Raw genomic sequence first — 207,276 nt, 5'->3', positions numbered from 1 at the left:
CTGGGTGTTTTTTTGTTGTTGTTTTTTTGTTCTTTTTTTTGGCTGTATGTCACTGCTCAGGTTTCACAGCTAGATGGTGCAGATGAGCTCTGAATTAGTCTGTTGAACAGGGTCAGACTCACTGAAGTCCTTCAGCAGTGATTTTCATGTCTCTGCATACCGTTCTCATCAGACACATCACAAATATACTTCAATATTTCTATTTCCTTGTTTTTTCACACAACATATACTGATCATCTGCATGTGGTAAAAAGCCTTGATGAAGAAAGATGCTAAATATGTTAGAAAAGCAAGCAAGTGAATTTTGAAACCTTTTTTTATTTTATTTTATTTGTCAGGACCACAGATGGATTGTTTGATGGCGCAGACATAATAAAGGCCCCCTACCCTTCTTTTATTGAAGCACACCCAGATGGAAAGAGACACAGTGTCTCTTGGAAATCTGTTTTTCTGTCTTTGTCATAGCTTTGTGTCTTATTGTAGTTTTTGCCCCTTTGTAATTTTTTTTTTTTTTTTTGCTTCTTTGTGGCACTTTTGTGTCTCCTCAGGATACAATATTGATTTATTTATTATACACAACAGATTTGTATGGTGAGATTTAGATGTAGTTTTAGCAGCAGAAAACCTTAAAAACTGCACACAGGAGACGGTCCCATCTTATTTTCTTATGAAGTTCTATGTCTATTTGTAGTAATTTTGGGCCTCTGTCATCATTTTCTGTTTCTTTGTGGAAATTTTTTATCTCTATTGTTTTTTTTGTTTTTTTTTAAGTCGTACGATTGATGTTGGCAAAGATGTGTCAACAATCACTTTAAACTGATTCTCTGGACCAGGGGCTCCCTGACACGTTGGGCCCCTGCCGAAAGCATTCCTTTAAAATTCATTTTTTCATTAAATGTATTTAGAAAACTAAAAAACATTCGCTGCCTATTTGGGAAAAAATAATTTTCACAATTAAAGGAGCCTTGTGTCACAAAGGCTAACAGCGATTCTCTATCCAAGAGATCCCAAGATAAGTTGAGGTTTCAAAGATGACTGAAAAGATCATCATTCTTACTCTTTTTCTATTACTCTTAATACTCTTACTGGATATTTTCACCTCTTCAAGCCTCTAAATATCCTTTAAATGAAAGTCAGACAATGAAAAATTCACAGCTCATGTCAAAATTGTCAAATATTTTTTGTTTTACTGCACTACATGTATCTGATGACTCTCTACAGATTCACAATAATAATACAAGATGTGAGCAACAAGTTAAGTATAATGTATTATTATCAGTTAATATAAAGTTTTATTAACCCCAGGGGGCATCACAGGCTACTCAGCAGTTTACAGAATAAACTAATCAAAATTATTATAATCCAATTTTATAATATGTGTTTTTCTGATAATGAGTACTTTTACTTTTATCTTTTCTACTTAAAGTATATTTTGATGATAATACTTTTGTCAGATTACTTTAGTAAAAGAAAAATGATTCCAGGGTATTAACTGTAACAGAGTATTTCTACGTTGTAAGTACTGTTACTTAAGTAAAGGAACTAATTAAGAGAGACCAGGAGCAATCATAACATGTTTTTACATTTTCCTTTATAATTCAGACTACATTAAATACAACAGTTATCTTTTGATATAAGAAACATACACATGTGCACCGATTGATGATATAACTGATATATTTTCACTAATAAGTACAAGACTATAATGTTAAAGTTAATGCAAGAAAATAATCCGGTGGGGGCAGTTGTACCACTGAAAAAAGTCATATTAGCCCACTGTATCTCAAATAAAAACACACCTCAAAGGAATCATACTACTGCTGTAGTATGTAATAATGTTACTATTACTACTGTCATTTTTGTGGATATGGTTTAAATTCAATGTCAGTCATTGTGTGCATTCAAAGCAAAAGTCTATCTGTATTCTCGATCTCCCCCTGGTGGCCGGCTGCAGTTCGGGTCATAAGGCAAACCATCTTTTTCCAAAAGATGGTTTCTGACATTTGAAGTTGTTTTATTTATCACGCTGACGTTTGTTCAAGTTTTCATTTTGATATAAAATCTAAATAAAATAAGGGGGTTTCATGCCATGATTGACAGTTGACCTCGGAGCGTGACTGAGTCAGTGGGAAATCAACCTTTTTTTTTTTTTTTACAGTGGGAGGAAGTGGAATTGCTGCGTCCATCTTTATTTACAGTCAATGCTCTTGCTTGTTTCATGTTGGAGGAACTGAGTGGTATAGTTGCCCCTGTTAAAATTGCCCCCGGTCTCCTCCTACTTCTTCTTCTACCACATGTTCACAAGTACTTTTTTCTTTTAATAGATGACAAGCCAAAAAGGATGAAAGATTGAGAACCGCAGGTCTAAACACACCTGTTCCTGATGAGCACTAATGATTTGATAAGGCGCAGCCAGTCTTCAGGCTGAATCCTCACCAGGTGTGTCGCAGTTACCTGCCCGGAAGGACAGATCATACAACGACAATGCAGCGTGTGATGTCCTGATTCTGCGACACTTTAAACCTTCAGTCACTTTTCTTATATCAAAAAAAAAATAATAAAATAAACGCGCCTCCTACAACTAATATCTGATTTTATTTAACTAAGAATCCTGATTGCATGATGAAAATGCGAGAAGACTTCATGCGAGACAAAACACATCAAAAAGTGTGCTCCTTCCTAAAAAAAACACGCTTCTGATTATCAGAAACCACGTTTTTCTCCACCATCACTTCATCATAAGCAGTGGTAACAAATGACGCGCAGGTTTTTTTGGATGTAGCCTGATAGTACAGATCCCTGCACCTCCTCCTCCTCCTTCTCCTCCTCCGCCTCCTTCACTATCGTAGTAAAACACACTCCGTGCAGGCAGGCAGGCAGCTCGCCGCCATGTAGACGCACAGCAGAGTGGCACATCTCCAATACGCAGTGTGCATCTCCTGTTCCTGTCCTGGCGCTTACATTCTGCTGTCGTGTGTGAAAACCACGGCTGCTGCCTCACACACAGGAGAAGAGACGCTGCTGCGGATATTCAGATACCGAAAACCTGAGATAAATGCGTTATTCTCACAATTTAGACGTTTAATCTTAAAGGAGTTGTTGTTTTTTTTTCTTCTATCTCTCGCTTTTTGAGTAGTTGGAGAGGCTGCAGGGGCGAGCAGCATGACAACAGCGTGACAATGGTGCAAACAGCGGGATGATGCGTTTTGTTTTGTTTTTTTACTTTTGAGGAATGGGCTCTTTGCAGGAGCTTTTGCACAGAACTCCAGCGGTGTATTTTGCATATTTTGGCTTTAAAATATCCCTACTTTCTGTGTGTGTTATGGTAAACATCTGGTGCCTGGTTCAGTCCGCTCTCTTCTCACCTTTCTCCTCCTCCTCCTCTCCTCCTCCGCCGCAGCCCGGCAGCTCTAATTGGAGCCGCTCTGAAGCATCCTAATTGACGGAAATCATCCACCTCGGACGCTGAGCTCCAGTTTTACCAGCTCCTCTCCCGCAGGCTCAGACGCGCTCTGCTCTCCGTGGATGTTATTGTGCTTTTACTGGTGTTGCCGTGTCTGTTGTACCCTTCAGTGACGATGCCGGTGAACGCGTTGCCCCGCGGCGGCGGCAGCAGCGCCATCGGCGGCCCCGGGTCCCTGAGCCCCGCGTCGCTGTCCCGCAGCCTGTCCCGGCTCAGGGAGTACCGCACCCGGACGAGGATCATGCTGGCTCTGGGGGTCTCTCAGATGGTCCTGGGGAGTCTGATCCTGGCCGTCAGCTTCGCGGCACTGGCTCTCACCACATCACCCAGAGTCCGACACTCCTGTCCCTTCTGGGCTGGTTTCTCTGTGAGTACAACAATTATTACACAATGCTGCGTTTACCTGGAGGCACGGTGCAAGTTTTCATCTGGTAAAGAGCAAGAAAAGCGGGGTAGTAACCATTAAAGCATGATAGTATTGACACACCAATCAATATGATGAAATGTAGTTTATTTTAGTTCTATTTGGCATTTAATAGGGGAGACCGGGAGCAGCAGTAACACCTTTTAATTGAACATCAGTAACTCAGTGGTCATCTCAAACTTCAATACACTGTAACCATATTTTTCTCCTTAAGTAAAACTCAGTTGGGCGTCTACTGTACAGTCATGGATTATGTGAGTTAATGCCAAATTCAAAGAGTTCTTTTGTTTCAACCTACCCCGCTACTAAAGTGTAGCAGTAGCTACTGATAGATGTATTCAAAAGGTAAATCACCATAGTGACACTGCGGCCATTTACCTCTGACGTCCCGCTCAGGGTAGGATAGTTTGCTCACATTACCAGCAACACAGCAACAAAATCGCCAGAGATGCTTGGCTATGGGCTGCAGTTCAATTTATAGCTCGTCACGCCCCAACAAGCGTGCTGCTTCCTGATTGATTTGCAACCTAAAAGGCTAGTGAAAATCTGGAGGGACATCGGGAGGGAAGTTAAAACAACATATAATAACCCCTTAGCCACTGTAGCTAATGTTAGCATGCGATCTTCCCTTAGCTAATGGTACTGTTTGAGTAGTGTGACATGATACAATAGATAAGATGTAAATTACTTCTGAAATACCAACCCACATCTGGGACACATTTATTTAAGCCTGGAGGCAAAACACACCAGATCTAATCAAGTTTGCAATGTACGCTAACGTTCCTGATAGCTGTTCTCAGAAATGCATTGGTTAAAACAGCAATGTTATGTGGCATTATGAAATAAATATGAAATAAATATTTCTGTTTAATGTTCAGACACAAAAGTGTGTCACAAGCACTTACTCGGTGTGTGTTTTGTTGGTAACATTAGCTGGGAAATGGCTAAATGCTAACGTTTCTGTTGTCTAACATAGATAATGGGTTCAAATATGTTGTTTTAATTTGAAACATGGCCCAATGTCTCTCCAGATTTTCACTATCATTGTCTCTTCAGTTACTGATTAATCAGGAAGCTGTGAAATCGAAACCGATTTTCAACATTTACATGACTTGTAACGTGGAACACAACATTTATATCATTTTAGCTTTGTACCCAGAGTGTGACGTGAGAGGAATATGGCCGCTGTGTGAATATGCTGATTTGAACCTTCACTAAGCCCCTCCCCCACATAGCAACTGAACAGTCACAGCTTCGCAACTGTTACTAGGCAACACATGCTTGACAGGCCTAGAGCCTTAGAGACCCCTAGACAACAGCTTTGTTATAGAAATGAGTTAATTAGTTAATGGCAGACATTAAGTAACTTTACATTTTTCTTGCTTTCTTGTTTTCTTGTTGTTGTTTTAGTGAGTCAGATGGAAACATTACAAAGTGAGCTAGAGACAAACTTCTCAGCTGACTCAAGGAGTTCAAGCATTAGCATTAGCTTAGATTAGTCACCAATTTAGCCAACAAAATCCATCGTCATCAGCTGGAAATGAGAAGCCTGTTCTTGTTGGCTTTCTGTGGAATCGAAGATCTCATGTTTCATCAATTACTGGCAGTTCAGATGTTAAATCTGCCACCGTTATTACTGCAAGCTGCATGATGTACAGTGTGAAAATGGAAAGCTTGACAGACATAGCGACAGTAACTAAGGAGGACAAGGCTTTGCAAAGGGTCAATTAAGATCCACTCTGCCCAATTCATTAAAGAACATTTATTGAAAAATAAAGAAGAAACGGTGTGGAATAAAATGGACCATTTAAAGTGACAGAAAATAATCTGTGTGGCTGTGTGGACTGATGCTGAATGTGCATGTGTCACATGAGAGTTCAGTCAAATGTAGATGGCTGCCCCTGGGCTGCAGGCTTTGTGGGCCAGAACTGACACTGAACACACTTGAGACAATTCTCACAATTGTAATAAACTGTTACAGCTGTCCTCACCCCGAGCAGCCGTCATACACCTAACTGTTATAGCCCAAGGGCTCGTAGGGAGCACATATGCAAAGCGTCAAATTAAACTAGAGAAACTGCAGTTTTAGGTTATGTAAGTCAAACCATTGAATTTACAATACAATGAACAGTGAATATATATATATAGAAAAATCACTTTCTTGCCTGAATTCTGTTTTTTGGTCGTATAATCCACAATCTTGCTTGCAGAGACATGTCACTTCTCCTGTGAGGTCATCAAGGATGTAGAGCAGTATGATACTGATGACATCACTAAAAAGTAAAACTGATAGTGTTACAGCTAACCCAGTGTTAGAACAATATAAACATGAACATCACCTGTCACCCTGTTGGTCCCATGGGCTATTGATTACAAGGAGACTTAAAAATATTACAAAGATGTTGATACATGACTGTAGATGCAATATTTAAGGAATATTGTAAGTTGATTTAGTCATTTTTGGATTTCTAAGAGGTCCAGTTTTAGTCTCATGTAGAGAGCTGAACTAATTGGTGTGCCACTGCCATGAGAAAAATAAATTAGTGGTTTTTTTTTGAGGACAGAGCCACTCTAGGCAATTAGTTGTGAGGATGCAGAGCCTCTGTGGTAATCAGTGAAACCGCACACACACACACACGGAGTGAAGGAGGAGGATATTTAGGAGGATACTATATATACCGTGCTCCTTCCGCTGTGTACAGTGGGATGTGTTTGGGAGGATCGCTGTAGAGATGTTGTGTTTTTCTTCATGTGAAATTTTCATGTTGGTTTCTTCTGTAAATATTTATGAACACACACTTCCCTGATTTCCTGCCAGAGACCCGAAGTCCATTAATTATAGAGGCAGTGGGGCAGAGTGCAGGGGTGAGGGGAGGTCTGTGGCACAAGGGCCATCTGTGTGTGCGTGTGTGTGTGTGTGTGTGTCAGAGATAGAGAAGGAGGGGCAGATGGAGGGAGGACATGTGTTCAGGCCTGTATATGTGTGGGAGTGTATAGTTACAGGGGGAATGGTAAAGTAACCACAGGGGTCAGAGGGCAAAGGTCAGTGCACATTCTTGATCAGTGCCTTGAGCTGATTTGACAAAATCAGGCCTGTCAGCATGTTGTTGTGCTGCATCTTAACCTTCTGTTATTTTTTGGTCCTGACACACACTTACACACACACACACACACACACACACACACACACACACACACACACACACACACACACACACACACATACATACAAACACGCACAGTCTCAGGGAAAATTTCAACTGTGCACATGTTGTTCGTTTGTTAGTTATATTATTTAATATGTCTTGCACGTACAAGTTCGTAGTCATGGACTTAGAAAACACTGAAAAATACAGCTGCAGTGCGGGGGTAGAACATTTGTAAGAACATGATTTCTTACATATAATGTTACATTGCAAACAATGAGCAAAACCTGCCACAAAAAAAGTTTCCTTTCTTTAACACAGCTCAGGGTTTTTCTACAGGGAGACCATTAGCCTGCCGGTTGCTATAGTGAGTGGTAGTGTGCCTGAACATGACTTACTCTGATTCTCATATGACTGTTTGTACTGTAGGTTTGCACCCAACATCATCAGACACTGTGAACTGGAAAAATAAGAAGTTAATGACAGTAAAGGTTTCACCTCACTGATCCAGGGATCCCCATGTTAGTCATATATGTAAATACATTATGAAGGAAGGAAACAGTAAGATGAGGTTCAGGGAGGTTCAGTTAGATTTGGTATAGGAAATAACACTGTATATATCAGCAGTAGAAGCTTAGATCAGAGATTTTTTTTCTTAAAAATGACTCAAAATGATTAATTGATCATCAAAATAGTTGGCGATGATTGATTAATTGTTGCAACTCTACTCGTTACTGTTCTTGATTATTTACTTCTGCGTGTGAACTTGAAAAAACTGACAACTGAAAAAAGACAGTTCACTATGTTGCGATAGGAAAGATGGTAGAAGAAAGGAAGAAGGCAAAATTGTCAGGTCGTCATTTCAAGATAAAGATACAGTCAGATGAAAAACTAAGAGTAAGTTAACAAAATTCAAGTATGTTAAGTAATAAAAGAGAACAATAATCATGAAGTTAAAAATATACAGTAGTAGAGTAAAAATGTGCATAAAATAAAATATATGATTATAAAATAAAATACTGAATTTGAAGACATAAAGAACAAAAAAACAACAATCAACCATAAATCAATTCCTATTAACATTAGTTTCTCAAAATATTGCACCCTGGTCCTGCTGACCAAGTCCCTTCTTGTTAATTTTAGCAGCTTCCATGCGTTTTCTTGGAAGTTTTCCATCTTAAAATCATCTTAAATTGAATATCAGGTGTGTAATCCTTTCTGTTGTTTACATCCCAGTCCCTCCAACGTGGCAGTGCATCCTGGATACAGATCAAACTGTGACATCAGTGCAAACACTCTATACTTGTGTATACATAAAGTTAAGGCAAAGATAGGTTTAAGAAGGTTTAGACGTGTATCTTTTGCTGAATCACGTGCTGAAAACAAACACCCTGCCAGCACAAAGACCCATCCGCCACAGTGGTGCCAAAACCCAGATAATGTGGTTGAGACTGGCTCCCCATCTGGGGACTCCGGTGATGGAAGTGATTTTGCCCACAAGCAATCAGATGCTGGATGTCTGCAGGAAGCACTGCTTGATAAGTTTAAAATCCTCTCAGATTTAACACAGATGTCCTTTATGTAAAACATGTAGGCTGGGAATGCATATTTTTCATCACTCTGACACCTGGAGTCAGGTTTTACATTTGGTCTCAAATGTCAGTTTATAAAAGCAGAGGATGCAGCATCTATTGTGTGGTTATTGGAAAGTGTCTGGGAGCTTGGCTTTGTGTAAATAAGACAAATCAACAGATGCTTTTTGCAGCTCTGCTCTGTGATTTAGTCTAATAAGACAAGTGTATTTGCACACAAAAGCTCGCCTTGTATAGCTTTAAGACTCTGTAGGGGTAATCTATTCCTAATTTTAGAGAAGGAGAGTGCTCTTTCTCTCTGGCTCCACGTGTGTGTTAGTGTGTTTAATAGTCCTCATGGTGGTGAAAGGAGGCCATTATCCTGAATATCTGCTACAAATGTTTTAGAGCAGTGAATCCATGTTCAAGCTGGGATTTTATGTGGGTTAAATTGTTAACATGAACCTCTGATATCCTGGAGACAAGCGTCCCTAAACCGGTAACTCGCCGCTTCTTTCTGCATGTAAATGTGGCTCGCATTTAACCCCGAAGCCTTTGTGTTGGTGAACTCAGCTAATGAAGAGGGCGACAACAAATCCTCAACCTATTTGAACTTGTGTTTGTGTGTGTGTGTGTGTGCGTGTGTGTGTGTGTGTGTGTGTGTGTGTGTGTGTGTGTGTGTGGCCATTGTGGGACGTCGTTAAGGATCTCTGTATGATGACTGGTATTGTGGGATTTCATCATGGTCACAGCGAGAGATGGCGTACTCTTTACTTCCTACACAATCACACTGATGAGCGTGGCCTGGTTGTCCCTCCTCCACACAAATGCTCAGAAACACACACACACACACACACACACACACACAAATATATCCCACCTCAGTGTTGTGCATATCAATGGCTCTGTCTCCCCGTTCTGTGTGATCCTGAGGCGTGTGTGTCGTGTGGGCCAACAGAGACTAATCTGATCCTATCTCGCTCTTTCTCTCACCTAACCTATAGCTTATAATCATCCCACATGCCTGCTGTAACTCTTTAGCTCTGCAGCCAGCCGCAGTCACTTCCTGGAGATGTGATTTTGGTGACAAAAGATGACGCAGAGCTGAAACGATGAGCCCTGCAGACTTCGAGGCTGCGGACTGCTGCATGAGGCGTACAGGCAGTGATCAAAAAACAATCCTGTCTTTTACCGGCCCCATTTTCAAAACCATAAACCGACATGTTAACATAAACAGCTTGAGATAAAACCATACAGGCAGATTAGAATATAGAAATTCACAATGCAAAACACACGCTCAAACAACACGCTAATTCCTACAGTCACTAACATAAGCCAACAACGATGTAACACAATCTGGATGTGGAAATGAATAGTTTGGATTATTTGTGTGTGATTATGAGTGTGGTTGTATGATTTACTTATTACTTCCTGTATTACCTACAGTAGATGGCAGTCAGTATGCCCCCAGTTTGCAGAAGCAGAGGGGGGCATCAGCACACAAGCCAAGCAATGTACTGCTGTGGACAGGATCAGCAACAAAAGATATTTTAGCCTTGCGAACAAAGGCCCACCTAAAAAATAAAATAGAATCAGTTAAGTGTATACTATATTTAGAATATTTTTATGGATATACTTTGCTGTCAGACAGCCTTTTTTGATAGTAGTGCCCTTATATAAGCCAAAAATCACTCTCACCAAACCCCATGGGTGAAACCAATAATTTTAGGTCACAGAACACAGGAGTTGCTGGTCTACTGCTGCTTTGATCTGTTAATTTGTTTGTGTTGTTGTGTGACTTCTGTGTTTTAAAAGGATAGTTTGGATTCACCAAGGTCGCACAATAACACAAACAAATTTACTGATGGATGCAGCAGTAGACTTGTGATCCCTGTGTTCTGCACGGTAAAATGACTGATTTTTCTAATGGAGTTTGTTGCTCCATCCACAGCAGTGTCCACATTGCTTAGCTTACATACTGGTGCCCATTTCTGCTTCTCCAAACTGTGGGCTTCAACTGGCATCTACTGCAACTAATACAGACTAATAATAAGCAACTTATCCAACTTACCATACCTTTTGCTATACAATCCCACATTAAACAATCAGAACTATCCCTTTAATCTTCATACACACTCAATTGAAAGTTGAGCACTGATAACTCACTCTGATTAAGTGACCCATAGTTGGGCAGCCCTTCTGGCATTTGCCCAATTTCCAGATGGTCAATCCGTCACTGCCTACGGGCTTACAGTCGCCTCCACTGTCCTCTGTTCAGGCTATATTATCAGCAGGTTTACCTGTTGGCGTTGAATCACGCCGCCCTGCCGGGTTTTTGGCCAATAAATGAGGCAACGTGGCCGAGCGAGCCAAAGGGCCGCTGCAGCTGTCAGCAGCTGACATGCAGAACAAATTACTGTTCACCTCGCATCTCCATGAATTAAACTCGGAACTGATCCAAGCGTCCAACCACACACACACCAATACACAAACTGCCGCTCTTCTCCTGTCACAGAGAATAAAGACACTTTAGACAAAATATGAGAATATGTTAATCCATCAGGAGGAGTTATTGCAGGCATCATTTACACATTCACATTAGATTTGGATTCTTTCTCTCTTTGTATCACTATGACATCTCCTCTCCTCTCCTCTCCTCTCCTCTCCTCTCCTCTCCTCTCCTCTCCTCTCCTCTCCTCTCCTCTCCTCTCCTCTCCTCTCAAGGATTTACTCCTCTTTTTTCCCTCCCCCGTTCTCTCCTATTTGTGTGGTTAAAGATGACTGTGGATTTGTGTACAGCTTCTCTGAAAGTAACACTCCAACATCCCAGATCTACAGTCTGTGCCGTAACAAAGGCGGCTTAAGACGGTATTCTTGGGGTTTGTTCTGAAGCAGCGTTTCCAGCTCCAACCGTCAGCAAATTCTGCACTAATCTGCCCAAGTGTGCGTTTGTGAGTGTGTGTGTGTTTGAATAGTGGGCTCTGAAGTGTTTTGTAGGGGGTTGTTGTGTTGTGGGGGCATATTGGGAGGCTCTCAATGTCATTGTGTGTGTGTAGAAGGAGGGCAAAGGTCAACATTGGAGTACGTTGGCAACAGCTTGATTTTTAGCTGGACTAACTGCATGGCTCTAGGGATGCTGGTCTGTTGATTGGTCAGGTCTCTAGTTTTGTTTAAGACCATAATATTTTAGCAACTAATGGATGATTCACCATGAAATCTTGTACAAAAAAAACACATTCTCCAGAGTATGAAACCTACTCACTTTGGTGTAACCAGGATTTTTCATTCAGTGCTACCAGTTGATCAAAATCTGTTTTTTCCATTCACAAGTGATGGCTTTGCTTGACTCAGTTTTACTCATTTTGGCTCTCCTTTTAACTGATAATGCACGTCTCGGCTCAAACAGCTGTAAAATGGAGGAGAAACACATTGCATTTCCTATAAAGTCTTCACAATAAAGGACCCCCATTATTTTCGTATTTAAAAGTTTTTATTATGAAGCAGCGAAATCAGGAAAAGTTGAGTTTTTAACTAGTTAGTAAATAGTATCAATTTATACCAATGCCTCTAAATGACCTACAGATGCAAACAAGACCATGAGCATGAAGATTGGCTGCTTGTTTTTAGTCATTCTCAGTGTCTGCCACCAGGTCGGATTCTCCTTTAAATCAGATGAAACGAGCCTGTGTTAACATTTTCCATGGGAAAGTTACACTGAGTAGTATGTTAAAATGAAGCAGTATCATTTTTTCTTTAAATAGTTTTATTTTTGTGGTTATGGAGGTGGAAACACCACAGCTTTTGTCCACAGTCAAAAAAATCAACAAAATATGAAAGTTCCTTGTAGTAGGTTTAACACGACTCCTGTACAGCTAAAAGTGAAAATGAAACTGTGGAATAGAGCAGATACCTAAAGGTACAAACAGCGACACAGGAAAGAAACTTGACTTCAAACCACACAGATTTAGTTAGAAGCTACAAAAGTAAGAGCTGAACACAGAGACTTTTAAATACCTCTTTCTTTCTGCTCTCCTGAACACACAGTGCAGTTGCGTTCTTGTTTGAGGGGGAGAAGGGGAGTCGACATGTCACCGCAGCCCACTTGGAGGCAGGTTGAGCGTATTTTGTCTCGACTGCAGAGATCGTCCATCTTCAGCCGTGACTCAACACAGATCGGCTCGTTATAGGTGGTGATGGAAATGAAAATCAACACGGCGTGGTTTGATTCACCACATCAAAAAAGTGGCAATGGGAACACTGCGATAGTTTTAATTTATCCAGTCGAGCATCTTCACATCTGCTGGGCGAAGGTGAATTGTTAATTTCCTGTTCGCAGAAGATGTTTATTTTTAGTTTATGACCAAATGCGTGCAAAATTAAGGACATTCCCATCAGCCTCAGCTGGTCTCACTAACACGCTAAATCAAATTGGTGAACTTAACATTACAGTAAATCTGCTCAGCATCAGCACTTGAGCGCTGTTGCTGTGAGCATGTACAGCTTACCAGAGCCATTAGCATGGCGGTATTGACTCATGACGCATCATGTTAGTTCATGCAGGACATCAAAGTCATACGCCCTCAGCTGTTATCAGCTGTCAGCACACTAATTAGATGATTTCTGTTCAGTCACACACCAATCACAGCTTATTGTCACAACTAAGCGGCCAATTTAAATATGGTTTCTGCTACACCGATGCTGCCATAATCACACCGCTGCTGCTGGCAAAGCTTTGTCTCCACCACCCCAGCATCCATTATAGTCGTAGTCTTAGCATGGCTCGAAGTTTAAATCATATTAATTTCTTCCTGTTGTATACCCATGAGGAGTTTGCATTGTACTGCCTGTTTTGGCTTAGCATGCTGTTTGGCTAATCCAGTGAGCATTTTAAGAGCAAAGCCATCGATGCCAAGCATAACTGTGTTTCCATTTGTTTCCATAAATTAACTGTTTTCTTCTTTTGGCATTTCTGTCTTGAAGCTTGACTCTAAATACAAAAGCAGAATCAGATTTGATCACAGAGCGTTTGTATTTTGTGCTTTTTCGAGACTGTAAAATCCAAGGAAATAGAAAAGATGATGCAAACAGATCAACAGTTTGCTTCTACAAAGCAAAGTGCCTCTAAACCTCTTATAGGAATTATTTTAGTGGAAAGTGGAGGTTTGGGGCATGTCTAATCTGGTTGTTGCGGGAAAATCTTGTTTTCCATGTTTTCCGTGAGTGGTCTTAGTGAAGAATATGAGAGCAGCAGTTCTGTGGTAGATGAAGACAAAGAGGCAAAAATGTTTGATTTAATTGTTTAGTTCTGCTGTTTCAGCAACAAGGGAGTGTGCATCATCATTAATTAACTGGCTTATTAGGCTTAGGTAGTATCCTGGCAACAGGTTTAAGACACAAACACACAGACGTACATGTGCACACATATACGCTCGTGTTTCAAAGTGTATTCTGCAGTGTTGGTTGAAAATCAGCATCATTTTGATCAACAGAATTTGTGTGTTGTTGAATATGATCGAAGCCAATCCAGATGTGTTTGCTGTCAGGAAGACTGAGGCACTGTTCATACAACAGGTTTCTGCTTTTGGTGTCAGTTCTGAGTCTTAACATCAAAGTGAACAGAGAAGAGAAGTTCAACATTCAATCAGGAGCTTTTCTCTGCCTTCAAAGCAAAGATCAATAAAACTTCCACCACATTGTCAAACGAGCGTGAAGCTTTTTAGTTTGCTTCTTTGTATGATTTCACAGAAGTATGTTATGAGTCACAGTTTCAGCCTCAGTGAAATTCCTAATCAGGTAATGCTGAGATACGCGCTGATTTCTATTTCAGTGAAGTAATTTGTGTCCTTTTGGTGTTTCTCGTGGAGCTTTCTGCCTTCCTTTGCCTTTCTTTGGAGTTTTATTTCTGCTCAGTAATTTTGGAACATTTTTTAGTCTTTATAAAGGGTATTGAGTCAGTGGCGTTTGATGCAGGGAGCTGAAAGCATTTCAAAATGTGAATGAATAGAATCAGTTAGTTACAGGTGCAGCACTTTTTTAGCACATTCAGTTAACACTGAGCAATATAGACTAGATATTGTTATATATTATATCATGATATGGCATTAATGTTGCTTTTTCCATCGATTAATATTGATATTGAGGTCAAAAACATTGTGATTATATTTGATTTTGTCCATATTGCCCTGCCTGATGGGTGATTTAAATAGATGCTACCACAATCAAAACAAACACATGGTTTATAATGTACACCATGTGTGTAAAAAAGCTGCTTCATTTATAATTCAGCACAGCTTTATATCAAAATCCATGCTGGGCTCAGATTCAGTATGAAATATTAACTAAGGTGCAGGGAACCATTAAAGGATCAGTTGACCCAAAATTGTCCCTTAGTATACCTCTGGCGATATCTAGCCATCCTGAAGTGGCAACAATTCATCGATTAATCAATTAGTTGATCAAAAGAAAATTAGTTGCCAACAGTTTTGATTAAATGTACGGACAGAGGAGTCTTTGGGTTTTGGACTGTTGGTTGGACAATTTCAAGACGTCATTTTGAGCTCTGGGAAAATTACTTCAGTCAATTCAGTTAATAGTCGATTAATAATAGATTTATCATTGCAGCTCTAAGTGTTTTATGCTCATTGTTTGATTTATTAGTTTGTCCAACTGTTCCTTCATTTGTTGTGCACACTTGATTAATTGATTGCTTTCTTGCTTGCTTGCTTGCTTGCTTGATTGATTGATTGATTGATTGATTGATTGATTTTAAATACAAAAAAATGTTTAAATTTCCACCCAGTTAAGCTTTGTTTCATCAGAGGCCATGATAGTGAATTGACAGCTGTGTGCACACTGTACTTGTTGTAATCCCATTAATAATCCTCATTTTTACTAAATGTATCTGTAATCTAATTACACCTTTTTCATCTGTAACTGTAATAAGATACAGTTACCTTTCTTTGTATCCAGATTCCATAATCCCTTTACAAGTAATCCATCAGTCCTCAAGCCTGTTTATATTAAAATCACAGCTGTACATTATGTAACAGCATCATGAGTTTGTCCAGCGGTCGTAGTGTCTTATGATTTGATGACCGCTCAGCAGCACAGTAACTCTCCACTGGGCTGTTTGTTGTTTTGATGCAGCCATTTATTCCCAGCTGTCAATAGAGGACGTGGCTCCTCAGCCGCTCTACTCATCATGTCAGTTTAGATTAAATGGAGAGTGTGGTCAGTCAGCACACATGCTCTCAGACCAGACCACTCTCAGCTGGACTCACGGCCTGTCTTAAATCTAAGATATTGATTGGCTAATTAGATGGATTCCATCAATCATCAGACTGGTGTTTACTTCCATTTTTGCTTGACCCGTTGGTGGTTTTCTGCAGTGACCTCACTCGTGTGTTTAAAGCAGTCGTGTTGTGATGATGTCATGTAGTTTCAAGGCTCAGAGCGTCCCGAGGTGTCGCTGAACAGCTGTAATTCACTTTCCTGCTGCACCTTTCCATAATAAGTAAGTAGGCACTCAGCCTGCTGCTACTCATTACTCTGAGGACCCTCCAGTGCATCCTGCCCCCACTCCAGTGCTACCAGTGAGCACCATAATGGTGGCGAGAACAGTTTGTCCTTGCTGCCACTTCATCACACACACACACACATGCACACACTCGCATACATGCAGCACGCAGTGTTCGAGAGGGGCTCTAATATTTCAAGTTGTCAACTTTGCTTAAGTCCCTGTCTCGGTGTGCTTTGCTGTTACTCGCTGGAGACGAATCCAGACTTTCTGCCTCGTCTTGTTCCTCCATCCTTTCGTACTCCTGATATTTTTGGGTTGTTTCATGATTCGTGTTCAACACCAGGAACAGGATGATCTGAGCTGCTTTGGTGCGTGCCATATTAAAAGATTAAAAAATCTCTTTGTTACACACCGTCCCCTTCTTTTTTCCCCGTCCTTGCTACATTTTACCTAATGAAGCAAAGAAGTCAAAGAAGTCACACAGTTGAAACGCTGGCATTGTGCTGCACCTGGATGATGAAGCAGTCATCAGCGAAATGCAAGAGAAAAAAGATGAATATTGTGGTTGTTTTTCTTTGGAAGATCTGACAATATTAATTGTGTCCACTGTTGTACAAACCTGCTTCACTGAGGCCGTGTTCAGATGATTATAGAGATGACATGTCAAAAAAAATGCAGCTCTCTTCTTCAATTCAATGATTAAAAAAAGTTTCACTTAGTTTAACTTTTGCATTGTCATTTTGTGGAAATCTGTGGTGTCCACCCAAATTAGTGCATGTGCACATTCCTCTTAGGTTACTTGGTAATGTCAAAAATATAGTTCCGCTGTTTCTCGTGAAATCTGAGACGGGTGACATCAATAGGCTTGCAACTAAAGAAAATTTTCATTATCTATTAATCTACTGATTGCATCGTCGATTGTTTGGTTAATTAAACATCAGAAAACAATTAATCCAGTCCAAACCCCAAAATATTCAATTTGCAATAATGTCAGATTGAAAAAAAAAGTGGTGAAATATCTTATTTTGGAACCTGGAGCCATCAAATGTTTGACATTTTTGCCTGAAAATTACTTCAGTAATTCAGTTTTTTTCACTCCATTGTTAATTTTACACACATGCAAGCTCTCAATGTATTTTTGGGCTTTTATGCCTTTAATTTATAGGACACATGAATAGAAGGTTCTAGAGTTGACAGAGGCATTGGGCTGAGCAGCAGTGGCGTAACTAGCGACAGGTTTCTTGCTTTAGGGCACCTCTGCACTCTAGGAGGAAAACTAGATTCAGGACACACACTGTGTTGTGGTCCGTGGTGGACTTGAACCAGCCAACCTCTGGTCCCTAAGCCAAGTCCTTACAGGCTGAACTGCAGCTGCAGAGATATGTGTGTCCTCTCAAACACATCCTTCTCATGACCCTGTGTTGAATGATTGTTTCCATTACAACACGTACACCTGTGCAGTGTTTTGAGGCTTATTAATCCTGAATCTATTATATCTCTTCTTCTCATCAATACCTGAAAGAACATGTTTACTTCAGTGCAGATCAACGCTTATTTTAATGCGTCTTCTGGTCTGAACACCTGCTAACATCACACTTTGCAGACTTGTTAAATCAGATGATGACGCAAAAATGTTGACATCAGTGTGAAATGAGGAGTTCTGGGTTGTTAGGAAAAGGTGCTCTGTCTTATTGAACACATGATGTTGTTCATTATATTCTACAGGTGGTGATAGTCTGAACATGAGAGAAAATCAAGAAAGAAGTCATTTGTGACCTTTTAAAAATAATCCTATAGTCACCCTCCACTGTATTTCTGCTTCACTTGTGGATGTTTAACCTTCACTGTGTAGAGGGACGTATGTGCAGAGTTTGACACTAGAATCTATCTGCTGAAGGAGGAAAGAGGCAAGAGAAGTGTTCACCTTTAATCTGACCTTAAGACAACACATAAGTGCGAGCAGGATTTTGTGAGATACTCAATTTACAGACATCGTTTGATAACTTAAAACCTCCAGTGCAGATACATTGAGAATGGACTTTTCAGTGAAGTAGGAGACGTCTTGTGTCCAGCTCTTAAATGTCTGGAGCAAGCAATATTTTCTGACCTATTTATAGGCTCTATTTGAGAATATTCAATAAGGGAGAAGTCAGAGATGTAAAAGATTAGTTAAATAGTTTAGAGCTGCAACGTTTAGTCGATTAATCGATAAGTTGTCAACTATTAAATTAGTTGCCAACTATATACTTGATAATCTTTTGTCTTCTATAACAATAAACTGAATATTTTGGAGTTGTGGACAAAACAAGACATTTGCAGACATCACCCTGGGCTTTAGGAAACAGTGATCTCCTTTTTTCACAATTTTCTGACATTTTATGGACCAAAAAATGAGTCAATTAATCGAGAAAATGAACGACAGATTAATTGATAATGAAAATAATTGAGTTGCACCACTAAACTAGTTAAATGCACTTTTTTAATGAAGAAATCATAACAGACACAAGCCATTATTCCAAGCTGAGGATTTTTATGTCTTAAAAAAATCTTTAAATACCTCAGAATGATCAAACACATATGTGCTTGCACATACATTACATGTCTATGCACTTGCCCTCTTTGTATTCACAGACACTTTCATGCGTGCACACACGTCCAAATGCATGCACATCAAACACAGCCTCCATTATGCATCATTTTGATGTTTGAGGAGTGAAGCTGGTTGATGTGTGATGAAAGCTGGAGGTGTTCCTGTTTTTTCTGGACGTTTTCAGGCCTGACCTGACCCTGCAGATACATTTGGGAGGACGGAGGAGGAGAGACAGAAGGAGAGAGATGGGGGTCATGTGTTTGTGGGAATTTGTTTTATGTTTTGAATGCATGGTATATTTTTATGTGCATACATCACAGATCTGTCTCCCATAAATCCACCTTTTCTCTCTCTCCTCTGGCTGCTCTTGTTTGTAGTGCGCCTGTGTGTTCATCTGACCCGCAGCCCGGGACGTGTCTGACAGAATGCTTGATGCTGCACTTCTTTACAAACAGCCTCGACCCGGCCGCCAGGAGGTCTGCCTGCAGACTGTTGAATAGAAAAGGCCAACAGGGTTGAACTGAGCTCACAGGGAGGGAGGGAGTGAGAGAGGCAGAGCAGACAGAAGATGACCAGAGGCAAATGTCTGTCATCAGATCCAGTTATTCTGTTGTTTGTTCATAAGACGAGGGTGTCACAGGTGCTGCAACTGTACAACCAGCGCTGTTGCCAGGATTTTACATATACTGAAGTCAGGAGCCCAAATTTCATGATTTTGACAGGTTCAAATTCCTACTAAACAGGCAGGTTTTTTCAGTTGCTCCAGCAAGTTGCGATGTTGTGATCGCAACAATTCACAAATAACTTTGCTGCAAATTTGCGAGTTTCACCAATCGTAGCAGTGGCCCACGCAAACATACATGTACGTCTCGATGAACCGACTCTGTGTTTTATTATTTACTTTTCTTATTGACATTTCCACGCAGGTACTTAAAAGAACACAAGGCTTGTCATTGTTATTGACATTTATCAATGCACTTTGCTTTTTCCTATTTTATCATTTTGTGCTTGCTGCTTTGACTGAGTTTTATCTCCAAAAAGATTTAGCTGCTTTGTTTAATATCCCCCAAGTGCATTTCTTCATTTACAAATAAAGCATTTTTTTGGTAGAATTTTTGTAATCCTGAGCCTTTATGGTAAGGTTACTCAGGACACTCAGAACAGAGTGTGGTTTTAATCTCATTCTCAGAGTTATATGAAGAAAAAACTCTTCTAAATTCTTCGTAATTGTAACTTGGTCCACAATTTTATTGCAAAAATGCCCAAAAACATTGCAAACATTGCATGCATCACACTTTTTTTTTTAGAAAAGCTGCCATGAAATCAGTAGTTTTTGGCTGCAGTAATCCCCAAAAAGGGGGTGAGGTGATTTTTACATGTTTACATTTTTACAGGAAACACTGAGAACATGACATCAGTGCCCTCAGCAGTATCTACAGTCCTGCGTACAACACCTGTGTTTACATTTATTCTGCTCTTGTCTTCTTGTCAAATCCGTCAGGAAAGAGGAGATTTATGCAGCAGACTCATCTTTTATCTGGACTGAATGGAGAGTTTTAGTTTCCATTGAAGCGACAGACATCCGTCTCCTCCTCCTGGCTTTGACCTGAGAGGAGAGATGTTTCTTTCAAAAATGACATTAAGAGCTTTTCAGTGGCGTGCTGCAACAGGCCATCACGAGTGTGAAGGTCTGATATCAGACAGACAGATGGAGCTTTGTAGATGTGTTTGACTTCTATCCTCTACCTGCTGCTGGGCTGTAACTTGTTCCTGGTTTAACAAAGCGGACTGTCGTCCCTTCCTGCTGCCTTCTATAGCTGATCAATGGGAACGCCTGCTGACTGGAGCCTCCCTTTGTTCTATGATTAGCAACTGTGTTGTGCTGGGTGGTGCTTTTATGTGTGTACACATGTGGGAGGGCAGGTCGGGAGGATGTGAGTGTGTGCTTGTGTGGATGTGTTTGTCTATATGGAGCTGGAGTAGACATAAAGGCTGGTTGTGTACCTGCTCCGTCTTTATCTGTTTGAATTCAGACCACAGAGATGCAGCAACAAGGAGGTTATTTGTGTTTATCGAGACTCGGGCTACAGGCTGCAGATACACCTCTGCAACAGGAAGCAGGGGAAGAAGAGAGAGAGAGCGCAACAGCGTTTCTTTCATATATTTTTTCTTTTATCTTACTCTCCCACTCCCTGAGAAAGTAGCCGACCACTGTACTGAACGCTGAGGTTAATCAGGCAGGAAGAAAGATAAATCAAAAGCCTAAGGAAAAATATGAGAGGCGTTTTAGCTCTTATATGAACAGTTTGCTTTTTCAACATTATAAGAAGGTAACTTTTAGTGTGAGCACAAAAAAAAAGAAAATTGAAAGAGTCAGTGTGAAACTTTTGTGCTCTGATCCAAAAGTAAGAAAACCTGACTCAGAATTTCACTGACAAACAAATCCAGCCCGACGGCATAACCTTGCTCTTCATTATATTGCTGTCTAGACAAGGATGGTAAATCTTTTCAAACAGGATGTAATATTGACAATTATTTGATATTTCTGTTTTCAAAGCCTTTAACAAAGATAAAATTCCATCAATCTTGGAGAGACAAATAGCGTAGACAGTTTTAGACAGCAGAGATTAGTTTTATTCAAAAGGTAGAAAAGAGAGCATCAGTGGATGTCAACGAGGTTAATTCTGATATTTTTAAACCTGGACCTTATTTTTACATTTTTACATATTATTTTACATATGTAATCCTTGGGGGTAATTTCATCTGTCAGTGTGCTGTACAGCCACTAAAAGCTTGTTTTTGCCAGTAACAGGCTCAGATTATTATTCTAATTGTCTGACAACATTATGGAAAGGCTCCCTACTGACTTACTTTTAAGAGGAAGATCCTTTTTGTTTAACCTCAAACTGTCGTTATATCACTCTCTTCAAAGCCACCAGACTCCACTGACAAAAACTGTAAATTTACCTTGCAGAACATGGAAGTTGCTGTGTCTTGCTGCCTCGATCAGTTAGTTTGCTTGTGTTATTGTGTGACTTTGGTGTTTTAACACTAATAATGCTAATAACACTGTGAAAAAAACAGTAGGGCCTGACCAGTACTAAAATTTTTACCATCACTACCGATATTACTGGTTGATACTGGTCGGTTGGTCTGATCTGTCCCCTGCACGGCTGCAAGCCCCACCAGCAGTGGAGCATTTTGCCTGCCTTTTTTATTTAGTTGATTAAGTCTTCTTTCCTTGCTCTTTGTGCTTTGCCATGGATAAGCAGGGCATGTGGTTAAATAGTTTCTTTTCTGTCTGTCTTTCTGATCGTGAGTCTGCACAGAGTGTTTTATTTTGAAAAATAACTGGGTTCTCCCTGCCTTTTCTGTGTCTGACTTCCTGCCCTTTCGATCTGCTCTGTGCTAATTGACGTGGCGTCCGTCAAAAATAGACTCGGCGCCTAGTTGAAGCGGAGTGGAGTGAGATCTGCTTCTGGGACATGCCACAGCGCTTCTGGTGAAATCACAAGCATTGTCTAGAATTGTCTGGAAATTGTTGTTTTTTCTTTTACTCCCTAATCCACAAATTTAGCAAAATATGTATTTAACCTGACTTGATATAACTATATAGCCAAAAACTCAAAATGTTCGGTGATGGGCTAATATCTGTTGGCTAAAATATTGGCCTGGCTCTAGAGTCTAGGTTAAAAAATACCATAAAATCAACACGTCACTTTTTTTTTACAAAGTTGTATTTAAAAAAAACTTAATAAGGCCATTCATTGAATTAAAGAAGCTTGTGGAATGGCTCGCTTCAAGACTGTGACTCTCTTTATCAGAGTCTCCTAAGTGTCTTGCACCAGCTGTCTCTTTTGGGTGCACCAGAGGAAAAATGTAATGGTGGTGTAATGGTGTCATTTTGGTGTTCTTGTTATTAATACTGGGTTTCGTGGCCCGACTGATGTGTCTCTGTCTCTCTGTGTGTGTTCAGTCGGGGTAGAACCTACTGTATCTGTTTCTGAGCCTGTGCACGTGTCAGTCCTTTGTTCTTTACGTGGCAGATAATGTGTGACTTTATTGCAATTTAATTCAGATTTTTTGCAATATCTTTAATAGCACGTGAATTTACCATGGTGATGGCTACAAATAGGCTATGTTGCACTTTGCTGAAGATTTCGAGGTGTGTCAGCCTGGTTGGGATGAAGAAGTGCGTGCATGGTTATAAAGATTGGGAACTGCTGCTCTTTATCATCAGAAATACACCAATTTCCTGGTGAAAATGGGCAACAAGGATGAAATCTGTCTGTTTGGATGAACGGGCCTGGAGGATAAATTCTGTAGGTCAGAGGTCAACCTTTAACAGCACTTAATGGTGTACAAAAGGTCACCTGATCAACTGTTTGGTAGAAAACACACACACACATACACCATCACTCAATGTGTAGCAGCGATCAGATTTGTCACCTGTAATGTAGTCGCCCATTGTCTGCCGGAGGAGTCTGGCGGCAGCATAATCTTAAAGTCATTTTTCATTGATAATCTCCTGCATGATGCATCTCCCTGTGGTCTCCTGCTGCTCCTGTTGTCTCATCAATACAGATGGGACCAGCAACAGGGAGACGGGCCAAATGGTTCATCTCTGGATGTTTTCCAAGGACTTTGTGTGTGTACGCGTGTCCTCGCATGCGTGTATATGAGACGGTGGAGGAGCAGAGAACAAAGTAGAGGACTGATTGATCTGACAGTCTAACACATGTGCCTCAGTGGGAGTTTAATAAGAGCAAAAGCCTCCAGAAAAGACAGGAGGGGGTCTAACTCTCTCTTTACAGCTGAGGTTCATCTGTGACAACATCCTCCTGCTTCTTAACTTCACCGTCACTCTGACTCAGTCTGCAGTTTTTCTTTATAGTCATCACAGTGACTGTATCACTGTCTTTACAGACTGACAAAATGTGCCTGTATCTCTGTGGTACAGTCTTAGAAAGAAGGGTTCCAAAAAGGTTCTTCTTGAAGGCCTGAGGTTCTACCCAGAACCATTTGATTCTTAAGAACTCTTTGCTGAAGAAATGGTTCTTTGTAAGACTGAAGATTCATGAAAAACCCTTTTTGTCCAAAAAAAGATCCTTTTTAAGGATTATTATTACTTGAAATCTTTGAAGAACCTTTTCAGTAAGAAGTGTTGTCAGTAGAACTCTGTGGGTTCTAGATAAACCCTTTTCAATATAAAAGGGTTCTTTGTAGAACCCCCTGGGTGGGTTCTAAATAAAACCATGGGGGAAAAAGTTCTCAGTAGAACTTCCTGGGTGAAACCTTTGGACTATGAGAGGGTTCCTGGTAGAACCCCCTGTGTGGTTTCTTGTTAGCATTCAGAAGGCGAAAAGATTCATGACAGAACCCACAGAGAGGGTTCTGGGTGAAACCATTACATCACAGAGAGGTTCTCTATGGAACATCTCATAGGGGTCTTTTTGGGACACCTTTGACAGATGGTTCTAAGTATAACCCTTTATGCTGGGATCTAAGAAGAACTCCAAGTGGAACCTTTACAACAGGTTCTACCAGGAACCAAAAAGGGTTCTCCTATGGGGACAAGGTGAAGAACCCTCTGTGGTTTTAGTCAGCACCTTTATGGTTCTAACATTCTGTCTGCTGTCCTCACCATGTTTTGCACCTCTCTCTGTCTTCTGTCTCTGCAATGACACTGCAGATTTTCGGGAAGAGAAAAATCCTTTTTTCCTCACAGTTTCTTGCTGAAGGGAACAGCACTAAACGCTCATTTATTTCAAACTGTCCTGGGGCTGGAGTGGATTGTGGGAGTTGCTGTTTTTTCTCTCTGAATTCACAAGTTGATTTTTCTTTTTTTTTATAATGCTGTTTGAGTTTTTAAAAGAAAAAGAGGAAAGGATTTATGCAAAAATAAAAAGCAGAGTAGTTGAAAGTAAGAGGGGACACTGCTGCTGTTTTCGATCCGGCGCTGCAGGGGATGATGGGGAATCTGTGGGTGTTTGCTCAGGCACGGAGGAGACCAGTCACCCCGCGGGCCATCAGCTCCTCCCTCAGGTTGATATTTCAGCTCCCTCCTCTTCCTATCCCGCACCAGAGTGTTTCTTTTGGCATCGCTTCAGCTTGGTTAGCATGCCTCATCCCCCACCCTCCCTCTCATAATCGACACTCTTTTTGATCCGACTCGCTGCTTGCTTCTGTCCCTGGAGGTTACATCTCTGTAGGATCCGTGTTTCAGCTGTGGCTCCAGGAGCGTGAGCGCGAGCACCCCTGGGATTTCACTTTTAGATTTCAGGAGCATGCACATGTCTGTCATAGAAACATGAAATGTTTTTTTTTTTGGTTTGTTCCTCTCTGACAACCTTAGAAGTCAAAAAGAAGAATCCATTTCAGCCTAAAACACTGTATACATTAATGTATCCTCTCAACATCTGACAGCAAGTCTTGTTCTGATTTTCTGTTTTATATTTTCCTCTTTCTGTCTGCTTTTATCTTCATATTTGTTTTATTTTGTTGAAAGTCTTTAAAAAAGCTACATCAGCAAACCGTGTCTGTATTATTCACTCCGTATTTAGCGCAGGTCTCCATCACTGCCACGGCACTGCAGTGCAAAACCTAAAAATATGCTGAATATAAGCTTTTTTTGCTCTGATCAATACCTCCAACTGTGCTTAGTAAGGGAAAACTAGAGCCAAAAAGACCTTTTCAATGAATACTGTATGTGTGCATGCGTAGGAGTGTGTTATAGAGATGAAAAGTCAAGCTGATCGATAGAAAATTAATCTGCAGTATATTCTGATAATCAGTGAAGCACAAATGCCAAACATTCTCTAGTTTCTCCTCCTTCTTTGTGATGATTTGCTGCTTTTCTCTGTTTAACATCATTGTAAACTGAGTAGTTTTGTGTTTTTAAACCATTTGTCAGGAAAAACAAGCAATGTGAAGATGCCATCTTCACTCTGGGCTCTGAGAAATTATGTTTTTTTTTCACTTTTTTTTAAAAGACATTTTGCTCATTTAAGGTGAGCAAAATTTCTGTAAATAAAAATTGGGAGAAAAAAAAAAGTTTTAGAAGATATGTAGTGTAATTTGAATTCCCACAAACTATTTAATGTTTTCAACTTACATAACTGTCATAAAGGCAGTTTTTCAGCTAGCAGGATGTTGAAGCTAATACAAGGAATTTTCATACTGTGTTGAATATATGTATGTATATATATATATATATATATACACATATATATATATGTGTGTGTGTGTATATATATATATTTATATATATTGTAAAATAATAAAGACGTAATGGGAAAATACTTTTTTTTGAACGAATCAATTCGCAACAGAATAAAGACAGATGGGAAGCTAACACCAAATTATGACATAGTGTGAAGCTTCATATAAATCACATCATGATTCCTTCTCACTGTCCTCACCGCATTACAGCCACAGTAAACCAAAACACACTGTCCTCCAAGAAAACAAAGCTTCTCTTCCAGGACGGCGATGGAAGCACCTTGATTCAGTGACAAGTGATGTATAACTGTGAGAAAAGAACCGGTATTGTTATTCAATGTCGACTTTGATTAGGACCTCGTCAAGGTTGGTTACTATGGCAGCCAGAGACAGTTACCATGGCTTGTTGCCAGTCCACATCATTTGAGGGAGGTGAGGGAATCGGAGGGGGGTGGAGGTGTGTCTCTCTGTCTCTCTATTGCCTGCTGAAATGAGCTTTAAGGAGAAGAAGAAGCAAAGCGAGAGTGCTTGTAGCACATGAAGATCAGAGCATAGAGAGGCTCGTCATGGCTGAAATGACAGACCGGCTGTGAGGGAGAGAGAAAGCGAAGGAACAACAAAGGGTTCAGAGGAGAGTGACTTGTATTAGCAGAACGAGGAGGGAGAGTGAAATGTTTTGGTTGAAGTCAATTACAGCTGTGGTTCTGTGTGGTAATGAGTCTGGCTGTGTCTCATGCCTCTGTATCCCACTCATTAGCTACCACTGGAGGACAAAAACACTGTTTTGACAACTTGAGTTTATACGTGTGTTTGTGTGCATGGAGCTCCTGCACTTTTCTGCAGAGCCTGGACAGCAGTTAGACCAGTCGGGATAACAAGTGTGAGGCTACATGTCTGTATTCTGTACCATCTTTGGAGCTGCTGTGTGTTTCTTCCATGACTCACTCAGGCTCAGTTTCTCAGGCTCACGTCTCTTTCTTTCTGCTCGTGTTCCTCCTGTACAGTTTATTCACCACTGATGGTAGGGAGGGACTTGTTGGTTGCCCGTAGCAACATGATCAAACTGAGTGACATCTTGTTAGAGAGGATTTAACTTGACATTGCATGATTTACAACTAAAGTTAAAGGAAGTAGTGGTGTTACTGTTAATTCAATGCAAAGTGGGAAAACACAAAAAAAATACAGTGTGATTTGCAGTCTTTCTGTATTTTCTTGCATTTTCTGTATTTGTTTGTTTTCTCATTTTGCTTTTTGCAAAATGCTGCAAAGTTGTTGGCAAATTGGTGATTTTTTTTTCATTTGCTTTGTTTTTTATGGCACGTGTTTGTTACATTACATTTGTTAAGCTGATGCTTTTATCCAAAACAACTGCAGTAAATACAAGGCTAGAAAGGTGAGAAACTTTATTGACCACAATGTGGAAAAAATGTATTTGGCTTCACCACAATAAATGTAGATTACAAAAAAGACAATAGTAAAAGCAGAAAAATTGGGAGAGCCTAGGTTTCATACATGTGATCATGTAAGTGCATCATCTACATACAATATGCTGAACTGCTTCAACTGCTACAGTTAGAATCAATAAGAGATAGAGAAATGTTTTTTGCCATATTTTTTTATTATTATTGTAAGTAGGGCCCAACTGATACTGTTGATAATAATATTTAGGAGTAAAAAAATCATTTTATTGACTGATATTGCAATAATCCCTCAAATGTGGTTGTCAAACACTTGTGACAAGATAGATATAGATATATGTGTATATACGCTGATACCTATATAGACGGATACAGCAGTGATACTATCGACTGATATATCTGTCTAGCTCTAGAAGCCAAGTTACTGTCTGAAAAAGAGAATCTTCAGTGTGCGACAGGATATGTAGAGTTTCTGCTGTGATCATGTCAACTGGAAACTCTTTCCACCTTTGTGGAGACGGGACGGCGAACAGTATGGATTTTGTAGAGTGGAAAGTCTGCCCCCTCGTAGTGAGGGGAGTCATAAGCAAGCTGGCTGTGGCCAAGTGCAGTGGACGGGTCTGAGTCATTCACAGCACATTAGGCAAATACTAGTGTCTTGAATTGGATTCCAAGGTCAGTGCAGGGTATGAAAGAGTAGCACAGTTACAGTGCTTTGAACTTCAGGGTCACTGTGCTAACCTTAACTCGGAGTCCATCAAGAGCTGAATGGATTATATTCATGTAATATCCAGGATTTCTCTGATGCTGGCAAGGCTTTCAGTATTCGGGTCAGCAAGATGAACAGAAGACATTTTGACAGGCAGCAAAAAGAAAAACAGGTGAGTGGTAAAATCTAAATCTGATGAAGTCAGTAGGAGAGTTTTTGTGTCCTTTGTGCGTGAAACTCAGAAGCTGAGGCAAAGTTTAACTTGCATTTTCATTTGCACCAGAAGCCAACGAGTACCTGACACATGAAAGCCATGTTTTAGATATTATTCCAATAAAATACAAAGTTTGCGTCCACTATTATTAATGGTTGATAATAATTAAGTCATGGGTGGAATGAATTGTGTTCAACTTTCAAAGTGGAGCATGACAGAACAAGGTTGAGAGTCACTGTCTTATCTATACTGAAGTATTCATTAGCAGATAATATGGTAATAATTAGATAATACATCACAGCCATTGTGATTGAAGCTCATCTGTTATGTTGCAGAATCGTCCAGCATCAGCGTTGTGCTGAGGGAGTGGGTTGATGAGAACACATGAAAGGACACCTCAGAGCCTGTTTGATGAGCCTGTATATGTGGGGATGACGCAGCCGATGTCTTTGAACAGCTGGAGTTATAAAACAACAGAGAATCTGTGGGCTTCAAACATGGAAGGGCAGCAGGCCTTTGAAACATGACAAGTGAGGATCTGATCAAAATGTCACAGTTTCAGAAAGAGGCAGAGTTGAACTTTTGAGTGTAAAAGCTTGTTGCACGGTGCAGAGGAGCAGTACTGCACAGTCAGTGCAGTACAGTCGTGCAAAATAGGCCTAAATGTGAATATACAAACACGTCTATTATAATAAGACATCACTAAATGAGAATGCGTTGGGTTTTTTTTGCATTGTCCTCTTTGTGCCACTTTGAAGTGATCACTTCTGTCTGCACTGCAGTCCTTGTTGCTGCAGATTGCCACCTCTTGTCCTGGGGAGGGTGCAGACAGAGGCAGACAGTTTAGACAGACCAACCAGAACAAGTCACTAGTGCTGCAACAAGGACTTGATCCTTCACCAGTGAACAAGAGTAATGTGTTTGATGAATGTGGAGGCAGCACTGCTGGGTACTGAACCTGGTCTCTGCAGTGTTGCACCATCTAGGCCCTCCAATCAATCAGCTGATTTTCGGCTTGTACTTTTTTTAGGGGGGATCTGGTAAAATTAGTACCTTTTTAATGTGGATGAAAAGGTCCACATCTGTAGGCCTGTTGTGACTCTGCTGTGTTACATCTGTTTAACATGTACTTTTCACTAAAAAAATAGAGAAATACTGTTTTTTATCCAAATATCCAATATAGCTGGAAAAATGCTTCATTCACATAGTATCAGCAGGATGGAAGCCCTTATTTCTTCGCATTATAGCAAGATGAATACCCTCACTGCTAGCTTTGTAGTCCTCCCATTTAGATAGCCTTAACTGGTTACTTTTAATGTGTTATGTATGTATAGCAACAGTTTGTTACCAAAAGAAACCAACTGCAAACTAGCCCGGCATCAATACTTCATTTCTATTTATTTTTCTATTTAAAATGGGTGTAATCAACAGGTGCAGACTAAGTGGACTGACCTACAACCAATCAGTGCGATGAGATGTGTGACATAGTGCTGAGCACCATGCAAGTTTGGCCAGTGATCTGTTTTCAAGCAGGAAAATATGGTGACCTGGTCATTCGGGACGTGCTGGTTGGCGTCAGTCTGATAGTGGCCAAAGTCAATGGAAAAGAAGAATAAATATAATCTGATACGATTCATTAGCCTCAACTATCCCATACCCTGCTGGTCACAAACTGTCTCAAATCACAGCTAAACATTACACAAAAATGTGTTTCTGAAAACATTTTAGGCAATTAATAGGCATTGTAGTAGCAGAATCTGAATCCATATTTGATGAGCACTGCCTGTTTGATCTGAGTTCTGACTTTTCAAATCTGTACCGCTGTCAGTCATCTCATCAATACCCCTGTATTAGATAAACGGTTGTGATTCGCCCAAAGAGATCTGGGACAGGTGGGAATCTCTCTGAATGGGAGGGTGGTCAGATGTACAGTTGTATCTGCCAGAGCAGATGAAACATGAGCTTGCAGATTCGTCTGGTTCCCAAGATAGATGCAAACTGCACTGTTCCTTTCGAGTGAGATGAATTGATTATGATTTATGTTAATAGTGGATTTTTATTTACAGTATAAGTGATTGCCAGTGATGGGGGCTTTGGAGCTGTTTTGCAAATGGTTTGCTGGCACTTGATGTGAACAATATTTCCAACATGGTTGCTTGTACAGTTTGGAGAATGTGATGAAAATGTGGCATTACAGTTTAGAGTTTCTTCATAAACAACATAGGAGGGGATTAAAAAGTTGCACGTTACTTCTGTTGCAGAACATTGAGGGGACGAGCTAAAACATGTTTTAATTACTGTACATGCCGTCCGTGCAGCCAGTAGGACAAATTACATAACAAAACTTGTAGCAGCCAGGAACAATTGTGCATCTCTGCTCTGCTCTGTAACACTGCAGGGCTCTGTTCAGTCCCAGCATGTTAGCTTATTGTCACTGCATTATGTGTCTGCACATGTTCTACGAGTCTCACAGGTTTGTGTGTTGGCCATTTGGTGCTGGTACTTTTTTCCTTTTACCATCTTTCAATGAATTTAAAAGTTATACAGTGTGTTTTTGCAATGAAAGAATGACAAGTGACGCTGATGGACAGACTGGACTGGAGACATGACAGGCCTCCTTCAGCCTGTACCCAAACTTTTGTCACTTCTATGCTTTTTTAATGCTTAGTCAGAGGAGACAAATCTCGCCTTTGGGAAAACAAATTTTCATTTGCAAATTTGCAGATTAAACAAGGAAAGCAAAAATGAAACATCCCATTGATATTTTTGCTCATTTTAATACACGTTGTGGCCACATCAGTCGTAAATGTTTCTCATTAAAACTGTAACAGATTCTGAAGTGGAGAGGAGCAAATTTGTGTTAATGTGTGAGATGAATAACGGGACAATGTAAGAGGTGTTGACAGGACTCCCATTATTAGCACCCCCCCCATCCCCGACCCCTCACGGTGTGTGTCTGGCTCTCATACCCCCTGCTGTGCCACTTTCCAAGGTCAGTTAATGTCCGGACGTCCACATTTATTCCCAGTAGCTCTCTGTTGCAAACCACATTAGAAATTTGCTCTCCAGTGACAAATACAGCTGCATTTCCTCGCCACTCAGCCTCAGTCTGAGGAGTGAAAATTAAGAGCTGCAGGTCTCAAACATGACTGCTCAATGCATTGATCCTCTTCATGTGGCATCGACTCGTGTTTCATCCAAGGCCGCGCGGTGGTTTCAGAGGAGCAACGTCTCCTCGGTTTTAATCGAGTTTAGCACTGAGGAGGCGCTCCCGCGTGATTTAAGTCTGTGTTGTTTGTGTGGGGGAATGAAATATCAAGGTGAAGAATATTTGAGTAGTGCATACTCAGTATGACCATGGGGTTTAATGTGATTAATGCTGGATTTACCTGCACAGGCCAGGAGAGGCTGGATGTTCAGTGTCTCTAAGGAGCAAGGAAAAGAAGAGATCAATTAGATTTTTTAAGTAATATTTTAATCTGTTTGGACAAACAAAGAAAAATATGAGGTAAAAGGAAACATTTCTGTCCAGATTTTTAAACCTTCCTCACTGTCAACTACAAAATATAAAGTTAGTTTGAATCTTTGAAAAAAATAAAAGCTTATTCACTTTATGGCAGATGAGAAGATTGATGCCACCCTCTGATTCATCCATTCATGAAGCTGCAGCCAGCGGACTGTTAGCTTAGCTTAGCGTAAAGAGGGAAACAGCTTGCCTTATTTTGCACTGTAGATTTTGTACTTATTAAACAAATATTATTGTTACGGTCCTCCATATGTGAATGCAACTGTATTAACCGGTGCTGTGTCACTCCATGTATTGCTCCTCCTCCTCTTTCATGCCATTGGCTGTGCAATCTGGGGGCCTGCAGGCAATCACAGTCTAGCTGAGGGTACATAAAAAAATGGCCCAACTAGCATATCAAGCAACCAATTTTGTCAGCTCCTTATTGACCTATAACAGCAATATCAGATCAGTATCAGCATTTTGTTCGATATGTGATTTTATTTCTAGTTAGGGCTGGTGTGCGTGTTATTTGGGCTCTCCCTGACATTGTATTTATGCTTTCTCATCTGACAAGACAAGATTTGAAGACTGAACATGTTAGTTTTATGTCACTGCCTTCTCCCCTAGACCAGTTTGAGGTCGTAACACAATTGGAGGTTTGTCCAGGATACTAATTTGGCAAATTACCCTATACTAAATGTTGATTTTTTTATTTTTATCTTTTTCTTCTTTTTGTTTGCTGTTGGGTGTACCTGGCAGATGGTGTAACATGGCAGCTATTGGTTTTGATGTGGCTGATTTTCTAAGCCATCCCCCTTGGGGCATGTTAAGCTTTAGAGATGGTTGCCAGTGGATTTGATCACTTTCTGACTGAGTCAGTCGAGATGTTTCACTCTGTTTTAAGTTTTGTGCTACACTAAGCTAATGGATGCTTATTTGCTTAAACTGTAGCTTCATATTGAACAGATAGAAATGAAAGTGGAGTATGGTACCAGTGTCCTCATCTAAATCTCTAACCTTAACTCTCTGCAAGGAAATGAATCAGCATATTTCTCAAAATGTCAAACTATTCCTTTAAGGCTTAAACTGTGCATATTTCGATTGCTCAGCTTATCTGAATTTCACAGATTGTTTGAAGCTGCAAAGTTTTCTCATTGCTGCAGAGTGGCGGCAGACAAGGTCACACCCACCGCAGCGGTGGAGGTGTTCACCATTTGGATTACAGGGATAATCCCTTTATTATTTGACAATATGTTACCTGAGTCTGGTCTGACCTCTACACTGATGTGATTGTGTGATCGGGCTCCGTTTGTGCACTGCAGAGTGTGTGTGTGTGTGTGTGTGTGTGTGTATATGTTATTATCCACACAGAGATGATGGTTTTGCCTTTACTCCGTATTTTGAGTTATTGCCTAAACTAAGACACGGTTATCTGATCTTTGCCTGTGATTTGATCAATAGACAAAATTACCGCAGCCTCCCAAAAGGCCAATATTGTTGTGTAGTAATGGAAATGCACTGCCACATGAGCAATGCTTTCTCCCAAAGTAATCCACATTGATTTGTGGGGCCACTTTGATAAATTGAGGGGGTTTTAGGTTTCGTGTTGGTCTATTGCACAGTGCTCGGCTCCCTCTGTGATGTGAGTGGGTGTTTGAATTGATGCCTATGGATCAGTCTACAGAATAAAACCCTTTAGGGCCTTGTGACAAAGCACCTAAACTATGGAAACTTTGTAATTTAACCTCAGTTTTTATATTCTAAAAGTTTTGACCTCCTAAACAAGAGAGGACGTCCTCATTTATTGTATACTTGACTGTTAACCAATTATTTTCATATGCTAATGATTAGTGTGTGGGCGAAAATGCCTATTAATATTTATGAAAGTGTGGGGGCTCATTTGTGCATTCATTTGTTACAGAGACTGACAGTCAGTAGCATGCGTTCATAATTCAAAGCAGCAGGAATACAACGAAATGTCTTCTTTTTGTAAAGTGAATCAGTGGGAGCTCCTGTACGTGGGATACAGATTTTTCTTTCCATTATCAAGAAAGTGTTACCGTAAATTAAAAAATTAAAATACTCTCAAATGCAGAGTATGTGTGCAAGTCAGCTGACATTTACCTTACGCGTTCGGTAGTGCTTTATTCAGGTGTTTTGCAGACAACATTGTGGTGGGACAGGAATTAATTGGGGCAGAAATGCCCTTGAAAGTTAATCACACAGCCGTGAAATTAGAAATGAGGGGGCAAACAAAGCATAACTGCGCAGGGCCAGCAGTAGAATAAAATGCTGACTCCACATGAAGCACAGCGCCGCATCAACAACAAACAAAACAACTAATCTCACTAACTAACTAACTGGGACAGAGAGACGGAAGAAACAGAATCATCATTTCTCATCAGGAGTAGCTTTAAATAGTACAGATTAGATTACAGCCTGTGAATTGCAGTGTAAACATGTGTGGTACAAATGAAATACTTACCCTGTATTTATCAGTAGGTACAAGGGAATAAGTGCAAGCGGAGTCTTAAACAATATGATTTGAAGGTGGATGGACCCGGTTTGTTTTGCTCACCTTCAACTAGAAAACCAACTTGTGAACAACTTCTGGTGTTGTATTTTTTAATAATACTTTAATAATATGGTCAACGCCATAGATTCTAACAAACGTCAGTCAGATAAAGGATCACTGAGTCAGACAGAGTAGACTAACATATTCAGCTAAACAGCCTCTCTGCCCCCGCATGCTCTCTATTGGAGGATGGAGAGAGGGAATGGCGGGTTAACAAGGGGGATTCAATTTAGTCATTTTGCTAACAAGGGGGGGGGGGGGCATCCCCCCTTAAATCGTCTGCTGCCTGTAGCTACACTTTAATTACAGTGAAAAGGGGGGCACTTTATTTAGCAGCCTGCATACACAGGATCTACAAAAATGAATGAAGTAATGAATGTCCTGTTAATATATTGTTCCAGCATCGTCAGCCCACATGAGCTTACCAGCAACATTTACAGAAGTAAGAGAAAATCACATTACAACAGATATAAACTTTTCGATATTTGTCTTGATAACGGCGTCCTGTCACTATAAAGCAACAAACATTATCTCAATTACTTACTCATGTGGGCCTCCATCATTTTGATCGCTGCATGCCAGAGCTACATTATTGATCCCCATTATCATTATCTTAAAAACATACAACTAATTTATAACACAGTATAGCTATAGACGTATACCCTTATTCCTGGGCCTAGCCAAATGTTTTGCTCCCTCACAATAACAATAATGCCATGTTATAATTATTCAGCAAAGTGTCACAGCCATAGATTAATGTATGTAGACATGAATTGTCCATTTTTTCGTGACAGTCAGCACAACAAGTAGTAAAGAGGAGCCAACTGTAAAAAGAGAGAAAAGTGATGGGGTGGATGGGTGTGTCTCAAAAGACATGACACACAGGAGACCAGGGGTGTGTTTCTACAGTGAGAACGATAGTCAATTTTGATTGTTTCAGGTAAGTAGTTATTTTAACCCAACCTAATCAAACTGCAACCTTCACCTGAGATGTGTCTCAACAAGCTTTATTTTGAAGTGTAACCAGACAGGGCATATGTAGACAAAGATGACCTCATGTAGACAAAAAAAAGGTGTAAATTTGTGTCTACAAATCTAACAGATTAAATTTCATGAATATTTCACCACCTGCTGTGACTGTGCTGAATATTTTATATACGTTTTACATTGTATATTTTAGTAAGTATAACCACATTTAAAAATAAATGATAGATTATTTCATTGCAGTATCAATCAATCACATTCTTTTGTCTTTACTTTTAGCTCTTAGCTTAGCTTAGCTTTTAGCTCTTTACTTTAAGGTACTATCTTTACTTTTATAGTACCTTTACCCCTTTATTATGTAACCTTATTTCTTCTTCTCCTGTATTTTCATATTTGTCTTTGTGTTGGCATTCGGGAAGTATTCTGTGAACCCTGTATATACTGAATACTCATACTTTAGAAAGTGGGCAGTAATCTGGTGTTTTACCAGGAAAACAAATGCCAGCAGTGCAGATAGTGAGTTTGCCAAACTGCTTTTTTTTTTTTTTCCTCCGTCTGTATAAAAACTGCCCCTGAGGAGAACCCATAAATCACATTGCTTGAAGAAAGATTATGCCTTCAGGGCTTTCTCAAAGCAATATGATGCAGCAGATTTTTTAAGGAATGTGTTTCTTAGCAAAACTGAGACCTTTGGCAGAACAATAAAATGCAAATTGTTCCAGTTATTCTCAGAGGACATGTGAGGTAATGCTCCTCCGTCACTTTCTCTCACATACATTCAAAGACAATGTCATGTGAATTAAATATAGAAATAATTAGGAGGCAGTGACTTACGTGAATTCACTGAACGCAGCACTGAGGTTAGCGTGAATTTACTCACCTGGTTTCAGTTGCACTCTTTGTGTTGTTTCTAATCTTTCTTTCTTTTTTTGTGTAACACTGTATAATCACATATAAAGTATAATTAGTGTTCCGGTGTGATAATTGCTCTTGGCCTCACCGGTAATCTTCAGCGAGATGGGAGTCAGCACTGCTCATTTGTTTATGCTTTCCTTGATGAAATGATGAATGTGCGGTTTGGATGACTGCGGCCACATGAAGCTGAGTGTGTTCATTAGCGTGATGCATGCTTTTCTTGGGCGTTGTCTTGCAATTATTCTGGTAATGAGTTGGGGAAACATCTCGCAGCCCCCCTCCCACACTCGGCTGTTGGACAGGCTTCTATTTTGTGTATTTAAAAAAAAAAAGAAAAGAAAAATGTTGGATTTTTACCTCAGAATCACTGCATGACTCTGTACAGTGTGTGTGGTTTTTGCCTCTTTTCAAATGAGCAAACTAAATTGGGATCAATTAGATGACAGTAATTCCACATTAAGACTGGAGGCTTCACATCATCACAATTTATGGTTTGGAGTTTCCCCACTAAGGACAAAACCAGAAACCAAAGCCAACATTTTCCCAAATCCTCCATAACTATAATAACAGAGTCAACTCATGTTGTGAGGTCAGGGTTGTTCTGTCATTTGACTCAGACAAAATAAGTCTCTACTGTATATATACTGTATATAGGCAGTATGATGGTAGTTGTACTTCTTTGCCTTATTCTCCAGGGTCCATCGTATAGAAACTTCCTATTTTAGATCTTACGTTAAGATAAGAATAGTCTGAGATTGGATTTTCCCCAACTGGTATTACAGAAGCAAATCCTAACTATCTTTCAGAATCCTGTTGGATCTTACTTCATCCTGTCTTACCAGATTAATCCTAAACACTCAATCCAGCATCACTTAGCAATTTCACTGCCTCTTACAACCAACACTACTTTTTTCATCTCATCAAGTTAAACAAGTTTGTCATCATTGTTTTTCCTCTTTGAAACATACATTGAAGCGTAGAAAAATGGAGTGAAAACTACAATGTGCACTTACTTTCGATGCATACGAGTTAGATGTGCTGGTCTGTTAGGAAATTCAAAGATATTCTTTTGGGGAAATTTATGACAATGGTAACTTGCAAAATAAAAGAAAGAGTGGGCTAAGATAGCAGACAGTCTTTGCTGTATCTCTCCTTCCCTTTGGTCTTTATCATTTGTTTGTATATATTTGTTTGACATTTATCTCACTGTGAAAACCGAAAGGTAAACTCTCCTCCATTTTCTTGTTTAGGGTGACAAGTTCCCATCTAATATGTGATTGGTTGCCTTGGAAAAAAGGGCCGGTGATGACACCAGCGCCTCTCTGAAAAGTTCACAGATTTTCAACGCTCACTCCTCGTTGAGAACGACTGGAAAAAAAAAAAGTGCTAGTGTTAGCTGACTTTACTGTTAGCTACAGCTAGCAGACACTATAGTTAGTTAGCTACTATTACAGGCGGGAAAGTTAGGAGAATTTAAGGATTTGGGCAGTTAGGATGCTTGTGTAATGCACAAGTTAGGATAGGAGCATTGACCTAGGAACTGTTCATCTGTAAAGGACTCCTAAATCAGCTTATAACCCCAATTACCATGGTTACCAAAGTTAAGATCGGCAAATTAGGAATTTTCAGTAATACGGCTCAAGCTTCCTACTATATAACTGAAAATTAGCGTGAACGTTGTTGCTGTTGGACCAAATTTGCAGTGGGTTTTACTGTCGATTTTAAAGGATGGCCCTCACTAATATAGTTGTTAATGTGGCTTTTTTTAGTCCATCTGAAGTCATTAAAAACCAATATTATTAATTGAATGTGCTATCTCACCATGATTTATCTAGTCTGTATATAAACAGTGAGGCTGCTTCTTAACAAGTCAAACATGGCTGACAGTGGAGGACTCTGTGCCAGTCGCTGACAAAAAGAGCATCAATATGAGTCTACATGGGAAAAGTTAGACTTGTTGACACATACTGTACATTAACAAAGCTGCGTTTCCACCACAGAGACTATGTTTTACCACAGAGATCAGGGTCTAAATTAGGTTCTGTGGTTCTGGGAATATTATTTTAGTCCTCAAAAAGTCCCTGCTTGTGTCTCGTACTTTCCAGAAGTGCAGAATCTCTGGGGGTGTGGCTTGCAGCTGTGAACGTTTCTGATTGGTTGAGTACTCACAGCACTGGCAGCCACTATTTAAAAAACCTGCAGCTGCCACTCAGTTGGCTTTTTGTTACAGAAGAAAGCATAGAACAGATGGACTGGCGTCATTATATAGTCATGCACAAAAAATGATATGTAAAAACAGCCGCCATATGCAGACTAATTTCCCTAATCTTCACGGGTCTGGAGACCGCAGTGGAACTACAGACAACAAGGGGCAGGAATAATCTTTTAGTTCTTGAAAAGTAGTTTCTGGGACTAAAAGTTTCAGGTACTTTGGGTAGAAACATGGATTTAGTGTGTTATAAACCATTTATTAAATGTGTGCTTACTGCTTATATGCTAAATAGGGTCATATATACAAAAGATCCTCCTGCTATCTGTGCACAAACCAGACATAAAAACAATTGGACAATTTTTCTTTCTGGCATTTCTATTCATTTTTCTTTTTAAAATATGCACATTTAAAATGAACAGCAAAGAACAACCATTGCAGGAACATATGGCTAAAAACACAGACAGAGCTTTAGAGCTTTGAAGACGACCTAAGTGAGATTTCACAGTAGCTGTTTATTTATGATCCGGTGAACACCAGTATGAGTTTGAATTTAAGCGAACCACAGCTGCTGTCGTCCATAAAGGTGGAAACTATAAAGTTTTTACATCCACTTTTCAAGCCTATGGGGGGTGAGTGTTTGATACTCAAAAGGTGGCACTTTAAATCACTCTGTCTTTGTTTTTTCATCCCTGGAGAGAGGAGAGCAGGCTGCACAGTAAAGTCCTTGTGGGGGCATTGGCCTGTCTCTTCCATTCTCTTCAAACTTGGTGTAAGGTCATATCGTATGAACTGCTCTCACCCCAGGCCGCAGCGCTCGGCTGATGTGTAAGTGAGAACATTAGCCAGCGGCAGGCTTGCATGAGGTCTGTGCCTGAAGACGAGGCTTCACTGTAAATATTTAAACAACCATAAAATAGGTGTTTTATAAAGACAACTAGAATTACCGCCTCTGCCAGCAAGTCAAATTACAGTTTACATCCATGTATTTCCAGACTCATATAAGTTGTGTAGTGAAGATTTTGAAAGAACTTAATAAAAGGTACAGTGTAGTTTTTTTTTTGGCAAACTGGAAGTTTTCACTATATTGGCATGTATGACTCCAATGAGAAATATGTAGTCTTCACTTAGAGACTATTTATACAGAGGAGCTGAACATTATGATGTCACTGTGAAGTTGACCTTTGACCTTTTGGATATGAAACGTCATCACCTCATTACTTTATCCTGTTAGATATGTGTATGAAATTCTTTTATAAGTCTTGCTTGAATTCTTTGGTGAAGACACAGTGACCTTCACCTTTCACCTCCAAAATATAATCAGTTCATCCTTGAATCCAAGTGAATGTTTTGTAACAGATCTGAATAAATTACCGTCCATGTGTTCCTGAGATATTGCATTCATGAGAATTGGACGGACGTGAAGTCACTGTGACCTTGACTTTTGTCCAGGATTGTGTACCAGCAAGAATCTGGCGATACGATATGTATCATGATACAGAGATTGCAATTGAATATATTGTGTTATATTATGTTACTGTAAGCAAAGTGATATATTTCTATTTTTGAAATCAAAACTACAAAAAACAAACATCACCACATACATAAAAGTTATTTTTTTTATACAACACTGTTATCTAGTGATCCAGGGTTTAAACACAACACAAAATGAACCACTGCCACAAAATTTTTCATGTATTACATCATCACAATACAGTGTTTTCAGAAACGATACAGTATCACAATTGTAATATTGCGATACTATATATTTTTTATATTTTCCCCAAAATCCAGTCAGTTCATCCTTGAGTCCATGGACACATTTGTACCAAATTTGAGATAATCATGTTCACAAGAATGGGACAGATGTATTATGGACGGATGGACAACCTGAAAACATAATGCCTAAATGCGTAAAAAGGAGAGTTACTCCAATTGCAGATTGTTTTCTTTGCTCAGATTTTTTTTCCCCCTGTAATGAAGTGTAACCAACACGCCACACATGTGCTCATAAAGGCCTGGTTAACTGATTAAAGCACAGTCACAGTGGCAGTAAAGCCTGTAGCTTTAATCATGAACGAACCAACGGATGCCAGCTGCCTCGCTTCAGAACAATCGTCAGTATTTAGATGTGTCGACTCTGTTGTGGGAATATTGTGCCCAGAAATAGAAACTTCTGAAACCCACCAGCCGTCCTTTAAGTGTCACCCAAATTAATTTCTTTCACATCATGGCTGGTGACAATCAGACAGTAAACCTGGTTCAATGAGTTTGAGACATGTTGTGGAGTGTTTCAGGGAGATCTATCATATTGTGTGTGTGTGTGTGTGTGTGTGTGTGTGTGTGTGTGTGTGTGTGTGTGTGTGTGTGTGTGTGGTTGAGGAATTAGAAGGCAGTGAATGGAGCTTGTGGCTGTAATCATTCACAGAGGCCTTTCTCAGCGTTAATTGCTTCTTGACTTGAAAGTGTCGCTCAGACAGTCGCCTCCCTGTGAATGACAGTTTGGTGTGTTTGCTTAGTTTCTTCTAATGACTCGAGTTTGTGGTTTTGGAGACAGCAAGCTTTCCCACCATGTAGCACTGAGAAGAGAAGTTAAGTGTCGGATGAGACGGTCTCTCATTAGGGGGTAAGGAATGTGCAGCAGATGGAAAACTCTTTTAGATCCTATAGGACACGTTTAGGACCGAGCATCATCTGTTTAAATTTTGATTTTTAAAATCTGGGAATCTAAATGTGTTTACTTTTAATATTAAAACCCAGATAAATTGTGTGGACAGGCACAGGCTTTGTTAGCACAAATGTTTTTAAACTGCCTAAGCCAGGGGTCTCAATGTCAAATTGGCTTGGGGGCACTGTTGTAAATAACAAGGAATGTCACTTGATAACTTGTAATCCTCTCTGTCACTGTGTTTGCCAGTAGAGAAATATTGTTGAAGCTCTTCGTGTCTGGACATCAGAGTATCAGTGAACTGCAACATGCAATCTTTCAGAAATACATACATACAATTCGGGCTGCATCTAACAACTGTTTTGCTGCTTGATTGATCATTGATTAATGAAACGATTAATTGGCTAGTTGGCCAAAAAATACAACTCGCATTTTGAGGTTCTTTAACAAGGGAACCCCAAACCTGTCATTGAGAGAGTGACTGTGAGAGGTCTTGCACAAGTTTTGCAAATCAGGGGTTTCCTTCCAGGCTGACAGCTAGGAACACAGTTCCAGAAATAGAACATCAGTTCACGGTGGCCCGTGTTTTAATAGTGTCAGGTTGCCCCAATTAAATGAATGTATGGGAAACACTGACATTCAAAACATATTTTTTTGTTATTGATGCTGGAATCCTGCATGCAGGTATAGAGACAGTTGGCTTTTAACTGCAAGAACGCTAACAAGCTATCTTACTGGGGTGAGTCTGAGTCCGTATCGTCCACCTGTGTCTCCTCTTCAATATTCGTGCATTACTGTCATGCTCCCATGATAAGCAAGGTTTGTCTCACAAATCTTGCAGGTAATCCTTTTCTTTGCAGCGTTGAGGGCAAAATGCTCTCAAAATCTAGGCATTTTGCAGAGATGAGAAGGAATGGGAGGATGGCTTACTTGCTACTTCCATTGGCTCCAGAAAAACAATGTTTAGTTCAGCTCCACAGTGTTAAAAACATGTGTGATGACATAACCAACGATTTGTTAACAATTAAATTAGTTGGCAACTTTTTTATTAATTAATTGAAGGGGCAGTTTAAATTGCTATTGGTTATTGGAAACAAATCAAACCAGATCCAAATTTGTCAGTGTTTGCAGTGAAAGCAGTTATGATAAAGCTGTCAGCCAATATGATATGATACTATTTGTGAAATGAAATTGTGAGCACAAAGACTGATTTTGTTAAATTGAATAGATAACGCTCCAGCCTACTTGAAAGATGTAGTGAAGCACTTTGAACAAAATTAAATTCTTACTGAGAAGAAAGGTTAATATGTTCTACTTGATATAACAACCTTTAATAGACTATTTTATTAAGATAAATCCCTGAATAATTCTTGACAAAGCAATGTTATTCACAGGTATCTGATATCTGTAATGCCCCTTTCTGTTTCTTTTTTGTTTTTCTTTTTTATGTATTTGAAGTTTTTTTCTTGCATGAACATATGTATAAAATATATTCATAGAAGATATGCAGCTGTATTAAAAAAAACAATAAACAGAGGTAAAAAAAAAAAAAAAAAATAGACTTATAAGTCAAATTTTAGAAATGCAATTTGCATTACAAGCAGCCTAAAATGTAATCGTGTGTTGAGACAAAGTAAATGAGCTGTTGATTATGCACCAAATCCTCTCTAATACCGGAAGCAAATTCTGAACTGTGCTTCCAGTAAACTGCAGTGAACAGTGTCTTCCTGCAGCAGAAACACACAGTAACACCTTGTGTGTGAGATAAAAATCGAGGTGAATGTCAGCGTCCAATGGATCCTTTCTGCTTTAAAAATTTAGATATTTTCTGTGAAAATCGTTAACTTCCTGAACGTCGCTGCTTGAGGATTAGAGGCAAGTAGTCAGTATCCTCTTTAAAATCCCTCAGACACAGTGAAATAAAAAATATATTTTCCAGGGTCTAATCCTGTCACCTTATGTTAATTTTTCAGTCATCTCTTGTTTTATGCCAAATGTTTGTCAAAAATGCATTTTGAGTTTATTTCAAAATCTCTTCTTCTTTTTTAACCTGTAAAAATGTTTTGATGATTGAATTCGATGGGAACGGGGGTATAATATACTTTATAATATGCTTTATATACAGTATATGAAACCATAATATTCTATATCATAGGATGTGTGTGTTTGGATATTAGTCAGCAGAAACTTTGTTTACATTTCCAAAGAATGTGGATGAGATCTAATTTATTAATTTCTCCTAATTTTCTCCTGATCTAAGAAATTGAGTGAGGGAACATTGTTTTTATTTGCATTATTCTGAGAAAAACTAAATTAAAAGTTCAGCTTTGACTAGATTTAGCCCAGGCATAGATTTACAAAGAGCTGCAGTTTCCACACTGGGACACAACTAGCTAAAAATTAACTTTGATATTTTTCAACCTGGACCCCACTTTCTCCCCATGTTTTGTGTCTAAATGACTAATGGGAGCATTTTTTTTAAAAAAAAATGGTCCAGTAATGACTGAACAAAAAATATTCTGGCTACCTCTGTCTCACTTCTCTCCTGATATTTTCACATCTAACGCGGCGAATTAATGGTTTATTTTAACCAAATCAGAGTTGATGATTGTTGGAAGAGTAAAAAAATGAAACAAAACTGTTTTATTGAGTTGTATTTTGTTTTGATCAAGTGTGAATGAAATGTGTTTGACGATGATTGATTGATGACTCTTTCTGTAAATGGAGTCTTTGGTTTTGGTGAGAGCAGTAAATCAGTATAAGATATTTCTCCGCAGGGATCCTTTCCATAACATTTTCAGTCACTTAAAATAACAATCTGAGCCTGTCAATGGCAAAACAAACACTTTTAGTGCATGTAATTTGTTGGTACAATTGCTTGTACGAGGATTACATTTGCAGCCTGTTTCACAGCTGATGGCTGCAGCGGTCTGAACCAATTTTGAGAATTGTTGTCCCCGGTAGTCACTTAGACACAAAAGTGAGGGAAAATAGGGTCCGGGGTAAAAAATACCTAAGTTATCCTTTCATATTATGACCATAATAGTTTGAAATATTTCAGAGGATTGAAGGGTATTTGGGTCAGATTCTCAGCCAAGCTGATGCAGATGAGGGGATATAGTTTACACACACACACACACAAACACACACTCTCTCTGTCTCTTTTCGAATTTGGTCGGCTGCAGGGCGGCATTATCCTGTCAGCACAGGAACGAATGCCTGATTCAGCTGTTGGTGTCACTGCAGCCGTATCCAGGATGGATGTACGGCTCATTCACTGCTGAAAGCTGCAGCCCTTTGCTCCTGAATTATGACTGGTGAGGACCAAAAGAGCCCATCAGAACTTTGAGCAGAAGTTTACTTTTAAAGTTTAGTTACCAAGTGCCGTTATCCAGGTGAATCAGCACCTCCGTCCTTCTGTTTCTTCCTTACACCCATGAACTCACATGCTACAGTATGGATCTGACTCACCAGATGTAAACTGTGTGTATAAAGGACCTTTCACACTGCTGCGCAGTAAACACCCTGACGACTGCTAGAGTGTTCCAGTCCAAGTCCAAGGCTGTGATGACAGGCAGTGAACATCATAGCATTGATACAACACAATGTTGTGCTCATCTTGCACTCCTGCAGCCTGCCTGAGCTTCATCATGTCTGGAGAGCAGGGAACGGTGTGGAAACAACTCACCTCAACCATGGTTTAAATAGGATGTCAACCTATTCAGTAGAATATATTAGAATATATTGTCCTCTCCTTTTGCTATCTGCATGTTACCTACAATAACCTCAGAGCTAGCAACCTACACACTAACTGTCACCTGGTCACCAGCAGCAGTTACCTTTTTTTCCAGGGATTTTGCCATTTTAGTGCCAGGGCTCATCTCCCTGAGTGCAAATGTTCCACCAAAACAAGTTCTCCCTTGACATTATTTCTGCATCCTGGGCTTTGCAGCCCAAGATGATTGTGATGGGTTTAAAGAAATACAAACAAGCCAGAGCGTTTTTTTTCCCCCGTAGCAAAATGATAATGTGTGCAGCCAGACATTTCTCCAGCACTGCAGAGGTAGGTTTGTCTCTGCGGGACTGGTATGTGAGTGATGACTGATACAGCCTGTGTGACCCCCAGTGTGTCGGGTCATCTCCAGCAACAACTGTCACAACAACTTGACTTCAAGAAAACAAAAAAAAAAGAATACAACAAAGAAAACTTAACAAAAAGAAAAACAGGTTCCTGCACAGCAGCCTAATATTCATGCATGGAAAACAGTTATATGTGACCATTCAGAGATTTTTTTTTCACCAGATTGGTGAAACATAACAAGAGTCAAAACTTCTTTTTGCAGATGAGGAATGCATATCAGGAAAGAAAATGTAGATATTGTCATCTGTCCAGCATTCAGAGGGCTTTGTAGTAATGCTGTCTCTTGTGTGTCTCCTAGTTGATTTTCTCTGCCGTGAGGATTTAACAACCGAAGGTAACGGAGATTCTGTCATGCATTGAATTTCAATCCAATGATGCAGCCAGGAGGGTCCCACAGTGCAAAAACATATCCGGATAATTGAAAGGAAAGCATTGATGTTTTTTTTTTCGCACTCCATGTTCATTTGTTGCAGCATCAAAGGAGCTCTTGTGAAATGAGAAGTGGCGGCCCATGTGTGTATGTGTGTATGTGTGTGTGTGTTTCTGCTCATGCATGTGTGACAGCGGGCCTGTGTGTGACATACAAAGAGTCTGATGGTGATCTAAATCAGGAAGACAAGCCAAAGAGTCACTGAGTATCCTCTCCTCCTCTCCTCCTCGCCTCGCTCTGTCTTTTTTTCTCTCAGCTCACTCAACAACCAATCAGACCTGCTGTGTTCTCATGACACCTGTGATGCACAGAAACAGGTCAAGGGTTTTTCACCCTGACCGGTCGCTCCTTTCTTGCTTCAGTGACTTTATCTGAGATGAACATTTTGCTGGAAGAGCATTGACCAGGCAGGGAGGTACAACAATCTCACACCAGAAAGCAAGGTGTTGTGTTCATCTTAGGCTCATTGCACACTTGCTTTTAATAGTATGCCTGCATTGAAAAGCAACTGCTTTGTTTACCTAAAAGATTAAAGAGTATATCCATGAGGGGACACATTCATCTTTAGCTGACACTGGAATATCCTCCTTGTGAACTTCATTTCCTGTCTGCTCCCCACTGTTGGCATATCAGAGGCTTTACCCCTCTTTATATGTACACCCTGTCTACACAGGCCACGTAGCAAAAGCAGCATGTCGGCGGTGCAGCAGCAGCAGCTTCAGTCCTCCATCAGCGTCTTCACAGGCTTTCAGGCACCGTACTACCGTGTAGGTCACCTGCTTTTTGGCACGGAGCCTGATACCGCCGTGAGCAAGTGAACTCGAGTGGATGGAGGGTGAAAAATTGTCCAGATAGGCCTATATTACAAGCAATGTTCCAGAGCTTTGCTTGTGATTTCTCCCTGTGCAGATGAGCTCAGTGTCTTAAGTTATTCATTCATAACGAACATTTTTTTTCTTAAGTCAGACTTTTTTTATATATGTAAAACATGGGGGACATTTTACTACTTTTAACTCCTAACAGCTCCCCATTGTGATATCAAGCAATTGTTTTTTCTTGTGTTCTTTTTGATGAAGGGTGTTTTGGGTCGTGTAGAGCTGCAACAATGTTTTGATTATTAATCAACCATTAATCGACTATTAATTGAATTGACAACTATTTTCAAAGTTGATTACTGATTTTGAGTCCTTTTTTAATTAAAAAGCCCAGTTTCTCTGATTTCAGCTTCTTGAACTTGAATATTTTGTGGTTGCTCTTGTCCTCTATGACTGTAAACTGAATATCTTTTGGTTGTGGACAGAACATTACATTTGAGGGTGTCACCTTGTACTTTGGGAAACGGTGATCAACCTTTTTTTTTTTTTTTTTTTTTTTTTTTTTTCTGACACTTAATGGACCATATGTTTGCCTGTTACTATTAGCATTATTAGCTACAACCACTTGACTAGAGTGCCACTGCTGGAAACAGCAGTGAGATGCTGTCTAGCATGTATTTACATCATGCGGTTAGACGCACTCAGCGTGCAGATAACAAAATCATGATGCATTCTGGGACATGTTTACGAACACCCTACTTCCGTAACACAGCATAGAGTTGTGTTGCACAAATTATATCTATCTCTTGTGTGCCACATAAAAAAGGTGCTGGGCAGGATTCATCCTTGGGTTTGACACATGTAACTTACACTGATTCTTCAGTCCGTTTACACTGATGCTAAAATACCTGCTCATGAATTTAACTGTACCTCATAATGTTGGGGCTGTATTACTCCTCTACCTTGTGTAGAAGGCAGGAAAGCAAGTATTTCTCAGCAACCACGATCTGATTGTTTACTGGTCAAACAAAAATGATATGTTTACATCATGTATCTTTATTTAATGGAAATCTATAAATGTTGAACAGGAGCGTTACTTTACTCCAGTTCATGCCATGTTGACCTACCGGTTCGTGTCAGTGGGTGATATTTGCAGTGTAGCTCTGTCCCCTCTGGTGTGTTATTGTTTAGTTGTGATACTGACTGATTCAGACGGACGTTACTGTCTTGATTCATGGCTTCAGCTTAGCCGAGGTACCAGAGACCTCCATGAGCGAGAGGAGAGGAGAGGAGCAAAGGGTGACTGAGATGCCACGCCCCCAAGCAGCAGCGGCAGCCAACCTGCTGTTGTGCCACTGTTTCCATAGCAACATCGGCGAGGTGCTGCTGCACTCCAAAGCAAAGTGATGATATACACACAAGATGGGGGAGGGGTTTGGAAGGAGGAGCAGGTGGTGGGTGGAGAGAGACGGGGAATACTGTAGGAAACGGATGTTGGGGAAGAAGAGGGGGGATCTGGAGGAGGTGGAGGACCACCACTGTGGTCAAAGCAGCGGGAACATGAGGAGGCCAAATGCACACGTCTGTTAGCTTTGTCAGCAGGAGCTTCAGTTAGACTCTGTGGAGCTGTGGACAGAGCGGCAGCAAACACCTCATGATCCCGACGGTGTGGGTCCACATGCTCTCTGTATATGTTCATACATATACATGCATTTATACATAAATATGGTCGACTACACACTCATTTTGTGTAGCAGATTTCATGGCCAGCAGAGGTTACTTGAAGGTTACTTCAAGCCAAAATTGTCACACAAGCATTAGGAGTTCAGCTCCCCTGATGCTACAGCTCACCTTCATTTGTCTTTCATTTGGACACACACAGACACACACTCTCACTCTCTCTCTCTCTCTCTCTCTCTCTCACTCACACACACACACACACACACACACATACACACACACACACACACACACACACGCACACACACACACACACACACAAAGAGAAAGAGGAAAAATGTTCTTCAAGGTGAAACACAAGGTGATTTTTCTATCTCATCCACATTTGGAGTTTCATTCTTTTTCCTCCTGTGAACTTGTCTGATGCAGCTTCACCAACATAGAAACTAAACTTCTGAACAGCCGTTTTTCCTCAAAAGCAAAACTGAGACACCATGATTGACATTCTTAAACTGCACTATTCATACTTAAAAATACAAATTGCAAGGGTATTTTTCAGTTTCTATGGGAGACGCTTATGAAAGAGGATATAGGAGCATTTATAGCATAATTATACACTTACGAGATGCTCTGCTAAATGAATCTAAGCAGAAGTGCAGGATTCAGCAAGGAGAACATTAACAAGTGCTTCATGCATTAGAACCAAATAAACTCACATCAGAGAGATGTGAGATACACAAACTTCACAAGTCTTAGGGTTACCAGGTATAGTGATGATATGTATCGTAACAGACTGGGAGAAGGGAGGGAGGTGGACCAAAGTATTGGTCACATCAAAGTCATGAATGATGGGAAGAAAAGATGAAAAGTCAGGTCATCAATTAAGTTATAAGAATTCATCCTAAGGGGGACATGAATCTGTGTTCCAAATTTCATGGTGATCCATCAAACACATTTTACTGGGCTGTGATGATATGGATTTTTTTCTTACTGTTTTATTGGACTTTATTGAAGTATATTGTCATCAGCATAGCATAGGAGTAGGGTAGTGTGTAATCTGTGTGCTGTGTGTAAGTGAAGGAGCGCGAGTGGCAGGCTGAGAGTGACGGTGCTGCTCGTAGGGTAGCAGAAACCTAAACTTAGCTGTCAGTCTGGCAGTAAATGTGCAGTGCAGTGTTACAGTGTGGCAGTTAATAAACACTGCAGCTTCTCAAGACCAAGAAAAGTTTCATCTGTTGTTTCCAAGCAGCTGAAAAAGTGACGGAGATAACCACAGAGTAAACTGAGAAGGGCTAATGTCAAGCTAATGCTAATGCTAGTGTTTCACCTTTACAACTTCAGTTCTGGTGCAGATGTGTCCCTTTCAGAAGCTTTGTAATCCAGCCTCGAACTGCAGCATCCGTTTGGAGACGTGGTAAAACTGATCTATAGTGATCAATTCAACACTCAATGTGTTCTGTAGCTATTTAACAATTTTCAACATTTTTTTTCCATCTTGAAAACAGTTGTTGTTGTCGGCATGTTGTTAATCACCCACTGGAAATCAGAGGCTGTCAACCAATCAGAGGCTGTTTTCCTGACTTGTGCATGACAGTGCTGAGCTTTAGGTGTATTAATAGATCAATGCACTGACCCTTCAGAATAAAATTTGTGGTGATGGCGATGATCCTCAAAACTACAAATATTGACCTCGGGGTGACGTTACATGAAGTCAAATGATTACCAAAATATCAAATTGAGAATGTCTGTACAGAATTTTATGACAATCCTTAAAATAGTTTTTGAGTTATTTCAGTTTGCACCAGAGTGTTGGGACAACAGAGCTTCTTAAAAATCACCTTCTTTGAACGTGATTGATGTTTGAAAGTGATTGTCAGAGTCAGCTGATGCTGTTGCTGACGCACAATGTTCAACAAACGCTGTGATCCTTCATTTTTGGAGAGTAATTTAAAAAGAAAAAGAAAAAATGCTGACTGACAGCACTGTCAACTCGTGTAAAAGACAGCCCCTGTGTAGACGTCCATTTAATCAGCAGCTCTTCATTTTATTAAAGACCAGGGTGGCGAGTTTCCCTGCACATATTCTCTTCATCCTTATTCTGCAGATTTACACATCCCAGCACTTACAGACACGCACGCACGCACGCACGCACGCACGCACACACACACACACACACACACACACGCGCGCGCACGCACGCTCACACACACGTCAGATTCTGTGCAGAGAGGCTGCAGGAGGAGCTCATAGAGATGTTTGACTCTGTGGAAAGACTTTCTTCTTTTGACCAACATAAAGCAAAAGTGAAAGGAAATAAAAGAGCCCGTTTCACTTGAAAGAGAGCAGCAGGAGAGGAACTGACTGAGAGTGATTCAGACAGTTTGTGTGTGTGTGTGTGTGTGTGTGTGAATCAGTGTGTGTGTGTGTCAGGCTTGTTTATTTGAAGTTTTTACCATGTATATGCTTCTACAGTATATGAGTAAGTGTGTGTGATGATGATGTTTGTGGGGGGATTCTGAGTGAACCAGCGTGGGTCCTTGCTCCTCTTGGCGCAGCAGCTGATGGGAAATCATTATGGATCCTGGCAAATGGCCAGTTCGTGGTTACCACGGCAACCGCACTGGCTCCATCCATCTTGGCAATGATGATGTTTGAGAAACGGCCTGCTTTCTAAACCCTCGCTCTCAGTAATGGCTTCTTTGATTGGCGCCATGCATAAATGAATAAGAATAAGGTCAAGACTGTGATTTAGGTAGAATCCATACTTGCAGATCTTTTTTTTTTTTCAAAACCAGTAAGGATGAAATCATAAACACCTCCACTGTCGTCTGGTTAATCATGGAAGTCCTTATTAAGGATATTAGGAGTATCAGGAAGAGGTAACTTGGAAACAACAGAAAAATGAGACAAATAAAAAGGATTTTAAGTAAAATATTCCAGATTGTAAATTCTCTCTTTCTCTTCTTCTTGATTACTCTTGATGAGTAGTTTTCTTGTCCAAAGGGGCTATGTTTAAAAAATGTATTTGTTACAGGGGTTAGGTCTCAGTGTAGAAAGAAATAATTCTTGGATTTTATCTGCAGATATATCAAATGACCAAAAATGTGAAAATACAAACATCTGTATGATGTAATTCAATGTAATACAGCAGCCCTGTAATAAATGTTTTACTGTTTGTTGTTTAGAGGCTGCACTTGTGTAGTGTTGTACGTGATTGGTGTTTCTAATATTTTGTCCACATGGTTCACCTATAGTAGTATCAAATAGAGATAACAATATTATACTTAGTGTATAATATGAAATAAATACAATACAAGCTGTGTCCTCAGAGTTTAACTTCTTTGACACACTTTTATCAACAATTTAAATTTAAATGTTATTCAACTGTATCTGATTGCATTGCAAGCATACAGGTATTTATATTTTTTCTTGATTATGTGTAAATTTGGCATTTCTTTCTGTATTCTTGTAATAATTTGGCTGGACATGACCTCTGCAGAGGTGTAGTACTCTTTGTATATATGACCCATCTATGACGTATGTGCAGATATTGTGGCTCGGGTCACTTAAGCACTGATCCCACAGTGGAAAGTTTCCATACATCAGTCATCTATAACTGACCACCTGAACAAATGTTGACTGACATGATATAACTGACTCAATGCATAGTTTCATTATGTTAAAAATACCTTGTGCCAGTCAGTCCACATGAGCTTCTTCTCTGTTGTGGAAAAAGACGTATGTCACTCCAAAAACTGCCCTGTGTCTCATTAGTTCATTAAATGATAATTAAATCTTCAACCTCTTGAAAAAGACAAGAAACAAAGTAGATACCAACTTCGAATATTTTCTGGAAAAAAGTGGCAAAGCATTGTTCGTTCCATTGCACCCCAGCAGCACTGCACCTATGCAGTTTTAGTCATGGTTTCCATGAACAATCATTTCTAAAATATGCTGTTTTACATTGTAAGAGCCCAATTTCTACCAGAGATACAGTAAATGTCTACTGTATTTCCTTCACCACACACTGTAAAGCTCATGCATCATTCAAAAACGGTTCCTAAGCACATACGATCATCTACTACCTGCACATCGTTAACTTTAACAAAAATAGAACTACAGGTATTAAATATTAAGTTCTAATAATTAGCTCGTTTGTCTTAACTTCCATTAACCATCAAGTCTGACTTTACACCAGCTGGTGAGCTATGAGATAAGATTAAAAATACTTTCACCTCTCTGCTTTCATCTCCTTCTTGCAGTAAACCAATAAATAATGTAGTTGGCTGGCTCCGTTAAGTATCCGTATGTCATTGTATATACAGAAAACAATGTAGGCAATAACAAACAACATTGTGGTCTACATGTGAGCAGCACTGTCTGCCTTGTTTTCTGGGTTTTTTCACTCAGCCGTTAGCAAAAAGCAGGGATGAAGGTTGCAGTGCTGATGCCCTCCTCTCCCTCAACGTAAGGGGTTTATATGTAGCCATGTCATCGTGCAGAAAACTACATCAGGAGAAAGAAAGAAAAGGCTTTTGTATGTTTAATGTATGTTTAAGAGAGAAAATAACTGAAGGAAGTACCAATTTATCATGAAGAAAATCATAAGCTATTTCTTATTTCTTGGTACCTGTCACTTTTTTTGCAAATGTAATAGAAATGCTTTAGCTTTTGAGACAGCAAATAGAACTTTTATCTTCTTTTCTTTAATCAGTATCAAGGTTCATCCCGCTACTAACAGGGCAGAGCAGAGAAGCTCAGATGTTTTTTCCCCCCAAAGGCTCCTCGTAGGGCGTTTTCTAAGAGCTTCCAGGCCAGCTAGGACGTGCAAACCCTCGACTGTGTCCTGAATCTGCCCCGGGGTCTCCTCCCAGTCAGTGGCCACACACATCATATGCAGTGAGACTCCTGACACCTCTGAGAGTCGAGGAGAGGAGCCTCGATATCAAGGTTCCTTCCAAATCACTGAGCTTCTTACTGCAGCACATTAACTAGGACCAGATGCAAACTCAGGCACTTGTGTCTCCAATTTTCATTCATTCGGTCAGTGCTAAAAAGATACCTTAAGTTCTTGAGCCAAATCCTCATTCTGATTCTGACACTTGATTTTAGACCCGTCTTCTCTTGGTAAACATTATGAAGTTTTTTGTTTTTGTTGTTGTATGTGGGCGGAGCTTAGATGGGACACACTCAGTTACACTCACCAGCAAGTTTTGTTGGCTTGTTTTTTAACAGTGGCTGAAGAAAATCTGAATTTTTGTACGGTCACTCTCCAGGCCAGCAAGTGTTACTGGAAAATGTTAAAAAATTAGCCAATGGGAGCAGACTGATCGACCCATACACACCCTCAATGGCTGGACCATCTTTCTACAATTGCCATTGGGTTGGGGGATTGGACAAATATATCAACAATTGGCTGATTCTGTTGCCGGTTGGATTTTTGGGGTGATTTTTGTCATTTTATTTCATTTTATTTTCCAGTCTGCAGAGTGACAGGCACTGCTCCAGTTTTCACACCTAACATGGTGAATTAAGGATTTATTTCAACCAAACCAGAGTTGGTGACTGCTATAACAGTGGAAAGACTCACTAAGACGGTGTTATTTTGTGTCTGCCTGTCAATTAAAGCTCGTCTTAGTTTGGTAAAAGAGAGAAACTTGAATTCAGAAGGTGATCATTTGTATTTTTCTGTTTAATAAGGGAAATAGGACCATAGTTATCTGCAGGTTTATTTATTTATTTTTTATTGACTGGCAGTGGCAGCTGGTATCTGATAAAACTTCAAATTTGAGCCATTACTGCTTTAATTCTGGCAACCAACAACACAGCAAGATGACATTTTAGCTTGATTATGTGACCTACTACTGTTTGGCTCAAGTTTTTCCTTCGTTTTGCCTCCTGCTGACTGTGACATAATCATGACATCTGCCCAGAAAGGGTCTAGAAACCAGTTAGTAACGGTCGGAGGGGCATTGTCTTATTTGTAATTTCACCGTAAATTACAAAGTTAATTTAATTTAAACTGAAGTTAAGCAGTACTACTCCTGAGTCATGTAATAACCCAAAAATAACTTAATGTGTAAAAGAAAGCAACAGTGTTCTCTTTTTTTCTTCATGAGCACATTTAGTTCTCACAGGATGGAGGGGTAATAGCACACAAATGCCCACACAGTGTGTTTTTTTTGTCTGATTAAATACTTATTTGCAAAATACTTTTAGCACTGGTTTCCATGACAAATACCAAAACTTCCCCTTTTCCATTTTCTAGAGTAAAGTGCATGTTTTGTTGTACTGAAATTGGCTTGTGAGAGTGTGCTCTGTGTGTATGGCTGGAATTTGCTGTGGCAGCTACACAGACGTATCGCTTGCTGGGTTTCTCACATCGAGCAGGGATCCAGCAGCGCTCACGTGTCTTTTATTCTGTCATGAAGCAGTTTGAGTTCAACCTTTTCACACTGACTCTACAATAAGTCGCTCATCTGTAAAAAGGGAATTTTAAGTTGTTGTATCTCTAAATGTTTGCTTTGTAGTGGGCCACAGATGACATGTCACCTCTGGGTTTGTGTGTGTGTGTTTGTGTGTGTGTGTGTGTGTGTGTGTGTGTGTGTTGTCAGAATATCAGAGTAATGCATTCTTTCATGGCGGTGACACAGGCTCCTCTAATCCAGTCCTGTGAAAAGCCAAAGCCTCGCTTTTATCTCTCTGTTCCATTTACACTTGTCAGTATTCTGTGTGTGTGTCCTTGTGAATAAGCGTGAGTGTGTGTTTGCATGTGTGTATCAGAGACACACACAGAGGAAACCCTCATAATTTCATATTAGTCCATTAGAGTTGCAGTTTTAGAAATGAATCAAATTTTTATGCTCACTTTATCATATCATCTCTCAGTTTATGTAGTTTCCCTCCAGCTGTGTGTCACTGATGCTGATGTGCTTGATGATCTGAGCATCCTGCTCTGCTGCTGACTAACAGCTATCAAAGATTACATGTCTTTAAATGTTATCCAGCTCTAAAATTAAGAGTCCGGTTGTTGTTCCTGAACATGTTTCTTGTTGTACTACATTTTATTCTTGAACCTCTGACTGCCCTGAACCTTCTGCTGGAAAAAAATCTGATTTAATTCAATTCAATTTAATAAATCTTAATTGCTATAAATATAATTAATCCAGATTTGTTTGAAAGTTGGTCATATAGGGATCATGCAAAATGTTTGCTGTATGCAAGCACGCTGTTAAATGACATTAAATCCTGCACACTGGTCCTTTAAGTAAAGTTTTGAATAAAGGTTTTTACTTGTAGTGTAGTATTTGTGGTTTAGGTACTTCAGCTGAAGAAAAGGATCTGATTATGTCCTCCACCACTGACATTATTCAACCTCATATACTGTACTGCACCAACACATCTCACAGTGACTGACTACAGGCCATTATAGACTGCTATAATAGCTCCTGTGTGGAGAAGGCTCAAAACAATTTATGGAATGGTCTATATCTTATTATCAAGTTCACTGCATCTTTAAAAAGAAAACTTTTCGCACAGACTTTTAGTTTTATAATTTGTTGCCCTGCTACTCCTGTTTCTGTTGTTTTGTTTTTCTTTGCTTCTTTGCTTTCGCTGAGATTTTTAATTGGTCTTCTGGCTGTGTGAGGATACCAGGAAATATGCAAACACACCGAAAGATGCTTCAGCATTTTTCAGAACATCTGTGTGTGTGTGTGTGTGTGTGTGTGTGTGTGTGTGTGTGTGTGCTGCTCAGGTTTCAGTGACTAATGCTGCTAAGTATTGCATGTTAATCCTGTTCTGGGAGCAGCCAAGGGGAAAAGCCTCCAGTGACTGACAACCAGCAAAGCAATCACATGGTTCCTGCTCCCACATCACTTCTGCCCTCGAACCAAAAGACACACACAAAGACACACCGCTGCACACATAGTCCTTCAACACATGAGTTCACAGACATGTTGCATTGCACAGTAGAGGGACAGGACAGATGGCATGACATTTACGTTCAGTCTGTGCACTAATCATTCAACCATCATATGTATGGTATGTGGGTATGTATGGTTTGTAGGTTTGATATCTTGATATCTACAACAATATGACATCGCTGAAGGAAAAGTGTGCTTGAATGTTAAATCTGGTTCTTTAACCTTATTGTGGAACAAAAATAATATTAAGTTTGTCAGCTTTTACTTAATTAGTTTTAGTCCTGTGTCAAATGTCCTTGTTTGCTTTTATAATATACAGTTATATAGTTGACTAGTGTAACACACAAATACAGCTGCATGACCGTTTGCAAAGAGGCACGGCCCTTTAGCTGAATGGATAACATTACGTGCATCACATGACTTTCGTCTTGCAAGTTGCTTAACTGATGTCATGTTATGTATGTAACATAATATACTCGTTTCAAACCGAAACATGGTCTTTTTCTTAACCTAACAAAGCAGTTTTGTTGCCTAAACTTAACCAAACTGCAACCATTTCATAATGTTAATCATGTGTTAAACAGGCTTTCTGGTCGTGTTGGTAGTCGACGAGCTGGGATGAGAAGATGTTGCTGTGATAAGTCACATCTAACACCTTGTATCACTCCTGGGAATATCTGCCCAATATACTTCTGAATTCCTAATAAGCATAGCATGAGTTCACGTTGCATAATTATGGACATCTGTGATGACAATGACATAGTGAGTAACCAGGAGCTGCATTATGATAGGAGCTCAGTACAACCTTGATTGTGCATTGTGCAGAGCTTTTCTCTCTGCTGCTGCCAGGCGCAGCAAGGAGAAAGAGAGAGAGGCTTGTAATAGTGACACGTCGTCTCTGGACTCGTTGTCGCAGTGCCTGACACCAGCATAGAGAGGGTGAATGTTACCTGCAGTCACACAGGAGTAACACAAGCCTCCTGATGCAGCAGCAATGAACAGAGCAGACGAAGTACAGACATTTGGTACAGAGTTTGCATAGAGGCACAGTCGGATATCAACTGGATGCAGCTGCAGCTCTTTTCAGTTGCAAGTCTCCATTCAATGTCTGCAGAAGAATTTTTATTCAAGCTACATGTTCATAGGAAGCTGTACTTCTACTTCATGGCTGTGTTGTGCGTGTTTCAATTAACTGCTGCTTTTGTGTCTATATTTATCTAAATAGTGTAAATTGGCAAAACTGTAGTTGCTTCAACGACTTTGGGGGAGAGGTGACAAAAAAAAGAAAAAAGCTGCTATATGCGACAACTAATGAAGGACATTATTTGAAGTCAAGTATTACTAAGTATCAAATTTATATACATTGACAAGTGAGTTTCACACTTCAGAGACGTGGTGGGCTGCTTTTGCAAAAATAGACCCGACTTGTCAAGATTGTGAAATAATAAGAGACAATAGACGTTGGCACACTGGTTAGAATAGCTGCAAATTGTCTCTGGCAGTCACAATAGAGCTGGACAGCAACATAATTGCGTGCGGTGGACACTGGGGGATACAGACTTTATTGTTATCCAAACATGAGCGCGGACTTGACAGCAAATGTAAACATATGACAATCATGACAAAGACTTCACTGTGAGAAATTAAAGCTACAGTTGGTAACTTCTGTAAAAACTAACTTTTTTCATATTTACTGAAACTGTCACTATATCCTGACAGTTTTTCTCATATTATCTGTCAGGATATATAGCGACAGTTTCAGGAAACATAACAAAAGTTTTTCAGTTGTAGCTTTTACATGAAAAAAAACTTCTCAGCCTCTGATCTAATTAGGAACAAAGGCATTTATTTTATATGTTTATCCACCAAATTTGTGCAATTAAAAAAGTCTGTTGTTAATTTCTCCTTTTATTATCATTAAGTCTCATTAAAATGACCAAGACTATGAATTTAGTTAGTTCTTAGTAACACAACTCATATGCAGCTGGCTTCTCAGCTTGTTCTCACTCCCATCACGTCAACTACGGCAGCTTGGTCAGTGACCCTATGCTTCAAAGTCTGCTGCTGTAGGATCCCCTCTAGCATCATTTCTGGAGGCGACCCTCTAGCATCATGGTTTGATGTGCCGTCAGAATCAGGTGAGGTAGTATTAAGAGTGAGACAGTCCAAGTATGGAGGAGATGAGGTGGATGGATGGTCAAACAAACACAGGCTTTTTACCCTTTAAGAGACGGGGGTTCGTGTCCCATGTGAAACCAATAGTCAACGTCTTTTTTTATGTCTGTAGCAAAAGTTACATGAGCAATACGTAACAACCGCAAGTCTAAAAATGAGTAAAGCAGGTCAAAATGTGAGTTGGAGCCATTGGTATAGATGGTATATTGAGTAGGTTGATGTCTTATTTAACCCTCCCAGCCTCCACTTCTTCCCAGGCTCAAGGAAGCTCAGGCAGGCTGCACGAACCCTGCAGGAGCTCAAGGCAGCTGCAACATTGTAAACCGACAATAACAAGCGATGGCAAGTCCCTCAACACTGACGAGGGAAAATAAAATTAAAACTATTTGCTGAGACTTTTAACTTTTATGTGTTTTAATACTTCCAAGTTGAATACATTTGTTGCAAATTAAGGAAAGATAAAAAGCGCCAGCCTTATCCTTTAAATCCAAGTCTCTATTTATCTGGCGTGTGTGTTTGTGAGTGTGTCTACTCAAATGAAATATTGACATCCCATTCACCGGGTCCTGTGTGTATCAAGGTGAGTGAAGAAGTGGAAGATTGACTAGAGAGTAGAGCAAGATGGAGAGGGAAATAGAAATGAGACGGCTGGATAGAGAGCAGTGAAAGTGAGTGTGTAAGTGCAGAAATATACTGTGACTGTGTGGGCGCCGAGCAGGAGAAAGAAATACAGAGATGGAGTGCGATAACGGGGAGAAATTGGAAAGGGAAGGATGGCAAAACTGGTGGAGAGAGAGTAGATATCAAGAAAATCAGTGAAGAGAAGGAAGGAGGAGAGTGAGATGGGTGGAAATGGGGAGAGCATGTTGGTGTTTAATGGAGGGTGAAGAAGGGTGAAAGGCAGAGAGAGAGCATGGAGGAATGGAGCGCTGGAGGCTACGAGTACCCTTTGTTCACACACACATTTCGATGATACACAAATTCACACCTACAGTAGCAGGAACTGTATAAATGCAACACCACACCCAGAGTGAGGCGTGCTGAGAACACCAATAAGTGTTTGTTTGTCCTCAAATCTAAATTTAATCAGCCACCTCATTTAAAAAAAAAAAAAAAACATCTGCTGTTTAGAGCAGCATGGTTGCAAGACAAACATACATTGTGGTAGAATCACTCTGATTTAAATCAAACAGACGGATCAATAACTGGGTGGCAGTGATCTATTTAAGAGAGAACCACAGAGGGAATCGCAACACAATGGATCCAGATAGCTCAATCGAGCTGCAGGGTGACTGGTTCCAGGTAGATGGAGCACAAAATCTAAAAGCAAATCAGGTCTAATGGAAAAAACCTGGAGCACCAATAAGTCCTGAGAGACCGCCTGATGAAGTCACCGCGGTACGAACACAAGATGCTGCATTTTCAAAAAGTCCTTCAAGATAAATAACACATCACTTTCTTTGTAAATTCCCCTGAGAACGACACATCTGATGCCCTGAACAAAAGAATATCATTTTTCCCTGCCTTTAAAGAACATCACAAATCACAGTTGATAAATAAATGTGTTTCGTGATGTGACAGTGCCGTGACAAAGGTTTGGTCACATTTAGGTACAAAAATGACTTTGTTAGGACTCATTCATTGATTTCTACATACATTTTTGTCCAAGCTACAGGGAGCCACTGGAACAGGGCGTGATTAAAAAAAAAAATCTAGATTGACTGTTGGTTGGAAACAGTAGTTGAGCAACAGTCTACCTTGTTAGAGTCTGATGTTTTTGTTGACACATCCTTCCACCCTGATCTCCTGCCTATGTGGATGTTGTCACTCTGCAGAAACATCATCTGATTTCCTCCTCTCCTCATAATTAACACAGCTGTGGAGGGCTTTGTCAGTTAAATGTAAACAGGTGCCATTCTTACACTACATACTGTGAACTTTTGCACATTCCCCGGTGAAAACTTTCGTGCACATTCTGGTACAAAACTTAACAGCTCTTTCCTTTAAATAACGTATTGTACATATGCTCGTAATATATATATATATATATTTTCCAATATTCGATTTTCCATTTCTGCTTACTGACTTGCAGCACTTGCTTTGTATCTTTCTTTGTATTTTTCTGCAATATTTTTATTGTTATGCACCAAAACACCAAGGCAAACTCCATGTATTGGCTTTGCTGTCATTTTTCTTGGGAGGCCTTATACTGTTATACGAAGTTTAGATAGAAGATCATTCTGAATGTTGAACACCTCGCTCACTAACCAGAAAGTCAAATTTCATTCTTGTCACTGCAACACAGCTTGTTTCGCTATTAAATATTTTGTATTTAGTTATTTGAAAACATCAGCATACCTGCTTCACATTTATTGCTTTTTCAATACATAATAATAATAGTTTTGACAATAATAAAGGCAATAATTATAGAAAGAAAATAGGAAATGAAGGAAAAAATCAACAAACAAAAGCAAATAAATTGAGTCAAGCAAGGAATTCTATAATAACAAGCATACATGTGGCTTTATTTGCTACCAATATGTTGAACATCCTGAGTCAAGTTTTGAGTGAACGACCATAACACTACGTTACAAAATAAGCTGGCTTTAAAAGTTTGTTTTGCACCTCACTACTGAAATGACCTGCAAGACAAACAAAGTTAGAGACAAGAATTCCTCCGAGGGACTGTTGTAGGCTATTTTATTAACTGTTTTTATTTTCAGTTTCTCTTGTAAAAGGAGCGATCTCAGTGAGATTTCCTAAATAAATAAAGCTTCCAGCAACTAACAGACCATCAGGGAGGTGAATCATCTTGTTGTTCTCTGGCCAAACTGTGGCTTAAGTACAAAATGTGAGCTAAATAAATACAGAATATCCATGAAGTGAACACTGCGACCAAACAGTCTACTTTAGGCAGCCTTTGTATTTAATTTCAGTCACTGGCAGCAGTCAAATAAATTGAGATGTAAGTGCACAGTTTCCTGTCTGGAGGATAATCAAGTTTTGTAAGGACTGAATCACACTTGTAAGAAGCTGGGAACACATTAAAATCCCAACACACTGTGTAAAAATGTGGCGTCGCACTGTGTTCAAATCTCTGTAACCAGCTCGAACTACAGGATCACGCCGTTCACTTGTTCCCAGCTAAAGCAGAAAGAATCTGCAGACGAGTTGAGCCTGTGAACATGACGAGCAGTTGACAAAGAAATCCGCATCCACACTAAAAACATGGGTGACAAATCTGATGGCAGATGGGCACAGAATCACCAAACAAGTCCCACCTGACCTGTATATTACTCAACACATCATGCAGAAGACGATCGTTTGCTTTGCGTCTGTTTGCCAGAGAAACCAAATAAGAAGTGAATCACATGTTGAAAGTACGTTTGTGTATCAGAAGATAATTTTGGTTTATTGCAGCTTTGGCCTTATTTTTATTGCGTTTGCCATCATTTTAATTAGTGTTGATAAAACTGTAGTTGCCAAAGTAATGGCTGAGATCTGGAAACATGGCAACAGACCTACAGTGAAGTCTGATGGAGAAAGACACAAGTGGTCAAACAGTTAGACAGGCTATAGACAAATTATCCAAATTATCCAAACCAATTGATTTGAAGGTAAAACAGAAAGTGAGAATATTGTAATAATATGATCAACTACTGGAAGTGCAGTAGCTCAAAGTTGACAGCTGGGTAATAATTTTACCATTTGATTTGTTTACTTTTCAAAAAATTGGATTATTTGAGGGTTAAGGTGAAAAGGTGTTTATCGGCAGCTCAAACAGGCTTTACTGTCTTCATCGTGGCTGTGTGAGGCTGTACTTTGGCACAGCATTGCTTTTGGGCTAAATTAAGATGCCAACATGCTTACAGTGATAATGATAACATGCAGTTGTTAAGCAGGTATAATAGTAACTGTGTTCATTGTATTAGCATGCTATTATTCAAGCTAATTAGCACTGAAGACAAAGGGTGCTTTTCATTATGCTAATGTATCTCCTTGCCTCCCTCACTTGCATCTTTTCCCGATGTCTTAGTTCCTAACAGCGATGTGAGAAAAGGATGCAAGGTAGAGATGCAAGGACTGAGGAGCTGAAGCTGCCACATAAGAAATCCAAATGGTACCATGGTGTCAGTTGCTAAGGTGCAGCATTTATATGCAGCGCATCTTCATAAAAGACTTCTGCATCGGATAAACCTGTGTTTCCTCACCCTTAGCTCCTCCAGAAGCTTCGTCTTTCTTCAGTCCATGAAGTGCATCAAAGGGATTGGAAGATCCTCCATGTCCAGAGGACATGAAGAAGCATAAGTTAGCAACAGCACCCAAAGTCAGCTGAGGCTGATTGGAATCAGAGTAGGCATTTAGTCATAAACCAAAGTATTGGACAAAGTGACCAATTAATCCTGAGGGGGACATGAATGTCTATACCAAATTTCATGGAAATCCAACTTGTTCAGATAACGTCAGAAGATAACCACATCAGTAGGACCATACTTACAAACTTTGAGAACTCAGACATATGGAGGATTTCAGAAGCCAAGCAGGAGGTCTGGTGGTCCTTTTCCTTGGAAAGATTTGAGTTTCACTGACTTAATTTCCTGAATTCTGGTGGCTTTTAAGGAATGAAAACAACAAAATAAGAAGTGCACATTTTTTTAACAAGCAGATGGTGAAGGGTTGGCAAGTATGAGTGAGACTCGTCCTCTGAGGACAATGAATGTCTATTCAAGATCTCATGTCAATCGAGCCAATAGTTGTTTAGATATTTGAGTCTAAACCAAAGTGGTGTATTGACTAACAGGCCGACACTGCCATCCTCACAGCTGAGCTGCTAACATCGCTAAAAACGGACAAAGACATATGGGAAATACTGGCAGAGTCAACCTAGTTGTACATTTGTCATTAGGCAGTAGGTTGAATATGATTTCAGCTCTATGGATCGTTGGCAGGAGTTCCCATAGCTAATGTCCAAGTTCCAAGTTTCATACACTAAAGACTTCACTCATTGTCATCACAGAAGATTTAAAACCTATGTGGTCATCTTGCTTTTCATGTTTCTGGCACTATCAAACTTCTTTTTAGTGATATCACTGAGATCAACAAATAATCTTGCTTTAACTTGTGTATAGACTGATAAATGCACCTGCACTTTGACCTTATCCAAATCCCTGTGTATGTCTTGTATGTCGTATTTGTATTTTTAGATCAGTTTTTTATGCGTGTAAATGAATTGTCTATATGTACCGTTTGTGCACTCGCTTCCCTTTAATTTCCTCTTCACAAACAAAACTACAAAAATAAACCCAAGATTATATGAAACTAGATTTTCTCTTTAATCCATTTTATGAACATCTGTCCATCTTTGTTTCCACATACACGTCAGCATCGTCCAGCTCTTACAGCATCTGTTTTCTCTTCCAGGTGCTGCTCTCTGGACTGATCGGAGTGGTGTCATGGAAGAGGCCGCTCTCTCTCGTGGTGAGTGTCCTCTGAACGCCCACACACCCAGCTGCTAATCTGTGACTCTGATTAAAGCAGTAATACCCAAGAGGGAGTCTTTGATTGTTATGATGGGATGGATGGAGATGTGACGACGTACTTACATACTGAAACAGATGCTTTGTTTCTTTCCTGTTAGGAAATCACCACATGTAGATTAGCATACACACCACACCAGAATACAAATCATGACAAAGACATTATTATGTACTGTATATAATTACCTGACATGAATACAAATGGTCATCCCAGTTAATTCACACAGTGTGACTCAGAGTGCTGACAAATCCGAGCCGTGTTGCTTGTCACACTTGGTGGTTTAGCGGCCGTAGAAACTGGAACTGTGTGTGAACACAGTTTCAACTTTGGGGCATGTTCAGGTTGTGTTAAAATCCCTCGATCACAGCTCCAGTGGTGTCTGTTTTCACAGCCGCTGACCTGGAAACTACAGGACCAAAGTCAGATAGAAGTCTTCACAGTTTTCACTTCTCTTGTCTCTGCTTGCACAGATGAATAATCATTGAACTGTGTTACTCAGTTCAAACACACATAGCAAGATTCTGGGCAGAAACCTCTGTGCTGCCATGTGTGCAGCACTCTCTGAGCTGAGATCTCAGGATGTTGGACCTGGGCTCATACTGATCAAACTTTTAGCTTGTTTGACTTGGATACCATGATTCTTGAACTATAATGCGGTAAAATGAGTTTTCGTTCATTTGGTTAAGTCGACAATAAACACACTAAGGGTACATGTGAAAAGGAGTACAGGGTTTTGCTTCTATTCCATCCCTGCACAAACCAAAGTGCATTTACCAAACTTTTTGAGACTGCTAAAAGTTCAAATTTGGACTTAAGGGAAAGTGAGAGAGCTCTAGAGGTTTCTTAAGTTCCTGTATGTATTTTCTTTTAGATGATTGCAGCATGGATTCAGGGGTGTATGCACACCTTCTGACACATGGAGTGATTGTACAAAATATCTTTGGTTGTGGAAAGTGATTTGTTATCTAAAATTCAGAATACAATCCCTTAGCTCATTACTTGCATTTGACTTGACTTTGACATGTCAAGCCACTTTTTTGCATTTATTATGAGTGCAAACAACAAGAACAAAAGCAGGCAGTATTTTGTATGCAATCACTGTTCACATCAATTGTCAATTTAGTGCCTGATAGTGCCTTATCATATGAATAATTTGGTGTTTTTCCTCCACCAGACCAGACCAGAGGTTATTTCCTGCTTTAGTTTGGCCTTTTTAATATCTAATTACTGAGGCCCAAGGACAATATTTATCAAAAAATTACTTCGAGGAATTCTCTAGTGTCGACTTCAGACTGAACATGTGTGAGGAATGAGACTCATTTACTAAAATACTTATTCTGGTTTTCAGCGCAGTATAAGAATGACCATTAAATGTCCAGTATGTAAGATTTGTGTGGCAGAATAAGGCAGAAATGGAATAAAATGACAATGTCAATAGTATATAATCACCTTAAAATAAGACTCTAGATGAAGTCTTTTTTCATGGGTGTCATGCCATTGTAGTTTCTCTTTCACGCTTCGAAGGGGAGAGTGAGATGATGTGCTTGCAGTCTTTAAGCTCATGCCATTAAAGCCTACATACTGGTCCTTGAGTTTGTCTGTGAAGATTCCCAGTCATCCAGGTCTTGGCTTCTTCTTGGCTACCAAGTCCAGTTGCCTATGACAACCCTTTTTTGCGACTGCTTCTTGAGCAACTCTCAAGTGATCACATGATCAATCACATGCATGCTTTTTGCAAGAATAGCCAAACAGAGTCAATGATTTACTCTTGGTCTACCATGTTGTTCATTCTTTAAAAACAAGATTATATTTTACCTTAGAAACTGCAAATAATAAGCTATTCTGAGTCATAGATATCACTTCAGCTAATGCATTGCTCATTATCATGACCACAACGAGTTGCTGGTCCTCCACCGCCACAATCTGTTTGTTAGTTTGTGTTATTGTGTGACTTTGTCAGGTACAAACTAACCTTGTAAAACACAGCAGTCACATGTAAAATTACTGATTTCGCCAATGGAGTGTAGCTGGAGAGAGTGATATTTGACTTATATAATGACAGTGTACAGTTGAAAAAGGCTGTCTGATGGCAGGGTAAAGTGGTGAAAACAGTCTAAATTTAGTGAACACTTAAACTGATTGATTTTTGTAAAATATGTGCACATGTATGTATGTATGTGTGTTTTGTTGCTGACCTGTGCACTGCAGTGTTTTGCTTAGCTTCCTACACCAGTACTTCTGCTGCTTCTCCAAAAACGGGGGCTGACTACACTGACCATGGATAAGCACCTCATACAACCCCACTTCAAATATCCCGAACTATCCCTTTGAGAGAGCTCTTTTAAATACAAGAGCATTTTTAGGCCATGATGAATAAGAGAGCTTTATTTTTTACATTTGTAAGTAGGAGTGAAAATGAAGAATTTTCATTTTTGCTAAATAACTACGTAACTTTTTCTGATAAACACAGGAAGTGTTGTTTTACATCTGAGTGGTGAAATGTTTCCCTCCTTCCCAAGAGTTCCAGGGAGTCATTTGTCAGCCATAATAGAGCCTGAAAACCTTTAATTGACTGTCATGTAGTGCATGTTGTAGCCCACACTCCCCTCACCTGAATGCGTGATACGTTGCATAACATAATTCATTCTTTATTCCCTCCTTTGTTCTACAAACACACATACAGATGCCATGTCAGTCTGCATGTCTTTCAGTCTTTCTGTCCTTTAAAGATCAGGATTGGGGTACAGCACAAACAAGCCCCTGCCCAATTCTATTTCACGCTCTCTTTAATGCCATAAATAATCTCATCTCATCTCTGCTGCCTTCCCACATCGTGTCGTAGCCCTTCCATCTCACTGCATATCACTTGTCTCGCTCCCTTTGGTTTTATCACCTTGCCTCTCTGCTGCATATATCTGCATCCCTCCACATTTTATTCCCCTTCCCCCTGCTTGTCTTTGCCTTTGTGTAATGTTAGACCACAGAACGAGATCTGAATCATTTCAGCTCTCGGGGATCAAACGACATATCCCATTACTGAGGTGTGAGCAGAAATTGGTCACACGTTGTGCTCTGTAAAAGAGTTAAATCCTCTTACCTCTCTTTCCTTAAAAAGCATGACTAATTTCTTGGAATAGTCTGCACCTGCCAACACACAGAGATGTCAGTCTTTGGACACCGTTCCCCGTCTTTACAGGGGTCTAAAAGCTAATAACTAGTGTGCTTTTTGTTACTGTAGCATGTAATGCTCAGTCCTGACAGTCAAGCTTTTCCATTTCTGGCCTTGACCCAGCGCTGACTGGCAGGTGACTAATACACCGGCTGGACACTTTCAGTCCTGGCAATGTTGCACCAACCCATCTGCCAACTGTGGGTGGCTATCGTGATCCGTAATAACTGGAGTTTCTCCAAAACATTTAAGTATACGTGCTAAAGACTTGGTTTAGCTGACGTATTAGAGCTTTGTCTCTTCTATGATAAAACAAGGTTGAGGGGCTAATTATGATCTGGGGAGTTTAGGATTTCACAATTTATTCCTGCAGGATTAGTTCATTTCTCTATTAGTCAGTTGAGAGAGGATTAACCTGCAATACAGATGAAATGGTGTGAAAGTTTCATATCACGGTGAGAATGACCAAAATCTTCTCGGTTATCAGTGATATGGTGGTGGAATTGTGAAAATGTGCTGAAAATGTGCTGTCATTGTGAAATTGTGATATGCATGTTTTATTATTTTATGACAGTTTATAGACTAAATAATTTATTGATCAAAAAACAAATCGACGACAATAATAAGTATTAGTGCAGCCCTAAAACAATTGCAAAGGTAAAGGTAAAGGCCAACTTTGTTGTGACATTTTACAACCATACAGAGTACAGTTACACAGTCAGATTAATTCTCTGGTTTAAACTCATCCTAGTACCTCCATGTGATGATCGGCCAGTGTAGAGCCCAACCAACTCCTGATGTAAGCTAGCACCTTTGGTCAAGGGTACTGTCAAGAGAATGTACCTATTATACATGTTTTTTATTGGTGGGAAATATTACTGTTATTATTATTGTTATAAATAATTATGATATCTACATTATGGCCTTTCAATATTTTGAGATATATTAAAATGTTTGCAGCATTCTGAGATCTTTATATGTAAGCTGAAGTGTTACAGCGACAGATATGAGTTATAAATAGAAAAGGTGAGACAGGGTATAGAGAGCAAAGCTTGTCTCATCTTTGCTTCTGACACATTGCAGTCAAGTCAGCATATGACACCAAGTGCAACGTGTGGATGGTTGGAGATCGGTTGTTTGTATGCCAGAGTGGAAAAACAAGGTGCAGCATCGTGGGGAGAGAAGATGTGTCGAATATGAAATTCTGTCTACTTTTCCTTTCCTTTAAACCTCACATCAAAGATATGTTGAAATATTGTTCTCAGTTGGAATGAGAAAACACACTGTCTCTGCGTTTGAAGGAATTCCTCCTATCTGAAATAGCTAATAAACATTGTATCCAGTCAAGTCTGCTGCATTAATGCCACGGCAGATTTACTCCGCGGCACTCAGACGCAGGAGAAAGACAAGACTACCTGCAGTCTTCTGCTGTTTGTGACTGTGATGGATTATGTGTTTAGAGAGAGACAGAAAGACAGAGAGGGAGTTAGAGGGCAGTAAATCCTTGTTTGCCCTGTCGGGAAACAAGACAATAATAGTCTGCAGTATAGAGTATTTGTCTAAGGAAGTCTTGTCTGCTGTTACTTTGTTGTTTCTATTAATTTATTTTAAGCGTAAGAATGTACAGGACTTATAAGACATACCTCTACATGCTTCTGTATTAATGTTCTATTTTAAGCTATGCAATTCCAATGCTGTACTTTTAGTGCTGTTGTACAGTGTATTCTCTCTCCTCCAGAGATTTGAATAAGATCAATACAACTCCCATGTCTGTTTGTTAAGAAGGAAGCAGGCAATGAGCTTAAAGCTACTACAAGGAGCTTTTCATATTTTGTATATGTGCCTGGGGAAATGTAAACACAGGCTCATTCAATCTGATTTCACACCGAATGCGACCTGGTGGCAGACATGAAGAACAACTATAAATAACTGATCTTCTCACTGATGATAATGTTAATGAGACCATCATTAACTTATGTAGGTCATATGGAGGCATCAGTCATATACTGAGACTGTTTCATGTTGTCTTAAGAGCAATTTTCATCATTGCCTCATACAACATGGCATCACCAAAAGTTTTGAGACTGTTTCATTACCAGTTAAAAACTCCTAGTAGCTTTAACTCAGCATTAAGAGTGGAAGGGGTGACCAGACAACAAAAATGCACAAACAATTAGGGCTTAATATTTTAGTCATCAAGTAATTTATTGATTATTCTGGTGCTTTATCAAGTAACATTGTGCATCTGCAATTTTTTCCAGTAAATTACCTTTGCTTTATTTAAGAGTAATAGTAACTAATGTTCAAAAGAGGTAATAAGGCAGGTCTCTTAAATGGACAACTAATTGTTTCCTATTTTGAAAAATCAACATTTTTCTCGTTTTTATTGCTAATGTCAGGGTTTTATCATTAATGTTACTTTGCTGTGGCTGGTCCGCTCTGTGGTCTAGATGCATAGACTCAGTGTTTTCTGTTGAAGTGCTGCAGCATCGACAAAGTGCTGTTGTGGTCAGATAATTCTGTTTTATAACAGACACACTGTAATATGTTTTGTTTCAACTTGTAGTGAAAACACGCTTTAAACATTTTCTGTTGTTTCCTCTGGGGTGTCTCTTTATGCAACACAAATAATCATCCATGTGAACAGCGATGGGTATGATTAATATTTTATTGATGCTGTTACTGCTTATTGATCTGGTACTTTAACAGCACTTTTTCATTCCTAAATAATTATTTTTAAAAAATATAATTAAAAATAATAATAATAAATTCAGAACAGAATTAGATTTTAATGTTTTTATAACTAACAATAATGAGAGTAGCTATGGTAATGTTTACAACAGCAAAGTATATAAAGTCATTCTGTCTTACTGGAAACATCTGAAATGTCAACAAAGTAAATCATATTCCTGACATCAAAATACTGAGTGATGTGTAGAAATAATGATGAACATAGACATCAGTCATTATCATTCATCCTGTCCTCTGTCCTCCTCCCTCTGGTGCTGATGTGATTCACTGCCTGCAGGTCTCTGCCTACAGAGAGTTTACAGCAGTTTGACAAAGTTGAACATGCGTGTCAAAATAAGTTAGACAGATTCGCTGTTATGCTTTTGTAAAACATTGGTGGTGATGGTGGATGGATTAAGATATCGCTGGCTTCATGTTTACATGTTGGTGCTTTATTGATCAAATATTGGCTTTTTACTCACAAGGTTTTTATTGCACTCACAGTATTTAGTGTAGCTGTTGTCGATTCAAGTAATCTTGAAGTTACTTCATTTCACTGTGTCTACTGGCAGTGTCTCTGCTCTGCTGTGCACTGACCTCACTCCCTGTGTGTGCATGTGTTCGTGTGTGTGTGTGTGTGTGTGTGTGTGTGTGTGTGTGTGTGTGTGTATGTGTGTGTGTATGTAGGAGCTGCATTGACACAGACACAGAAGGGGAGACGTTGTGCTGCAGCTGTGTGATAATAAATTACACCAAACCTTAAAAAGTACCAATAAAAGAGCTTATCAATACTCTGCTCTTTAATAATTCAGCCCCAGGGCCCTTTTAATACTGAGTGTCGTTACCCATCCCTGCATGCGAAACACAGTGTGCTGAATAGTTGTCTGGATTTAAACGAAGCCTCGAGGCAAATAATTTGCCTCAAGGCTTTTTAGTAATCGGGTCACTTGAGTTACTCGAGGAGTTGTGTCAGCCCTATACCTCTAAATCGAGTTGCAATATGATGCATCTTGTTTGTTTCATCCGCACAGACACGAAAATGATGCTGTTTTCAGTGCAGTTACATGTTGTATTCCCTGGGACGATGTCTTTTTTGGAAAAGGATAGAGCAAGAATGGCCTGCCCTACTTTGCCTCTGATTGGCTTACCCTGATATTTTTGCCCTAACCCTGCCAATCATCACTCATCATGCTTAAACCTAACAAACCCAACCAACAAAGGCAACAAAGACCAGCCAGTCAGAGGCAGAGGAGTGTGAGTCATTCCTTCACATTCAAAATTCCTGCAGAACAGCAGCCTTCTTCATTCATTTCCTGCAGTCTCTGCTGGTTGCCCGGCAAAACTAGAGCTGTGTTCAGAATCTGACCCTTGTTTGCTTTTTAACTACTCATTGTATAACAAACACTTTGTACTTTACTGAAATGCCACGCTTTGCATTGTGGGATTGTTAGAAGAGGTGGTCATGGAATTTTGATATAAAGTAAATACATTTTATACACACAAATTGAAGGACAGAGGCTAAATTTAATGCATTATATAACTGTGATTTTGAACATCAAACTTTTCTCAATGCTTGGACTCTAAGCAAGAAATCAAATAAGGACATTTTCTAAAATGCTGACCTATAGCTTTAAGAGTCTAGACCAGGAGCATAGATGTAGACAGTGCAGGCAAAATGGTTGCATCGGGGCCTGTAGAGAGAAGGAGCCATCCAACAAGGCCATGAGCGGAGGACAGATCCTTCAAAGTGATTCAGCTTGCCACATCAGAAATACGCCTGTGTTCAAAGAAGAACTCACATGAAATTGAAAATGGTGCCATTTGCTATCTATTCCCTCAAATAGGCAAACCTGTTTCATTATTTTTTTTAGTAAAATAGAAGCAATCTATAACAAAATTATATGCTTATTCCACATAATCCATGAAAACTGTAAATAAACTATTAATTAATTAATTTTTTGGCATTTTGTTTTTTATTTGATCATGTGACACCTTTATCATCAGAGTACTATCCATGGTTCTAATAGCCTTCTGTTTGACCTCTCTACTTTCTTAATACCATGGCCTCAGTAACTCATTCAACTGTAAAATAAAACACATTGTTGATAAAATATGTATAGCCCAAATGGTGTGTGTGTGTGTGTGTGTGTGTGTGTGTGTGTGTGTGTGTGTGTGTGCATGCACATTTCATAATGATTTGCTACGGTGGACTAGGGGTCATCTTTAAAGTGTGCACTGGGGCCTGTCATAACTGCCTTACACCACTGGTATAGACCTAGTTGTAGTTTAGCTTCTGTTCTCAGATTTTTGTTTACGTATGACATATCAGTTTGTCTGTCTCATTCATAAAAGGGAAGTGATATTTACTCTGTCCTGACGTGATACTTCTCTGGACTGAAGTGTAGCTTGGAGACATTTAAATAATGGAGAGTTACAGCAGCCGTGAGGTGAAACGGTCACTGCACTTGTGAGTTGTCAGGCAGCAACAGCCTCTAACATGTGCTGCTACTTTACATTCATGTCTCCGCAGGGATGGAAGTACAAGTTGTCCTTTAGTGACAGAGTGCAGGGCTGGAGCAGGGCTGTGTAGCTGAACCATGGTCTGAATGTCACACAGTGCTTCCCTGCACCATTGACTGCTGTACGTTTGCTTGGACTGTTACTGTTATAGGTCAGTGTATTCCACTGGCCAGTTGAGCTATACATTTATATTTATGCAGCACAGAGCGATGAATGATTTAACATGCTGTTGCTTCTATTTCTGTTACGTTGTGATTTACTCATCATGCAAATTTTGTAAAAACTTGTTTGAAGGTATACATTTAAGCTAGACTAAAATGATCAGTCCACCACTTTGGTTCAGACTGATTTATCTCTGAGACTACTGCATGTTTGCCATGAAATTACATGCATATATTCACGGTACCCAGAGGATGAATCCTACTGATTTTGATGATCCATTGACTATTCCTCCAGTGCCTTGTCATCGTGAGCATGTTAGCATGCTAACATTAGCATTTTGCTTAAAGCTCTGTTGTAGATCCTTGTTACTGGTGTATGTTGGAGGTAAGGAAGCAAACAGTTTGTCATATGAATGTGGTGCAAAATGCTGTGAAAAGTCATGTGAGGAGTGCACATGTTTAAAATATAGAGCTATCCTGAATACCATTTTTGGGGCTTTGAAGCTTCAGTGAAAATTACCCATTAATATTCGAAGCTTTGCCGGTGGGACAAAGACCAAGCTATCATACTTTCTTCAAGCTTCCGGTCATTAATTACTTAGATACTTTACTATTTACTTTACTATTGTAATTATGTGCCTAATGAGACACGAGGACAGGAGGGGAGATATCAGCCACCGTCTATTCTGTCTTCACCTCCAAAGTCTCAAAAATCAACTTAATGAGCAAGTGAGTGTTGCATGTAGGGAGAGTGGAGCTCATGTTCAAGGCTTAGCCTTGTGCTCATGGAGCAGGAAGGCTTCCTTGCAAGGATTGTTTTTCACTCGTGGATACTGTTCTGTGTGCTCTTATCATGTGCACATGCTTGGGTTTTATGTGAGCGAGTTTGAGACTAATTACACACAATAGAGAGGCTCAGTTTCTCACTCTTTATCACTGTTTTGTCTCTTTTTCGGTGCAGCCAATGCAACATCTCCTTCCTCCTTTTTTTAAAAAGAAAATACTTTTGGGGATTTTTGCCTTTATCGGAGAGGACAGCCGAGGAAAGACAGGAAATGTATTGGGGGGTGACATGCAGCAAAAGGGCATGGGTTGGAAACAACCCACCTGCCTTAACTGGAAAGCACATTGGCTCAACACCTGTGGTTTTTAAATATGCTATATAAATAAATTGACTTGACATAGGGTGCATGCTCTACCAGGGTTCCTATTAAAAAAAAAAAAAATCAAAGCGTCCGAATACTGATTTGGATATTGACTACTGTGGCAAAGGCAGAAGCTTCAAAGCATTCAGGTCAGCCCTAGTAAATATTCTATAATGTAATTATATGGCTGAAATCGAAATACTCCAAGTCACGCTTTCATTATACCTAGTCTGACTTTGACCTTGCTTGGGATAATCAGAGCATACTGTTTACATGCATTTTTTTTATTTGCAGTACTCATTAATTGCGTTACTGTCATTATGGAATATCACAGCCTTTATAAATGCATTCATCGGTTGGTTATTGCTTGTTGAAGAAGCAGATAAAAATATTTTCTTTACTGTACTCTATAGAACTGAGAAGTGTTTCATTTTGTATTGAATTACTGTCAGAAAATGAATTCAAGTTCATGGCTGCTCTTGCCTTCTTCTATAATGCATTAATCACCTGAGCTACAAAGGTTTATCTCAGCGCTGGTGAGTGCCCGACCTATACCGCACGCCCTGAGAATATTACATCTTCTGCTCTGTGGGGAAAATCTTTTTCAGGGCTGCCTTCTTTAAGTCATTGTTTTCAATGGAAATGAGATACCGTGGTACGTCCCCACTTCAAACTAAGCATATTTCATAACACCGTGGACTCCAGAATACTTTCATTACTGCATACAATAGCCATGACCAGCACCTCTTGAACTGAAGCCTCCGGTCGACAGAGAGGACAAATGTTCCATCTCCACCAACAGAGTCACCTCGGTGTGGTGCATCGACGCATCCATTAACCTTTTGTGTGACAGGTTGGACCCGGAGCATGTTTCTGGCCTGATCCGAGGGATATGCTCATCCCTCAGGTCCGGGACACTAAAAACAATAATTCATATTTGATCTGTGAAGATTACAGGCTGTCATCATGTGCTGTACCCCCATATTTCTCACGCCATTTATCAATGTTTCTGCCGCTATCTCCTGCTGTGCTCCTACTAGATACATGAACGTGCACATGCTGCTCACGTATACCTGTAACTACCAATTTGAGGTTGTGTCCTCTGTATTTTTTTTTTCTGAGATTTTTTGAAGTTGTAGAAATCTGGCAGGGTTTGGCAAATATTTCACAGTATGAGCTTATGCCAGTATATCTTATGAATGAATTATTGAGCTTTATTTATGTAGTACCTTTCATGCACAGAATATAGCTTGAAGTGCTTTAAAACATCAAAACAAGTTTTTATGCACATTAAATCACTAAAAAGGAGCAAAAACAGACATTACCGTGCAATTTCTGAGGAGAAATCAGTAACACAAAAATGCATAATCCTTCCAATCCAATCTTTTAACCTTAAGTGTTTTCTTTTAGAATATATCTCCTCTAAGTGCACACACAAGGTTACTTTTCAGCTTGGAAATATCACCGCAGCAGAGTTTGTCAAGTAGCAGCTAGTAGTCACCAAGGCAACCCTGGGGCAAAGAGTTATGCACGCAGTTATACACACAGGCTAATAGATTTGATTCAAATGTGAGGCATCATAAAATAGTGCCTGAATCTTTTAGTGGGATTCGCAGAAACACTCAGAGATAAATGATGGAGTGGACTACATTTAAATGACAGCTTTAATTAGTAGCTACTTTACAAATTATGACTATTGCACACAAAACACTGGGGGCTTACTGTGTATAATATGATGCTTTATCTTAGATTAAACTACCAACATTTTTTACATATAGAGCTGAAGTGATTAGTCAATTGACAGAAAATTTCTTCCTGGCACTCATTTGTATCAGTTCAATTTAGTAAATACCTTTATTGCATGTTGTGCAAAAATATCACAACATAGATACCTCCTTTGAGCTGCTGTATGTCCCTGCTAAGGTCACCATATTGGAGAGGTCAAGAACTCCTCGTAAAAAATACAGTGCATATGGACAGATGTAGATTTCACTGCAAAATTGAATGTATCTTACTTAATTCATGATTTTCATGAAATTTGGTTAGTATAAATGTGAAAAATTGAACATGATAGTGTCTTTTTGCTGGCATTTGTATTAAATTTAGTTAATGAAGATGATCTAATCAGCTTTATGCCAAAACATAAACCTCTCAATACCACATCTGCCACTGGATGTGGTTGGGAAGTTATTGTCAATATAGTGGACGCACATCAAATTGACAGTGGTTTCTACATTTTTATATCTGTGATTGTGCACTTATATTTTTTCCCATGCTTACTGCCATTTGTCCAATTAAAGCAAAGCTACAGAAAACTCATCTGCAATGCAGTATTTTTTTTATATGTTTATTTTTTTTATTGTTTGTCTTTTTGGTTTGATTATCTAATCACACAGGATGTGAATACATGGTGTTTTATATTGTGTATAGTGCAAAACAATATTTATTGAATCTGTTTGTTTTTGTCTGTTTTCTTTTTTTTCCTAATTCTGGGATAACTGCTGGAATATTGTGGATATAACTGACTGGCTGAGGAGAAATATTAGATGTGTGTTTAAGCAGTACCAGGGCGTGTTGACCCTCCGGGCTGAAATGTGTGTGTGCATGTGCATCTTAGATCAGCTACAGAAACAGTGTGTGTGATTTACAGCACCACGTCAGTGACGTACGGATGGCTGGAGATTTCCTGGGGATAAATCTGAGTCCAGTCCACACTGCCGCCTGCTTATAACACACACAAACACACCCACATACACACACAGGTCGTGCCCGCTGTGGTCAAGAGGGCAGCAGCTTTCCTCTTCTTTAACAATCGAGGCACACATATTCATACACACCTATGCTCCTCACATCTCCAAATATCTCACTAACGATGCACACAAATCACAGCACGTACACATCATAACCGTAGACTTTCCATTACGATCACATAACTGCAGAAGGGCCGGTAGGACATCGGTGAAAGGTTTTATGAGGTGCTCTCAGTGACAGCCTGTGACCCTGACAGGCCATAAATATACCATAGCTGATGAAAGGAGGAGGAAGAGAGAGAGAGATGGCACAGTGACTGATTGTGATGACGAAACACATCTCTACGCTGGAGGAATAAAGATTTATAGTCAGACATTACAACAACAAAAAATCAAAACGACACAGTTTGTGAGTGCCATTTTTTACCATTCAATTAATGGATTGATTAAAAGGCTGTGCATCACACCAGTGCAAGCAGAGATGGTGTGTCTGTCCAACCTAGTTTTGCCCTCCAATAGTTGAGCATTTTTCATCCAGACCTAAATGGACAAATTAATCCTCTAAGTAGGAGTGAAATTAGCCCATTAGCAGCCTCTCTTCCTGGCTCTGCGGCCTGCAGGGATTGGTTTGTATGCATTTTTTTCTGAGCTTGCCTGAGCTATAAGTGGTCTAACTTATTGCTTTGGACCCCTGGTTTTTGGCCCCAGACAGACAATGTTGGACTCCTCCTTAATCCTGAATCATTTTGATGTCCCTCTCCCTTCTCTGCTATTTCTATGAAAGTGCACAGTGAGTCTCAGCTTTCATGACTCTTAGAAATCACACTGAAACAGAACTACAACTGTGGGATCTGGTGCTTTGTGTAAACAGAGATGAATTAGAGACAAACTACATGATGTCAGGGAGTATTTTAAGAATCTCTCTTGTTTGGATGTTTGTGAATATACAGTAAACAAGGGATGTTCTCGGGTTTATACACCCACCACTACTATGCCCTCTGAGGCTAGTATTAAATCTTTAATTCATGAATAGCTAATAAGAAACAAAAGCACAATGATGAGAATCTGCAGCTTTTAGACTTCAGCGGTTTGGTTGTCTTTTGATCTTAATGATCCCACAGCGGATTGTTTATAGTGCTGTTGTTCATAGTATGCAGTAAATATACAATAAATGCATAGGAGGGGGCTGATGTTATTGAACTGTACAGCTACGCACATGTGTGAAAATTAGTTTGCAGCTGTATCTCTATTTTTTGCACATGTACACATGTGACTATCATGGAAAGATGATCATAATTGTGGCTTTGTCTTTTTTTCTCTGAACATAAAGCGCAGCATCTGTTTCATACATTCACCCTATATTCATTTCATTTACCGGAGGCTTTTAATAAAAATGATTGATAAACTTCTGTGCCCGCTATGACTTCAACTTTTATCAATCTGAAAGGAAGTGATGATGTCAAATAATTAAAATAAAGAACAAGACTATTTTTATCAGTGACCATACTCTAGATAGCTTAGCAACCATAGTTGAACACAGTAGGATTTCAGCCTTTCCTGAACCAGAGGCACAGGCACAGAAATGTAAGAGATGGATTAAACACTTTTTATCTGCTCTAATATAAGCTGGGATCATTAGCATCTCTGGCTAAATAGCTTACTGCCTACACAGTGTTATTTCCAAAGCTAAGAAGCAGAGGGACTGCCCATTGCTCCAACAGCCCATTAGTCTGAAACCCCAACAGTCCACAAAATGTCCCACTGGACAGAAACCCCATTTGTCCGACAGCCCGATTAACCCAAAAACAAATGCTCATTGCTTCGAAAATACACACTTACAGTTGTTAATTAGGGTTATGGTTTGGTCAGCCTGCATCAAATGACTCGAGTGAAGGGGCACGCAATAGAGGTAAACCTCTCATAATTTTATTGCAACATTGAAAATTTGTCTGCAACAGTAAAATCACTTGAAATGTTGTAAGGCCAGAAACATAACTTTTTAAGGGCAAAAACCCTGCTGATTCAGCACCATGGACAGGGCCAGCAGTCGCTGGACTAACAATCGCAAGGAGAGTGTGTATTTCCAACAACGAGCCTTTGGATTAATGGATGTTTCTTGTCACTGCAGCGGGTTGCCAAAATGGGCTTTTGGTCCGATGGAACATTTTTTTGACTGTTGGGGTTTCAGAATAATGTGGTACAATGGCATGATACTAGGAACACATCATTAGATAAGTACATTTTGTGGGGTCACAGGTGAAGTAAAAAACTGCAGAACAGTGGAAGCCTGAAATTCACTATAGGCGGTTTGCTCTGAATTTTTCAACCACGTGGAAGTTGGATAAGAATGCTATGAGAGGTTGAACTGATGTTTGCGGCTCTGTTGTGTTTGTTATTGGATTTGGGGAGTTTTATCCTCTAGCATCCCAAGCTAAACTTGTTATCCAAGATAGCGTTGCATTTGCCAAGAATTTACCATTACAACCAAATCATAAAAGCCTTTTCTTTTGTAACTTTAACATCATTTGAAGACACAAACAATGATTATAACATTTTGGCTATACAGCCAGACAGGCTTGTTTTCATAATAAATGTGATCTTACATTGTTCCTTATTATACCTATAGTACTGCAGTACAAGAACAATGCTGTGTCTTTATTTCCATGGCTGTTACATGGCTTATTAACTGGACAGTATGATGACTTTTTTTCTGGCACATTTAAGCTTTAGCCTCAGTCTTTTAGCACAAATTTCATTTATGAAGCCATCAAGTGCATATTCAAGACTTCTTTACACTGTTCTCAATTAAAATCAAGTCAGCTGTAGATATTAACAAGTCAATCTGACATTACATGCTCAACAATATTGTGGAACATTAGCTTATCTAGCTTGCTTAACTAATGATTTTAGCAAGCAAAGACAGACAGTTGCTGGCTAGAAATGAGAATTGCTTTTGTCTGCATCTGTCTGAAATTAAGGAGCATTGCTTCCGACATTATGATGAATTTGGAGTGGTAAATCTGCCACTGTGTAGACTGTATATTATAACAGTCATGGCCTGGTCAGTCCCTGCAGCACTGCATAAGGTGGGGGTGAAGATAACCATTAAAAATGAAAACTGACAGAATATTGTGTACTGCTAGTGAATCCAACTCCACAAGGTAAATTTATACACATTATGTGTCAGTTACCTGCCAAAACAACCAGTTTGTTATAAACACACAAACTTACAGCCAGAGGAATTCACATATCTAAATAAAGACAAGAAAAAATGAAAATACACTTTTCTAGTCAGTCCAAAATAAAACTCTTCAAAATTATAAAAAAGCCACATTGAAAGCATATAAAATAATAATAATATCATAGCAGATGAGAAATTCACTGTAGCCATTCAAACCAGAATACAAAATGATGCTTGTGCTCTTCTTTCAGCCATTATTAAGCAGCACAAATAGGCTCCACTTTGCTCTCCCTCCTGTCACATCGCTGCCAATCTCTTTCTATAGCGAACGGTTAGAACTGTGTGTGACATCGCTGTGATTGTGTTTTGGGCAAATAGAGGCATTAGAGGCAGGGTCCACCAGTTTATTCTCCACAGCTGACTGAACAACTAGTGCTCTGTGGTCACTTGTCAGGGACTCGAGACGTAATTGTGGTTTGCACACAATCATGTCAGCTATATTTCACAGCTGAGTGACTTGATACTGCGGCATTACTGCAGCCACTACGTTACAGCCCCAGCAGGCCTCGCTTATAGCTGCTGAGGACTCACCCAGCACTCGAGGACTGGGTACGGTGACCTTTGATGTCAGGATGAGGCATGTGAACGACGTGAGGGCTAAGACAGGATGTTAAACTAAGAATCTCTATAAAGACATTAATGTTATATTGCCATCAGTCTGCATCATCATCATCATGGTCATCAATTCATCAATGTAGTAATGACATCAGAAATGGTAGAGAAATATATCCAACATCACATCTTCTCCTCGCCACCGTGGGGATGCATAACTTGGAGCTGAGGCGGAGAGCATCTCTCGCAGCTAAAATGGAGTTGATTTCGGACAGACAGGTAAAAGTGAAAGTAGAGAAATGCAGAAGTTGACATGGTGAGTGGTTGTCAGACCTGAGATAGCTGCTTTTTAGCACAGAGAAAGTACAAGGTCTCACTCTAGCACTATTTCTAGGTACCCCAAACATCACCCACACTGTTTTAGTCCCTTCTTCTCCTTTGGATTACTGTTTATTATAAATGTTTCTTTTGACAGATAGTTGTATTTTTGTCAGTTTCTTAATTTTAGTCCACTTGTGCAGTTACTGAGTAAAGTGTGCAGAGTAAAAACTCGTTTCTCCAGCTGCTCCCAGGTCTTTGAACAGCTTCCTCTTTTTAAGTGAGTAATTGTAATGTAATGCGTAATGTAATTGACTTTTTGTTAAAATGGATTTTTAAAAATTGGTATTAAAAAGTATTATTCAGGACCTGGTGTCATCGTATCATTACAGGTATCGAGAATGAATGATGTCAAGGCCTACTTATGAAAAAGTAAGGAAAGTATAGCGTTATATTCAGTACACACTTACATTAACTGACTGATATCCGCTGCTTCAGTCATGCTTCTGCTTCACAGACACTGACTCATTCATGAGCTGTTCAGTTGACATGTAATGTGCAATCATATTCGTACAGGTGCCACGCCATTGTTCTAGCAGCCCATTATTCTGAAACCCCAATCGTCTGAAAAATGTCCCATTGGTCCAAAAGCCAATTGTTGAGCAGCCTGTTATCCTGAAAACAGATGGCTATTGTACAGGAGGCCCACACTAAAATACACACTAACCCTAACCCCTAACCCGCAACAACTCAATATTTCATTCTGATACTGGATTTTGTCTGCGACAGCAAAATCGCCTGAAATTAAAATTTAATTCAACCCCCTGCCAACAGCACCATGAACAGGATCCCAGTCACTGAATTAGCAACAGTGGAGAGAATGTCTATTCAGAGTGGTAGACCTTAATATTTGGGATAATGGGCTGTCAGACAAATTGGCATTTGGGCCAACGAGACTTTTCTCAGGCTACTGAGATTTTCAGAATAATGGGCCGCCCCCATTCACACATATGTGCAGTGGATCATTATAATCAGACACTTTTTCATGACTCTGGTGATAGCTTTATGCTGTTTGATGCTGCATCTCACTCTGACCTCCTCTATGTGCGGACGTTTTTAGTACCGTTGATTTCTAACTAGATTTAATGTTTTATGCGCGTGTGTTAAGGAGGTATTTAAGTGGGACTACTCAAATTATCCTCTGAGATATCTTACTGTTTATCCAGTCCCTTTAGCCTAAATGGTCAGTTCCTTGATAAAAGTACGTCTGACTAAATATTTGACAGCCTAGAAATGAAATTTAGCAACCAATCATCTTCAAGCCACAAATCCAAAGTGTTGGTAATCTGACACCTTGGGAATCAACTAGCTTCTCCAGAATCACTTACTGCGCCTTTAATACATATTTCCAAACGCAATTTTTGGATAGAATAATTTCATAGATCATATTGTATATTGTGATCATTCTGGCATAAAATATTTTTAAAAATGAAAGAGAGGAAATATGCTTGCACATTGCTATAAAACAGAGTTACAGTGGATTTTGGTTGTCCCGGTTGGGATTGTTTTCTCTTTTAGGTTGCAAAGGGAAAATAGGGAAGGTGAAGACCGGAGAGAAGCTGTGTTTGTCCTGTTGAGTAAAGTGTCTGTGTTCATAAATGTGTGCACGTATGGTTCAGGCTGAGATGGCTGAGTCAGTGTTATAGAGCACCAGACTACATTATACTACAGGCCAGAGATGAAGGAACATACATTCACTAACTGCTGCTTCTCTGGGAAGGCAGCAGACTATGATTAGCAGCATCGATCTTCGCTGCCTCTTGATCATTGACAGGAGAAAATGAAAGCTGAAAGCCTTGAGTGTGAATAAATATTAGAGCTGAAGTTTGTTTTTATCTGCCATGAATTGATTGTTCACGATGAAAAAGGAAGAGCTCCCGTGAGACTGGTAAGAGTAAAGTAATCCAGAAACCTACAAACAGTCCTGAAGCCATTGATTCCTTTGATAAGTTAAGGTTTGCAGCAAAATCAGAGCAACTCATTTCTCCTGAAATATGAGATGCAGTGCATGAGCTTAGTCAGTCTCTCAATGTTTTGCTCAAGAGACTGAAGGCAGTTTGCCGGCTTTCATTGTTAAAACTGTGTGGAAACAATTAGAGAGTCAAAAAACCTGCATTGCAGAACCATTTCATACTGGGGAGGTGACATGCATAAGTTGTGTGCCCACCACTGAGGAAAATGAGAAAAGCATCGTCTCCAGTGAGACGTGTCCTCAAAAAAATGTAAGGGCTGCAGTTTTGTTGCAGCTTTCTAGCAATGTAATGTGGTCAGCATTTAAAAATCCAGAGATGATTGGTTGGTGAGGAGCTCTCTGATTATCTGGTGTTGTAACACTACAAAGTATTACAATGTAGTTTTTAACATATCTTCTGTTATGTCAGAATAGACAGTGTTGCCCCCTCCTCCTCAACTCAATAAAAAAGAGAGGGACAGAGATAGCAGCACTGGTCGAGTAAGGTAGAAAGTGAATTAAGAGAGGGAGTGGCACGGCAGTGAATCTGAGAAATAGATCATTATTTTCTAATTGCTTCACAGCTATATTTTTATAGAATCCCAACCTCACACCCTATGTGATGTTATTTGCTGGGGGCTACACTTCACTGCCCAAAGGCTGATGCCTAGAAACATCCTGAGTACAGCAAATTAAGAAAATACAAGCAGAGGGCAGCGTCTCTGCAGATACAGACAAATTATTTCTAAACGAGTCTATACATTCTTGTGTACCTTAAAGTTACATTTGCATTATCTCATCTTTTGCCACCCTTTCTGGCAATGTAATGTCATCAACATTTTTAGTGTCTAGGAAACAGTGTCCTTGTGATTTAAAGCATCTGAACTACAGCATATTGTGTTCCTAACTCCCCATGTCAAAAATAGTATCCCACAAGGGCAAAATCAAAGGTTTGCCTCGAATAAAAACAAGAAGGGAATGTCACACTGAATCATTAAGTGGTAACAAAATGACCATTCAGCCTGAATTAGACAAAGCATTTCAACATACTTCAACCTCTGGGACCTAATGAGGAACAGGCTCTACTTGTTTCCTTTACACTTATTCTCTTGAAATCCTTGAGGCTGCCAACAGCGAGAACAAAAAATCCATAGAATTCAAATATTAGGCAAGCACACATTTTCTTCATCTTTCATTCATATATTTTATAACATGTGAATTCCTCTATTTGCCCGGCGGTCTAAATGCTGCCACTGCTGCCTGCCATTCTGGGTAATTAGGGAGCTGTGAAGACACTCTGTTGTTGCTCCAGGCTCTGGGTTTCTATTACAACTGTAAGTGTACATGGAGACACACAAAGGGACAACACACACAGACAGTGCAATGCAGCCAGAGACATAAAGCCCAGCACTCAGACACATGGCGTGATGCACATAAGCACTCGCATATACACACACAGGAAGAATTCAGGAGTACCGACACACATGGTTTCAGATTGGCCTCTGTGTGTGTGTGTGTGTGTGTGTGTGTGTGTGTGTGCGTGCGTGCATTTTCTATCTCCCTCTTCCTTCGAGGCCTTTTATTCTCTGACTTGACCCAGATGGAGAGGCTTTTGTGGGAGATGTAGCCTACTGCCAACTGAGATGGGCCCCGCAGGACCACCTGTCAGAAGCTGCTAAAGGAAAACAGAGAGACAGGAAGTGTGCGTATCAGACAGACAGGCAGACAGACAGACAGACAGACATGAAAACAAAAGTGCATATGTGTGCAAATGTGCGAGCTGAGTGGAAGGTGGTGTTTTGGAGTGGAGATGCAGCTTACAAAGAGCAGGAGATGTTGTAGTGCTTGGAACAGAAGGAAAACACTCAAAAAGCTTTGGGGGGGATTACTCCCATTCACATGTTCTCTGTAGGATTTGATCATTTTATGGGTAGATTTTCTTTTGTGTTCTTTCGAGTCTCTTTTACAGAGTTGGCAGGGGACCAGTAGCACAGGAAGCCCAGAAATAAGAGCTAGCCTGATGTGCTAAATCATGATTTTATCTTTTGTACTCATGGGAAGTGCACACAAATGGGGGAAAGCTTTAATAACAGCTCATCCCAGCACACCTGTGGGTAGAAGCTTGCTTCTTGGATTTGAGGTACACAGTTCAACCGAACTGATATGGAAACATAAATGAGAAGGGAGCTTTCCCTTTTTTCCTTAGTCATGTTTCCATCCAAATGTAGAGCACATTTTAACCCAATTTTCAGAAAATCTGCTAAGAACAGGCAGAGTCATGCATTCCTTCAGTCATTACAACAGTATTATGTGAAAATTAAGAGACAAGTAGACTCACAAGTCAGTCTCTAAATGCTTCCCTCAATAGAGACTGAGGATAGCCTCCCAGCTTTTGTTGCTAAAACCAGGTAGAAACAATAAAAAGAAGCACTACAAAACCAGAGAAAACCTGATGGAAATATGGCATTATGTTTTTTTTCATGTTTGTATCAGTTTGAAGAAGGTTACAGTTTCCTCATCACTCCACACAGATCTGATGTTACCATGTTTCTTTTGATGACATATTTCATCAATACACCAACTTTCCAGCCTCAGCCAAGCGTAAAAACTTTTTTTTTGCATGATTTAGACTTTTATTTAAATTTTTTCCCCCACCCTCTACAGCACAAAATGAAAATGTTGATGGAAGCCCGCCTCCTTTCTTTGCCTCTCATCGCTTGAGTTCACCTCTATTTAGACTTTAAAGACTCACTTTTATGGGTTGCATACAAATACTGTTTTTAATACACTTTTAAGGCTCCGCTTTGTATGTACATCACTATACTTAACCATCCATGTAATATAAACATTGTTTTACATTTTGGACAGATGTGATGAAAGAAAACTCTGACAAATGAAAGATAACGTTACCTGTAACTCTGATGAGGTGGTTTCTTGCTCAATATTCCTCAATTTCTTGCTTTTGTAAATCTGCATTAATCAAGAGTCAACTTGTTTGGTTAGAAAACAATCCAAACAAACTGACTAATATCTGCTACACTTTCACATCCAGCAGACACAGACCAACATAATTCACTCTCTATTTAGTTCTGTTTTTTCCTTTACCAAATCCTGAGAAAAGATTTTTCTGGGTCTTGCTTTGGCGTGTTTACAGCCACTTGTTGTCTGGTGCTGGATATTTAGCATAAAGTGGGTTTATTGGAGTTTTTTGTTGAAATAGCAGCCTTCAGTCCTTGATGAAAGAGACCATGCAATAAATGTACAGGCCAACCAAAACAATAAGCTAAAAAAAGGTTAAAAAGTGATGGAGAGTTGAACATTTATTCTCTGTAGTGTTTGCACCATGAACATCCACATGACATATCTTTTAATTCAGTGTTAATATCAGAAACGTACAGTATATGTGGGGTTAAATTAACTGATGTAGTGGCAGTCTTGACTGAAATTAGGATACATTACATTTCATTCTATATCTGTTACTTGCCAATCATTGTCCAAAGTCCCCATGGATTTTTTTTTCAGACCGACTCAGTGACTACCTGTCATGTTTGATTAATGATTTTGTTGATTAGCTTTTCAGAAAGGTAAATGTAGCTGGCAGTCACAACTGATTGGTGCACCCAGTGACAGATGCATAATTTTTTATATAAAACACAGAAGGTGTCTCTGCATTATATATGATGATAAGTCACACTAATTATATTTCATAACGCAGACATCTGAATCATAACCAAACAGATGACTAAAATACATATTTCAATACATTTAATCACCATCACTGTGAAATGAGTTTCTGATGTCACACTCCCTCCACCTCCCACCACATAAAGTCCCTTATTTCACTCAAGTTTCACCAGCAGGCTCACCCAGAACTGTGTGATTGGGCTTTTTCATTTATCCCTGCTGCTGTCACATTTTAAATGGTTTCTCAGAAATAAAGAGTTACATCTCAAAAGAAGATTTCTACCACGAGATAGTGGCACTGCTGTGATGTGGCCGTAGGCACAGGGACAAAGGCAGAGACAGAAGCTTTGGGTTTGTTTTGATAAATTTTCTTTGGTCCTCGGCCAAGAAAAAATATTTTCCCGTTGCTAAGCAACATCCTTTTGCATCTTTCCAGCATCCTTTTGTTAAAACTTAAAATTCATTTTGGCTCAGTGTGGATGTTAATCTGAATGTGCTCAAGTTGATCTGACTCCAACTGTGCTTCTAGTAACAGAAATGTTCAAATTAAGAGGCTCATTTATTCATCATTTCTCCTAAGAGTAAATTCAAATATAACCCCATGTTCTCTGCAGACAAATAAGTCCTCATGGCTGTTTCTTTGTCGCATGAAAGCTGTTTAATGAGAGCCATGGAGATGAATTTGGTTAATTAAATGAAAAAACAAAGCAAGGACACCTTGCTCAAGTAGCCAGGTACAAATATTATGTGATTATAAGCTCTTGTGGAGTGTGTCTCATCCAATCACAATGCAACAGCAACAGTAAACGTTGCATAATTAAGCATAAACGGCAGCTGTTAATGTGAGCTGTGTTAATGGTGCACAGAGCTGAAGTGTCTTGCTCAGGGACACTTAAGCAGGGTGGACGTCTGCCAACATGGAGGCTTCACCCCGAGTGCTCCTGTTGAAGAGTGGCCTCTCTAAAGCCACCTCGCTGCCAGCCTGAATAAAGAGTGTGTGTCATTTCTTTACACACCAGACAGACTGAAAAGGAGAGCACAAGGATGTGTGTGTGTATGTGTGTGTGTGCTACAGGAGTGTTTCCCCCTCTGGTCACAGTTTGCCTGTCACCTCTGGTCAGTTTGCATTAGCACTGCCACTCTCCATCTCCCACTGCCCTGCAGATCACCTCCTCTCCTTTCACACGCTGTGTATCTGCCAAGAAGGCATTCAAATGACAGACAGAGTCACAGCATCTTTGCTCCAATAACCGACGTAACAGCTGAGAGGAGGAGGGAAAAAGAGGGTGATTAAAGAAGCTTCTTTGGAGCAGTGTTTCCCACCCAGGGGAGCTTGCTCACAACACCCCCCAGGAGTTTCATTGCGGTGTGTGAACTGTGTCAGATAAGTGGCTCATCCTCAGTTTCAGAGCAGTGGGCTTTTGTTTTCAGGATAATGGGGCTTAACTTTATACTGAGATACAATGATTTTCAGTAGGATTTCAGCCTATTTTATATACCATCTATGCATCTAACTCACTGTTTGGATCACAGTACTCATTTTTGAAAGCGTGATTGTTAAATTTTGTTAATCCAAACCATGATGTTTCCCAAATCTAACCAAAAATGTCATAATAACCTTTATGCATGATGTAATAACAAAGAAGGGAAAGCTGTGCTTATAACTAAAGTGCATCTTTATGCAGATGGCACATTAGTCTACTTTGTCTCTGAGTCAGATTGTTGATTAGCTTCAGGCTGCCTTTCAACAGCTACAGACCACATTGTTTGGTCCAGAGTAGGCTCTTAATGCTAAGGAAACCAAATGTATGATTTTTCCAGAGCTCGATCACAGACCTCAAATAATGATGCCATTCATACCATAGGAGGGGACTCTACTGAAAGAGCATTGTACATTAATTGCTTGGGTTTGGGTGGATGGCAGGCTCTCTTTTCGAGTACATACTGAGAATTTGATATTTTTATTAGTGACATAGAGTGATGTGTAGGGGATAATGAGAGGAAACTAGACTTCTGCTTCTCCTCTCGGCTTTGTTCTCAGGCTCTGAAAAATCTACCTTTACTCCAGAACCACTGCATCTTTAACATCATAAATCTGATTTATTTTTCATCAGTGTTTTGTAGCAGAGTGTCAAAAACTCTTCTATGTGTCATTCTAGTGGTCAGTTACGTTGTATTTTACCATTTTATTTGGAGGACTTGTGGGTCATGAAAAATGAATGAATTAAATTAGATGGCATACATCACACAATAAGTCACATGTGAACCTGGCTTGTCCACAGATGTACTGCACTGTATATACATTTTTTAAACACCTCTTGTCATGTCTCTACAGTCGGTCCTTCTCTGTCTTTGGCAGTGTTTTCTGTTGCAGACATAAGGATTTATGAAAGGAGAATTTGCTGAGTGTCAGTGGTATTTATGAAGTTTTAAGAAGATTTAATAAGTTTAAGGAGTCTCTGTGGTTACATACATTTTCTCTTTTGAGCTTCTTCTCCCGCATTTCTGAGTTTCTTCTCAAATTAGCACTTCTTATTTTGCCATTTTCATCAGTTTGTCTGAATGTCCTGTGAACATACAGTATTTATACACATTTTTACTGTGTAAATATCATGTTTTACATCCATATTTATACCTACACCCTGTTCACTGAGACTTACACTTTGTCCAATTTCCACTCCACTGTGTACATTTATTGTATTGTTGGACCACATCTTAGACTATCTATCTATAGGACTATTTCTTATTCAGCATCACATGTCCTGGTAATAAGACTTAAATAAGACTAAATTCTTGTAGATTAGCGGATGTAGGTTTCACTGCAGGGTGTCGCTGTCACTGGGTGGAACAACTTCAAACGATTCTTAAACCCTCCGAATTTTCCTGTGAATTTATAGGCACAGGAGTAAAAAGACTGGTTTATTTCCTAAAAAAATCCTGAGAGTGGAGTCATGTGAATGAGAACTCCAAACATTAAGACAAAAATGCTTTATTTCTTGTGATTGTAACTTGGGCTGCATACACAGAGGGCTATTTATGCCCATGTTGTCTTTACAAAATCCATTTATTTCGTCAATTTACAAATCCTATTATGATATAATGACAAAGATAGACAAGGAATTACTTTCGCCTTTCTCAACAAGCAAGCTATGTTTGAGGATAATGTTTTGATGTATCTCATCACTTTACTGCCCCTAAATCTAAGTTACACCTCTGCTTTAACCTTGTTTTGTGTTTATTTGATTGTCCTTCAAAGTCAGGCTGGGCAAATTCTTTTCATTCTATTCACGCAATGACATTAAAGGAGCTGAATTGAATCTGAATAAGAGGAAACAATATGAGATGCGGTTTATTGTGAAAAAAAAAACTGATTTGCTCTGCTGTTTCCCGCATGGACTAAAAGATGTCCCCCTTGAGGCAATTTGGGAAGCTTTTTGAATCCTGCTGTCTCCTTTTTTTTCTTTTGATTCCTCTCCCCTGCATCTATATCACGTTGTTTCTCTCAGCATGTAAAGGTGCACACTTACAGTACATCTGTAACACTCTTTGATGATTTATTTCTATCTTTCACATGCTGATATTATGAGAAAAATGACAGGAAGTGACAGGTAAGGGATCGGACAAAGGGATGAGTCTGAGAGAAAGCCGAGCAGAGAGTGAAAGAGCACGGTTGGCTGGGTGAACAGGAACCTTTCGACTCGAGATAATGCCTGATGAATGATGTCCTCCCCTAAGGCCTTGAGAAGCAGGAAGTGTGGCTCCATATTAATTAGAATATGAATTAGATAGACCCCTTATCTGATGGCTCATAGGAGCGAGAGCAGCATAATCCAGGCAGCAGCAGCTGCAGCAGGATCGGAGGTGTTTGAGCAAATAGTCAGAGCTCAGGTCACGCTGCTCTCTGTCAGTCATTATGACCACGTTCAGCTTAAAATACAAAAGGGGTAGGTTGTTCGACGTTGTTTAATGGCTCTCAATTTTTGATTCATTATAATGTTAGAACAAAGAAGTATAGATAATCATATTTACATGGAAAGGCAATAAACCATGATAGAAATAACACTGCTTAAGACGTCAGTGGAAGTACATGCATCTCAGTGTAATGCTGTTTGCCCACAAATTACAGCGTGTGAAATACAGAATGTCTCAGGGTGTCTATGACCCTTTAATTAACTTTTAGCAATACTGGAAAATTATGCGCATGTGTTAAAATGTTGAAAGATAAGCAGCAGCACAAGAAATGCCACTGACAGAGAGCAGTCGCCTAATGTATATCTAGTGTGGTGCTGTAGCTGTTGGCAAAGATATAATACTGTCTCAGACAGTTAATATTGTATATTAATCAGCTGTCTTAAAAACTCTGTATCACTAAACAGGATTACTTCTCTGCTAGTGGCTCTGAAGCTGTACTGTGGCACAGAGCAAATGGCAATCTCAGGGGCAGACAAATGAAGTCACAGGGAAGAGCCAAAAACTTGTCAAATGGCCATTTGAGACTGGCTCCAAAAGTGAGTTAATCCCTATTGAACCCTGGATTAAAATGCCCAACTATATGGGGGTTAATTTTGTATAACTCACCCACTTAAATTACACTGCCTGGCCAAAAAAAAGGTCACACACTCGAATATTTCATTGGGCCACCTTTACCTTTGATTATGGCATACATTCGCCATGCCATCGTTTCAATAAACTTATGTAATGTCACAACAATTATTTCTGTCCAGAGTTGCATTAATTTTTTAATGTTTAATTTTTAATTAAGTCTTCTCCAGCACATCTCAAAGATTCTTGTTGTCGTTAATGTCTGGACTCTGTTGTGGCTAATCCATGTGTGACAATGATGTCTTGTGCTCCCTGAATCACTCTGTGACCATTTGAGCCTGATGAATCGTGGCATTGTCATCCTGGAATATGCCTTTACTGTCCATTAATGGAAAAACCCAGTCATTCAGTATATTCAGGTAGTGAGCTGACCTAATTTTTTGGACACATAACGTTGCTGAACCTCGACCTGAGCAACTGAAGCAACCCCAGATCATAACACTGCCCCCGCAGGCTTGTACGGTAGGCACTAGGCATGATGGGAGCATCAATTCATCCTCCTCTCTTCTTATCCTGATGTGCCCATCACTCTGGAACAGGGTAAATCTGGACTCATCAGTCCACATGACCTTTTTCCATTGCTCCAGAGTCCAATCTTTATGTTCCCTGGCAAACTGAAGCCCCTTTTTCTGATTAGCCTCACAGCTGTTTAGTCCCAGTCCCATCAGTTATCTTCACAGTGTGTGTGTGTGTGTGTGTGTGTGGAAATGCTTACTTTCGCTATTAAACATAGCCGTGACCTCTACTGTTGATTTTTTTTTTTTATCTTCCACGAAGATAATGGTTCACCACTATCCTTCCAGGTTTCAATAATACATTGAACAGTTCTTGACCCAATTTTAGTCGTTTCAGCAGTCTCTGTAGTTGTTTTCTTTGTTTGATGCAGACCAATAATTTGTCTCTTCTGAAACAGAGTAACATCTTTTCCACTACCACAGGATATGTCTTCTAACATGGTTGTTTAAGAAATGAGAAGCTGCTCACTGCATCAGTTAGGGTTAAATAACTTGTTGCCAGCTAAAACATATGAATCACTGCAGTAATTATCCAGTGGAAGGCTCTTACCTATTGGCTTAATTAAATCCAGGCAGTGTATATTAAGGTTTAAAGGTTGAATTAGTAGGTTTTGGCAGAGCGGTTCATAAACGCACCAGAAAGTTGATTGTTAAGTCTTGTTCCCAGGACATCAAATACCAAGCATTATGAGCACAGCAAAATAATGAGAAAATAAGGAAATGCAGGCAGGGGGCAGAATCTCTGCAGATTCAGACATCATCACACACATCTAGTGGGTCATAAATGATGATTGAAAGGAATTATGTTTATATGAGTCAATACATGTGGTTATACAAGTGGTTATATGCCAGATAATTATATCACAGCCTACGTTCAACCTTTTTTCCATTTCCTATATCAAAACACTGCCAAACCACCCTGGTTTTACAAGCTGTCGTCTGTCCGACTTTGCTGACAAAAACATCCACCGTTGCGTGGGCCATTGGGGCATACGTGCTGGGCGAGAGGGGCTGCTGTCTGACAGGGCTGCAGCAAGGGCGGCAATGTTAAATTGTGTAGTCTACTAGTCGTGCACATCCCAACTCCAAACCACAAATTTCAACCAGCTGGTTGTCCTAGCAAAAAGGTCAGGAGATTACCAAGGTCAGTAGATTTAATCATCTGGGGATAATGATGAAAATTTCATGGCAGTCCATTCAAAGGTTATTGATATATTTCATTCTGGACCAAAGTTGTGGACCAACTGACCAACCAACAGTGCAATTGAGCCATGCTGATGTATGGCTAATTTAATAAAGAGAAAAAGAGAAAACATATAAATAGACTGAAAATATGCAGCCCCTCACATTTTAATTTAAAATGTTTTTGGTAACATTTTATATTCCTTTGTGACATTGAGTGTATCTGTGGATATGTGGACTTAACTGACTTAAGTCTCTTTGTTTTGGACATCATGTACGACACACAGCACAGGAACACTTCCATATCGCAGCCTGTATTGTCTTGTGTCTAATGAAACACACTTGACAGTGTTTTACATCATTATTACTCACTTATGGAGACGTCATCCTTGATTTTCAGTGAACCGCTGTAAGCAGCCAGCATCTTTAACGAAGTTCCTGCTGTACTTCTGTGTGGTATGAGAGTCTGCTGGGACCAGGTTCATTATAGGCCTGTCTCATTACAGCAGCCCCCCCCCCCCCCCCAGCAGGCGGGGGGTAGCAAAGATGGCAGAGCCTCCTTGTTTTAGCTCTTTAGAGGTCAGTGGTTGATTAAAACGTTGAGAAGTGGAGGTTAATCAGCTACTGACCCTCAGGGTGATACTGTCTTTCATGGTCTGTTTTAATCAATAAGTGTGAGCTCTGGCACGGAGATGAACTCCTCTTCCTCCTTATACAGAGCACCTCCACTTCCCCTATACATACTGCCTGTCTGGTTACTGTTATCTGTCCTCTCCTCATGTGGATGTTTGGAGGCAGTGGGCTAAAAAGGCAAAAGGTCAACTTAAAAAAAAAAAAACTCCAGCATGTAAGATGTAGTTCAGCAGAATGCTTGATGTAGGTCTCACGTCTCATCTGCCAATAAAAAGTGTTGAACTGCAACTTCCACATGATGTCTCTAACCACGGGAACTAATCCATCACGTCCTGTGGAGATGCAGTCTGACATGCTGTCAACATGACTACACATCAAAGCCTACAAAGTCAAGGAGAGGTGTTTTTTTTCACTCTTACAGTCAACAACTAAAAAAATGGAAAAACAGCTGGTGTTCTTTCCTGGCCACCTGCAACAATTAGATATAGCCAGCAGGAAAATAAAAAACAACAACAACCTTAAGGCAAGTTTTAAAGGTCCAGTGTGTAAGATTTAGGGGGATTTATTGGCTGATTATGGCAGGAATGGAATATAATATTCATAAGTATGTTTTCATTAATGTATAATCACCTGAATCATTGTGTTTTCATTATCTTAGAATTTATATTTACAGAGGGCACTGGTCCTCTTCCACAGAAGCCCAGAACAGACATTCAAACACTGGTTCAAGATACAGACTTGGAAGTTGAGAGTGAGGCATGCAGAATTCACTTTGTAGCGGTCTACAACCTCACTGCTAGGTTCCTCTAAGGTAGATGCCACTACCTACACACTGGCCCTTTAATGCTGTGATCTCTGTGATAGCATCTTGTAGCATTGTATGTTTGCTGCAGGTCTGTGTGGAAACATCTAAAAATCAAGACAGTGGTAAACTTTGTGTTCATGAGTGTATTAGGGTTCGCTAAGGTAAATACGTGTAGGCTCTGTGCAGACATCTGCATACACCCAGTTTGTTGCGGACTCCATACAGTAGTATGAACAAAACTAATAGGTGTCCGTGGTGTCCACAGCTGTCTGTGTATGTGTTGGCCTTATGACTATGCTATGCTGGCTGCACCCATGCATAACAGCTACTGTGCTGAACTGCTGCAGCTCGCATGGCTGTGGTGGTCACACAGACAGTGTTTCTTCTGCTGCGCTGCTACTGCAACCCCTATCTTTCTGCGCTGAGTTACATACAGAAGAATCTTGAAGAAGAGTTGTAACTAGAAAGCAGTGTGATTTTTCTCTCTCATTCAGAGAGAGTGAGAGAAGAAGAGGGAGGGAGAAAGAGAAACAACTGTGCAACAAAAAAAATACTGCTCTTAACCCCCCATTTTTTTTCTGTCACGAATCTTACATGTATTCTACAGATAAATTGTTGTGTAAGGTGTCATGTTGCTGGTATGACCATCAACAGATAATTGCCACTGTTCACTGTTTCACTCTCTTTGCGGAGAACCACACGACTCAAGTGGAAGAAATAATCATGACATGGAATGTCTGCTGCTCACATGGGCTGTGTGGCTGCTTGAAACCCTTAATATTATGTTGAAATGAAAAGCAAGAGGGTCCGCTATGCACATGCGCTACTCACACAGCCCTTTACCTGGGTGTGAAAGCTGGCAGAGTCTACAGAGTCTACTATCTTAGATTCATTATCTTGTTTAGTAAGAACTCCGTCAACTTTTGGAAACTCTTAAAATGACACTTTGACTGGGAATTTAGTCTTAATGTGATCCTTCCGCTGTGCAATGTAAACAACACCTTACAGTATTTACTAAGTACTACCTAGAATATGCAAGCCTGTATGCTGTCTTCAGCTGTTACTGTTATTATTTTGGGGTAAATTAGGTTTTCTGCCCACTGTACTCACTGGCAAACCCTCGGATTCTCATCAGTCAGGTTAGAATTGTGGCTTTTGCAAATGTATGCATCTCCAGGTATCTCTATATATTCACATGAATTAGGGTTGAAAGTGAAATGCGCTCCTGTGCTGAAGCTTTATTCCCCGACAGGATTCAGACCCTGCGCAAGTCGTTACGTCTGGTTTAGTGTGATGTCCCCTGGGTTCTGCTGCTGAGAGTTAGTATCAACACCTGCACTGTTTATTTGGACCAGCACTGAACTCAGGGTCACTCAACTCCGATCACAGCTAATCCTGGTGATGGGGTCACACACACACACACACACACATTCATGCATAAATATACACCAGAGCATACACCTCTGCATGGTAGGAAGGAGCAGAAAGGTAGTAAGTTACATTTAGAGGTGGAAACCAATGAAAACCAGCTGTTGCAGCTCTGGGTTTTCTTTCCCTTGAGTGTTTATAAAGTCAGTACGAGTGACACACATTGTTATCTTTACTGATTGTGGTTTGACCCAAAGGTTGGTTGTATTTTAACACATTTTTCCGTCACCTTAAGGTGCAGAACAGTTTACCAGATCTCATGCCACTGTGTCCTCTGGATCAATATTCAGTTTTATTGTCTTTAAGCTGTCTTTTGTTCACAGATGTTTCTGAGCTGTGCAGAGGCCTTGATGGCAGGGGAAGGATGAGAGGATTGATATACAGTGTCAGAGGGAAACTGAATCACAGGGTTTGTGATCTGCTGAGCACAAGCAAAAACAAAACATTGCTTCCGACTCTTGTGGCTCAGGGATAATTGAAAATAAACAGCCTTGTGTCGCAGTGCTGCTGCAGACTAAATACTAATTTGTGCTGCAGACAAAAGAAGCTAACAGTTTTATACAACTCCCCTCTGATCAAAGCTGCTCAGTATTTAGTTACTTTGCCCCGAGGCAGCTCCAAAGGGTTAAGTAGCAGCTGTAAGTCAGGATGTTTTCTCAAAGTGGTCACAGTTTACTACCTGGGAATATATCTTTCATATATAATCATCAGTAATGTAGATTTAATGACTAATACAAATACAAAATACAAATAATAGAACAGCTACAACACTGATGAGTTCAGAAAGTTGCATCACTTTATTTTAATTCAGGCCTTTAAAACTAAGAAAAGACAACACCTATGTTATGTCTCAGTATAATAATATCCAGAATCTAAGAGTTTATAGTCTCATATCATGATATTGATATCATATTGATATATTGCCCTTTCCTGCCTGCAACTAACAATGAATTTTATTAGTGATTAATCTGCTGTGTGTCTAGGTGAATACACAGAGCATGTTTCACCTAGGTCTGTAGTAATATATGTAACTTTTTTTTATTTATCATGTAGAGACAAGCTGAGAAAAGCAATGGGGCTCATTGTCTGTTGATGTAAAAACAATGTTTGAGAAAAGGATTCCAAAAAAAACTGTTGGCCTGATTTTCATGAAACTTGGTGGAAGGGTGTGACGTGGGCCAAAAGAGCTCCCATTACATTTTCTGAATCACAGGGTGGATACACAAATTTATTTTTTACTTTCATTAACATTGCAAGATGTTGTCCTTGGCCGAATCTGTGCTCTCTGAGTGTCCTTTTTATTTTTGTATTTTGGCTTCCTGTCAGATTTATACTTTGTTAAATTCACAGACTTTTAGCTGGGAATGAGCTCAAAAATAAATAGCATGCATGTGGGATAAGGACACCTTAAAAGGTGCCAAAGAATTAAATGCAACAAATATCCAAAATTAAGACCAAGATATCATCTTCAAATGCCCTGTTTTGTCAGACCAATAGTCGCAAACCTAAATGTTTTACAATGATATCAAACATGGAAAAGCAGTAAATCTTCAGTTCCCACTCCTCAATCCAGAGAATATTTGGCAATTTTGCTTTAAAAATTACTTTAAAAACTGATGGATTATTAAAATAGTTGGAAATGTTCAACTGATAAATGTTCTGTTGAACACCATGCTTATATTAATTTCATTAATAACTTTATTGTCCACATGATGAAGAATTTGCTTCATCACTCAGCATTAAAAATGATATAAGCGATTAATGAACAAACTCCAAGAGCCTTCTGATCTAAACTGTGCTCTATCATTAGATCCTTAATTTAGAGAAAGTTAAAAAGAAATAGACATCCTGTGGTTGTAACACATAAATATGCACCCTATCCACTCTTTAAGCTGTGAGATTTATGAGAAACACATACTCTATACTGTAACATCCTATGGTTTGCAGTTTTGATGCATCTTTGTTAAGCCTTTATAGTGCTGGAATTTCATCGTCTGTCTGAACTCCAGGAAGCAAAAGCAGATAATCTGTGGAACTAATACACACGTGTGAAGGTTATTACATACAAGGTTATTTTTATGCTTCTGTTTTTTACTGAGTGAGTTTGTTTGTGATGCTGACAGCAACATAGAAAGTCTGAATTAATGGCTGACTCTGTCACAGTGTGTTTGTTTGTGTTTTTGCATGGATATATCTTTGGCACTTTCTCTGCACAGAAACAATGAACTGTCATCCACACGTGTATTATCAACACAATAATACTAGCATGAAAAAAATGCATTTTACATATTGTCAGATTTGCAACAAATATGATGCCTCCAGCCTCCAGCAGTGCAGACAGTACAGCACATTGCCTAATCTGCACATTCTGCACCTGTATGTAGATATACACAAAATATATGTATAATGTCATGTTATAACCTGCTACGTGACAGTTTTGTGCATGTGTGCAAGCTTCAGGCCACTCCTGATACTCCTGATAAAATATTCATAAATATCTGCTTAAAATACTGCAGAAATTGTCAGCTGATGATATATGAGCCTCCTCTTTCCTTTGTTCTTATTTCTATTAAACATCTTTGTATTTCCTATTAGTTGGCTTGTAATGAAACACTGAAAGCCCGTTAGTGTTTGCTGCTGCATGCACCAGTCCAGTTTCCCCACTGAGATGCTTATCTTATCTCTGATTCGTGCCTCTTCAAATAAACAGAGGTGATGAATGAGCTTGTTTTTTTTGTTGTTGTTGGTGGCAGCGCAGACAGATGGGGTGAGCTTTAGAATACAAACACGAGATGTGTTTGAATTGCGGGCATGCGAGCATCTATTTTTGTCTGAGACTTGTGATGTGTTTGTTTAGACAAATGTGTTGGAGGTGAGCTGTAAATGCTGATGTTTAGAGTTTGTTTAATTGTTGAATTGACTTAGTTTTGCATAGATTTTCCAAATCCATTGAAACTCCACAATAATTTAATGTTAAGTTTGATAGATAACTGTTTGTAGAAGAGTGATGCCACTCTCACTTCTGTCCATTAAATGTAAGGCTACAGTTAGCAGCTGATAGCTTAGCTTGGCACAAAGACTGGAAACAATCAGTTAGCCTAGCTCTGTCCAAAGCTCTCTAATTAAAACATTACATCATGTTTTGTTAATCAAAAATCCAAATGTAAAGACATCAATTCACCTGCTGGTTGTAGCCTTATATTTTGCAGACAAAGTAGAATTAGTCCGCTCATTTAGCTCCCTACCCGAGAGTGAATAAGAATATATCCCAAAATGCTGAACTTGTGCTTTAAATGTGCCCTGTTGAGTTTTCTTGTAAACAAACAAGATTACATTCAGTATTACACAAATATGAATCCTTGAGGTCTAAAAAATGTGTTGAAGGCAGGAGATCGATGTTTAGATCTCATTCACAGATCATCAAATACTTATGTCTTGGGAATGAGACTTAACAACCAACTGTCTTACTGACCTGTGATTGGCCAAAGTCTCCTGTAACATGCTAGATTTTCTGAAGCATGAAAACAGAGCCAAGACAAGGAGCAGAAGAAGACTTGAATTACATTAGGCTTAAAGGTTTTTATTTAACTTTTGTCCACTGACACCAAAAATAAACTGCCTACACCAGCTTTAAATCCTGAATTGTTCAAATCCACGTTAATAAGCTAGTGGTCTTCTCCATCCCTGCCTTTCTTGAGACGTTGCTCAAGGAATCAAATCAAGGACTCAAGGTCATTTATTGTGATTTGACAAAACAGGGTTATACAACAAAATACAGCAAAATTAGAACTATTGTTCCTTCATGCTACACACATAATATAATATGCAGATGGTTTATTAAATTCAGAATGGAATACGTTAAAATGTCACACAAAAATTAAATAACAATATGTACATTTATTTACATTTCTACATATACAGACATTTGTTTCAGGTTGAACGTAAACTGCAGCAGCAGGATGGTGATGATAACCTGGTCGACCTGTCGAAGAGTCTTTGGGTTGAGCATTTTTGTCAATTTTTTTTGACATTTTACAGACTAAACAAGTAATCAATTGATCATAAAAAATAACTGACAGATGAATCAATATCATTAGCAGCAGCCCTGCCATTGGCAGAAATGTGTCTCGTGCCACCCGTGTGTTTGTGTGCGTGCATATGTGTTCTCATGCATGAGGGAACACACTTGTAAAATATTGCCCCCATGGTGCTATTAGTTGTCAAAAACTCCACAGGGTGCTTTTAATATTCTACCCCCATGCAGCCTACATAACCGCACACAAGAACAAAATGTTTTTTTCATTACATATAGGGTCCATTTTCTCTGCAGTTTGAATAAGTGCTGCAGGTAGATGAAGGATAGGATGAGGCGAAGCTCAAGTCAGATGATTTTCACCTCAGTGACAGTTATGGAGAATTACAGTGATACACCTGAACCTTGGGTCTTCCATTGTAATCTATGAGCGCGTGTCATGGAGATGAATGTTGATTGTATTGTCCTCTGCAGTGAGCGCTAAACGATGTGATGATGACATGCAGCGTAAATCTGCTTCGGCTGTTACAGCGACAGAGTGGCGTGTGCGTGCGTGGCTTCTTGTGTGTGTGTTTTCCTCTTTGACATGCAGAGGGCAGCGCAGCAGTAATTAATGACTCGCTGCTAAATGGTGCTATGTGATCCTACATGGTAATGAGAAGGCAGCGATGTGGGGCCAGGCGTGACAATCAACTCAGCAAAGAGAGAGAGAGAGCATAGTGGACGCACAGGTGACAGCCAGTGTCACACAGGCCTGGACACGACTGTTTGGACATCAGAAGGATTTACTGGGGGACTGTTCACCATTGTCCTACACTGTAAAAAAAAAGAACCCAAAAGAGTTGAGACAACTCAAAATTTCAAGGCAATTTACTGCAATAGCTCACCCCAAAATCAAAAATACATATATTTTCCTCTGGTCTGTAGTGCTTTCGATCCATCTAGATTGTTTTGTTGTGAGTTGCAGAATTTTGTAGACATTTGCTGTCTGCTTTGTCTCCAATATAATGGGACAAAATGGCACCCCAAAAAAATACATTTGAAGAATTCAAAACCAGTGTCTCTTTCCAAAAATCATGCCCCATTACCCAAAATAATGAACAGACTTTGTTGTGAGCAGTTTCTTGTAGGAACTTTCTTTCTAGTTGAAGAGAAAATCGTTCTGGTAGATTCTAAAGTAGTTTAGTCAATAATTTTTAAAAAAATGCAATTTTTTAGGGTTTCTAAAAGTCTTCTATCTGCTTTTGAATTAAATTTCTTTTCATCACATTTATACTGTTTTAGTTAATTTTATTGTGTTTTATTGTCTCATCTTTATGTGAATCTCTTTGTAACTATGTTAAGAAAAGTGCTGTACAAATAAAGCTTATTATTATTCATTCAAGGGTCGCGGGGCTGCTGGAGCCTATCCCAGCTGACATTGGGCGAGGGGCTTGAGAGCTTGAGTTGGGTTCAAAACTCAAAAAATTATTGCAGTAAGTGGCCTTGAAATTTTGATATTCTTAACTTAATTTTTGTAGCGCATAAAAATGATTTAGTGTCTGTGTGAATCAGCAGGGCAGTGCTGGCATCGTCTCTGTTTTTTTATGCTTTTTATTGTAGCTGTAGTTTACAATGAAGGGTAATTGGAAGTTCTGACACAGATTTATATGAGAGTTATGCAAATGCACACAACAAAAAAATTAAATATCCCTTTAAAGAGGCATGATATTATGGCAGGGCTCTCCAGCAGTCAGTGGAACTTTGATGAAGAGAGATTGTTTTCTCCTCAGCTGCAGCTGGTTATTGTTTGAAATGCAGCTTTGTGTGTCTGACCGGCTCAGCTGGCAGCCCAGAGAGGTTTCATTAAAATAAAACTCATGGCCTGTGTGCCAGTGAAGGAGCTTTTACCGTCATTGGTTTTTGCATTACAATATCCCTGTTGTGATAGTTATTGTCCTGGCATTATTCGAGTTAAACACCCCTGCAATCCCAAGTGAACTAATGATGATGCTTTCTGCTTGTTCGCTTCTGCAGAACAGCTCTCTGAAAATGTTAACTATTACTGTCACTCATGGTGATCAATACTGTATGAGCCAGTCTGAATGTTATGACAAAAATCTCTCTAGATATACCGGAGGTTAGACTATTCCTCTGCAATGCTAAACTGATTTTCACGTCGAAGAGCACTCAGATCTGCTTGTTTCATCCTGCATGAAAGTAAATAAAATCCAAGCTGGCAGCAGAAATGTGTCTGAATATTTTAAAGTGTAAAACGTCCTTGCATTGGTGATGTTTCATAACTTCTGCTTCTTCACTAATCTCAACTGTCATCACCATGAATGAAGAGAAACTCATCTCTTTTTCCACGATAACAAGCCGATCCCATCAGTCTGAGTGGGAGACTTCAGCTCTGTACACACAGACACTTCCAAACTTTATTACAAGGTCCAGAAAATCAGTCATCTCTGTTACTGACAGCAGCATCTAATCGATAAAAAAAGAAATTAATGTTCTGTCAAGGTTTATGATTTATCATATTCCCCACAAGCCCTTATGATCCTGTTTTCATATGCAGATTAAATTTACTTGGCAGAACATGACACAAGAGGTTCAATGATATTGGCAATATACTGTGTAAATGTAGCTAAATCTTCATTTTTGCCATCAGTCAACATTTGGTAAGTAGCAAGGTTCTTAAAAGAGAAAGAAGAGGAAGGAAACATACCATTTCTCCCTTTTATTACTTAACTAAAGGTATAATATGTAATTTACGCATTAAAATGAATAAAAATAATTGGACCTGTGTTATTTGTTTTGTACCTGTACCATGTTCAAGCACAGATAAATCTTTAATTTTATTTAAGATACAGTGTGCTTCATTTGGTCACCTGTTGCTATAACTTCTGCAGAGACACCGAATATGTGAGAGAAAGGAAGTTGGCTAATGTGAGTAAATGTAACATGAATAAGACTTACGAACATTATCTTGTCCATCAACATGATTCATGTCAGATAGATTTTCAGCAGTAATAGTGGCTGTTTAACAGTTGTTGTGTACAACAGCTCCCGTGATCCCACGCTCCTTCATGATGTCATCAAACTGTGTCTTTTGTTGTTGTTTGAAGGTGAGAGAGACCTTTATATACTGCGCATTTGATTGGTTTTAAGGTTGAAGGAAAAAACATCTTATTCCACATTGACAATGTTATCCATCATGGCATGTAATAGCAGACAAGGTTGTTAGTCAACATCAAGAAATAATTTTATAACAGTATATTTGACAGTACAAACTGCACAATCCATCCATCTCTGCAAGTCAAGTCATAATTTATACCTATGTAGAAAAAAAGGATCTTAATATTGATAAATTCAGGGTTTTTTTGTGAAGGATGAAGCTCGCTCGCTGCTCTTTGCTGATCAGTTTGAATTTTGCTTATTAGTTTGATAAAGACAAGTTTTATTCGGATGAAACAACATTGTGTCATTGTATCAGTCTCGACTGCAGTCCAATTTTCTGGTTCAGTTTGAGAAAACAAGTGAAATTTATGCCAGATAATCTATTTATGGATTATGTGTTCCTAGATATTGTTCATCACTGGTCACTGGGCACAAACACTAAGAAACTTTTTTAGGTTTTTGCATTTTTGGGATTTTAGTGTATCACACATATTGTTTCTTTAACTGAGCCAGCCAGCTGTTCAGAAATATTTAAGGCACAAAATAAATTATGTCGAAAGAAATCTTGGTGACTCATAAATAATAAGCATATGTCACTTCATGATTGAAACATCTGCACTTTTTAAAAAGGTAAATCAATGCAGAGGTGATTAAGTGTGGGCAGGAATTGGCTTTTTTGTGGGATTTTGGGGAGATTTGATTCCCTGCACCACAAAAGACACCCAGCAAGCATATATTGCATCATGTGACCTGCAGTTCTGCCTGTGGCCGCAGTACAAAACCACTGCACATCAGCTGAGTTCAGTTCCCGCAGGCTTGATTACGTTCTCATGCAGCAGATCAACCATAGAACCAGTCTGCTGCTATCACATTCATGAAATGCTAATTAATCAGATCTACACATCCTCACTACTAATGCACCATGGGACTACGCAGTCTTGTTCTGTCTGTCTCGCTGTCTGCCGTCTCTTCTTCTCTGTCACTGTCTATTAATGACTGTCTCGTGCCCCCACTTGTTTTGAAATTTGTTGTCTCTGCATTTTGTCCCCCTCTGATTTTCCTCTTTGCCATCGAACGAGGTGCTCCTCAGGCTCGCCCATCAGCCTCTCAATCTTTCAATTTTCTGCCACGGTGAAAAGCACTTAAACTTATCGCTCCATCTGTTTATTACATGCTACCTCCACTTCCTTCTCCACCCCCTTTTCCCTCTCTCCTCCCCTCCATCTGTGTATGTGTGTTCTACACAACCTTTATATCCGTCAAACTCCTCCTGCTAGTGCCCTTCATGTCCTCCACCAACACTGCCCCAGGGTTTTTCGTTCCAACACTTTGTAAATTAAAATAGGCTATTATTGTGCCTTTTAATTAAATGGACTAATTATGAGCTTGTGAAACTCATCATGTTTCTCACAAAACAAAGAAATGTTCAGAAAACACTGGCGACCGGTTTGCAATTTCCTGGACAGAGAGGACTGGTTGTCTGTTTTAAACTCTTTTAAAACTCTGGCCGTTACGCTTGACCTGTAATTCAAAGTACCAGAAATGGTAGCCATATTTCTGCTAACGGGATTGATATCCACAGGACTGTCAGCTCGGAAATAAAAAAGAAGCCTTTCCCCCGAGGAAAAGGGGGCAAAGAGTGAAAGTACATTAGACCTAAACTGCCGCCTCTGGAGCGTGGAGAAATATTAGCTCTGTTGAGAGCGGTGTTAGTGTGTGTGTGCATGTGTGTCTAGTGTTTTATACTGACTGAAAGACATTAGCTGCTGTTCAGATGTCAAGTAAGATAGAAAAACTTCACCGTGGGAGAATTTACCTCCATCAATAAGTAGTTTTTGTGTCATTTGCTGAAAAGCTTTTCTGTAATTATGATTTCTCTTGCCGTCAGACTCTGGAGGTCTGAGGAGAAACGGGTTATTGATTCCTCTTGACATCAGTGCTAATTTCCTCTTTGGTGATCTGTTGAAATCACTTTGAGTGACGATTCATTAGGAAAGTACACCGTGCCTCTGGTGTTACAGCTGCCTTCGAACACAGTATCAGCAAGAGTTGAGCCAGTGTTAGTAAGCTGCAACATTTTGAGATTATTTTTCTCTCTTTTTTTTCTCTCTCTGTCACAGATCACATTCTTCATGCTGCTGTCAGCCGTGTGTGTGATGCTCAACCTGGCGGGCTCCATCCTCTCCTGCCAGAACGCTCAGCTGGTCAACTCCCTGGAAGACTGTCAGCTGGTGAGACCAACTGGACCTCAAACCCATGCATGCACCCAGATTTAGACTCCATACTCGCAAAGATACACATCTTAACAAGTCATTTACTCTGGCTGTCATTCTTTAGGGTTGAAAACTTTTCCTGCATTTCTCTGATCGTGGAAGAAATGATGCAGTGCAGGCCTATACACATTTTCTTGAACAAGATTGATGCAATATGCCTCAAAAATCACACCCCTTCTTCTCAGTAGTAACTCAACACACAGACTGTTTCTAGTGATATTAGTGTTTCTCATGGAGCAGATTTCCCAAAATGTCATGGAATACAGGCTAAAAAATAAGAAAGGACTCAGGTGTGGCCCACATGTATCTCACAACAACATCAACATGATTCTTATATTGCTGGAGCAAAGGCACTTGAGAGGGGCACTGGATTCTACCCCACCCCCACCCCTTACTAACTAAAAAGTTAATAAGCAGCTATGAGCCAGGCTCAAATCGATTAAAACAGCTAAAACCACAGGTCTCCTGACCACAGTTTGCAACCACAGATCTAGAAAGCTAACATACAATCACTGAATCAGGCTTCATGGATAGATTAACAAATGCAGCAACAACTGTGAAGCCTGTGAATTGAGGAAGTGGAACAAATTATTGATTGCAGAATTTTTCTTTTCTTATTTTATTCTGTATACAGCAGCAAATCGTTACCAGTAGAAACACTGAAACCCCCTGTACCTGCTAAATATTAACAACAACAATACCTACCCAAAATGCCACTCCACTCAGGTGGAGCTCCACCACATGATATCAGCTAACACTCTATACATTTTTGTTTACATAATGTTTAAACCAAGTTAGAACCCACATCTATTACATAATTTATAATATGTAAGTATTTGCTTTATGTTTAAAAGCTGTGGACATACAGCTCAACAAATCTGTCTACTGTTTCAAAATGGTTTTTTCACATTATAAGCGTACTACAACATGTAAAGTAACACTGACATGCAACGTGATGTTGTTGTCAAAAAGATATATATATATATATACATATATGGTATTCATCGTATCAGTAACACATCATGTAGTGACTCTGCCATAAGCCTGTAAAACAAGGAGAAAACAGCCAAACGTTTAAAGGGCTTGTGGTTGGAATGAGTTGGATCTCCTCAGATGCTGTATATGTCTTGTTGAAGTGCAAAACATGTTGTTGTCGTTGCTATCCATCTGTGAAACCAGTAACCATGAAGTCAGTGATAAACAGGCATGTGTCCATTGTCATTCACATGAGAATTCATGTTTAAATTCATGGACATCAGTACATGGCATTCTGACAGGCAGCACTTCTGTTCTGAGCAGGCTGCAGCACTGAGTCAACATCAAAAGTAAACTGAACTATTTGTCTGTTGGTGACTAATGGCTCGTCATTATCACATCCATCTCTGCCAGAATCGAAGATAGCTAAAAAAAAACAGATGAACAACTTTAAAAGAGTACTTCAGCTAGACTCTTTAAGGTTGAGAGACTCAGAGGAGACAATTTAAAAAAAGATTCAGACCTCAGCCCTCACACATAGAGACTCATTAAAGGGCCAGTGTACTTCATCATAAGTGCTTGTTAGATGGACGAAAAGCTTCAGAAACACCGTCACCCCCATGCCCTTCCACTGTTCTAACTTTCTGAAACTGTCAATCTGATTTTCACGGTGTGCTGAGGTAAGAACGTAACTAGGCAACAAACTATTTGCAACACTTAATAATTTGTACATCCAAGTGCAACACTGAGTGTCTTTAAACGTTCAGTGGGTAACTTTAAAAAAAAACAAAAAACTTTTTGTCACATTTGCTGAAAGTGTCATTATATGCTGACAGTATTTATATGAGACAGATAAAATGGGGAAAAAAATCTGGTTCTTGTGGTGCTTCTAATGGCATTTGCAAGAACCCAGCCTGAACAAAAAACAACCAATCAGAGCCAGGAGGGTTGACAACCTGGGAATGAGACTCAACAATCAACTGTCTTTCTCCAGAGTTGCTCATTACAGCTTTAAGGAAAGTGAGCACCATCATCCCCATATTTAAACAATATTGTATCCCCTTCTTCTCTGTGAGATCCATTTGTAACAACGATAAACCCTTAGTTTGATGTACTGCCACATAGCTGAGTGGAGTAGAAAACAACAATGTGCTTCATTTTCACAAGGTAATAAAAGCAATCGTTAATGCCTCAGAGACATTTACACAAGGTTTAACCTTTCTCAACTTCCCCATTTTGTACTGTTGGCCATCTTCTGTGTCTTTGAGTGATGGTGGGCAGTGCTGGCATGTCAGCGTTTGAATCTGTATGCAACCAATAGCATCCTTTTGTGAGACCTTCTTTTCCCTTGCCAGTATTTCTGTATTTCAGCGTCCGTAACCTCAATTTGATTGAGACTTTCTGTGACAAATTTTCTGAGCATCTCAAGTCTTCAAGCCAAAGTCAAGATAACGCCTGATGATATCACTGGAGCTGAGGTCTTAGATGTGATAGAGATCCTCCAAAGCCACAAAAGATCAAAGACACAAAGAACAAGCTGAGTAGAATGCAAAAGTGTAAATTTTGTTGAGTTCCCCTTTAATAGGAGCTTAAAGGACCAGTGTGTTAGACAGGGTTGTCACACAGAGTTTCATCCTTGGGCCAGTTATAAATTTAAAACAATACAAATGTACCTTCTTGTTATTATATTATAGAACGGCCTCTGCATTCGATTATTGTTTTAAGCAATAACTTAATAATTAACAACTAGCTCTGACAGTAGAAGTCTAGTAAAACCAATTAAAGTTACAACTTGTGCTCCTTTTCCCATCTTGCAGTCCCTGTGCATCAACTTTTCTTTTCTTGGACATTTTTCTTGCTGGAAACAGCCACATGATATTGCGTTACTATTTAGCATATACTGGTATTTATCGGCTAGACGCTTTGAGCACATGGATAACAAAATAGTCATTCATTCTGAGATATGTGGTTTACTTCCGTAATGGAGCATAGAGTTGCATTGTGCAAATTATATTACTTGCAAACTTGTGCAAAACACAAAAGGCCCTGTTTTGTCTTGAGCCAGTGTTTGTTTTTTCTGTTCTGGGCTACCATAGAAACATGGCAATGCATCATGGCAGCATCCATAGAAGAAGAATATTTTCAGATGATTATACAATAATGAAAACACACCTATGAATATTATATCAAATTTTGTTATATTCTTCCAAAAAAGCCTCATAATTCTTGCACATTGGACCTTTAAAAAATCTTTTTTAATAAGTGGTTTCCACCAGCAAGATACACGCTCTTTACACTTCTGGCATTTTCAACATCACACACGTGTGAATCAAGAAAATCCAGCACACTTCAAAATAAGTGTATTAAGCTTTTCCTCCTTGCAGCTGGTGATCAGAGGTGGTTGGAAACCTAACAGTCGGTCTTCATACTGTCATAATGAGAAGCTAAGCTGATTTTTTTAAGCTGAATTTATATTGCCACGGGTTCCGATCTTTTTGACGAAGAAGCCCCTTGTGATTCATCCAGCACCCAACCCACTAACCTGACCACTGTTACATTAGAAGCAGCTTTTCTCCCTGTGCAAGTGGGACCAGCCGAGCAGACCAACTTCACTGTTTTATGTGGCTCCCCAGAGATGCTCCCTGAGTCGTGACTGAAACGTTAACGTTCGTCATCTCCTCTCCCCAATGTAATTAACCCATACTTGTTGAGTTCATGTCCTGCTTTCTCTCAATCTGGGACACAGAGCCGAGGTACACTCTACCTCGATCCCTCCCTGGGTAGCTCCATATATCTCGCAGCCTCTCTTCTTTTGTTGCGTACTTTTGTCAACCATGTGCAGCTGCAATCATTTAGTGTTATATCCTGTATTTGATGTGTATTTAGTCTTAATTTAACACTTTTGACCCGTCTCACAGTGTCTCAGAAATATAGCTCATGTCAGGAAATGTGTCTTCCACCTCATTAAATTTAAAGACAATGCATCAGTACACCAAGCTCAGGTCTGATCTGTGCGTGTGTTTTTGTGTGTCTGTGTGTGCATTTGTGTGTGTGTGTGTGTGTGTGTGTGTGTGCGCGTGTGCATGTTTTTGTGTACGTGGCGTGCATGCATGAGTGTGGATGTGTGTTCTCCCCTCCTCCCCCCCAGCTCAAGTTTGACAGCGATGGAGTGTGTGTATGCTGCGAGCTGCAGCAGCAGAGTTCGAGCTGCAACAACCTGGGAGAGACGCTGAAACTGAACCCGCTGAGGGACTGCAACACCATACGCCTACGACTCAAGGTGGGTTGGAGCCCGCAAGTCTTTGTACTGTGATGGTGAGAGCTATGATGAAAACACATTCTATATAAGATGGACTTTGTCCAGGCTGCAGATACAGTGGATTAATATGTCAAAGCCAGTCTTCAGAAGTGTTAATGCTGTTATTTGCAACTGCACTGGTAGCTATGGTAATGGCACAGTGTACCCTATGTTCTAACTCAAAGAAAACAGTGGAGATGCATCGTCTTGCTTGTCACATCATAGCATCATTTCATCTCTGTACAAAAGTTTCAGCTGCACCTGTGAAGAGAGGTAGATGTGGATTCATGCAGCCATGTTTCATGCTGCCACACTCTCCACTGATGCCACCAAGTGCTGAAATCCATTAGAATAGCCAGACTGAGAGACAATCCAGAAAATCAATTTGAACACTGTGTAAATTTGATTTACAAAAGTGGATTTCTGTATTTATGTAGATATTACTTTGTTTTTCTTGTTTTGGGGGATTTTTTTTTTTTGGTTTTGTTTTGTTTTTGCAGTTCAAGAGTTGCAAGCCTAGATATGTGGAAAAGCCACTTGATTTTATCTGCAGATGTCTCCTTTTCTACTTTCTTAGCCAGACTGGCATGGTTATAGGGATGGCAATGTCAGTCAGTCAGCCGGTTGGCCCACCACTTTATTAAGTTGTTGTTGGGTTGTTTTTTCATAAACCAAAATATATCTGAAAATGCACATAAACATAAATCAAACATGTCATTAGCAAAAATAAATCAGCCTATTCATCCAAAACCTTTATTTTATGCAACACTGACAAAAGGCTACCCATGAATCATCATACAATCAAGTGAGCTAGCTAACATACTAAATCACTGTGCAGCGCCTATCCATAACACCAAAATAGTTAGCTACATATTACTGCAAAAGACTGGCAATTTATTATCCCAAGCACACAGACTGTCATTTGAGCCACAATGCATCATTTTGTAACTTCACAAGCGAGACAGTCTGAACTGCTGCTGAATTAGCAGCCATAGGTAAATGAGAGAAGACCTGAAAATATTCAATGCAATATATGTAGTGCGGGGTCCCTGTTGTAAGGGGTCCATGGCCTGAAAAACCCTGGTCCAGATTGAAATATATCAACAAATACTGGATGGATTGCCATGAATTCTGTTCAGACATTCCAATCCCTTTTCACTTCCAACACATCAATTACAGGACCTTGGTCAGCGGCCCTGTGCTTTCAACTATAACACTACAGGCACCCCTCTAGCTATGTTTTAATGTGTCATCAAAGCTGACTGACGTATAAAAAAAGAAGAAAGTCTGCATATGAATGAGTTGAGGGGTCGATGGGTGGGTCAAACAAACTCAGGACTATCACCCAGGGGTTCATGTCCCATGTGAAAGTGTCGACTTACATAACTACCATACTTTTTTCAACTCAAGCTATGATTTTTTAATTATTAGTAATTGTTGTGCCTAAATATCCATGAGGTTTCTGTGCCTTTATTTTGAAAGTCTACCTATACTTTGCATATTCATTTTTATATTTGCACATTGAAAAATTATGCTCGAGGGGTACATAGAGTGTCATAGTTTGAAGTGCAGGGCGCCTGATCAAGCTGCTGTATTTGAATAGCTCGGAGTGAGAACATGTTGGAAATTCATGGTCTCATTAGTTTTAATGACGCCATGAGGCTGACTTGATTTTTTTAGTTAAGTATTAAGACCAGTTGAAAGTATCGAGCCTGCGTATTGTGACATATTTCCAAGAGAAACAGGATAGGCAGAACTTCACTTTGGGAGGAATTTAATTTGAAAGTTGAAAAGTAGGCGTGTCGTATCTTGAAGCACCATGCTGTTACGAACTAGCAAACTGATAAATCTTTAATAAAAAAAAATAATACATGAATTAATTAAAGGTTATCAACCAAACACTCGTCCACCATGTTTCTATATTTATGAAGTCAACAGACAACAACTTGAAGAGTCATGTAACATTTTCAAACTTCAGGAAGCGTTCACATGAATTTCCCTGTCGGAAACTCGTTTTTCCAATTCTTCAGATACCATATGAATGCAGGATTAGCTCTGTGCTGCTAAAAGTTGAAGACTGATTGATGGGTGGATGTCATATTATTGGTTGAAATTGGTTGGTTCAGGCATTATACTTTGTTTTACAGAAGCAAAGCATTATTAGATTTTGATATAAAAATACCAAGAAGAGATTTTTAGAGCATTTAGTTAAAAGTACCAATGTGCCTACAGCTTCACAGAGCTGCAAGCATGTCCGCAGACTCTACCAGACAAGCCTTGTTGCTTCTCTAATCACAGTGAAACCATTAACTTGAGTAACAGTCAGTAGTCATTCAGAAATAATGGTCTTTAAATTGCTGAAATCATCAAGTCTAAACTAATGTCTCCAGGTTTCCTCCTTCACTGTAACGTATCCCATGTGAGAACAGTCAAACGGTGAAGAAAATGCAAAAAAAAAAAAAAAAAAAGTAAGTGTCCAACTTCAGATTAATTGAGCAGGAAGTGGAGAATGGCAACAGCATTTGTCTTTCCCCTGAGAGGCACACCTCTTAGTATGCGGTGTGTATCTAGCCTGGGCTGGCTGTAGTTTGCGAGTGCATGATCTCAGTAGATTATCTTGACTCAGAATGTCTGCAGAAATGATATACAGTATGTGCTACTGTGCCTTTATTGGATAACGACAATCATATCCATTCATTTTATGCCCCTGATTGATTATAAAACATTGATAACCAAATAAAAGACTTCAGAGGATGAAGCATGCTTATGAAAAGAGGAAAGATCAAGCACATTTGTCATTTTGATCATGGCTCATTAAAAGAGATATGGGAATTGGTGCTGTAAACCTTTATTAAGTGCCAAAGTAGACAGATGTGTTGAATTATGTCGAAGAGGAAGCTGTCATGCCCGAGTCCCAGGAGTCCTTGGCCATTTCAGACGGCTGTTAGGCTGACGACGGTCCTAATGAACTCATGATGCAGCTGCCATATAGTTCCTCCATCGCTTAAACGCAGAGCGTATATAGAGAACTGAATTATCACAGCCAGTGGAGTATTAGACCTCCTTAAAGGACAGTTCACCCCAAAATCAAAACTACATATTTTGCCTCTTTCCTGTACAGCTGTTTATCCATCTAGATTGTTTTGGTGTGAGTTGCAGAGATTGGGGATATCAGCTGTAGACATGTCTGGGTTCTCTTGAATATAATAGGAATAAATGGTACTCAGCTTGTGATGCTCAAAGTGTCAAAAAGATAAGATAAGATAATACACAGACCTTGTTGTGAACAGTTTTATGTAGGAACTACAATTTCTGTGACGACCTACACCCGCCAACTGTATCACCATGCTAGCTGCCTTAGTGGTGCTACATTACAAAAATTGAGGATAGTCCTGAATTACAAGCAGTTGTTCCAAATCCCAAATCTGTCTGTTTATTTTTGTAAAATGTCTGAGTATTATTAAGAGTATTATTGATGTTTTCATTTGTCTATTGCACTGATTGGGCTATTATAAATAATGGATGATGTCATTCGACGTCTTTTAACCAGATGACAGTGAGCACAGTCGTCATTGCGGAAAAAATTTGTGCTTATCTGCTAAAAAGATGGTTAAGTAAGGGATCTTTACAGTGAGCAGGTCATTATTGTGAAACAAATCCCAACAGGATGATGCAGGACCCCGACACACAGCAGGGAGGTCTTGAATTTTCCTGAAGCAGTTTATTTCACATAATGACCTGCTTATGACATGGTTACTTAACCGCCCAAAAAGTAGGTGATGCCAAATATTAATTTTAAAATGATTTTATGGCTCTATTTTGTAATAGTGATCTGCTCACTGAACATAATCACACTTGTTACATGGCTATGTACCAAAAAAAAATCAATAATTAAATACAAAATATGAAATAATTTGAATTATTTTAGTGATTTAACAACGATTCTATTGTACCTCCAGAGTCTATGATTAGAACTGTGTCCATAGCAACAGTCTGTTCCTTGTAGCAACAGCCTGTTATACAGAAATAACAGACAATATTTAACAAAGCCATGTAATAAAATGACTGTAACATACGACCTGTGTGTAATGGTTCATGCATCTTAAACGCAGCCATTGTGCGTCATATCATATTGGCTTATTCCAGCGTCTTAAATGTGATGATTTGTTATTTTTCTTTGTCATTTATGATAAGATATGAAGAGTCTTTGAGTGTAGACTTTTGGTTGGACGAAAGAGCCAGTCGGAAGACGTCAGTTTTTTTTCTGTTTTATTTTGAAGTTCTTGTCTTTCCTCTTGTTTCTGCTGTTTCACTTCCTATGTTTTCACCTGCCCGTATTAGCTTTCCTGCGTGTTTAGTCCAGGATCTTTCCTTTCTTAGTTTATTTTTGTACCATTGGGTGAAGTATCCTGGAATTTTCTTCATTTTGTTTTACTTTTTTTTTTTTTTTATTTAAAAGACTTTGCACTTTTGGATTTGTTTCACCTTTGTACTACTCTACGGCAGCTTTTGTTTTTTGACTTTGTTTTTTGAGTTTTCATTCAATCGCTTTGAACCGCACCAGTCTGCCTCCTCTCTGCATTTGGGTCCAATTCTCTGTTTTCCTTTCCTTTGATTGACAACTGTGATATAACTGGGAATTGCGATGAGCACTTTTTCACATTGTTTTTTTTTTTTTTTTAGTTTTTGACATCTGCAGTGATGCTGTTAGCAATGTGGTTTGGTAGACAGAAGAGTTTCAGCATGAAATTGCTGGTTTATCTTGAGTAACTGGGTCAGGATTTCTGCAAAAAGACGTTGCTGTTGAGGTTTATAAATGTATTATTTGGCGCACCACAAGCTGGGTCCCGTTCGGTTCTATTATATTCAAGAGGAGACATCTCTGTGGCCCATATCTGCAAATTTCTTCAACTCACCAAAACATTTAGATGGATAAATAGGACTACAGGCCAGAGAGAAATATATGTTTTTGATTTGAGGGTGAACTGTCACTTTCTCATTCATTCCTTTCTTGGTAGCAGCAGCTCTTCTCTGTTCAAGTTTTGTTTTTAGGAAGCAAACAGCATCATCCATGTTCCTGCTGAAGTGTGCCATTCACTCTTTGCAGACACATTTCATTTCCAACCTGTTTCTCCATTCATTTCTTTGTGTGCTGCCCGAGGCAGTAAATTATCACTGAGAGGGAGTACTGAGATAATTTGTGATTTCCTGTAAGAGGGCGGCTGTGTAACCTTCCTGTGTAACTCGCTAACCTGTTTGGCTTGAGGCAAGGTATCTTCTGGAGGTTAAATATCTGGTGAACAGGCATGTTAAACCATTTCTGTAGAGGTTTTGTTATTTCTTTGCCTGGTAGGATTTATTATGTCATTATGTACATTGCAGTCACAAGGGAAATCACAGAAATGCATCGTCTCACTCACACCTGTGCAACAGATGCATTCCCTTAACATAAATTAGCTCAGATGAAGCTATCAAATACTTTTTGTCTTATTCTAAGCTTTCAGTTTGATATTTAGTTCTACCAATTTATTTATTCATTATTTATGGTTTATTTTATACTGATACATGTGACAGTCCTGGACGAGCCCCCAATTTTCCCACAGTCTGGGTCTCCCTTGTTTTTGTCATGGCTTCAGTATACATAGACAAACTGAAAATAGCGATCCAATTCAAGTATTACAGTGTAAACAGCAGATGCTAATTTGTAACACCCATCCCAAGAGGTGGCTTAAAATATATTAAAACACTGAGGTAAAAGGAAGGTAAAGTGAGTACAGCAAGATGCTATAAACAGATTTAGGGGGGGTTACTTTAAACATGCATTCTGATATAATTACTAATCGTCTGTTAAAAAATGGAGTCAGTAACCTAATCCAAGTATCACAATATTAAGTCTGTCTCTGTAGCTAACATTAGCAGTTGGACTGTGTAACTAATGTTAATGGTGGGTTTGTGTAGCTAATGTTCACAGTCTAATGCTGGCACTTGGTCTGTGTAGCTAAGTATAGCAGTTGTTCTGTGTAGCTAACATTAACAGTTGGTCTGTATAGCTAACGTTTGCACTTGGTTTGTGTAAAAAAAAAGTTAATGGCCTAATATTTGTTGTTGTTCTGTGTAGCTAATGTTAGCAGTTTGTCTGTGTAGCTAAAATTAGCAGTTGTTCTATGTAGGTAACATTAGCAGTTGGTCTGTGTAGCTAATGTTAGCAGTTGGTCTGTATAGCTAATGTTAGTGGTTGTTTGTGTCACTAATGTTAGTGGTTGGTCTGTGTAGCTAACATTAGTGATTGGTTTGTATAACTAATATTAACAGTCTAACATTAATGGTCTGTGTAGCTAACGTTAGTGGTTGTTCTATGTAGCTAATGTTAGCAGTTGGTCTGTGCAGCTAATGTTAGTGGTTGTTTGTGTAGCTCATGTTAGTGGTCAGTCTGTGTAGCTAACATTAATGATTGGTTTGTATAACTAATATTAACAGTCTAACATTAATGGTCTGTATAGCTAACGTTAGTGGTTGTTCTATGTAGCTAACATTAGCAGTTGGTCTGTGCAGTTAATGTTAGCAGTTGGTCTGTATAGCTAACGTTAGTGGTTGTTTGTGTAGCTCATGTTAGTGGTCAGACCTGTAAATGTTTACTTTAAAATGTATTTGAAAATTATAATCCTGCTACTAATCCTGTAATGTAATGGAATACAGTTACCTTTAAAAAAAAAAAAAAAATCCTAATTACATAATCCCGTTACATGTAATCCATTATTCCCTAACCCAAAACTAAATATTGACTGTCACTAGACACAACACACACATTATATTAATAGATTAAAAAACCACCAGAGCACTCAAGGCAACAGTTGCACACAGCAGGTTGTCTTCTGTGCACTCCAGCTCCAGTTATCTCATCTTTATCTCAGGAAAGAGTCTTCACAGTCACAGCTGCACAGCGGGATGGATAAATGATCGACAGTGAACACTTTTCAGTCAGACAACTCACATGGAAAGTATTTATTATGTGAACACAGCGAATGTGGAGTCGATGTTTCGCATCAAGGCCCTGATCTCCCTGCAGAGACGCACACTGGACAAACCTCTTACCAACTGTCGTGCTATTAGTCGACTGTCGCCTGCAGTTTTTGTGGTGCAGCTGCCACCGTTTGCTCTAGTGGTCCCAAATCAGCAGCTGTTCTGCTGATTGATTTTGTGGAATTGGTGTGGAAAAAAACTGACTCACTGGTTATTCAGCCCAGAGAATCAGTGATTTCCTCCATTTCACTGCATTTTCTGCTCATTTTTCTCCTTTGCCTCATCGCTAAGACCACAGACTGTCACAGTCGTCCACAGCAATGCAAGGGCATTTTCTCAGACATATTCTCAATTTGTATTCTGAGGAAATGATGAGACAGAGTTACAGTGAAAGATTTGAATATGTCTTACTCGCATTATTCATTAGCTTCTCTGCAAGGATCTTTGATGAACAAAACAGACTGCTGTCCTTTTTGGTTCGGTTTGGTTTGCTGATAACATTGAAATATATTTATAAAATACAGCACATCTCACTTTGTCAGGAAAAGAATAATAAAGTCCTGAATTTATTCCTACATTTCCTCCCTCTGTTCAGGATAAGTTAATATTTTTTCTCTCATGCAGGTGCAGAACATGAATGCATGTCAGCAGGCAGCTGGTGATCAGCTGTGTGTTTTTTGTTTTTTTGTTTTTTTTTGTGGAGTATTCAAAGTTTTTGAAAAATTAGATGAGGGATGGTGTGAGGATCATCAATCTGTCTTTGTTGGCACTAGTTGTGAGGTGAGGTGTTGGTGTGTTGGGGCCCTCTGAGACAGATTAATCTGTGTACTAAGTCAAAAGGAATGGATCCAAACTTTTGAGGGAGTATTAGCCTGCTGTACTTGCTTACAGGCAGAAATCTGGAAGAAACATTAGGATTTATTTTGATTATGACGTCTCTTGATGAGTTGTTATTCATGTAAGAGGAGGACAGGGTGTGCTCCACCTGGACTGCAGGCTGTGACAATAATCTTTGCATGTTCTGTGTGGAGGTTAAATACTTAACCGTGTATTAGAAAAGCTTTCCTTTGCTGCGGAATCTTTTCACTTAGCACTTTATGAGAAGTGGCATCGCTGAGCTACAACATCTGCTGCCTCCTGTCACTGGAGGTTAGAAAATCTCTGAAGGGCTTTGCCAACAGTCTGGACAGACCTCCATGAAACTGCTTCAGGGCTTCCTGAGGGAAGTGTCGGGTTTTCTGTCAGATGCTGTGAAGAGCTGCTTGGGAATGCCAAAGAGAGGGAAGATGAGCTCTGCAACCTGCACTGAGATAATCAACAGAAACTCCATATTGGCCGGGGAAAAGCTGGGTGCTGCCCCTCGCTACTCGAGGAAGCAACTAGTGGAGACACGTAGTTTGTATCAGTCAAGAACTTTGTGGTTCGAGAGGCAACAGTTTAGTATAAACTTCTTAAACCCTCCGTAATGCCCAGATCACAACACAGTCTGCCACTATAAGGTTCTGGTTAGACTTGGCACAGCACTTGGCACAGCAGCTCCCCAGCACTCCTGAACGTTAAAGCTTTGGGTAACACTTCAGACTACAGCCTGCAACGTTCTGTGTGATTACTCTGGAGTTACAGTGTCATTTTTTTTTTTTTAGTAATGCTGTTCCAGCACAATACCTACTAATATATATATGTAGGCACTGGGTAATAAGATGGAATAAGGAGGTAACAATCCAGCATTTTACTAAGAAATTATACTGTAGTTATTTTTTAAACTACTGGGTACAAGGTAAGGATGATCTACTGATCTATATATCTATATCTATATCTATATCTGTATATATTTATACATATATATATATATATATATATATATATATATATATATATATATATATATATATGTATATATATATGTATATATATATATATATATATATATATATATATATATATATATATATATATATACATATATATATATATAAACATATATGTATGGGTAGGTACTGTGCTCGTACAGCATCATTAAAAAAGAATTACACCATAACTCTGGGATAAGTTACAGGCTGTAATCTAAAGTGTTACCAAATTGTATAGACTTATTAGCCCTTTCATGCACAAATTATGACAACTTCATTTGAAATCTGCATTTGTCTTTTCAACTGAAGAAATATGTATTTAACAAACCCATGAATAAAATGATAAAATAATAATATATTGTAGTGTCAAGAAAAGATTAAATTGAAGGCAGCTGGACTTGTTTATATGTCTTAGGAGATGTTTCGCCTCTCATCCAAGAAGCTTCATCAGTTCATGCATGTCAGACTAGTCTGAGAATCCAGACGAGCTCAGACTTGAGTATGTACATAATCTCTATTACTGAACTCTAATGAGAGGGGTTTTCTGTCTTTTGCAATGGTGAACTGAATTGGACTGAACTGTTTTGGGGTTGTGGGGAAAACAAACAGCCTCTTTACTGAGTGCAATGAATCTTTTTAATGCATGGGTATTGGATTGGCACATTGTATTGGCTGATATGCAAAATTTAGGTATTGGAATTAGTATTGGGGAAAAAACATGGTATCCTTCTATTAATTATACTTGCATGGGACACTGTGGCACAATTCTCCATAGATGGCATGTAAACTATGAGCATAAACAGGAAGGAAGTACCACCAAACATTGCCTTTGTATGTAATTAGTCACTTACCTCCAAATGGAAATTTGCAGTACAATGCAGAGTAATTTGGTTTTCCTTGTGGTCTCAAGGAAGCGTGATAGAGGCGGCCTTCTGCAGCCTACTTCAAAGATGTCCATGTTGAAATGAAAGCTCAGCGCCCACGATGGGCCTGGTTACAAAAAATTTGAAAGTGTACAACCAAGCATTGCGATATCTTATTGAGCCTTTGCACTTGATGTGAAGGCGTCAGTGATGAAGTCATTTTTTGGCATGCCGGGAACACTGCAGCAAGCGTAAACTAGACTTTAGTAGAGTTCTTGAGTACAGGTGTTAATGGTGAATGTGTAATCAAATCATAGATATTTGATGTAAATGTTGACCATTTTTCAAAGCTCAACACTTAATTTTTTCCCCCTAAGCTACCTTTAATTGTGTTATAAAAATCGACCTGCTGAGACTTTGGGTGAGGTAATTCAATACAGTGAAGATCATAACTGCTTTTATTGAGCGTTATGTCTCTTTTATTGTAATTACAGTTATGTTGTAATTGTCTGGTAATGAACTTGGAGATGCAGATTGATTTGTTTGCACTTCATGACAACATATGGTGTTTAATATGATTGATTGCTTTTCTTATGCAGGTTTTAATTTAATTTTCAAAATGTAATGAAATTGATTCAAACCAATTGCTGCCTGGTCACCAGAATTAAAGAAGTGGCATAACTATTCTCCAGTGTAAGAGGATTTATTCCCGTAAATGTTTTCAGATGTCTTGCCTTTATTAAACTACTGTAATTCTCTCAAAGCTAAAAGCAGTTGCTCCTTTCAGCAGTTCTTTTAATGACTGGTTGTGAATTTCCATGTTTAAAATGCCTGACAGTCTTCCAGGCTTTCCTCCTACACAAAACATGTTCCAAAACTGTTAGCTTCCAAGGCAAACATGCATTAGTTGTATTTTATAATTGGCACTGCACAACTTCAACTTCACTGCTTCCAACTCATCCCTGCTTTAACTTCCAGCTCACACAGACGTGATCTTTGGCAGCTAGTTACTGGACATCAAACATGTTGGAAAAACAGTTGCAGGGCTGGCAGCTCTCAACGTCTCACATGCCAACTTGATCCATTTTATATCACAAACTTCAAAAGGGATGGAAGTGTGTAATGGGATCTGGTTGGCAAAACGTCGCTGCCTGCCTAGCCTGAACCTCCTTTAAAAAGTCAACAAGTCCGACAACAAATCGCTTCCTGCTAGATCTCAGAGGGAGAGACGGCTGTCCTCTCTGCACATTATCAGCAGCCTCATACAAGTGGGGTTTTTGTAATGTCACTGGTAATTATGTGCCTCCTGAATCTAGTGAATAATCTGTGCGACAGGCTGGAAAACACTTTGTGTGGCGATTGGGGAGCTTCATTCATGAGCCTGTGTCCACAGAACAATGACAGAGGTGTAGTGTGTGAGGTTTCAGTTCTGGTGCTGAAAGTCCCCCCTGTTCTTATCTTTAAGGAATGATTCATAGGGCAGCATATTTTTTCTTCTTTTTTAGTGGAATAGAGTTCTACATATCCGTCCGACACTTCATCATTTCTTATTCATTTTCTGAACATTAAAAATAAATATGCAATAAAATTACTAACTTTGTGATTCATGTACATTAGCACACGTGCACAAACATCTGTCCACTTTTACCCCATATACTGTATGTATATACGCAACACATCTATCTTTACTCTTTAAACTAGTCGTTTAAAATAAACAAATGAAATGAAACCAAAAAATCACAGTGAAGAATATTCTCAAATGATTCTCAACTCTCCTTTTTTAACCTGTGCACCTGTATCTATCTTGTGCCACACCTCTGCAAAAGTGGAGATTGACAGATTGTAAATATGTTACCAGTGCAGTAAGTAAATGAACATTTCAAAACCTGTAACTATGAACCAAAGGGGTTCTCCAGTTTGTGCAATGATGGGGTCAAGTCTGACCTAACTGGCAATATATATTCAGTCCAGTTTCCCCACATTTTGTTAAATTAGTCAAGCAAATTAACTTCTCCTTCATTATGTATTACATCAACCCAATCCTTAACTTCAGGTGCCTCTGTCTTCAACCATTTTCTAGTTGTAATTGTAACTGTAACCTGTAATTGGGGCAGCATATGTTTGATGTTGATTGGATCTGTTAGGTGTTCCAACACTGTGAATGTTGATATCATTGTGTTTTCATGCACCTGTGTGCAGGCATGTGCACAGATAAACCCCAGGTGGCGTTCAAGCACCTGCCCGTTTGGCCTCTGACTACACAGCTACATTGTCAATGCTGTGAAATTAAACCACTATTAAAAAATCTTAGCCAGTGTGCATAAATGTGCATAGTCATGTTCCACTGGATGGAAATAAAGAAATATCTAAGTAAGTAAACAATGTGCTTCTATATGCAATTTATTTATTTTTTGTAAATAATTATGAGGTGTGCCTTTTTTGCTTGACAAAGAGTGTGCATGTCTCTGTCTGTGTGCTAGTATAGTGAGTCTGTTTGTAAATGGAGAGTTTCTCAGGTGATTTCATTCACCTCATTTGTTTTGCTGTGAGATATTTAAAGTAAAACACTCAAGCTCAAAGTCTCTTCCACACATTTACCTCAGTGTCTACCTTCTGTTTTCCTCCCTGTCATCTTTTGACAGTCCCACACTGTTTGATACAGAATAATAGTCCTGATAATAGTAGTTGTTAGTAGTAGTAGTATTTTCATTCACACACAATATAAGAAGTATAAGAAGTATACTTACAGTATACAATATAATAATATGATATACAATAAATATAAACAGTATAGACAGTATAAACATAGTCAGCAGTCTTGCCTAAGCAAAATGCATATATACATATACATATATATATATATATATATATATATATATATATATATATATATATATATATATATATATATATATATATATATGTATATATATATATATGTATATATAAAGAAAAGAAAGAAAAATAACAGCATATATTTTGTTTTTATTCAGAATGAGGGCTGCAGATCATGTAGTCCTTTTTAATATAGATATATATAAATTATATTTAGTTTTTCTCATTTTGAAGCAGCAGTGGTACATGCTGCTCTCATCTTTTCGCCTCAACATGCTCTCTGTGTGAGACAGTTTGTTATTCCCAGAGCCAATTTTCAAGCAGGTGATATTACTGTTCTTGTGCTCTTCTTCAGGAAATTAATTTGTACAATACAGTTATCATAGGTTCATTTGTTAGGACAAATAAAACTCAATATGGTTTAAAAATGGAGCCACTTAAAGATGATTATTTTCTACCTTTTGCAAGAATAGCAGAAACAGCAGCATAATGGGACGGCAGTCATGAGTCTTTGCTCTGATTCAGGGGCTAGTATTTCACCAACATGCACATTTATTTTTGCTGACAGATTCGATACTGGTGCGTCCCCTTGGTGTTCGCTGCATTGCCAGAGTCTGAATGTGTATATGCTCATGCTTAACCTTGGATGTTTATAAGGTTGTTTTCCCTATCATTGCGTTTATTTGCTAGACTTGCAAAGACATAATATTTCTTTTTATCAGCATTTAACCATTTTTTTCTAGGTATGCTAACAATGCAGACTCTTATTGGTGCAGAAGGTAGAGGTGTTTTTCTCACCGCAGTAACACCCTGCTGTGCTTTTCTAAACTTGGTTACCTTGCTGGTGACGTCAATGCTGTTTGTGTCACCTTCTTTCCTCTCCACTTGTTCCACATTCACCACTTCTTGTTCTCATGTGACTCATAATATTAACTGTCTTCTCTTCCTCTCTCCTCTCCTCACCTTCTGTCCTAAACCCTCATCATTTCTCTTATTTTTCCACACTCTTCCTCCTCCTCCTCTTCCTCCTCCTTTTGTTCCCCGTTCCTCTAACAGTCTCCTCCTCTCCCCCCTTTCCTTTAGGAACTGCTGTTCAGCGTATGTGCCCTTAACGTCATCTCCACCATTGTGTGTGCTCTAGCCACGGCCATGTGCTGTATGCAGATGGTCTCAACTGATGTGCTGCAGATGGTGAGTGTGATGGAAGAGCAGACGCCAACAATAGATTACTTTATTTTCTTTTCAGTGACCGCCCTGCAGAAAAGAGAAAAAACTCTTCTGAAGTCAGTATCACTGGATTAGATCCACACATGCAGCTCAGGAATGATGCACCAACCTTTATGTATTTTAAGATAGTGGCGAATGATGTTTGCATTTTTAGTTAAATCATCCTGCTTTGTAAAACCAAGCGATAACACTTCATAGTAAAGGCACGTGAATTATGGATGAAAATTTTTTTTAATTCATTTATGTTGTTCTTCATGGACTATCAGGTATGAACAAGAATTAACACGTCTCACGCATGACTTTATTTATTTCTGTTTTTCCTTCAATGTCCCACTGAGACATAATATCTCTTGTGCCAAGTGGTCCTGGCCAAGTCTGCCATTTAAGGGACAGAAAAAACTTGTACTGTATATTCTGTTGTATTCCAAGTGTTATACTCATGATAAACTAACACTGACATTAATTCTTATTGTGTTTTTGTGAAAGGAAATATGAAAAGACGTTATGCATCTGCAGCATTGTAAAAATGGCCTCTTGGTTGCCTCAATGGTAGATAAAACACATAAAAAAGTGCCCTCTGGAGTGGCCCAGTGTCAAAGGGAATGTGAAAAAGTGCCCTCTAAAGTGCCCTTCCAGTGGACAAAATGTGATAGAGTGCACGTAGAGTGCCCTCTACGGTGAGAAAGTTCCCTCTGGGGTGTCCTTCCAGTGGGGAAATGCAATACAGTTCCATACAGGCTGTTCTACTTGTTAGAAAAGTAGTTGGCATCTACATTTCTCTAGGTTAAGGGGTCTGCAACCTTCCCTATCAAAAGAACAATTTTTGGCTGAGGAAGAAGAAAAAAATCTGCCTGGAGCTGCAACGATCCTATTTATTTATTTATTTTCCTTTGAGTCTCTTCTTTTTTGGATTTGGCATCCATAGCTGGCCTCTGGAGACGTAAGACTAGCCACCAACAAAATTTAGAGGAAAAGGCACTGGGCTGTAGATAAAGGCTACAAACAACTTTTTACAACTGGAGGCTTACAATAATCATAAGTGAAAATAAAAAGGTTATTATTTGTTTTTATTACAGAGGTGTAGTTGTTGTGTTTTAAGTCACATATAAAAATAATTGTAAGAATTGTTATCTAGTTTGTTCGAGTTTGTTCCACCATAAATGCATTGTGACTTTTCAGCGAGCTGGTACTGCTCTTCATACAGCTTCCACTTCATTCAGTGGCTTTAGTATTGTTTTTCAAACCAGTCAATTAATAATTAATTTGTTTAATTTAATGCCAGCATTAATAATATATCATTTACAGATATTAAATATGCACCAGGTCACTACTTTATTTGAAGGGCGACCAACATGATGAAGTCTTGGAATTATCTTGTAATTCAGCATAATACAATCACACTGCTGTGACTGGTCAGGATTTTTGTCCTGTCAGACAGATTTACCGACGAAAAAGACATGAACATCATTAATAACTCAGGAAACACAATGATTGATTGTATGAGATGCTGTTAATTCTTGTACATTCCTGGTAGTTCATGAAGAACTACATGAGTTAATTAATTTTTTTAAATAATTGTTCTTGCACGATTTTATGTTAATTCATTTACGCTTACCACAAAGTGTTACCACCATACAAGTTAATGTAAAAGCACACGGTGTGCATCTATTGCCATATTGTCCTGCTGCTTAAAAATATGTTGGATTCGAGAAAAACAGCTTAACATCTCACTGGATTTTTTCCTCAAAGGTACACCGTCCTCAGTCTGACCCTCTTTTGTCATTTTATGCGGAACAATGAAACTATTACCAACAGCTAAATGCTTTCAGTCTTGGGGGAAATTAGCACGGCCAAGCTCCCTTTTGTGTTCCACACCAACAATCGTTATTTCATGCCTTTAAACACATCAACAATTGGAAAGGTACAGAGCAACACTGCCAACATGATACCAAATAAGAAATAGCTTCGCAGTAATACTTGATGCAAGAACCTTTTACACAGTTTATGGACTATGCTGTAAATTGTGCTGAAACGAGTCTGGATATTAAAACCGGTGCTCCGGGTTGATAACAGGTTGAAGTGGCAGGAAATCAACAGTTATATTGTAGCTAGTAAAATAAATTAAGTTGAACTCAGAGTACAAAGTACAGACATTCATTAGATTCATCTCCATGTGAGTCATAAACCAACAAAGGTCCAATAAATCAGACCTGCCCAAATTACTGCTGCTGATGGATGAGTTTTGAGTTTTAAATCTGCTAATGTTTCTGTTATCTGATCACTATTATTGAAACCATACTCAGCAATTATTTATGATCCTGATTTTCATTTACTTAGGTATGTTTTGTTATTATCTAAAACTCCTTTAATCAGTATTTTCATATTATCACTGGGTCAAATAACTATATGTATGTGAAAGTGATCACTCGTGGTGATGAACCTATAATGAATTATCACCTGACTTAATCATCTCTCTGGCTTTCCTGCAGCTTTGCTGTTTGATTCATGCTGACAATCTAATCAGTGTCTTTTACAGATGCAACAGTCAGCTGTTTTCATTGAAAAACCTCTGATAAATCCATTGTTTATAAAATCGCAGAAGGCAAAGTGAGCGATTAGCTGGCATAGACTGTATACAAGAAGTTTTTTTTATTTTCACTTATGATTTACAGACTACCTTTCTTAATCCTTTAGTTTGGCATTATGGTTGTCACCGTTGTTTTTTGGTGATAAATGTGACCACTGGACGAGAGGCTGGAGCTGGGGGGTTTGCCATGTTAGCTCCGATCCTGGCTGTCTTCTGTGAGCGCAGTCTGACCGGTCTGGTCGGGTGACCCGTCTGAAGGTCCCTGCGTTTCCTTTTCTCACGTTTATGAGTGTATTTCTGTCATCTATCACGTAGATATATATCTGCCGTATTCCACCATCCAACCAATGTTTGCTGAGCTGTAAGCTAGCTTTAGCCTCAGTCTTTTAGTATTGACATTATACCATGTGCACGGCTGCTAGGTAACTTTACATAAACACTTTCACAGTGTTCTTGTTTTAAAAAGTGTCAGATGGTAACATTAAAATGTAAGCTGGAGATGGACTTCTCGGCCAACTCAAGGCGCTTACATCAGCCAGCTACACTTACTTGTGTCATTATTTTAGCTGGCAAAATCCACCACTGCCAGCTAGAAATCAGAGGCAGCTTTTGTTTACATCTCTAAAGATTCTAAGACCTTGTGTTTCAACAGTTACTCCCAGTTTCAATGTTAAATTTACCACCGTCATCACTGTAAACTGCAAAAATGCAGTGTGAGAATGGAAAGCTTGGCAGGCTTAGCAACTGTAACTAAGGAGGGCGGTGCTTAGCGAAAGGTCAATTTTCAGACTCGGAAACTACGTCCACTTTAACTATACACTCTATGTTAGCTGGTGAACATAGTGAAGCATTTAGCTGCTTAAAAGGCAAATATTTCTCTTAGCTATTTCCTTGTAGCTCTGGGCTATGATTTAGCCCAGAGCTACAAGGAGAGTGAATACTGGACTTATTATCACCAGGTGGCCAGAAAAATGACTCTAAATCATTTTCTAACATATTAATTAGGTGATTATATGTTTTTGTTTACATCTTTTTGGACCCAGTTGGCAAAAATAATCAGTTATTGCGTGTTTAAACAGCGATAACTTTGATCACTGGGACAGGGCCTTAGAAGTAAGATTATTACTCTTTATGTGTGTGTGACTATTAAGAGATATTCAGATAATTAAGAAGGTGACATTAAATTCAGCAATTAAAAATGGGACTGAAACATCATTGTCACATTGACATAAGGACTTAATTCACAGTGGTCCCTGCTTCAGTGGCCCAATTTCAGACCATCAAAGCTGAGGACACATCAATTTCAGACCATCTCACTGTCTAGACCTGAAGATATAAATGCATTTTGATGTGAATTAATTAATGATGAATAAATTATAAAGATTAATTCTTCAATGCTTGCTGATGACCAGTGAACTGGGGGCAGCTGGTGTGTAGCACCTTTCAACAGCAAGGCAATTCAAAGTGCTTTACATAAGACAGAGCGGCATTACGAAAAGATAAAAACGATAGAAAAGACAACACATAAAGACACATACATATGATTTTGTAAAGGGTAAAAGAAATTAAAATAGAAGACCAAACTAAGCTAAATTTGAATAAGACAAATCAAACAGTAAAAAATAAAAAGACAAAAGCTCTGTGTCTTATCTCCAACTCTGAGTTTGGCCTTGTTTTCCATTTACCGCGCGAGGTGTTAACCTTTTATTTAGCTCAGTAAATTTAGCCAAGTCAATAGCAGCAGTGGCAGCCTGGAGATTAGAAAAGCAGGCTGGCTGTGACTGGAAAGTTGTCCCACTTAGAAAAGTCTGAGTGAGGAAATGAAACGAGCAGCACTTTCAGGACTGCTGGTTGAGATTCCCCTGAGCAAGGCACTGGACGTTCTGCAGTGAAGCTCGCTCAGTAACCAACAGCAGAAATGTAAACACGTGCAACAGCTTTAAATAACAGCGGAGAGGTGCTCTGAAAAGACACTTTTGCCCAGTCATGTCTCCCTGGATAAATTATGCTCTAAAATAATGAATAAACAACTGTGTGTAATAAAGGCCTGATGATGGTTGTGTTTATGCTGTGTTTCAGTTTATGCCACACAGAGCTCGAGCCCTAAATGCTGACTGTATGACCCCCCATGGAACCATCCTCCACCAAACACTCGACTTTGATGAGTTCATCCCTCCCATCCCCCCACCACCGTACTACCCCCCAGAGTACACCTGCACCCCCTCGATGGATGGACAGAGGTGAGCGAGAAACACTACTCATCAGCATCACATCTTTCTTCAGTGCTCCACAAACTTACAAATGTGTCTTCTGGGATAAGTGCAATACTTTCAGGGAATACACAATAAAAACTGTAATTTGCTAATTTGCTAACAAATGTAGTCCAGCAATTATAAGATATTGTAATTATACACAATAGTCTCCTTGTAAATCATAACCCACTTTTAAAAAAAAGTATAAGTTCCTTGTGGCCCCCAAAATACTTTGTCAGTCTCCACTTTGTTAATTTTTCAATGACATCTCAGTGGAAAGGCCACAATGGTTGGTTGTTGCTGCTTATTATAGTACAATACAAATAATATAATTCAGCTTTATTTTCCACCATGGTGGAAATTAACACATTAATGACATCTCATAAAACAGGGTGTTAAACATACGGCCATGGGCCTGAACCGGCATGCCAAACGGACCCATCTGGTGCACTGGATAATTGTAGAGCAGTCATTAATTCCAGACAAGAATTAAATTGTCTGAAAAAAAAACAGTCAAAACTTATTGTGGCCATATTCAATATATTGAACATTGTGCAAAATATTGTCAATCAGTAGCTTCAGTATAAAATAATTTGTATCAGATGTCTGTCTTAATACAATATTGTTGGGGCCCTGTCATTAACAAGGCTCTGCCAAAACTTTAGATTTGTAAATGGAGGGGATAATTTCACCTTCTTCCTCATTAGATTCCACTTTATGTGTGGCCAGCATTAATTAATTTCTAGATCTCGACAAGCTGTTCGAATCATAAAGAAGTAAAATTATTTATTGTTGTTCAGTTCCAAAATACATGAAGTTGTTGTGTGTTCATCATTTGTCTGATATATACATAATATAATATATAATATAATATGCGTACTTGTAGATCAAACTGACCTGTATGTGAAAACCCATGAAAACATGCATATAGATCAAATCTATGTGCACAGCGAAACAACTATGATTGATCAATTATATGCAAAGTGTAGTGCAATCCAGAAAATCATAATATTAATTATATTAAGTGAGGTTAAGTGGGTATAAGTTACTGATTGCAGTGGAAACAAATGATTTTTTTTTTTGGCCAAAGGCAAAATGAAACACCTCCCACTGGGAAGCAATTCAAATTGTGTATCAAAGAGCTGCATGTTCTCTTAAAAAATAGATTGGAAATTGTTTCTGGGATGTTATTTTTATTAAATACATTTGGGAAATGCTGCAGTCTTTCACAGTCTGTATTAAAAGTAGAAGTCTGCTGGTTGCTGCAAGAGATCAGTTGTTCAGGATGCTGTACCTGCCTCAGTGCCCCCTCCATGAACTGCATTCATATCTGCAAGAGGAACAAGTAGGAACTGATAGTCAGACTTGAACACTTGCATTTCTTGAAGTTCCCAGTTTCACACAAAAGCACACATGCATATATTTAAGATTCCTCCCAATACATTTTTGGAGCCTGTAACTGTTTTTTGCAACTGCCTTCGTGCTCCTCCACAGATTCCTGAAATAAATCAGATACTGGAGGTCTATACGGCATGTGACATAATTTGAGGAAGAAGCAGCAATGAGCGCAGAGTTATTAGAAATATTGATCATATGGCTCTCAGGTTAGGACCTGGAGAGAAGAGGTCACACAGTAAAGAAAAGAAACGTGACTTTAACTTTGACAGAAGCTTAAGGGATGAGATCTATTACATTTTCCCGCTGCAGAACAGTATCTGTTAGTTAGAGGCAGTGATGGACAAAGTACTCAACCCCAGTACTTGAGTCAAAGTATATATATACTCCTGGTCAAATATTACTCAACTACAAGTGAAAGTCGCTCAGTCACAATTTTACTTGAGTTAAAGTACTAGAGTACTTGGTTTTAAAAATACTTAAGTATTCAAAAGTACAAATTACAAAGTACATTTTCTAATATCAATACATGCAGTATTGTTTTCATGATGCATTTACAGAAGCTTGTAACTCTCTGCAACCATCTAATGATGCACTGACTCGCTTGTAGAACCACTCTGCTACACAAAGCCTATAGAAACACCTATAAAAACTTCAGCATAGAAATGCAATCAAAAACAAAAAGTACAGCTGTTGTCATTTTCTGATGTAACTGTATTAAAATCACTGTATAAAAGCAGATTGAAGCTGACTGTAAGGAGTTCTCCAAGTCTGTTAAATAACTGAGATTTCTTTCTGGCTTCAGGGGCAGTATATACATGAATTATGCTTTTTTTTTTTTTTTTTTTCAGTCATTCAGTCAAATCTTAAAATGATTCACTTGCTGTGGAGGAGAGGTCAGGTCCAATATAATTCAGATAGGACTGCCATAAAACCTGTGGCTTTACGTCACTGATGATGTAAGTCATTGGTTGTCAACCTGGGGTCCAGGCCCACCTTAGGGGGTCGCCAGAAATCACAGGGGGTCCTCAAGACTTTGTGTGTTCTGAGGACCTTCCCCACACGTTCAGAGGTGAACGAGTTGAGACGCTGACTATGACCCAAAGTCAGCGGGCATAAACCGGCCTTGGGAAAGCTGGTCTCAACTCGATCTGTCCCCTCCTCTGTTGCTGTGGGCTGTAGGACCCCCATGGAGTTACATCCCACCTTCGTAAGCACATGCGTGTGAGCGTGTGCGTGAGACATGCGTCTCCAACAGACATGACTGATGTCATCATCTGTGCCCTTCAATAACAGGGCTCTTTTTTTTGCAGAATGTTAGATTTAAGGGCCTAAAATTTAAATTTTTAAAAGTCTTAAATATGTAGGGATTTTAGATACAAGCAGTGGTGGACAAAGTACTCAACCCCAGTACTTGAGTCAAAGTATAGATACTCCTGGTCAAATATTACTCAACTACAAGTGAAAGTTGCTCCATATAGGAGAGGTCAGGTCCAATATAATTCAGATAGGACTGCCATAAAACCTGTGACTTTACATCACTGATGGTGTAAGTCATTGGTTGTCAACCTAGGGTCCAGGCCCACCTTAGGGGGGCACCAGCAATCACAGGGGGTCCTCAAGACTTTGTGTGTTCTGAGGACCACAAAATCAGATTTGCACATTGACTGATGTAACTGATCTGATTTTTTTTAAATAAAGTTCTGTGAGTGGTGATGATGTCACAGTTCAGATCATGTGACTTACCATATTTGGTTTGTGACATCATCGATGATGTCACAGCTGGAATCCTATTGGCTGGCTATAAGCTTCTCCTGTGATGTCATGATGATGTCACTGGTCCAGAAGTTTATAAATAGAGGTTGAGAAGATTATATGGACTGAGCTAGTTAGCTAGTTCTCCAACAGATATGACTGATGTCATCATCTGTGCCCTTCAATAACAGGGCTTTTCTCTTTTTTTTTCTTTTTTTCGCACAGTCTTAGATTTAAAAATTTAAATTTTAGGCCTTTAAAAGTCTTAAATACATAGAGATTATAGATACAAGGTCATAAATAGCATTCAGTCACATCTTAAAATGATTCACTTGTTGTGGAGGAGAGGTCAGGTCCAATATAATTCAGATAGGACTGCCATAAAACCTGTGACTTTATGTCACTGATGATGTAAGTCATTGGTTGTCAACCTGGGGTCCAGGCCCACCTTAGGGGGTCGCCAGAAATCACAGGGGGTCCTCAAGACTTTGTGTGTTCTGAGGACCACAAAATCAGATTTGCACATGTGGACTGATGTAACTGATCAGATTTTTTTAAATAAAGTTCTGTGAGATCAGTGATGATGTCACAGTTCAGATCATGTGACTTACCATATTTGGTTTGTGACATCATCAATGATGTCACCGATGATGACATCATCGATGATGTCACAGCTGGAATCCTATTGGCCGGCTATAAGCTTCTCCTGTGATGTCATGATGATGTCACTGGTCCAGAAGTTTATAAATAGAGGTTGAGAAGATCATATGGACTGAGCTAGTTAGCTAGTTCTCCAACAGATATGACTGATGTCATCATCTGTGCCCTTCAATAACAGGGCTTTTTTTTTTTTTTTTTGCAGAATTTTAGATTTAAAGGCCTAAAATTTAAATTTTTAAAAGTCTTAAATACATAGGGATTTTAGATACAAGGTCATAAATAACATTCAGTCACATCTTAAAATGATTCACTTGTTGTGGAGGAGAGGTCAGGTCCAATATAATTCAGATAGGACTGCCATAAAACCTGTGACTTTACGTCACTGATGATGTTCTAAAGTAAAAATACTTAAATATTCAAAAGTACGTTTTTAAAAATACTCAAGTATTCAAAAGTACAAATTCCAAAGTACATTTTCTAATATCAACACATGCAGTATTGTTTTCATGATGCATTTACAGAAGCTTGTAACTCTGAAACCATCTAATGATGCACTGACCTGCTTGTAGAACCACTCTGCTACACAAAGCCTATAGAAACACCTATAAAAACTTCAGCATAGAAACGCAATCAAAAACAAAAAGGACAGCTATTGTCATTTTCTGATGTAACTGTATTAAAATCACTGTATAAAATCAGATTGAAGATAACTGTAAGGAGTTCTCCAAGTCTGTTAAATAACTGAGATTTCTTTCTGGCTTTAGAGACAGTATATACATTAATTATTCTGTATTTTTCACCCCGATAAAAAAAAATCCAACTTTAAAAGCTACCTGGAATAATGAATAATTATAATAACATCTTGAGATTTAATTTAGTCTTTCTCCTGCCGTCACCATTATTGCTTTTTGTTTGAATGAAAGAGGGAGAGCTTGATTGCTTGTTGGTGCACCTGGACGTATTTCTGCTTTTACATCAGTCCCATTTGAGAGGAGCTACTGTGGTTTCTTTCTGTGAGGAACACAGCATGTGACCAACTGCATTTTAGAAAAGAAAAAACAGCAACAGCTGACTTCAACGATGTGCTCAGTCAAAAAGTAACAACAACCTTCCTAGAAATGTAGTGGAGTCAAAAGTACAATATTTGCCTTTGAAATGTAGTGGAGTGAAAGTCAGAAGTTTCCAAAAAAAAAACAAATACTCAAGTAAAGTACAGATACTCAAAAAATGTACTTAAGTACAGTACTCAAGTAAATCTACTTCGTTGCTGTCCACCACTGGTTAGAGGATTTTATCAGATTAGAAACTGTTTTTTTATCCTCAGGGTAATTTAAATCCTTAACTTTATCTAATTTATCTTCCAGATGTACTTGGTTTATTTGATTCATTTGAATTTTAACCATTTATTCTTAAAGTTTTATTGTGGCTTTCAATGTTTTACTTTTTATTGCCAGTTTTATCTTTATTGTTAAGTTTTTTTTGTGCTCTTTGTCCCCAGAGCATTTATTCATTTTCTCTACCTAATGTATTTCTTTCTTCTTTCTTAAAATAAATGATTGAATGACTGAATGAATAATGTAGACTAACATAAACCAGCCTAGAATCTCCTATCAGATGGTGAATATACAGAAGCCAAAAGCAAACACAAATCCACATCCATCATATTTAGCAGCAGGGGCATGTGACTGTATACTATCTGATTGTGACCATAACATGTGGTATTATCATTTATGGTCAGCTCAGAGCTTTTTCCCTTTCGCAGCTGTGACACCCATGAATCTCAGCTGCTGTGAGAGATCGGTTGACCCCTCCCTCATCACTCCCTCCATTTTCTGTCTTGCCACCGAGAGACAATGCTGCCGATTTAGCCACTTGGCAGGAATCCACATCTGTTTGTCAATTATGCCGTAAATATATACAAGGCAGGGGAAGCATTTATGGTGTCCCCGCCCGGGGCCAGGGATGTGTCATGACATCATCATGCCTCGGATGATTGGTGGAAACTCTCAGGTTGTATTTCATGCTCCGCCACTTTAGAGGAGAATGGGGTTGTAATTAAAAGATACGACTGCACGCATGGCTGCTTGTGCTTAATTGGCACCATATGAAACAGTGGTGGTGCATGTAGAATAATACACCGCTCGTACGTATCGCCTGGAGTCTGGGACAAGAGTATATTTTTTATCCTTCCTTTCTTAATTCTTCCAATATAAATCTACTGATTTTTTTTACTTAGATACTGTATGTTGGTCAGTCAGACTTACTGTGCCAGGTACTTAAACAATCTGCACTCTGTGATTGACTCAGTGGACTCTTGATACTCTTTATATTGCACATAGATTATGTGGATTTTTACCTTTTCTCTTCATTGTTTGGTTGAAACTCTGTTGTTCTGCCCCTGACAGAGGCCTGCACCTGGACTTTCCCCACTCTCCTTTCAGTGCCATCTATGGGGTGCCCATCAACAGCCCAGGGACCCTGTACCCAACAGACCTGCCTCCTCCATATGAGTCTGTGGTGGGGCAGACCCCCGCCAGCCAGGTGAGAAGAATCAGCCACCTCTGGCCTTAAAACAACACTTTTTCAAGATTAAGATGAAGATTAACTTTTTTATTGTCTCACAGGGTCGGACCTTTGTCTTGAGCTTAACACACATGCTGCAGCCATAAAATACAACAGTCCATATGCAAAGAAATTTGTAAAAACACCTGGCAGACATAAAAGAGTAAACACATCGGTAACAATAATACAAACAAAGGAAGACTCCTTGTTTTGTAAGGACCCTCCATTGCAACACAGAGCCTCCAAATGGCAAGTGGCACAATACTAATAATAATATATGTTAAAATTTGGTCATTATATAATAATTATATTAATATCTGGGTTTCCAAAGAGAACAGGTCAATCCTTTGAAGGGAACTAAACTTTAAAGGGAAGATTTACCACATTTTATGCAGATGTCCACTTAGTGTTAATGGTAAATGTAGCTAATTAAAGCAAAAGATCGCTCAGTATGTGATTGACCAAGAAAGCTGAGTCTTCCTACTTGCTTGGCAACAGTGCCTACATGTACCAGGATGCAGTGTAAGCCTCTGATGCCTACGCCTAGCTACTACTCTGTTGGCCAAAACATAGCATTAAGTGACAGAAGTACTCATCTAGCACCCGGATACCCAGAGATGGAGACTAGAAAGCTTAAGTGTATGTAGTTGTTTGTTTGCACCAACCAATCCACATCACTGTGACATCACTGGATGCAGGAAGAACTGATTTTGCAGAAGGAAAAACTCAGCTTTCTCTTCTATTTTGATGAGGTAGCCTTAAAAACAAGGGGATTTCAAGGTTAAACTCAAGTTACTTTAAAATCTTATAGGGACAGACAGGGACAAATTCAAGAATACATATTTTTCCTCTTACCTGTTGTGCTATTTATATATCTTTAGTGTGAATTGCTGAGTTTTTTGCTGTAGAGATGTCTGCTTTCTCTTGAATATAAGAAGACTAAATGGCACTAGGCTTGTGGTGCTCAAAGTGCCAAAAAAAAACAAAAAACATTTGAGCTCAACAGAGATGTTTTGTTCCAGAGATCATAACCCGGTTATTTAGGATTAAGAGAATCATGCCTGTGACAGTGTGGGATTAATGGCGTCCTCCTTGGATGAGGTGGTCTGGAGTAACTGGGTCTTGATTTCTAACATTGCTGTTGAATTTTTCAGACATATTTTTTGACGCTTTAAGCATCACAAGCCAAGTGCCATTTAGTTACATTATATTCATTAGAAGGCAAACATCTCTATGGCTGATATCTTCAAAACACTGCAACTCACACCATAATATATGGCTATGGATATGGATAAGTAACACTACAGGTAGAAGGTGTAATATGTGCCTATGTTGATTTGGGGGTGAACTAAATGCAGATAATATGATATTATGGATCACAGATCAGTAGAAAAGTCTGTTTAACAAATGAAACTGATTGTTCCTCTCTAAATGGTCTGTATTTTGTGTCAGTATTGTATTGCCACTGTGTTCATCATGTGTCTGTATTTTAAGATGTTGCCTGTCAAGTCTTTAAAGCAAAAATCACAGCTAACTTAATCGGATCATCTGACTGACTGAGGCGGTCTCCCTTGACTGTCATGTTGAGCTGATCAGAGCTTTTTTTCAGGCTGTGAGGCTTCGCTGCTTCTCATTGTTCAGAGCTAAAAATAACCGTATAATGTGCAAGCAAAGCCTTTTATCTTTCATTATATTCTCAGCATCATTTAACACCTTGGGCTTTTAATCCATTATATACGTTACATCCGTAGTCCTCTTCGAAACCATTCTGAGCCGTGTCCTTCAGACAGGAATCAGCAGAAGGTTTTCTCATCAATAGATTAGCAGCTGTAAATAACTAATGGAAGCAGGCTGTGATAGATTGATTGTGTAAGATAACAGTGAGAGGACAGAGGAAACTCAGCTGATGATTTCAAGCTAAAGACCCTGCACCACGATGATGTGAAGTTATATGAATGTATATGTTATGTGCTGTAGGTTTCCTTGAAAAGCATAGTAGTGAATCTAATTAAAGCTTCAGATTCAGCTCTACACGATACAGTAGTTTTCTCTACTGCTTCACCTGTCTTTCAAGCTGGGATTTCTGTCAGTGTGTTGTGGTGTGACAGAGCCCTCTACAGACCAAACTGTGGTGTTGAAGGTTAGGTGGCACATAGCTGCTTTAACCCTTAAATGGGCAACCAAATATAAACGTTTTGTAAAATTATTTGCCATTTTGCTACTAATGTATGAAGGCTAAAATTTTCAGAACATGACTGTCTTTTACTCATTTATTCACAATTTTGTGTTTATATATTATTAATATTGTGAAAATATTGTTAAATTGTTTATTATTCTTTTCTTTTTTTATTTCACTTTTAATATTTACTATTTACAGTATATTGTATTGTGTATGACTTTTTGCATTGGGATCTAATATGTCATGCCAACAAAGCTGAGTAAATTGAAAAAAAGTTGACCGAGGCACCAAGTTCACTCAACTGATATTGGAGCACGTAGCAAAAAAAGTGGCAGGACTTAGGAAGGTCATTACTTCTTTTTCAGCTTAATTCATCTTATTCAAGCAGATCTGTTATGTTCTCCACCTCCAGTAATAATTTCCTCTTTACAGGTGACAACCAGCAATGAGCAACAGGCCACTGAATCCAGTCTGTGTGAGAGAAACACGACTGCAGGACTCAGCACTCAGGGTAAAGACAGTCAGAGCACTGCAGTGAATATTGCAGAGGATTGTCAATTGCCTTCTAGTAGCCATGCTGATGATACTCTTCCCTCTTCTTCAGCCTCTGTGGACAGTGCGTCACTGATGGTGTCCGAGGTGGCTGATCAGGACCAGACTTGCTCCTCAGAGGACTTGTGCTCTCTGGAGGTCCAGGGCTCCGACTCCTCTCCCTATGGCACCCCCCACACCGCCCGGATCGATGGAAGCTGCACCAGCCTGGAACTTTGTACACGCCATCGTGGCCTGTCTAACGCTGACCCTCGGCCGAGTGATACAGGATACAGTGAGTCCTCACACACCCAGGAGTCTCTGGAGCGCTCCCCGGACTGGTCCTCAGAGAACTATAGCAATCTGGACCAGGAGGACTCCACGGACAACACAAATCCATGTGACGAACTCAGGGCTTCGATGCACATATGTGATGAGCTCGCATCAGCCAAACATTTACCAGAGGAGCCACCTAAAGCGACGACACACGCCCTCATTAAAGCACGAATGATGAGCCGGAAGCTCACGCTCCCTGTCACTCTCCCCCCGCCGCCTCAGCCTTGCTCCCCCACCTCTGTGGCCTCCTCTGGTGGAACTTCAGCCATCAGCCCTCTGGTTCCTTCTCCTTCCCCTTCTCCTCCCAGCAGGCCACGCGGCCCCAGGCTGTGCTTCAGTGTTTGGTCACCCTCCTCCACATCGCAGCCCCCATCTACCTCAGCTCAAAGTGGCTACTCGCCCTCAGAGAGGCCACGAGGGCTCAGAGCAGCCAGGAGGTACCGCAAACTGGCACGCATCGTCCGTTCCACCAGTGACCCAATCTCCTGCTCCTCTACGATAGGAAGTGAGTGAAGCAAGACACAAGACTCATACTACAGCTTATATACTCTGGAGCAGGGCTGCCCACAATACAATACTTAACAATACAATACAATAGGTGTTGGCTTTTGGCCCTTGACCCACCATTTCGTGCCAGTTTTGACCCCCAAGGGTAAAAATGTGGGCACCCCTGCTCTAGAGAAATCGGGCATTAACACTTAAACAATTAGGAAAAGTTTGAGTCACTTTTCAAAATATTCCTAATATTCTTTAATTCCAGATTCTCTCACTGTGAACATTTGCTGGTGTTTTCTGGTGTTTATCTTTGTAAACTGAATATCACTTTTGCTTTTGTTGATTGGACAAAATAAGATATTTGTGGTCATAAGCTTGGACTTTGAGTAGTTGTGATGGAAAATTTTTAGGCATTTTCTGACATTTTATTGACACAGCAAATAATTGACTATAGCTAGATTTGGTAACATCTATAGGAATGACTTTCATTATATCCTGTCAGTAGTACATGAGACAGATAATATGTGAAAACATCTGGCTCCTCTGGCTCCTCTGGCTCCTTTGGTTCCTCTGGTACTCCTAATTGCATTTGCAAGAACCCACCGTGTTCAATCAGAACCAAGTTACAATCAAAATGTCAATGTTTGATGAAGTAGGAGATGCCAGAGAAACCTGTTTATCATATATTGTCTGTTTCATGTACTACTGTCAGGACATAGTGACAGCGTTAGCAAATATGACAAAAAGTTATTTTTTAAAGAAGTTATCAACTGTAGCATTAAAAAATAAAATAATTGGCAGATTCACTGATGAAATCAATCATTAGTGACAGCCCTACAGCCTTCAATTGTCAATAAGCAATGGTCGATCTCTTACTAGCAATATCTAAGTGCCTTCTTTCTTGTTGCACACTAAGTTTCTTGTCTCCCTCTACAGGAGAAAATTTAAGTTGCGCCTCTGCAAATAACCCTGCTGCTGAAGATTCAACTCACACATCACCAGAGCAAGGTACCATCATAGAAACTCTGAATTAGCAGAGGGACAGTCCTGCTTTACAACATTCACATGATGTTTTGTAAAACAATTAGATAATCAGACAAACTGTAGACTTTCTGGCAGCATACAGCATCTCCAAATTTGATAGATAATCCAAAGGATTATATATTCCTTTCTTAAGCAAATTCTCATGCTTAATTTGTTTTTTTCCCAAACTTTTTCTGTTATTACTTACATTATTATCTTCATTCATCTCTATACAAACAAACATGTCCCTACAGTTCTTTCTTTGTACAGTTTTTCAGCTACAATAAACCTTTCCTATCTTTCTACTTCCTTCTTCTTCTACTTCTTCTTCTTTTCCCTTTCCAATTATTTCCTCTATTCTTGTATTAAAGGTCCTGTGTATAAGATTTATGGAGATTTTTTTGGCAAAAATGGCATGAATGGAATATAATATTAATCTTTAATATTCATGTATTCATTAGTGTATAATCACCTGAAAATAAGAATTGCTGTGTTTTTGTTACCGTAGGATGAGACACTTATTTATGAGGGTGCGGGTCCTCTTCCATTGAGGCCGCCAAGTTGCACCGCCATGTTTCTACAGTACCTCAGAATGAACAAACCAAACACTGGGTCCATAGTTTCTCCTATACACTTGGAAGGGGAGGGTGAGGGAAGGCGTTTACAATCACAGCTAGATGCCACTAAATCCTACACACTGGTCCTTTGAGCAAATTCTCATACTTCATAAGCTAAATAAACAGTTTAAAGCCGCATTTGGTCCATTGGATTATCTAAATGCATTGTCACAAAGCTGGAAACAAAAAACTCCTAAGCCAATTTTAACTGAGCTGATTGTAAGAATATTTCCCATGTATTGTGTGTGATTCAGTGTATTTTGGCAATTCTTCCCTGTTTTATCTTCAGAGTCGACAGACGTTTCAGCAGACATTGTTGGAGCTAAACCCAGTCACATATCTCTGAGGAAGCAGCAGAAGGAGGGCAGGAAAATTGACATCCAGCTTAAACCCCGGGCCCTGCACACACACTCCTCCCACGAACGTCCACACTCCCTGGCTGACCTTAAGATGTACAAAGACACCAAAATACTGGTGGCCAAGTTCCTGGAGCACTCGAGCTGCAGTCTACCTCCTGAAGTCCAGCAGGTTGTCAACAACATCAAGTGTGTCATCAAGTCAGATGAGAAACACATGGAGGAGGCCATTTTTAGTGCCAACGTCATAGATCAGGTAACTGAATTACACAAATGTCAGTCCAATGATAGTTTAATGTGAACCAGCAGTTTGTGGGACTATTTCTGGTTTTATTGGAGACCAGCAGCATGCAAGACTAAAAGTAGAGATCAGGGTAGCAGTCCTGAGAGGCAGTAAGGCTCATTGCACACCAGAAAACAAACATGTTAGATGGATGAAAATGGAGTGACAGCTTTGCTTATTTAAAGGTTTAGGTTACCTAAATTTAAAGGGTTTATCCTCTGTACAGTGTCAGCTTTAAGACACATCCAGGTAATCAATCTCATCTCTTCTTTGTCAGACCTGACTCAGTTTTCATGTGTCTCAAAGCTGAACTGAGGCTCAGTGTTACTGTTTAGAACTGTTTATGTAAAAACGGTAGGTATAATAAACTAAAACTTCAGCTTTCACCTTTTTGGTCAATTTAATGTATTTTTCTGTTACCTGTTGTGTGTTAACAAGGACCCAAATAAACAACTATCACTAGTACTGCTACTATTGCTAACACACCTACAGCAGCATGTTAACACACCTGCAGCATGTCACACAAAAACATAGATAACGCTGATGTTAACACGCTCCTGTGTTGGGTGAATTGAGGTGGTGTGGATGTTGATGAAGTGGACTGAACTGTACCAGATTTCTTCTTCTTTTTTAATAACCCCCAGTTATAAATTAGAGCAAAACAAAATGCAATTGCAATTACTGATGATGATTTTGAGCCTAAATATTTAGATTCAGCACCTTAAATCCCATTTTATAGCATATGTCTCACAGTGATAGGTAATATGAAAAGAAAAGAAGAAAAAATTAAACATATAAAGCAGTAGTAGAAGAAAAAAAAATATACAAACAGAAAATATAAACCTTAACTAATGCCAGTTGTAGGATTTTCTAAAAATGTGTTTTTCAGATGTTTTTGAAACACTGAGAGGGACTGACTTGGGAGCTGATTTATATTATTCCACAATATGGGTCCTACATATTTTACAAAATTGACTGAGATGTGCTTTAACATGGGGGATGTGAAGATGATTATACTGTCTGGTTTTATAGGAGTGACGATCTGAATTAAAATGAAAATAATTCCAGAAGAATTTAGACAAGCTAGCACTCTTATGAACGGCTTCGTAAATAAACACATAGTTATTAATGTCAAATATGGACAAAATATTCAGTTTATGAAACAATGGGGTAGATGTCGTCCCTGAATTAGAAAACATTGCAGGTGCACCATTTCTGAAAAAGAAAAGTGGCTTAATTTGGCTTTGGCTTACATCTTGAAAACAGGCTCATTACATTAATGCATTTAAGGGGAATTACTGATTATTTTTATTATGTGTCCTTGCACGCTGCCTTACTAACATCAATATTTCAACTTAAATGGATGGGACTGTAGCACGTGATGACTTCTTGGAGTATCCATCAGTTCATATTACACACAGGCATTACAAATATAACAAGACAAAAACTATGTAAAAGATGTTACGAGACAAAACAGAAGAGAGAGGGAAACTCGACTGCAGAAAAAAGGCATCTAGTGCATCAGTCAGCTGCCTGTGAGAGGCTTTTTAGCTCTGCAGGTCTGATTTTTAGACCCAAAGGGGTGCGTGCTGATTCAAAGAACTTTAACAATCAGCTTCAAAAGATTTTAGTAGTTCTGTAGAGATGAGGGAATTTCTAACGAAAGAAAAAGGTTTAATTAGACCTGAACTCTGTTCTTGTGATGATCATAATTTAAGTTTATGATAAGTTTAAAGTTCTGTTGCTGAGATTGAAAACTGATTTCCACATTTGAGCAAAGTCAATGTTATAAAGCTGGTAGAAATGTCCTTCAGAAGGTTAAGTTTTACTTTTTTTTAAAGTTTTTTACTACTCCTCTGCTGATAATGTTCCATTTATAAAAGAATAAGTTAGCATGGCAGCCTCAACACTACAGCAGCAGTGTGAAAAAGCTGTCAGTGAGATTTCATTATTTTTTAGAACTGCTCTTGTGTAGACAAAGCACTTCATAATTTGCCTCTCATTCACACCCACAGTTGGCCTGCCAGTCGGGAGCAGCTTTGTGGTTGAGTGTCTTGTATGATGGCATATGGACAGGAGGAGCTGGAAATCAAACCACCAACCCTGCCATTAGTGGGCAACCTGCTCTAGTTCCTGAGCCACAGCTGCCCCCATGCTACACTTTCACATATTGTAAAATACAAATTCATTCATTTAGTTTGAATTTTACGTGCGAGTGTTACTGACCTTTGGGAGTTACACTGAGTGAAGCGGTGTATTCATTTAAATCATGATTGTTATGTAAGGCAAGCTAAAAAATAGCATGTGTCTCTCTTTCATTTCTGGCTACTTTATGTTGCACAGGCACAAGATAGGCAGAAACAAATACATCAAAAATGGTATTGGTACAAATTACAAATACTTGCTCATCAAATGTACCAAAATCAAATACAAAATACTTGTATAAGAAAGCGTGCTTAATTAAAATACATGTAATTTGCAATTTGAAAATACAAAAATACATTTAGTACAAACTGATGAAAAGGATCAATATGTAAGAATAGTAGTTTAAAACATTTAAGAATGACAGTTTTGACATTGTGTCGAAGGCGTCTATGTCGTTAAATTGTCCTCCGTTGGTCTCGGAGGCTGTGTTCAGTCTGGCCTGTGGTGCTATTTATCCATTTAAATTGGAAAATCATGACCCAGTTACTCAAGATAATCCACAGACCTTGTTGTGAGCAGTTTCATGTTGAAACTACTGTCTTTCTAGAAGACAGACAGTAGTCCTGGTAGATTCTACCATAGTAAAAAAGTATTTCCTATATGAAACTGCTCGCAACAAGGTCTGTGGATTACTTGAGTAATAGGGTCATTATTATTGGAAAGAGACATTGCTGTTGAATTTTTCAAATGTATTTTTGGTGTTTTGAGCACCACAAATCAAGTGTCATTTAGTCCCATTATATTTAAGAGAAGGCAGACATTTCTACAGCCAGTATCTCCAAAACTCTGCAACTCACACCTAAAAATTCTAGGTGGATAAATATCACAACAGGCCAGAGGAAAAATATCTATTTTTGATTTTGGGGTGAACTAAGCATTTCTAAGACACAAATACAAGGTCTTAAAGTATTTTGTTACAAATAAAGTCTTATTTTTTTCTGTTAAGTAAAATACAAATTACAAAACACTCTAATGTAATTAAACACATTTAAAAAAGTAAATTTAATTGAGATACTGTCGATCTCTGTGCACAGGTGATGACCCAGCGCATCATCGGCAGTCCCAGGAAACGCGGCCATGAGGATCTTCACCTTCAGAGCTGTGGTGCTTTGAGTTCGTCCCCTTCCATGCGCCGTCCAAAACACCTCCCACAAACAACCAGCGCCTCCACCAACCCACTGGACTCCCCCTCCTCTGAACAAAGCCTTGAGTGCAAAGAAACTATTCTCTGACCACTCTCCCCACAAAGACTTGGATCAGAACTCTGAGGGCATTTCAGGCTGCTGGTGTTGTAGCCGCGCTATGCTGTGCAGCAGATGTCTGTAGAGTCATTAATAACTCCTCCAGCATTGAAAGATGATTTATTTTCACAGTGTGACTGCAGCACAGGCAGACTGAAATGGTCTGTATCTCCTAGTGCCCTGTGAGACCGTGCCAAGTCATCAGCAGAAATGGTAGCAAACTCAGACTGAGCCTGCCAGTGTCTGTAGTGGCTTCTTTCTCATCAGAAAAACAAAAGAATGTTTCTCCCTCAGGGGATCTTTTCTACTGAGTTTCATCTCTGAAAAAAAAAGAAACAAATACTCAGCTGGTAAGTTTGGATCTATGACTGAGAGACAGAGAGGATCGTGTTATCAGTATTCCTCTTGTCCTCAGAAGAAACAGGAAGACACGTGTTTGTATTAAACTGTGAACTGAACCGACTGGGCATTACTGGCCTTTGTTTGCAGACGTTGTGGAGCTGTTACTGATAGGGTGGTGAATATTTTGTGGTGCCGCTGGTTCAAGAATATCACAGATGTTGATTATTTAACTTACCTCATTGTGTTACAATTCTTATCAGTGTTACAATAAAATATGAGTTTGTATCTTGTGGTCTTTGTTCTTATTTCAGTGAATGTTTCTGGATCATGTGTCAGTCTGGCCAAAATAATAGAAACACTGGGCAAACAAAAACTTGAAATAGATACCAATTTGGTGAAGCTACCAATATTTATTTTTGGACTTAAATACTGAGTGATGTTCCTTTTTGGTAAGTGTTTGTAAAAGTCTCCTTGTAACCACTGTTCCTCGTGCAGGGCAGCTTTCATCATCATGATATTTCAGACTTGACTTTGCAGAATTACCTCAGTTTGCAACACTTGTAACTTGGCACTTCCTTATCGACTAGGCCAAAGTTATGAAAGTAAAGTGAGTCACATTAACTGTGTTATGTTACAATGAATACAGTTTAGAGAGGTGGAGAGAACATAGGTGGTCCTTACCTGTTTTACTTGATGCATACGTAAGATTGGTATTCAGAACCTGGGCTTTCCAGTTAGTCAAGTGCACAGAATGCCAGTAGACTGCTGTAATTTAGTGAGTGGTGTAGTAAGTATTAAAAAAAAAAGTCAGACTTTACTCATTTGTAACTTACAGATGTACAATAAATATAAATTAAAAATATATATTTTTTTATTCTGATAATGTAATCATAGCCAATCAATACTGGCTATAGCAATGTCTGAGCAATTATGTCAAAGCATTTAATTTAAATTGTTAGGCAAAATGCACTGTAGTTTACTGGAAAAAATAATGAAAATAATAAAATAAACACTTGAAGAGTCAGAACTGTAACTAAACTGTAATAGTGACATCAATTAGATTAGGTTCTGTCAGAGCTGTGGAATATTAAATCATCGATCTTTGCTCACATCTTGGGCTTTCTTACCCTCAGGAGTACATAAACTCCTGGTTATATTAACTTATTTTAAGAATACAAGAATTAGAAATGATTTACTATCTTATGCATAATACTTCCTGGTATGTGTAGGCATGGCCAGCACAGCTCTGTGAGCAACACAGAGGAATGTATTGCTTCAGCTGGCTGCATTCACCATTAACACTGACTGGACATGCACCTAAAAAGTGTTAAATCTGCCTTTAAGTAAATGGCATAAGATTGCATTAAAACAGACTTTGCAATTAGATCACAGGCCTCAAAGTTTCTCCTCAATGCTGCTTTAAGATTTCCTGCATGCTATACCTTTACTCTTTTCTTTTTTTTGCCTTTAAAAAACACATTTTATCTTCACTTATTGGATAACCAGAGGGAAGTGTTTACATTTATACACTTGATTTGTTTCTGCTGGTGAAAACCTACTAATAAGAAGCAGCCTAGGGTAGGAACTGAGTAGATTTAGACTGTTGCAACAATGCATAAGTGGGTCTTTGTTTTCAAGAGTGACACGCAATACTTGCTTAATATCCAAAATATGAATAAATAATTAAATCTGGACCCTGTCATTTATGTCTGTAAAGTGTTCTTCCATTCAGCCGTGTGCTTCCGGCCTTTGATCACTACTCGCGAATCTAAAAGTCGTCATGTCAGACACGTTCAGCGTTTTCCCGGTGTAGCCTAAGATTTTCAATCTTAATTTAAGACATAATTCTAGATCTCAAGCCTACAGTTTACACATGGACTCACGGGCGTCGTAACAAGCTAGAAATAAAGGCCACACTTTTTTTTGCTGCTGAACGCTCAAATCGGATTTTTATTTTGAAAGGGCCTTGCTCGCAGAGAGCGGAAATTGGCGGGCTGTTTACAGCTGCCTTCACACTCAGTGCAGAAATCATGTTAGGTTGGCAGCGAGTCGTGGAGAGAGTGACACAAAGCCTGTGTCCTTAGTGTTTGTTAGGGTTTGGTCAGTTATATTACCGGGAGTACATCCGTCCTTTGCAAGAGGAGACAATACGTTTTTGTGTGACCGCAGCTTATTGTGTCTCGCATCTTTCTACCGTTGCTAGCTAGTGTGAAGTGGTTAGCTGGACAGCGTCAGTTAATGGGAGCTAACATTAACGTCAGGTCGGGATTGAAAATCATCAGCGCCCTTGTTTGAAGGAAAAACTGTGATTAAAGGAGCTCCGAGCGTTTGTATTCGCAGCCCCACACGGTTCAGCAGAGAACCATGAAAAGGAGCTAGCTGAAGGCTAACGTTAATAGCTAACTGTATGGTTTGTATGTGCGCTCCTTGGTGCCACGGTGCAGCCGTGTAGCTGTCCACGTCTAGTCTCGTCTGCTGTGTTTAACGTTGCCAGCTGAGCTAGGCCACGTCCCTGCGGACGTATTTCATCTAACCCACTGACATTGGATGAGTTGCAGAGAAGATGCCTAGTGTGCGGAAGGAGGAAGGAGAGTAGAGACCAGTAGAAATGTGAAAAGTCTTGAACATTCATGACTGTCTGTCCGTGTACTGTTTGCATTTCTGAGCGGTTGCCGCATATACGCGGCATGTCACGTAGACGGATGTGTTTTACAGCGGGAGAGTACTCTTACTGAGCTCTGTAGGTTGCGGTTACACTTTGTTTTAGAAATGGTTGGATTTGGTGCAAACCGACGGGGAGGCCGTCTCCCGTCCTTCATCCTCATCTTCTTGATGGTAATCATCGCCATACTGTCTTTCAACTACTGGACAGTGTCCAACAGGCACGGCCGCCTGCTGGATGAGCTGGCGGAGGTGCAGACGCAGGTGAAGCGCACGGACGCGGCGCGGAGCCGGCTGGAGAAGCGGAACTCGGAGCTAATGGTGCAGGTGGACACGCACAGGAAGCAGATCGACCAGAAGGATGGAGACTACAGCGTCCTGGAGGGCAAGCTGCAGGCCCGGGAGGCGCTCATCAAAAAGTGCACTGATGATAAGGTACAGTACAGATGTCTGATCACATCCCCGATTTTATTTCACTGGTACTTTTACTGAAATCTAAAAACTCTGGAAAGAGTACTGAAAATCTACTACTCTACTACTTTTGACACTACAAGTACTGTTATATTACTTAAATATTACTGAACTACAAATGAAATTACGATTGCAGGGCTACTTACCAAAAGAAATCCATAATTTGACACAAAGTGTTAATTTAAAATGGTTTTATTACATTGCTCCTCCAGAGTAGGGTTTGGTGATGTCTACCAAATTAGCACATGACAGTGCCCCCAGTGAAACATCATAATGGATCATTGTAATATTGTTGTTGGGTGTAAAGGGGTCTTGTAGTGGTGTTTAAAAAATCACAATGTTATGACGATAGAGAGCAAAGTGGTAGATGACTGTCAGCCATTGCGATGGACGGTCGGCCTAACCTTAATGTAAATAAAAAATACCGGCCTATATATCTACTAGATTTTTTTTTTTAACTCCCTAATATCATATCAGCATCGGGTCAAAAAATCTATTATCTAAGTTACTCACAATTCCTGCACCATTCTGGTCAGGGGTCCCTGTCACCCCTTAAGACCTGTGTCTTTTGCAAAGTTTTTTTTTCTTTCATCTGTGTGTCATGGTTTTTGTTGGCCTGTTTGACCTTATTGGTTACAAATGTGCTGATGAAAGGTTTGGATATTAATTCAAAATAGATAATAATTACATAATGACAACATTATGTAAAGTATGTAGTCCTTACTTAAGTAAGAGTAAAATTAGTCTCAAAAAAGTACTCAGAAAAGTACAAGTGCACCACAAAAAATAACATGATTACATTACAAAATTTGAGTAGTTGTAGTTTCTCCCACCCCTGGACAAGCCCTCAGATAAAGTTGGGTGACAATAATAGTCATCTGTCATTGTAGTTTTTGACTCAGCACTGACGCATTATTTCTGTTAATTGTTTGTCTGTATTATGAATAGGACTGTTAATGCTCTCATACAATATTTAGTAAAGGGGTGGGCAGCAGGTTCTCTGTGAAAACAAAAAGGCATTTGGATGTAATTGCAAAGTAGGTTCATAGTTCATTTCGCTAAGGCAGTCAGACAGGTTTAGCTAATTGTTACCTAGCAGTCTTGCACCTCAGGAATTTCCATTACAATAACTTAAATCATCGCATCGTATGTAGTCTGATCATCATTATAACTTATGTTGTTGTTCTCTCCATCGCCCCTGTGGAGCATACACTTGAGAGCTTGGGTAATTCATGAGGGAGGGAGATAGCTCGTTTTTATTTACTTTGAAGAGGCAAAGCCAGTGATGGTCATTATGAAGAGGGCAAGTCTATAGTACTGAGGGGAAGATGATAAATGCAACTTGTTCTTGGTTGCAAACTCCTTCATGTGTCCTGCTCCACCAACATGGTAATTTTCTTGACCATCAAAGCTCGTAGGCCTCTGAAGTGCTTTAATATTCCCTTAAGTTTTTCAGGAAAGAGGTGTAATGGTGTTGTTGAACTGTGCCTTTGCTTTTAAGCCACTTGTAATATATTTAAGTGTGGATGACATTATCCTTTAAGTAATGGATGTTATGGTGCATCAGAAATGTTTATCTATCTACATTAAGCTGTAAGGTGTATTGGTTGATCCTGCTCTTCAAATTATGAGGTGAAATGAGGTCCACATTCAGTCCACACAATGCTGATTTCTGGATGACTAAAATTAGTTGAAATTTGCAGGTTGTTTTGCTTTCCACTACCAGTCTTGAGATTAGTTGTTTAAGGTCCATATTTACCTACATTATTCCCACCCATCTGCCAATACATAATAGAGTAAATAAAAAAACAATCTCATTTGCAAAGAAAAACAAACTCAACTTTCTTATGCTATATTGATATTTAATTGATTTATTTAATCAGTTCATTCTGACGCATTTGTGGCTCTTTAATGTATTCACTGTGAGCGGCCTGTTTGTATTCTCAACAAGGCTATTCCAACCTTTTGTCCTGCACCGTGGCCCAGCCAGCAGTTCACTGTGTTGTGTGTCCAGCTGCCCTGGGAGACGTTTAGACAGCAGATGGGAGGGAGGTTTTCCTGTAATTTGCATCCAGTCTGATGTGCTTATTCTCACAGACAGGCATACATTTGTTTAGCTCATGTTTAGCTTACGTGTGAGTTAGCGTCATAGTCGAACCACAGCTGCTCTGCAGTGTCCTTCCCGTAGAATTGAAGTAGACACTCTAGACATGACGTCTCTTTTGAATAGAAGCAGAAAATGGCTTTATACCTGTCTGCAAGATCACAGACAGCTTAATTGTGAGGAAAGATTAGATTCTGAATTGGCAAACTCATCACTACCCATTGATTCATAAAGATTTGTACACTAGGATACATTTGAGCAAGTTAATCTACAGGAATATCAGGTTGATTCTTGTTTTGTATAACAGCACATTAAACTTCCTCATAATGTCCTGAGTGCAGTTACTTAGTGGCAGCAAGATAAGGCTGCTTTTAATGGGTCACCTGTTTGTATGAAAGTAATTCTAGATGGATAATTCAACAAGATTTACCAGTTGGCCTAATGGGTAGATTTTTCAAATTATTCCCATTTTGAAACTTTTCTCCTGCTGACCATCACACACACACACTGTACACGCTGTACACGCCAAATGAAATTAATGCAGTGGCCCTCTGTGCTGATACTGTCTAATCATTTACAAACTGACGTGTTTTACAGTCCATTTTATGTTTTTATTACATACTAACGTCCTTTTAACAGCTAGCCTAAATTGTTTGACAGTGTTGACAAACTGTCTTTGTATAAGAGATTTAAAAAGCCAGACCTTAGGTTTGTTTCTTGATATTGAGGCAAGTAATAGATGGTGAAGTGTGAAATAAAGAAGAGTCTAGGCTCCCTATTTTCTTGGTTGTAACTTCAGTATCCGGCTCCCTGTTTCCGTAATCAAGATAAAGGTAGGTGTTGAATAGCAGTTGTTCCACTCCTTTCCTTTGTCAACAGCCCAACCCTGTTTCAACAGAGATGCTTGCTACATACAGTGAGAGGCCTGCAATGCAGAGAAAAAATACTAACACTGTAGTCATAGCGACTTTCCATACAGTACAGTATATACGGTCTTGTATCCTTTAGGTGCAAGCTTGTAGTTCCTCATGCAGTCTGTAAACAGTCTTGTTATGTTGGGGTCTATATGTCCTATTTCAGCAGGCTGCGGGAAGAAGCTGTCAGCTATCAGCTAGACAGTGACAGGATGAGGCTTTCAGTTGGCACTGACAATGTATTTCCTGTCCTCTCTTTCCTCACTATCTTCTGTCTCATTCAAGTATAACTCATTCAAGAACTTGGACAATCTCAATGGACTCCAAAGGTGAAAGATTTTGAGAAAAAGGGAAACAAGAATATCCATAGATATCTCTCAAAACCCTCCTGGAGCATCATTTACTTCACTATTACAGTCATCATTTTTCCAAAATATGGCTAAATGCATTTGATTTTTTTCAGCGGTATTTCTCCTCTTCAAATATGTTTTTTTTTGCCTGCTTTAAAACTGTAACAGAAAAGTGTGCACATTATTCAAGAGCCCTACACTTGTTTTTTCTGAAGGATGAAACTACAACTCTTTAACAGCCATGTTTAAAACCTAATGGGATTGAGTGTTTGATACTCTAAAGATAGATATTGGGTATCATTTCCAAAGTCTAAAATTTCTGCCCATTACCTTCTTCCTTAAAGGGACAGTTCAGATTGTTATTATTTGAAGTGGGGTTATATATATTGAAAGAACATAGCAGTCGATACGCCTCACTTTAGTGAATAGGAGAAGAGTAAAAGCACGGAAGCAAGCAAGGAACTGCTATAGGTCAGTAACAAAATGTATTTTAGTATTTTGGTGTTTTAAATGTTTAGTTGAAATTCAATGAAATCATACAATACATAAACAAACTAATCGGTTGAAGTGGTGGGAGACAAGCAACTCCTGTGTTCATCGAGTCTGGTTGCTTTGCAGAGTGCAAAATTTGGCTTATAAAACAGTGGTTTCCTGTTGGAAAAGGCTGTCTAACCGCAAAGTAAAGCAGTGAAAATATTCTAAATATAGCACACACTTAAACTGAAATTAATTTTTTGGGGGTGGCGGTAGACTGTTTTATAAGTGGCAAAAATATCTTTAGCTGTTGACCTGTCCAAAATAGTACATTGCTGTGCTTCCTTACTGGTACTCCTATCTGCTTCTCTTAGGTGTGGGCATGCCAAATGCCATCTAGTGTAATTAATTGACCGTACAAGCTCATTTCAAATAATTTGAACTATCCCTTTAACTTTCTTGCTTGCTCAGAGTGTATGCAGGCAGCTAAGAGTTTTATTAGAAAACAGAATAAATAGCAGCCAACAGTTTGATTTCATAATATCACAGCAAGCATCAGTGCAGGCTACAGGTAGATTTCCACATCAGTACTGCAATAAGTGAACATGGGTTTATGTTGTCCTTCTCACTTGTTAAAGTGCCTGAGAAAAACCTGCAAAACAAAAAAAAAAAAATCATAAACCATCTTTGTATGAGCTATCAGCCTCTGTGCTGGTGTTTTCCACATCTTACAAAGGCACTTGTTCAGTAGAATGAGATACTTCATTTTTCAATCACCGGGTTAACGTCTTAATATCCCATACTTGCTTTGACAGGCAGGAACGTATTGCCTCGTGGCAGTAACTAAATAAAGTGTCACACTGGGTGCCATCTGTTTGTGCTGTGAAGCCTTGTTACACAGAACAACAAGACAAACCCGTTCCTCCTGTTTTCTTTGTGCTAATGGTGGCACTGGCAGCTAACTACCGAATCTGTTGCACAGTTTAGTCAGCTGACGAGATTCCTGAACGTGTTCTTCCTCTCCTCTGTACAGATGAAACTGCAGAATGATGTCACAGCCCAAATGACAGAAATCCAGAGGCTGAAAGGTAGGATTTCATCCTCCTCTGGCCAGCAGGGGGCACTCTCAAATACACAAATCTCTCAGAAGATTTGTCATGAAAGTCTCTTCAAGAATTAGCATAATTCATTTAACAGATAAAAACTAAACCGCTCTAAAATATAGTTTGTGTGTGAATGTTTGTGATGCTGCCAACAGAACAACTAAAGGAGCTGAAGCAGGAGTTCATGAAACAGGAAGAGCAGCTAAGAGAAGTGAAGAAAAATAGCACTACCTTGGAAAGAAAACTGGAGTATGAAAGGTATGTTAAATTTTCCCAAATTATTCATTATCATGACAGTTATTGGTTTTTCAGTTGAATATTTGATATAATCTGGTGGTAGTCACTCAGGTTATCTTAGATTCCTATTTCCTTGTCTCATTATAAGGGTGATTTTATCTCAATGATATTTCACTTATGCTGGTTTTTGTAAGGTTTTAAAGTAGCCTACCTGGTTTGCAGTTTTTAATTTTTTTTTTGCATGAATCAGTTTCATAGTATGGTGGAAAAATGATCACACATTATGTGGATGAAATTTATGATAAATATATGTTAACTAGTTTACAGTGTGGACGTCAGATTGCACAACTGAAAGAAGAATATGAAGAATCAAAAAAGACCCTGGAGGAAGAGGCATTAAAGCTAAGACAGGTTGGTATTTATAAAACCTATAACAAATGGTTAGAGGCTGTGCCTGACATAGTAGCAGCCAAACCCAGTGAATTCCCACTCCGTGTCTCCATTTCTGATGAAACTGTGCCTTCTTCCCTCTCTTTTACATATGCTAATTTTTTCTGTTGCACCTTTGATATTTCCTAAGAGTGTAATTGATGGCCAAAAGGGTGTAGTGGCAGGTAGACGTGCAGAGGGAGCACCTGGTGTGGATGTGGCTGGAGAGCGCCATACAGTGGCCACTCACCGGCATGACAGTCCAGATTTAAAAGGTAAAGTGGATGTGATGGTGTCAACCATAGCCTACACTGTGTTGACTGTTATACTGTTGTATACCAGATATTGATATTCACTTTCACACTTTTAATCGCTCTAAGAAAATGCACATACAATAGTCTAAATAAATTAAAATATGGCAATGGCATTGTTTATTTCCTGTGTATTGTTCCTTTTTATATAACTGTAACAGAACTCTTTAAAGTATTGTAATATCAACTTATTCACTAACTTAATCGCCTTCCCTCTGCTTTGTTACAGAAGAGATGGGTAAGCCTGGCAGTGATGCTGGCATGCCTGGTATTGAAGACAGCGAGGTGGGAAAAATCGATGATGTTCAATTTGGTAAGTAATGGACCTTAACTGTCAAAAGCAAATTCAAGGTTGGCAAACTCAGTGCACTAATGAGTGAGGAAAGTTATGTTGAAAGTAACACATTTTTAAGGCTTTATGGACAGAACAAGGTCAAGTAAAACAGTAATAAAGATGAGTCCAGTGACAGTATAGAATTATTAGTTTTTAATTATGAACTTGTACACACTGATGATTTTGAACCTTTGACTTGTGAGTAAATTAAACTAAAGATATGACAACATTTGCAATGCTATGAGATTTTCATGGTACAATAACACTTCAGAAAATGTCACAGTTTCACATGATATTATTGGTTACAAAGCCCTTTAAACAAAAGGAAACAAGCATTTTTTTTGGCTGAACAAAGACTTCAGTAGAATAATTATAACAACAATAAAATATTATGTTCAGAGACATGAAACTTGAAACTTTTTTAATGAAGTATAAATATACAGTAGAATTCATTACTGTAGATAGCAAATGTATGTCACATGATCAATTTTCATACCATGGTATACCATGAAACTGACACGCTGCTGCAACGCTAGATGCAACCTACAATCACCTACCACTGTGCATGTTCAGGACGTACACGGCAGGGTTATTTAATGCCACTCCCTTATATCCGCCCAAGCCTTTCTGGGCTTGTGCTGCCAAAATACCCACTGTATTTCTGCTGTTGTGGAAAGTCAAACACAACATTCACCAAAATTGTCTTACTTTGCCACTCCATTTACCTGCAGCCTTGAAGAAGCCTGCCATCACTCAGAAGCACGATGAGGCCCCTGATGTGGTTGTGGGAGCTGGTGCTGGACCTGGAGTCGGGGCAGCTGATGGCCCTGGAGGCCAAGGCCTGTCCTTGGACCAGCCCAGGCTCCAGCAGGACAGGGTGGAAGGTCGAGCAGCAGTGGTTGTTCCACCTCCGGGTATTGTCAAACAGGCTGAGAAAACAGTAGTGTTTGAAGAAGACAACAAGGCCGGTATCAAGGCAGACGAGCTGGGAGAACAACAAAGACAACTACGAGGTACAGAATGCACAACATCCTCATAATTAGTATTAATTATAAGAGTCTGTCTTTTGTGGCATGTGATAATTCATTCTCAGGCTTCATTGAAACATATCTTTGCTGATGTAATGCCTTCAGTTATGTTTCTTTCACTGAATCTTCAGTTAATTGAAGGCAAGAGCAGAGAACTGTTATCTCTCGTTGGCAGTTTGTACATTTTTAATGACTTTTCCCAGTCTTGTGTAACATCTTGCAAAACTTCAGGTGCTACATTAAACAACACAAATGTAGTAGGTTTACAGGATTGTGCTTTATGAATTAGAGGCGATAAAAAGCACTACGTTCCACTTGATTGTGAAGTAATCATGTTGTAGCTCAGGAGGTTTAGTCACGGCATGTGATTAGATTCCCCAAGTCGTTGCCCCAATTCCAAAAAAGTTGAGATGTTGTGGAAAACATGCATAAAAACAGAATGTGATGGTTTGCAAACCTTTTTGACCTATATTGAATTGAATGCAGTACAAAGAAAATATATTTAATGTTCAAATTGATTAAGTGTAAAAAAGTTTTTGGAAATATACACTCATTCTGAATTGAATGAATTCTGAATACATCACCTTTTCGTTTAACAACAGTCAGTGAGTGTTTGACTGAGGACACTAATTCTTAAAGTTTTGAAGGTGAAATTCTTTCCCATTCCTGTTTGATATACAACTTCAAGTGCTCAACATTCAGGGGTCTCCAGTGTTATATTTTGTGCCTCGTAGTGCACCACACATTTTCAGTGTGAAACAGGTCTGGACTGCAGGCCAGTACAGGACCTGTTCTGAACTCTTTTACTATGAAGCCACATGCTATGCTGCCATCTATTCTACGTCTGGATGGCAGCATATGTTGCTCCAAAACCTGTTTGTACCTTTAAGCATTAATGTGGCTTTCACAGATGTGACAGTTAGTCATGGAAGTTGTATAACAAACAACTTGTTGAGTTTTTGTACATGATTTTGGTCACACGTACAACAGAAGTCTCTTCTTATTGTCAGCTCCTGATAATGTCAAGGGTGACAGCGAACACTTGAAGGGGATTCCTCTGCCCCCCAATCCTGCCCAGGTGCCCAACCCCCTCCAGCCGCACCGTGCCAAAGACCAAGTTCCAGTAGAGCCAGTGCACCACCGGCAAAGTGAGTTCCTCCAAGACACTTTGAAAAGGGGAATATTGTAATTCTCAAGGGAGGTTTTGGTTGGAGGCAGGGCGCAAAATTGTCCACCAGCCAAATGGCTACTGAACATTCAAATTTCACCTGCCACTCAATAGATTACTATTGTTTTTTGGCTGGTACGTGAAGCAAATCTACTAACCACTTGCATATTTTTACCAGCCATTGGCTGCTGGCTGGTGCTGATTTTGTGCCCTGGTTGGAGGTTTTTATTAACCTATTGATTGGTGATTGATTTTTGAAGGGGTGGGGGACAATAACTTTCCACATGACATAAGTATAATCACAGCTATTCTTGTTAGCTTTGCCTTTGTGCTTAGCTGCTGCCTCGCAGCTCTCTGTGATGTGTGTCAACGCAAAGAGTAAAACGCAATTTAGTGCCTTGATGCCATTGGTGTGAGTTTTGCCCATTGCTAACTGGTTACACCCCTACTTCTGTATAACACACTTTCATCTGTCAAGTCATGGGTAGGAGCACTGTCAGGGAGTAGAGAGAGGGCTCGGTTGCAGAGGAGAGGAGACAAATGACACACACCTGGCTCCCAGATGATCCTTTCCTGCTGCCTGGCTTCTGCTCTGCTCTGCTGCCTTTTCTCCCTCCTTCTCCTCTTGTTTTCATATGTTCTGTTCTTTCATCTCCCTCACACATCCACCTCACCCTCTGCAGCTCTGCAGCTGCTTAAAACACTGACTATATTCAGTTCACGTCTTCATTTTGTTTTTCCTTCTAATCTTCTGCCTCCGGTCTCTTTATACTTGCATCCTATTATGGCAAATTAACACCCGACACCCACCAGATGTCTCGTTTTTGGCAGTGTCTGGTGCTCACTAGACACTAGCAGCCCAAAGACACCACTGCCTGGCTGAGTGCATCTTGAGTCCCCACCCAGTCCTGTCGTGATCAACAGTGCAGGCTCAAATATGTAGGAGGCAAGAGAGGAACATGAAGTGCCTCAGATGTTTGTGTGATGGAGATTGGACAGCCATTTTACATCACAAAGTAAAAACATGATTTGAGTCATGTTTGTTTATACACATTTATGATCTGTCTTTTTAATTGGCAATCTTAGAGAACTCCGATTAAGTCATTTTCAATTTTACCTAATAAGGAAAAGAATGTATGGAAAAAACATTTGTTTCCAGACTATTGCCCCTATTCTGTTTAATAAAATATAAAATTCTGAATTTCTAACAACCTGATTATATAAGTACATTTCATGCCATTTGGAGCAGGCAGCCAGCACCGCCAAAATATAAGCAAACATTGTCAGAATGACAAAAAAAAACCACTTGGATAAAAAACAAACATTTACTTACATAATAAACATCTTGCTATTTGTACTTGGAATTAAATATGGTCTGAAATATCTACAGAGAAGTCTGGAAAAGTATTTTAGTAGTAATATTTTGAAATGGAGCTCATTTGATAGCAAGAATTTTTTTGTTTGTGTAGTTGTCTGATCTCTATTGTGGCCACCTATAAAAACAAAAATGCCCACTTCCTGTTTAATATTAAAGCAGGTAAAACCTTGATGGGAATGTTACTGTTCCAACACATATTTATCACACGTATCCAATATTAGTTTATAGCAGTGGTTTTCAGAGTGCGAGGTGGTCCTCCACACAGGGGCTCCAAACAATTTGACGGGAGGCTCAGTGAATGGAAGTGAAAAATATTTAATTAGTTATCAAAATGAGATCACATATAAACCTTGGACAAACCTTTTTTATGTATTTGGTGTAGTTTGGAGATTTGTCAAACCACAATATTAGGATGTTTTGGTCCAGTTACTGGGTGTCTAATAGATCAAATGACATAATCATTAGCCTATAGACATCCAGGAATTGAGAGAAATGAGCAAGTAAACTAAGGGGGCATCTTTTACTGAGCTTTGTCTGAGGCCCCACAGTCTCAGGTTATAGCATATTGAAACATTGTTATCCTCATCCAACATTTAAAGTTAAAATAGACTAACAGGCCTCTTTACCTGAAGCTGCATGAAATTGAGGCGATTTTGCTCCTCCTCATATATGTTAATGGCGGTAGACAATGTGTTTGAAACACTCTTGTATATGTCATAGTTCAATGAAACACCAGGCTTCATGTATCTATGGCCTTGAAAATGACCCAACACTTCTCACAGTGCCAACAAAAACCAAACATAAGATAGGATTTACAGCAGGGCTTTTGTATTTGATTGATTGGATTGTACAGATGATTAAACCTATAACTCAATTAGCGCTCAGTGCTCTCCAGACTTTCAACAGCCCCTCCTTACAAGGGAACCCTATTTGTTTCCACTCGACTCTCTGCTTTCAAGTCTATGATTGACTTTTCCTTTACTCTTCAGAAAAACTTGTCCTCTAATTAACATCTGCCACCATGTATCTCTTCACCTCATCTTCCTTATCTATTGTCATCCTCTTCATGTGATCACTTTCACTCCTTCGTGCATTCATTATGCAGTATTTCACCCATTCCTCCCTACGACTGCCTTCGCTTCCCTCCCTTCCTGATGAGGCCCTTCTCTGCCTCCTGCAGGCCGGTTCTTTGATGAGAACGAGTCCCCAGTAGATCCGCAACACGGCTCTAAGCTAGCGGACTACAATGGGGATGATGGGAACGTGGGTGAGTATGAGGCCGACAAGCAGGCCGAGCTGGCCTACAATGAGGAAGAGGATGGTGATGGTGGGGAGGAAGACGTTCAAGGTGAGCCAGGTCGGGGGACTGGATTGCCTATCCAGATGTGTATCCACCATTCCTCCCTTGCTCCCTCCCTACACCCCTGTCCTGCTGCCGCCCCCCTTGCATTTGTCCCGACAGTTAGAGTAGCTCACAGTACCCTGAGTTTGGTCCTTGAATGCGCCATAAAAAACAGATATTTTAAGAATTATGACAAAAACATCTTTAGGGTCAAAGCAGGACTGCTGTCTGTGCAGTTTACGATGAGTAACTGAATTGTGTCAGGCATTTTATTTACTGTAAAGACACAGTAACAAACACTTGACCCTGGAACTTACGGTTCTGTGAGAGTCATTCGGTTGCCATCTAGTATTTTCTCTCCTGCCTGTGCTTCATTTTAGCTATACCACCTGTCTGTGCCCACCAAACATCTGACCCACATCTAGACCAGTAGATAAATATAGCTCACTGTGTTTGTGAATGTGTCTGTGTTCTCCTTGAAATATTGAAATGCATGCCCGTGTTTTTTTCCTCTGTTGTTATTGTTTCCTGCCATGAATTTCTGATTGCCTTTTAGATTAGAATGTTAATATTTGATGAGAGTGTAACTGTACTGCATTTGGAGAATGCTATTTTTATTTTCATCCAGCTGAATAAAAAAAAACAGTCATGTTAGCCTGGTGATTAGAGTGTGGCTGTGATTTGTCATTTTTATAAAGTGTTCAGATTGTACAGTCACTGATTTTAATAAAAATCCAGGATGTCCTGTTATTATAATGACATACAAGGAGGTTTATAATATGTCAGATAGACATAGATTATCATTAGATGAATCCACTCAATTGATTTCTTCTACATTAACACATTGTTACTGAATAGGGGCAATTACTTACAAAAGGGCTGCAAGTCCTTCACTGCAAGGTTAAAAACTAAACTAAAATTAGGAGTGGAAAACATTTTACATAAACTTTTATATACAGAAAGAAAAAATATAGACTTATAAAAAATTAAAAATAACTGACACAATAATGTTTCCTGTTGTTACAGCACTTCAATGAGTTTATTGTCCATTACTTGATCTCTAATGCTGGCTTTGCTTTGTTTTTTTCCCCAGATGATGATGATCGAGACATGCAGGGAGACCGCGCAGTGGATTATGGGAAAAGACATCAAGCCATTGACATTCTTTGAATGGGAACTCATACAGACGAAACTTGTTAAAAATATTCAGACCTTCCTCTTCAACCGAGGTCTTTCTTGACAAAATAGTTTGAGCATCAATATGTTTAAGAATTTATAGGGTGCATCCTCAATGTCATGGACTATTTTGAAGAACAGACATTGCAACTAATTAATTAATTCTGAATGACGTAACATAATACAGAGGGAAAAAAACACATCATAGCATCGTCCTGAGCTGCTGTTGATTTGCCAGTGGTTTTAAGTCAAAGACCGTAGAGATGATATCCTGTACACTGACTGTTGAGTTTTGTTTTTTGATAACTGCCTCAGTTCATAACGGAGAACTCTGTTGACTCACACCTTAAATTCAAGGTCGGACTATGTTTTGTTTTTGCTACTTTTCCTTTTCAGGTTGCTGTTGCTTGATACAAACACACTCCTCACCTGAGATGTTAATCAAAGAGACTAATTCGGCATTCTGCCTTTTCTAACATCGTTTTGGGACTACTACATGGAAGACATTTTTTCTTTTACAGAAGTGGGAATGCATTACAAATGCCAAGGACTTTACTTATGGCCTATTAAATCAATTTCTTTTCTTTGTGACAGACACTCAGAAGTGCTCCTCATTCGTTTTTTTTATGCCATTGCATGCATTTGAAACTTTTTATTAATAATCAAACTGAGCAAAATACTGATGCTTAAGCAATACTTAGAGCAATGATAGTATCCTCCACAGTGTGCAAAGATTAACCAAGCACATCTGGAACTGACCTACTGTACACATGCTTCCATTAATGAGGTCTCTTCTTGTACATAATGTAGTTGGAACTGTTGCCATTTGTACTGAGGAAACCTAATTCCTCACCTTTAGGGAAATCAGTGAACATGAAATCAGTTCTGTTTGTGCAGCCAGGAAAATTGATTTCTCATGGAAAAGGCACATTGAATGTAATTTAATTTTATTAAAGGTGATGCTTCATGTCAATTCTCAGGTGTGATAGTGCTTCAGAAATTACAGTTTGTCATCAGTCGTGAGTGGATAACTCAGGTGATGCAGTGAATGTAATGTGAAGAACACCTGTTTTGTGATCATAGGTGTCTTAAAGGGACAAAAATCAAAACTACACATTTTCCCTCTTGGTGTGAGCTGTCGAGTTTTGGAGCTATCAGCTGTAGAGGTGTCTGTCTTTTATTGAATATAATGGAATTAGATGGCACTCGGCTTGTAGTGCTCAAAGTGCCAAAAAACTATATTACAAACTCAACAGCAATGTCTCTTTCCAGTAATTAGGATAATAAACAGACCTTGCTGTGACCAGTTTTGTGTTGGAACTTTGTTTCTACCAAACTACAGTAGAGGGCAAAAATTAATTGATTAGTTGTCACCTATTAAATTAATTGCCGACTATTTTGATCATCTGTTTTGGTAATGTTTACATCCCACTCTGTAAAGAGCCTGAGCCTCTGGTTCATGAGTAGATTGACGCTTCCCTCTGTGCACCGATTTGGTTGGCAGACGGTAGAAAGAAAATAGTTCTTGCATGAAACTGCTTACAAGGTCTGTGGATTATCTTGAGTATCTGGGTCATGATTTCTGGAAAGAGACACTGACTACGTTTACAAACAAATATTCTGTTCTTTTCTCTTATTTCAAAAAAGTCAATATTCATGCTGTTTGCATGGCTAATGAAAATGAATATTCCACTGATATAGTGGTTTACATGCAGCCATGGCTGCATATAAACATCAAACTTATGGAGTTGGTTGAGTCATTTTACTCCCACCTTTTTGAAAAGGTTGGCATTGTGATATTTGCACATATCCAAAGACCTGTTTATATAAAACTCTTTCATAATACTGAAAACTGGGTGTGTTTCACTGTCGGACCCTAAACATGGGCTTTTCTTTGCTACATGCATCTCTAACCCAGCCTTGCAAACTGCGGTTAAAAAACCTCCAATACACATATCATAATGTGTTGTACACATGCCCAAAGAATACCTGCATATCCCACGTCTTAAATGGAAAATGCTAAATTCAGAATTAAGGCCTAATTCAGAATATCTAAACAGAATATCCAATTTACATGACCTACATCAAATTTGAAATATTGCCATATTTTCAGTAATGGTGAAAAATCAGTGCGTATGTAAACAGTCATTGCTGTTGAGTATTATTTAACACATTTTTTGGCACATTGAGAATCACAAGTTGAGTAGTGCTGTGATGATTAATCAAATAATTGATCATTGATTTAACTGTGAACTATTTAATCGGTTTGAGTATTTTTTTTAAAGAAAAAAGTCAAAATTCTATTATATTCCAGCTTCTTAAATGTGAATATTTTCTGTTTTTTGTTGACAGTAAATTGAACATATAAGGACACCATTTTGACTTTTAGGAAACACTGATCAACATTACTCACCATTTTCAGACATTTTATAGACCAAACAACTAATAAATTAATCGACCCTAAAATAACTGTTAGTTGTAGCCTTTAAGTTGAGTGCCATCTAGTTCTATTATATGGCTGATATCTCTAAAACTCTACAACTCACACCAAACCAATCTAGATGGATAAATAGCACTACAGGTAAGAGGGAAAATAGGTATTTTTGATTTTGAGGTGAACTGTCCCTTTAAATTAATAATTGTACTTCCCTGTGCTTTTCTTCTCTGTGATGATAAAGCATCTGTTGAGTGTATATTCATAGGAAGAAAATCATAAATTTCGATCGATTTAGAATATTTTTTTAAATGTACAAATTGCTTGTGAAAGAGGAGCCACAGACAGTCAGTCCTCTACCTTTATCAGAGCAGTGAGAAGGAAGAAGGAGGCAAGTCATCTTCGCTGCAGACTGGAGCTGCCTGGTGTTTTTGAGAGGTAAGGGGGTGTGTCTGTTTCCCATACGGGTATCTGCCTCGGAGAGACCGAGCAGAGGCGGGAAATGGCGTCTGGTAACACAACGATGTGTCATTTTGGAGACGGCCCTTGAGTAGATGTATACAGAAAAAGTCGGATCAGATCACGAAAACAACCACTGCCTCTGTTGTGATGGTTAATCGGTCTTGAGTCGTTACCTCCAGATACTGCGGATCACCGTCAAGTAAGTCGATAACGTTAACCAGCCTTGTTCGTGTATTTGTCTTAATTTGGCTTGTGGTTTATGTAATGTTGGCTAACGACAGGATACATATTTTCCTTCCTTGCCTGTACACATCTGTTAGCCCGAAGCAGTTTTTCAATAAGGCTATGTAGGGTTAACGCTATGCTAGCTGTGCTAAGCTAAGTTGCACGGCCTACCACGGACCTGGCTAATTCCTGGTCGACTCGCCGTCTTAGCTAAATTTAGCGTTCTTCTACTCTTTATAACAAAGCTGTTCAAGAAATGGGCACTGGAATATTAATCATTTAACGTGCAACTGTTTGCATCTTGGTAAAACAATGAGCAGCTAACTCTCCTTAAATGGTTTCAGGTTATGTCTCTTAGCTAACTAGTTTGCACCGAGGCTAATGTCCAAATTGGCATTCCACAAGAGAACTTTGCTAACGCTATCTTTACATTAGCAAGCCAACACTGTCTTTTCTGTTTAATAACTTTCCTTCAGATGTTGAGCTGGACGTATTTGCATACTACAGTTGATGAATGAAATCCTATCAACTGCATTGTTAGTTTAAGATCACACTGATCGGATCAACAGATCGTTTGGATAACATTGCTATATGAGCTAGTTAGCTGTTGTGATTAACGATGTTTGACGAGTTTCACTGTCAAAACAACGCAAACATAAATAGTGTAGCCGTACAATTTGAGCAGACAGTGGAGTCAAACACCTCAGCAAACTTCAGGATAGTTAGCTAACTGGTGATCTTTAGTTTAGCTCATCGTTTTAACGTGATTTGACTCAACTTACGATGCCGCACTGGCTTGCTAACGGTAAGTTAGCTTGTTTGGACTTGTGTTGAAATGCTAACCTTAATGTTTGCAAACTAAACGTTGTAGTGTGGTATACTAAAATCTGACAGTGTTAAAGAAACTTATTTTTAGAAGCCAATTTCCCAAGCATTCATAACCCCCATCGCTTCTCACACGACCTCTTGCAGTTCGTTTAGGTAGCGTTAGCTTAATCAAGCTAGCTGGTCGTTTAGCAGCAAAGCTTGGTAGTCGTGATTATGTAGTGCAACTTTCACAAACGCTGGTTTGGGCATGTTTGAGACAACTGGACCAGCTGTGTCCTCTGCCTACATTTTTATTTTATCAGTTATGATCTATACTTATGCCACTTCTTGAGTCAGTCAACTAGCCTCAGCCTCGGAGTAAATTTTGCAGAGCCGACAGGCTGTCGAGTGGGCCTCGCTCGTTTCTCCGCTGTGTTTTCATGGCTAACGTTTGCTAGCTCGCTCATACAGTCTTAGTGGCATGCATGTTCTTATTTCCCGCTCACTTGCTCGTACCTAGCTATATGCATGATCCTTGGTTAGTGGGCGATTGCTTAGAAAGGTGGCTGTTTGGCAGCTATTTTGTTGTTGCCATGTGAGCTGTTGCAAAGTTTGATCGTGTAGTAATACAACAGGCATTTCATTTTTATCGTTATTAGCAGCAACAGGAAAAAAAAACTGATGTGTTGCACATACCTACATAATTTTAGGAGCAGGTATGGGAGAAAATAACCACTAAAAGTGGCATTAAATGCAAATAATAGTCGGAATGTAGTAGTGTTCTCCTGGAACAATGCCTCTGTAAAAATGCCCTTATATGATAGACTTTAAACGATCACATTTCAGAGTGGAGCTCACACAGTGGAGAGTCAGGAAGAATGCAGTTTGCAGCATCATTTTTTCTCCTGAGGTTTCAGGGTAAATTTATTGGCTCAAGATGCTAAATAGTAACAACTTGAATTATTGGTGCATCAGTTGCTCAGAGGGGGGAAGTCTTAGACAGTATGAGGATATTTACAAAATATACATTAACGTTGCATTTGCAAAGACAAGAAATGCTCACAAGGAGACTGATACTGATTTAGGGATCAGTACTGCACTGAACAGCTAAAGTAACATGATCTTGCCAGAGTTACTGTATAACAATATAAGGCATTAACTTTGCTTTTTAAAGACAGTGTCAGTGTTGCAATATTTACATCCAAATAGTTTTGGTTGTATCTAGGGCTACATGATAACCTATGTTAAAAAATAAAATAAAACAGTGCAGCATATCTTGTGATTTCATTAATGACTAGAGGGAATGCTAATTTTTGCATCTCAATTTTATTTTGACAAAAAAAAAGTAGGGTTGCATGCTATGGTAAAAAAAAAAAAGTAATATCGATATGCAATATGATTAGTGGGTACGATCTCTTTTGCATTAAAATTAAATTTTTTATTTAAAAACTACTAAACTCATGATGATGTTGCATTTGTTGGGGTCTGTACCAAACCAGACTGTTTTCTTAATCTTGAGAAAAAAAGTTTGTAGGCCAGGGCATTTCTGCAGCACTACAGTACATCCATACATTTCATTATAAAGCTATTTTGTCACACACTTTTCCATTATCAAAAAAATTAGTTTGTGCGAATTGGATATTGCACTTTACCATATTGTGATGTCAATTATATTTTGATTAATTATGTAGGCCTAGTTGTAGTGGAGGGATTGTTGTTAAGGGATTGATAATTTCCAAAAATACCAAGCTATCAAGAGAGGTCCTTTCAGTTGCTCAGGAATAAAAGTCCTGAAGTTAATTTACAAAACAGTAAAAAAAAAAAAAAAAGAACATTGAAAAAAGGTTTATAATCAACTGATCCAAAAAACAAGTAGATGATTTAATGCAATGTTAAACATAGTCAAAAATGTGTTGTATAGCTTCCTGTTAAGGCTAATCCTGTGACTAGGAAGGGGAGTTTTCCTCTTCATTTACTGCTATAGCATGGCAAAATGTTTTTTAAAAATGTTTATCCAAAAAGCTGTAATAACCCAAAGCTGTTCCAAAGATCAGCATCTTTTTGTTTCTTTCTACTTCATCTGTGCTCACTACGATAGGTGAGAAAAGTAATCTATTACATGTTGTTTTAAGATGATGGAAATTAACATTTGTTTTCTATAGTGACACTGATAGTTTGTCTGTAAATCTGATGTCTTGAAAAAATAGCAAAACTGGGAAATTTTCAGCATTATCAAAGCTGTGGTGCACTCTGGGTTAATCAGATTTATAAGTCTCAAAAGTACATGTACACATACGTATGTGTTTCTTTTTTTACCTTGACTATTGAATGTGAACGAATGTTGAGAAATTGGATTATAATTTTTCCACTCTTTCCAATGTAAATGTTCTAGTGTAGCTTATGTTTTTCAATAGAACCCGTAAGTCAAAAATATTTCTGATTTGAGTGCTATGTTGGGCTCTAATAAAGTCAGGCAGCGTGTCCTTCTCAAACTAGTGCATCGACATTCATGCAAATTCACTGTCAGAATCTGCAGATTTATTCAATACTCAGAGCAGTCACAACTTTGAGACTTGTCCCACTTTCTCCTGCCTGTTACTTTAATGTTACCATGTACTCCTGCACTCTTAAAGTGCCTGTTGGTGTTTTTGTGTGTGCACAGACGATTGAGCAACACCACATACACCTCACGGATCGACCCCTATGTAAATGTAAAGCAGATGTAGTGAAGGGCATGTACAGTATGTGAGATGTACAGTATGTATTGAGAGGGTGCTATTGTGTGTTAAGGGCTCCTGACAGGTTGTGGATATGTCCAGACACATTTCTAGCCAGCTGTTGTTACATAAGCGCAAAGCAAAGGGCTGGCATGCTTGACTGACAATTCGTGTTGACTGTGAATAGTTTTTAAGTTTTCTCTGCATGTACTCGAGGACAGCGCTGACCAATTAAATCCCTCAACTGTGGACTTCAGATATAGTTCAGCTGACACTAGGCAGATTTTTTCAATTTCTGTACTTTTCATGACTTAAACATTGAACTTGTATGTACAGTACACGGCTAATAACAGGGAATGCTTGTGAGAGTGTGTATAGTAAGATCCTGGGCAATGTTTTTTTTTTTTTTTTTTCTTCCAAACTGTACGAATGGAAGTAAAGCCAGCTGTGGCTGCTGTGATCCACTGTGATGTAAGTGAAATGGGATCTTGAATGCATCCAGATGTTGGCAGAAAATGCACCAGTATTACCCCACACTACAGAGAGATACATCCCACAGACTTATCCATTATAAAAGTTAAAACAGTTGAGACTTTTAGAACAACCTGTTTGTCCACCTTAACGGTTGAGTATTTGCTGTAAAGCGTTTCCTTGATTGTACAGTCATATTGATTTCCTCTCTCTGTTTCTGTCATCTTTCCCTATTTCTGTTATTTTTTTTTTCACCTTTAAACAGCTTTACATGTGACTGCTAAAACAATGAGGCTGAGAATGCGTAAGGCGTCTCAGCAGCCGAACCCCAGTCTGGCCAGCCGCCCATCTCGTACCAAGCGGAGGCATTCAGAAGTAGAAGAGGACACTCCTACCAGTGGAGGGAGGGGCTTGTTCTCGACCATCAAGAAGTTCATCAGAGGAAATGCTGTCAAGGTAACCGCCTCATATGATCACGAAAAATGACTTTACTTTGCCATTTGGTTGAGTTCAATAAAAATAGGAGTGTGCTGCCTCCTTTGGGAGCACCGAACCATTGTAGCTGAAGTTGTCCTTCTCGTCTCACTGTGTTTGGTTTAACAGTGTTACCTGTTTTAAAGCAGTATTTAGCTGTGTCCTCTCCAGGTTGCTGAGTTAAACACAGTGTTTCTTGGTGCACAGTGTCATGTTTCCCAAGAAATGTCTGGTGGAATGCAGCAGCTTGTCTGAGAACTCGGACTCGGCTCTAATTTTAGCTTCTGGCTCACAGAGTTGGTGTGCAGGGACAGGAGGTAGTAACAAGTGGAAAAGTCAACTCGGCTAAAAGAAGCTTTTCCTCTTGAAAGATATGAGGGCTTTTATAGGTTTTCACATAATGTTGTCATATCATGGTGCTCTCTACATTGCCTTATTAAGTCCTAATCTAAAATTTGTAACATACAATCATGCTTATTTGTACCTACTTAACAAGTTGGGGTTAAAAAAAAAATACTTGGGTTTCTGCCTTTTTGGTTATTGAAAGCTTCAAGGGACAATTCAAATCAAAAATTCCCCAATACAAAATACTTATCTGTTGTGCTGTTTAGGTCCATTATATAATTTTGAATATAATGGAACTAGATGGATTTCAGCTTGTGGTGCTCAAAGCTCCAAAAAAAGAAGAAAAAAAAAAAAACAATAAAACAAAAAGAAAACCTCAAAAGCAATGTCTCTTCCCAGAAATGATGACCTAGTTACTCAATATTCTCTACAAAGTTTCTTCACCCAAGGAGAACACCCATTAATCTCTACATCCCTCGCTGTCATGAGCATGAGCCTCTTGTACATGATTAGATACACGCTTCTTGAGTGCAATGGTGTACGTTAGAAAATACTTATGAAACTGCTCATAACGAGGTCTGTGGATTTTCTTGAGTACCCAGGTCATGAATCCTGGAAAGAGACAGTGGTGTTGAGTTTTTCCAAATGTTTGTGTTTTTTGCACTTTGAGCACCACAAGTGGCATCTAGTTCAGTTATATCTAGAAGGATAAAGAGCACTACAGTTAGGAAGAAAAATATATACTGATTTTTGGGGTGAACGCTCTATATGATAAGTGTCTTGCAGGTCGCAAGATGAGTTATGATGAAATGTGATTGCCGTCCCTCTTTTCATTTAAAAAAAGCTGTGTCAGTCACTGTGTTCATCACCATTTGATGCTGTGTTCTGATCGTTTCATTTGTAGATGTAGTTCCTAAATTTTTGTCTATTTCAGATTTTTGATACAGCCTGTCTTTCTACTCTGAAGTTTTCAATTGGCCATCAGTGATGTGTTCTCAGTGTGATCTAGGATGACCATTTTGGGTTGACAGCCAGATATTTCACTATGTTTTTCTCACAGTTGTCTGTCCTTATCAGAATTTAAGGGCTGTTTTATTGCATGGTGTTTTATCTCTTTAAGGTGCAGCAGGAGAGCCCAGCCAAGAAGACACGCCTCCACTGTGATGTGGACAACAACCTGATCACCTCCACCCCAAACACAAACACCCCACGCAAGACTATCAGCAGGGTTGGCAGGAGAGGCTCCCTCAATGGACGTGAGTGGCACATTGGCAAAGATAAAAGGCCAATCACTAGTCTTTGTTTTCCACTTGTCTCTGTTAACTCTCCTATATATATTACTTCAACCCTGCAGAGGCAACTAATCATGACAGGAGTAAGGAGAAACCCAATGGCAGCCTGGAGGAGACGACGGCCGTTGAGGTGGCTACCAGCCCTCCAAGAACCACCCTTCTTGGGACCATCTTCTCTCCTGTTTTCAACTTCTTCTCACCAGCTAAAAATGGTAAGCAGACCCTGGCGAAGCCTGTTCAGTTCATTGCTAACATCATAAACAGAGAGCATGTTAGAGCCTGAAAACCACCACTTTATTACAAAGTATGCTGTTTTGTTTCTTAAATCATGGCAGTGACAGTGACATCTTTGTGTGAGTTGTGTCAGGATGATACACTCAGTGGCTGAAATGCCTCTTCTTTTTACCTGTTTTCCAGCCTCTTCTGGCTCAGACTCTCCAGACCAGGCATTGGAGGCTGAGGAGATAGTCAAGCAGCTGGACATGGAGCAGCCTGTGGAGACGCCCACCAGCACAGCCACATCCACGCAGGAAGTGTGTGCCACCACTAACTTTTACTCTAGTGTATCACAGCTGCCACCTCTGCGACCTCCGCACATCCCCGAGGTGTCTCCCACAGCGGTGGAGGGAGAGCTTGAGGCTGATGCTGACCTTCCACCCCTCACAGGTAGATACTGCAGTTGAGAACATGTGATTCTGAAACAGAAAGAGTTTTATTTAATGTTAATGCAGTTATGAAGTAAGAGACAACTGCTGGCTTAGCTTATCTTGTTGTTTTGTGTTCCTGTTTCTCATCTTGGTCTTGTTGTGGTCCAAGCTCCAGGCTCCAATCCAGATATGGCGTATGTGGACTCTCCTCCCTCCACGGTACCACCAGAAGCATCCTACGAAGAAGACTGGGAAGTCTTTGATCCGTGAGTAAAACAGCGCTGTCATTAAATGCTTAGTCTTACATAAGGCTGAACCCAATCATTTTTATGACTTGATTAATAAAGCAATTAATTTACCTCAAATGTCAAAAACCTGTCTCATTATATCAATGTTTTATTCAGTCTTTATCCTGAAATAGAGACATAAAATAGATAGAATAATAGTTCTATAATTTAAAATTAGTCTAATTTACACCCTATTTAATAGACCTGATTTGTCAGATGCAAGATAAAAAAACATACTAGAAGCGAACTTCAAAGAGATTGCTGTGACAAGTATGAATTTAGTCAACCGTGTCAACCCTTTAACTGAAATTGTCTGTTTTTTGTTTTGTTTTAATCACTGGCCAATGTATTTTTGCATCAGTCTGGGGCAAGAAAAAACACAAATGATTTACAGATTGTTACAACAGTCTGTTGATAATCCTAACATCTCATGCTTGGCGCTGACAAAAAGTAAACAGGACGGTGCTGTCTTGCTGCTGCTGCTTGACAGCACTCAGTGCTTGTGCAGAGGGGTTGTACTGTTGTGGTAAGACGTTTCCAGTTTGTAGAGCTTACAGAGAAGCGTACTCTTGTGTCTTATCTAAAATACTCACTCCCTTTAGATGATTGTGGCAATTTTTGTGAACACCACCTTGTCCTCCAGGTGAATCCATGCTTTGAACGGGTGCAGCGATTCATTGCAAAGTGTCACCGCATGTTATAGCCAGACCATATTGGAAGGAATTGGAAGGAATGGTGGGATAGCTTAAACAAGCAAGTGGGTCAAGAGTTCAGAGTGGGGTTACTTTCAGCAGATAAGGCCTTTGTTGGTTCCACAGTGAGACATTTGATTCAACCAGGTCAAAACTCGAGGCAAATGATATCCAGACCACCAACCTGACACCCTGCCCTACAACAATGCATCAAAGCGCCCTGCAGAATAAATAAAGTTTGATCCGTCTGCCAGTGTGACAAAATATAAACGGTACATTTGTCAATGGCAGCAGGCATTAAACTGTGAGTAAAATGCAATGGCATCATCATTGAATTTAAAAAAGTTTCTCACATCAACTAAGACAAAAATTGTTGATTTATGATTAGAGTGAATACAAGCTCATCCGTCTGTGTTCAGTATGCTATTAAATCCTGTTAAATACTGTTAAGATAAGTTAAACATCACATCCATTTCTGTGAAACTTGGAGATATTTTTGTTTAAATTGATGGTGTAATTGACTTAAAGTGTGTGTGATGTTTTGATTTGTAGGTATTTCTTCATCAAGCACGTCCCTCCACTGACAGAAGAGCAGCTCACCCGTAAGCCAGCCTTGCCACTGAAGACACGCAGCACACCTGAATTCTCTCTGGTCCTAGACCTGGTCAGTTATACTATTCAACAACAGATTATTTGTTCATTTTTCGTATTAGTAATTTTGAAAGATGTTATAAAATTGAGATGAGTTTCTTAGTGTTTTCTCTCTTGTGTTCATTAGGATGAAACATTGGTTCATTGCAGTTTAAATGAGCTGGAGGATGCGGCACTTACGTTCCCTGTCCTCTTTCAAGATGTCATTTACCAGGTAGGTGCTGTCTTACAGGGAAGTTTCCACCAGTTTATCTCATGATGCCACTAGAGGGGGATAAAGTTCAATTTGTAAAAAGCCTTACTTATGGACAGTTAGAGAACTGTGCAGTTCAACAGCCAAAATGGGGAAAAAAAATCGATAAGACATATGTTATAGCATTTGATTTATTTCTAGTCTCTCATGGCAGTTACCTGCAGTAAAAAAAAGTCTGTGTTGATCATAAATATTTGCTTAGCAGTGGTCTGTTGTCATGTGCAGGTGTATGTGCGCCTGAGGCCATTCTTTAGAGAGTTTCTGGAACGCATGTCTCAAATCTATGAGGTAAGTATGACCTTAATACTCTTGTTTTTAAAATCAAAATTGTATAAAATTTGAAAATTTCCATAAATGTTCTCCCTTTTCCCTAGATCATCCTTTTCACAGCCTCTAAAAAGGTGTATGCAGACAAACTGCTCAACATCTTGGATCCCAAAAAGCAGCTAGTGAGGTACAGTGTGTTTTCTGTTGACATTACACAACGAGCTGATGCAAGTCTGAATGAAAACGGCTCAAAAAACTGCTTGCAGCACTGCTGTTGGCGTGTGCTGCTGTCGAGGTGTCAGTGTTGTGGTTTTTCTGAATTATTGATTGCTCTGACCTTGTCACTGATTGATTTTTCTCTTTCCTTTCATTCCCCACTGTAACTGTAGACACAGGTTGTTTCGGGAGCATTGTGTCTGTGTCCAGGGAAACTACATCAAGGACCTCAACATCTTGGGCAGAGATCTGTCAAAGACCATCATCATCGATAATTCACCACAAGCCTTTGCATATCAGGTGAACACCTAAACAAAATATGACACTGACACTGTGTTAACAGTTATCTGGTAACAGGCATCAGTAATTGTCACCAAAATTGACCAACGGCCACAGGATGAGGCAGAAATCTTTTTTTTTTTTTTTTTTTCAAACAACCCTCTAAAAGTACAGCTGGCTACAACAAACTAAACTAATTTCAGCCCAATGGAGATTCTGTTGGGTAAAGTGTGATGCTCATTTGATGATGATCAAACTAACTTCAGCTTGGTGTTTTTCTCACACATGACTGTGGCCATTGTTGGAGGTAATATATTACAGCAATGGAACTTTTAGCACTAGCGCATTACCAATAGACATTAAGTAATGTTATTACATTTACAATGTTGTGTAACTCAATACTGGCTCTTCCAACAATACAGCTAGTGTTGGCTACACTATAAACTATTACAAACCAGCACAAACATGACAATTACCAACATACACCACCATTTTCTGAACAGACACATGACAAACACATAGTAACATTTGCATTTTGGAACATAAATTGATAAACTTAACAAAGAAAGTTGCAAAATGTAGAGAAATATATTTACCCAGTTCCTTTTTATTGGGCATCAACCTCATGATTATGTGCATATTGTTGAAAAACTGACTTTTTATCAAGTGTCACAATATAGGGGTATTTGCAGGAAACTGCTATGAAACATTACTCTTACATTTCTTTATTGCGTAGTTGTACTTCTGCTGCTGATAAAAAGTAGAGTATGATAACTCTGTACAGTTATATCGTAAAGTAACTGACTATGTAACTTAAATTATACTTTGAAATGAGAGTAACAAGTAATAAGTGCGGTATTTCCTTTTTGAAAGTAATTTGACTCACTGATTAGGAATGACTTACACATTTGCTTTCATTTTCCCCTCAATGCACAAACTCAGTATTTTTTTTTCTTTCCTGACATTCTGATTAATTACTACAAAGCAATCATTGGATGAGTTTTAATAATTGTTGTAACCTGCTGAGCTGAATCAGATACTGACTCATCTCATCTTGCATTCACTTTATTCACCAGATTATATTTACAGTCAGAAATGCCTCACTCATTAAACATGTGGAATTCGCTGTATGATATAGCTCCTCGGCTATAGCTCAATACTTTGTTTCATGAGGATGATCATTTTCTCTGACATTAGTGGAGATGTTCTTAATTTCAGGTAACTATTATACTATTACGCTGTGGGAAAACCTGGTATATTAATCGTTTTGTGGAGATTTTGTTTGTGATCATTAGAAGTTTTGATTACAGCTCATTGGAAAGGCACACTGTAGTTCAGTTAAAAATGCAAAGACGTCGCAAATGTTAACGTGTCTTTCTGTCCCGACAGTTGTCCAATGGGATTCCCATAGAGAGCTGGTTCATGGACAAGAATGACAATGAGCTGCTGAAGCTGGTACCCTTCCTGGAGAAGTTGGTTGAAATGGTAAGATGGCCCTCTGTTCAGCAGCTATAGTACAACACATCAGAGTAATATTTTACCACTTCAGTAAATGTAATTTGTCCTTTTAATCTCCTCCTGTGGTGGTGTCTCCTGCCTGCTGGACTCATCAGAACGAGGATGTGCGGCCGCACGTTCGGGAGAGGTTCCGGCTTCACGACCTGTTGCCCCCTGATTGAACTGGACCGCAGTCTCTCAGAACGGGACAACATGAAAAGACTGAAAACAACATGCGTGTAAAAAGCCCCTCTTTGGATTACAAACTACAACATTGCCATTACTGTTAAAATTTTAGCCTTTTTTCTTCTTCTTTTTCTTTTTTCTTTTTCTTTTTTTTTTTTGGTTTCTTTTTTTGTTTTTAAACCCACTGTTGCTTTTTAAAAAACTTAAAAAGAAAAACATTTTTAAAGATCTGGGTGAAATTTTCTAAATATCTAAATGTACAGATGAAATTAGACACACTATGAACAAGCCCAGGTAAACTCCTCTTTTTGACTGACTCTTCAGCTGTGGAACCGGATTGTCTTCTCCACACTAAATTCTGAAGTCTTGGTGCTGGTTTAGTGGATATGAAAACGCCACCTGGTAAAGAGGAACTCCACCCCACGACCGAGTCCCTGAACCCAAACCAACCCCCTGGTGCTCACGCTGTTGACACTGATGAATAACAACACTCTGTGGCTACAGACCCTTTTCAGCAGGAATGACTGGCCTGTAAATCAATCTGTGCATGTGTGTATGTTTACTCCTAGCCACACACACACACACACTGATTTGGTGTTTGGCAAACCTACAATCTGTAGCCTTTAAAAATCATATGCATTCCTCCGTAGCTGAGTCAAGTTTCTATTGTTGGTTGCAGTTTTTTCTGGTAAAACTGGTGTTTCATTGTTTAAAAAAAAAAGAAAAAAAAAGATAGCGTTTCAAAATGTTTACTTCTGTTTGTAAGATATGATATTTTAAAAGGGGGTCATGTAAGTTTTATTGTAAGCCTTTTTCCTGTTAGGAGAACATGGGTGCATATTAATGATGACAGTCCACCGCATAGTCAAATGAAATGGAATTAATCCAGGACTTTAACTATAGTTTGTTCTAACAAATAGAGTTTTAAATCAGTGTGTTGGCTTCACTGTGGACACAACATGGCTCCTTAATTAATTAAATGTTAGGATTAAGACTCTTCTTACCTGTAAATCTGACATATTGTAAAGGTTTGAGGGCATTCATTTTCAAAGTGATAATGTGTCATCATTAGCCTTTCTTTAATGATAGTATTTGATTTGTCATTTGTCTATAATCAGTATTGTCTTTTACTCCTAATCAAGTATTCTGGCTAAAATCAGAGCTCTGTTTCTTTTAGTTGTAATGTGTAAATTGATGGCTATGTCAGTAGCATTATGACTAATGTAGCACATCTCTGCCAGTGTGTCATGAAGTCTACCTGTGGTAGAAATCGATGGCCAGACCCTGTACCAGCCATATCTGGCACCAGCAACATACTGTTTTTAACAGTCGGCTTCACTGACTGCTCCTCTGTCTGTCTGTTTCATACGTTTTACTTTGTACTTTTAAGCTTTTTTGTTTTTCTTTTTATGTTTAGCACAGTTTAAAGCATTGTGTTTAAGAATGGTAACTATATGAATGTGCATCTGCCCGGACACTCAAAGCCAAACTGACATTTTATTCCTGTGTTGTTTGATTTATTCAACAGTGAGACAAACAGTCGGCAGAAATGTAGATGTTGTGTTGGCATCCTTCACCCTGCAACAGGAAGCTCAAATCTGCCATACAAAGGCTGTCTTCTGTCTCAGTGCCCCAAACTCTCAAGAGCTAACTTGAATCTCTGTGATTGGCATGCATTATTCAACTTGTTTTAAATCAAAGTGCATTTTATGTTAAAGCAAATGTGAGTGTTTGGATTTGTCTGGGTTGCCTGTACAGTGCCATATGACTCCTCTCCTCACAAGTCCACCCCCCCAACCCCCCAACCCCCAAAATGCTTAGACGGAAAGAGACAATCAGACCTCAAAGCTCTGCAGATACTGACACCTGGAGATATCCACCTCTCCCGTATTTTTTTCAGTGTGCCGTATGTGTTGTGTACTGTGATTCCATTGAGTTGTCCCACCCCCTCGCCACTTATGAGTAAATTTGCCAGGTGAATCCTGCTGTGCCCTGCCCAAACAATCCCTGCTGCACACTTTACACAGGTTAAGTTCAGTACCCGCCTGTCTTTGCCTTTTTTTTTCCACCAGAAGTTCGTAGCTCTCCAGAAATTAGAATTAGTTTGTACTCAAGTAAAATTGTTACAGGGCACAATGGTATACACATGTGAGTACACATGTCCAGACTATGAATGTAAATTGTACATGGGGTGAAGTCTTAAGTGTCTTTCCGAATTCCTTGTTCTGTTCTCTCCTCATCAACGCGAACAAACCCGGTGAGGAGGGATGGCAGCTCTATTTATCTGCCGTTCACATGTTGAAGAGGAGGCAAGAACAATATGCATTGGAAGAGGAAACATGTCTTGAGGTCCCGCCATGGTAGCCCCCTCCCTTACCCCCCCCCCCCCAATCATGACCTCTCACCATCCTGACTGCCAGCTTTTAGTATGCAAGCCTCACCTCCAGAGTGTGATGTAGCCCAGACGTGCTCGTCTCCTCAGTGGGCTGTGATTATGTCTAACGATCAGTCATGGCTTGTTTCTGAAGGATCGGTGGGAGGCATTTGATACTCGTCATCCAGCTCATTTTTATGTGCATTACCAGTTTATTGTACACTGAGTGTTGTACAATACATGCAGCTTCATGTTTTAAAAAAATCCTTAAAGTAAGGAAAATCTTTTGTATTTTTGATTTCAAAAGGCATGTCATATCTACTTTTTAAATGTATTAATGAAGATTTAACTTTACTTCAGATGGAGTGTTTTTTTTTTCTTACAAATATCTGTATGTTTAGTTTAGCGCAATGTTACTGAACTGTTAAACTTAGCATGTAGAGAATACAGCTTGCTTTGTGGGAAAGTCCTGAATTAAATTTTAATCATGGCACTTTTTCTGCAGAAAAAAGCAATCGTGTTAATGATTTTTTTTTTCAATATCCGTTAAGCCATTTTACTTGCAAGAATTGCTATTTGTGCTGAAGATGTATTTAAAAATGTTTTAAGACATCTTTGTTAGCCGTCAGGCTATATGCTATTGTAAAGTGTATATACAGTTACATTGAATTTCTGAAACAAAGTTTTAAAGTTAAAAAACCTCTTGCATGCGCTTTGTTTTTATTTCTCTTGACAGTCTGAGATGATGCTGGAGATGTGGGACAAAGAAAACAAATGGATTACGCAATGATACAGTTGCAGGGTTTCTGTAGGTCCTTAAAAACTCTAAAACTCCAATTTTAGGACTTCAAATGTCTTAATATGATTTTGACAGGTCTTAAAATGCATACAATTATGCATTCTTATAAAAGAAACATTAACATTAGTCTTTCTTTTAAATGTGTTTGTGGAGAAAAATGTATTAATCAAGACGTAACAACTACAAAAAGAAAACAACTTTGGTCACCTATGCAGACTGCACATACTGTTTTTTCTAATATGGATGTGAAATGGGTCTTAAACTGCATTCATAATGTTTTTAAAAACTCTCTTTTACCTGTTGGAAACCCTGAGAGACATCTGTACCAAAATGATATGCTTTTTTTTAAAATTTTTTTAAATTAATTTTAATAGACTTAACTGTAGTCATTTCACTAGGGTTTGTTTTGTAATTTTAATTAATAGTAGGTTATAATCTGCTTGATAACAGTGGATAAATCATTTTCATTTTGAAAGAGGTCCATTATGTTAATTGATAACCTACCATTATTTTTTTTACACTAATAATGATCTATCTACCTTTTAAAAATAAATTTAAGTGCACAGTTATGGGTTGCATTTTAATTAGATTTCTGTGGTTTAAAGAGTTAACAAAAACGACATTAAAGTTTGCCAGATATCACCAAATCCCAGAATCTTTAATTTAGTAGAGCCTTCACTTTTTTATCATCAGATTATATTTTAGTTTTCATTTACATTTAAACTATAATGAATTATATTTATCATATATGGGGCTGCTGGCAACTAGTGAGGAGAATCTTTCTCTGCCTTACACCTTGGAGATCCTATGGTGGCACTGAATCTCGAGCAAAACGTAATTATTAGGCCCAATATGGGGTTTGTCCGTCCTGGGCTACTGCAGGTTGATGGCTGTCCAACATGGCGGACTCTACGAAGAGGACCCGTGCCCAGCGGCTCTTTCAAAAGTAAGGAAAACACTACAATTAAAAATGTCTAGCGATTAAAAGCTAATAAAACATGAATATTATATTACACTTCTACCATCTTCTGTCAATACATCCCTTCAATCGTGCACACTGGGCCTTTTAACAATGTAGGAAAATAACAGTTAAACTACCTTAATATGTGTAATTAACTATTAGGGTAAATTGATTGATTTATGCTATTTTAAGGATATATTTCTGAAAATTGCCCATCTAAATGAACCACCTGACCTAACATCAGGCTGCATATGTAGGCGTTATAAGTCGTCTCTGCAGCAGATGTCATGTAAATCCTCCGGCAGTCAGTCTGGTGTCTTCTGGCTCCTCTGACGAGACTCTCGGGTTTCAGACGCAGGAGTTAATCAACACACTCCGTTAATAATTCAGCAACGACGGCCGGGCTTGTTGCCGAAATCCCTTCTGCGTTTCACAGCCCTCATTTCGCACCTAGTTTTTCCTCCTTTACCGGTGTCCTTAATTACGCTGCTTTCAGCCCAGGTGTAGAGTTGCAGCCGGACACGGGGGAGGTGAGGAGGCGGCGGCCTGTGAGAGCACGGCGGCGTGTAACAGGGATCAGCGCCCGGGCCTGCTGCTGGATGAAGGATGAGACACAGCTTGATGAATGCTTTTGACTCGGTACACTTAACAAGTATGAAGCCTGCTCTCAGTCCGGGTTTTCTCCCTCACCTGAATGTCTCTACATCAACAGTATAAAACAAAGTGGATTTATTTTATTATTGTCTAGAGTCTGCCTTCGACCGAGGACAGTTAAAATGTGGTTGACTCCAGCTGCTTGCATTGTGTGCATCCTGTTTGGTAAGTACAACATAGGATTTCAGTAAACTTTCAGGTCATACATAACCAAAATTAATGTATTGTCTATTAGAAACTATGTAAACTATGTTTTCCACTGAGATGTAAATATTATGTTGTCAGTATTTGATAAGCAAAGCTAAATTCTTGTTAATAAAGCTGTATTGATGAGAAAGAGGTGCTTATTGGAAGACTTAAGGGAAGACACTATGGATGAATAGGGTAAAAATTAGAGTCTAGTGACTAGCTGTCAACTATTAAATTAACTGCCAACTATTTTTATAATTGATTAATTGTTTTAAGTAAATTTTTTAAGAAGGAAAGTAAAACTTCTCTGATTTCAGCTTCTTAAATAGATTGAAGGATATAATTTTTGGAAATACTGAACATTTTTTCCTCCATTTTCTGACATTTTATAGTCCAAACAACTCAATTAATTAAAAAAAAAAATGTATGTTATGTTTAAATATCTAAATGAGTCCATAACACACTAAACATGTGCCAGTTACATTTTCAGAACAGAAATATGAACATTGGATAACATCATGTTCAAAATTCGTTGAGTCAGTGGTTTTTATGGAGGAAATTTTGGATCTCTTTTTATCACTCCATAAGTCTGGAAATACTGTCAATAGCCATAAAAAAAATCCATGTTTTTAGGAATAAATGTTATATAAACCAGGCTATGAGTGATACATGAATAAACAATACAAGTCACTGCAAGTGAATAAAATAAAACCTTCTCAGTTGACTACTTACAATAGGGCAACTGTTTTTTGCTTCTTCTTTTTTTTGTTTGTTTGTTATAACAGGGTTTCTGAAATTGTATGTTTAAATATGCAAATGAGGCCTTATCAAATGCTAAATGTTGGTGAATATTAGGAGAAATCTACCGATGCAAATAGACAAACTGTAGTGGAATAAACACATAAATGAGTATTTTGGATGTTTTCTTTCCACTGTCATGTGACCAAAATCTCAAAGTTGACTGGTGCATGAAAAAAAACAATGTTTTTGCCTGCAGTGTCTTGCCTAAAAACACTTCTCATAACAATAGGACAATTAATTTTTGTTTGTCATATCAGCAGAAGAGATTTCAATACTCAATGGAAATAACCTGCTTTAAAAAGGTTAAAATAAAAATAAATATCACACAGTCATTCATATGTTGCAGATGTTGTTACTTAACAATTTTAACAATAGCAAAGTGCAGATATATATTTTTGCCAACAGAAATTAAGATTTCTTCCTGTTTTTTGTTTTCCTAATGTCTGCAGGGATCATTGGTGATGTCGAGCAAGTGTATTCACAACAAGTCAAAATAGTCCAGAGAAAGACTGACCAGACTCCAGACGAGGCTGCCAAATTAGAGGAAGACATCCACAAAGTTATTACTCAAATCCACTCTTTGTCCGGTGAAAATGCAAATACACACCGCAGCTTCAGCGTCCCATCTACAGGAGGAGAGAGTTTTGACTTGAACGCGTATTACGATGCTCTGAGTAACGTGTACGCTGTCTTTCAACCGCTGCTGAGAGACAAATTCCTAGATGATCTCCCGAGAACTGTAGTTTGTATTCTGTCTGGGAGAGAGGACTGTGGACTGGAGGCAGAGCTGACGAAGACCGTGACTCTGGAGTTAGGAAAGCCACTGCTGGCGTTTGTGTCGTCTCTGAGGTCCCAGACGTGCTCTCCACTGAGCAGAGACGGAGAGTCAAACAGCTTCCTGAGGGCGTACCTCAGGATGGAGGAATCGACGACGACAGCGTTACATGGTTTTCAGCAGACATTTATAAATATACTGTCCAGTCTCCCTGTTTCTGGGAATTTGATGAGTGCTGTGAGCAGACTGGTGGATACATTTGTGACATACGTATCTGACTTCATGGCAAGGATACTCCAAGTACCAATGGACTTCATCAAAATAGCTTTACAGTTTGGAATTAGAATACCATCTTTAGACGGAAAAGAGACCTGTGAGCAAGGTAAAACGTCCTTTTTCATCAGTAAACTTTTTTAAACTGTACCTTATAATGTACAGTTTATTAATGAAGCTATTTTCCTACTTGTTCTGCAGGAGATCTCAAGCAGCTTATTATGTGGTAAGTTACTGAAATTCTTTTTTTATATTAAAGCTACCATGTGGAGCTTTTTGACCACCATTAGCACACATGTTTTTAAGAGCTGGTGCCTGTTTTGTTTATATTGTGTTTTTGGGTGATGCAACTCACATTCCTGCTCTTGGTTTAGAAAATTTGTTCAGGTTTTTGTTTAGTGACTTGCAGTTGGAGCTCTTCTACGGCTTGCATCAACCTGAAACTCTCACATTTGAATCATAAGTAAAAATATTTAACAAACATGTTCGAAAAGATCTGATTCTTTGATAAAAAGTCAAAGGTACAAACCTGTGTACATTAAACTTCAGGGTCGAAATGAACTACAACTTCCAAGGTGCATTTTGTCAAGAAACAATCAGTAACCTAAAATTATGTTAGTGTACCGCTGACAGAGAATGGAAGCTTAAGATAAGATTAGCCGTGTTTCCATTAATGTATTTTTATGCACCTTATAAAATATTGCATCAGAAAATGTTGATGGAAATAGCAGAATTAAAAAAACACTTTTTCAATTTTGCATCCTTGTTTCTGCTATTGTTGAAAAAGAGTTAATGCACTTAAGGAGATGAAAATACCCTTTACAAATAAGTTCTGAAGCATTGAATGTTAAATAACTCACACGACTGAGATGTTTTAGTTCTGAGCAAACAAAAAGCTGTTTCAGCTGTTGTCATTGACTGTCCCATGAAAAGATTAATTAAAGTTTGCCCAGCTGAAAAAAAAACATCCTTAAGACCTCTTTTACATTTTTCTCTTGTAAATGACCAAGGCTGGTTTTGTTTCTTCTTTTCCTCCTCCTTCTTTCTTGAAGTTTATTGGAGATTGGCAAATACCTGCTAGGTTTATTTTCTGGTTTGCAACCTCAGTAATAATGATTAAGTGCCTGTTCTTTTTAGGGGAATGAACCACAATGTGAGCTGGTCCTTTGGTAACTCCATCATTGACATCCTCCTGGACATCTTCCTGGCCCCTGAACAGTCTTTGTGCACAGATCCAGGAACAGAGTGTCAGAAACCTCCCACCGTCCCCTTCCAACGCAGCACCCCAGAGGACACTGATGATAACTACGACAGCCTGCTAAAGTGTGATCGCCACAATCTGGCCAGACTCAATGACACACTGTGTGCTGACATCCTCGCACGTCCAAGAGTGGGACACTCCACGTCTGTGCTCACCTTTTGCCAGGCACTAAGCTCCCTCAGCCCCAACCAGATAGAGCAGGTGTGGAGCAACATGTGTTATGTTATTCGAGCACTGGGGTCTCCACTCCTCAGCAGGTCACCTGACTGTACTTTTTGGCCCACTGTCACCCCTTCCTCTGAGACTCTTCCCCTCAATCATTCTGCACCTCATCGAGCGGCCAGAGAAGCTTCCAACCTCAAACAGCTCGCCTGTAACTACGACAGCTGGCTGGAAAACAAGGTGGTGGATGCCGTCCTTGTGTCATTATGCAGCGATAACGAACGTGAGGAGTTTGTGAAGCAGGTGTGTAACAATGCTGTGTTGATGAGGAAGCTGCTGTCAGATCCCATGAACAGCTGGCTGTATGGATACTGTGGTAACTCCTCTGCGGATCTCGGGTACATGGTGAGTCAGTTCTGCGTCTATGAGCAATGGCTCGACCAGCCTTCGGTCGTGGTGCAACCTGCCTTACTGGAGTTCTGCATGAGCCTGGACGGTCTCAGACTGACCAAACTCATCTGTGAGCACACCGGATTCTTCATGCTTTTATTCTCCAACCCTCAAAACGTGCGGTTCATGCCTAACTGCACAAACGTGCCCCTTCCACCACCAGTGCCTGGCGTGGATTTATTACCATCAGATTCTTGTCGTTACTCAGAGTGGCACGATGTGACGCAGATTACTATCGACATTTTATCACACTGCATTCGCCTTGACCACAATGGTTTTACTCAAGAGGTTTGCTCTAATAAAACTTTTCTAAATAGTCTGCTGCACAACAAGGCAAACGCCTGGCTTGAAAGTCACTGCAATACCTCTCTCAGCCTGCTGCCCCCTGAGCCGACACAGCCCTTCAACATCGCAGGCTGGTGTGACTACCACACCTGGGGAGAGCGGCAGGTGGATGATTCAGTGGTCGGCCTCTGTTGGCAGTATGATCAGCTTGCTTTTCAGAAGAATGTCTGCTGCAAAGCTTCTGTATTTGAAAAGCTGTTACAAGACCCTCAGAACAAATGGCTGACATCAGTCTGCGCAGACATAGACGAAATAGATGAAGTAGCGGTGTTACCACAGGTGGGTATTAACAAGAATGACAAATGTGAACAACACACACACAGACACACACACACAAAAGTGAATATTTCAGTCAAAGGTACCATCATCAGTACAACTTACATACCATGTAATTGCAGAGATACAATTAACAACAAAGGCCAATCAGGAGGAGAAATAACAGGCAAAAGGTGTTTTACATGAACCCATCAGCTACAAGGAAACCAGAATGATACATAAACTGTGTTCGAAATCATACACTAATGTACTTTCTACTACATACCTCATCAGTATGTTCTGCATACTTGCCTTTAAATGAGCGATGAGCACATTGCCATCCACCATTGGTCAGTCTGATGATAGGCAATGCATTTTGGGATGGATGAGTGTGTTTAGTAAACTCATGGCACATTCTTGCTAATCCAGTACACATCCAGGCACTTCATGCATATCCAAAAACCACTTATCACGCTGTGAAATTGAAAAAATATAACATTTTGTCAACTGTGTAAGATGTCCGCTCTGTCACTTATTATCATACTATCTTATCTTTAATAATTTAATTATGCGTTTGAAATTATTATTTTTTTCCTGTTAAATAATAAATAAATAAATATATAAATAAATAGTAGGTGCCCCACTTGGGCCAGCCAGTCAAAAAAGTCCAGACACGCCCCTGTATGTGACATAGAGAAGATACAGAGCTTTCAACCTTTTTTTTTATATATATATATTTATTAAATCCATGGTCATAAGGATTTTCAAATGAGTTGTCAACAAATGTCAACAAAAAATTCAAGTCAAAAAATGCTTTCTACTAAAAAAAGAATTATATGACTTATTAAAATGTTATGGCCGTTACAAGGCTTAACAGCCCAGAGATTGATCTTTGAAAATATATTTTCCAGCATAATTGAAGAGTAAATATCAAAGTCCCATCAAAGTACAGTTTTGTGCCAGTTCTCAAGAATGAGTAATATACACACCATAAAAACCTAAAGGTGTCAGTATTAATTACTAGATGGACAACAGTAAAGTTACACAAAACAAGATAAATGTTTATATAATAATTTACAGCATTTGTATTCTGATTCACAATCATTTGACTGTTCTTTAGGTGTGCAGGTACTCTGAATGGACCCGTCCTATCATCGTGGACATGACTGAACTAGCTCTCTGCGCTGAGAAAGACCCACTTAACTTCACCTCCAAAGTCTGCGCCAATGGCACAGTCCTCCAGAACCTTTTGGCCAATCAGGACAACACCTGGTTAATACAGCACTGTGCTAACCATTCAGATCGAGGGGTATCTCCCAGTGAAGATGGAGGACAAGGAGAAGGCCCAGCTGGATTCAACCCTGCAGAGCAGTGCCAGTACTCCAGCTGGAGCGTATCTGTTCCAGACGTTGCCCTCCTCACTCTCTGCTGGGAACATGACCAGACCAACTTTGTCTCCTCTATCTGCCCCGACGCTGGCCTTCTCTTTTTGCTTTCCCGGGAGCCATCTAGTGTGTGGGTGGGCAGCATGTGTAACACCTTCACCAACTACACCACCACTACCACCACCAGCGGCATCGGTAACAACAACAGCACCACCGCAGAGCCTAACTTTTGCCTGGCTAGAAACCTGGTGAGGCGTTTCAACTGGAGCTGCTCAGCTGACCTCACCCCAGCCTGCCGGCCCGGGGCCAGTCAGGACATGGCCCTGCAGATGATGGTGCGCTGCTGGGTGGAGAGTCTGAGGTCCAGGGTGGAGGATGTGATGACTCCGCCTGTGGCCACAGTGTTGGAGCAGGCGGTCAGCACCACCATGGTGATCCTGTTGGCTCTGGAGAAGGCCCAGAACACCTCGCTGCATGTCACCGAGAACATAAGACTGACTGTGTTAACCACTGTAGTTCGATACCTCGAGAAGGAGAACAACTTTGACAAAAAGAGGGTTCTGCTGCAGTGCTTTGGGGTAGGTAATCTGATCATGCAGTAATTGTTTGATGAGAAGGGTATTGGCTGTGAACATTCAAATGCTGTGCAGATTCTTTTTATTTATTTCATTCTGTATGATCCTAGTATTTCTACACAGTTGCAGCTACACTAATATTATACTGTTAATAGAAATATATTCCAGTGTGGTGGCTGCGTAGGATGTTCCCGAGTAACTCCACAGCACTGTAAAGTCAAAAAGTCAAAATGTATTGAAATAAAGACAGATGTAATAATTTAACAACATTTTCATTGTGGTTAAAAACAGTTTTCTCTCGCTCTTGTCGGACACAAAGGGAGGCACACTCCTGTAGTAAGGGGACGGTTTAACAGCAATCTAACAGCAGCATAAATTATATTTATGTTGATGAAACGGACAAGTTATGTTCATTAAAGAAAGTTGATTTAATAGAAAAAAGACTAACTCATTTAATCTGATTTATCACTTTATTCAAATTGAGGGTTTTATTACAGGATTTTTTTTTGATAATGTGATAAAATATGACAAAAGAAATTCAAAGCTTCATTTGGAAACCTCAGTGGAAGCTTCAAATGAAAAAAGACCCCCGGTGCAGCACTACAGTGTGAATAAAAAACAGTCTGCTGCTGAGTGAGAATTAATGACGCATATTTTAACACTTTCTTGGAAATTTATTCTGCATGTTAATCAGAGCTAACTGTGATTAGAGATTCTCCTTTATCTTTTATTCATATAGGCTCAATCAGTTTCTGCGTAGTACAATTCATTGACTTTATAGTTTATCTTATTCGTCCGTATCAGTTTCCATTAGTGTCACTGTATAGCAGTTGACCTCCAGTATACAGACAGCCTACAGCTGGTGTACAGTTACACTCCTGCCATTGATATCAACATAATGATTGTCTTCCTGTGGGTGTAATCTCTACTGGCTCACACTTGATTTGACATTTACAATAACGTGTCAAAACAGACACCCAGATTATATGGTACCTCTAATCCCTTTGGTCACAGCCTTGTGTATGTGTGTGTTTGTGTGTTTCCCTTCTGTAGAAAGTCTTAACCAGCTTGATGCAGACAGCGAGAGACGTGACCAGTGATGAATTCTTCGTCATTAAGGTGATTTATATTACAACTTAAATGTTTAATATAAGTTTTGCAGAGTATGTCTGTTGGTTCACTGCTTTCCTGAAATATCTCAACAACTACGGGATGGATTTATACTAAATTCATAGTCCCCAGATGAATCCTAATGACCCCACTGATCCTGTGACTATTCCTCTAGCGCCACCAGTAGGTCAAACTTTTCATTTGTCCTGTGAAATGTAACAACATCTACTTGTACTGCCTCAAAATGTGGTGCAGACACTGATTGTCCCCAAATGATTTCTCATACTGGTATTTGTGGGTTCGAGTGGCATTTCTCAGCAGCTATTGAATGGATTGGCATGAATTTTGTTACAAAAGGTGAAACCCCTCACATCCCCATCAGGATAAAGTATAATAGTAATTTGGTGATCACTTTTTCTCAGATACCAAAATACAGTATTTTTTTTTTATTTGTCTGATACTTATGACACTGATACTTTATGACCTGCAAAACTTAATGACTTTCCCATCAGACTCAGCTGTAATTTGTATTAAGCAGTAATTAGAAAATCTTATCATGCCAACTCAGCATCCTGAAAGGGTCGACACAGTAAATACTGTATCTCCTTAGTGTAAACATGATAGCTTTGTCATTGTGAGCATGTGAGCATGCAGACATTGCCATTTACCAGAGGCGGGACCAAGTCATTGTTTTGCAAGTCATAAATAAGTTTCAAGTCTTTGCACTCAGATCCAAAATCAAGAAAACCGAGTAAATACAGTCAGACTATTACAGACTGACAAGTCCCCAATTGTAAGTCGTTGCTTGTTGGTTTGTTTTTGTCGTTTTTACACACAAACAAAATTATCTTTGGTATAATTTTTAACTGGAGCTCAGTAATGTAACATTAGTTCTTAATGAGTTTCTTCTGCGACTTGAATGGATGCTTTTGGACTGATTCAGACAAAGTAGATCTGGGGAATTAAGCGTTGATTTGATTCATAAAATGAACACAAATGAATTCATGTATAGCTCACTTATTAAATAACATGTTTTTTAATATCTGGGATTGGGAGAGCTATGTACATTTTTAAGTCAAAAGGCTCATGTCCAAGGAAAGTGTCATCAGTGTTAAAGTCCAAGTTGAGTTGCAAGTCTTTTTTGATTTTGTTGAGTCTAAAGCCATCAAAATTCGTGACACAAGTCTGACTTTCTACACCTGTATCTTTGATCAACACGGCTGCCGGCATGCTTGTAGACTTCTTTCTATAGACATGGTAGTTTTATTAATGTCTTTATTGACTGTGTTTTCATTTTTATTTGGACTAACTTCCTAACTTCCATACATTGTTTATGTGTCCAGGAGTACTTCAGTATACCGCTGGGCAGCCTGAGGTCCGTGCTCAGTGCAGCTCACAACACCACCGTCAGGCTGATCCTTCAGTACTACAGCAGAAACAAGGATACGCTGCAGGTGAATAAGCACGCCATTACACATCCGTGTGAAACCTACACTAACAACGTTCTTGCTGATACAGAAAACTGCTGTGTTTGCTTCTGTTTGCCAGTTGCCCGATAAGTACCTGTCCACCATGGTGTCAGTGCTGTTCAAGACCCACCTGGTAGAAGATGGCAGCCTCTTCCCTGAGCTGGCCCCCCTGCTGGCTGCAGCCACCCCGGCTGACATTCATGCTCTGCCCTCACTGCAGAACAACATCAACGTGTACGTGATGATTCCAGTCATTACTAATGGCCTGATACTCATTAGTATGAGGTGTATTTATTAATGATTTTTGCTTCATTTACACTAACAGCTATATTATTTTTCTGGTGCAGTTGTGTGTGAGGACTGTTTCTTTGGTTTCTTGAAGGTCATCTTTTAAATCTAGTTTAGTTTTTATTTGTTTGAGTATCTTTAGTTTTATCAGAAGCAAGATTTAAATTCAGAAAAGGTATTACATGACACATGAGAAGGAAATTGACTCCCATCCCAGTCTCACTAAACATATTCACCAGTGACTCCTCATGCTTGTTTGACCAAATTGAAAAAGACTGAAATTAAAGACATTTCCTCTATATATTTTTTTTTATTTTATGTTAGTTTTATAACTTCACAATATCTTTTCAGTTAGTTTTCATTTTTTCTATTTTTTTCCTGTTTATTAACACCTTGTTTTAATTCTTAATGTAGTCTTAGTTAACTGTAATAACCTTGATTTGTACCCCAGGATATTTTGCACGATATTATGAGCAGAGGAACATGAAACATTTGATCTCATCTGCCTTCCTTCTCCATGCAGCTTTCCAGTGTTAGAAATTGTGCCTAACTGAGTCCCTAACTGGATTATTTTAGTACCTTATTAATCCAGGTGGGAAACTGTGTCTCACTGTGTGTTTAGAGGTGCAGTTGAAGTTGGTGCAGACATGGAGGTCATGAGTGTAAACATCAAGACTAAGGCTGAAAGCTGTGTTCCTTGTGTTCCTTGTTGACAAGGTGTGTTCATTCAGGGTAGCAGGTCTGTGCATTTTTACATGGACACCTTTGGTAGAATAATTCACAGTGTCATGCACCTTTCCAAGGTGAGACAAGGAGCATAACAGTGAATTTAGTTTATAATTAGATTTCCATTAGACCTGAATGGAAATTTCCACATTCTGATGTCTATGAAAGATTTAGCAACAAAATAAACCCTCCTCAGCATTATTTATGGGTCAAACAAAGCGTTAATTGATTTTTTCCCTCTGTTACATCCTCTAAAAATATGTAGTGAACGCCATGATTTATTTCAATTGTGCACAATCATGCTATCTCACTTTTCTACACACGTTGCACTTCTATCTGGACACAGCCCTGGTGTGAGGCTCCGTGAGAAGTGATGTGTCATTGCGCCCTGAAGTGCCAGGAGCATGCATTATACATAGAGAGTAAAGGAAACTAGTTCACTGACTAGATTTCAATCTAGAATGGGCTTTTAGTGTGTGTGTAGGTATTTGCTGCTGATTCAACAGGATCGAGTCATTAAGTGTAAAACAGGACAGCAAGAAAACTGTATTTCAAGTAGTTAGAGCCCTAAAACTAATATCACAATATATTTTGGGGGTATTCTACGATAACAATGTGGCATAATACTGAAAAAAAATCAGTTTAGAACTCACAATAGCTGTTGATTTTTGGCTCTTCTCATATTCAACCAGGTACTTGTACTTGAGGTGGTGAAGTTAGTTCATTGTATTGACCTCTTTTGTTGTTTCAGTCTTTATTTCATCATGCATGTGATCTTTTTTAAACAAACCACTTCCACACTACTGAAGTCGCTCCCTTTTTTGAACCTAAAAAACTAATATTACCATTATCATGATATGTATTTGTAATATTGTAATATTGCCACGATCACAATATGATTTCTTTTATGATGAAAAAAAATATAACAATATATCATGAACCATACAATGTGGCACACCTTTAGACTCAGGTGCATAACTCCTGTCTGTCAGCTTTATGCAGCGGTCCAACTAAAAGATCTTGTCAAAAAATTAATGCAACAATGGATAGAAATAAATGTTGTGACATTGCATAAGCTTATTGAACCAATGCCATGGCGAATGCGTGCCGTAATCAAAGCTTAAGGCTGTCCGACGAAATACTAGAGTGTGTGACTGTTTTTTTTTTTTTTTTTGTCCAAGCAGTGTATAAGATCAAAATCACCCATGAGAGCAAAACAATCTGGCCGACTTGAAATGCTACGTGAATAACTATGAACTTTTTGTTTAATTTTTTACAGTAGAAATTAATGAATCTATTATAAGATGATACCACAATGACACAGCACTGACACTGGAAATAGGGAACAGACTACATGGCCCAAATTGCAATCTTTACATTTGTATGGATTAAACAAAATAAGTGTGTGGGTTATTGAACTTGGGAGGCGTTGATGGGCAGATTTCTCTACCGTCAGAAGGAGTCAGGCTTTCTGTTTTCCCGCTGTTTCCAGTCTTTATGCTCGGCTAAGCTTACTGCTTTCTGGCTGTAGATTCATACTTAACAGAGAAACATGAGAGTTATATCAATCTCCTCATCTAATTTTCAGCAAGAAACTGAATAATAAGCACATGTTCCAAAATGTCAAACAGTTTCTTTATTATTTGCACCTGGCTTGGTTTTCCCCAACTTTCCACTATGTGTAATTAAATGCAGTCTTTCAAAGCAGGCCACACACAGTATTTTTCAAATATTCAGTATCACATAGCATCAGTTCGATTATATCAGACAAGTTTAAACAAAACTTTATTTTTTTTTTTTCCTAGGAGGGAGACCATTAATAGAAACTTGTGGCGCATGACTCTGGACCAGCGGCGGGCGTTTGGCATGTGGTTCAGCAAAGTTATGCCTCCCTCCCACATCACCAGAGGTCATCAGTCACTCATCAGGGACACTGGAAACCTGATCGCCTACCTGCCCTTCCACAACTTCCAACACCTCTCACCTGCTCAGGTAACAGCCCTCTGAGCTCTGACACCTGGCTGGGAAACCCGAGACGCCAGGACTCTGTCAGTTCGATTAGCCACAGGGCACAGAAGAGCTCCTCATCACATAGTGGTCAAAAGAAAGCACAGACAGCCTCTTCTTTCTTTCTCTGTCACCATCAATGTGTGTCATATGCTTGTAGCTGATATTCAATAAGTAAAGATAGGAACACATGAATTAGGAATGACCTGAAGATAGAGGTTACTGACCTTTCAGCACTGACCCATGACCTTAAAAGAAGGCTTTAAAGGAATTGCTTGACATTTTGGGAAACAGGCTGCAGGAGAAAGTTTCATATTTCATGTGCAGACATGACAGTAGTCTCAATTTATAGGTTTCATCTTTGCCTGCCATAAAGATTAGATTAGATTAGACAGCCTTTATTGTCATTGCACAGACACCTATACAAGGAAATTGTGTTTGCTACACCTGAAGGTGCATTAGGATTTCCCAATCTCCCAAAGTGGGATAATAAACACATTTTTCAAAATGTCAAATCATTCCTTCATATGAGTTTATTATCATTGAGGGTGTGAGAATAATTTCTTCTTGCATTCTTGTGATCACCGGTGAACATCAGTGACCACCTCGTTTCCATATTCAATTTATAAACACCCGCATTTTTTCATTTTCAGAAAGTATTTAATGTCACACTTATCACTGTATTTCTCTCATCATGTTTGTCCACAGCTGTTGGATGGACTGGATGTGCTGCAGAGAAACAGCCTCACTTCTCTAAAGCAAGAATTTATCGCTCACAGCATCTTCAGCACCTACAGAAACCTGACAGCTCAGGATTTTACCAGGTGGGGAATGACTGTATGGAGGCACCTCCAACAGTTTATCAGAGATTAGCTCAGGTGACCTCAGATAAAACCTGCCGAAAATCAGTGATGCTTGACTTTTCAGGTACATATTGAGTCCATAAGTGTGAAGTAATTATTTGTCATATGAACAGATTGTCTGTCTGTTGCTTCCATAATTAGTAGTATTAATTATTGATCATGAACTTAATTTAGTCATTTTCACAAAATGTGTATTTAGCTTTTTGGAAGGGAACCTCTCATCTGTTCTCAGGTGTTCATTCATGTGTGTTTTTAAAACAGTTTTTTGTAATTGCAGGCTGCATAACCTTTCGTGTCTGGCAGACCCAGAGGACCTGCTTGTGTACAAAGACACTGAGGTCCTCGGTGTCATCCGGGACATCATTATGAACTGCACACGTGATGGACTCAAACTGCCCAGTCATCTGGTACGAACAAGAAAGTTAAAATGTAGTTTTTCTTGTGTCTGGATTCACTTGACGAAAATGAGAATTTATAATATATATGCTTTCTCTGTGCTTGTGTCCAGATTTCCAGTTTGTTACTGAGCAACTCAGAGTTAAAGGACCCGTCCTCGCTCAGTCCTGATCGACTGGCAGAGTTCGCTCCCCTCCTGCCCTCGCTGGGTGTACCTTTCCTGCAGGATCTCACACCGTCACAGCTGCTCAGCGCCCTCCCTGCCCTCGACTCTGTCTCATTCAGCCCAGCACAGGTAGAGGAGCGTACTAAACCTGTATGTAACATACAATGGAAGATCTATAGCTCCATTCCTACTATTAGAATACTGTTAGAATATTATTAAAATCTACTTTTTTTTTTATTGTGAATTGATTCATTTGTGTAAATTAAATGACAGGTGTCAGTGAGTGGGAGTTTAGACAGTCCCTTTCACTGCACATGGTTGGGTTTCCTGACAGCTGGTGGGGCTTGTAGGTCTGAGGAACAGCTGACAGGCAGTCGGTCTTCTGCACTCTGATCCCTGAGAGATGGGTAAAGACCCGAGCGTTACTTCACCCTCAGCTATCAGCTGAACCGGAGACTTTTACTTTTACCTCAGCCTCACAGCTGTCGTCTTGCTTTTGTATGTCACGAGGAGTCTGGAGAGGATTAACCTCTTCAAACCCACAGATGATTCTGCAGGTCCATCATGACAATCAATCAATGCTCCAATCAATCAGCTTAAAATTTTACTCTGAACTGCTCCCACACCAAAGTCTTAAAGTGCACAGCAATTTTGAGCTGGTTTCATAAAACAATGTAACTGAACTTAGGTTGAACAGTCAGTTTAAAGTTTTATTTTAGTTTTAAGATAAAATAAGATAATCCTTCATTAATCCTGCTACAGGGGAATTTGCATTTTTATATCACAGGATATCATATTAACAGAAGCATTAATTAAAAGGAGCAAGATATTAAGTAAACAGTAAACTGCAAGATATAATATAGAAAGATATCATAAATAAGTAAATAAGCCATCTAGTAAGATGTTAACAAGAGAGTATGCAAGGAAACAATGAGAACAATATAAAGAAGAAACAGACTCAGCAGTTAACAACAACAGTTCATGCCATCTTGATGGACCTTAACATTTGTGTAAACTCTATACTATGTGTCATGGATGAATTGTGGTTTACAGTGTTGACAAGCGTTCTTCAAGCCCAAATAATTTTGTTTTATAATCAAGTAAATAGTAATGATGAATACAGCATGTTGGATTTTAATATTTCCCCAAGTATAAACATGAAACAGAGCTGGAGCGAATGACATGCCTGTCAATTACCAATACCACTTCATAAAGTAATTTATTTTTATTAACTTGTTGTCATTCTGTATGTTTTTCAGGCTTCCATAATTCTAGACAAGGTGTCCTCAAGCAACACTGTGAGTTATTTTATAATCTCATTATAATGTGGATTTAGAGATGCACTCAGCACTTTTGCATTCTGACCTTCGCGCCTCCCTCCCCTCTGTCCAGCTGACTGCTCCAGGCCGGCTTCAGGAGCTCGGCCTGCTCATTGTGGGAATGAAGACGGAGGCCTTGTTGACCCTGACCTCTGACAGGCTGCTGTCATCCCTGCCCGCCATGGCCCAATACACACCTGGTCTCAACCCACCACAAGCCAACGCTGTCTCCACCAAACTATGGGTACAAAATACACGCAGTCTAACAGCGAGGAGAAAGAGATTCATTTTAAGATTTTAAAGTTTGATCAATCTAAGGTGTATTCAGTTTGAAATGCAACTACAAGAAAGCTTTTCTCTTCACAAATTTTGGTAGATTTCATATTTGATCAGATATGTGAGGTTTTTCATCTGTAGAGGACGCCTGCAACACTTTTTCTTGTCTTATTTTACCTCTTTTCTGACCAGGGCTTCCCAGAAGTGGTCGATTGGTTGGATGATGTCGAGCCTTTGCTGTATTGCACCCCGCTGCTCAGCGTCATGCCCAGAACTCGTCTGCTTGTGAACAACCTCACCACCGCCTCCAAAAAACACTGGAACACACAGCAGGTATTGAACACCTCGTCTTACCTCCTGGAGTCCATAGCGTTCAAACTTCGTTGTTCTGAATCTCTTAAAATGTGTTGCCAGCTGATGACCAATCACAGGGTGCACATGTGGAGTTCACAGTTAGTATCCATTAATGACAAGAGAAATAAATGGTTTGAGAACGTCTCAAAAATAACAATAATAATGCATTTAGAGCAGAAATATATTTTATACTATATTGTAAAAATGCCTTTTGACCTTACAGAAGAAAAACTTTATTTATACAGCACATTTTTAAGCACTGGTTATTTAAGGGCTGCAGTTGTGTTTTTAGAGCCGCAACTAACAATTATTTCGGTCAATCGATTAATTGGTTGATTATTTTCTCAATTAATCAATTTATTGTGTGGTCCATGAAATGTCGGAAAATGGACATTTAAGAAGCTAAAAATCAGAGCATTTGAACATTTTTTTATTGAACGTAACACACAGCGATTAATCAATAGGTGAATCACAATCTTCTGTCTCAACATTGGATCTTAAGTTAGTTCACACATGCTTGAAAACTTCCAGCACTGAGCCTGGGACTTTGACTCTGTGTTATGATCTCTTCTTGCTTCCTCTGATTAAATATGCTTCCTCTGTCTGTCGTGAGAAGGTTTGCACGATGGTATCTTGATTAGCTGCTAAATTATTAAGTGGAGAAGCAAAAGCGAAGACGTCATCATCATTGACACTATGAATGGACAAAAACTCTCTTCATATCAGATTGCCCTCGTCTCTGAACATGAACGCTGGGAACAAAAGCAGCACAGAACCTGCATAAACCTGCATGTTGCATAAACTTAACAGCACAACATTTTTTCCATGTTTTTCCCAGGCTAAAGCAATTTTCAGAGAGGTGCGTGATGCTAAACCAAACTTAATCAAACAAGATCTTCTGTAAGTACAATTCCTGTCTGTGATAAATGTGTATGTTCTTCTCTGTCCTCATCCATTGTCTGTATCCTAATTGTATTGATACTTTTGGCAGCAGAGTCTCTGTTTTTCTCTCTTTTTAACCATGTGTTTTTGCAGCTTTACAGTATATGTAACAACTATGTGCATTTAGTGACACTCACCTTTTGTGGAATATTCTCACCTCTTTATGTAATCAGGAGTCTGGGAACTGTGGGTCAGGGAGTGAGCTGTAAGGTCCTACAGGAACATTTTCGGGCTGATTCCTCATCTTCTTCAGTGAGACGAATCCTGGCCTTCTTCAGGCAGCAGCCTGGACCTCTTCACACCTCACTGGTAAACTCACCCGTTTGACTGATTCAGTTCTACAGCCTATGTGCGTGTGAAATATTATACATCTGTATGTATTTGTTCTTTGCCTTTGTTCTTTTGGGCAGAAAAAATGTGTGATCGATGAGCTGTATCAGCTTGAGGTCTTCTCTGAGCTGCTTGAAGACCTTGGAGCTGAGATTGCCCTGTCAATGCCGTAAGTCAGAGGTTGGCATTTAAAGGGACAGCTCGCCCCATAATCAAAAATACATATTTTTTGTCCTACCTGTCGAACTTCTTGTCCATCTAGATTGCTTTGGAGATGTCGGCCTTAGAGAAGTCTGCCTGATCACGAATGTGATAGAACTCAAAGAGCAAAAAAATACATTTGAAAAACTCAACAGCAGTGTCTCTTTCCTGAAATCATGACATGCTTACTCCAAATAATCCACAGACCTTGTTGTGAGTAGTTTATTGTATGTCACGTTCTACTGAACTACACCTGTCCACTGTATAATCGTGCAGAAGGAAGTGTGTATCTACTCATGGATGGGAGGCTTGTGCTTGTGAGAGTGTGGTCTATTAACATTAATGGCATCCTCCTTGACTGTGCTGCAGTCTCTTGTCCACGAGTAGATGTACACTTCCTTCTTCATGGTGAAATGTTTGGCCTATATCAATCTGCGCACAAAAAGGTCTGTGTGTTATCTTGAATAACCGGATCATGATTCCTGGAAAGAGATACTGTTGTTTTGCCTCGTGTCATTTAGCTTCATCATATTTGGGAAGAGACAGACATCTCTATGGCTGATAAAATTCACACCAAAATAATCCAGATGTATAAAAAGCACTACAGGTAAGAGAAAAAATACCTATTTTTGATTTTGAAGAGAACTGTCCCTTTAATTACTCCAATACTAATGCGCTACAGTAATTTTAAAAATTATTGTAGGGACCTCATCTTATTATCAGATCAAAAACCGTCATAGAAAAATCACTTCTTGTACTTTCTTGGCTGGAAAGATGCAGGAAAACAGGTTAATAATTTTGTTCCTCTCTGTGTGTGTTTGCAGAGTGAGCACCATTAAGAGGTTTCGTGCAGATACAATGGACACTCTGAGGAAGATGATTACTCAGGACCCTCATCACTTTCTCTTGCTGTCCAGAACCAAACAGGAGCTGCTCGTGGACAAAATGGTGCAGAGGATGGTCAGTTAGAGCAACAAGAGGGAGATTTAAAGTGTTCAGCAGTGCAGAGTTTCAGTTTTTTGTCTTATTTGCTGTGTGATCATCAGTGTTTTGTGGCCTCTTTCTCTGCAGGGCATGTACACAGGGGTGTTCACAGAGGAGGAGTTTCGTTCACTGGGCATTATGGCACCATTTGTGGTCGATGAGGTTTTAATTCAGTTGGATCGCATCTTCTTCATTGACAATCTGGATTTCCTTCGTGGGCTCTGCTACAGCAGCAGAAAGATGGACATTGTGGCTCGTATCCTGGAGGAACCTGCTGTCTTTGGGTAACGTTATCACTGAAGGTTTTAACTGATTTTACAGGGGAAGAAAATCCATTTTTTAATGCCTTGTTGAACAATGAATTACAAACAATAAGGCACTGTTACCATGCCATTACTTATCCTTCAATCAGTCAATCAGACTTTATTTATATTGCACTTTTCATACAAAAAAAAAAAAACACACAGTAAAACTTCACACAATAAAACAAACTCCACACTACTGACAGCAATACCTTTGTAATTGATAAAGCACTAAAATAAGGACAGCACTAATTAAAAACAGGAACTGAGGAAAAACTGTCATAAGTGAGGAGACGCCAGAGGCAGGATGAAAACTCAAAATAAAAAGATAAAGCAAATAAAATAAAAATCAATCATTGAATAAGTACAAAGAGAGTAACGAGTAAGTGAACAGTTAGGAACACAAAGTAAAGTAATAAAATACATGAGAGGATATGTATCGAAATTAGTAAAACAAAGAAATTAAAGGTACAATATTAAAAGGAAACTATTTAATAAATGATAAATAAATAAATTAATAACAGTAGTACTAGTAGTACTAGTATAACAGATTAAAATGTATTAACAAATGGACAATGAATAAATGAAACAGTTCAATTAAAAGTTAAAAGACTTAAAGGGTTCTTGGTGTCTGATGAGTGGAAAGAAAATCGTGGACATTCAATTATAAATTAAAGAATATCAAGATCAAGAGAATTAAAATGAAATGTATGAATGAAAAAATAATAAACACACGATAAAAAACATTGAATAACAGATATAACAAATGAATTTTTTCAGCTTTTAATAATGAATTATTAGCCCTCTTCAAGGGAAAAAATAGAAGAAAAATATATTTTTTTTATTTCGCATTTTGATAATAAAGTCAAAAGTTGAAAGTTGAAGTTGAAATGTTGAGAATTAAGTCGAACTTTCAGTATTAGTGCCACACTTCAGAAAAAATAAATCAGAGGAGGAAAATTTGTTTAAATTTTGCATTCTGACAATAATATGGAAGTGTTGAGAATAGAGTTGAAATGTCATGTTAAGAAGCCAAATGTTATTTCAGCTTTATTTTTTATTTTTTTCTCATTCAAAAAAGCATTAAAGCTGAGTGGGTTGTTGTGTATATTTTACAATGAAAATGAAAAAATTCATCAGCACTTTTTCTTGTTTCTTATTGGGAGAAACTCCAACCAAACAACCTTATGAATTCAGCCTTGTAACTGAGTTTGAGTTTATCTAATAAGGTTTTAAAAGTGTGTTTGTAGGATTTCCTCAGCCTATACAGTGAGACATGTAATAGTTTATATAATATGTAATAGTTTATAGTTAAAGGTTATATATACGAGAGGTGTCATGTGACAAAGCTCTAGCAGCTCCTCACACAGAGGGAAACTGTGGAAAGATGACGAAGTGATCTTGTGTTTCCTCTCAGCCCAGTCAAGAACTGGAACCAGACCACACTCAGCCAGGTGGACCGCTTTCTCTTCTTCCTGCCTGACAACAGACTGCAGGAGATTTCCTTGGTGAGTTTACTGCTGTATTTTTATCTGTCTGGTGCAACATCTTAATTGCTTCTCAAATTATAAGAGTTAAATTTAGAACTCGAAAAAGATTCATTCGATGTGTAGAAATCCATAGTGAGCAGTTTGGATTGTTACTCGATCCCACGGCAGGTTAGGCCAACAAAGGGTGTAAATAAATCCTGTAGGTGTCACGTCTCCAGCAGGTGTCAGGATCAGGTGGTGAAGTTCCTGTTTTCCCGTAAACCATCAGTGTGTGTTTGTGTCTCCATATGTGCGTAATGTGTGTGTTGTTGTTTGTGTTCCTACAGGCACTGATGACTGTGGGGCGTATAGAGAAGCTGTTCATGAGCCAGCGGCAGTGGGAACGAGGAGACGTGGGGATTCACTGTTTAGATGAGAACGAGAGGAGGAAACTGTTTGAAAAGCAGCAGTTTGTTCTTCAGTTTTTCCTCGGCTTCCTCAAAATAAACCCTGCATCACGTGAGCATCACTTTGGTTCCTAAAATCTCTGAAAAATCCCCAATGATACTTGCTAAAAGTTTGACATTTTGACATTTGGGGAAATAATCCATATGACAGCTTCTGCAACCAAGGCATTTAAGGAGAGCCTTCAACCAAACAGACAGGCATTACAGAAATAGTTTTTGACATTTTGGGAAATATACATATTTGCTTCCTTGCTGAGAGTCAGATGAGAAGATAAATCTCAGATCTGTCCATTCAGTATTTACATCTACAGCAGCCCTATTCTTTTTAGAAGGGACAGATTTGAAAAATCACCAAGAAAATTGAAAAGTGCCGAGGGGCTGGATGTTTACATTTCCTTTGTCTGATCTGTAAAGTTAGGAATTTAAATGTTTAGAATGTGCACCTTTTTATTTTTTTTATTTTTCTCTACTTCATTAGTTTTGGGGGGGAAATATACAGGAATGTACAGTTTTGCATTTAACTTTTTTTCTTTCAGTTTGACTACTTCTGCTTTAAAGACTTAAAACTTAATTAATAAATCACAGTGACAAACTTTTTTTAATATATATATATATATATTAATGAACGAGTGCCACATTGAGGTTGTTCAAGGGCCTGATTTGGCCCATGGGCTGCCAGTTGAATAGTCCTGGTCTATAACTAGCAGCTCAGCTTATCAACAAGTCAGGAAACAGGGGGAAACAGCTGCCCGGTTCTGCCCAAAAGGTATCAAAATCCGCCTACAGCACCTCTAAATCTTACTAATTAACACATTATAACTTTTTTGCTTAATCCGTTTAAAAAACCCAAAGTGTAAAGACAACACATTGTAGTTTACAGGGGACTATGTGTGAAACTGTTTCTTAGTCACGCACAGTTACTTCCTGAAGTCATGTTGTCAACGTATGGTTGCTAGACAACCAGCGGATGCTCAGTGTCCAGTGTCAAACCGTTCCTTATAATGTATGGCAGTCCTTTCAAAACTGTTTCAGAACATTTTTTGCTGTTTACTTTTAAGTAGAAGTTGTCGATGTTGTATTCTAATCTTTGTTTAATTCTGAAGTCACAGTGAGATTGAAATCTCTTTTACAGGTGAGACCTAGCCAAGTCAGATAGCATCATCTTACACATGACGGGGACAACAACGTCAGATCACAACAGCAACAACAGTGTGACAGAATATACAATATATAATACAGTACAGTACATTAACAAGGTGGCAGTATTTAGTTAAAAGATAATTAGTTAAATGAAGCAGCTGCAGTTAGCAGTCCATTATTCTTTGTTTAAAATAATTTAAAGAGACAAAGGTCTCAACTCACTTGATCTGCAGATTATTCCAGGACCAAGGATCATAGTGAAGCAGGCTTGTTTTACCAGCCTCTGTGCTGATAAAAGGAACTTTAAACTGCAGCCATTTGTGTGACCTAAAGTTATTTGCACGATGAAAACTTCCAGCTTAAGTAAGAAGCAAGTGTACCAGAGATAATCTTATAGACTAAAATGTATTAATATTGTATCTACCTCAAAGTGAGAGATGACCATCCTGTCATGCTGTATGAGGTGCAGTGATGGGTCCTGAAGCTTGAATTAGTGACATCCTAAGGCTGAGTGATACAGGCGGTCAAGTATGGACAAAGTGGACAGGGACAAACCTGTGGACAGTATCAATGAAACAAACAAGCCAACTGGATGAGATGGGATAAAGAGGATGTTAGCTCAGTGTATGCATTACATATAGTCATATGTCGTTTGTCAACAGCGTCTCCTGATCAGATATTTGTGTCTGTGTCCTTTGCCAGCGACTCCTATGGTTCCTACCTGTGAGATTCTTCATACGACAGCTCCGTCTGCCTGGACCTCCAACAGTCTGACCAGCATGTCTTCATCAGCCTTCACCAATTGTCTGGAGCTGATGGGTCGTGACCCGTTCCTTGCATCTTACCAACGCAGCCAGGTGCTCAAGAGAGTCAAACAGGTGAGATTCATTTCTGGTCTACTTAAGTCCATTTAACAGCTCATGGCTGTACAGGAGAGTTTCCCCTCCAGGTCCAGGTCTTAAATCTGTCCGTCTGCTCTGTCTTTACTGGGTCCCCCTGGAATAACGTGTGTGGATGAAGATCTACGGCCCAATCTCGTCCTTCTCGCAGTCTTTGATCTCACAGCTGGGTGGAATAGCAAGAGAGCTGTCAGTAGAGGAGCTGAGCAGCCTCCGACTGACTGAGCGGAGGAGCATCGCTGCTCTGGGTGCTGTCAGTGACTTGAGCAACAGACAGGTAACTGATATATGTTATATAAATTGATGAATGACAATGATGCTTGATGGATGATGCTCTTTCATGGATGAGAGGCAAAACATCACCTGGCACAAAGCAGAGGGTGGAGACAAATCTGTTCCTCACGTATTCTGTCCATCCTTTTTAGTATCAAACATAAACCAATTAAAATGAGAAATTTTTTTCAAAATATAGAAAAAATAATTACATTAAAAAAATGACAAATATAAAATAAAAGTGCATATACTAAATAAATCAATGAAAGATAAATACGAATCTTAGAGTACGAAGTCGGTTAAGGTATTTTAGGAGCTGTAGTTTCCTAACTTTGTCTTCTGTCTTCACTTCTCCTGTTTTTCTGTCCCCCATTCTGCTCTCACTCATTTACACGTTGAATAAAGTGAAGTAGTGCGTAAACTTAGGAAACAAGTCAGAAACTTCTACATGCAAATGGTGAAATAAGAGCTGGCCTATCTTAACCTTTCTAAATGTAATGTACTGGTTAAATCACAAAGCCATGTATTGGCCTTCTTATTCAGACTAAATAGAGTAGAACAAATATTAACCTCACCTCTTGGTATAACCCAACAGCATAACCAACTAGAGTTCTCTCTGACCGTGAAGTTGAATCATCTCTTCACTAAACAATATAACCTTCATAAAAGTGGGACTTGTTGGAAGATTGTTGAATTAAGGGCTGTCCACACCAAGAACTATAACTTTAACTATAAAAATATTGTTCAAAAAAAGATTTTTAAAACAATATTTTCGTAGTTATACCTGTAGTTGTAGTTCTTCCCTAGAAAAAAATTTGGGAAACACTGCATTTGATTTAGCAAGGTGTACCTGTAGTAATAAACTGAGTGTATTTTACTCTTTTTTTCATCCCAGCTGGCTGCACTGTTTACCACCGTGTTAAACTCCACCAAGCAGAGTCCGAGCCAGCTCGACTCCAGCATGCTGGTGGCGATGGGATACATCGTGTGCGGAGCTAAAACCACAGAGATTAATTTGTTCAATGCCGTAGAGTTCAGGTGAGCAGGTTAAAAAAAAAAAGCCTTCTTTCTGAGTCCTGATGTTTGGCGCTTGAATCTCTCGCTGCTGTCATCATTTGGTCACTCAGTGTTTTTTTCTCCCCTCCTTCACTGCCTGTGCTGTGTCTCTCCCTGGTGGCTGCAGTAAGGCGGTGCTCTGGCTGGGTCAGCTCAGGCTGTCCTGCTCAGAGGAGCAGCTGCTGGCTCTCGTCGGGCTGCTGACCCACAGTCTCGCTTTTGGACCCATAAGTTCATGGGGAACTGATGTCTTCATTGAGATTGGAGTTCTGGCAGGTATTCTGCATTCATTTATCGATTTCCAATATCTTCACACCTACAATCACCTGTAGTACTATTGTTTTTTTTTTTTTATTTTGTAGCTAGTTGTACAGTTGCCAGCCATATTAGGTAACACTTTATAATAACCATCATCAAATAATTTATTTTTATTTATTTTTTTAAGATTTTTGGGGGGCTTTTTGCCTTTATTTTGATAGGACAGCTGAAGATATGACAGGAAAGAGGACAGAGAGAGGGGGGATGACACGCAGCAAATGTGCTGCAGGCGGGAATCGAACTGGCAGTCGCTGCAGAGGACTGACAGCTGACCATGTACGGAGGCTGTGAGTCCTCTGCAGCGTCCGTGGGTTTGAACCCTGCCTGCAGCCCTTTGCTGTGTGTCATTCCCCCTACTCTCTCCCCCCATTTCCTGTCATATCTTCAGCTGTCCTATCCATTAAAGACATAAAAAGCCCCTTCAAAAAATAAAAAAATGATAGGTAATTAATAGTTATTTTACCGTTATTATAATAAATAATGTTTACTAAGTATTTTGTATTATAGCTGACATATTGAGAGTTATTTGCTGTTTACATTAGTAAACTATTGATGTACTCATTATAAGTGTTAATCAAACTTTTTACACAGTGTACCACCTTGCAAAACATTGAGCTCTCCAAGTACCACCGTACTGTTTTGTCAGTTGTGCTCGATTCGAACACAGCTGCTCAAAATATTCTCCTCCTGAGCTCCACTTCTCCTCATAAAAGTCCTGTTTGGACCCATGATTGCATAGATTTCGAAGCATTCATTGTCAGTCTCTTAATTTCACCTCCATTTACTATCTTGCTGTGCAATTAGCTTGTAACGACAGGTGATCGTGGATGGCGTATGTGCACAGTATGCTTGATTGTGACTATGTAGCAGGCTGATATTGACACAAAAATACAGGAAAGACAAAACTAATTTTAAGTTACTTTTCAGTGATCTTGTATTGTATGCATTTTCATTCAGAATGTTGCTGTATTGTATGTTTTTGAATTGATTTATTTGATTTTTGAACAATATTTCTGACATTCTTCCATGTGCCACCAGAGGAAGCTCACATACCACCACTGGTGCTCATACCACAGCTTGAGAAACTAGGCATTATAACAGTTTAATTAACTATCAGTTTCCATTTATACCATTGATGATGGTTATTAAAATGTATTATTTGTTGTTATTTCTTGCCAAAACAGTAACTGCATTCTGTCACTCTAGTATTGTTGAATCCCAGTGTTTTTGACTCAGGCAAACATTTTGCGCTCTTTACAGCGGGCCTCCCAGACATGGCTATGTCAGCTCTGGTGAAAGAGCAAATAGAAGGAATCACACCTGAGGCTATCTCAATGATACTACCTGAAAAGATCGCTGTAAGTCCATTAAAACAATTTTCATTTCACATTTAAAATGAGCTCATATGTCCTGGTGTTTTTATCCTGAGAACTCTTGAGCGTGATCTCTGAGAGTCTGCCCTCTGCCCATCTCTCTGTCTGTTGTGTGACCTCCTCAAGGTGGTGTTTCACCAGAGTCAGATCAGCATGTTCTCCTACGAGCAGGCTGCAGCAATAACTGAGGAGCAGCTGTCCGCACTGTCAGATCTTCAGAAAACAGCTCTGGCTATGGTGCTGACGCCCTGGGAGGACAGGCCTGTGGACTTCAGAGGTGAACCACTGAAATCTACATTTTTTTAAACATTTGTATTTTGTATATATCAGGTGGTTGTAGTTTAGTGTTGTTTGAAACTGCTCAGTGATCTCTCATCTCACACAATATAGTATGTCATCAACACCAATCATACTGCCCCTTGTAACGTTATCTTACCTGAAGTGTTTTATCCAGCAACTCCTGGTCCTTTTAACGGTCTTGAAGAGAATGAAAGAGTAAGACCTGCTGATACAAAAACACACAGGCAACAGTGCAGCACTTCAGCGCCTAACATTAGCTTTTTTTGGAGGCAGAAAATCATGACGTCACTTCAAATCAAAAAAAAAAATTTGTCTCTCAACACTGAGAGTTGTACTAGTAAACATGTAAACAGTAGGTGGTACGTATGGTACATAGAGATGAGTGTCCTTTTATTTCTGCTCTGAAACAAAAATATACCACTAATACTGGAATATCACCACTGAACAGCTCCATAAAGTGTATTGAAATACTCTGAAGTTTGTTCCACAGTGTTTTGTGTTCTGCTATACAAAGACAGAAAAACTCACAGGGATTATATTTTGCATGGCTGTACATTTGAACTGGTTTCACTGTGTTCCCGTAGGGAAGTCACTGGGGCTGGCACTGAGCCACAGTCCTCTGTGTCTCATACTGGGACTGCTGATGCTGCTGATCGTTCTGCCCTGCCCTGACCTGATCTGCCCTGCCACATGACCCCACTCACCCCCGCTGGATCGGGAGACACCACTTCCTCACCCGCATAACAAAGATAATCTCATTTATCTGTGCAATATCATACCTCTTTGAAATAAGCAGCACTTCAGGATTTCTGTATACTGTATTTAATAAGATTGTAATTAATTTTGTGCAGCTACCACTTTTATGTATCAACATTCAGCACTGGATGAACCAAATTAATACTTTAATTCAGTAAAGAGAAAAAAACATATATATTCATCAAGTCTAAACAACACCCACATAATTATTTTCAGTGCACTTGACTTATTTATTCATTTTATTTTATTTACTTTTTGATAAATGTCTATGAACCCTTACTGTCCCGATGTATCCTTCTCAGGGATGTGAAGCCATACCCAGCAAATCAACCCAAACACTTAAAAAGCTTTAAATGTGGTTGTTATACAGTTATTATGAGCAAATTAAAGGTATTGCAAACCTACAAAGATATATATTTTTGTGAAATAATGTAATATTTTTGTCAGCGTAAGAGCTGTAATGTTTGCTACATTTATAGATCTATTGTGAGTTATGTTGATAAGATAACATACATAATGCTCATGTAAGACCTGACTATATTAGTATTATTGATCCACTTCAGTCTATTTTTGCTGTGAGTTTTGTATTGTTGTGCACACTCTCTGGTGTGATAAATGTAGTTCTAACTTATTAAACAGAACCAATCTGCCTCCGCTTGACTCTATTGATTGATTTTATTTAGCACAGTGGAATTTTAATTGTTAACTTATCCTCTCATAGTTCTTATTATATCTCACATCTCTTAATAAAAGAATCCGAATCAGAAATACTTGATTGATCCCAGGGGGCTACAGAGGCTCCCATTGAAGAATGGAAAATATATAAGCGTAGAGAAATTAAGAAAATAGAAAATCCATACATATACATCCATACAAACATGTGCGTTCTTCTAACAAAATGGTATAACAATAATATAATAAATGTAACAAGAGATGACTGCCATGTTCTCTAATTCGTATTAGCAAGTGTGTATATTCATACAGAATACTATATATCTTGGAAAAACAGAAGAAATAGAAAATAACACTTATGTGCATCAGAATATATAATATTTATATATGATAACCTAAGTGGACATTCAGTTCCCAAGTTATTATTATTTTTTTTTTTTTATTATTATTATTATTTGGTTGATCGATTAAAATTTAATCAATCTATCAAATAAAGATCTGAAATATTACAGTTAATTTCCATGACCTGATATTCAAGGCATTTGTGTCTTTATATGTTTTCATAGGCTATGTAATGCTGTGTTATGAGATAGTAAGTTACAATGATGGACACTACATCAATGAGGAGTCAACATTATGAGACGATAAAAAAGGCTCTGACTTTTTGATGATTTTAAGTAGAGCCCTACTAATGTGATCCCAATATTAGGGAATTCTGACATCAATATATCAGCTAAGTCTTTACTTATTTATATAAAATCCAAAATGACATCAGGGCACTTAAGTAGTCAGCTTTCACTAGTATTTTTAGTAATCATACATAACTACAAATAAAAAAACTCAGACAACTTAAATCAAGAAAAGGGATCAAATAGGCATAAAATACAATAAAACAAACATTTTTTAAAAAAAATAAATAGGTAAAAACAATCATCTCATGAGTGTTTTTTGTCAAATTCTTCTTTTTTGTACAATGGGGAAATTTATCAGTCAGAATTGTTAATCACAAAATAAAAACAATTTGTCTTTTGTTGTATACAAAAGTGAGGACAAGATGCTGTTGCCGATATAGACCGATACGGCTTTGGTAAGCCAATATCGGGTTAATAATTGATGATTGGGATATATTTCTAGCTCTCGTTATCACTCGAAATAATAATAATAATAATAATAATAATAATAATAATAATAATAATAATAATAATAATAAACTAAATAACAAATGTTGGTGATGGTTTTTAAAACATTACCACCTTTGTCTTGTGGGTTGTCATATTACCCCACGCACGCCATACCATCCTCTTTATGTTTATAATTTAATTAGCCAAAATAAAAATTCCGGAGTTCCCATATCCGTGTCATGTTGCCTGAAGTGGTCTTGTGCACGTTAGATAAGCAGGCACAGTGACGTCCAGAAGGTGGGAGCATTTTCTGAACGTGGCCAACGGGCTGCAGCACTGACTTCACTGAGAGCCTGTCAAACACAACCAACACAGCCAACATGGCGGACTGGGGTGAGAAACTAAGTTGAGAAGGATAGCTAACTGTACATCATCCGCTTCTCAGAGTCTTTGATTTAACGAGCCTAACACTCGGTTATTGTCTAAATCAGTCGTTAGATGTGGATTGGCCTAACGAATTTCATGTTGTCGTTCATACAGACGCTGACAACTTCGAGCCGGAGGAGCCGATTAAAAAGGCGGCAGCGATGGACAAATGGGAAGGCGAAGACGAAGATGAAGATGTTAAGGTAAGTTAATGGGACGGACATTTGTTCGGTATGAGCTGGGATTTAAGTCAGTCATCGTTTATCAAGTCAACGTTAAGCCAGCTGTTAGCTTGTCCCGGTTTGTGTCAAGCTAACGCTGGGCAGAGGCGGCTGTCGCCCCCGCTGCGATGCCATGCTTCAACGCGGTTTCAGGCTGCCTGTCAGTCCTAACCTCGGAGCCTGTGTTAGCTCCATGTTAGCGTTAGCTGGAAGCTAACTCATGTGGCTCCATCGGGCAGCCTGTAGTAACGGTCGTGTCTAGGAGGGAACCCCAGACCAGCGAAAGATCTCGCGAGTGGTTATTTTAACACGAACCTCGTTCCTTCAGTAACTGGACCCGAGTGTATTTATCCATAAACGTATGTCTGTTTATCCAGGGGTTTGACACATTTAGAAACACGAAAGTAATTTGTTAAACGTGCACAAGGTAGAAATGAGTACAAAATATCGCGAGGGTTTCGCAAATAGGGTTCCC

At 39.2% G+C, this 207,276-nt stretch overlaps 5 protein-coding genes across 10 annotated transcripts in view; all 5 read left to right on the top strand.

Annotated features, from left to right (window-relative positions):
• Positions 1–2,876: 2,876 nt before the first annotated feature.
• Positions 2,877–143,921, top strand: entrep2 (endosomal transmembrane epsin interactor 2). 2 transcript variants are annotated; one of them, XM_084716260.1, is made up of 12 exons: positions 2,877–3,830; positions 63,722–63,778; positions 104,597–104,707; positions 108,873–109,004; positions 122,674–122,781; positions 127,484–127,644; positions 133,872–134,007; positions 136,640–136,718; positions 136,812–137,579; positions 138,506–138,577; positions 139,499–139,821; positions 143,088–143,921. In XM_084716260.1, the coding sequence occupies exons 1-12, from the start codon at positions 3,579–3,581 to the stop codon at positions 143,283–143,285; spliced, it is 2,397 nt and encodes a 798-aa protein (XP_084572386.1). In that variant the 5' UTR covers positions 2,877–3,578; the 3' UTR covers positions 143,286–143,921. The 2 variants fall into 2 exon arrangements, with proteins under 2 accessions (XP_084572386.1, XP_084572384.1); XM_084716258.1 differs by having other exon boundaries at positions 108,840–109,004.
• A 1,714-nt stretch (positions 143,922–145,635) lies between these two features.
• Positions 145,636–160,089, top strand: golm2 (golgi membrane protein 2). 4 transcript variants are annotated; one of them, XM_084716248.1, is made up of 10 exons: positions 145,636–146,732; positions 151,644–151,698; positions 151,869–151,971; positions 152,271–152,361; positions 152,531–152,654; positions 152,923–153,003; positions 153,756–154,037; positions 155,063–155,200; positions 157,779–157,946; positions 159,034–160,089. In XM_084716248.1, exons 1-10 carry the CDS (start codon positions 146,406–146,408, stop codon positions 159,108–159,110), a joined length of 1,446 nt encoding a protein of 481 aa, XP_084572374.1. In that variant the 5' UTR covers positions 145,636–146,405; the 3' UTR covers positions 159,111–160,089. The 4 variants fall into 4 exon arrangements, with proteins under 4 accessions (XP_084572374.1, XP_084572373.1, XP_084572378.1 ...); XM_084716247.1 differs by having other exon boundaries at positions 145,637–146,732; positions 152,920–153,003; XM_084716252.1 differs by lacking the exon at positions 157,779–157,946 and having other exon boundaries at positions 145,637–146,732.
• A 1,924-nt stretch (positions 160,090–162,013) lies between these two features.
• On the top strand, positions 162,014–176,051 carry ctdspl2b (CTD (carboxy-terminal domain, RNA polymerase II, polypeptide A) small phosphatase like 2b). 2 transcript variants are annotated; one of them, XM_084716246.1, is made up of 13 exons: positions 162,014–162,211; positions 166,498–166,688; positions 168,178–168,307; positions 168,406–168,555; positions 168,761–169,009; positions 169,160–169,256; positions 170,522–170,633; positions 170,748–170,834; positions 171,099–171,161; positions 171,248–171,327; positions 171,530–171,656; positions 173,025–173,120; positions 173,249–176,051. In XM_084716246.1, the coding sequence occupies exons 2-13, from the start codon at positions 166,521–166,523 to the stop codon at positions 173,312–173,314; spliced, it is 1,425 nt and encodes a 474-aa protein (XP_084572372.1). In that variant the 5' UTR covers positions 162,014–162,211; positions 166,498–166,520; the 3' UTR covers positions 173,315–176,051. The 2 variants fall into 2 exon arrangements, with proteins under 2 accessions (XP_084572372.1, XP_084572371.1); XM_084716245.1 differs by having other exon boundaries at positions 162,016–162,211; positions 168,172–168,307.
• Positions 176,052–179,535: 3,484 nt separating this feature from the next.
• strc1 (stereocilin 1) lies at positions 179,536–205,014 on the top strand. The gene is made up of 28 exons (XM_084724639.1): positions 179,536–180,253; positions 180,346–180,370; positions 181,282–182,641; positions 183,738–184,580; positions 185,631–185,696; positions 187,031–187,141; positions 187,236–187,390; positions 189,976–190,162; positions 190,886–191,001; positions 191,318–191,447; positions 191,549–191,731; positions 192,862–192,900; positions 192,995–193,165; positions 193,390–193,530; positions 194,390–194,451; positions 194,667–194,802; positions 194,904–194,992; positions 195,849–195,984; positions 196,096–196,292; positions 197,728–197,818; positions 198,127–198,298; positions 200,089–200,264; positions 200,407–200,562; positions 201,454–201,596; positions 201,742–201,890; positions 203,193–203,290; positions 203,432–203,582; positions 204,190–205,014. The coding sequence occupies exons 1-28, from the start codon at positions 179,536–179,538 to the stop codon at positions 204,297–204,299; spliced, it is 6,111 nt and encodes a 2,036-aa protein (XP_084580765.1). The 3' UTR covers positions 204,300–205,014.
• Positions 205,015–206,406: 1,392 nt separating this feature from the next.
• Positions 206,407–207,276, top strand: part of eif3jb (eukaryotic translation initiation factor 3, subunit Jb) — a 6,248-nt gene continuing 5,378 nt past the window's right edge. Inside the window, exons 1-2 of the mRNA XM_084716244.1 lie at positions 206,407–206,547; positions 206,695–206,783. Coding sequence (XP_084572370.1) covers positions 206,535–206,547; positions 206,695–206,783 — 102 coding nt within the window. The 5' untranslated portion in view covers positions 206,407–206,534. The remainder of the gene's footprint in view (positions 206,548–206,694; positions 206,784–207,276) is intronic.

Source organism: Lutjanus erythropterus, chromosome 1 (genome assembly GCF_056507025.1).
Source record: "Lutjanus erythropterus isolate fLutEry1 chromosome 1, fLutEry1.hap2, whole genome shotgun sequence".
Taxonomy (NCBI): Eukaryota; Metazoa; Chordata; class Actinopteri; order Lutjaniformes; family Lutjanidae; genus Lutjanus; species Lutjanus erythropterus.
Note: the sequence above shows the minus strand (reverse complement) of the source record. Positions and strands in the feature narration are given on the sequence as shown.

Coding starts and splice junctions, on each gene's coding strand:
- entrep2 (XM_084716258.1), top strand. CDS start 3,579: ATGCCGGTGAACGCGTTGCCCCGCGGCGGCGGCAGCAGCGCCATCGGC. Junction 104,708..108,839: donor CCCTGGAAGACTGTCAGCTG/GTGAGACCAACT, acceptor TGCATGCATGAG/TGTGGATGTGTGTTCTCCCC. Junction 109,005..122,673: donor CCATACGCCTACGACTCAAG/GTGGGTTGGAGC, acceptor CCTTTCCTTTAG/GAACTGCTGTTCAGCGTATG.
- golm2 (XM_084716247.1), top strand. CDS start 146,406: ATGGTTGGATTTGGTGCAAACCGACGGGGAGGCCGTCTCCCGTCCTTC. Junction 146,733..151,643: donor AAAAGTGCACTGATGATAAG/GTACAGTACAGA, acceptor TCCTCTGTACAG/ATGAAACTGCAGAATGATGT. Junction 151,699..151,868: donor AGAAATCCAGAGGCTGAAAG/GTAGGATTTCAT, acceptor TGCTGCCAACAG/AACAACTAAAGGAGCTGAAG.
- ctdspl2b (XM_084716245.1), top strand. CDS start 166,521: ATGAGGCTGAGAATGCGTAAGGCGTCTCAGCAGCCGAACCCCAGTCTG. Junction 166,689..168,171: donor TCAGAGGAAATGCTGTCAAG/GTAACCGCCTCA, acceptor TATCTCTTTAAG/GTGCAGCAGGAGAGCCCAGC. Junction 168,308..168,405: donor GAGAGGCTCCCTCAATGGAC/GTGAGTGGCACA, acceptor TCAACCCTGCAG/AGGCAACTAATCATGACAGG.
- strc1 (XM_084724639.1), top strand. CDS start 179,536: ATGTCTGCAGGGATCATTGGTGATGTCGAGCAAGTGTATTCACAACAA. Junction 182,642..183,737: donor AAGTAGCGGTGTTACCACAG/GTGGGTATTAAC, acceptor ACTGTTCTTTAG/GTGTGCAGGTACTCTGAATG. Junction 196,293..197,727: donor GAGGAACCTGCTGTCTTTGG/GTAACGTTATCA, acceptor GTTTCCTCTCAG/CCCAGTCAAGAACTGGAACC.